The sequence below is a fragment of the Corella eumyota genome, chromosome 2 (genome assembly GCF_963082875.1).
Source record: "Corella eumyota chromosome 2, kaCorEumy4.1, whole genome shotgun sequence".
Classification (NCBI taxonomy): Eukaryota; Metazoa; Chordata; class Ascidiacea; order Phlebobranchia; family Corellidae; genus Corella; species Corella eumyota.
In genome coordinates this window covers 6,030,729-6,310,836 of record NC_137491.1, presented here as the reverse complement: position 1 = coordinate 6,310,836, position 280,108 = coordinate 6,030,729, and the positions used below count along the sequence as shown (strand labels likewise).

Genomic DNA, 280,108 nt, shown 5'->3' with positions numbered 1-280,108 from the left:
ACAAGAGTTTGAAAATCATCGGGTGATTCTTTGCGAAGAATTTCAACAATTTGAAACAAATCGGTTAGCTTCGACTCACCCCCGGTAACGCATTCGTCAAACCTTAAAAAATAAACATTTAAATTTCGTTTTGTTTGTTTCGGCTTTGTGCGTGCACCTTCAAGAAAAATTGTGGCATAGTCAAAATTATTTATTGGCTTATGTAATCCGAGGCTTTACTAAATATTTTTTTCTATTCCAAAGTAAGTTTTTTAAAGATATAAAATATCTTCAAATTCACAAACTGTAAACAATGAAGAAACTGAATGCCGGGTGGAGTTTCATAGTTTGGTTGATCTTGATGTAAAGGCAGTTTATAATGAGTGTTTGCCGCATTCCATTCTCCGGTATCTTTTACGTCCATTACCTTTTTGTATTAACGAAACAAACTTAATACAATTACAGAATAAACACTTGCTGTATAACAGTGAGCCAGAAGAGTTAGTAAACACTTTATACTATATTCAAAGCTTACGCTAATCATTAACTTTTTACCTCACCAAAGTTTGAAACTTCCAAGTGTGAAACTTTTAATGCTAACTGAAAAAAATAAACAAGATAACTTATGATGTGCAAACACCAATTTTGTACAAGATTTAAGTTTGAATACCGTTCACTTTTTTTGAATTTTTTTTTGGTATTTAAACGATTTTTTTCTTACAAGTTTAACTTATTTGAAAGATTTACGTTTACCTCTTTCAAAACTCCGATTTCTGGTGGTACGTTTTTAACCAGGCAGAATCCCTCCTTCGCTATATATTTAATCCATCTACATTAATCGTTAAAAAAAATTGGTTAATTTGTTTTTTACCTCACAAAATAAATTTACATACTTAAAAGTTTCTTGTTCAGAATTTTCTATGTCTTTAAATTGAATTGTTGGAATATTCTGCATTCCTATCTCAGATCTTCGTTGTAACGATCTTGTGATGACGTCACTCTTGTCAATTTTGCCCAATAGGCACGAGTCACAATAGCATTTTTGCCTTAGCCAATCCGATGGAATTAAGGTGACGTGATCATGAAAAACCTCATCCTGATACTTAACTCGCAACTGATTTATTTCATTTGTCGTATCTGAGTAGTATTTTAAAGTGTTGTGTTACAGAGTTTTGCAATTTTGTAAGTGATGTATCTAGCACGTTAGTATGGTTGACACTAAATCACAAAATGGCTTTAGAACCTTTAAAAAATGTCTGTGGTACTCACAATTTAATTTTCAAAAATATTGGAAAATGATTAACATAAAAAATAGGTTACCTTTTTTTTGTATGACGTAGAAAGTACCAAGTAGCGTAGTGAATGTATACAAGCTAGTACTTTTTACGTCATCACAAACAGAGCTTCCCTTTTCTTTTTTTTAATTAATTTTTTTTAGGTTGTATAACATAAAAAAGTAGGTGAAATCATTTAAAGTTGCAATCATTTTTGTGTTTAGTGACACCAACTTTATTAAAATTTAAGTATAAAAATATCGCTAATATATGACTTTAAACAATTATCACACTAACCTTCAACCGTTTTCAACTTTGCTTCCGTCATAATTAAAGTGTCAGGAAATTTTCCAATGTCTAAGACATACACCCCAGGTACATCTGGTTTGCATTTATTACAAAAACAATTGAATCGCAACCATTTCGCGTGAAACCTGTCAAGAACAAAATTTGACAGAAAACTTTTGTAATAAAAATATGCGTTTAACTTAAATGCGTTTTTTTTTATGAAAATAGATAATTATTTAAATTAGATTTACCTTCCAATATGGCCATCTTTCCATTTAACTTCAATTTTGTTTCCGTCTAAACTAACTTGCAGTTTTGTGATAAAATTTTTCGCGGTCATTCTTTTTAAATTTATTTTAACGTAAACTCAAATTGAAACGAATTTTTAGCTATAAAATAAAAACCCTAGTTTAAATTACTTTAAAACCATGCTAAGAGAGGAGAATTTAAAAATTCAATTTATTTATTAATATACAGTTGAATTTATTAAGTCTGTGCTAGCTCTGAAAAAAAAAATCCAAATTCGACAAAAACAAAGTTCTCACAACGACTAATGTAAAAGGAAGGATTTAACGCAGGATGAAGCTGGTGTAATATCCTAAAAAAATAACTTATTCAAAAACACGACAGGCAGTCTGTTATGTTTGTCGTTTATTCCAGTACAAATTCCACATGCTTTTGCTACAATACGTTTACATTTTAAGAAAATCGAATTGCTTTTTATAAATAAAAATAAACAGTTTCTAAAAGTTTGTCTTGAAAAAATATTCTTATTTTTTTAATTCGGTTTGGTATTGCGACTCCAAGCTAAATTGCAAAACACCCAAAGCTTGCATCTCACGTGACAAATTTTCTGATGACGTCAGTATTTCAGTGACGTCACAACTTTCTTCATTTAATTTTGAACTTTGTTCGGATAGTTGTTGGCAACCAATAAGCTAAAAACAAGCGAAGTGTTTTTCTATATTATTTAGAATAAAAATATATGTTTTGTTTAGATTATTTATTTACCAAAATTACGTCAATATTTCAATAAATACAATTCAAATTTACTTACTTTGTTAAAAGTGAGGTTAGAAATATCATTCATTAAGTCATGACTTTCGACTAATATGTTTTCTAAATTATCAGGAACTATTACACTTTCTATTGGCAAAACATGACGACTGGCATCCATATTTTTGGCAAGCATACAATAATTTTCTAAAAAAATTTATTAAGAAGCAATTTATTTTAAATGAACTGATAAATCTTAGGAATTTATTCTAAAAATCACAACTTTAACATAGGCCTTTTATATTTAATGTTTTAAAAGTATGTTTTAAACAATTTTTTTTCCATATATATTACATTGATCTTCAGTTGTCCTGCCAAATATTTAGAAATCTACCTTTTACATCTTCCATTTTGTTGATTACAGGACCTAAAGCACTTCTCTGTGTATCAATAACTTGGTCCAACAATTTTTGGTTTTGCATCATTTTTACTTCTTTTTCATTTTCATAAACTTCTTCCCTTAATGCTTTGTTGGTTTCTTCTAAAATCGCCAGACTTTTCAGAGCCTATGTTTTTAAAAAAAAAGATGACATCACCCATACAAATTTGTGTTTATATGATAGCATAAGTTTAAAAATAATACACTGTAACATGTAGGTTTCTTGTTTAAACTACCTCATTATGTCTGGTAGTTGCAGATTCTGCAATTCTTGTTTGCAGATATTGGATTTGTAACAACCGGTTTCTTGACCATTCTAAATCATCTTGGGATATTTGAGATTTGTCTCGACTAGAGCTATGTTGAGGTTCTGAAATTAAATTTATTTCTTTTTATATTGTATACAAATCTTATGTTGAAAAAATAATGTTTCTTAAATACAGGCATACCATTTCTACCTAGGTTCTGAACAATAATGAAGTAACCGGCAGCGTGGTGTAGTGGTAAGAACACTTGCTACATTACACATGAGGTTGTGGGTTCAATCCCCACTGATCTCATGCTGTAGCGCCCTTAAGTAAGGTGCTATAAACGGTAAAAACTCCTGCTGAGCCAGCACTTAATCAGCAGCATAATTACCGGGCAATTATAGTCTCTATAATATCCCAAACTGCCACAGGCAACTCGAGACTGGGTCGGAGTAACTTATGTTACTCTATGTTTAAGTCGCGCATTCGACTTTCCCACATCGAGGATAAAGATATATCCAAAAAAAAAAATTTATACTTTTACCAATGAAAAATTTACTTTGTTGTTTTTTGCGTGACTCTGTAACTTCTATGTGTGACATTTCTGGTTGAAAGAGAGATTTAAAAGCAGCATATGGTGTTGACGCAATATTATTTAGCTTTTTAGTTGAGGCTGTTGCTGTGGATGATACTTTGGTATTGGATATATTTGGTTTAGGTAAATCTTTTTGTGGTTTGCGGTGAACTGAAGACTGTTGAGTTTTTCTTCTTTCAAAAGATCTAAAAGCATCAAATTTAGAGTTTGGAAATAATGAAAAAATCATTAAAAAAATTGACCATTTAATATAAAATAGTCAATTTTACTAGAATATTTAAAGATATGTTGGAAATTTTTTGATTTTTTTTTTAATTTTAAACATAATAAAAATTATTTATATAGGGCATATCTATTAAATTAAAAATCAACTTGTGAATCTATATCGAAAATATATGCTTACGGTTGCCGTTTCACAGAGGTATTTTTAGAAACACTAAGCCCCATGGAAGATTCCGAATTTGCAGAATTACCAGTTACTTTTGCTGCACTAGTTTTATAGCGAGACGAGACAACTTTTCCCTTTTTCTTTTTTTTCTTTTCTGTATATACAAAAAAATAAATAATATAAAAAATTATACAAATAACACAATAGGTATGTATTGAATTACATTGGAGTAAAAAAGATCATAAACATAATTGATACTAAAATTTCCAGAAGTGCTTACAAATATTTACCTGTTTGTATTTCACCATGCACAACATTATCTTTGATGGCGGTACTTTTAATTTGAGAGTTATCATTTTGGTCCGCAAAAACAGCTCTAGCAGTTGAGCTGCGGTCAATACTTCCACCAGCAATAAATGAACCAGAATCAGAATCCATAACCCTTCTTTGCAGATGACTTTTTGCACTAGATATATTAACTTTTCGAGGTCTGTCAATATGAACTTGGGAGCTGTTTGCTCTATGAGTAAAAACTTCCGAGAGTGTGTTGGCAGGTGAATGTGGAAGAATTTTAGGTTTTTTTGGTTGTTGAGATGTCATCTTAGCTGTATTTGCTTTAAAATAAGAAAAACTATTTTTTTATATTTGCACTGAACCAATATTTAATACTTATTCGAGTTTGCTAATTGTAATATTTTTCTCACCAAAAACTGTAGCGTTCGGAACAGTTTTATTTGGAATATTTTCAGTACTAGGATCTGTTCGAACGACCTATACATACATGTTAAGAAAAAATATTTTATTTTAGAAGTTTAGCAATTTTGACTTTAAGTTCTGTACAAAACTTATAACTTTAATTTAAGGGTTAAAACTATGCCAAAATTATAAGATAATAAAATTTTAAGAAACCGATGAGGAAAAATTGGTGCCTGAAGTCGACTGCAATGTTCCTTGTTGCAGTGGGTCTCTAGGTAGCTTGGTAACTATTTGATCGCCAACTGGAACGTACAAGCTTCGTTTTCTATCGTCCATTATAACTATTTGGATGACCCTAAAAACTTTTGATTATAAATTAAATAGTAACAGTTTGCATTTACCGCCAAATTGAAGTTGTAACTAAATTTGTCATTTAAGCAAAGTCTAGTTAATACTGGTTGTATTTTTATTAAATGATTTAAATTAAATAGACAATGTTTTATTAAGAAAATCATTTTTTTTTTTTTTTTTAAAAACAAAGTAGTAAAAAATTTATTTTTTGACAACACGTTTGTTTACAGAAAGAATAACATGCAGACATGTGAGGTTTATATCAATGCAATAAAATTTACTTTAAACACGTTGAAAGTATAAGCTGTTTGAAAAATATTGATTTATTAAATAATTTTTATATATCTTTATTTGAAATTTATTAAGTTTTTTGGTTATCTCACGTTCATTTGGGTTTTTTCAGTATAAAGTTTTAAAATAAAACCGGCAGCGTGGTGTAGTGGTAAGAACTCTTGCTACACTACACATGAGGTCGTGGGTTTAATCCCCACTGATTTCATGCTGTAGCGCCCTTGAGTAAGGCGCTATAAACGGTATGAACTCCTGCTGAGCCAGCACTTAATCAGCAGCATAATTACCGGGCAATTATAGTCTTTATAATATCTCAAACTGCCACAGGCAACTCGAGACTGGGTCGGAGTAACTTATGTTGCTCTATGTTTAAGTCGCGCATTCGACTTTCCCACATCAAGGATAAAGATATACAAAAAAAAAAAATAATCTCAGACATTTCTATATTTAAAAACTCGTGACGTCATAGAAATTTTTGGTTAATAAATTTTGTTAAAATGGAAACCATTCCAAACAAAATGAGATCTTTATTAAAAGAAACTGAAGGTGAGGGGTATGATTCAATCGAAATTCCAGTTCCAGTCCCAGTTAACGATGAAGTGTTAATTAAAGTAGTAAAGGTAAACTATTGTATTATCTGATTATACATATGTTTTTTGTTAATTATTAGCTCAATATAACAGACAACGAATGTTATATAAATGCATATATACATAAAGCTATGGTAATTTGTTCTTTTATAAATTTAAATTTATTTAAATATTTATTTTTATTTTTTTACCTTTTATTAAAAACCTCTTTTTAAACAACTTAAACTAATAAAAGGTTGCAATTTGTGGGTCTGATATTAATTTGTACAAATGGAATGACACAGCAAAAGTAATTGCATCTCTACCATTTACACCTGGTGAGTTTTAACATGTTTTTTAAAATTAAAAATTTTAATTTTAAACACAAAAAATATATATATTACTGTTGCACTTTGTACACTTAAGTAGATTTACAGTTAATAAATTTGTTCATTTAAGTCTAGTATTTTATTTATCAATAAAGGCCATGAAGCGGTTGGAATTGTGGTGGCTAAAGGACCAAATACAAAGTCTTTAAATATTTCTGACAAAGTTGCAATCGAAAATCATTTTTATTGTGGGAATTGTTATCAGTGTAAGGTAAAATTTTTTTTAATTTGTAAAGATTACACTTTAATGATAAAGATCTATAGAAGAGATTTTTAAAACAAATATTTTGATAGAGTGACAGGGGTGACATATGTAGCAATATGAGTCAATATGGTCATGGAAAAGGAACAGTTCATGGTGGATGTTCACAATATTCTATTGTTTGCGAAAAGTAAGGGCTTTTGTTTGTTTTTTATTTTTTTTGTATATATCTTTATCCTCGAAGTGAGAAGGTCAAATGCGCAACTTAAACAAAGAATAACAACTGTTACCCCAACCCAGTCTCGAGTTGTCTGTGGCAGTTTGGGATATTATAAATTATAATTACCCAATAATTATGCTGCTGTTTAAGTGCTGGCTCAGCAGGCGTTCATATCAATGATAGCGTCTTACTCAAGGGCGCCACAGCATGAGAGCAGTGGGAAATAAACCCATGTCCTCATGTGGTATAGCAAGTGTTCTTACCACTACACGAAGCTGCGGGTTTATGTTGTGGTGCGTTAACAACTTTTTATATTTAACAAATTGATTTGCTATATAAAAATGGGTTTATTAGTTTTGTTCATTGTTTAAGATACTGTTACAAGCTTGAGCACAATATAACAGACAACGAAGCAGTGTTGTTGGAGCCAATGGGTGTGGCTCATAACGCAATTGAACAACTTCAAGTTAAAGGTGAAAGAGTGTTGGTCATTGGATGTGGACCTGTGGGATTGTTAGCAGTAGCTTGCTCAAAAGCACTAGGTAATAAAAAAAATAAAAAGGTTTATCAAATCAAAATATTTATTTTGATAATTTACAATGAATAATATTAAATAAATATAGTCATGGGTTCATATTATTTAATTATCTTAGAATGTCTAAAATACCTAAGATTTTAGATTATTTTTTTCCAGTTGCATTATTTTAAAGGAGCCACCTCAGTTATTGCTGCAGACATTCTCGACTCGAGATTAAAACTCGCTACTCAAATGGGAGCCGATATCACGATAAATTCCCGCGATGGAGGAAGTGAGCACGTGAAACAGGAAGTGATGAGAATAACGGAAGGAGTTGGGATTGGGAGGATATGTGAAGCTAGTGGGGCTGCTATGATGTTAAACGGTTGTTTTTCGTACTTAAGAAAGGCAAGATTAGGTTTATTATTATATGATTACTTCTTTATTGCTATGGCTATACAACAATTTATATTTAATCATTTTAGGGTGGTAGAGTCTCAATACTGGGTCTTCCAAAGCAACCCTTGCACATAGAGAATGTTTTACAGGACATAGTGTTTAAAGCACTTACGCTTACCACAGTACATGGCAGAAGAATATTCCATACCTGGAAAGAATGTGAAAAACTTATCGCCGATGGCAAGGTTCGTTTTAATCGATTTTTAAGGTTATTAAGTTAGGTTGCGTATAGCTGTAGGGGTAAAAAGTAATTTTTACTAAAAATAATATTGTTTAGGTAAAGCCTGAGATAGTAGTTACTCACGATATACCAATGTCGGATTATAAATCTGCGTTTGATGCGCTGTTATCAGGCAAAGCATGTAAAATAGTTATGGATCCGCAATCATAAATTAAAAAATATTGCCGTTATTTTTCACTTAATTAAACGTATATTCATATAATAACAATTACTTAATTCGGGTGTCATATCATTTACTTCTTTTCTATTAATAAGTAAAAAGGTTTTTGCAACTGTATCTACTTACGTTTAAGCGATTTGCCAAATTAAATTAAATTTTTTGTAAATGTTAGTATTAATCATTTTTTTAATTAACAAAAAAAATTACCTTTATTTTTCTTGATAAGTGCAATAATCTTTTTACAGTAACCTTTTTTTTATGAAACAAAGTTTGTGGCATCTCTCTATCGTTAATTAAAAAAACTCGTTATAAATAAACCCTCTTATTGTTTAATTTTTCATTGTACTTTTCAGACGTTTTGAACAATATTTCACGGTTGAATTTAAATCAATCGCAGGTAAACCTTAACACAATTCTTAAGGTATCAGATAGCTACTCCGTTTTCCAACTCAATATACAACCTCACAATAACATAATAAAACAACTAATACTTTAATTAAGCGCATTTGAATCAACCTTAGTAGATATTTGTTTTGTTTGTGACTTTTAAGAAAGTGAAAAAGTTGTCCGGTAGATTTAGTTCAGTTTTACCTGTTTTGTAGTAAACATGTTAAATCAAGTAGTTATCGTTACATTATCCTATAGTTTAAGTATTAAGGCCCCTTTTAATAATGTAAGCGCAAACAGATAGGTTAAGTCGATGTTAGACGACATAAAACCAAAGCATTGAAAAGTTATCCATGTTAACATTTTCCTTTACAATGGATTTCATGTAGCAATTGTATTTAATATAAACAAGTTGTAAAGTCGTTAGGATATACAATATGTTGCCCGGTACATTGTATCCGAAGAAAACCTACGGAAGGTCGCTGTTTATAGGCGAATTTAAGTTAAACTCCGCTAATATTGCTAATGCTGAAATCAGCGAAACGAAAGCAGCACCAGTAACAGAGTAAGCTTTAAAGGCTGGTTGTTTTAAAATAGAGCATTTTTAGAGTAATTGTATCTTGTTGATACTGACAGTATATATTTGCTTAGTTTAATATCAATGTTTTTTTTTTCTTCAGAAAAAGTTTAGAGAAAGGTGAAGCGAACTCCGCCACTGCTGTCTCGTTAGCGCCAGCTGATGGTGAGAGTGATCCAGTTCGAGTGGCACAAAAAACTTTAACATATCGCGAAGATAGCAATGACAAAACAGGGAAAGAAGAAGACGTTAAAGTAGTTTGGAAAAAGTCTGCAAACCCGAGTACTGCGACAACAAAGTCGAAAAAGTTGTTGACAACAAAAGCCTTCTTTACACCAGCTGAAATTGTAGGCAAAGACTCTGACACAGAACCACAAGTAAAGGTATTTGACTTGTTATAATTTATGACAAAAAAATTGAAATTTTTTTCGAATTTAAATTTAAATGTAAAAAAAAATTTTGGTTGACAGGTTGTTGATTTACCAGTTTTGAAAGAAGAGTCCGATACCGAGGCAAACAAAGCAAACAAGAAGCCGAAACTTCAATTTTTATCGTCTCAACAAATTACTGGGAAGAAAACTAGCACTCACAAAGCACCTAAACTTAGTCCAAGGACAAAGAACTTACCCAAAATCGCGCCACATTCCCCTAAACCGACAATACACGAGACTGCAAAAAAGGTTGATGATAATAATCTACCACCAATTGAGATAAACGACCAGAATCAATCACGTGACACAGAAAAAGATTTAATCGAGGATAAAGAAAGCAAGGATCAGCCAGGTTTTTGTAAAATAAATTGTAACAGTAACGAGATATTTTTTTCTGGTAATTTTGAAATCTTTTCCTCAATAGTAACAACAAAATTTCCTTTGTCCCCGGAAATTCCAGTGACGTCAGAAGACCCACAAGTGAAGTCAGAGTACTCACAAGTGAAGTCAGAAGAACCACAAGTAAAGACAGAATCACCTCCATCTCCATCAGAGGACACTATAAAGGAAGAGGATCGTGATAGCGAGGAGAACAAGAGTTCGATTCAAGAGGAAACAGAATCTGTTACATCCAAAAGTCCAAGAGAAATTGTTATAAAACCATCAGAGTTAGCTGCATACAGTGAAAGTAAATATATTTTTTGTCACTTAAAAGTCAAATCTAAAAAATAACTTTTTTAAATACAATTGTACATTTATTTTAATATGGGTTTTTTAACTTGGTTTTAAGATGACGTATTCTAAAATATTTTTTTTTTGTTTTCTTCTGGTTTGAGAAACGCATATCCAATGCAACATAAACTAACATTTTTATAATCTTTAGTAAAAAAATCTATAAAATCTAGTGTATTGCAGAATTTATCGTTGATGACAAAAACCCAGAAAGTGTTCTTGAACCAGACGTTGTAGCTGACATTAAGAGAGGCTTAGCCGAAAAGGGAATTATTGTATTACCCCCTAGTTTAACTCCAGAGCCCCAAACATTATCCCAACTCCAAGAAGGTAAAGTTATAGTCATACTTTTTTTTTATATGTTTGTAACCTTAGAATTGAAGCTGTCATTCATTTTATCAAGCTCTAGTAAACGTGTTTTGAAGTGTATGATTTTTGTGTTAAAACAGCTTATTTTGTAGTTAGAATTAAGTTTACTTTTAAAATAATTAAAACAAATAATTTGTTTGTTCCGCAGAAGACGACGAAGCTGTTAGCAAGGGAACCTTATCGGAACTAGAACAAGTAAATCAATTATAAATATCAAAAATCAAAAATGTTTTAAATTTTTTTTTATTCTTGATGCAGAATTTGGAAAGTACTTTAGATAAGTTCGACAAGAGAGAAGGTTTTAAAACAAATAAATCTTTCGAAATTCGAAGACTACAAGCAAAAGCCGAACGAAGAAAGGAGGAAAAGAGAAGAGCTATATTTGGATCAAGAGTAAAAACTAAATTAAATTTTACAAATAAGAAGCATTCTTAAATATAATGACAAATAACTAATTTTGTCAACTCTTAACATGTTTTATAAAATACAAGATTACTTATTATTGGGTTTTAAAGAGAATTTTTTTAATTACAGTATCATCGACTTAAATCAAAAGGTGAACCCATTCACAACATGGCGGCTCCTGACGTCACTAGCAAGACTCTTAAAAGTGTTTTAAAACCCCCAACCCCACCTACTGGAGAAGACGTAAAAATGCATTTTTTCAACACTAAACTCAAATACTTATTTTTTCTTTTTCTTAAATTTTTCAATTTTTTTTGGATTTGTTTTTTTAATATGTTATTACAGAACACCAAATCTTCGTCTCCTGCTAACGGAAAGTCGAGGTCTATGGTTCGAATACGCGATCCGGAGTTTGATTATCAGGAATATACTGATGTTGAACTTGAATCCGACGAAATGGACAGGTTAAAAAAGTATTTTAAAAACATATTTTTAATTCTTATGCGTCGTAATGTAAAATATTAAATTCAGTCAAAGCTAAGCTAGTTTTCTAATTTTAGCAATCGCGCCAATACGTCGCTGTCCTACTCTGACTTAACAACTCATTCCGACTCATCAAGCGACCTTTCGACGATGAGTACCACTACAGTTGACGCGTTCGACCGTGAACGTAAGTAATATATGTTACGTCATTTTAAAACAAGACCACTACAAGACCACTGCATATTATTAACTTAAAAATCTTTTAAAAAAAAAAAAATTTTAAATCTTCAATATTTAAATTTTTTTTTTAAGTTTAATATTTTTACATTTAAAAATCAATATTTTTTAAAGCTTAAGAACCAAAAAGTTTAATACATGGCAACTTATTTTATTTTAATGCACTTTTAATAAAGTAAGTAGTGATGATACGTCATCAGAAGATAGCGATATTCATCGACTTTATGACGAAATCGACAACCTCAGTCCTTCACGTCAAGGTTATAACGAGGATAATAGGTAAAAGTTATCATTTATTTATGCTGTTTATTATAGAGTAAATTATTAAGTAAATAGGGGCGGCTATTGCTTGGCCGTGATTCGAAAAATATTAAAATTTTATTATTCTTTGTTTTGTTTATATTTTTTTTCAAGATTTGAAGTTTTTTTAGGCGTGAAAATTTTTCGAGAGAATCCCGGAGGTCCCGGGCACAGTCTGGAACCTCAATGGTGACCAAACGTTCCAGCTTGCACCTTAATCCGGACCCCAACTACACACAAAACCCACATTTTGTGAAATCGTTTCAGGATCGACCTATGCACTTGTTTGATTCTATGAGGTAATTCTAGTGCAATGATTTTTTAGTCCACAGTAAACCAATATTACTAGCAATGCTATATATAAAACTGATAATTTAACTGTAAGTCAATATTTATTAGACAAGAAAAACGAAGTCGTCATAAGACACGTGACCCACTTAATCAATTCAATGTTGAAGGCACAAGTTTCAATGAAGAAAACGAGACTGGGTAAGATTTTTCTTTCTTTGTTTTTTTTTTTTATTTTGTGGTAAAAAAGGTAATGCAAAAACTAAATTCTATGTGATTTTTTTCACTTGAACGTCAAGTCGTCTACACAGTCGCCATAAAAAACATAAAAGACAAGCTAAAAACGACAATAAGCATGCTGAAAAAAGGTAATTAATTAAAAATTTTTAAATAAATTAACGAAAAAATAAACATACAAAGTTTAATTTATTTTTAGTGTTCGTTCTACCAACATGGCTTTCGGTCCATCTGTTTTTCCTATTCTACAACTTCCTAATAACGGAAGTGCAAATTATACAAGGAAAGAATGGAAAAAAAGAGTAGCGAAAGTCAGATTTTAAATATCATTTTAAAACCTCTTTGAATCGGTTTGAAAAAATAAAAACGATTATTTTTAGTTTTTTGAGACATCGTACGCAGCTAGAAATTCAAGCAATAAAACAAGCAATAAAGATGTCGAAGGGCAGCATGAAAATGCTGAAATAACCAATAAATGGTATGTTCAGAAAAATTGTTTGATTTTAAACGTACACAGGACACTTTTTCTTAAGTATGGCATTCATACAGATAATTATGGTTCGAAATCTTAGATTTCGAAACATATTGTTATTGTCCGTATATTTATTTTTATTCTTACTAATCCGAATTTTGAAATCGAATAACTTTTGATTTTGTGTATATTAATTTTTAAAATTTAAGTATGTTGTTTATTATCATATTGTGTTTCAATCCTCCTATTTTGATAATTTAAATATTATTAATTAGTAATTAATAGGTGTTTGTTTATTAAAATTTAGAGATCGTTATTAAGTTTTCAAATTTTGGTCAGTTATATATCCTAATATGAATAACTCGAAAATGAATTAAAAATTTAATTTTTGTTTGTTTATTATATTTAAATTCTTGTTTGTTTATTAAAAATTAAAGTTTGATATTAATCATTTAAAATTTAATATAATGTATTTTATGATATTAGTAATTAAAATACATGTTTAAAAAATAAGTTTTGTTTGTTTATTTTATTTAAATGCTTGTTTATTTATTAAAAATCAAAAATCAATTTTGGGAATTTAAAATTTAGTAAAGTGTATATCTTGATATTATCAATATAGAACTGGGTTAAAAAATTAATTTTATTTGTATAATATATATAAATGCTTGTTTGTTTATTAAAAATCAAAGATATGTAATATTCTTAGTTAAGGTGTAAGCATATTTTTTTATTTATAAAAATTTATGCTAAACGTATTCAAATAATTTCGAACCATATTTTATTTATCAAATAAATCTAGTTTTAAACGAATTGGTTTTGTTATTAAGCTGCCAAAGGCTTTACAATTTCCTGGATTGCTCACAAAAGTCGCTGTTGAGTCATGTGCTTTGGATAATGATTCCGACTGTTTTAATATCATCCGGCCTTCTGTTCATCGTACTTGTAACAACCAGTAAGTCAATATTGCAAAATATTATAAATTATTTAGTACGTTTAAGCAACCTGTCAAGAAGCAACATGTTTACATGAACATTTATTGATACTGTCAATAAATGTTCATATAAATAATATATGTTCATGTATAATATGTTAAGCCCATAACTTATACAAACTTTAAGACTTGTATAAATATATTTTCCAAACAATTTGTTAAATAAATTTTAACAAATAACTTTTAAGATGATATTGAGTAGCCTAATTGAAATTGCAACTTTATTAATTCCGGTTCATGCATAATTGAGTGGGATCATGTACATCCATAAAATTAAATTTTAATAATGCAATAGGAAAAATTCAAAAGAAGCTTTTGTATGAACTAAAAAAATCCATCTTTTTTTTTTTCGGCGGTAAACAAATAGTTTTTATTTGGAAAAATGGTATTTTAATCGACAACCCAAAAAATGTTTGCATTACTCTATATAATCTTGTTTTAGGGGTGTTTGAAATTGAAGCTGAAAGTTTAGCTGATGTCAATTCAAATTTAACAAGGACCATTTCAGAAAATACCAAAACTAAATCTGTTTGGAGCGGAACATAAAATTGTAAACTAAAAAACGCTTTTTTTATTTAATAAACAATGCAATATGTTTTTTAAATCAACTTGCGGGCATTGCCATTTAATATGTATGCCCTGAAGGATTTTAAATACGTAAACCTAAAAAGTTAGTTCTGTACCTCTAGTGTTGTTTATAATTCCAAAGCGGTTAAATCTTTTTTATTAAATAATATATTAGCGTTGCGCAGACGTTACCTTGGATATATACGGTGTATAAGCGAAAAACAAATTTTCGCCCAGTGGTCATTAATAAATATTTAAAATATAGCATACAGTTGTTAAATACATAACTCCCAATCTGAAAAAGATACGTTATATTATTTAAAATAATGTTTAGCGTAATACAATTATAGTCAAACGTTTAAAAGACACCATAATTTTTTTTAAATCAGAAGATTTTTTTACTAAGATTAAAATAAACAACGATAAAATTGAAAAATGCGCATCGTACGGGTAAAAAAAAGCAATTATTTAATGGCACCTAGTATATAGATTCGCAATACATTTTGCCAGTCCTCTATTTCTTGTTTATCAACAGACCAAACCTTTGATTACAGACCTTTGATCTTACAATTAAGTGAATCGGTTTGCATAGTTTAAAATTTACTTAAATTAATTATTTCGTTTGCAACCATTTTTTCTTTAAAATCTCGGTCCCATTATGTTTTTAATTTTTTCTATAACTCTTCCTACCGATCGTAATATTTTTATTTGTTTGTACTTCGTAGCTTGCCAAGTTAAAGCTTTAACTGTAAAAGTGTTTTCTGGAATAATTAACTGCCTACAAGTTTTGTTAAACGCGGCTTCGCGTCTTAAATTGTATCCCATCACGGCGACGTTTTTTGGCTTGAAAATTGTTTTTCTTAAGCTTGCGTCTTTAACGCTTTTTGAGTCAACAGCCTTTCCACCCTCGATGCAGTATGCTGTGATGTCAGCATTTATTTGCTGAAGTCGTTCAACTTTTTCAGCCATTCGTTCAACGCCGTACTCGTTTACCTAAAATAAACACAACTATTTAATATTTTGCATGTTATTTAGTTTAATAGAAAATTATTAATCTCTTTAAATTGCTAAGTTGAAGAAAAAAAAGCTGTTTTACTTTGCGCCAAAGGGTTGAATTGAAATGATCAAAAATGGCGGCGTCGGCTTTGTTCCACATTCGCGACTTCTGCCGAATTCTTTCCGTATTAGAGACATTAGACTTGTCTGTGTTTCTGGCGTTTAAAGTCAAGCAAGCCATTTCTTCGAGGCTCCAACACATGGTCTCACTTAACAAAACCGCAGATTCCAGAAAATGGTCTGCAACCATAACAAAATCGAATCTTTTGTCGATCTCTGCCAATGCATTTTTTATATATTCGTCCTTTTCGATTTGATTGTTGTAACCAAAGTCAAAAAAAGTCGGATTTTTTGTAAAATTTGAATACGGAGAAATTTTAGGAGTTTTAAAGTAAAGTTTTGCGTTGTCAAGCCACAGCTCGCAGGCATTAGGATCGTTTTGTTTAACCCGCTGAAAAGCGGGAACAATCGGCCAAAAATACTCGAACACGGACTGAAACAGCGACCCAGGCTCTCGCACAATGCTGACATAGTAGGAGGTATTTCTTGGCATAATTGAAGAAACTGCGGAATCGTTATAGCGCATGTGGTGACACAGCAGGTTGTATTCATTCATGTCTGAAATTTCAACATTAAACATAATGTAGCTTGGTTTTATTAAAGAAACATTACGGCCTTTTAAAATTAAATAAAAGTTTTGTAATTTAGCCTATGTTTGTGTAGCACTGAAATATTTCTCAATTGTTCTTTATTAAGCAAATAACAACTTACTTTCAAATTCAATTACACTTTTAATGTCGAAGTAGTGGGGGTAGTCAAAATCATGTTTATTATTCGGTAAAACGATTTTCCACTCTTTGGCCAATGCTTGTCTCATTAAAATATTCTAAAATAACAAACTAGTTAATTTGTATATAGTACCACAGAAACAAGTGATTTTATATTTAATTATAAACAATGCACCTATTTTTTTGTATATATCTTTATTCTCAATGTGGGAAGGTCGAATGCGCGACCTTGACATAGAGTAACATCAGTTACCACGAACGGCCCAGTCTGGACGTGCCTTTGACAGTTTCTAATATTATATATTATATTTGGCCAATAATTAAGCTGCTGATCAAGTGCTAGCTTAGCAGGAGTTTATACCGTTTATAGCGATATGGGAGTTTATACCGTTTCTTTAGGGATTGAACCCAGGACCTCATGTAGTGTAGGAAGTGTATTTAAACGCATAATTTCTTTGTTTACATACCAGACCAAATGAGGTTATTGCGCCATGCCTTCAAAACAAACCCACCAACTTGCACAATAACGGAAGCCGCCTTACTCTGAGGTAAATTAACATTCTATTAGGATTTATAGGCAACAATTTTTGTTTACTACGTGGGACAAGTTATAGCAAAGCATAAGTATGCAACTCCTACTACTATTACGGTTATGAATCTTCTCCTACGGTTTATTGATATGCAGTGTAACATGATTGTGATACAACACTGTTTGGCACTTTTTAATTATTCGAATTGCATCCTGTTTTGATTTTTTTTCATAGGAACATGTAGAACTCTTGGTTTAGAAATATTCTATGAGAGATAATAAAGTATTGCATTGGAAAGTTAAGAACAAGTCATATAAACCAACCTGCACTGCGGTACTGGCAGTTTTGTGCGTCTTAAGAAACATAACATTGGGCCTTGATGTTTTGCATTCTTCAATGTTTGAAATTATGGTTGACGTTTGAATAAAATTGGTATCGTTAAAGCTGAAACACAAACAAGCAACATTTTATTAAATAAATGTAAGCCAAATTTTTAAATATGTATATTTATTTTTATTGGATATCAACATTTTTCACTGCTTGGTTTAGTTTAAAACTCTTTACGCGTAACTACAGCTACTTAAGTACCTTAAACTTGGGGTTTTTGTACCAACGACTGAAGTTGTGTGACCATGCTTCGCTTTTGAATTCTTTTCAATACTGGAAAATAAAATAGTAAAGTTATTTTTACAAATTATATATGCTTTTACATATGTCTTTAAGTCTTGGGCATATACAATCACCGCCTGCGTGTTAATTTTAGGAAGTGGCATGGCTTGTAGGTTTTTAGAATACTTAAAATACTTTTCGCTTTCTAACTACGTACAGGTAGTTTCAAGAAACGCCGCAAGCGAATACTTAAAATACTTTTCGCTTTCTAACTACGTACAGGTAGTTTCAAGAAACGCCGCAAGCGTTTTAACACGTGGTAAATCTTAGTTAAATTAACAAGCCCACAAAATCTTATTCTTATCTCATAAAAAAGAAAGCTTATTAAACTTAATGAAACTTAATTAATTTAATGTAAAATTGTTTTATATTGTGAAGAACTGTGATGCTACATGACGTAGTTATTATTTATTTAGTTTTTTCTCTAGGGTGCTGATATAACTTCTTAAGAATTCAATTAAGTACTTTTGGCGCCAAATGTTGGTTGGCACAATTTCCATTACCAAACATTATATTAAAGTTATAATATAGAGTAACGTCAGTTGTCGACTTTAAACATGCCGTGAAATTAATAAGCAGCATTGTTAACTAAAAAAACGATCAAATAGAATATATAACATAAGTGTTAAAACTCCTAAACAACTGTTTGTAGCATAGGAAGTTATTTCCTGATGGATTAATTGGCTCAAAAAGTCAATGTCTAGCACATGCAACTAATTTTATGATACCACCTTCCTGTACAGTGTAAGTGTGGAAAGATCTAAATGCACTTTGACATACCGTATTTTCCATTCTGCGGTACATACAGTACATATGAATTATAAATAAGCTTTTGTTTATCAACTTATACAGTCAGACAGTTATCTACGAAAAAAATATCGTGTTTGTTGTTTTACCTCATTGTTTTCCATTTTGATTGGTAAAAGTATATTGGCTGTTGACTAAACATTATTGTCAACAAAGTAAAAATACACAACAACAATATAATGCTGCGATGTCGTCTGATCATTTTTAACACCCTATCGCTACAATGTGACAGAATTTCAAAATTCAATTTATTTTAGTATAATGTAACATATAGTTCATTTACTTTTTTGTTTTCTAAAAACTATCTTTAAAATAACAGACTGGCTGACTGGGCGGAAACTTACTTAGTTTGAGCTTGTAAAAGTGTGACACTAAAAAGCTTGAGCTTGTGCCATATTAGTTAATCATTTTTAAACGCCCTAATTCGTATAGGAAACCTTTAATAAGACCATGTAACAAATAACATAGTTTATGTTTATTAACTTCTTCAAGTAAACTAACAGTACATTAGCAGATTAGCTACAGGGAAGACTACATGACCAAAAATGCTTATTTTGTGTAATAAGCTTATATCGTGACATACGCTGTCTGAATTTTAAATGTCTGTGCCTTTTTCTTTTTATACTGCTTATTTTTTCACAAAAGCTCATTTAATTAATGAATATGAGGTCATTTGAAAAAGCCAACAGGAAGTTGTGCAAAAAAACATAGATTAGAATTTGATTCGTTGAATAACCAATGTTTAAACTTGTGAAATTTATCAGGAAATTTGAGTTGTAACTTGTAAGTTACCACCCATGAGGTAGATAATAACAATCGTTAAGGGTATAACAAAGTCTGTTAAATTTATTTTTTGATATTAGTTTTTTTAATAAGTAAATTCATTTATATAAAATAAAATGTAGCCGAAAACAATAACGGAAGGAATGCTTTGAGTAACAAACTTAGTTAGTTGTACAGTTTTTAAATGCTGAATATCTTAAAAACTATATAAATAAATTAATAGTAATATTTTTATTAAAATTTTAGTTGTTTAAAATAGAAAAAACTTATTTTTGTTTGCTAAACCCATGTAACAAATGAGGACAAACATTTGTTATTTTTTTTCTGGAAACACTGTGTTATATTTTCCACGCGGTTTTCATGCTTTTACTTCCATACGCCTTTTCTTACGGGGTTGCAGAGTGCTGTTATTTCAGTTTCCTCCAACAAAAAATATCGTTTAAATTTTACTTTCTATTAATGTAAAATAGTTTTTTAGGACCTCAGTGAAGCAGTGATCTGTATTGTAGTGAGCAGAGAGGATTTTAAAAATCAAACTTTAAAGATGGTAAGGTTTTATTTTATTTGGTTTGTTTGTTGGTGTAATAGTTATCCAGTCTGGAAAAGAAAGGCCGCGTGCACGCACGAAATTTTTGAATGCATGCCTTAAATTAACGTTTTGCACGCCTTGTCTATTATAAAAATTTATCAATGATATCTTAAAAGGTTGTATATATACAATATACAAGTATCTGAACATGATTAAACTTGTCAAAACTAAGATAAATCTCTGTGATTAACAACTTTTATTGTAGAAAGCAATATAAAGTTGTTAGAATGTGTTTTTTTTTTGTTTGTTATCTTTTAGAGGTGCAAAAGTCACATTGTTTAAAGCCTTTTTTTAAAAACTTCTGCATTGTCAGACTAACAATAAAAATATATTTTATAATTTTTATGATTGAAATATAACATTTTGCACACTGACTATGTCTTTCTCTCTCAATAGTCATTTATCAAAAATAAAGTGGTTGCTTTAAAGTTTATTGCAACGAAACATTATTGATGAATATTAGCACAATGATGAGTTGCACCCGCTAAATTATCTGATGTATTTACTGGATGAGTAAACAGTGCACAGGGGCCATCTGAGTGCTTATTGTTTAGTCATATATATATTTATTATGGCAAAAACAACCCAAATGTTGAGCTATAAGGCCCTTTTCATTTACTTCAGATCATGTGTATAATCAGGCCAATTTTTTTGTTTTTTCAAAGGATGGTGATTCTGAAGTTAATGCCAAAGCTTATCCTTTGGCTGATGCCAGTTTGTCCAAAACAATTATGGACTTGGTTCAACAGAGTAATAACTACAAACAATTAAGAAAGGGAGCAAACGAAGGTTGTTATATTAGATTTAAAAAACAAGCTCTTGTTTTTTTTTAATTCACTTAAGAAAATGATTAAATTTATTTAAATTGTGGTCTTTTTAAATTTGTATTAAGTGTAAATCATTTTTTTAATTTAAATATTCTATTAATCATTTAATAAACAGCTACTAAAACATTGAATCGTGGGATTTCGGAGTTGATTATTTTATCAGCCGATGCAGAACCTTTGGAAATCCTTCTCCATCTTCCGCTCCTGTGTGAGGATAAAAATGTGCCGTATGTATTTGTTAGATCAAAGCAAGGTTGGTACTTGTAGCACAAAACTAAATTGCACATTTACAATGGCAATATGTAATATAAAGCTCCAATAAAAGATTTGTGTTTGGGTGCAAGTAAATGTGATATATTGTGATTGTGCATTAAGATATTAGGTAAAATTCTTGAAATAAAAGGTAATATTGTTTTTTTCAGCTTTGGGTCGTGCTTGCGGTGTTTCTCGTCCAGTGATTGCTGCGTCAATCACCTCAAAGGAGGGTTCTCAACTTAAATCCCAAATTGATAGTCTAAGGAATTGTGTTGAAAAACTTCTCGTGTAAAAAAACGAAGTTTTGAAGAATGAATGATGGTGTTTAAGTTCTTACTGGAATAAATAATGAAAATGCACTGCCTTATTTGATAAATTTTGATAAAATCATTATCGTAATAAAATAATTTAAAGGAAATCTTAACATGCTTATCTACTTGACTTCTGATTATTCTCTGCCATTTATTTTCTTATCTTTACTTATTTTTAGCAAAGTTTATTTCGACGCATAAAACGCAAACAAAAAATGAAAAACACCTCGTAACAAAGTTCACAATATTTTAACATTCTTCCTGATTTATTTGTTTCAACAAATTTATTTTATTAACTGAAATCAACTGCGATAAAACCAAACATAAATAAATAATAAAAAAGTGAGCTACCTCCTGGTTGGCTGATGTTTAACCGGTGGCGGAGTTATTCGAAATTTACGCTGAGTGTCCGGATAACAAAAGTCTTTTTCGCGAGAATGAGGCGAGTGTCTATGTTTTTGCAGTCGCCGCTGTTTGTGGCATCCGCATACACACGCAGACGACCCTGAAGGATGATGATGGTGGTGGTGATGGTGTATATGCTGAACTCGATTTATCGCACCGTCTGCGTCGAACGACGGTGTCGGGGAAATGCGATCAACATAGCAAGTTTGTATTTCGTTTTCTCCACTCGGATAGCCTCTAAAATGAGAACTATTGTGTCGCAAGCTCGCGTTGTTGGTTCGTACAGCATGGCAAGCGTGCGGAAATGGCAAAGAACAAGTGTCTTCATCGCAACTACTATGGCGTATTGCTAACATACCGTCCATATTTGACGGCGTTACTTGCTTAAGCAAGCCTATTTGCTCTTCTGTTATTTCGCTGTTACCCCTTTGTAAATCTGTAGTCTGATAACAGCATTTTTCATTCGATGACGTTGTACTGGTTCTGCCTCTGGAATTTGTGCATAAATAATCAGAATTTCTACCAACTTTGTCGTAGGATCGTTTGCTACTACCGCCACTAGAGGAATGGTTTCTGCCTATCGACGTGTCTTCGCGGGACGTACGTTCGTATCCTGGAGTTTTAATTGGAACCTCCTTTGTTATAACACTTTCGGCGGAGGATGACGAAGATTTTCCGTTTGATGACACTACAACGGCGGTGTCGGAGGATTCGACATCCGAATCCTTTTCTTTTCTTCGGATCCAGGAACCGATCCCTACGTGACCACAGAGGCACTGGTAACTTCCGCTATAAAACCTTTTCCACGATTTTATAGTTTTACCCGAACATATCCAGAACCCGTTGGTAACCCCAATTAACAAGGTCATAGTGTATTTGACAATGTAAACCGCAAATTCCGGTCTCGCATTAGCTACGTACTTGCACCCGAATCGCTCCCGAGATTTACAGTTGAACGCATAAGCCCACTGTTCTCTGTTTTGTTGCTCGTAGAAGTGACAAGCCACAAGGGCAGCTGATGGAACCATGTATAGCAAGGAAAACAGACCGATTCTACCCATTAGTTTATCGAGTGTGTCAGTCTTTTTTCCACCCTGTCAAAATTAATAGATATTTTTAACTCAAAATGTTAAAACTCAAATTCACTGATGTAAAAGCCAATCCTTACCTTTTTAATTGAGTCTCGAACTCGAAACAAGTTAACAAAACCGAGAAGTAGAAAGAGACCTCCAAGGCCAAGATAAACAACTAATGGGGCTAAAACAAAACCTCTTAAACTGTTAGTATCTTGATTGCCAACGTAACAAATACCGGAGAGGGCATCACCGTCGACTGACGACATTGCCAAAACCTGTAATGAATAAAAGCGTTACAATATAAAAAAACTTATGGCAAACCAAAAGATTTACCTATTACCTACTAATAAGTAAAATGTTTTAAGATGGTTTTTACCATTATGCTTTTTAGAGCCGGTATAAGCCAGGCAGCAGCATGGAAATATTGCGAGTAACTTGCAATTGCTTCACTACCCCACTTCAGTCCAGCGGCTAAAAACCATGTCAACGATAAGATAACCCACCTGAAAGCAAATTTGTTAAAATAAGTTTAAAGGGATAGTTAATTTCTACTTTGTTAGAATCATGAAACTCTTTTTCAATTTCTGTTTTATGATAAATTAGTGAAGTTTACCATAGTGCCGCTGCCATTCCAAAGAAATATACAAGTAAAAACACTGCACTACATAAGAAGGGCCCAGTTGTTCGATAAAGCACGTGGTCGGAATGCCAAGCACATGCCACTGCTTCGTGACCCGCCACCACTCGAATTAGAAAACTAACAAAAAATAAGAAATTTAGGTTATATAAAAAATAACCTACTTGTCAGTAAAAAATGAAAAGAGACTTAAGATTTTGTTAAATTGATTTGTCATAGTTCAGCCTAATTTATTTTAAATTAAAGTATGATGAGCCAGAGCTTGTAAAAATTTACCCGATGCTGACAAACATGTAGCAAGTTGATAGAAAAATGATCGGTCTTTCTGGGTATTTGAATCTGTCCGTGTCAATAAGAAATGTACTAACTGTTGCAAGCGTTACTACAAAACATGCGACTGCCCAGGCTGTAATCCATGATTCAGCGAATTTGATTTTTTCTTCGGGGAAATAAGGTGATCGACACGGGATGGCGCAGTTGCGAACTCCGCCTGTGCTTATCTAAAAAAAAAAATTTTTAGAATTTAATTTTTTATTTAAATCACACATTTTTTTTTCGGGAAAATGCAATCCAAAATAAGATAGGAACGTTCTACAAATTTTGACCTCGAAATCTAATACTTTAAAAATTATTACCGAATATTTACCCAAATTATTAGTCCATACTGTTTAGCAACAACGTTACAACTAAAGCAAGACAGACCCTAATCCGATAAACCCTATGTCCACAGAGTGATACGGGTAAATTAAATTAAAAGTGCACGGCGGCCAATAAAAACATCCACCCATTAACTCCCGTGCGTTAACTTTGATTGGCACCTTTAAAAGGGTTTTTGGAATTTTTTTTTTGGAAAAAAACACCTTAAAAACGGTTTTTAGAAAGTAAGGTCATGTAGCGTTAAGAATACCCAAATTCTAAATTAGTTTTCAATTTTTCACACGTTGTTTTAGTGTATAAAAATACACTTTTGAGTAATTTAAATACAATTATAAAAACTTTATGAGATAAATGTCTAACACGTTTTCAAAGTACGCCATCGATATTTTGAGATTTATTTTACAGTAAATTTGTAAATATACATCACAAATTATTTATGTAAATTTATAAAAAATCGTATTTCTGTTTTTAAAAACATGTTTTTAACACCATGTGGTTGAATATTTGAACCTTGTCATTTTTACTGTAAACAATGCAATAACGGAACGATGAAATGTCGAAAACAAAATGCAATCCTGGCTAAAATGAAACGCACCGTGACGTCATTAGTTAGTTTGGGTCAAAGACTTTTGCCTCGCTTTCTCGCGAAAGTGCTCCCTGTTTAGAACTGGTGGATTAGGGGGTTATTTTCGGTGGTTTAGTTAAGAGAAGCTGTCAACGGGGTTCAAAAAACAGATCAACTTAAATTTGTTCTTAAACAATTCGAAATACGGTTGAAGCTTATTGAGAAAAATTCAACATGTTTGTTTTTTTAAACAAAAAAGGATTGCAAATAATAAGTTAGTTTGAATTTTGTTTTGTGCAAAAAAATTGCTCAACATTTATTATTTTGTCAAAGTAATGTGCATAACAATCATAGCCTGACAAGGAAGCTTTGTTTTTTTGATTTGACAACATACATGTAATGTTTCGTCGCCTCATAGGTTATGAAAATCGTTCTCGTATAGAGATTGACGCACTGGAAAAAATCTTGTTAATCCAAAAGTAAATACCAGCATGTGCCTGATTACTTAAACGCTCCAATTTGTCGAAAGAGGAAATTCGATGAAAGCACTTTTGTATTATTAAGGAAAATTTGTCGACGGCAGCCGACGACTGATTTTCTTTATTCTATTCAAAAATCATAACAAATAACTCCCCGAAGCCGGGGCAAGCAAAACGATTTCGTCATTTATCAATACATAACAATTATATTTTTATAAAAAATTGATCCGTCGAAATCTGTTAACATGTTCGTCGTAGGGGGCCTTTTGGTTGGCAATCGTTTGCCACGGAAAATTTGTTCGTGAAATATTACCGCATTGTTTACGTCACAAGGCTATACGTCACGCTTCATTTAGAAAAGTATGCAACCGAAATATTTGATATTTTTAGAAGGAGAGCGTATAAAACAATGGCTATATTATCACCAAAATTAAAAGAAAAAAACAAACAATACAGTTTTGCGAACTCCAATAGCTTTGATTTTATTAAGTTTTATTTGTTGTTTAAAACTATCCCCCGCTAGAAACCGTGTAACGGATTAAATTATTGGTAATCCACTGCCCCTCGTTTGACTCTATAGATGATTAAAAAAGTGTGTCTATATAATCTCGCTATCTATTCTGCATATCATAAACACTGGAATATAAAACGCCTTTAAGGCACAAGACCGCGATCAGAATTCGACGGAGATAAAATCTTTTTCAGTTAGCCGTTGTTTTATGAAGTTCTGCTATGTTAATGTGGCCCTAAATATTTACTCCAGAACATTTAAACAACTTAATTTGCTCGGGATTCAATATTTTTAAGGGTGTTTTATAGTTTTTTTTTATGTATTTAAAATGTCAAGAAAATTGAAAAATACAATCTTTTTTTTGGACCTTTGATAATATTACAGTAACAATTTTTTTAGCATATCTTTTTTAAATATTTGTTTTACCAAAAAAAACATGAAGACTTTAATTTCGTTGTGGTTTTAAACGTGATAACGTTAAACAAATGTTGATAAATTACTTTTTTTTTACTTTTTTGCGTTAAAAATTTTAAAAATGCGCAATGCCATATCCGAACTGTTTCAAAACGAAAGACTGGGTTAAAATGTAATCCTAATTGACCAAACTGCTTGCTCTCCCAAAACAAAAAAGTTATATTTCGTCGAACTGTTATTTTACGATATCTTGATTTGTTTTGATTTTTTTAAATAACAAAAGCGATATTTTTAGAAACTTAATTGGGTATTAAAATTTTTTTAATACGTTCTCGCAAAAAGTATCGATTTCTACATATTTATAAGAATATGAGGGTATTTAAAATTACGTTTAATTAGGCAACCTTAGTTGATGATTGTACCTAACATGCCATATTGTAAATTACAAAACATTAACGACATTCATACAATACTTTTAAGACGAAAAAGGGTAAAAATTGGTATATTAGGTTGTAGACAATACGACTATAAAGTTAAGTGTGCGTGACTGTTGTGCCTATCTTATAATAAAGTTGTCAGCTAATTTTAAAGTTGGCATACAGAAGCAAAGTGGGTCAGAAAGCATTTAGTTATTAGTCAAACCTATTTGACTTGGTAAGTCAACCAAAAACATTAGTAATTTTAGGCATTTACATTATCAAATTAAAAATAATAAGCAAAAACCACTGAAACCCCATTTTTTGATGGTGTTCGACATTTTGGCATGTGTAAAATAGTTTAAATCAAAAAATTATCGAAAAATTTTGAACCGTTTGAACAACTATTCACACAGTTTCTGTTTAAAAAGCATGCGTCGCATTGCAATAATTAACCACAATTGCTAAATATAGTCACCGCTAATCGTCGATTATCCCTATTATCTACATAGCGCGGTATAAAATTATCTCCATCGCGCTGAACCTTGATATAATACCCGTGAATGTGATATAAACCATTCCATCCACGCCTATGTTTTGTACATGACATTTTTGACCTTGGAGAAACCTTTGATTTTATGTTATTCGGAGGGTATTTGTTGAACTATTTTATGATGTTTGTTTTTGCTTTAATGATAGTAATAAAACAATAATCTGGATATGATTCGTAAACTAACCATATAGCTTCATATTGTTCATTTATTAAGCGAATGGTATTGATTCGAACATAACATAAGGTTCAAAACAGCATCATTAAACTGTCCAAAGAAGGTCGTTAGTAATATTTATAAGTCGGCTCCACATCAACTGAGATAATGTTTGAACTGTTTTTAACGACAGTTTGCAGTCCATAAATCTTTCCAGGATCCAGTAATTTGGAACATCGTAATTTGGTAATATTTTATAAATATTTACCACCGGCAACTGCCAACCAAGCAAATTTTTTAATCTAAGATTTTTTAAACTGGTTTCATAGAACTTGATTGCTTTTACCACTTCAAGCACATACATTACGAACAGAAACTAATTAACACATGCATATGTATAATAGAGTATTGTAAAACAGATGTGGCCCCAATAAACGTTTTAGAGTATTTTTAACCAAAGTGTACGAAAAAATTCTTTTTCTTTACTACCTTCATTACTTCACTTGTTGATTTTTGCATTTGCAATGTTTTTAGTTGAATATGTGGTATGGAAGGTCAACGTTACGGAAAAAGTCAAAAGAACAGTTTAAGTGCGTTCTAGGCAGTATAATAAATCTTAACCACCTGTCAGATTTCATAAAAAAACTTGTTTTTATGAGCCTCGATAATTTGAACTAAAAGGCGGGCTGCGCTTACATTTGTTTAAGGCTAAACGTGTGCGATGAATTTAACTGTACATAAATGGCGAATTTTTGGCTAATTTGGTAATTACGGAGATTTAATTAAAAATTTTCATAAGGTTGTTCATTTTCGATAAGAATCTTTTCGGGAATTCGTGATTTTTTTGTTTATCCCTAAAGGATTAAGCGAACATAAAATCGCGAGTTTGTTGTAACTTAAACATAAAAACATGCACAAACCCTGTTTACATTTAGAATAGGAGAATCTAATAGCGTAACGACAGGGTTTATTAACTAAAATCAAACAAGACAAATTTTTAAGATTTACAAACCGCTTCGTCGTCACGTGATTTGATAACGTCATCTCGTTAAGCCTTTGCTAAAAACAAGCGAAAGGTTTATATTAACGGTTGATGCGAACACATTCAGTCCAACTACGCCCGCAGCCAGCCTATATATCACGGTGTGACGTGCACTTTACTTCGACCTAATAACAAATAAAAACGAGATCGCTAATTTGCGCTAAGCTTGTTATTAATGACAAAATACCCGGCACTGTTTACGGTACTACGCCGGAAATTTGCGTATTTACGCTTCGAACTCGATTTTGTGAACTTCGTGACTCGACCGCCGAGCAGTTTTGACATGCTCAACATTTTGCAAGAAAATTAATTAAAATCTGGTTAGGAATTCCTAATTAAAGTTTACACGACAACAAGAAAACAGTTGTTACCAAAGTGTTAAACTTAAACGAATAGCGCTGCGAACTCTTATAAATGTTTTGATAAAAATAAATAATCAGCCATTCTTGAGCGATTCCCAATAAGTTAGTTAACGTGTTAATTACTTAGCAAAAAATGTGTTGTTTCTTAAAATAGGGTTTGGTTATTACTTGTCATGTAAATCCCCGCTTATAATCTAGTGCGTAAACAGAATTAAACCGAATACGCAATTTCTTATGGTCTCGAAATCCGTCGATTATCGTAGTCAAATAACAATTAAAATCGTGCTAGTTTTTCGCTGTGCGAACCCGTGAATAAAACCAGGTAATCGACGCAAAATAAACTAACGGTCGGTTGCGATTTTGGGTAACAACACGCCGAGATTAAATCAAAAATAAACTAAACAGAAGATTCGAGACGCTGTGACGTGAGGTGTACCATCAAATTATTCGGTGAAGTCGCCTTAGTGTGTATATCAACTTTAACTACAAGATTGAGCTGACTTGGTATGGTAAATTAATTAACGACGTACAGCTATTTAATTAAAAATTAATAAAATAAAAATTAAATAAAATAGTTCAATGTTTCAATTAAAATGCGTGAAAACAGCAAGTTTTTGTTTAATTACTCAAACCAATTTTTCTTGTAAAAACACACATTTTAAATATGTTTAAGTATGTTTTTGTAAGTAATAAATTAATGTTAAATTAACAGAACTAAAAAAATATCTTTAAAATCTTGCAAACATCTTACTTTAAAGTTTTGTTATGTTTTAGTGAACGTGAGATTGTTTATTTGAAAATTTATGACGCGTTATCTACGTGTTTAATCGTGTTGTTGTATGCTCGATAAGGTCTTACTTAACCTCTGAATACTCCACTACATTATTACGTTTAACCTTTCTTTGTTTTCAACTATTAATATTTACAAGTATTAAAACATTTTTTTGACATAACACAATATTCTTTAAATTAACAAACGAAAATTAAAACAATTAAATAAATTTATTACAAAAAAGCTATTACAAAATTTGTAAAAAAAATTTTTATACTATAAAAATCAACGTAGAGTGTTTGTTTTATTTACTTTTTAATTTATAAAATATAAAACAAATATTGGGTGACGAAAGATGGTTTTCCGAATGTCAACGCGGACAACTGTAAACACAAACACCCTACAAAGCGTGACGTGATTGACATTTTCGTATAACTCGCTATACCCAATATTTGTACTATTCGCGACCGTTCGAAACTTAAACAAGAAAGGGCTATAGATATAATGTTGCTATGACCAAAAGAACAATTGATTTGTTGTCCGCAAATGGCAATTTAGTTAATACACCAAAAAAATCTCAAGGCAGTTTTTTATTTCACGTGATCGATGTCAATTGACTTAATATAACCTACATAGGTATATTAAGGTTTTGCCAGAGTACAACGGATATGCGGCCTGTATTTAAACATACAAGCTCACTTCATTAGCACGGACCACCGTGACGTTTAAGCAAGGTCGCAAAACAAAAACACGCCCGCAAAAACAGCCCCTGTCACCCCCAGACCACCATTCTGTTTGGGGTAAAAATTACGCGCCTACATCGTGATTGCAAAGTTCGCGTCCCGCATCACCGCTCGCTGACGAACGACCAATCAAATTCGAGTGGCGGAACGAACACAGACAAGCTGCAAAACAATGTCCGGAGTTTTTGCCCGGCAAACTAGTTTTGATTCCCCGCAACTAATTTGAAGGGAATTCTAACTCGTATTTCGCTACCGATTGATAAGGCTCAATTGAAACGAATTAGTGTGTCGTTTGTCTTAATCAAGCGGCAATAATGTAACAACCTCTCTTCTTTGATTACCGACAAAAATGTTCTGTTTATGTTAAGTTTTCTGCCTTTGTCTGAACAGCCCACAAGAATTAAAATAGAAATATATTTTCACCTCTCAAATCCAGTTTAGTTTTCTAACCTTAGATAATTAAACAAATATAATCTAATTATAGTTTTGGATGAGATATACAAAGCAGCGTTAAAAGACAACTTAAGCCGTTGACTTGGTGCGATTTGTCTTGATTTGCAGCGGATTTCTCTTTTAACGAGACAGTTTTTGGTGTTTGTGGCCCCCTACGGTTGTGCTTTGCACTGGATGGGCTTTGTCTTTGTTCTCGGGGATTTAAATTTTTCCTCGGTCACTTACGTTTGAAGCAATGCTTTGATCTGCGGATAGATCTGTGCCCCGTTTAGTTTTCGCAAGGAGAATTGGTCGCATTAGGCAATTTATGAACTAAATCTGACAATCCCATTGTTCGGATTCTTTCTGGGAGAGATAGGCCGAATTTGTTGCTTTTGTTAAACAGTTTATTTTGTATTAAGATATAAAGATAACTGTTTCGAATTGAAATGACACGCCAACAAATAACCTGAAATCTTTTGTGGTTTGTGTTACGAAATCCGGCAATTTTTGACGTACTTTGCAACGCGTAATACTCGACAATCAGGCCTTTTTTGACAGCCTGTTATTTCGTAAAACAACAAATTGCTGATGTAGCAATCAGTATGACTAAACAAATGATGTGGCTGCCTTATAAGGCTGAATAATATATCCTCCGAGGAAATATGCTTGTTTTTGTAGGGGTCACTATAAGGGTTGAGACCCAGTTATAACACTTGGTAGGCCTAATGACTAGAATTACTTCGATTTCGCAACGACGTTACGCTACATGCAATTGGCATTTTAGAGCAAAGCCAAACTGATAACGATACTTAACACCCCTCTGTACAAAAACAAAACGAGAAATATGTCAATAAGTGGAAATTTCCTTTACAGAAAACAATGTGGAAGAATCTTGTTTTCGTCGGTCACGCAGTCACACCAGCACCCCCATGGAGTCTAGACCGCTACGACATAAGATATTGCTATTGGGGTTTGGCATGAGGTTTGTGGTAAAACCAGGTCTGAAAACCCTTACTAACAATAGAATTCCAGCGCAGCCAGTGGGGCTATTAGCACTTTAAGCTAAATAGCTGTTCTTTATATTTAGGCATTATAATGTTGTTTTAAAGGTTGGGGGTCTTTAAATATGTATATGTAACTCTCTTTGCAAATTAAATTGCATTTATTAAATGATTTAAAAGCTTACCTTGTCATAAAGTGGGTTTTGCTTGTCCTTTATAGACACCATCGGTGACTGGCATGTGCAACTGCAATCAGTCCTTGTACCGGGCGATCTGCCGGGATTAACGCTACCTTTTCCGGGTAATTTCGGGGTTCTGCTCCCGTCTTTCTTAGGTGGCCGGGACACGGTACTGGGCAGGACCGTATTTTCGGGCCGGGTCCGGTTAAAATGCATGCACATCGGGTTCTCCTTGTTGTAAACCGGGAACCGGTTGCAGCGAAACTGGTCGGGCCACTTGTAGTCGTATTTCATGATAAGAGGCTCGCAGCCTCGCCTTGCTGCCTCGCAAATAAACCTGCGTAAATTTACTTCAATTGAAATACAAGTTGCGTAATTAAATTAAGGTGTCATGTGAAATTAATGTATATTTGTTTACAATTACAGAAACATCTTAGTCTCCGAAAGTAGTAACAAAATGTGGAGGTTTTGTATTTATAAAAAATGACAAATGGCGCATATTACGATAATATTTTTTATTTTTATTATGTAGAACCTGCATGGTGGTAGAAACTTGGTATAGTCAGGCATGCACACGGGAACGTATACAAGGCAGGTTAAAAGTCGCATTTCTTCTGCGCAATTCTCTTGAAATAATCGACGGAATTGTTCCACCTGAAATAGAAAAAAAATTGTCACCCCTAAATATACATAAATGTATCAAGAGTTTTGATAATTTTAAATAAGTAAAAATAAATGTTTTAAAGGTAAAAAAAATATGGACATTTGTAGGCGTCTTATAAAAAGTTGCAACTCATTTATTATAGCTTAAAAGTTTTTACAAAAAAAAAACCTACTAGAAAATAAAAAAAACATTTTTTAATTATTTTTTTCGGGCAAAATGGAAACCAACGTTTTTGGTCGACACGTTTTTAATAATTTTTAAATTAAATTTTTTGTCGGTTGAACTTGTTTTCGCAACAACAGTCATTCGATTTACAGAGCACATATAGCGACAAATAACTTGATTTAATTTAGCGACATTGGAGTAACAAAATTAAGTGACGATCTCGTAAAATTAGATTGGCAGTTGCTTACTATCTTATATTGCTAGCGTGGGATTTTGCCTGTCAGTTTTTTTGTGGGTTTTAAAAAACAGGTGTGCACAGTCTAATATAATTACACGACAAATTATTTTATTTTTAAATGGAAGCTCTAACGTAAGAGGTTTCGAGTTACAGCCATCAAGTTCATGTTGATCTCTTAAACAATGGGATGGATTATTTGACACAAACCACGTAATGAGTACTTAAAATTTCGTCGTATTTTTGTCGTTGAATGTAAACAAATCAATGTGTTGACATTTATTTTATTGAGAATAATTTTATGTTCTTTAAGCAGAATGCGCGTCTTTAACAATGTTTTTAAAAGATTAACGAAGTAAAATGTTTAAGCAGTTAAACTATTCAGTTGTTTAGCTGAAAATACTTCTACTAATCTGGTGTGTTACTTATTTTGTAGAATTCGCCATTTTTTTAAGATGACTATGTTAAAACCTGACCATGAACAAAATAAAATAAAAATAAGACCAAAAATTAAACATGGTAATCACGTGACCACCATTTCCGAATTAAGTGTACGGTGTATGTCAATCAGACATATTGTCGCACTGTACCTAGTCATTTTAACCCACCTGCGTTGTTAGAAGGCCACAACTGTCTATAGCGCAAAATAGGTGGTCATCTGAACATACTATCTTATGTTATAAAGCTTAAAATATATCTAAAACATAGGTGTAAAGATTTCTTTAGGTGCAATTACAAGTAAAAGATTTAACAAGAGCTGCGTAAAAGCTCTGTCGCTTTTTGTGTGTGAATAACCTAAAATATTGAATTCCACTCAAAAAGGTGTTGTTAGGGTACTTACCGCTTTCCTTGCATCGGATTGATAAAAAAAGTTGGCAGGAGTGAGTGCCATGGCAGTGTAATTGTACCCGATCCCCTGACACAATGGCACTTCAATCGGCTCGCATTTTTCTCTGTCCTTATGCAATAACGGATTGGGCCTCGATGCCATGCGCTTGCGGGATAATGAACCCGTTTGTCCGGCCACGTGAGTGGCGTTCGCTGGGGTGGCAATAAAAAAGCTGACAAGCAATAAAAAGGCAGTAAAATAAATTGGTAAAACGTAAAATTGAGATGAGTTTGTACATTTTGTTTTAATTTTTGAGTTGAGTTTTCGAGTCAAATTCTTGCTGAACTTAATGATTGAGGCAAGATTGGTTTCAATTGCATTGTGGGCTTCATTTTGTTTTAAGTTATTTTTTATTTGTCCAGAAAGTTTAATTCGATTAGAGTGTTTTTGTTTGAAATAAGTGCAATATGCCTTGGTGACATTCCTCTCAGCAAGCATTATCTTTTCGTGCATTGAATAGTCAATAAATTTCAATTCTTTTTCCATCGTTATACCTTATTTTATCTTTTAAATTTACATACTAATATCAACTGTTACATGCCTTAATTATAGCGGCCAATCTAAAAAAAAATAAATATATATCACATGTTAATTTTATTTAGTTATTACATTAAAATGAAGATAGATTTAAAACAATAGGTTGGATTGATAGCAAAACTGATTGCTATTTTAAACATATCAAAGCTAGCTAATTAGCATACTAAAGGGCTGTCATAATTGCTAGTTAGTTACCATGTAATTACACTTGACTGAGTGCGATTATATGATTAGTTTTGCCTTCAGTTCACTATAGCTCATAAGTACTAATTCGCTGTTATCCGATTGTGCACACAAACATTCATATAATTATTTTGAATTTTTACAACGCCAAGTCTGATGCGTACATATACGACACCTCTTTATAAACTGCTGCGTCTAATATGAGCTTTACGTCGAGTTAAACTTACCTAATGAACAGTCTGGCTAAACATTTAATCCATTTTCTCGTTTCGATTTTTCTTCTCTTGGTTTGGGAAAAGGTGACTCTCCTATTTATTCTAAATTTTTTACGGGCTTATCTTTCCTCGTAGTAAAATAGCGATATAAACTTATTGTTTATAGAGAGATAAATCTCTTTACTATGAACCGTTTTTTGTTTAATAAATTGTTACTTTATTATTCAAAGAAAAAAAATTAAATTTAATAGTATACAAAAAAACAAAACTTTTATGTTTGATTTTTATTATTACTTGTTAAATTTGAATTTTATCTTCTATAAAAGTTGGTACGTAATCATTTATCTTTTACTCTCATGTAAACATCCCCTAATTTTTTTTTATTACATGTAATACACAGCACTACCCTACTATATAAATAACTGCCTTCTAACCAATACTCTAATAACATTATTTTTAAAGAGTTGTAAACCAGAAAAAAGTATGTTACATTATACAGATAGGCTGAACGCATGCAAATGTGTTGTTGGCCTGCTTTTGAGTGTTCGACTTGCCGTAGCTTACCGTACACAACTATCGTGAAGAAATTCTGCTTTTAAGGAAGGCGAGTAAGTTGTATGTAAGCTCGGAAACGCATCGATGCTATTAGTGTCACAACCTTAACGAATTTTACAGCAAAAACTATGGTTAAGTACAGGCCTAACTTAGCCTATAGCAGAACTGCATTATTGCTTTGTAACGTGATATCGTATACTTCAACAACGTAACAAGCCATGCGTACAGCGTAAAACAAATTTGTTTACGTCACAAATTAAGGCTTATTGCGGCGCCTAGCGGACGATAATGAAAGGACTTTTTAAATCTAATCCAAACAATTGACTTAGAGCGTATCTTCAAACAAACGTTGATCAATTACGCGACTAAATATTAGCACGTTCGCTTTTAATGTTAAATCGTGCAAACCAAAACAAAACATTAGGACTTGTTTATTTCGCTTCTCTTTGACGTAGAGGTGAAAATTTTAACGCCCGAGTGTATGATAGCGCTTGTACTTTTATTTTGAAATTTATTTTTTGTTTACTGAGCTCGATCCCATTTGCTCTGAAAATTGGAAAAATATTTTTATTTAATTGGGCGTTTACAATATGCAAATATTTATGGAATTTACCGCTGTAAAAGCATAGATAAACACAATAAACCAATAATTTTATTTGTTATTGCCATTAAAAAAATGTCATACATAATTATTTTTTTAATTAATTACATGAAAAAAATGTTTTGCTAATTTTAGAAAACGTGTTTTTAATTTTTTTTGTATTTTTTGTTTGAATTTCCTTTAAAATTTTATCTTAAATCCAAGTTAAACAACAAACCCCAACACAAACATAGTTTCCGTGACATGAAAAATCTACAACAAAGTTTACATAGTTCTATTAATAATCTATGTAAGTTAAAAAAACACAACCCTACAATACAATTTTTGTTTTCGTATTTAAAAAGCGCGAGTCTGAATAAAATTTATATTATTAAAAAAAACAGCGAAAGTTTTCAAAACTCGAGCATTTCTTTTTATTTCATCCACCTTTCCGGTAGGGAAACATTAAAATAATGGTTCTGAATTGTGATAAATTATCAATGATCCTTTATTAAACGATAGTCCAGACTATAGGCCTCCGCAGGTACTTGTGACAAAAAAGAACTCTGCTATTTCAAGACTCACCATGAAAATATTGATTTTAGAAGTTGGCTTGTTGTATTATATCGATAAGGCATTATTGAATAAGATGCGTTCTAGCATCGTATTATATTGTTGGGCTGTATCTAAGATTGGATCACGGATACGGGCAATACTGCTGTGTGTTTTGACTTAAACAAAATAACAATGAATTTCGACAATTGATTTTGTGTGGGTGATGTTGTTTTACCCAACAATCTGATAAATAAAGGGTTATCTATCTACTAAAATTTTTTTAGTCCTTACAAAGAAATCTTTTATTTTTTAATAAAAAGTAGGGAAGGTTTTTTTGACGGAATTAAATAAAATTACAATTTCAGACTCATTAAAATTGCACGCAAATTAAGGCCTGGACGGACATGTTTATCATTGATATTAACCCAGGCATGTAAAGTTCGATTCGGTTGATATACAAAGCACATAAAGCTGACCAGCATGGCGTGGCCTTATCGTGTTTGCAAGAAGGGTTAATCCATTACACTTCTGCCCAAAATAGACCTTTCGACCCTTAGCGAAATTCCTATAACACAATGGAACCGAGACTGTTTGATTGACAGGGTCCGTTATTGGCAAATACCTGCCATTTCGGATAAAGCCAATAAAATATATACTATTATGTTAAGCTAGGGTCGGTATTTATCCAAATAAATTAAAGTTTTATTGTTTTAATTCTAAGAGATTCGCTGTTTTAGTGGTAATTGAATCAAGTAAAGCTTATCAACACTAAATTTGCCAAATATTTACTATGGCTTCAGCGCCGTGTAAACTTTAAATTTTAATAATATCGACATACTAACTCGTAAAGTAATTCGAAGCTAGAATATTCGGGTTAATATGTGACAACAAATCGAGTGCTCCACAAGTTTATCACAGCGCAATTTTAAATTATCGCAAAGCATATTTGCGCTTGTGCTAGCTCAGGTAGGTAAGCATACACAACGATAGCGAAGTATTTATTGGTTTGGAAATTTCAAGGAGAAAAAACTCAGTAATGGCACGAACTAACGTTTGACGATACACTTCAATTCAGCACTGCGGCGAACCAAAATCAACCCCTGTTTTTTCTTGAAATAAAGATTTGGTTTATCTTACGATTTTTATTATCGCGACGTTTAGTTAACGAATTATGATGATTTGCAACTATGCCAAACTGACTTAGGATCTCGGTTTTTATAACGCGTCAACTACGTTTATTGGTTACCACAAAGTCCACAAATAAATGTCAAATTTATGACTATTTAATAGACCACATACTGTGTCTCTGTATTATAAATCCTCTTAGGTAAGGGTATAAAGTTGACATTTTAATATTTCAAGCAATTCATAAATTTTAAGGCGCGGTAAATATAATGCATATGTAGCACTTATCTAAATATTAACAAACATTAATACAGTTCTAAAGGTCAATTTATATGTGCAAAGCATAACAGAATGTTAAAATTGAATCCATTTAATTTGTTTAATTACCTTTTTTCGAACAACAAATAATCTAATTATAAAGCAAACATGTTCAACTAATGTGATCCTTAATGAGCCAAAATAGAGTTTGAAAATATGTTCTTTAAAAATTGACACGACATTTTACTATTTAAAAACAAACCAAGCACATATCTATCAAGTATATTATAAAGATACCTGGAGCACTTAAAGATAAGACAAATTAAGACGAGATAATAACCTACTTATGGGATACACTTAATATTTTTTCCGGCCCTTCAGGCTAATGGGGTGTGTTTGTTTACTTTTGATAAATATCTCTCGGGTGCCTAATAAATATCGTTTAATTTAGTGCCTAGTGTCATCTTTTAATATTTAACCACAATATTATAAGTGGTATATTTCATTAATTACTAATAAGAGAAAAAAGTTTGTTCATTATGATGAAATTTTCTGTGAATTACATTATCCTTTCCAATATGCATAATTATTAAAAATCATGTTTTCTAATGAAATTGGGCGAACGTTTTGAATTTATTTTAAATGTAAGAAACGTGGGTCTTAATTGCGTTTTTTTCTTGTAGTATATGTTCAACGAAGCCTGACTGCTCCCGGATTTGTTTTGTGAAATAGTGTAAACCAGGTGTAAGGCTTAACACCTGGCCTTCTCACACACGCTACCGTTCGTAATTAAAGAAAAAAACCTAAGTAGTACAATAAGCCTTTAACACTACCAGCTCGCACAGGTTAAACTTCTCAAAACATATAAACCTAATCTGAGCTTTGTAGCATACGTCAACATATGCATGTAAAAATAAATCCTTCTTTTTTTAAATATTGCGCGCTTTGCAAAATTTTTTAGACACGTCTAGAGATTACGTAACCTATTTGGACATTATATTTTTTTATTTTAGACTTGCGCAAACGTCAAATTTTAATTTAATTTTATATCTATTATAAAAAGTAAAATTTGGCGTTTTATTATGTCGCCTAAAGTCAGTATGGCCCACCTGTTCAATTGTTTTTTCCCAAAAATAAATGTTACGTCTAACGCTTTATGTGCGTATGTATATAGTTGTATATATTTTTATTGGAGTTTTGAATGCCGGATATTAATTTCGTACGTGTTTTAACATCATAAGATTAAATAAATTTTAACGTCATTGCTTGGTTACGGTGGAAGACAAATTATTGATTTCAATGTGTTACAGGAAATTACATTTTAAATAAATTTTTATACAACATAAAAACCCCTTATTAATAGTTTTATTTAAAGTCAATTACAAATATTTTAAAAAAAAACTAATTTTTTTACAAATTTTTATAAAGTTTCACAGAAAAACACAGTTTTTTTACATCTTTGCTTTAAATTATGGCGCCTTAAAAATTTAAAGGGGATTAGGGTAACTTTCTATAGAGCAGGCTGGTATGTTAAGCATAAGACCAAATACTTATTATAATACCCTTCAAGTGCTGACGATTTATGTTTTTTCTGTAAATGTTTTTCCCATAAGAAAAAAAATACTTTACCAAATCCACTTAATAGATTTCTCTGTTGGTTTAGGTTTTCAAATTTAAATCTTATATATAAAAAACTCTTAATGTATGATGGATCGTGAATAAACTATTGGGAATATAAACCTCGTAGCCATATATGATCGGTTGAGGGACCGATTACCAAACAAGGCGGCCTTTGTGCGGCTTATCAAAAATAATAACTGATTGACCCTTAGGTAAATTAAGCGCCGGGTATGTGTAGAAGGAATGATGTAAAGTCCTTTTTACATTCAAATTCACTTAATCGTATAATGACGTATTATTTTTTCATGCTTATGTAAACCTATAAAAATTCGCTCTTAGATTGACCCTTATTCGTCTCTTATCGATTTGTTAATTTGCCGTTTTGCATAATAAATTAGATAACCCACAAAGTTTTTTGTTTGCACGAGAAACGAAAAATTGAAAAAAATGAATAAAAAATGTATTGCTGCTTTTTTTAAAATATAGATTTTTTAAAATAATTTAGTGGTAAGGATAGTAAATAAAATGTTGGTCCAAATGGTATTGGTATAACAAATTAATATCTGAAAAGTTGCAAAAAAAGAATTAACATTTTACCTGTAGTTTATTTTAGTGCTTACCATTTTCTTTTACGTCAATGGCTTTTTGGTTTCTTTACTAAAGATTATTTGTTGTTTTAGAAAGCAATCCCCTTGCAATATTTTAAGACATAGTTATGAACGCTTGTCTCAAAGATAAAACTTTGTTTATTGGAGCTTGCCTAAAACTCCATGAATGGGTATTTAAAAATTTACAACTTACTTTAGGCTTATAAGTCTTATCTAACTCACCAGCAGTGCCTTTTTCAAAAAAAAAACAGCTTAACTGAATGTAAACTAATTGACTGGCGTGGGTAAATCTCGATCTGCGTTACAATTTATTGATATCTGGTAATGGAAATGTATAGTTTATGTTACAACTATAACGTCGCGAGCTTGTATAAATTGTCGCTTTATTGACATTTGTACCGCCTTGTCCCAATTCTAGCAAGTCAAATCAACCCATATGCGCAGCCTTAGCAAACACATCGTTTGTCAAAGTGTCGAACTGACGACGCTCGATCATTTATTTTGTGTGCGTTGTGACGCAATGTCACGTGGATAGTGAAGTGCTATCCATAACAGGTTTGTATAGGGTTTGGTTATGAATAAATATCATTTAGGACAAATTTGAGTTTTTTTTTAAAACTTTTAGGTCGCCCATTTATTTTGAAAATCCCCACTCATGCTTTATTTGACGCAAACATGCATTCTTTAATAATTTTAAAGCATTTTCTGATTTAGATATCAAAATATATATTTAATTAAGTGTGCTGCATAGAAACTAAGATGTTTTTTAGCTATAAAATATTTTAAAAATGTTGAGTTAAAGCTAAAATATAATTGGTTCAAGGAGAAATAACGCATACTTTTTAGTTATGTTTATCGATTAAGATATTAGAGTATAATAAAGTTAAACACAATCTTGAAAAGCTGATTTGTTATATGACAAAAAACCTAAATCATAAATCGTCTATATTCACAAAAAAAGTTAGACATTTAAAAGTTTATGTATACCACTTTGCCGTAAAGGAATAACACAATTGTTGCAAAATGTATACGGTTTATGCTAAGTAACATTAATAATCTGAGGATAAATCTTTAATTGCAAATATTCTCAAGTCGTAAAAAAGTGTCTACTAAAAAGAAGGGAAATCACCTAAACTTTAAGGAGCATTGTATATTTTGACTAGTTATAGTTTGGATCCAAAGATTTAGTATTGTTTTTGTGGTCAAAAAGTGTATTGTTTATTATATAATAAATAAATATTTAAATTGATACAGAAATATTTTTAAAAATGTCTTATGCTGATGAGTTAACTATTACAAGACACTTCAAATTTATAGACCAATCTAAAGATGAAAAAAGTAAGACTCTTTCGATTCAGATCGAAGAAACGATTGACAGTGACCATGGCTTACATGTTTGGCCATGTTCTGTTGTGTTAGCTCAATTTATTTGGTCTAATCGTGAGACATACTTCAAAGATAAGCATGTTCTAGAAATAGGGGCAGGTACTTCATTACCAAGTGTTATTGTTGCGAAATGTGCAAATCCAAAAAGTGTGACTATTACTGACAGTGAAACTTACCTAAGGTAAATTTTGTGTATATTTTAACCTAAACAAACATAGAGTAACAACTGTTACCCCGCCCAGTCTCTGGTTGCTTGTGGCAATTTGGGATATTATAGAGATTACAATTGTCCAGTAATTATGTTGCTGATTAAGTGCTGGATCAGCTGGAGTTTATAGCGTTTATAGCGCATTATTCAAGAGCGTTACAGCATGAGAACAATGGAAATTAAACCCACGACATCATGTGGTGTAGCAAGTGTTCTTACCACTACACCATGCTGCCGGTTCAATAATTTAACTGATTTTAAGTTTACACAAATAAGATATATTTTAAATGTATGACTTCCACTTTGCATTTCAAAAATATAAAATGCTGTTAATTGTTTAGGTGTTTTAAGATGATAAGAAGATCACTTTGTTTAAATCAGTTAAATAAATTTATTGATTTTACAACAAATGAACATGACAACATCGATAACAATAAATCTATTTTTATAATGGGCCTCACTTGGGGTCAAATATCCCCCAAACTATTACATTTGGTTTATTCTAAAAATTGGGAATTACCAGATATTATTCTGGGATCTGACTGTTTTTATGACGAAGCCGATTTCGAAAATATTATATCAACAATTTACTACTTGCTAACTTTTAAAAAAGAAATAAATAACAATTCGGAAGCAGGTAAATTCCTATGCACTTATCAGTGTAGAAGTTTAACATGGTCAATTAATCACTTATTGGATAAATGGGACATGGTTTGTGAGGTTATACCACTTCATACATTTGGTGCTGATTGTGATGACATTGCTAGTTCTAAAATGCCTGGTGTTCACTCCATACAAATGCTTTTAATTAAACTTAAAGATACATGATGACCCTTTAAAAATAAGCTCTCTTTGTTCGTATGTAATTTAATATATTTTTATTTTTGATGTGAATCTAAAATAGTTACAGTTAAAGTACAAAAGCTACTATATGCAATATAATAAAGGAACCAATAAAGGTTTGACAAGAAAATTGCTGTCATTTTATATACCAGCATAGTTATTTAAATTGGTTTCTGTAACTTTTTTATGTATTCCGTTTAAAAGATTGTTGTATTTGCAAGTACAGTATTTAAACAATATGGGAATATTTTTGTATATATCTTCCCAGGCGCCAAGGTAACTTTTCTTTTCCTCTATTCCAACAAAGTTTAAATTAAAATTACCCTTAATATTGGCGTAGTGGTGTTTTGTGGTATTTGGAAATTCAAGGACAGTTTCCTCTGGCATTCCAATGACCTGACGTAGAATACCAGTTATCCATACATCATCTAAACTTATTATGTCAAAATAACGCGACGTTTCGTAAAGTTTGGTAATTAAGGATACGGACGTTGTGTACATACCGCCTTTGCAGTGCGTGGGATAAACATGCCATTTGAACGCAGATTTTGAAATCGCATATTTCGATAATTCTCCTACTGGCTCTCGAATAGGTTTTTGATGTTTACTCTTTTCAAAACCACATATTAAAGGAAACTCGGCCCAGTCTTCTACACGTACACGTGTTGTAGCATTTCTTATGCTTTCTAGTAAGCTCACCATATCAAATAAAACGCCATCGTCAATCGAAACGTAAAGGTCGTTTGGCAACAAGTTTTCGGAAGCCCACTGCATAGCTGCTAACGTTTTCACTGGCACAAGACTACAATAACATGCAAAATGTAAAAAATATATCTTGAAATAAATATTTAATACAATCGTTTAGGTATTTATTAAGACATAGTTTACCTATTGTTTTCGGCGTACGGTAACTGTAAAATATCACCATAAGTTTTGTTTTCGTCTTCGACCAAATTGGGATTAAAATATCTTTCAGTAGGATTTCTTCCCAAAACAAATATTGTACGGAGCCTAAATTCACCAACGTAGCTTAACGACGCCCACGTGCGGCGTACAACATCGCGGGAGTAAGAATTGTTGTAGTTCGATTTTACGAAAAATACAACGTTTTGAACGTGTTGATCTGATTTGAAATTCAAAATAACGTTTACATCGTAGTTACGTAATTTAATCCAATTTTCAAAAATATTTATATTATTTGAAACTTAGTTTTGTTAAAAAAAAACTTACCATATTTTTCACCACAATGTTGTAAACATAAATTAAAATATTCATCATTCGGTTGAATAAAAAAATTTAATTTTGGACGAATTCCTATCTCGTGCGACCTAAAAAAAAATCTTCATAATATTCCAATACTATTATGGCAGATCTTTCACATTTTATATAATTAATTTTTTGAAACCTTGAAACTTAATACGGTTTACCTTTGTTGTTTTGCATACCTGTTATTAGTGATGCGTTGCTGTACGAAATGGTAGCAACATAAAAATGAAATTCCAAGCCAGAAAAGTAACACAATGTGTTTTTGTTTTTTTAACTTACAAAGTGACAACATTATTACTATTCTATTTTTAAAGAATCTAAAATATCTAACGACAAATTTCAACTAAAATGGGTAATTTACACTTTAAAGAAAATAACACAAAAAAACTTGCTCAGCTAGACTAGTTATATTGCTCAAGTAGTTTTAACTCTTTTTTTTATCAGTTGATTGTAGAGAAAGTGGTCCAAACGTGGTTGTAACGAAAAGAAGTATAAAATTACATTTAAACAAAACTTTTCAAAAGACACACAAATAGTTAAGCTAGTGTGATTTAGTTGCTTTTGTTGTCTTTTTATTCAAACACGCCTACGTTTCGTTAGGGCTAAAAGTTTTTGTTAACAATTCTTTGTAAAGTTTGTTTTGAATTTTAACTCCTAAGTTATTTTGAATGTGACGGGTTCTCTTAAAAGCATTGTTTTATTGACCATTAAAATTAGCATGTTAGTTTGTTGCCAGAAATAGTATAATTATTGTCAAGATAATGTTTTGGTGAAATAGAATTGCAAATATTAAATGTTTCCGAATTTTGACATTTTTAAAAATTTTTGGTAACTAATATTTACTGTTTTGTTTTAAACAATAAAACAACATGTTACTTTTATGTTTTAAAAATTAAGACTGCCATGCTATTTAGATACAAAAGGATATAAAAAACTACACGGTGTTATACAATATGACTATATATGGTATTTGTACATAAAAGGATAGTATTACTGCTTTACATTTACTACACTGGCCTATATACTATGCGATATATATAAATTGTTTTACCAGTTTAAACGTTTGCCCAATTTTTTGTACAACGCTTCGTTGTGGCATTCGTAAAAGTTTTTTAATATGCTCGTGGCATTTTCACTTAATTTCATTTTTCCACCCCTTGTTCTTTGTTTTCCTTTCGGTAAGCAACTGAGCGAATCGGTTTTCCAGTTTTTGTAACAATAGTATCCAGACTTTTCCTCCCTGACAAAATCTTCGCGTAAAAGTAGTTTAGGAATTTTTAAAAAGTCCTGGATATCTTCGATGACCTTTCCTGGATTGGACATCATTTCATTTCCATCAATAACCATCAAGCTAGAACTGTCATAAATTTCAAACCACCTTCTTAAATGTATTTCATACAAACCTGTTGTCAAAATAGTAGACAGGTAATTTGAACGGTCCAGATCTAAAAGATCATGACTTTCCTTTATGGTTTTTTCTGGTTTACAAGGCAGATGTTTACTTCCGACGATGTCAATGTATTTAGCCAGATAATCGTCGACAGTTTTATATTTCAGTATATCAGCATTGGCTCCTGTAAGTGTGTACATGATTCCCTAAAAATAAAGTAAAAAAAGGGTTGTTGTATTGTTTTTAATGAATTTATAGGATAACACTTTTAAGATCACGTTTACATTATTTTTTCATGATGCTTGTTAAAAAGACATGGTTCATGAATCAAGCGTTATAACTTAGGCTCGTGTTACTTTTCAGATAATGTGTTGGCATGTTGAGGAAATCACTAGAGTGTTCAATGACGTAAATAATTATATGCTTCACAAAATTTTTCCAAAAAGATTTCTTTTTATTAAAATTTTTACTATTTTTTATTTGTAATAAAAGCTTAAAAAACTAAAAAAAAATTAAAATAAAAAAAATAAAAAAATATTTTAAGAGCTTTATCTTACCTCCTGCACAAAATCAGACAACACTCGGTGAACTGGGTCACATAAAACTAATAAAAGCTTTGCATTTGGAACCATGTTTTTAATTAAATTCGGTGTTTCTTTGGGATGAAAACTGAAATAGGCCGGCGTTTTTTCCATTGTCATTGTGCCATTTGGAGCCATCGGCATCAAATCTCTAATCAAATTACATGGTTTTTACAAAAAAATATTTGGTTTTTAATATTAAATTTCTTCCCTGTTCGATTTTGAAAAAAGAGATTACAATGTTTGATTCCTTTCGTTAAGTTTATACAGAGTTTAAAACAGTTTTATAATTATTAAGCATTATAGTTACCGAACTTTATAATTTTCACCTGAATAATGTGTAAACTTACAGTTCTCACCTGTATAATGTTGCCCCAAGCTTTCGTTTGTTATAAGCGTCAAAGAAATGGGCTTCCATTGGTGAACTCAACCTTATCATTGGATGTGGTTGCAAAAAATGGGCCAGGGCGTGTGTTCCACATTTTTCTACACCGATGCCTATTACGTCAGGCATGTGTTTATAATGAGGCTAAAAGTTGCATTGAATTAATATTTAAAGGATTTCACTTTTTTTGTGTATATAAAAATATGTGTTTTTGTATAAATAAAATAAATCAATTTTTTGATATTATCCTTTTTTTTTTGTTTGACTTTTTATAAATTGTCAATAAATATAGCATAACTAGCAATTTCTTTTAAATTTAAATTCTAAACGTTTAAATTATTATTGGTTTACAGAACAACTTAACTTGACATTAAGATTCTAGGAATAAACAAACCAAGGTTAACTAAAACTACAAGTTTACTTTGTTTTCAAAGGACTTTTCCATTTCAATCCAGTTTTCTTTTCGTATCATAAACTTGTTTGGACTTCGTTTAAAAGAGGAATAACGGGAAAAATCTTAAATAAAAAAACAATATTAAAAACTAAAAAAAGATGCTAGTAAAAAAAGTAGACCGTTGGTTAAAAATAGAAATAATTCATCCACAGAATAAGCGTTAATCTGGAAATTACAAAGTTCAACATAAACTGAAATATATCATCAGCCATATCCAAAAATATAATAAAAATTAGTTAACTTTAACATTCAGGTAAAACACTTACCTATGTTCAAAGTAATATACAGAAAGCCCAGTGTAACAAGCAGCCCTACATAAATATTTCGCCTGTTTCTCATTTTTTAGTTTTTTTTTTAATAAAACCAAAAAAAATTGTTAAATAAAAGTATTATTTTAAATATATATTTTCCTTTAAAAAGCTTATCTCTTTTCTATAACAGAAAAAAACCTCACAATGAATACAATATTGAAATCGGCATCCTTTTTTACTTTTTTAACCAAGCGTCTCTTTTATATGTAAATACCTACCACTTTTTAAACTTCAAAAATCAAAAACAAAATTTTGTATTGTAAAGTGCGAATAAATATTCTAGCACTATTGTGCCAAATTTATTGAAATAAAAAAGTGTGACATTTTAAAAAATTGTGGTAAACTTTTTTAAAGTGGTTTTGTTAATGATTAATAAAAATTTATTTTAAATCCTACGCATGACAGCTTATTGCTTTTTATTTCAGTTTCCTTATTTATTTATTAGGGATGGGCCAATCGAATCCGAGTACGAGTACTCGGCCCGAGTATTATGATTATTTTAATACTCGTGCTCGTCGAGCATTTTTTAGTACTCGGACGCCGAGTAATAATTTGTCATTTAAGATCGTATACGATTTACAAAACATAAAAAAACACGAGGTTTGCCTTTTTCTAATAATTTATAATCTATTTTCAATTATATTACGTTATTTAAGCAACAATTGCGCAACTAATACACTTTTTACTACACTTTTTTTACTAAATTTTACAATAGGGGTTGCGGGTTCGTTTGGCACATGTACCAGAAAATGTGCCAAACAAAATGTGCCAAAAAATGGCACAAAATATTGGCACAAAAAATGTGCCAAACAAAATGTGCCAAGAAATGGCACATAAAAATGACACAAAAAATGTGCCAAGCTAGAATGTGCCAATCTGAAAAAATTTCACAAATTATGTGTCATTCTGCGAAATATGCTAGTAAATGTGCCAATCAATAGTAAAGGATTAAAAGTAATATTAACGTTTTAGATTATCACTGGTGTTGTACAAACAGACAATCAAACCTGTGTAGGAAAGCGCTTAGCATCTCTGTATGTTGATTATATGGTATAGTATGATAGTGTCTTGTCTCTTTATAACAATTACATGAAAATAGGTAAAATAAAGATTTTGCCCGAATTGCCAAAAAAATGTGAGCTAATTCTTATGTATGTGCCAATTTGCAAAATTGAGCTAGTTCTCAGTTATGTGCCAATAAGTTGTGGATTGTTAAAGGTAATGATATGTTTTAAGATAATGGTTCAAATTATGTGCCAATTCGTAAAATTGAACTGATTCTTAATTATGTGCCAATTTGCAAAATTGAACTGATTCTTAATTTTGTGCCAATAAGTTGTGAATTGTTAAGGGCAATGATATGTTTTAAGATAATAGTATTCATTATAAGCCAATTTGCAAATTTGAGCTTATTTTTAAAAATGTGCCAATTTGTAAAATTGAGCTAAATTCTTAATTATGTGCCAATTTGCAAAATTGAACTGATTCTTAATTATGTGCCAATAAGTTGTAGATTGTTAAGGGTAATGATATGTTTCAAGATAATGGTTTAAATTATGTGCCAATTTGCAAAATTGAGCTTATTTTTAAATATGTGCCAATTCGTAAAATTGAGCTATTTCTTAAATATGTGCCAATTTGCAAAATTGAACTGATTCTTAATTATGAGCCAATAAGTTGTGGATTGTTAAGGGTAATGATATGTTTCAAGATAATGGTTTAAATTATGTGCCAATTTGCAAAATTGAGCTTATTTTTAAAAATGTGCCAATTCGTAAAATTGAGCTATTTCTTAAATATGTGCCAATTTGCAAAATTGAACTGATTCTTAATTATGTGCCAATAAGTTGTGAATTGTTAAGGGTAATGATATGTTTTAAGATAGTAGTATAAATTATGTGCCAATTTGCAAAATTGAGCTAATTCTTTAAAATGTGCCAATTTGCAAAATTGAACTGATTCTTAATTACGTGCCAATTTGCAAAATTGAGCTAGTTCTCAGTTATGTGCCAATAAGTTGTGGATTGTTAAGGGTAATGATATGTTTCAAGATAATGGTATAAATTATGTGCCAATTTGCAAATCTGAGCTTATTCTTCAAAATGTGCCAATTTGCAAAATTGAGCTAGTTCTTAATTATGTGCCAATATGTTGTGGATTGTTAAGGGTAATTATATGTTTTAAGGTAAAAGTACGAATTATGTGCCAATTTGCAAATCTGAGCTTATTCTCAAAAATGTGCCAATTTGCAAAATTGAGCTAATTCTTCAAAATGTGCAAATTTGCAAAATTAAGCTTTGTTTAAATAATGTTTAAAAATTAACTGTTTTTTTATTTTTTTTCAGATTTTTTTTAATAATATACTTTTTAAATGTTTTGATATAATCCAACAAGATGTGTGAATTGCCAGTGTGCCAATTTGGAAAATGTGTCAATTTGAAAAAAATGTACGATATGGGAAGATGGGAGAATCTGAAAAATTTTAAAATGTGTTAAAAAAAATATTGTGCAAATTTAATAAAAGGGCAATACTTGGAAAAAAATGTGTCAAATTATTATTAAATGCACAGGTCCAATAAAAAATGGTCGTTTTTAAATAAAGTTAAAATATATATGCTTTAATACATTATAAAACGTGTTAAAAATGATTTCTTGTTTTTTTTTAATATTTTAAAAATCAGTGATTAATGCATAAAGTTTAATTTGTTGTATGATATAAAAGCAATACAATAAAACCGCTGGTTAAAAATATTTTTTTAAGTTTTTAAATTTTAAGGATAATGTAAAGATTTTTCTAAATATAATAGTTTATATATCGTAAGTTTAACCATTAATCACGTTTAAAAAATCACATAAAAATATAAATTTTGGATAACATGATTTATCTATAGCGATGCCAAAAAAGTTTAATTATAAATTTATTTTTGTTGTTATAATTAAAATACCTAGATTGTTTAAATTTAAATAAATAAGTTTTAATAGTCCTATAATAAAACCTAGCCAAAAATTTGTTACAAAATAACTAGTTGATCATTTTAAATATTTAGTTTTTATTGATTATTGCGGGGTGCATACATTGATTCACTATCAATCATCACTTAAAAATCGCTATTAAAGAGATGTAATAAATAAAAAGAAACGCGACTAATATTTATATTCTATATGAATTTATTGCGTAATAACCTTTTTTTATGTTACATGACAGGCACTGTTAGAATTTTAGTACTAGACTGACTAAGTATTTGTGAAAAATATTTTTTAACGATTTTTTAATTAAGAAATAAATGTAGTTGAACTTTTTATTCTATTAAAAGGTCTTTGACAGACGGGAACGAACGTCATTGAAATTTTAAAAGTTCTAACCAACAAATACTGAATGGATTATTACAAAATATCAGTGGTCTGAATTAAAAATTTTGCAAAGAACCAAATACAAATATTAAACATTGCTGAAAGCATTAATATATCGTAAAATATAATGTGGATTTTGTTTTATATATGTATACCCTTATATATTTATGATTTACGATTGTGGGTATATTTTATATTTAAAAAAATATTTTATATTTAAATCGAAAATGCGCAACAATTACTGTTTTTATAATAAATTCCATATGCGTATTCGTTTTTGTTTTTTTTTTCCAGAAATTTATGTACGCTTTTCCGAATAATTTAACATTCTAAAAAGCGGAATTTTTTACTAATTTTTTTGAGTTATTAAAAGATTTTAAAATTATAATTTACAAAAAACATACAAAAATCTAATGAGGTGATATTTAGTGTCTAAACCACTACTAGTAATCTTTAATAAAATCACATTAAAAAACCTTTAATGCATATAAGTCTTAAACATCTCAAAACTGAGTTAGGGTAAACAGTGTTTCTCTATGTTTAGGTTGTGAAGGCAAACTTCTCCATACCAAAGATAAAAATTAAAAAAAAAAAATTTACCTTAAGTGAGCTGCAAAATATATTAGATTCAAAAGGTTTTTCAGGAGATTTAATGTTTGGACCTTTAACAAGATTTAAATTCAGATTGTTTTTTTTCACTTAAATAACTTTCAAAGTTGGAAAATGACTTCATTTCAATAAAAGGTGTCTAAAATATTTTTAAGTAGTTTATTAAGACTGGTCACTGGCATAAACTATAGTCGGCATTTTAGTTGTAAGCCTATTAATTAAACATACATAGATTGTCCATTAATTTTCATTTTATATAGATGTTTTTATTATCTCTATTGTTCGTAATTTTTTTTTTACTTCTTATCGTTTTTATAAAGAAAAAAATTTATTTGGTTTGCTGGGCGCAAAAACTCATAAATAGTTGGGGTTTAAAGTAAGGTTTAAAATTAGTTTTTTGCCCATTATTTAATATTTAATTTGTTTTATGTGTGCTTTGTTGTATGTGATTTTGTATTGCATGATTTGTTCCATTTTTAATTTATATTGAAAGTCACTAATAGAGTAGATTTAATTATTTAACAAGACAGTTTAATACATATATCTAGTAACTGCACCTTTTAAAAAATTCTATTAGTACCATATACCCAACAAAACATAATATGTTTTAAGGTTACTTATAAACGCAATAACAAATGCATTTTCATATCGAAGCAAATGTGGTTATTAATACAGATTACTAGAAAACAAATGAGTTATATACATATTTAAACGTATTGCAGTAAAAATACTACGTTTTACCTATACTACATTTTTTTTATTATGGTTCGAAATCTTAGATTACGAAACATATTGTTATTGTCATTATACTTATTATTATTATTATTATTATTATTATTTTTATTATTATTATTATTTTTATTCTTTCTAGTCCCAATTTTTTAAGATATCTTTAGTTCCTTAGAATTTAAAAATCTGACATTTTAGTATGTTGTTTATTATCAGATTATGTTTTCATTCTCCTATTTACAATATTTAATTATCACTAATTATTAATTAATAAGTGTTTATTTATTAAAATTTAAAGGTTGTTATTAATTTTTTAAATCTTGGTCAATTGTATATCATGATATTGGTAACTCAAAAATGAATTAAAATTTTAATTTTTATCACTAATTACTAATTAATAGGTGTTTGTTTATTAAAATTTAAAGGTTGTTATTAACTTTTTAAATCTTGGTCAATTGTATATCATGATATAACTAACTCAAAAATGAATTAAAATTAAAATTTTCATCACTAATTACTAATTAATGGGTGTTTGTTTATTCAAATTTAAAGATTGATATTAGGTTTTTCAATTTTGGTCGGTTATATCTTATTATATTTAAAATTTGAAGATAATTAAAAAATAATTCTTGTTTGTTTGTTATATTAAATGCTGGTTTGTTAATTAAAAATCAAAGGTATGTAATATTCTTAGTTAATGTTTATGCATATATTTTTTATTTATAAAATTTTATGTATTTCAAAAATAATCAAATAATTTCGAACCATATTTTATTTATCAAATAAATCTAGTTTGTGTTTGGAGTTTCTGCCACCAATAAACACTGTAATAACAAAATATTTAAGAAAAATTATACGATTTAATTTTGATTTTTGCGTTTGTATAAATATCTATCAATAGAAAATACTTTAATATAAAGCTTTTTAGTTTGTTGCAAGATCACGTCGTGGATATTAATAATAAAAGCAACTTTCTGTAAACTAAAAATAAAAAAATCAAGATGTAATTTGCAGTGATAATTTAATTTTGAGGTAAGTTTTTTTTAATTTACAAACGTCTCCGACCTTTCTACAAAAATCACATTGTTTTTTTAAATAAAATATTTAAAAGTGCAACTTTTTAAAGTCTTTGTGATTTAATCATGGCATAAAAATATTTATTTTTATTTTATTTTTAAAAACACTTTTACCTTGATATATATGTATTTATAATCGAATTAGATTTTAAACACTAACATCAATTTATTATAATAAATAATAATAAAAAAATTAAAACAAATAAATAAATAAAATGGCGTGACACTATATAAATTACATTACATGTAATGTAATATCTATAGTAACACTGGCAATATGAGGTAACGCTATAAACGGTATAAACTCATGCTGCCAACACACAACCAGCATCTTATTATTATCGGGCAATTACAACCTATAATATTCCACACTGGCAAATTTAACTCGAGACTTTGTCGGGGTTACTGATGTTACTCTATGTTTAGGTCTTTAAGCTTTCTTTCTCACATCAAGAAAAAATAAATGTAAAAATAAAAATTTTTTGGCAACCTTGGCACATTTTTTTTATGTGCCAATTTTTGGCACATAAAATGTGCCATTTCAATTGGCACATATTTTGTGCCAATATTTTGTGCCATTTTTTGGCACATTTTGTTTGGCACATTTTTTGTGCCAATATTTTGTGCCATTTTTTGGCACATTTTGTTTGGCACATGTGCCAAACGAACCCGCAAGCCCGTCTCAAATTTTACGCATAATAAATTTGAGACTTAAACATTTTCGTTTGGACTTAAAATGATGTTGTTATCAGCGGTAAGTAGTTTTGCCAACGTTAAACCTTTTATAATCCATAAATACGTGTTTTTTGGCAAATTTTGCAGTTTTAAAATTATGCGGGAAAGATTCTCGTGAACAGTTATATACGTTTAAATGACGTCATAACCGAGTACTCGGCCGAGTATCGTGACAAAATACTCGGGCTCGTCGAATCCGAGTAATTTGGATTTCAGCCCATCCCTATTATTTATACTAATGCGTAGTCGTTTGATTCATTATAAATATTTATTTCATCATGCAAAACACTTAAAAAATATTTACTTAATTTGTATTAGTGGGTAAAACTGACGCACACATTAAACCTTTAAAAACTTTAGATATTTTTCTATAGCTTTATTTAAAAACCTGACTATATATGACTTGCCGTTAAATGTATAACAAAAGGTTAAGATTTTACTGGTCAGCTGTGCAGCATTGTGGTTATTACGAGATTACCGTTTACTTTTTGCGTGACAGCGTCCCGTCGTTAAATGATTAAAGCCATTCGTTTACATTTGGCAAAATAGCTGGTCCCTGAATGCTCATGCGTTTTATCTGTTTTAAAACTGTTTAATTTAAAAAAAATTAAAAATCTATAGTGCTGAATGCAACCTATTTTAATTCTTATATTCTTTTAAAGAAAAACTAAGAATCATTTTACTTTAGAAAATTCTTTTCTGGGGGAAGGCCTGGTCATGTTTTTGACTTAACTTGTCCCAACCGTTTCTATGTACATTAGTAGTAGTAATTTGATTCCACACATTTTTAAATAATATAAACCAGGCCTTATGCGTACCATTTACATTTAACTATTTCGTACAGTTAAGTTTTTTCCTTTATGAACTTATGTTTCTAATGACAATTTATTATCTTTAAAGGGATTGTGTGGTCGCAGGGTTTATTTCTTAATTATGTTTGAATTTATCCAACTTGCACAAGAATATCATTTTTTAAAAAATTAGTTAAAATAATTGTAATAATAACTAAAATAAACGTACATATCGTCTTTATAGGCTTCATATAAGCTAACTTGAACAATTTGACAATGTATTAGTTAACAACGTTAAAGTCATTTTATTTTAAACAAAACTAAGACCGACTTAAAGGTAAACTTAGCCTTGATTATAGCTAGTCAAACCTTATTTTTTTTTTTTTTGTTTTTGTATATATCTTTATCCTCGATGTGGGAAAGTCGAATGCGCGACTTAAACATAGAGTAACATCAGTTATTCCGACCCAGTCTCGAGTTGCCTGTGGCAGTTTGGGATATTATAGATTATAATTGCCCGATAATTATACTGCTGATCAAGTGCTGGCTCAGCAGGAGTTCACACCGTTTATATTGCCTTACTCAAGGGCGCTACAGCATGATAACAGTGGGGATTGAACCCACGACCTTATGTGTGGTGTACCAAGTATTCTTACCATTACACCACGCTGCCGGTTATGTTTCCTGTAAGTGTTTGTGAGCCAATATCAACCGCTTGCGTCCGGTAAATTTTCAAAAATAACAACATAACCTTAATCTGGTATAGTTTTTTAAATAAAGACTAGACCAATTTTAAAAATAATGGTATCATCGTGCAAATTGTAAAAAAAATATAACATAATTAAAAATTAAATCTGCACAATCACTTTAAAATGTATTTATTTGTAATATTGTAAGAATAAACATAATTGTTTTTTTTCTAAGTATTTTTTACAGTATTTAATTTCGATGTGGGAAGAACGACTTCACGACCTAAACATAGAACAACATCAGTTGCTTCCACCCGGCTTCGAGTTGGCAGTTCGAGATATCAGAGATTATAAATGCCCGATAATTAGGCTGTCGATTGAGTTTTGGCTCAGCAAAAGGTCATACCGTTTAAAGCACATTACTTCAGGGCTACAGCATAAGAGCAGTGGGGATCAAAAGACCTCTTGTGGTGAAGCCAAGTGATCTGACTACTACACAACTCTACAGGTAGTTGAATAAAATTACAAACAAAATGGTGGTTCGTGTTATATGATTAAAAACCTTTTGATCTAATATAAATTTTTTGGAAAGTTTTATTTTACCGGCAATAAGACATGTTCTAATAAACACAGCTTTTTGCGCAAATTTATTCGGAAAAATAATGACTAGTTAATTTATAAAGGTCAATTTAAAAAGCTTTGTTTAAAAAAATTAAGAAAATTTATATAAAGGTAAAATTTTTGTATTTGAAATGTAGGAATAAAAGGTTGTAAATTTTCTTATTAATTTGTATAATATTCACGCAATAGGTATATATGAGACAAGTCTATTTTAGACACAAAGTTGTAACCTTTGCCGCACAAGTATGACGTCACGTATACTAAACTCACTGGGATTCTCTTACATTATCTAACAGCTGCTAATCGAAGCCAAGCGCGGGAAATACGGTACGTTGTTACTCGCGCGAAGGCAACTGACAGTCTGACGTGTACAAAGATAAACAAAGGAAAAATCGATGTGCCTATACGAATAGTTTGCCAGTAACGGTTGTCAGAATTTTTTTATTTGTTGTTAGTTTGTTAATTGTTTAGTTTTGCAAAAATAAAATAATTGTAAACTAGAGCACATCAATTACTTAATTGGCATTGAAGCGATAAACGAATCAGATGAATATATTTCACGAATTTTAAGTATAGAATTTCTTATGTCAGTATGTATGGTAGTTATTTTGTTGTTACATACTACATTTTTAATTAGCTATTATCCTTGTTACTTATTTAGATTTGTTAAAAAATGAACAGATGAAAGGCCTTAATTAGGCAAGCACACTGAAAGAACTTTAATATTTATTTATTTGTTTATTAAGGTTGTTATCTTTTTACTATTTATCTGTTTGTAGAAATATAATTTGGATGGTTGTGTTTTATGCGGCAACTGAAATAGAAATTTAAATAATATTGTTTATATATTACTTTGGACTTCAAATTGCGAAGACAGCAACAAAGATACAGAAAAACAACGATTCTCATTGTTATCTTACATTAAATGATACTGAAAATTTTGTTTTGAAACAATATATTAAAAAAAAATGCCGGTAAGAAATTTTTGATTTTTTTGTAATTTATAATATTTATTAAAAGTAGTAAAGTTAGTGAAAGTAAGGGCTAACAGACTAAACAAAAAGTAATTTGGCTACTTATCAGGCTTTATGTAAAGTTAATATTCTATTACTTATAACTTTTTAATAGCCTATTAGTATTTAATGTTTCGGTTATAAACCATTTTTTGTTTTTTTTGTTATTTAGTGATACTAAAATTTTAGAAATATCTCTCATTCTCTATTTTTAATAAAGCCAAGTTTTAGGAAAAAGTTAGAGAAATTTTTTTAAATAGTTTGACAATTTGATAACTAAGAAATTTTATTTTCACACTGTTATTTGCAAGAAAAAATAAGCTTGTGATTTTGACAAGCATGTTTTTAATATAATTATATAACTTTAGAACTAAAATCCCTTTCCTAATTTTTGATGTAACATTACAATAATATAAATATATATAACATATATATATATAGAAAAAATTTTGTCAAATTCATATTTTCTTATTTTTTCTTGCAGTAACGCTTGGCAAAGATGTGTTTTTTTGTTCAATAATGGAATCTTGGGAGACATCTTCTGAGATTGATCTTCAACTTTCGGATTTTAATGAAACCACAACAGTATATGACACAGCAGAAAACAACCCCAGACCACCAGTAACAAACTTTAACCAACACTTCGTTAATTTAACACAGCTGCCAAAAAATTATAAATTAGTCGGAAATATTAATACCAAGATTTTAGTGAAATCCGAAGATAGCTCAACTGAAGAAAAAGAAACTTCAGGTACAAGTAAACCCACATCTGCCGTTGAACAACCTCCTTATAACTTACGAGGAATATCGAGTTTCAAGCGATTTATAATGTCAAAGACTTTACCTTCAGGCAATACTGAAAGGTTATTTAAGACTAAATCAAGATCAAAAGAGAATATTGATTTGTCAAGGAGTCTAAGTCGCCCTAATATCCTAAAACATAAACGAGAGGAAAGTTTTGATGAAATGGACATTTCTCTATCCAACTCTCCCATAAAAGTTTTAGCATTTTCACCTTCAAAATTTCTTAATAGTGAAAAAGATGATACAAAATTTCAGATTTTGGCGAATACAAGTGAAATAATTAAAGACATTTTATATACTAACATACCTTTTAATCCAGAAGACAGTGGTATTGAAAATTCAGACATAGAGGTTTCTGGTTCATTGTCCCCACCTTCTTTAACATCAACTCCAATGTCTACTCGATCTCGTCGCAAAACTGCTTTACGCAGCATCAGTTTTCTTTCCCCCGAGTCAAAGCAAAGTATTCCTCTACAATCAACCCCAAAAGGAAATAATAGCCCCGATAACAACATCATAAAAACTCCAGTGATTCGTAAGTTTTTAAACGAGTCTGCTCCTCGTACACCTACTCCTTTTAAGTGTCCAAATGATACCTGTGAGGATCATGATGAAGGAATAAATTCCACCATGGATGAGCCCTTTCTTTCACCTGAACGTGATTTCTGTTTTAAAAGGCCATCTCCCATTTCATTTCCTATTCGTCGGCACAAACACACCAATAAGAAACGCTCTGAGAAAACAGCACGCAAAGCTTTAATATTGGAACAGGATAATATAAAAAGAAATTTGTTTAATAATAAGGATGAAGAAATTTCATCTCTTGCAACAAAATTTTCACCCTCCTCAGAGCTTCTACATGCCACAGATTTTGAACAGAGTAGTTTGATTGGACACCAGACCTTCGTGGAAAAGCGAACAGTTTCTAGTAAGTCTGTGTATCGAACAAGAAGAAAAACAATACCTGAAAAAAAATCCAGCTTAAACAAACATTGGGTGTCAGTTGCTTGTGGGGGTTCTCATGACCAAAGAGTGATGACAGAAGCTGCTAAAAGATGCCTTCGACATCGACCAAGACCTGTTCGCTACAGTTTGTAAAGGAGTTATTTTAAGTTAAATAAATATATATATATATACTGTACAGACTAATGTTCATTTAAAAACTGCTGTAATGCTTGATGCCAATGCAACTAAATTGCAAATTGGTGTGTTGAACAGTTTTTGCTTTTTTTTTTATTTGTGATAGTATGACCATACATTTTTAGTTAAGTTTTAAATAAACGGTATGTATATATATATATTCAATTTCCCTTAACGCAGCTGCCATTTTTATGTGGTTTTACAACTTTCAACTAGAGCTTTTTTGTGTATTTGTGTATGTTTGTCAGTATTACTTGTTTTTGTTGGTTTTTGCTCATATAGATATTTTTCTTTTATTGTTCTCCATCTTCTAATCCATAAAGTACTTCTTCATTTATCATCTATTAATTATTTCTGTTTTACTTAAAGTTTAAATGTTTTAACTTTTTCTAAATTTAATTTTTACCAATTTAGATTTTAACAAAATATTTAGTAAATATTTCTAATTAGTATTTAACAATTTTTTTGGTCCGTATTTCTGTAGACTTTAAAGTTTGTTAAATTCAAAGCCAGAATTTTTTATTCACTATGGATTTTGTGCGGAAAGTACTGCTGCTCTAAATTTGTTAATAGCTTAACAGTTTAATAAACTAATTTAAATGTTTTTTTAATGCTTATTATGTGTTTTATCTTTTGTACTGTACTTCTTCTGTTTTTGGTTTGGAAAACGTTGTTAAATAAAAAGCACTATTTTTCAAAACACTTGGGTATTTTTGTATATTAGTTTTTCAGTTACCCAATTTTTAAGATGGACCTAGTTAAAAATTACGAATAAAAATCTTGTTTTATTTAGATAAAGGTAAGAATTATAAAAATAAATGTTAGTCAAAACTAAAATTGTACTTATATGGCAATATTACTTTATATTTAATTAGGCATAATGTGGTTTATAATAACGTTTAATTTTTTTGTGCTTTTTTGTAGCGAAAATCTGTTAAATCGAAGGAAAAAAAACAAAAACAAAAAGAGGTTAGATAAATATATTAACTAACATCCAGCAAAGCAATATATATGATTATTTGATGTAGCATTAATGTTTGTGGAATTTTCTACTTACTGGCAAAAAACACAATTTTTAAATTTTTATGTCTAACAGGAAATGGAACAAAACAACAAGAATTGGAATTTAGTTGAAACAGCTAACAAGGTCCTTTTAAATGTTTATTCTTATTGCAATTGTTTAATTATTTTGTAATTTTATTAAACATTTTAAAGTAATTTTTTTCTGTTAATTAGTTTAAAATTTTTATATAGCAACCAGACCCACTGGCACCTTTAATATCATTTCAAAAATTTACAAAAAACAACCTTGACCTATCTCTGTCCTGTAAAATTGGAACAAGTCTTAAGGAAGAAACAATGAACTGGGCATTTGAACTAACAAAAACAAACATGGAAGATTTGTAAGCTTTTTAAAATTCGAATTACATGTTATGTAGCAAAAGTATATATTTCTATAAAATCAGAAATGTATAGGCTACCAACAAAGTTTTATTTTTGTTTAAATGAAAGAAAGACATTTTATAATTACGATCAAGTTGTTTATGTGACAATATTAGAATAAAATTTATTTGATTATAAAGATATGAGGACAGTTGGGGATGGAATGACAAAGAAAAGTGGAGGGAATTAAAAGATGATCGAATTTGGTTTCTTCTTGCTCATGATAATGATGACAATCCAGTTGCCTTTTCTAGCTTTCGGTTCGATTTGGATTTTGGAAAACCTGTTGTGTATTGGTAAACCTAAGCAAAATAGTATTAACTTCTAAACATTGGCATGCTATTTAAAAAATCTAATATATATAAAAAGATTGCCAATTTCAATTTAGCTTAATATCTTTAAATTATATTTTATACAGGCAAAATATATTTATAAATTTTGCCCAATGTTGTTTGTTTGTTTGTTGTAACTTTTTATTTTTATTAGTTATGAAATCCAACTTATCAACAAGGTGCAAAGAAAGGGTCTAGGGAAATTTATGATGCAAATTTTACAACTTTTAACCATTAAGTAAATAACTTTTTAATATTATATGTTTAAAGCAATTTTATACTTTTGCTCTTTACTATGCAGCATTAAGTTATTTTATAACCGGTAGGTTTTCATATTCTTTGATTTTATTATTTATGTTAATTTATGTAGAAATAGCATGGTGAAAGTTGTCTCAACTGTTTTAAAATGTAATGATGCATCAAGGGATTTCTTTATGAAAAAATTACGGTAACAAATAATAACATTTTTTGCAACAAAATTAATGTACTTAACAAGGAAATTTTTTGTTTTAATAAAATAAAACTACATATTTACTAACATTTCACTTAAAACAGCTGTGACATGAAAACAGTGGAAATTAAACATTTAACCTAATCTGTAGAGCCAAATGTCTTGACCAATGAACTATGATGCTGGTTGTACAACTAAGGAATAAAAATTTAACTAATAAAAAAATTATTTTAGTATATGAAATAAAACATATTTGTTTAGATATGAACTTGATGACAGCAGTCCAATCGATGACTGTTATGAAATTTTAAGCAAATCTGTTCCAATGCAACGAACTCGTTGAAGGCTATCTGAGCAAGTTTGCAATAATACCTGCCATCACATATAAAACAATTATTTTTTCTGCATCGCAAAAAATCTATTTAGTAAATCGTGGATTTTGTTATAAATTAACATGGTGTTTTGTAATAAATAAATTAAAATGTGGGGTGTTTCATACAATTATTTACAACTGAATCAATAAAATAAACTAAATTTTTAAGGTACAAGCTTAAAAATGTGCAAGCTAAATAATACTTAGACTGACATAAAGACAAAATTAAACATTGGACTATAAAGTATAGTTAAACTAAAAGAAAACAAATTTACGCAAGCTTAAAACTATGGTATTTGTAATATAATATTGAGGATAACTTAAAATATAACAGGGCATTACTCACAGTGCATAACAAAAATTGTTTCCTATCTATTTTACTCGAGTTCGTGACGTTTATAAGATTATAAGCTTTGTTTACGTTTTATTCTTACCAAAACAATGTTTGCTAGTAACAAAAAGCGCAAAAGACCCATTCGAAAACGAAAAACAAGTGAGTCAAGTGAAGAAGATAATAATGATGAGGTCGAGCAATCGACAAGGTAAAACAATCGACTATGCATAATCTAAAGTTCTAAAGACTGATTATTAAAGTTTATACGCATGATATTCAGATAAAACCAATATTGAATTTGGTTGTTTGACCCGTTTATTTAATCGTTTTGACGTTTTTTAAGAAAATAATTACTTATTAATAATTTTAATTACTTTTGGTTTGTTGTTTTAAACTATAAAAAATCATTTTTAGTGATGTTTTGGAAATGGCTCGAGAATTACAAAGCATTAGAAAAAGGCAAACTGGGGTCAGTGCAACTTCTTTAGCCACAGGGGCAAAAGTTACCAAACTTGATGAAATACTAAACTCCCAGGTTAACTATAGTTTTTTGTATTTATAAAATAAATTATGCTTGAAAGTTAATCATAATGTATATACATCACATTTTTGGATATTTAATAACGTTTCTAGATTACAGGTTTAATTTTTCTACTTTTTTTAAAGTATTAAATTCTGTTAGATATGTGTTTGCTTTTAGTTGTAAAAATTCAAATTAATATTTATGAACCCATAAATTATAGAATGATCCATTCAAATTGGAGACTGGGGGATTGGTTATTATGAAAAATGTTAAAGATCGAAATAGGGACCGGACATATGAGGATGTGGATCGAGATGTCACGAACCTTGGGTCAACGTTTTCAGTGGAAACTAATAGAAGAGATGAGGATGCTGAATTGTATAAACCCTTTTTTTTAATTTTTAGAACTTCTTTAAAAAAATTTTGCTCAGTAAAGAAGATTTTAGATTGTTGACCTTTTTTATATTTTTCGACAGGTCAACTTATATAGAAAATGAATTAAAAAAACTTAAAGGTGAAACAGATTTAAGTGAAAATGATCAAAAATCTAAAATAAAATCGGCAGAAGATGCTTTATATCAACTCCCTGAACATTTACAAGTAAGTAACCAGTTAAATAATATTCAGTTTAAAATATTAATAAGCTACCTGTAATGTAAATGGTTAATTTTTTCTATAATATATATATTTACTTTGAAATTATTTATTATATATAATTCACGTTATATATATAAAATATAATTTTTTAAACCCCAATGACATTTAAGGTTAAAGTAAACAAGCAATCTGAAGAAATGTTGTCAAATCAAATGCTAAGTGGAATTCCTGAAATAGATTTAGGAATTGAGTAAGTTTAATCCTTTTTAAATTTCAAATAAGAAATTAAATTAAACCACAATAGTTGCATATCAAGTTAATAATTTTGCATGGTAATCCCAATGTATTTATTTAGTTGATTACCTGCCTTAATGCTGCATTTTAACTATCATTTAATGATTAAAATATTTGCCCATTTTTATCTACTAGTACTTTAAACAGCATTTTTGGTAACCATTTAGATTAGGCATATATATTGCCCATCTCACTTTATTATAGATTAATTTTTTCAGGCATTGAATGACACCTTTTTAAAATGTAATATCTTTTTTTTGCAATTTTAAATAAATAACTTTTTTTAGCACAAAAATAAAAAATATAGAAAGAACAGAAGAGGCCAAACAAAAACTTATTCAGGATCTTTCCAAGAAAAAGGAGAAAACCACTTCGTTTGTGCCTTCAAATGTAGCAGTCAATTATGTACAACATAAAAGATGTAAATTTAAATTTTTAATATTTTTTGATGAGATTGTGTTAAATTATTAAAATATTTCGAAAATTTGCAAAATTTTATTAATGTTGAAAAAGAATAGCTACAATTTTGACTTGTATTTTTCATTACCAAAATACTTTTTTGTGGTTAAAACATATATTTTATTTTTAATTATTTACAGACCTTCAGCAAGAGTCAATTAAAAAGAAAAAAGTTAAAGAACAAGCACCAGAGCCCATTCCATTGGTGGTTGGAGATAAAGGTATGTAGATTTTTAATTTTAATACTTTTCTAAACTTTGATTTAATCTTTCCTAGTTACCAAATGGTAACAAATGTTTTTAAATTATTGAAAATCATTAGTTTAAAGAAGGTATATTTTTTATTTTTAAATTTTATTTATTTTGTAGAAAAACGTATCACTACGGAACTTCAAAAGCGAACTCATAAAAATGATAATTCGACAGATAATTTTCACTATGATAAGTTTCGAAAAGCTGCAAGACATTACTAACATAAAAATTGAAAATCATAGTCTCTTTCTACTAACCTTTTTATATTATTTTTACTTAATCATAAAAACACTTTTTAGGTATTATTAATGTATAGCCTAGAAGACACTCATTTAACGTTCAAGACATATTGTTCGGTTTTTAGTATTTTAGTAATAAGTCTTTGTTTTTTATTTTCTATTGTGATTGTAGAAATAGAAAACAAATAAAAATACTGTGTGATTTTTCTAAACTATGTTAAAATTAATTTTTTTCAAGTATTTAACTTATACATTGTAATGCTGCTTCACGGTTTAGAAACAAGAAGGTTAATATTTCAACACAAAAAACAAAGTAATACCAACTAAAGTAAAACAAATCTGTAAATAATTAAATCGCAGTAAACTTATCATTATTAAACTTTGAGGATAAACTCAATTTAAAATTTTTTTGGAAACATTCGACATGCTTGTTCCAATAGAATGGAATTGGGAATAATTTTATGAAGATTAAAGCGACAGGTATATGTATTACGTGTAACCAATGTTAAACGTATTTTAAGATGTTGATAACTATGGTTTAAGTAAAAGACTTTAAAACCACTATGAAGGCATTTTAAAATATCGCCCAATTTCTACTGCATTTGAAAAAAAAAAACACTATCTGTCTACTACATCAAAAAATCGTTATCACTTAAACGAGAAATAAAGGTACAAGTGTTATGACATTGTTTGACTTTTTTTAATAGGTAAAAACTGGTAGCATGAAACTACTCTACAACTTGACAAAACAAATAGCTTGCAGAAATTATTTTAATTTTTTTTCAAAACAATCCTGTTTCCATAAAATAAGTTGTTCTAAATTTTCCAGTTATTGGCAAGCGATAAATCCTAATGAGTTTTCAACTTATCTTAAATTTTTACAAAAGTTAAACAATGATATGAATGAACATTCTAGTTTTGTTTGGCCTGAGAATTTGCTTCAAGAATTAGGTCCAAATCAAAATCAAGCAAAAAGCAAGTTAACTTCTGTAGCAGCATATGGTGAAACATTAAAAAACATCGAACAAAGCTTAAAAGATGTTGATCAGCTTTCAAAGGAAATTTGTTTAAATGATAAAGAAATGATTTCTGAAATAGAAATTGAAAAGGAAAACTTAAATAATAAAATAACAGAAATACTTAACAAAGCATTGGACTTTTTCACAACAGAATTACAATCTACACAATTTGCGGGGTTTCATTTAAAAATTGAGCCCGGTGTTGGTGGCAATGAAGCTGCAATTTTTGCATCTGAATTGTATGAAATGTATCGAACTTTATGCCTCAATCATGGGCTTCAGTTGGAAGAACGTGAATATTTAACTTCAGAAAATGGTATTTTCCTGAAAGTGTCAGCCTATATCCCAAATAATGGTGAACCAACATTGAATTGGTTGGTTTATGAAGGTGGTACTCATCGCGTGCAGAGAGTTCCGGAAACTGAAGCACATGGTCGACTGCACACCAGCACTGTGTCTATTGGTGTAATACCTGAGTACACATCAACATACGAGCCTCTCGACAAAAATGATTTAAAGATTATTTTTGGAAAATCTTCAAAACCTGGTGGACAGAATGTAAATAAAAGACTGACTCAAGTTATACTTACCCACATTCCCACTAAGATGCAGGTTAAATGTGAAGATTCCCGTAATGCAATACAAAATCGAGACATTGCTTTAGCTAAACTTACTGAAATGGTTCACAGCAAAACACTTAATAAGAAAGATGCTGCTATGAATAGATCTAGAAAAAGACAAATGACGCATCGAAACCGTTCTGATAAAATTCGAACTTATAATTTTCCTAAAGATCGAGTAACCGATCATAGAATTGGTTTAACTGTTCATGGAACTCGATCTGTTATTAATGCTGGAAAGCAGTTAGAAACTTTACTCGATTCAGTTGGAAACCATTTTTTGTTTCTTGAAAAAGTTGATATTTTAAATACATTAATGAAAGAAGCAATTGATTTTAATAAAAATTGATTTGTTTAACAACATGAAATACTATATTTATATGCTTAGTTTTTTTATTTGCATTAAAAATTCTAAATTTATTTTTTGTCTATCAAAAGGTTTTAGGATATAGATAATTTAAGTTAGCAGGATGACAGCAAGTCCCGACTTAGAGGCAACTTATGTCATCAACAAGTCTTCAGTTGAAGCTAAATTTGCACAAAGATTGGCAGCGAATGAAAAAAAAATTAGAGACCGAACAGTTAAAAAGCTTAGACAATATTTAATAGCAAGATCTGCACAGGCAGATGGAGGCTTTAAAAGGTAAATATACATATATAGTTGTTGTTGTTTTATTTTAAAAATTAAGTAAATTATATATATATATGGGCAATTCTCATTGGGAAAGTGTTTTTTTAAAAAAAATTAACTTAAATTATTTGTTTAATTAACTCACCTGTTTCTTTGGTTTTGATATTTAAAGTTTAAATTTAAAAAAATTTAGGCAAATAATTTTTTATAAGTAATTTTTTTTTTAAATTTAAAATGTACAAATTTTTTTGGACTTTTATGGCTATTTTAAGCAATAATTTTAAGTTAATATAAAAGTTACAAAACAGATTACAACAGATTTGTAATGTGTTAGTATAAGAGGTTTAAACATATGCTTAACATAAGTTAAACAACAAATTCGATATTACAATTTAAAAATCAGCAATTTTTAAGTTTTTAACTTGTAAGAATATAGGTAATTCCGTTACCGAATTTACATAAAAAGTTTTATAACTTGAAATTTAATCAAATACAACTTTTAATATTTTTAATTCTCTGATTTTAGTTGTTAAGTACTATAAATAAAAACTAAACTTTAATGTTCCTTATCAATTTTATCTACAATAATGGTAACGGAATTACGGGTAACGGAATTACAACATCAGAGATTTTGTAGAAATGCTTATTCTGCCTGGTTTAAGTGATTTAAAATAATATAATTATTTTTATAAGTAAAAAAATGAAATGGCATTGTAATATAATATCCATTTTTTTTAATTTTGTGTTTTTTTTTTTTTTTTAATATTACTGAATAAAATTAAATAAAAATAATCATAGTTAACAAGTTGATTTTTAACTGATATTTGGCATATTCAAACAATATTATAAGCTATTTTACCCACTAGACTTATTGTTTTTGCATAATTATCCATTTTATTTAGGTGTAACAAATTGTTTCTGCGACATCAATTTTATTACTAATTTAGAGTTTAGCGATTTAGAATTTTAAACATGTTATGTTTGTTTGTTAATTTTATTTTTGGAGTTATGTTTGTAGTTTTTGTAAAAATGGTAGTTAGGAATTTTAAAATTTGGTTTGTTTGTTTCTGTTTAAGAGTTTATTTAAAAAAAAACCTAGTAGTTTTTAGTTTTGTAATTCCGTTACCAAGATTTTAAAAAAAAATTTTTAGTTAGGTTTGTTTCTTATTTTAACAGTACCTAAAACTATTTTTTTTAATTTTATCTGAAATTGAGTAAATTTAAGACTAAAGTAACATGCCAAAATTAGACAGTGTCTTTCTGTTACTTAAAGTGTAATTCCGTTACCAGGTTTTTTTAAGTTAATTTGTCAATAAATAAATATTTTTTAAACCCCAACTAAAAAAATTTGTTATCTTTTTGTTGCTTTCAATAAGGACAATTATTTACACATGTTTAATTTAAGTTAATTTTTATAAAATTCAGACGAATTGGGATTAAGTATTACCCAACTTTTTATATCTAATTTATTGGCGTAATTCCGTTACCAAACATTTTTCAATTTTTAAGAAGCATAGAAGTTCGAACTGGACTTCTATGCTTATAAAAATTTAGAATGGCAATATATGGGTTGTTTTAACTTAAAAAATGATTTCAATTATATTAAAAAAATTAATTATAAGTTTGTAAACCACAATAATTGTAATTCCGTTACCGAAGAATTGCCCATATATATTTAGTGTAAAAATGACCTTTTTTCCATATCACCTTAAAATAATAGGTTTTTATATGCCCATATGCTTTGTTTTAAAACCCTATCTATTAATTTAACTTTTTTTTAGGGATGAGATGATTCGTATATGGAAGGGATTGTTTTACTGTATGTGGATGTCTGATAAACCGCTTATACAAGAGGAATTGGCCAACTCTATGGCTGATATTTTGCCTAAGTAAGCATTCTACTGACATATCTCATATTCCTACGGTTTTTAATTTTTTTAATTGCGTAAGAAATGTAGTGGAAAACATTGTTTAAAACTAAATTTTTCATGTTTAACAACATGTTTTGCTATTGAATAATAAAACATTAAAATTCAAAAAATTAAAATTTATTTTTAATTCTAGGTTGCAAAATATTAAAACCAGCATGATGTATTTTGAGACTTTTTTGTCAACAATTCATAGAGAGTGGAAAGGTATTGACAGATTACGAATGGACAAGTTTTTGTTGCTTACAAGATTTATGTTGAGCTCAGTATTCAAATGTGCGAAAAATCACAACTGGGATAATGGTGAACAATTTTTTTGTAGTAGATCGTTTTTTCTTTTTAATTAGTTTTATATATATACCTTAAAAATATTTTTTGTTACCATAGTTTTAAATTTAATTATTTTTATTTGGTGATTTGTCTTTGCTTAGCCTAACATAAATAAATTAAATTTCCTGTTTTTAAATAATCTATCTTTATATTTTATAGCATGTTAGTATATATATATATATATATACTTTTTTTTTTAGGTGTTATTGATTGGTTGGTTGGGATACTAAAGGATGGTCCTATATGCACCATACAACCTGGTCCCAGTGTAAGTACTGGCCCGCCATTAGGAATTAGATATCATTTTGCCGATGTTTATTTGGATGAATTAACTGCAGTTGGACATGACTCACTCACTGAAGATAAGGTATTTTATTTTATTTTTTAATTTTTTTTTAACATGACCACTTAAATTATGAAGACAAAAGTTACTTAGTTCAAAACTTTTGTACTACATAAATATTCATTCCTATATGAAAAATAAGTATATATATGAAGGGCTATACAGTATAGTATATATAGGCTATATATATAAATATTATAATACATAACATACACAAAGTTTATTTTAAAACTTTTATTTAGGTTTTAAAGCTGTTACAGCCATGTTGCCGATTAATTTGTAACACGCCGGTCAAAAATCTCCGTGACAAGTTCTTAGATGGTGTTTTTCAGGTTTAATATTTGTATATCATAATATCATTATATATACTTTAGTCGTTTTTAAAAATATGGTTGACAGTAAAACTATTTGCATCATCTAAACTAAAGGCTTGAAACCTCAACAGAAAAGATATAAAGACAATTTAATATATATATATATATATATATACTGGCTATTGTAATCTTGTACCATGTTGAATTTTTTATTTTAGGTTTTAATAGATCAGTCTGAGCCAGCTTTAAAGCTTGTTGAGGAAGTGACAGATGAAGTTGAACGTCCTGAAAAACAACTAAATGTTAATTATGGAAAGTTGGCTGACCTTTTGTTTGAGTTCGCAAACAAAACAGAAACCATGGCGAGAAATAGAAAAAGGGTAAACAATTTTGTCCTGTAGTTTAAAATTCATCGAACTCTTTAAACATATTTTGTATATATATACATGTATATATATGTCTAATAGTTAATTTTTTAACATTGTGTAAAAAACAATATCCTTTTTTTTAAGTATGCTATATTTTTAAAATTTATGCTGACGTACTACCGAGTAACATATAGGCATAATATTACAGGTAAAAAAGTTCATTATCAATTTTTACTATTTCTAATCGTATTAACTTTTAAGGTTTACAAGTTGGTGCAAATTTTGCGTGGAATATCGGAAGGTCGATTACCACTTGATGATCTTCCTGTTCTTCTTCCTGACAATGAGGAAGATACACCAGAAATAAGGGAGGAAGATCTGTTAAATAAGTTATCCAAACAATGGATTGATGAATACAAGTAAAATTTAATATTTTTTCGTAATAATTTAAGTAATAAGCTAATAAATGAATGCTTACAAAACTAGCATCATACTAGTGTTTTCTTTCATAATTAGGCTAGAGAAAATAATTGAAGTTTGTACCAGTTAATATTGGCCTAGTTGTAAAAAAAATGTTGCATTTTTTGATTGTAAAAAAATAAAATTTTTCCTATAGGGAACGCAAACAAAAAAAGAAGGATTACAACAGGGCAAAAAAAAGTCGCGCTATTAATGATGATGCGGATGATGGTTATTTTGGTGAAACCAACAACAATGATGATTCGAATAACAACCATGCTGAACCCAAAACTGCCAATCATAAAAAGAAGAAAAATGAAGTTATTGAAGAAAGAGAAACAGAGGAGTTGCTGGAAAATAATTGTGAAGGTAAATTTAACTAACACTCTATTAGCCTTAAAGCCTATTATTTGATGAAGCACGGAATCTGGGTTACAGTAACATAAAGGTTTTATTTAAAATTTAAAATTATTAATCTTAATAACATATAGGTGATGGGACTTTAGCTATAAAAAAGAAGAAAAAGAAAAAGGCAAAAAAAGTTGAAGCCAAGTCTGTGGATAATGCTGAAAATAAATCTGAACCAGCAGTGACTAGTTCTAAACCAGGTCAATTTAGATTTTAAATACAACATTAATATTTTTACAAAGTACAGTTATTGAATTGGGTAACCTAAGAACATAGGGAACTGTAACAAACTTAAATTACTTTTTTATATTATGAATGATTAAATTGCAGAAGCGGAAGGTAAATCTAAATTATCTAAAAAAAAGAAAAAATCTTTAAAAAATGCTGAATCAGTTACTGAACCAGTGCAAGAAGTACCTAAGAATATTGAAGGTATATATAAACATTTTTCGAAATAATATTCAGGGAACGAAATAACGGGTCGCTATTTGCCAAAAGCGAATCGTTTTGTAAAATTAGCGAATCGTTTTATACAAATATATTAGAAATAGCGAATCAACCAAAAAAGGTTAAGGCGATAATAAAACACTTGTGTATACTCATGTATTTTTTACGAAGCTATTTTAAACCGGTTTCGAACTAATTTAATCATTAACATATTTCTGCGTAAATGTAGGTTACTACAGAGCATTTAGTAACAATAACTTTCCATGTTTTGGCAATGCCTAAACTTCACTCTTGCAGTTTGTTTAGTTGTTGCGCAATTTTTTAAATACGTAACACAGCCTTAAAGTAATCAAAAATGACACGTTTTTTGTGCAAAAAGTTAATTGTTTAACAATACGTTTAGCGAATCGTTTTTTAAACGTTAATTCGTACCCTGATATTATTTTTTAATAAAATTAAATTTCTTAGTTATGATTTGGTATATATGCATTTTTTTTATTTTTAGGTAAAACATTATCAAAAAAGAAATCAAAATCAGAAAAGAAGCGTGAATTGCTTAATAAATTATCTGCAACAAATGGTATTTCGGAAAAAAAGGAGGATTCAATGATCGAAGTTAATGGAGTGGTTTTGGGTTCAAATTTGGAGGAGGAAGATATAAATATGGAAAGTTGTGAAACAGAGATGGAAACTACAATGACTGAACTTATAAGTCCAAACAAAAACGAAATCGACAAGCAAACTGAAACTAACAAGAACAATCTTATAGATAACAGAACTAATGATGAAGACATCTTGGGCAACGAAATATATGAATCTAAAAAGATTGGAACGAAATCCAAAACACCTGTTAAGTCAAGGAAATCAAAACGTAAAATACTCGAAACATCTTTGACGGAATCAAATTTAACTTCTTCCACACAAATTGAATCAAAAATTGAAAATGAGAATAAAACAAGTGAAGAAAAAGTTAAAACACCAAAATCTTTAAAAAAGAAGAAGATAAAAGAACAAGAGAAAAACAACATACCGAGTGAGGATGAAATATGCAACATCTCTAGTGCAAAAAAAAGCTTTGCAGAATTCAAAAAGACACCACCACCGAGCTCTGCATTTATTAAGGTAGCAATGGAAAAAGTGAACAAATCCCAAGGTAAACAAACACCTAAGCCATCAGCTAAAAAAAGGAAAGCAACTGCAAAGGATTTAGATGGTATAGGTTCTGGAAGCCCAAAAAGGGTCTCCTTTGAGATGTCTAAAATTCAGGTAGTCACATTTTGTTTACGTTACTGTATATAATGTTTATATACAAAAATTCCATTTACATATATATAATCATTCAAAAACAATTTTAATCATTTTGTTGGTATACTTTTATCATGCTTTTAAATTGTTTTACTTAAAAAAACATTGGATTTGTTTATATATTTACATTGTTAGAAGACTGTCATTTCTGTATACATAAAAGTCTCTCTGTTGTTTTTAGGTACAATCGTTTCGTAAGAACCAAAAACCATCGGCTGTCAGTCCTTCTCCACTTTCGATTCCATTCGATCCAAATAAAACTCCGGATTTCGGTTTACTTAAAGTAACAACAAGATCAGCTGCGAAAAAAAAATCCAGGGCAAAAGCTGAGGATTTTTTCTTTGATAATTAAAAAAAAACTTGGTGTTATTATTGCAATATCAAGCGATTTCAACATAACGCAAAAAATTTTTAAGTAAAATCAAATACATTGCTATCGAAATAAGAAGCCTATGTATTTGATTTATTCTTTGAATTAAACCAAAATAAAGTCTAGTTTTATTCTGTTTTACCTAATAAGGTATTAAGTAATTTTGTAAAAAAATGTGGGTGTTTATGTTTTTCTCTTAACGCTGTTAGAATTTTTTCTTGATCCAACTTTATTTTTTCGTTGAACAAATTGGGTATATTTGAGTTAACTACTAAGTGCCAAATAAAGAAGTTGCAACAACACTTTTGGGTTTATTATTGTGTATGTTATTTGACTTCAAAGCCTAACAGTTAGCTTTTGAGTTATTGGTTGATCGCTAATATTTTGATCGCGTTTAGATTACCTTGTTGTGATATTACTTTGCTAAAACGTTAATGAAAAAATTTTGGTATCAAAACTTTGTCTTTAAAAAAAGGTAAATAACAAAATGGTTACGGGTAAGTTAGTAAAGACTATATAATATTTGCTGATTATTAAATTCAATTAAATTTATACTTTTCTAAAATTTGTTTCCTTATAAGATATCGTCTAGAAAAAAACACGCTATGTTTTAATTTAAATTATAATCTGTAAAAAGGTAACTACACATAAAAAATTTTACATTGCATTAACAAAAGTACTACTATTAAATTTATTGGCAATAGTCACGCCTAAATTAAATAAAAAAATATTTTATTTAAAATAAACAATATATTTAGATACAACTACCTATAAAGTTATCTTTAAAAAAAAAACTTCGTATTGTTGGAATATATCACAAAAACATAAGTTATTTGTATATTAAACTATTAATTACTATTCAAGTAAAGGAACTTAAACTTGTCAAATTCGTATACCCTTTTTTAATATTTTAAAGCCACGTAACTTAATAGGGACTTATATTTTTACGTAAAATTTTGCAAAATTTAATATTTTTTCGATTTGGTATACTATAATAACCGCAGTAGCTTAATAAAATATTTTTTAAATAATATAACAATTTTATATTATCCATAAAAGTTTTTACAATATTTTATAAAAATAAAATCTCAAATATAAAAATTGATTATCTTAATAAAAGCGCAACTGTATAACTTAAATAGTGAATAAGAAATTTGCAAAAATATTAAAATAAAAAAGTAAATTCAAATTTGAAGTTTTACTAATTTTGACCTCAGTTAACCCCATAACGTCAAATTTTAGATATAAGTTTTGTATATCAATTTAAAAAAAAGATTTTTTTTTAGATTTTAATTTTACGTTACTATAATAACCGTAGAGGCTTATAAAAATATTTTTGATATATTACTAAAATTTAGTAATATTCATGAAAGTTTTAATTATCATTTATAAATATCCTCAACGCCGAGAAATCAACATTGATGGCCTTTTTAAAAGCGAATTGGTATAAATTAAATACTAGATAAAAAAATTCGAGAAAAAATTCAAAAACAAAAAGGTTATGGCAAATTTTTGTTTGGGTAATTAATTTGCAAACTCCCACGGTCTTGTAGCATAAATAATTAATGTCGTTTTGTTACAGAATTTGCCAAGAATATTTCTAAGAGTATATTTGACAACAATAGACAGAAGAAAGAAATCATATAATACATATTTATTAATGCTTTAGATGTGATTCGATTTATTTAAAATACCTTTTTTATTTTTTTTGCATTTCTTTTAATTTTGTAATTATATATACATTGTGATTGGTTTTTGACTGTCACTGTGACGAAGTGGTTAAGGCGCTTGCGTTCTAATCTATTTCTCTGAGTTCGATTCCTACTGATGCAGTCTCCCTCATTCTGACCTCAGTTGACCATATGACGTCATATATACGTTTAGTTTTGTATATAAATGTTAAAAAAAAATTTCAGATTTTAATTTAATTTTACTATAATAGCCTAATGGGGCTTATAAACGTATTTTCAATATATTAGTAAAATGTGTTAATATTTATAAAAGTTATAACCATATTTCACAAAAAATTTCAAAATTTCAAAATTAAAAAATATTAGCCTTTTTAAAAGCGCATTGGTTTAACTTAAATACTAGATAAAGAAATTTGCAAAAATATGTTGAAACAGAAAAGAAAAAAAATTCTTATAAAATTCTAAAAAAAAAAAAAAGAAAAATTCTGCCCCCAGTTGATCATATGACGTAATATATACATATAGTTTTGTAAATAAATTTAAAAAAAAAATTTTTTTCAGATTTTAGTTTAACTTTACTATTAATGCCGCAGGAGGCTAATAAAAAATACTAAATAAAAAAAAAAATTTTTTGTTTTTACTAATTCTGAAGTCAGATAACTCTGTGACGTCATATATACTTATAGCTTTAAATAAAATTAAAAAGATAATTTTTTTCGGATTTTAATTTTTTTTTACTATAATAACCGCTGTTGACTAATGGACGTATTTATGATATATTAGTAAAATTTGTTAATATCTATAAAAGTTATGACCATTTTTCATAAAAATCCCCAAATCTAAAAAATTTAAATTATTGACCTTCTTCGAATTACATTATCTAATATTTAAGTTGTACCAATGTGCGTTTAATAAGGCCAACAATTTTAATTTCGGAGAATCGTTTTTTTTTATAGAATATGGTCATATTTATTATGAATATTAATAAACCTTAGTAATAAAATAGAAATATGTTTATTAAGCCTCTACTGGTATTATAGTAAAGTGAAATAAAAATCTAAAAAAAAAAATTTTAATTTTTATAGAAATCTATATGTATATATGACGTCATCATCTGAGGTAAGAATTAGGAAAATTGGAAATTCCACCTAACTTTTTTGTTTCAACATATTTTCGCGAATTTCTTAATTTAGTATTTAAATTATACCAATGTATATACAGTAAAAAGGTCATTAATTTTAATTTCTGAGATTTGGGAATTTTAATGAAATAGGGTCATAACTTTTGTGAATGTTAATAAATTTTACTAATATATGGAAAATCCCTTTATTAGGCCTTAACGGGTATTATAGTAAAGTAAAATCAAAATCTGAGATTTTTTTTAATTTAGACACAAAACGTTATGCATATATGACGTCACAGGGTCATCTGGCGTTAAAAATAACAAAACTGAAAATTTAACCTAACTTTTTAAATATTAAAATTATTATTTTTAAATATATATATTGCACTTTTTTTATATTTTTTTAATAGTTTTTTCCTTTAAGTTGGTTTGCCTTTTAGAAAAACATTGATTTTGATTTTAGAGATTTTGCGATTTTTATGAAATACCAAAATCACTGCAATGGTTTTTGTATGATCGCCATGATTGAAAAAAATGACTTACTAATTATCATGGTTAGAAAATTTTCTTTAGCATGTTGATTTTTAGATTCTAGACAAATTTTAAGTAATTTCAACGTTCATCGAGCTTTAGTATGACATTTTCTAGATTTTAATGCAATTTTTCAACCTTGACATTAAATAGAAATTTGTTATTTTTCATAATTATGGTTCGAAATCTTAGATTTCGAAACATATTGTTATTGTCATTATATTTATTATGGTTCGAAATCTTAGATTTCGAAACATATTGTTATTGTCATTATACTTATTATTATGGTTCGAAATCTTAGATTTCGAAACATATTGTTATTGTCATTATACTTATTATTATGGTTCGAAATCTTAGATTTCGAAACATATTGTTATTGTCCGTATATTTATTATTATTTTTATTTTTATTCTTACTAATCCGAATTTTGAAATCGAATAACTTTTGATTTTGTGTATATAAATTTTTAAAATTTTAGTATGTTGTTTATTATCATATTGTGTTTCAATCCTCCTATTTTGATAATTTAAATATTATTAATTAGTAATTAATAGGTGTTTGTTTATTAAAATTTAGAGATCGTTATTAAGTTTTCAAATTTTGGTCAATTATATATCATAATATTAATAACTCGAAAATGGATTAAAAATTTAATTTTTGTTTGTTTATTATATTTAAATTCTTGTTTGTTCATTAAAAATAAAAGTTTAATATTAGGCATTTAAAATTTAATATAATGTACTTTATAATATTTGTAATTAAAATACATGTTTAAAAAATAATTTTTGGTTGTTTATTTTACTTAAATGCTTGTTTATTTATTAAAAATCAAAAATCAATTTTGGGAATTTAAAATTTAGTAAAATGTATTTCTTGATATTAACAACATAGAACTGGGTTAAAAAATTAATTTTATTTGTATAATATATATAAATGCTTGTTTGTTTATTAAAAATCAAAGATATGTAAAATTCTTAGTTAAGGTGTAAGCATATTTTTTTATTTATAAAAATTTATGCTAAACATAATCAAATAATTTCGAACCATCTTTTATTTATCAAATAAATCTAGTTATTATTATTATTATTATTATTTTTATTATTATTATTTTTATTCTTTCTAGTCCCAATTTTGAAAGAAGATATCTTTAGTTCCTTAGAATTTAAAAATCTCAAATTTTAGTATGTTGTTTATTATCAGATTATGTTTTCATTCTCCTATTTACAACATTTAATTATCACTAATTACTAATTAATAAGTGTTTATTTATTAAAATTTAAAGGTTGTTATTAACTTTTTAAATTTTGGTCAATTGTATAATATGATATTGGTAACTCAAAAATGAATTAAAATTTTAATTTTTATCACTAATTACTAATTAATAGGTGTTTATTTATTAAAATTTAAAGGTTGTTATTAATTTTTTAAATTTTGGTCAATTGTATAATACGATATTGGTAACTCAAAAATGAATTAAAATTTTAATTTTTATTACTAATTACTAATTAATAGGTGTTTATTTATTATAATTTAAAGGTTGTTATTAACTTTTAAAATTTTGGTCAATTGTATATCATGATATTAGTAACTCAAAAACGAATTAAAATTTTAATTTTTATCACTAATTACTAATTAATAGGTGTTTGTTTATTAAAATTTAAAGGTTGTTATTAACTTTTTAAATCTTGGTCAATTGTATATCATGATATTGCTAATTTAAAAATGAATTAAAATTAAAATTTTCATCACTAATTACTAATTAATGGGTGTTTGTTTATTCAAATTTAAAGATTGATATTAGGTTTTTAAATTTTGGTCGGTTATATCTTATTATATTTAAAATTTGAAGATAATTAAAAAATAATTCTTGTTTGTTTGTTATATTAAATGCAGGTTTGCTAATTAAAAATCAAAGGTATGTAATATTCTTAGTTAATGGTTATGCATATATTTTTTATTTATAAAATTTTATGTTAAAAATAATCAAATAATTTCGAACCATATTTTATTTATCAAATAAATCTAGTTATTATTATTTTTATTATTATTATTTTTATTCTTTCTAGTCCCAATTTTGAAAGAAGATATCTTTAGTTCCTTAGAATTTAAAAATCTGAAATTTTAGTATGTTGTTTATTATCAGATTATGTTTTTATTCTCCTATTTACAACATTTAATTATCACTAATTACTAATTAATAAGTGTTTATTTATTAAAATTTAAAGGTTGTTATTAATTTTTCAAACCTTTGTCAATTGTATATCATGATATTAGTAACTCAAAAATGAATTAAAATTTTAATTTTTATCACTAATTACTAATTAAAGATGTTTGTTCAATAAAATTTAAAGGTTGTTATTAACTTTTTAAATCTTGGTCAATTGTATATCATGATATTAGTATCTCAAAAATGAATTAAAATTTTATTTTTTGTCAAATTTAAAGATTGTTATTAGGTTTTTAAATTTTGGTCGGTTATATCTTATTGTTTTTATTCTTTCTAGTCAGAATTTTGAAAGACGATAACTTTTGTTCTTTAAAACTAAAAGTTCTAAATTTTTAGTATGTTTGTTATTATCCCAACGAATCGCAAACCCCCTATTTACGACATTTAATTATCACCAATTACTAATTAATAGGTGTTTGATGATTAAAATTTAAAGGTTGTTATTAATTTTTTAATTTTTTGTCAATTGTATATCATGATATTAGTAACTCAAAAACGAATTTAATTTTTGTCACTAATTACTAATTAATAGGTGTTTGTTTATTTAAATTTAAAGATTGTTATTAGGTTTTTAAATTTTGAGTCGGTTTTAACTTATAATATTTATAATTTGAAAATAAATTAAAAAATAATTCTTGTTTGTTTTTTATATTTAAATGCTGGTTTGTTCATTAAAAATTAAAGTTCGACATTAAGCATTAAAAATTTGGTATGATGTATTTTATAATATAAGTAATTAAAAAACATATTAGAAAAATAATTTTCGTTTATTTATCATATTTAAATGCTTGTTTATTTAATAAAAATCAATTTTAAGAATTTAAAATTTACTATAATTTATATTCTAATATCACCAACTTAAAACTGGGTTAAATATTAGTTTTTGTTTGTATTATATATATAAATGCTTGTTTGTTTATTAAAAATCAAAGGTTTGTAATATTCTTAGTTAATGTTTATGCATATCTTTTATTATTTATAAAAATTTATGTTAAAAATAATCAAATATTTTCGAACCATATTTTATTTATCAAATAAATCTAGTTTTTTTATTATTACAAGTGCTTACTTAAGCTATGTATACAATTTTGCATCATTGAAAGGTCGTGGCAGTTAGCTCAGTGCGAAAGGCCCACAACTCTCAGTACTGAGTTCCGAGGTTTGGTTCCCAACATAGACTCCTCAAAATAATCAACTTACCAATTTCTTTGTATTTTGCGTACATAGGGCCGGTCATATGATCACGTGATCTAGCACACTAGTAAAAAAGTTTTAAAAAATTTTTTTTTTTTTAAATCAAAAGATAACTATACCAATAAAACCGCACTGTTCTAACAGCCGTGCTTGCAAAAATTTTTTAGCAAACATTAATATTTCCGAGAGTTATGACAAATTTATGACATTGATTTTTAAATTTTTTCAGAACTGTTTTGGTATAACTAATGCTCAAGATAAAGAAATTTTCGAAAATAATTAAAAGAACAAAAAAACATTTTTTATTTCGCGTACATTGAATTGTTCGCGCGAACTTTTGACCTAATTAAACCCAAAATAAAAATTACCTCGAACTTTTGTTTTACTGAAAATTTTCGCGAAATGTTTTATCTTGAATGTTAGTTAGGCCAATGCACGTCTAATAAAATACAAAATTTTAGGTTTTAAGATTTCATAAGTTTTTAATAAAAGTTTCATAACTTTTATGAATATTAATATTTTTGAAAAATATTTTGTAAACACGGTAATTGAACCTGTGCGGTTCTAACACAACAATTATTTTTCGATTTAAAATTCATTATTTTTTTTCAAAAAATTTGTATGCAATATCATTGGCCAAAATATCACGTGACCTAATTAAACCCAAAATAAAATTACCTCAAACTTTTGTTTTACTGAAAATTTTCGCGAAATGTTTTATTTTGAATGTTAGTTAAGCCAATGCGCGTCTAATAAAATATAAAATTTTAGGTTTTGAGATTTCATAAATTTTTAATAAAAGTTTTATAACTTTTATGAATATTAATATTTTCGAAAAATATTTTGTAAACACGGTAATTGGACCTGTGCGGTTCTAACACAACAATTATTTTTCGATTTAAAATTTTTAATTTTTTTTCAAAAAATTTGTATGCAATATCATTGGCCAAAAATATCACGTGACCTAATTAAACCCAAAATAAAAATCATCTCAAACTTTTGTTCTACTCAAAATTTTTGCAAAATGTTTTATCTTGAATGTTACTTAGGCCAATGCGCGCCTAATTAAATATAAAATTTCAGATTTTGCGATTTTATAAATTTTTAATAAAAGTTTCATAACTTTTATGAATATTAATATTTTCGAAAAATATTTTGTAAACACGGTAATTGGACCTGTGCGATTCTAACACAACAATTATTTTTCGATTTAAAATTTTTTATTTTCTTTCAAAAAATTTGTATGCAATCTCATTGGCCAAAAATATCACGTGACCTAATTAAACCCAAAATAAAAATTATCTCAAACTTTTGTTCTACTAAAACTTTCCGCGAAATGTTTTATCTTGAATGTTAGTTAGGCCAATGCGCGCCTAATTAAATATAAAATTTCAGATTTTGAGATTTCATAAATTTTTAATAAAAGTTTTATAACTTTTATGAATATTAATATTTTTGAAAAATATTTTGTAAACACGGTAATTGGACCTGTGCGGTTCTAACACAACAATTATTTTTCGATTTAAAATTTTTTATTTTCTTTCAAAAAATTTGTATGCAATCTCATTGGCCAAAAATATCACGTGACCTAATTAAACCCAAAATAAAAATTATCTCAAACTTTTGTTCTACTAAAAATTTTTGCGAAATGTTTTATCTTGAATGTTAGTTAGGCCAATGCGCGCCTAATTAAATATAAAATTTCAGATTTTGAGATTTCATAAATTTTTAATAAAAGTTTCATAACTTTTATGAATATTAATATTTTTGAAAAATATTTTGTAAACACGGTAATTGGACCTGTGCGGTTCTAACACAACAATTATTTTTTGATTTAAAATTTTTTATTTTTAAAAAAAAATTTTTATGCAATATCATTGGCCAAAAATATCACGTGACCTAATGAAAACCAAAAAAAAATTACCTCAAACTTTTGTTTTACTGAAAATTTTCGCGAAATGTTTTATCTTGAATGTTAGTTAGGCCAATGCGCGTCTAATAAAATACAAAATTTTAGGTTTTGAGATTTCATAAATTTTTAATAAAAGTTTCATAACTTTTATGAATATTAATATTTTCGAAAAATATTTTGTAAACACGGTAATTGGACCTGTGCGGTTCTAACACAACAATTATTTTTCGATTTAAAATTTTATTTTATTTTTTTTAAATTTGTATGCAATATCATTGGCCAAAAATATCACGTGACCTAATTAAACCCAAAATAAAAATCATCTCAAACTTTTGTTCTACTCAAAATTTTTGCAAAATGTTTTATCTTGAATGTTAGTTAGGCCAATGCGCGCCTAATTAAATATAAAATTTCAGATTTTGCGATTTTATAAATTTTTAATAAAAGTTTCATAACTTTTATGAATATTAATATTTTCGAAAAATATTTTGTAAACACGGTAATTGGACCTGTGCGATTCTAACACAACAATTATTTTTCGATTTAAAATTTTTTATTTTCTTTCAAAAAATTTGTATGCAATCTCATTGGCCAAAAATATCACGTGACCTAATTAAACCCAAAATAAAAATTATCTCAAACTTTTGTTCTACTAAAAATTTTCGCGAAATGTTTTATCTTGAATGTTAGTTAGGCCAATGCGCGCCTAATTAAATATAAAATTTCAGATTTTGAGATTTCATAAATTTTTAATAAAAGTTTCATAACTTTTATGAATATTAATATTTTTGAAAAATATTTTGTAAACACGGTAATTGGACCTGTGCGGTTCTAACACAACAATTATTTTTTGATTTAAAATTTTTTATTTTTTAAAAAAAATTTTTATGCAATATCATTGGCCAAAAATATTACGTGACCTAATGAAAACCAAAATAAAAATTACCTCAAACTTTTGTTTTACTGAAAATTTCGCAAATGTTTTATCTTGAATGTTAGTTAGGCCAATGCGCGTCTAATAAAATACAAAATTTTAGGTTTTGAGATTTCATAAATTTTTAATAAAAGTTTCATAACTTTTATGAATATTAATATTTTCGAAAAATATTTTGTAAACACGGTAATTGGACCTGTGCGGTTCTAACACAACAATTATTTTTCGATTTAAAATTTTATTTTATTTTTTTTAAATTTGTATGCAATATCATTGGCCAAAAATATCACGTGACCTAATTAAACCCAAAATAAAAATCATCTCAAACTTTTGTTCTACTCAAAATTTTTGCAAAATGTTTTATCTTGAATGTTAGTTAGGCCAATGCGCGCCTAATTAAATATAAAATTTCAGATTTTGCGATTTTATAAATTTTTAATAAAAGTTTCATAACTTTTATGAATATTAATATTTTCGAAAAATATTTTGTAAACACGGTAATTGGACCTGTGCGATTCTAACACAACAATTATTTTTCGATTTAAAATTTTTTATTTTCTTTCAAAAAATTTGTATGCAATATCATTGGCCAAAAATATCACGTGACCTAATTAAACCCAAAATAAAAATCATCTCAAACTTTTGTTCTACTGAAAATATTTGCGAAATGTTTTATCTTGAATGTTAGTTAGGCCAATGCGCGCCTAATTAAATATAAAATTTCAGATTTTGAGATTTCATAAATTTTTAATAAAAGTTTCATAACTTTTATGAATATTAATATTTTTGAAAAATATTTTGTAAACACGGTAATTGGACCTGTGTGGTTCTAACACAACAATTATTTTTTGATTTAAAATTTTTTATTTTTTAAAAAAATTTTGTATGCAATATCATTGGCCAAAAATATCACGTGACCTAATTAAACCCAAAATAAAAATTACCTCAAAATTTTGTTTTACTGAAAATTTTTGCGAAATGTTTTATCTTGAATGTTAGTTAGGCCAATGCACGTCTAATAAAATACAACATTTTAGGTTTTGAGATTTCATAAATTTTTAATAAAAAGTTTATAACTTTTATGAATATTAATATTTTTGAAAAATATTTTGTAAACACAGTAATTGGACCTGTGCGATTCTAACACAACAATTATTTTTCGATTTAAAATTTTTAATTTTTTTCAAAAAATTTGTATGCAATATCATTGGTCAAAAATATCACGTGACTTAATTAAACGCAAAATAAAAATTACCTCAAACTTTTGTTTTACTGAAAATATTCGCGAAATGTTTTATCTTGAATGTTAGTTAGGCTAATGCGCGTCTAATGAAATACAAAATTTTAGGTTTTGAGATTTCATAAATTTTTAATAAAAGTTTCATAACTTTTATGAATATTAATATTTTCGAAAAATATTTTGTAAACACGGTAATTGGACCTGTGCTGTTCTAACACAATAATTATTTTTCGATTTAAAATTTTTTATTTATTTTTTTTTAAATTTGTATGCAATATCATTGGCCAAAATATCACGTGACCTAATTAAAACCAAAATAAAAATTACCTCAAACATTTGTTTTACTGAAAATTTTGGGGAAATGTTTTTTCTTGAATGTTAGTTAGGCCAATGCGCGTCTAATAAAATACAAAATTTTAGGTTTTGAGATTTTATAAATTTTTAATAAAAGTTTCATAACTTTTATGAATATTAATATTTTCAAAAAATATTTTGTAAACACGGTAATTGGACCTGTGCGGTTCTAACACAACAATTATTTTTCGATTTAAAATTTTATTTTATTTTTTTTAAATTTGTATGCAATATCATTGGCCAAAAATATCACGTGACCTAATTAAACCCAAAATAAAAATCATCTCAAACTTTTGTTCTACTCAAAATTTTTGCAAAATGTTTTATCTTGAATGTTAGTTAGGCCAATGCGCGCCTAATTAAATATAAAATTTCAGATTTTGCGATTTTATAAATTTTTAATAAAAGTTTCATAACTTTTATGAATATTAATATTTTCGAAAAATATTTTGTAAACACGGTAATTGGACCTGTGCGATTCTAACACAACAATTATTTTTCGATTTAAAATTTTTTATTTTCTTTCAAAAAATTTGTATGCAATCTCATTGGCCAAAAATATCACGTGACCTAATTAAACCCAAAATAAAAATTATCTCAAACTTTTGTTCTACTAAAAATTTTCGCGAAATGTTTTATCTTGAATGTTAGTTAGGCCAATGCGCGCCTAATTAAATATAAAATTTCAGATTTTGAGATTTCATAAATTTTTAATAAAAGTTTCATAACTTTTATGAATATTAATATTTTTGAAAAATATTTTGTAAACACGGTAATTGGACCTGTGTGGTTCTAACACAACAATTATTTTTTGATTTAAAATTTTTTATTTTTTAAAAAAAATTTTTATGCAATATCATTGGCCAAAAATATCACGTGACCTAATGAAAACCAAAATAAAAATTACCTCAAACTTTTGTTTTACTGAAAATTTTCGCGAAATGTTTTATCTTGAATGTTAGTTAGGCCAATGCGCGTCTAATAAAATACAAAATTTTAGGTTTTGAGATTTCATAAATTTTTAATAAAAGTTTCATAACTTTTATGAATATTAATATTTTCGAAATATATTTTGTAAACACGGTAATTGGACCTGTGCGGTTCTAACACAACAATTATTTTTCGATTTAAAATTTTATTTTATTTTTTTTAAATTTGTATGCAATATCATTGGCCAAAAATGTCACGTGACCTAATTAAACCCAAAATAAAAATCATCTCAAACTTTTGTTCTACTCAAAATTTTTGCAAAATGTTTTATCTTGAATGTTAGTTAGGCCAATGCGCGCCTAATTAAATATAAAATTTCAGATTTTGCGATTTTATAAATTTTTAATAAAAGTTTCATAACTTTTATGAATATTAATATTTTCGAAAAATATTTTGTAAACACGGTAATTGGACCTGTGCGATTCTAACACAACAATTATTTTTCGATTTAAAATTTTTTATTTTCTTTCAAAAAATTTGTATGCAATATCATTGGCCAAAAATATCACGTGACCTAATTAAACCCAAAATAAAAATCATCTCAAACTTTTGTTCTACTGAAAACTTTTGCGAAATGTTTTATCTTGAATGTTAGTTAGGCCAATGCGCGCCTAATTAAATATAAAATTTCAGATTTTGAGATTTCATAAATTTTTAATAAAAGTTTCATAACTTTTATGAATATTAATATTTTTGAAAAATATTTTGTAAACACGGTAATTGGACCTGTGTGGTTCTAACACAACAATTATTTTTCGATTTAAAATTTTTTATTTTTTAAAAAAATTTTGTATGCAATATCATTGGCCAAAAATATCACGTGACCTAATTAAACCCAAAATAAAAATTACCTCAAAATTTTGTTTTACTGAAAATTTTTGCGAAATGTTTTATCTTGAATGTTAGTTAGGCCAATGCACGTCTAATAAAATACAACATTTTAGGTTTTGAGATTTCATAAATTTTTAATAAAAAGTTTATAACTTTTATGAATATTAATATTTTTGAAAAATATTTTGTAAACACAGTAATTGGACCTGTGCGATTCTAACATAACAATTATTTTTCGATTTAAAATTTTTAATTTTTTTCAAAAAATTTGTATGCAATATCATTGGCCAAAAATATCACGTGACTTAATTAAACCCAAAATAAAAATTACCTCAAACTTTTGTTTTACTGAAAATATTCGCGAAATGTTTTATCTTGAATGTTAGTTAGGCCAATGCGCGTCTAATAAAATACAAAATTTTAGGTTTTGAGATTTCATAAATTTTTAATAAAAGTTTCATAACTTTTATGAATATTAATATTTTCGAAAAATATTTTGTAAACACGGTAATTGGACCTGTGCGGTTCTAACACAACAATTATTTTTCGATTTAAAATTTTATTTTATTTTTTTTAAATTTGTATGCAATATCATTGGCCAAAAATGTCACGTGACCTAATTAAACCCAAAATAAAAATCATCTCAAACTTTTGTTCTACTCAAAATTTTTGCAAAATGTTTTATCTTGAATGTTAGTTAGGCCAATGCGCGCCTAATTAAATATAAAATTTCAGATTTTGCGATTTTATAAATTTTTAATAAAAGTTTCATAACTTTTATGAATATTAATATTTTCGAAAAATATTTTGTAAACACGGTAATTGGACCTGTGCGATTCTAACACAACAATTATTTTTCGATTTAAAATTTTTTATTTTCTTTCAAAAAATTTGTATGCAATATCATTGGCCAAAAATATCACGTGACCTAATTAAACCCAAAATAAAAATCATCTCAAACTTTTGTTCTACTGAAAATTTTTGCGAAATGTTTTATCTTGAATGTTAGTTAGGCCAATGCGCGCCTAATTAAATATAAAATTTCAGATTTTGAGATTTCATAAATTTTTAATAAAAGTTTCATAACTTTTATGAATATTAATATTTTTGAAAAATATTTTGTAAACACGGTAATTGGACCTGTGTGGTTCTAACACAACAATTATTTTTCGATTTAAAATTTTTTATTTTTTAAAAAAATTTTGTATGCAATATCATTGGCCAAAAATATCACGTGACCTAATTAAACCCAAAATAAAAATTACCTCAAAATTTTGTTTTACTGAAAATATTCGCGAAATGTTTTATCTTGAATGTTAGTTAGGCCAATGCGCGTCTAATGAAATACAAAATTTTAGGTTTTGAGATTTCATAAATTTTTAATAAAAGTTTCATAACTTTTATGAATATTAATATTTTCGAAAAATATTTTGTAAACACGGTAATTGGACCTGTGCTGTTCTAACACAATAATTATTTTTCGATTTAAAATTTTTTATTTATTTTTTTTTAATTTGTATGCAATATCATTGGCCAAAATATCACGTGACCTAATTAAAACCAAAATAAAAATTACCTCAAACTTTTGTTTTACTGAAAATTTTGGGGAAATGTTTTTTCTTGAATGTTAGTTAGGCCAATGCGCGTCTAATAAAATACAAATTTTAGGTTTTGAGATTTTATAAATTTTTAATAAAAGTTTCATAACTTTTATGAATATTAATATTTTCAAAAAATATTTTGTAAACACGGTAATTGGACCTGTGCGGTTCTAACACAACAATTATTTTTCGATTTAAAATTTTATTTTATTTTTTTTAAATTTGTATGCAATATCATTGGCCAAAAATATCACGTGACCTAATTAAACCCAAAATAAAAATCATCTCAAACTTTTGTTCTACTCAAAATTTTTGCAAAATGTTTTATTTTCAATGTTAGTTAGGCCAATGCGCGCCTAATTAAATATAAAATTTCAGATTTTGAGATTTTATAAATTTTTAATAAAAGTTTCATAACTTTTATGAATATTAATATTTTTGAAAAATATTTTGTAAACACGGTAATTGGACCTGTGCGATTCTAACACAACAATTATTTTTCGATTTAAAATTTTTTATTTTCTTTCAAAAAATTTGTATGCAATCTCATTGGCCAAAAATATCACGTGACCTAATTAAACCCAAAATAAAAATTATCAAAAACTTTTGTTCTACTAAAAATTTTTGCGAAATGTTTTATCTTGAATGTTAGTTAGGCCAATGCGCGCCTAATTAAATATAAAATTTCAGATTTTGAGATTTCATAAATTTTTAATAAAAGTTTCATAACTTTTATGAATATTAATATTTTTGAAAAATATTTTGTAAACACGGTAATTGGACCTGTGCGGTTTTAACACAACAATTATTTTTCGATTTAAAATTTTTTATTTTTTAAAAAAAATTTTTATGCAATATTATTGGCCAAAAATATCACGTGACCTAATGAAAACCAAAATAAAAATTACCTCAAACTTTTGTTTTACTGAAAATTTTCGCGAAATGTTTTATCTTGAATGTTAGTTAGGCCAATGCGCGTCTAATAAAATACAAAATTTTAGGTTTTGAGATTTCATAAATTTTTAATAAAAGTTTCATAACTTTTATGAATATTAATATTTTTGAAAAATATTTTGTAAACACGGTAATTGAACCTGTGTGGTTCTAACACAACAATTATTTTTCGATTTAAAATTTTTAATTTTTTTCAAAAAATTTGTATGCAATATCATTGGCCAAAAATATCACGTGACTTAATTAAACCCAAAATAAAAATTACCTCAAACTTTTGTTTTACTGAAAATTTTTGCGAAATGTTTTATCTTGAATGTTAGTTAGGCCAATGCACGTCTAATAAAATACAAAATTTTAGGTTTTGAGATTTCATAAATTTTTAATAAAAGTTTCATAACTTTTATGAATATTAATATTTTCGAAAAATATTTTGTAAACACGGTAATTGGACCTGTGCGGTTCTAACACAATAATTATTTTTCGATTTAAAATTTTTAATTTTTTTTTTTAAATTTGTATGCAATATCATTGGCCAAAATATCACGTGACCTAATGAAAACCAAAATAAAAATTACCTCAAACTTTTGTTTTACTGAAAATTTTCGCAAAATGTTTTATCTTGAATGTTAGTTAGGCCAATGCGCGTCTAATAAAATACAAAATTTTAGGCTTTGAGATTTCATAAATTTTTAATAAAAGTTTCATAACTTTTATGAATATTAATATTTTCGAAAAATATTTTGTAAACACGGTAATTGGACCTGTGCGGTTCTAACACAACAATTATTTTTCGATTTAAAATTTTTTATTTTTTTTTTTAAATTTGTATGCAATATCATTGGCCAAAAATATCACGTGACCTAATTAAACCCAAAATAAAAATTATCTCAAACTTTTGTTTTACTGAAAATTTTCGCGAAATGTTTTATCTTGAATGTTAGTTAGGCCAATGCGCGTGTAATAAAATACAAAATTTTAGGTTTTGAGATTTCATAAATTTTTAATAAAAGTTTCATAACTTTTATGAATATTAATATTTTTGAAAAATGTTTTGTGAACACGGTAATTGGACCTGTGCGGTTCTAACACAGCAATTATTTCTCGATTTAAAATTTTTTATTTTTTAAAAAAAAATTTGTATGCAATATCATTGATCAGAAATATCACGTGACCTAATGAAAACCAAAATAAAAATTACCTCAAACTTTTGTTTTACAGAAAATTTTCGCGAAATGTTTTATCTTGAATGTTAGTTAGGCCAATGCGCGTCTAATAAAATACAAAATTTCAGGTTTTGAGATTTCATAAATTTTTAATAAAAGTTTCATAACTTTTATGAATATTAATATTTTCGAAAAATATTTTGTAAACACGGTAATTGGACCTGTGCAGTTCTAACACAACAAATATTTTTCGATTTAAAATTTTTTATTTTCTTTCAAAAAATTTGTATGCAATATCATTGGCCAAAAATATCACGTGACCTAATGAAACCCAAAATAAAAATTATCTCAAACTTTTGTTTTACTGAAAATTTTTGCAAAATGTTTTATCTTGAATGTTAGTTAGGCCAATGCACGCTTAATTAAATATAAAATTTCAGATTTTGAGATTTCATAAATTTTTAATAAAAGTTTCATAACTTTTATGAATATTAATATTTTCGAAAAATATTTTGTAAACACGGTAAATGGACCTGTGCGGTTCTAACACAACAATTATTTTTCGATTAAAAATTTTTATTTTTTAAAAAAAAATTTTTATACAATATCATTGGCCAAAAATATCACGTGACCTAATGAAAACCAAAATAAAAATTACCTCAAACTTTTGTTTTACTGAAAATTTTCGCGAAATGTTTTATCTTAAATGTTAGCTAGGCCAATGCGCGTGTAATAAAATACAAAATTTTAGGTTTTGAGATTTCATAAATTTTTAATAAAAGTTTCATAACTTTTATGGATATTGATATTTTCGAAAAATATTTTGTAAACACGGTAATTGGACCTGTGCGGTTCTAACAACAATTATTTTTCGATTTAAAATTTTTTATTTTTTTTCAAAAAATTTTTATGCAATATCATTGGCCAAAAATATCACGTGACCTAATGATAACCAAAATAAAAATTACCTCAAACTTTTGTTTTACTGAAAATTTTCGCGAAATATTTTATCTTGAATGTTAGTTAGGCCAATGCGCGTGTAATAAAATACAAAATTTTAGGTTTTGAGATTTCATAAATTTTTAATAAAAGTTTCATAACTTTTATGAATATTAATATTTTCGAAAAATATTTTGTAAACACGGTGATTGGACCTGTGCGGTTCTAACACAACAATTATTTTTCGATTTAAAATTTTTAATTTTTTTTCAAAAAATTTTTATGCAATATCATTGGCCAAAAATATCCCGTGACCTAATGAAAACCAAAATAAAAATTACCTCAAACTTTTGTTTTAGTGAAAATATTCGCGAAATGTTTAATCTTGAATGTTAGTTAGGCCAATGCGCGTCTAATTAAATATAAAATTTTAAGTTTTGAGATTTTGTCACTTTTTAATAAAAGTTTCATAAATTTTATGAATATTAATATTTTCGAAAAATATTATGTAAACATTATAATAAGACCTACAGTTCTAACAGAACAATTATTTTTTGATTTAAAAGTTTTTTTTTTTTTAATTTGTATGCAATATTATTGGCCAAAAATATCACGTGACCTAATTAAACCCAAGAAATTTTCGAAAACAATTAAAAAACAAAAATAAGAGCATTTTTTTATTTTACGTACATAGAATCGTTCGCGTGACCTTTTGACCTATCAAAACTGTATACTTAGCTCGACCAATGATCATACAAGGGTTGTATGATCATTGGCTCGACCAAAAAAAATTTTTGTCGCAAAACTTAAAATTTTATAGTTAATTAGAATTGTAATGACGTTACTAAGATTCAAGATAAAGAAAGTTTTTTTAAAAAGTCAAAAGAACAAAAATTTGAGCACTTTTTTCTTTGCGTATTCATAACATAAATTTTTTTTATATTACAGGTCGTTACTATAGCTATGCGTGAAAAAAAAAAAAAAAAATTATTTTCAATGTAGAAGCTGAGTTTCGAACCTTTGACTTTGCTACTTACAACGTATGGCATTACGCGTTGAGCTACCGGACTCGATACATAAGCGTTACTTATTTATATACATATGTTTGCAAGAGACTTTCGATAATAAAAAAATATTATGATCAATTTTATTAAACAAAAATGATTTTATAAAGTTGAACAACCGATGTTGTTATGTGTTGTAATGATCAATACTGCCTGTAAAACAAAAAATATATTTAATAAAATATTACATAACGTAATTTGAAAACTTAAATTACACGCGATATATGAATATAAACTGTATACGTAATATAAAAATGATGTAATTTTTGTTCTGTTCAATATTTTTTGAATTTTTTTTATCTTAGGTGTTCTTTTGAGTGTTTTAACATAAATATAATCTCAAATTAAAGTAACGACATCGAACTATTTTGAAGTACTTTAAAAATAAAATATTACTATGATTGTTTAAGCCAAACACATTGTAAAAGTTAAAGCAAACAAGCCTAAAACATAAAAGTAATCAACAAATTAAATTTATTTAAACTTGATAAACGCAGAAATGAAGTTTTGTAATCGTCAGTAGAGATATAACAATATTAGAGATATAACAAGACACTTTGGCACGAAGAAATACTTTTGTAAACAGTTAATATTAATAACATGTTAAAACTATGAATTTAACTTCGTCATTTTTAGGTTGAACTTGATGAACTTTTTTTGTTAACCTTCCCACTATTTACGTGAAAGCGAGAAAAACCTATTCAAAAAGAAAAGAGAAATTACAATTTTCTTCAAGACGCTTCGGGGAACTCCCCGATTTCTGTTTTTATTTATCACGCTCGGATGGTTTTAGATGTAAATTGCTTTATCCTCGATTATATAATATTTCATGTTAATTAATATTTTACATTTTTAAATATAAATTGAATCACAATGTATGTAACAAATTTTTGTTCCTAATAAGTTATTATTTTTTTGTCTTAATCAAAAAATTTAAATACAGTTAAATATTTCAAGTTTTCTTAAAAATTTACAAAAATTATCATTAGTTAACCAACTTTGATATATTGTTATAACTACATAAATATTTATTTTTTGGGATGTATTTATTTAGATTTCCATACTAAATCAAATACTTTAAAGCTCTTAAACTTGATACACTATCGAACACATCAAACAATCATTTAAATTTCTTAAATTTAAAAATAAATATCTATTTAATTTTTAACTTTTTTAGTTTTTAAAAAATTTGTTTATTCGAATTTAAAGATTGATATTAGGTTTTTAAATTTTGGTCGGTTTATATCTTATTATATCTAAAATTTGAAGATAATTAAAAAATAATTCTTGTTTGTTTGTTATATTAAATGCTGGTTTGTAAATTAAAAATCAAAGGTATGTAATATTCTTAGTTAATGTTTATGCATATATTTTTTATTTATAAAATTTTATGTTAAAAATAATCAAATAATTTCGAACCATATTTTATTTATCAAATAAATCTTGTTATTATTAAAATTAGCTCATAGAATTAAACTATAAGGGTATTTTTAATAAACTGTACATATTATACAATTTTTACGCGCGTTCGTACTCAAAAATCCTAGTTTTAGCAAAAACTATGCCGATAAGGATATATAAGCTTTAGATGCCTAGAGAGTAGCAACGCAGGTGCCTAGAGAGTAGCACGCCGCTGCAAATTAGTGATCGCCGCTTTTTAATTAAAAATGTAAACAATACTAAACATGGACGTTGTTTATTTAAAATTAGCTACTCACTACAAAAAACATTTTTTTAAAAATTTGTTAAACAATAAAACTAGAGCTTATATAAAAAATTAGAAACTGTGCAATTTTTTAACATAGAGGTGTATTAGTAACGCACAAAGGATTACATGGAATTAGCAAAATTTTAAAAACTGTTTATGGCTTGCCAAAATGCGTTAAGATTACTAGTTCACTTAATGCTATACCTAGTTTAAACATAACGCAATTCCAATGTGTAATCATTAACTAAAGTCACAATGCAACTGTTGCTAAGGCCAACGTATGCCCAGTTTAATAACGACAAACATTTGCTTAGTTAGGTCGTGATTTTTACTTCGTAGCGAAGTTGCTAAATAAAAAAAAAATTACGCGCTTTTTAATTTAGTGTGCTAGCAGAATATTATAGAAGTTGTAAGAAAATTAATTATTTTGTATACCGTATAGTGTGTGTTACTTATAAGTTAAAGTAACCAAAATGGGTTTTAAAATGAAGACGTTCGCGCTTATAACGACTGTAAAAATTCTTCTTGTTATTTTTGTTTTTGCGAAGATCAATTACTACGATGTCGAAACAGGTAATGTTAACATCATATTAAAATATATATATATATATAAATATTTTTTTTTCGAATATGGGACACTATTACTACAGTTACTATTTGTTTAGATTCCAGTTCAAAGCTTTTAAAGGTGCAGAAACGAGCCTTGAAATCATGGGACGCTATATCAGATTACATAAAAAGAAAAAATCCTAAAGTCTCGAAAAAATTCTCTCCCCGAGAGTCACGTGATGTTAGCTCTCAATTGTTAGAGGATATAAAAGCGGGCGAAGAATTACCACCGTTCACCTTTGACGATTTATATGACTCGAAATTTTCGTAAGTTAAACCTAAAACTATTTCGCGATGGTGATATGTATATCTTATAAAAAATCATACATTCAAATTAAATATTTGTAAACAATAATTTTATATTTGCAGATATAGTACCTTTTATCCAAACTGGGTTTCGGATTCTGAATACATTTATAGAGATGGAGAAGGGGTGAAAAAACACAACCTTGATAATAATGGCGACGAACTGCTGGCTTCCAACGAGTTTTATGTATGTCAATTTTGTAAAAGTGTGGTTTTTTTCTAAAAAAATAGTATCTTTATATACTATTTAATCTTTATATAGCAGAAAATTTGCTATCTACTCAAATATTTACAGTCCATGCGTTACTGATATTATAGGAAACTTCAGTTGCAAATGGATATTGGATTTCTGCTGACCAACTGTACATTTTAGTTCGAACATCTTATTTCAAGCAATGGAGATACTCTTACAATGCTTCATACGCTATATATAGATTAAGCAAGTATGTATCTAGAAAGATGATTGATATGATCATTTTAACACAAACACATTTGTTATATAAATTAATGCTTCATTTAGTGAAGCTAAGTTGTTTGAAATAACGAACGAAAAAGTTCAATATATCGGGTGGTCACCCACGTCACATTCAATTGTCTACGTAATGGAGAACAACATGTTCTACATCAGTGATGTCGAACACGCCACGTCATTAGAATACCAGATGACGTCAGACGGTGAAAAGAACAAGATTTACAATGGAGTGCCGGATTGGGTTTACGAAGGTTAGAAATTGTTAAAAAATTGAGTCACGTGACGACGAAACCCAGCAAGTATGTTAAAATTAACCGATTGTGCTTTCAATTTTCCTATTGAATTTTTTATTACTGAGCCTACCCATTTTGTAACAAGTCGTTATTTTAAAATAACAAATATTGACAGAGGAAATGGTCTCAAGTACGAATAACATATTTTGGTCGCCATCAAGCCGATTTCTTTCCTACCTCGTCACCAATGATACTGGTGTCAAGGTCATTGAATTTACCAAATATGGAAACACACAGTACCCTGAAGTTGTAAGTTTACGTTTAACAAAACAAACAATAGGTTTTAAGCAACCAAAAAAACGTCAGTGAATGAGTTAAAGCCAAAACATTGCAATACAAAACAAAATTTACCAAAAATTAGAAACTTCAAAATTGGGAAAAAAAACAACCAGAATTTAACTAAACTGTTTCACTTTAGATAGATGTTGCATATCCCAAAGCCGGTACCAAAAGTCCGACCGTTGAGCTACGTATATATGATACAATACAAAACACCACAGTAGTTATCGACGCGCCTGTGGGCGAAATTGGAACGTAAGTATTCACCTAAAAGCTAATTAACAAGAAAATTTATTTAAAATTTTGATTTAAAAAGTGCCAATTTTAAACACATTAGCATACGGAAATACTTCGCAATTACAACTCAAATACTGTAACTAAAACTATATACTTGTTATTTGCTTTTCTACTTTGAACTTTATTAAAACAAAAACAAAATTTAGAGACCATTTGTTTTGTCGTCTGGATTGGTATCCTGATTCTCAAGCTTTACTTATTTTTTGGCTTAATCGAATTCAGAACAAAACAGTTCCCCAACTTTGTGAATACAATAATATGACTATGGAGTGGGATTGTAAAGTTGTTCAGGTATTTAAAATATGTGTTTATTGACAAATATTACAAATTTGTTATGCTGCCAATATATACAACTTGTTACAAATGGTATCTTTCTCCGGCCTAGTTATCCCGCTTTGATGTATTGTATTTGTTGCCTATACTTTGTTTTTAATTTTGTTAAAAATTAAGAATTTTTTTGTAAATTTTAACAGAGCGGTGTGGAAGAAAGTAGCACGGGCTGGATCGGAGTCGGGGGTTCCCCGTTTAGACCAGTGTTGTTGAATACGACGGATCGTTCCTATTTCGCTGTATTTTCTTATGACAAGTTTTTTCACGTTGCATTGGTTAACCCCGAGGTATATGATTTAACTATTAAGCAAAATCTGTTTTCTAAGAAACGTATTTACATTCCATTGATACTAACCTTAAAGGATTTTTTTTGTGTGGGGGCATACAAGATTAAAACTTCAACTTTTTAAGGCTAATACAAAAATACAAAAAACAACAGGAACAAATGGTGTGATTGCGTCACTTCAACGATATGACGTAGCAAACGAAATACTTTACGTCACTGCAGCATATCCTCTGCCAAGACAACGATTCTTGTACAGGTAAACCCAAAAATAATTTTCTGGATTATATTACTATACGAAAACATCGTTTTTTTTTTAAATTTCAATATATTAAATAAATTATATAGGGACAAACTAAAACTTATTCAAACTGGCAATTAAAAAACAACAAACACATTTTGAAAATTTACCAAACACATATGTTTAGCCTAAGTACTAAAGAAACAAATCCAATTGATGAAACTAATTGGGACGCGACTGTGCCAGAAGTTGAATCAAGAAAAGAAAGGTAAATGCCTAAAAATAAATATTCTTAAAATAAATATGTAAAGCAGAATTTCAAATTACATCATCTTTGCACAATTTCAAATTACATAATCTTAGCATGGGGACCCATTTACATACTTTAATGACATAACAGTTCTGTCGTTTTAAAATTATGAATAGATGCAAATGGAACACACCCAGTTTTAGTAAGGGTAACACGTATATGGTAATTAATTGCGGTGGTCCTGACGTACCTATGTCTGTATTATACAAACAACAAATTGATGGGAGCTATGTGGAAGTGGAAGTTGTGAGAAATAACTCAGATCTAATCGAAAACAAAGCATCCGTAAGATAAAAACTATTAATAATACCCATATTCATCTTGATTCAACAAAAAACCTAAGTTTACAAAATATTACTTTATAGTCTTTTTTAACTGATTTAAAAAATAAATGATATAATAAAATTAATTTAGCCAAATGCGAAACTTTTACAATATTAGGTGAAATGGCCAACTAAAGAATACGGAACTCTCCAAAGTGAAACTGGTATTGATATTTTGTACCAAGTTTTTAAACCTTTGGACTTTAACCCGGACAAACAATATCCTTTATTAATTGAAGTATATGGTGGGCCGGGCTATCAAAAAGTTCTGGACAGGTAATTATTTAAAAAAAGAACTATTAAATTAAAATCAACTGATCACGTCACAGTTATTTCACAAACCTAAAAAATTTAACAATACAATAAAAAACTTACATAAACCCATATATAGAAAAATATCTTTGTGTTTAGATGGACTAGAGGCTGGGCAGCAGTGCATATGGTTAGCCAGTACGACATAGTAGTGGTTAGTTTGGACGCACGTGGAAGCGGTTATAGGGGAGATGAAATTTCCCATTTATTATATAAAAAGATTGGTAAGAATATAATTATTATGTACCTAATCACAATACAATTTACCAAGTTCAAACTAAAATATGCCTCTTGAGGGAAACTAGATAAAAATTAATATAAACAATAAATACATAAGTATGCAAACTATAAAAAGCATTTGCGCAAAACAATTTAAATTTTAAAGTAACAACATTCTACAGGCCAACTCGAAAAGCTGGACACAACCGAAGTCGCGAGATATTTCGCACAACAAAGTTGGATCGACGAAAGCAAGGTAGCATTATGGGGCTGGAGTTACGGAGGTTACACCACAACACATACAATTTGTAAGTTAAAAAGTAAATAAAACATTTATGCTACCATAAATTACTTTGACATTGGCAAACAAAAATTGGAAACTCATTTAAACGTTGGTCTATTCAACAGTCATTAATTAGTAATCATATTTGAGTAAAATTAGTTAAATTTTTAATTCTTTTTTAATAAATAAATTTAAAATGATAAAAGTAAAATTTTTTAAAAACTGTTTAGCTGAAGGATCTGGTGTTTTTAAATGTGGGTTTGCAGTGGCACCACTGGCGACAAGGTTTTTATACGACACCATTCACACAGAGCGATACATGACCCTACCTGACGACAATGTTGATGGATACGAAAAATGTTCAATTTTAAACACGAACTTGGAAAACTTTAAAAACGTAAAAAAATCACTATTACTATCAAAGTTGTTATTAAATCAGACAAAAAAATTATGATTTAATGTGTCAAATATTTCTATTAAACAATACATAATTGGTTTATAACAAACAAACTAATTGTTTTTCTATAATTATTACTCTCTGAAACGCAAACCCCAAAATTAACTAGTTTTAAATTTTTTTTTTACAATTATATAAACCCCAAAAATAACATAAAACCCTGTTTAAAATGTTAAAATGGGCAAATGTAGTGTTATATCTTGTTTAAATTTTTACGTAGTGTTAAATAATCATACAATTAATTTTTAAATTCAGGCATCGTATTCTATTATACACGGGACAGCGGATGACAACGTTCATTTTCAAAATGCGGCTTTAATATCAAAAGCTCTAATCGGGGCAGGAGTAGATTTTGACAACTTTGTAAGTTTAGCAAATTTTAAATAGAACTATCTTTTATGATTACAAGCTTTAAACTTGGGAAAATGTATGTTAATATAATATTAAAAATAAAACGCTGAAATCGACTTTAATGTAAAGTAAATAAAAGTAATTGTCTATTTTATCAAAAAATATTAAATCTTTTAATTTTTTTTTTAATTTTACTCGTGTTTATAGTTTTAAACACAAATTTTCATTTTTTTGCAACAATTATGTTATTTCGATCAATATTAATTTACAGTACTACGCTGACGAAGCTCACAGCGTAAATACAGATCAAAATGCAAACAAACACATCTACAAATTATTGACAAGAAAAACAAGAAAATGTTTTGACCTTCCTTTACCCACCACAACTACGTCACGGAAATACCCAGCGCCCCTTATGGGGGTGCGTACCCCTGACTACGAATTTGAGAGCTTAGGTTTTACAAAACCCGTCTGTGATCAAACGGAATATTTAGATCATCACTAAGGGTTGCATTTAAAAAAAAGTTTTAACTTAAAATTATTTTAATTACCACTTTTAATTTTGGGAATTTTAAAATTGAAAATTTACAAACGTACTTAGCTTCGTCTAGCCGTTTATTTTATTTTCGTCCTAATGATTAATTGTTTTTAGATGTTTTATAATATATAAGGTTCTAATTTTGTATTGGCAAACGTAGATGACCACGTTTTATGTACATCAATGTAAGGTGTTAAATTCAAAATGCAAGTCACGAATGCAAAAAAATGTAATATTAACAATGAGCCTTTGCTATTACGAAAAAATCGTTAAAAGTTCATTTTCTATTAACTTTTATTCTCGCGCTTTTAAATTAAGTGGACAAACGATTATACCAAGTAATGACTTTTTAATACGCAAAAATTCTAGGAATCAAAATACTACAATTTTGTAAAGCAATTAAAATTTATGAGGCAATTATCGTTTGAATATATTAAAAATTGACTAACTAATTAATTATGATTAAAATGACATGATTAAAAACAAATTTAGAGCTATAAGAAACGAACCGATCTTAGAAAATCGTAATTCTTTGAGTCATACAAAAACAACTTGAACTTACCTAATTTATGTTATTACACACTAAAATATTACTATAGCATAAAAATATTATATTTTTATTAGAATATTTAAATTAGAAAGCCTAACTATAAACAACTATCGACGTTTATTATTATTGTATTAAGTTTGAAAATAAATTAAAGCTTTAATTTTAATTTTAGAAGAGTAAAAATATATAAAGCATTGCGTTAAATTGAATTTGGGGGTGTTTCATTCGGCAAAAAGGACAACATTTCATTGGTTAAACATAATTAAAATGCACGACATAATTGGTTATTATTTAAGAGCGTTTTAACAGAAAAAGGGGAATTAAGTTAGTGGAAAATATTTTCATGTCATTTAGTCGTGTTTAGTTGTAGGATACAGCGTTTTTTGTAAAATTTTAAAAATGTTTTTTTGGATAGAAAGTCTTGTGATCTGCAGTTTAGTAATTTCCAACTATGGCCAACAAGAAAACTTAACCACGTGTAAGAATAATTAAGCTTTTTCAGTTTAAATTTCTAAATAACATAAGAATTTACATTATCTATTTAAAATAAAATAAATTTATTGTGACAACAAAAATTTTTAAATTTTTTTGTGGTATTTTTTAATTTTTTTCATCTGTTAAAACGATCCAAAAATTTAAATTAAATAACAAAACTTGTCTTATTTAAAACATAATTAAATATAAAATATTTTTTACCAGCAATTAATTTGTCTGAAAATTCCAAGCAACATCAGTTGATTTGGGCAGTTAAGCAACGAAATCCGATTCAAGTTTTTTCACAAGTAAGCACATTTTTTATATACGTTTATCGAAATGTATATGATTGTTTAAGAATACTTAGTACACAATAATTTAAAAAAAAAAATTTTAAATTAGAAATATTTTATTTAAATATTTTAAACTGGTGACATTCAGAAAACATTAAAAATACGTCTGCCTCCCAAGAAAATATTTTCCAAGTATTAAATTTAAATTAAATTTGGCACAAAAAGCCGTGACCTTAAAGCGTCCTATACAAATGCACGTCTATCTTACGTAATAATGTTTTTATACAACTACAACGCGTCGAAATTAACTGAAATGCGTAATTAAAATAAATGACGTAATGTTGTCGAATGTATGTTTACAAATCTAACAGACTTTTAATTTTTATCACGTAATTTACATCCTAAACGTATAGCTATTGCATCATCTTATTCTAAATTTATATAGTAAAGAAAAGAATTTACTTAACAAAATGGCAAATTTTTATCATAAAAACTGCGTGACTTCCGTAATACTTTAAAATGTTGTTAAACCAATTTTCGGGGTTAGCTTAAGAAAATTGAAACATCAAAATTTCTTATCTTTTTATTTGTTGTTTTAGAGCGTTTTGTTGGCAACCCATGCAGCTCCCCAAGTGGCGGTAAAAAGCGGGGACTTGGACTCAATTGTGTTGGTTGATGGTCAGTTCGGCTCAGAATTCTGGGCTCTGGGTTCCGATTACCTGAGAAGAAAAATTTATTATTCCGATTACAAGGGAAATTTTATTGGTGTTTTAAATTCAGTGGTAAGATCTTTTATAAATAAATCATTTAAGGTAATGTATGCAGCAATTAGTCATGATCGTGTTATTAATCTACTGTCTACTAATTTGCTAAACAAATCTGCAATTTAACAATTTGTTAATGACGTAATCTGTTTACAATTTTTTACGAGCTACTTACGACCCACCTACAATATACATTTCGTAATGGTGTATTTGATTTAATTGTAATGATGACTTAGCATTTAAATGCTTTCAATAACGTCACATATGCCAAATAATAAGGATTTATTGCTATATCATAAAATAACGCGTAGTAGTACGTGCAACTAAAAGTTAAATATATGATATGTCATTTTAATTAAATTTTTTTCATTCACAACATTAACATACTACCACACACACCAGTTTTCCAAATTACGCTTTTTCGTAAGTAATATTAAAATATTTCTTACTAATTCATTTAAAAAAAAACATTTTTCAATGATATTTAAAACAATGAATACATCATAGAAAATTTTATCTAATAAAAAATCACCTAGATTAACAATTTAGAACGGAAGTCACCATACGGTTTTCCACGGTCTAAGTTTTGGTATAGACGGAATTTCTGTGGATTGGTTCACAGGCAACGTTTATTGGATCGACTCTGATTTGGGTAACATATTTGTGGCCGACACAACGTTTACTTACGTTATGAAACTATTTCCAATTACGAGTAATGTGCCGGGAAGAATAGGAGTCGATCCCATACGAGGGTATATTTAATTTTACATTAATAATGCCCAACTTATTTTAAGATAACTGACTAAATAATTTCACATTTGCATTTCTAAAATGTCCTTTTCAAATTAGCATTATATATAAAATTAAGTATAATTACAAATCCAAAATGAACAAATGAAAAATGTCAACTATTAAGCCACTAAATTATATTATTTAGTATGAACTTTTTTTAATTTTAGAGTTATTTATTGGTCTGAAAGGAGAGAACAAGAAAGTCGAATTTATCGTTCTAACTTGGACGGAAGTGGTATTCAATTATTGCATAATTTTTCAACGAGTTTGTCGATTGATGAGCTTACTATAGATTTTAACGAGCAAAGGTATTATAAAGTATTGGTTACTTATTTTAAATTATGATCTATATCAATTTATCAATTAAATAGTAAAAAATCGTTTCTCTAAAATTAGAGTTAAAATAATCTGCTTTAAATACTATGAATGGGCATGAACTGGATTTTCGATTAGGCTATTTTAATATTAAAAAACTTTAAATAAGCCAAATATCGTGTTTAATTAGTAGAAAAAAATAAAATTACTAGAATTACAAAAATATAATTTAATAAACTTATTTTATTGGATAATTTAGGGGCGTTAGTATATCACGCCTCCTATTGTTATTTTGAGGCGTGATCTTTTGCTGAACTGACTTGTAAAAAAAACTACTATAATACTTACTCCGTTTCCGCGTATACATACCACGAGTTTGTAGTATGGAAATAATTATTTGTTTGTAAATAACAAATTTTACTACAAATTCGTTTGTGACTCGACAAAACGTTTATGTGTGTGTTATTTTTAAAATATAAAGTGTACACAAATTAGTTTATAACTTATTTCTATTCGATTTCCGCAAATTATGGTGACGAGATGCATTAACTGAAACGTCATAATAAGAGTGTTATATTTCGGTTGTAAGTTTACGTTAAGGCATTTTTTTTGAAAAAACATTTAATGGGAGTCATTTAGAAAATCCCTAAAAAAACGATGCCCATATGATATATTATCAATATTTAATATGTTTTAGATTGTATTTTGCCGAGCGAACAAGAACCTCTTTTGGAGGCAGTCGGTTTAGATATTTCAATCTAACTTCACCGAATGTTGTTAAAACAATTTTTGAACGACATTTAACCTGGGTATCTGGACTTGCATCATACCAGGTACATTTATCAACATTAAACAATTTTACAACAACAAAAACATTTTACCTAAAAAAGCCTTTCACGCTCAGGCTACAAAAATTTTTAAGTAAAACCAATCTGAATATTCATTTGCATTATTTTAGGATGTATTATATATTTCGAACCGATTTGGTCGCAACACTATCTTAGTTTATAACAAAACAACTGGAGAAATCTTTCAGAACTATCAACACGGGGTTAGCGAAATACTTCGGTCAGCCATGGTGTACGGTCCAAACATTCAGCCTTGGTCAATCGTACAACAACAACGACGTATGCCACAATTTTAACAACAGTTATCTAAATATGTTGGACTTTTAAAAAAAAAATAAACCAATATGTTAATAAAACCAATATGTTAATAAAATTTTTTTTTTCTTAATTAGATCCATGTTCTAGTTCAAAATGCTCACAACTTTGCCTTCCCAGTATAAACTCAAGGGGATATGTGTGTCGGTGTGGAGACGGTTTTAATCTTGGAAGAGACGGTTCTACTTGTTTTTCGAAGCCGTTTACTAACAATTTTATTATGTGGTCCGAGCTAAGAACAAACAATATATTCCAGGTATGTTTGCTATAACATAATTTAAATGTCAAAGGAGTGAAAAAAAGGTGTAACTATATACCATAGCTAGTTAAAAGGCTTAACGTGATAGTATCAATTTTTAGTTATCTCTTGATTCGCCAAACCTTGTTGCATTGCTAAATATTTCAAGTAGAAGGCCGTTGAGGTCCGTTCATTATGACCCAGTTCAAGAAAAAGTTTATTGGTCGCAACCATTCTCTAGAACCATAAAAAGAGCAAACTTAGATGGTTCAAACCAAGAAGTGTTGTTTGAAAATGTGACAAGTGAGAAATAAAATTAAAAAAAATTAAATAATGTTTTCGGCGTTCTTTTTTTCCTACAGCTTTTATAATATTACGCGTTGGAAAACACAACAGTTGTCCAAAAGGCGTTGATTAATTATATATTTAAAAAAAATTATTTGCATATTTGTTAATTACCACCAAAAAAGGAAACATAAATAATAATAAATGACAAAATTTTGATGAAGTAATTTTGGTTTATGTAAAATAAAAACCAAATTTTAAGTAATAATTAATGCCATTATCATAAATTTCCAACCAAAAAAATTGCCCATTTTCGGTTCTAACGTCTAAACCGTATTCACTATGTTTAAAGCAATTGCTTTTGATCTCGATATTGTGTCGCGGACAATGTACATTGCCGACAGCGTAACTGATTTTATGTTAGTTGGGTCGCTGGACCTTCCAAATGTGACAACAACTTTGCATGTTGATGAAATATACAATGTTGTAGAAGTTAAAGTTAGCTACCGATTAGGGTAAGTGTTACGAAAAAACAAAAACTTCTAATCAAAACTTTCACAATTATTTTTTATAATCACCTTCATAGATTTTTTTTAACTTTAAAAAATTTACTTTATAGAAAAAAATAATATTAAAAAAAATTGACAATCATTAAAAAAAATTAATGATATTTGAGCAATTTTTTATTTAATATTAAACAGTAAAGTGTTTTGGGGTGATGGAGGGCCTAGATTCCGTGGCAGAAATTTTGGCCGCATTGAGTCCATGAATTTTGATGGAAGTGACCGAACCATTGTTGCAAACCTTACGACTTTACCAAGCTCATTTGCCATTGATGATATAAGTAAGAATTAATATTGTTAAATACTTGAACAGTTTATTAAGACTTTAAAATGTTAAGTTGTTGCAATATTTTCTACAGTTATTAACATTTATTGGTTCGTAAATATTTATATACCAACAAGTTAAATAATAAATTTATTCAGATAATTTTTTGTATTGGACACAAGCGTTTAGTAATAAAGTTTACTGGATGGATTTACAAAATAATCTAACGGGTGACTACGTTGTTTCGCAAAAGGTAAACAAACCAAAAGCTAATTTTTTTAACACTGACAACTGAAACCCAATAAAATAGCAAATTACTGATTTAAAATAACTATTGCAATATTACACTTTACCATATCACAGCTTATTTTTCATTGTTACTTTTATTTTATTAGACCCAACCTCCTCGTTTTGAGGCAATAAGAGGCACTTACTTCTTTAACAACTCGGTATATGTAACACCAAGAAATGGTGCGAGAGTGTACAAAATACCAGCTGGAGATATCTTAGCTAACAACACAGAAGCTGAACTAAAAGTTATTGGGAATGAAACACTGTTCTGGGTATCGTCAATTATTGTTTATTCAAACGCAACTGAGTCCCAAGGTATTAAAAAAGGCAAAATTCTTACAATTTTAAAATATTTTTGTTGTTGAAAGTGCAACATAAAAAAATATTGTGTTAAACAACGAATGAACTACGAAACCCACTTAATCAGTTATTAAACAGAATTATTTTAATAATGTAATATAACTTTCTTTACAAATTAAACCACCTTTTAGGGCCGTCAGCCTGTACAGTACAACGGGGTGGTTGCCCTGAAATATGTGTACAATCCCCAACATCAAGCCCCACGTGTTTGTGCGCCGATCATTCTACATATGTATCACAAAATAACTCGTGTGTACAGATATACTTAAGAGGTAATAACACGTAAACAATTTTGACCATGTTTTATTTAGTTAATATTAGAAATAGTTAAAATAAAATTAGAAATAGTTAAAATAACTTAAAGATTTAGGACCAAATTTATAAGACGTTTAACATTATTTACAGAAGACACAATCAAACCCTCATTTGGTTTAACATGTCCTCGTACTAATCCCAATTTAGAGATTACTAGTTGTAAAACGACAGTCGTATTTAACTTCATTGAGCCCAATGCAACTGATAACTCAGAGCGAGTTAATGTCAAATCATCGGTAATACTTATAATTATTTAAAATTCATTTTCTAATATTAAGAAGTAAGCTCTTAAAATACCTTTTTACAGTAAAATCAATACACAAACTTAAATATAAAGCTGACCGAACCAAAAAAACACAGAACTAAAATAATAGAAACGAAATAATTTATGTTAAGGCAAATGGTCGACCTCCATTTAATTTACCTGCTGGTTTACATTTCTTTACATACACCGCCACCGATTACAACGGAAATAGCGCTGCTTGCCATTTCTACGTAATTGTTAGAGGTAAACTAAAGAAACGATTTCCGATTTGTTAACTTATATTGTAAATTAAACCATCTTTATTGCCATACATTGTGTTCTTTTTGTGTATTTTTATTGCCATACATTGTGTTCTTTTTGTGTAGAACGAACCTGTGGTACTTCTCCGTTTATACCAAATAATGCAGTTGCATCACCACCAACTTGTGGCAGCAAAGTGGGTTCGGTTATAAATGTTACTTGTACGACCGAACCAAGGCATACATTTCAGGTAGTCACATATAATATTTTATCGAAACTGTGTCAAACATGTTGGCTGGTAGAGCCTTTGTTTTTTTTTAAATTCGGTTAACTTTAACACATGTACAAATTAAATATGTGTTTGTTGAATTTTATTTTGATTTTTATAATTTTAATTTAGTTTGTCTGCGGTACAAACGGTATATGGGAACCGTCTACTTTGCCATTTTGCATTACAACAACGCAATCAACTTCAACAACACAATCAACTTCAACAACACAATCAACTTCAACAACACAATCAACATCTATTTCAACAACACAAACAACATCAACTTCAACAACGCAATCAACATCTACTGCAACAACGCTGTTAACTATAGAACCAATACAATCAACAACTGGAACAATACCTGGTGTATCAAAAAGTATTAGCTTTGTAAGCAACTCAGCTGACCTAGATAGTAGTGCCGAAAAATCCCAATTTTTAACAACAGGTATGAATATTAAAAGTTTTTTCAAACTATGTATAAAGTAAATTGTGTAATCTGGTAATAAAAACTTGGTACTTGTACAACATATGAAAATCTATTCAATTAAGAATTTTATTCAGGTTATTGTCTTAATGTATTGCAAATGTAGATTTAATTTTAACTTTAACTTTACTTCTTAGCTGAACAAACTGTACAGGGCCCAGTTCAAGCTTCTACATTAAACGGGGGATTAGTTGCATTAATTGTTATTTTGCTCATTGTACTCATTGTGGTTGTTGCATTTTTAGTGTACAGGTAAATTTTTTTTGTAATTTATATTTAAAGCTCTTACGCAGTTAGAAAATTAATGTTTAAAAAAGTATCCATCAACCTTAAATTTCTCGAGCCGAGTAAAACTAGTTTTGCAAACTTATAGGTATGGACGAAGCAAACTAGGATTTAAGCACGTGTTATGGTCTAGAAATTTAGACACTGTCACTTTGGCAAATGAAGATGATACTTCTAATGTTCAATATAGAGGAATGAATGATGCCCTTTAAATATATACTTAGTGACACAAACATTTCGTGCTTTCCTATTAGAGCCATACTGGGTTATATTAAATGTAAATATTATTTTATTTAAGTTATTTTTTACACAGTAACTACCATCGACAGTGATTGCTCTACTATTATAAATCAAATGTGTCGTAACTTTCTTTTTTTTCGTACAATTTTATTTTGTTATTTCGTCACTCCTATGTTATATTTTTATTTATGTAGTGTATATTCTGTAAAATGTATTTTATTTATCGCATTTATTAATAATATAATCTATACTGGGTTTGGTGACCATGCCATAAAATAATTAAAATCTTCATGTAAACATTGATACTTTTGGCATGTTTTAAATCATTAAATTGATTTTGTCATTTTTTCCCGTCGCATTGTTGTAATATTAATTGTATCGTATTTATTATTTACTTTTATCAATGCGCGAAAAACCAAAATAATAAAAAAAAAATAAAAAAACATTAAGTAGCGTAAAGAATTTAAAAAGTTTGTGACTAAATTGGGGGTCACGTATGTTGTCCGGCTCCAGACAGAATAACGTGCCATTTACTATAGGAGAGAATTCGTAATCTGTAGGTGATAATTCTCTTGCGCCGTAATCCAGACGAGAGAATTTAGAAGAGCCGTAGTGTAATTATGTTTTGTCTAGAACCGGACAACATACGTGATCCTAAATTGGTGCCCCAAATTTAACTAATTTAACATATATATTACTTTGACTTTTAAAAATTGTAAAATGTTTTACTCATTTATGTGATTGCTTTTGGCAGCAGTTGGCAACACAAATTATAAATAATTTTTTTTGTAAATAAAACATTACTGCACTTAATATTAACCCAAAGTTGTATAGTTTACTTACCATTCAAATGATAAAAAGCAACGACTGTTTCTAGGTTCTTTTGATTTTTTAAACTTCAAACATTTTTCTGTTAAAGTTAGAACAAGTTTGTTACACAAAATAATTAAAGCAATTTAAACATTTAAAATTGATATCAAAAGTAGTTCACAAGTCTTGACAAAATACCTTCGCTTCTTCCATTAGTTGCTATTAAGATCGGTTCAGTTTCAGTTAAATCTTGTATTTATTTACACAAATTTAAATAACCTAATCTTAATTAATCTAGTAAAACGAACACAAAATGTTAGTTCTTTGTTAGTAAAACAAACACCAAATTTAGTTCTTTGTCTTTTTTTAAATCTTTATCACCAATTCTATAAAACACACAGAGAGAATTAAAAACCAGCAATATAAATTCAATAAAAATTCGAATTGATGTACAGTGTTAGAATTACTTGTGTAATAGACTAACAGTAAACTTAGCCAAAATACATTTATAAACTTTATAACTTTTAAAATTCACAGTCATCTAAAAGTCTTGCACAAAAAAGATAGTAATATAAAAAAAATCCCATAAGTTTATCTAATAATCTCATCTGGCACACAACAACAGTAAAAACTTAATTTAAAAATATATAAAACAGGCAAGAAGCAGCAAAAATACAGTGTAGAAATCATTCACAGTAATGTTATCAAAAATGGTTATTGTTTTGCCGAACTACAATGTTTTTGAGTAAATTTAAAAACTATAAGTTTTTGGATTGGATAGCTAAAATGTTGTCTTAAAGTTTTAATAACTTCTTACACTGTGGACAGGTTATCTTATTAAAGTTCATCTTTGTTAACTGCAGAATTTTCGAAATCACTTTCATCCTCTGAGAAATCACTTTCGTCAGAATCACTAAAATGTGAATTATCTTGTGGTTTTTCCTCTTCAGGTTTTTCAGTATTTATTTTAACACTCATTTCATTGTCGATGCTGTTTAAATGTTCTGGTTTTCTTTTTTCTTTATACTTCTCAAACATCTCGATATACGTTTGCATAGCCTCAATAAGAGCATGCACACCATCAGCATAGTCAAATAAATGATGTCGCTCTTTCCTTACTACAATATCTTCATCTTCTTTTACTTCATATCTCTTTGGAATTTTAATTTAAAATAAAAAAAATTGTTATTATAAAAGAAAATAAACATTTAAAAAATTCATAAGTTTAGTTAAATAAATTTACAAAAAGTTTTTTTTTTTAATTCCCTTTTATTATTTTTTTAGTACGAATAATTACCGAGTGTAAATCTTTTTCCAAACCAATAACTACTCCAAAAATATATTTCGATATAAAACCCTCATTTTCTCTACAACAAAATTAAAATGACACATTAACAAATTTAAATTCATAATTAAGATTTTATGCAACTTTAAATTTAGTATGTTTGTTTCTTGTATATGTATGACATTTACAATAGTTTACATGACAAATATGTAGTTAACATAGTTGATTAGTATATATTTAAATGTTTTTTTTTTTTGCTTTATTTAAAAAAGCATAACGCTAAAAAACAAATGCATATAATACAGTATGCCATACTCAACTTAAATAAGGAAGTAATAATAAAAGGAAATAATACACCTAAGGTTTAACTTCCTTATCCTGTATAGTGTTTCAATTATTTTAATATTTTAAGTATTTTCACGGTATGGTAATTGCCGGCATATAAATTTATTTTAAATATTTACCGGTCAAGAATGTGGAATAGAAAGTCGGGGTCAGTTTTACATTCACTTTGATCTTTTGTGTATTCGATTGTTAATTCAACAAATTTTTTCTTTGTTATTCTTGTAGTATCGGCCATATCATAAAAACTAAACAAATCGAAATTGTTTAAATCTAAACTTTATAAACTCTAGTTTAAAAATTTATAAATATTACATATTTGACAATTCAATATGGGTTTAATGTATTTATGTGTTTGATTTACTCAATATGTTCTTTTTTTGTAAATAACAAAAAATAAACAATTAATTCTGTTAAGTTTTACTCACTTCCTGAAAAGTTCCTTTAAACAAATATCATTGTTTTCCTCTTCACTCTCTAAATTTACCCCAACTCTACCATAATCAGTTTCCCACATACCACCACCTTGTAACTCAGGATTTTGTTTATATCGATAACCTAATCTAAATTGTCAAGGCTTTGAGTTAATAATGAAAAGAGTACATTTCACTGGCATACAATAACAATAATCATAGCAATTAAAAAAATCTGTAATTTTATCATATTTACTTTATTTTTCCTTAAATTTTATCTTTATTTAGAAAAAAACATTTAAATTTATGTTAAAATTAAGTTGGTGGTACCTTTAATTAACTTACTTGGCAAATTCTCGAAGTTGCTTGTAAGGTAGATTTTTTAACTCCTCCGAAGTTAAAACACCATCAAGATTAGGATCAATTATCACAAATGCTGATGCTGGTTCATCCAAAAATACTCTCACACAAGATTTAAATCTAAGAAAAACGTATATACCATAACTCTTCTAAAACTTTGTTTTTACATTTACAACTTACATTTGGGTTAAGTGTATTACAAAAACCAGACAAATTACAAATTATTTGTTATCAAAAGAAAAAATTTCCCATTAGTTTTGAAAAATATACTTACTGTGGATAAAGTAAAAAACCGCCTTTTCCACAATCTTTAACAATAACCTTTAAAAAGGTTTTAGCTTCAATTGCGTCAGCTATCAGATGATTAAAACTTCTTGGGTTAAATTCGGGTGATTTGTCAGTTTTTTGATCGTTTATGTCAAGTTGTGATCTACAAAAATTAGGGTTTCTTACAAAAAAACTAACAACACCATGTTTTAAAAATTTAAAGATTATTAAAACCAAAATCTTAGTAAACTAAATTATTATCACTAACAATAAAAATATAAATGACTGTTATGAAAACAATGACTGTAAAATGTATTTAAATTTACTTAGTTGGCCCATGAGGTGCATCTGAATATCGGCATAATTGTTTGAACAACTCAATATCAGCGTTTTCACATTCACTTATGTCAATGGTATTATCAGAGTTTTTATCAAACTGCTGAAAGATTTTTCTAATAAAGTAAAAAAAAAAATTAATAAGCCATGCAATGGAAAAACTTAATGGGTTAAGTGTATTACAATATCAATTTTATGTTAGTGTGCTATTTTGATAATTCACCAAAACAGAACAACAAAACTAGCTCTTGATGCAAATTTTCTAGTTAACAATAATACAAAAATTTTAGAGGACAACGTAATGAAAGAGTATTCACCTGAAGAATTTGGTTCCCCTAAGAACAGTGTTGCCCATAACAGAGTTCAAGAAATATAAATAGGCTTTAAAGTCAATCTGTTTCATTTTAAGAACTTTAAACATATTAACAAATGATTGCTTGATATTAACTGGATTGCCATAACCCATATCAACTGTTTCTTGATCCTGAAAATTGTATAAAACCGCTGTTTTAATTAGTCCAATCAAATAGTTCAAAGGTATATACTGTAAAGTTCTATTTTAGCGAATGATTTTCAACAAAAATCTTACTTTTTGATGTCCCCAAAACACATATGCATCTTCCAAACTTGTATATTTGTTCATATCAACATCTTTACAATCATCATCATTAAAGTAGTCACGTGGGTAAGACAAAAACGTTGCTGATATAGATCGGTTGTATGATCGAACCTAAGTAGAAAAAATTTTTGATGACAACTTTTTGGTTTATGTTTGGTATAAATTTTAAAGCCAAATTTAGACCTAAAAAAACATTTTTAATGCAATGTTATTCATTCCAACAATATTTAAAATCCACTTTTAGTAAACTGCTCAAGAAATTGACAAATCTTCCAAAAAAAAATGTTATATTATTTGTTTAATAGTTGATATTAAAAATGCCTAATTTACTTGATGAATGTATTGTGCTGGAAGATACAAACAATCTCCAGCATATAAAGTGGCATATTCCCATGGAACTTCAGTTAATTGAGCTTGTTCATTTAGGTTTAGTGAATCCACATTTAAATGGGAGTAACCTGAGCCCTAGAATGTTTTAATACATGAAGTCAAGTTAAATACAGTAAAATAAATTTTTAAAATCAAGTTTATATTCTTAAATAACTACACATAATTTAAAACCATTTTTAGTCTACCATGTAAGTTTTAACAGTATTTGTAGTTCAATAAAAAATTTAAACAAACAAATAACTAACAGAAAATAAATACAGAGAAAAAAAAATATAGTATTATGTTTTGAAAACAAATACCTGTCCCTCAGCACCCAAAGTAAAATCAAGTTTTAGTTTATTATTAGGATGAAATAAAATCCAATCTTTTCTACCAGCCACCAAACAATGAATAATGTTGTCTGCATCATGATGTAGCATTGACCTATGACAAGATATCTTTTTATATGAAATCAATACTTGGGATTTATATTAAAAAAAGTAATTTTTGTTAAAAATAATGTCCAATTTATAACAAGTTGTTTTAAGTTATTGCCCTGAGCCAACCTAGTTCCATGGGTTCCAATCCATAAGTTTAATTCTTGCAAATTTTCTCTGAATGTGCTGCAAGTTAAAGGCTTTGGAAGCTAAAATAATAAAGACAAAATTTTGTTAAAAACTATCATGTGTAAGTTTGGCAACCTTACAAAAACAGAATTTTAAAACAGAAATTTATTGAACAGTACCTTGATATCCTTTTTCATAAGGTCAGGCAGCATGGACACAACATACCAGTTATGTAACTTGTATTGATTAAGAAATCCCTTGATTGACATACGCTTAGGTTCAGATTTTCTTAAAAATATAAAGTATTACAAGGAATGAAATAACGAGTCGCTATTCGCTAAAAGCGAATAGTTTTTTTTTTAAATTAGCGAATCGTTTTTTACAAATATATTGGAAATAGTAAATCGACCAAAAATGTTTCAGGCGATAATAAAACACTTACGATATTTATGTATTTTTTACGAAGCTTTTTTAAATCGGTTTCGAACTAATTTAATTACATCAACATAACCCTGCGTAAATGTAGGTTACTATAGGGCATTTAATAACAACTTATAAGTTTTATCCCCACTTCATTAAGTTGTTGCGCAAAAATATTACATTTTAAAAATGCAACAAAAGGCATCAGGTGTTATAAAAAAAACGAAAGTCATGACTTGGGCCTAATCATTGCTCTAAAAATGCGATCCCATTTTTAGCGAATCGATTTGTAAACGTTAATTTGTACCCTGTATTAATTTAAAAATTTAAAGAATTGTGTTACAGAAAAAACAACAAATTAAAACAAAGTTACATTAGCATTACAAATGGCATTTCAATTATATTAGTTTACTGCTTGGATTAAATTCGGATTTGATTGCACACCTGTCTTCAACTTTTTTCTCAACTAAAACATCTTGATCCCCATATTCATCAATTAAATATTCATCGCTCCATTTTTCCAAAGCTGGCGAACCATTTAGCAGTCCTCTCAGTACAGCTGGTCTATAAAAATGTATAAAACTTTAAAACACAAACAATTTAACCGGCAGCATGGTGTAGTGGTAAGAACATTTGCTACACCACCATGAGGTTGTGGGTTTAATCCCCACTGCTTTCATGCTGTAGCGCCCTCGAGTAAGGCGTTACGACCGGTACAAACTCCTACTGAGCTAGCACTCAATCAGCGGCATAATTACCGGGCAATTATAGTCTCTATAATATCCCAAACTGCCACAGGCAACTCGAGACTGGGTCGGGGTAACAAATGTTACTTTAAGTTTAGGTCGCGCATTCGACCTTCCCACATCGAGGATAAAGATATATACAAAAAAAACATTAGATATGGTTAGTATCAACACTATTAAAACATGCAAACTAGGCTAAAATATACAAATACAATCATAGGAATTAACACAACTGACAATTTTTAACAAAACGCTATTAGTTAAACATTTACCTGTTTAATTTACCGTGCTTATCCCATAACTCTCTTGGTGACAAATCCTCAAAATACTCTGGTACTTGACCAATTGGTTGTCTTTGAGTTCCTAGCCGAGAAAAATGGCCAAATTGTGGCAATTCCGTTAAGTTTTCAGAAGGTGGTAGTACGAATGGAAATTTAATTTGGAAAGCAGGATCATGTTTAATAAGGAGATCATGTTCCAATTTTCCACAATGACCATTTTCCACCAAAGTTACAACACTTATTACAAATAAATATAAGCCAACTTTCATGTTTTATATTTATGTCCTTAGTTAATTAAAAAAGTTATTAATTAAAAAAATAAGTAAATTGCAAATATATTAAGATAATTAATGGTATATATATATAATACATAGAGACAAAAAAGTACAAATATTATAAAACACTATATTAATGAGAATTGTCTAAAGATTTAAGCAATGATGGCTTACATTAAATCATTTTTTTGCACAGATAAATACAGAGTTATATGAATAACTTTCAAGCAAAAAATTTAAATAATACTTATTCAATACAAAAATCAAATTTAAAGAAAAGCTTATTACTAAAATTTCTATGCAGACACTTTTGGTCTCGTGGACATTATCATAAAACAATCGTAAACCACTTTAACATCCACATCTTCATTTAACTTGTGTTCCACTTTCCAACATTTCTTCAAATTTTCAATAAGCTCTTCTAAAACATTTTGATTTGCCCCCTCTTGTTTCAGGTAAGCTGCATAAGCAGACCAAGTTGTCAAGTAACCGTGGAAATTTGCCAGGTTTATGTCTCGTTCAATTTTGACTGTTTCATCCACCAATTTGTGATCACAATTTAAAACATCAAACAACTCCTTGTAATGGTGATCAATGATATCTCTTCTAGAATTCCATTCAAAAAAGTTGTAGTAATCTTTTATTAATACATCAGCATCTCCAGATAACATAGGTCTGTCATATCCATGCATTAATAGGCATCCAGTTGGCTTTAAAACTCGGTGACATTCTTTTAAAAACTTTGGCATATCGAACCAATGTGCTGATTGACCGCATGAGATTAAATCAACGCTTTCATTTGAAAATTCACTTAAATTTTCGCTATGTCCTTCTTTGTATGTTATATTTGGTAACTTTGTTTTGTTTGCTTGCATAATTTGATTCGAACTTGGATCAATACCGACTAAAGACTCAAAATAAGGTGCAAAAATCTCGGTAGATTGGCCACTCCCACATCCAATATCCAGCAAAAGTGAGTATCGTCCACTGTCAGGCAGAGGTGAAAATTTTTTAAGGTAGCCTACCATAATGTCAGCAACCTTCTGGGGGGTTTTGGGTCGAAATTTCGCATACGCTTCAATGTGTTTGGCACCCTCAAAAAGTCTTATTCCCGCCATATTTAAACTTATTGCCTAAAATCTATAAAAACTAAAACTACTGTGATTAACTGTGATTAATAAAATAAAATATTTAACGAAGAAGTTACAGAAGAAAAATTGCAAAATACATTTCAGTACCATTATAGTTTACTAACATACACAAATAATTAAAAAATTGCACTACATTGGTGAAAATACTGCAACAAAAATGCCTAAACATAATGTTATAGAGACATAATCGGTCTAGTTGCCATAATCATGAACATTTCTTGAAGTAATGTAACGGACACATTTTCACTTGATTCATTTTCCACTTTCCAAAACTTTTTTAATTTCTCAATGTATTCATTTAGAACGTTCAAATTTGCTCCTTCTTTAACCGTGTATGTGTTATAGGCACTCCATGTAGTTAAAAATTCCCGATAAAGTGCTAAATTCATGTCAATACTAGAATGTAATGTATCAGTTGTTTTATGACTACAATTTATTGCATCAAATATATCTTTGTAATGATTTTCAAGAATCTTCACTTTTGGGTGCCATTCAAAGAAGTCATAATAACTTTTTGCTAAATTATCAGCCTCACCTGGCAACTGAAAGCGAATAAATCCATACACAAACAAACATCCATTGGGCTTTAAAACGCGTTGACATTCTTTTAAAAACTTTGAAATATCAAACCAGTGAGCAGCTTCACCAACAGCAATTAAATCAACACTCTCGTTTTTAAAATCAGTGAGATTTTCTGCATTGCCCACCAAATACTTAATTTTTGATAAATTGTTAAACTTGTTAGCCTGCTCTATTTGATTCTTACTTGGGTCCACACCAACTAAAGATTCAAAATATGGTGCAAAAATCTCAGTGGATTGGCCACTTCCACATCCAATATCAAGCAGTAGTGAGTAGTAACCACTTTCTGGTAAGGGTACATGTTTCTTGAAATACACCATCATCATATCTGCAACCTTAGCAGGTGTTTTAGGCCGAAATATTGCATATTGTTCAGCATGCTTCAAACCATCAAAAAGTCGAACTTGCCATATTTTAGAATTTTTAAAAAACAAAAGAATTTTTAAAAAACAAAAAATAGGCTACAAAAAAAAAATTAAAAAGCAAAACAAATTTTTTTTTCATTGAACACAGAAAAAATTTCTACTTTTTAACTGAAACATAGCCTGATAAACTAAGAGATGGTCCACACGCGTATTTTGCAATAAACATCTAGAAAGGTTGTTGGTTATAGTTTAACTTTATGCACATAACTTCTTTGTCAACAAAAAAGTTGGTTTTAACATTTTAAACTTAAACTTGCTAATTTGTGCCCTTGAACTTGCTAATTTGTGCCATATTTGCATTACGCAACAGTAAATACAATTTTAAATGTATGTGATGCAACTCAAGTATATTTTAACAATAAAACTTTTTCCCTTTCTTGCCTGCTTGCATAACGCAACACTTAGGAAATATATTGGTGAGAGAGGAAGGAAGGCATGGGTATCACGTGATCACAACAGTAACCATATGGCTCACGCAAATACTTTCTGTTAATTTTTATAAAAAACGTAATTCAATTTTTAAACAAAAAATATATTTTTTAAATTTCTGCTTATTTAAATAACTTAACTGCACTTTAATCTTGTTTTAGGTGCATTTTTTTATTTTTTAAACCATTTTATACCAATCATAGGCTTGATACACATTTAAAAAAAATTATTTTTTTTGTTTTAAAATTTTTTTTTTCTTGTTTCACCTAACTATTATCAATTTTACATAAAAGCAGTATGTACAAATTTAATGCACATGCTAAATTACATTTTGTCTTTGAAAGAAGTGCCACACTTTTAGTTAACAAAAACTATTGATCAATATAATTATGATATACTACTCAAGCAAAATTATAGCAATAAAAAACCCTTGTGCAAGTATCTAAATTGTATATTTACATAAATGATTTCTTTCTGATTTTAAGCTATGCTTGGTAATTATGACACATTGTTTTTTCCCCTAGTGAACTTCTCGTTAGTGAACAAAAAACCTATTCCCTGGTGAACTTTTCCCTAGTGAACAAAAAATTTAACAAAAAACCTACCCAATAGCGAACTTTGATACGTACAAACCATTTCACCTTACCCTGCTTTCGTGATACGCTATTGATTTACGATAGAGAACAAGTTAGCGTACTTTGTTTGGTTTACAAACTTAAGTAAACTAGACCGACTCAGCATTGCTATAAAGAACTGAAAGTTTTATAGATCAAGTTATATTTGTAGGCTTGTTTTTGCCTGGTTTTAAGTGGACAAGGTAGAAACATTTTTGTAACATAAAGTTTTTTGGTTGTAAATTCAGTTGAAAAACAAGATGGCAGTCGAATGGCTGGTTATTATAGCTGCCCTGTCTCTCTTTTTTATTGCTTACCAGGAAGCGATACTAGTTTACCTTAAGTCAAGAAGGCTTGTTGCAAAAATACCTGCAGTAGACAATAGAGCTTTTCCGCTGATTGGGCACACATACTTGTTAGCAGGAACCGCAGTACAATTTTTTAAGTCGCTTAGAAACATTGTATTTGGTGCCATGCTAAAATACAAGGGTAAATTATCTTACCTCTGGATTGGCCCAGTACCTTTATTGACAATCTATCATCCCGAAAGCGCAGAGGTTTTATTGCGCAGCTCTAAGCACATGAGTAAATCATACTTTTATAGTTTTACACATTGTTGGCTCGGCACCGGTGTTCTTCTTGCAAGTGGCCAGAAATGGCATCAGAGAAGAAAACTTATAACACCCTCATTTCATTTCTCAATTTTAGAGGTAAATTAATATTAAAAACATTCACCACGACTAGTTGTTTTATTATTTAAACGCTAATACTAATAGTGTTACCTATTTGGTAGATTAGCAAAGTTAGAATATTTCAATTCGAGTTTTTGAAAATATTTATGTATTATATAGGAATTTTTGGAAGTGATGATAAATCAATCGCGAACGCTTATCGCAAAAATAAAGTCTACTAAACAAAAAAACGAAGAAATCGATCTTACGAAATGCGTAACAATGTGTGCGCTTGATATTATTTGCGAAACAGCAATGGGAAAAACTGTTAACGCTCAAGAAAATGAAGACTCCGATTATGTTAAAGCTATCGCAAGGTTTGTCTTTGAAAATGATTTACTAAAAATAAATACACAACACGTGATTAAGCATTTGTGTATTTAGCCTAACTTTGTGCTATGCTATAAACTTTACCCAACTTGTAATTTTTATTAACAATTCTGCTAAAAATTGTATTAAATCACGCCTTTACAATATCATGGCTTTACTTGCTTTAAAAATTAAAGTTACTTTTATTTTTAGAATAACAGATTTGATTCAATATCGAGCAAAGAATCCATTTCTTTGGTCAGATTTTATATTTTATAAAACCAAAAGGGGAATGGAACAAAAACATATTCTTAGCATTCTTCACGGTTTTACAAAATCTGTAATACGAGATCGGATGAGCGAAACGAAAGTTCCACAAAAAAAGAAGAATGCGCGAAGGATGGCGTTTCTAGACGTTCTACTTAAAGCGGAAACGGAAGACGGCAAGAAGTTGCCTTTCTCTGGGATACAGGAAGAAGTAGATGCGTTTATGTTCGCAGGTCACGACACCACTGCTGCAGCAATGACGTGGGCTCTTTATCTTATTGGAAGACACCCCAACATCCAACGCAAGATTCAAAACGAGATCGATAACGTCTTAGGAGTGGACAAGGATTCGTCAATTAACTTTACGATAGAGAACCTGAAACGACTTGAGTATTTAGAGCAAGTTCTTAAAGAGTCACTACGTATGTTTCCTTCGGTGCCTTTATTTGCACGTGTGACGTCAGAAGACTGTGAGATGGACGGTTATACAATTGGAAAGGGCACCAACGTTATGATTTTCTCCTACGCCATTCACCATAACCCGCAAGTTTGGGATAAACCCGAAGAATTTAACCCTGATCGATTTTCTAAAAATAATGCCAAAAAAAGACATCCCTACGCCTTCCTTCCATTCTCAGCTGGTTCAAGAAATTGCATAGGCCAAAAGTTTGCAATTATGGAGGAAAAAGTTATCCTTGCACAAATATTACGTCATTATGACGTCACTTCTTTGACAAAAGAAGAGGATTTGTTGTTAAGCGGTGACATGGTCTTAAAACCTGGCAGTCCGCTTTCTTTTGAGTTAACCAACCGACAAAAAGAAAATTAATTGTTTTCATCTATTAACTTGAACTATTTTGCTTAATTATTAGTCTTAAATAATTATATTTTAATTTTTGTATATGAAAATAAATAAAATGTATTATTAAAGTATAATAGACGTTAATAAAAGTGCATGATAAATAAGGGAATTTGGTACGTTATTAGATTTGCCCTTAGTTCAGATATCTTAGGCAATTTAGAACCAATAATATTTAGAAATCCAACCTTTAATTGGTTTAGTGTGTAAAAAATTCTGGTCAAATATTTTTAAAGACTTTTATTTAAAATATTTATAAAAAAATAACGACATTTTATACAATATAATACATGTAACTTAATATAATAACAAAATTCTTTAAGATATAGTCACAACCGATGATGTCACGACATCATCATCACCGATGGAGCATTGGTAGGTTCCTGCGTCATCTTTGGTGACGTCACTGATGAATAACCCGCAAAAACCGTCGGTCCGTGTTACCATAGAAACACGACCGAGTGATTTTAAAATAACGCCATCTAAAATATAAATTGAACGTAAAAAATGATCAAAGTTTTATTGATTATACAAAAGGAGATAATTGTTACCTTTTGACCACTTGACCGCCGCGCAAGGTGTTACGTAACAATATAACATAATTTCGCCTCCTGTTTTGCCGCCTACGTCACTTAAATAATGATCAAATATTGAATTTTCTGTGAAAGAAAAAACTATTATAAGAAAGGAACAAAAATCTACACACTCTTAATAAATAAATTTAGGTTAATATACTCTTCCTAATACTTTAAAAAAACTAAAAAGTTTACCCTTTAAACTTGTATTATGTTGCAAAGCATTAATTATTTCACGACACCAAGCTTGCTTCGACCCAAAGGTTTGACACTTTAAATACAGACACCATGGCGCACCCTTGTGGTTGTCAGATTTAAGAAGAAAAACTTTTGATTCCGTTTCAGATGGCTCGCACACAATGTCAAAATCAGATAGCTTTTTTAAAAGAATAAATCAAATTTAAATTTCAGCATAGATTAAATAAATAACAAAAAAAAATTTTATAATAAAAAAAATATAAAAACACTATGGTATAAATTTGTAACCTAATACCTACCGAATATTTCTTCTCAAACTTCGACATGTCTGAAGTTTTGTCATATTTTGCAATAACTAGGCAATTTTCAAGTAAAAAAATTCGTCGCTGTGATTTAGTTTTATTAAAAAAATCGGAAGAGCCGGATATAAGTACAACACCTGCGTTCATAATATTTGGAAAAAATGATAAAAAATAAAATAAGAGTAAAAAAATTTACGCTTATACATATTAGGTTATTTTGATTTAAATCTATTTTTACCTTCTTTCAAAAGTTTTCCCGAATTGTTTAAATTTATATTGGGTGGAGTATTCATTTTCTGCCACAGTCTTGTTGTTTTAGCTAGATGTGGTACATCATATAGCATACGTACAGCTTCACGTGACACTTTGATAATGCCATCATTATTTTCTTCATATCTCATTAGTTTCTAAAAATTTAAAAAGTTTACATAATAAGACATGTAACAATTTTAAATAGCTTAAATGTAGAGGAATAATTTAATGACATAATTATACATTTATTCTTCAAGCAACAAACAGCATGCAATTTTATAAACTACCTGTTAGCAATACCATACTACAAAAAAAATGTATGAACAATAAAGTCAGTACGTTATCCACAGTTTTTAAATAGTTCAGTTAACCTTAAGATAATATTGATAAAGTGTAAGTTGCTGCAGAGGTTTTTGAGCAACATCCTCCATCGTGACGTCACCAATTCTGGAAAGTTCTGCCAAACCGGAAGCCACGTCTTTATTTTCTACCGCCAGGTGAATGGAATCAAACGTGTTGATCACGTGAGTAAAATGAAGTTGCTAGATTTACATTTGTGATTTAAGTTTAATTAAATATTTATAAAGATAAATTTACAAAATATCCAAATATATTCTGTTCTAAAAAATCTTACCTCAAACCAATGACCTAGTTTTAAGAAAACGTGAGGAAGAAGCAAGGGGTTGGCAAGACATTTGTTCAACTCCACAAGCATTAAGCTATAAACAACAATTTTTACTGAACAAATGCAATATTTTATACTTTTAAATAAAAAAGGCGTTTCGAAATAAAAATTACCTTGTATGAAATTGTTCTATTTCTTCTAAATCACCAAACAACTGTTGGGAGTTCAAATCCACCGCTGGGGGAAGCTCCTGAACATGCTTAATTACGTGGCATGCTTTTCGTAAAATAATGACGTAATTTTCTTCCTCCTTTATTAGGTTTTGAATCAGCAACCTAGTAGTAAATCTAAAATTGTAATTTCTGCCCCATATAAAAATTTGTTAAATATTAATTATTTGTGAAGCTACCTTCTTTTTTCGTCAAGGTTGCCAGTTTCCAAATTAGTTGGAACTGTAAGTAATGACGAATAAGATTTTTCAAAATTCATAACTGTTTTAGGAAACTCAATTTTTGGCTGATCGACGTTAATTTTAGGTAACTCAGTACACAAGGGAAAATTAAAGGCAGCTGGGCGAGAACGTGGTGATATCTTTTCCGCTGAACTGGGTACCGGTGATGGGGTAAATAGTCGTTGTGATAAAAGTACAGGATCAACAAACCCCATCCTGTGAAACAAATAAGTATTTTAGAGCAAATGTATAAACAATAGAAAAACATTAGATTGCAGATGGTCTATAACCAAAACTATGACATTAATAATCACATAATTATAATAGTGATAAACATTAACATAAATAAAATTACTTAATCGGTTGATCCTTAGTTGGTTTTGTTCTAACCAACCACTCCCTGCTTGAACTTGAATCCAAAACTTCCACTGGTTGGCCACATTTTAAACGAAGTGTGGCGCTATCAAAACCCATTCCTTCGGATGACGTCACAGCATAGTATATCTCAGGTGCCTTGTGTTTGAAAACAATTCAAAGTCAAAAAATTATTCGCCGATTTAGACTTTTAAAATGTGTAGATAGCTAACGCAAAAATTCTTCTATAAACTTACTTTGACTGAAGACTTTAGGCTTTCCAATTCACAATCCGAGTCCGACGAAAAACCCATCGAAGTTGAAGGGCGTGAACTAGTTCGTTTAATTAGCACAGGGTGATATTTATTCCTGCTCTTTCTTTCTACCTGACTGTACAAAGAACAAGAAGAGTCGCTTAGTTCACTTTCATCCTGGGTTGAGCAGGAAGACGTCGAATAAGTTTCTCGAATGACAATACTTTCGATTACGTGAATTTTGAGTGGTTTGGCTTGAGTTGAACCTTAGAAAATAAAAATTAAGGTTTACATTAATAATTTATCTTTAATGTTAGTTTAATAACCCTAAAAACAAGTTATAATTTTATTCTGTTTATTACGAAGCCAACATTAAGAAAAATATTTAAATCTTCAAAAGGTATAAACATTGTTGAACACACTTAGTATTATAAAATCAAAAAAAAGAATACGAAAATAAGCATTTACTTATAATTGATTTTGGACCATCTTTATTTAATGGTTTTTCCTGATCCCACTGTTCTGCACCACATCCTGGTTCAGGAGGTTGAATCGACCAAGCGTAACTATTTTCGCTAGGTTGGGGCACGTAAATACTGACGTCATCATCAGTGACGTAACTGTCACTTATAGTTGGAGTCGCATCACTATGTATGTTTTTAATCTAAAACAAGATTTTTTAAAAGTTGAAATTGTTTTAAAAAAATATTCAAGACGCCATGAGATATTAATAAAAATTTATAATTTTTACACTTTTTAGTAACATACCCCCGTTGCGATTGCTTTGTCAGCATCTGTGTGATCTGTACTAATCAGTTCTAATTCGTCATCAGAATTGTCCTCGTGTACTTGCAAAACTGCTGAACATGCACTTTGTCCGAATTTGTTGGTTACATGACATGAGTATAATGCTGCATCGCTTTTGGTTACTCGGTGAATTTTTAAACTGCATTCGGTCTTTTGTGCATCTCTATTACATATGTAAACATAAAGTAATGTTTATAAATCGCATATAACAACGTTTTATAATAAAGTTATGTAACATTGTAAATAAAGTTTGAACTCACAAAGGATTGCATTGAAGTTCCATATTTTCTGTACTGTAACTTAATACCATTACTTCTTCCATGCTTCCTTCTTTACGCCAACTAACAGACGGCTCTGGATATGCTGTTATGAAATAGAAAGTGTATTTTATTAAAAAAACTTTCTAGGTTTAACGTTTCCGCAAAATTTTAAAATTAAATATAAGTTTTTAATTTTATTAACATACCTGCAACTATGCACGAAAAAATTACGGTGTTTCCAACAACTGAATGTTGATTATGCAAACCCTGAGTAAAGCCTGGGCTTAATCCTTCATTAAGGGTCATTCTGGATACGCTATTTTATACGAAAAAAATATTTTTTTAAATTTAAATTATTAAATTTGGCATAAAATAAAATAATTTTAAAATCGATTCTATTTATTTAAATACCAGAACATAAAACAAATATTATTTTTAATTAGCCTACTTACTTTCCGATTTCTTTTTCACTGTTTTCTTCAATATCTCTCAAAGCTTCCATGCAAGTGCTTATAATATTGTCCACTTCATTTAGGTTTAACGAAACAGTCTGCGTGACCTTATATTAAAATAACGAAAAAACTTAAAACATTTTGTATTTAAAATTTTGTTAACTATTGCTAATAAATATCATTTTAATTTATTAATAGCAAAAAACAGGTTTATGTCAAACTATACATCTTACTACATACTTCACTTGACTCTTGATGTAAAAATTTTTGATTTTCCAAATTCAATTTCTCGCTGTTATCTAAAAAAGTTAACATAATTAGGTTTTTAAATAAACATTTTTAAATTGACAAGTATTTAGTTATAATCAAGTCTACAAAAATTCTTACCGTCTTCAAAAGATTCAGCTCTAACAAAAGTTGGTTCGATTCCAAACAGCCTGGCCATTTTATCGTCAGTAGTTTCATGTGGTAATTGTAGATCTCTATCTTCGTTCTCACTTTCAATTTCACAATCTAATGGTTGACAATAAAGAGGCGACGAAAGTTGCAAAGTACGATTGCAGGTTGTAATGGTTTCACCAGTTTTAGCGTCGACTACTATTGTCGTAACTGTTTCGTTTATAGTTGTTTCCATTGGTTTAATAACACAAGTTGGTGTCACAGGCAAAACACTCCCTTTGTTTACATCAAATAAACTTTGGTTCTCAAATTTTAAAATTTCGTCATTTAAATCGGAAAGTGTTTGGTCAAGCAAGTCTTCATTTGATTTTAATTGATCGCTGACCTCATTGTCTTTATTGTTAAAGTCGCTTATATTTAGACCTACTTCATTGCAATTATTATATTCTTTGATGGAATTGTTACTCTCGTTACTTTCTTCCTCAATGACGTCAGGAAGGTTTACGCCACTGTTAAAACTTGAAACAGTGCAAGCCGAGTTTTCGCTAGATTTGTTGGGTTCAAGTAAAACATTAGTGAAGTTATCTAGAATTTGTTCAATATCGGTTTCTTCAACTTTATGCTCGAGCAGGTGATTTCTATAACAAAAATGTTAAATTTTATTTAGGTTGTTAATAAAAATATATATTTAAGATTAAATATAACGAAAGTAATCAAAAAACCAACATGGTGCTTGTTTGAGAATTGGCACTCATAAAAAATTCTTCATCTATCGACTCTGTTGCTGTTTCGTACGAATCAGACAAACTTGAAATCATGCTCATTCGTTTGTTCTTTAGTGAAGAATCGGGACTGCTAAAAATGAATTTAATCATTTTCATACAAGTTTATAAAAAATATTATATTTTAAGGTTTAGCTTAAAATATTAGTTATTCTTGTGATACTTCTTGAAAACAATATTATAAAGATTTCACTGTTTTAAATAACTAACCTGTTATTGGAGCTCTCCGAGTTCTTACAATAGTTGTCTTGGATAACTGCAGGATTTTCATCATCACATATTTCCATTTCCAAGGTTTGGGAATCTTTCGTAACCACAGAAGTCTTTTCATTTTCTTGTAAGTTTAAGTTTTCGCAAGTAATCTCATTTTTATTGTCCAAATTTAAAATTGATTCTTTATCTTCTTCTTTTTCAGGATTAAAATAATCTGATCCTTCTTTATCATGTTCTAAAGTTTCTTCCATTGGTGATTGATAAGCAATGGTGATATTTTGCGATGTATTAATAGAATCAATGTTTAGGTCAACTCGGTTGTAGGACATTTCATCCTCGTCATAATGTAATAGTTCTATTATGCCTTCACTGGCTGCAACCTTGGTTAGATTCATTTCAATATCATAACTACTGGCATTACCTGCATTGTCTTTTTCCGTAGTTAAATGAATGGTTTCACTTGTATTCAACATTAAAGTTTCTTCATTTTGATTTGTAGATTCTTGATCGAGTTGCTTCAATGTTAAATTACTTTCAGGTGTATATGTTGGGCTTGCTTCATCTTCAAACACTTCTAATGCTGTATTATCGTTTATTTGCAAATCAAAATTTAAGTCACCGAAACTTGAATTGTATGTAGTTCTATCTTGTGAAAATATCCCACTTTCGTTGAATTCTGATACGACTCTATCTTTTGGGGGACAAAGTGCTAAAGCATTAACATTTTCGCTAATGACTTGCTCAGAAATCATAGTTTCTTCTTCTAAAGAGCACTCTTCAATAATGACTATATCCTGTCCCATAGCTGACATAAAATTTTTATTTTTTGTGAAAGTGTCTTGAATAAATGTGTCAGCCGATATTTCATCTTTAATTTGATTGTTTAAATTGTCATTTTGTTGTGAGTTTTTATAACCGGGAGTTGTAGACTCATCAATTTGTTCAGATTGCAAAATATCTTTATTCAAACAGTGTTCATTAATTAAAGTCGTTTCTGGAACGTCAACATTTTCATTTGCACTGTCTATAAAAACTTCCCAACATTCCGCTTTTACTGGATGACATTCATCAACCGACGAAATTGATAAATTGAGCCTTTGTTTCATTTTATCGACTTTGACCGTTTCGTCAATATCAAGATTTTCTTCAAGTTTTCTTAAGATTGATTCTTCTTGTCTTATTTCATCTGCCTGCTTTAATTCATATACTTCAACATCAGAAGAATAACAAATTTGTGGAATAGGGAATTTTGAAATCTCGATTTGTTCTTGATCGTACGCCTGATCAAATTCTTCAGGTATGTATTCAGATTCAAAATCCAATGATTTGTTTGAAATTTTATCTGTTAGGGCAAGGTTGGAAACTGCATCAGAAATATCCATTTCTGTATTGGTTGAATTGGGATCGTTTGTGGTTTTGTTGGAAGTAAAGTCTTCCACGTCGTCATTTATATTTGCGATACATTTTTCTTTTACAATTTTGAATTTTTCAACTGTTTCTTGATTTTTCTTGATAATTTCAATGTCGCTTAATACTTCTTCTTTATCTTCCTGATCTTCAATATTTTGTAATGTATTTAAAACTGTTTTATTATCTTTAATTTTTTCAATGTCTTTCTTAATTTCTGTATTTCCTTTGAAGCATTTTTTTGATTTCCAATTTTCTCCGTCGCTTGATGACATTGAATCTTCTGCTAAAAACTCGAATTTTCCTGTAGTAGTAATTACGTCACCACGAAAACTAGTGACGTTGCATCGATATGTTCCACTATCGTATTCTTTACAAGATCTAACTAACAGATTCTTGATTCCTCCCTTTTCCGTAAAATGAAATTTAGGAGACTAAAATTAAACAAGCAATTTATTAAATATTAAACTTTTGATAAAAAATGTATTTCTTATTAACATACTTCTCTTATTAGTACATCATTTCTAAACCACTGAACTAAAGAACATTCCTTCGACACGATACAACTTATAAACACATCCTTTCCCACCAAAGCTGTAATGTCACTGAGTGTTTGAAGAAAAGAAAAAGGCAAAATCTTTATGATAACGTCGCATTGTGATGTAATATCCCCAACAGAACACCTAAACAGTTTATTAGATAAAATAAACTTTCTAAATTCTAAAAAAATCTTGATCTAAAACTTCATCAAACAAATATGTTTCGTATAAAGAGGTAAATTAAACCGGTTACCTGTATGTCCCGGCGTCATGAACAGTGGCTTTTTTAATTACAATTTCCCTTGTTCGATCATATTCATACAACGTCAACCGTTCTTCCTCGCTCGTAATTGTCACGTGATCAACTGTCCAACATGCCTTGTCGGAAATCGAACGGTTAAGCTGGAAAGAAAAAGTATTACCAACTAGACAAAATATCTTTTAATGCAATTTAATGTGCTTTTGAATTTTACCTCACACCATAATTCTAATGTTTCTCCTTCCGTTATTTCCACACATTTTAGTTCGGTCTCAAAGTAAAGGGGAAGTTCCGGAGTGAAATTTTCCGGAAACTCAGCGTATTTCCCAATCCCTAAATCACTAACTGCCGCAACACGAAGCCTAAACAAGTAGAAATAATACAACAATAGTACAGTATTTGTTTTAAAAATAAAATTTAACAAATGACATTAACGTTAATGTTTGTATATACATATTTTAATAATAAATATAACAACATACAATTTAAAATAATTCATTACCAGTGCTTTATCTCTGGTTGAAAACTAGATATGCAAGTCATCATTGTAAGATCATCATCTGTTATTATTTCACATGCAACGTCATCCCAGTCTTTTTCGGTCTTGGCTTGTATGACGTAACCAATTAAAGGTGAACCCCCGGGAACAAGAGGCTTACCCCAGATCAAACGTACATCTGTACTTTCGTCGATTAAGTTAAGTTCGCACGGTTGGTCGGGTACGTGAATTACAGATATCTTACAACTACAATAAAATAAAAACTATGTATTATAAACATATTTAACTGTAACAAACTTTTTTAAATGTTTGTTTGTATAATAGCAAAGCATACTATATTTGCCTAGGCTTTTTTGGTTAAAAACACGTTACCTTGATTCGACATTTCTACATTTAACAGTAATTTCTTTTTCGTTCCATTCTCTTGAAATGTTTTCAAAATCTAACGTCGAGAAAGCACCACGTGTTACAACTTCCATGTCCGAGCATGTGACGTCATCCACAAGTACGTCATCGATGTACCACGTGACTTCGTGCGACTCGACTTTCATTGAAAATTGACAGTTCAGGTCAGCTGGCTCACCTTTGAGAATTAAATATTACATTGTATTAAGTTGTTGTTTAAGTTTCAAAATTTAAAAAATTAAATTTTAAGTTTTTTTTGGAAAATTAAATAATTCAGTGTTTAAATTTAAAATCGGAAAAATAATAAATCACGACCTAACCTTCAACAAAAGTTTCCTCGCTTGGCAGTGTTTCCCTTAAACTTAGAAGCCACCTCTCAATTGTAACAAAACACGATGTTTCAGATTGATTTGGTATCACGCAATGATAAATAGCACTGTCTTCAGACTCAGGTAAAATAATGGTTAACGACTGAATAAGATCATTGTTTTCGATGACAAAATCAGAAGAGTTCTGTTAAACATTAATAAACAAATCAAAATATTTTTCAAAACAATACTTCTTGAAGAAGAATACTCACAAAAGTTTGTTTTTCTTAGACTTTACTCTGATGATTTATAAATATTTAACTTACGAAAAGCTTTTTTTAAATTTACCTCTAGTTTTTCATCTTCACACAACCAAATAACATCGCGGGTGGGTTTAGATATCGCACAAGTTAGAATAAGTTTGTTGTCATCATCACGCCCTGTAACGTCTTTAAGCGGTGTTGTAAAAATTATCGGCTGACGTTTGACCCGAACCTTTATAATAAATTAATTTAAATAAATATTTTTTTAAAACAACGGTAATATTTGCAAATCTGCCTAAAAATATGTTATACATTTCTTAATCTAATTATATGTAATATATTTTTAATAATTTTTAAAAAGTTTCTGTTAAGTACTTAAGTTAATAAACAGTGTTACCTCTGAATTTGTCAACGTTTTATAGGAGTATGTAAGGGAATAAGTCCCACTGCAAGCTTTAGAGACATCGCTTAGCTTCAGGGTATGCTTTACACAATCATCTATCTACAATAACATTATTGGTTTAAAAATGATCTTTACACAAACATAAACATGTAAGTAAAAACGTTTTTTCAATTATATTTTTATTGTAGAAACCTTGTTAACGTAAGCATCAGGACCCAATATCGTTCTTCCATCTTTACACCAGGTTACCGCCACCACGGGAAGTGACAAAACACATTCGAGTTCAATAACTTCTCCTTCAAGCTCCTCTACATCGCTTAGTGGTCGCTGTACATCAATTTTTGGTTCAAGAACAGTTAACTCCGCTGAAGTTCTAGATTTAAACATTTATTAATGTATCAAAAATTAACACGCTTTTTAGATTTTTTTTTATATAAAAGCAGTTACTTGAGAACAAAACTACAAGTTTAAAAAAATAAGAAAAACACTTTAGAAAAACTAATATTAAATACATAACTTTGTTGTTAAATCATTTACCTTCTGTTCCTATATCGACAAGAGTAGTTTGCTTCATCGTCGTACCGAGCATCAACTACTTTTAAAGTCTGTTTGCAACCTTCCGATTCCATATTAAATTTTTCTGATTCAAATACTTCTTCGTCGTCCATGTACCAAGCTACCTGAAAATGTGTTTAAGTTTGAAACCCATACATAAAAAGACACACATAAAAAATATGTTTACATGATTTTTAAGTTACAAACACATTTTAACCAAAATTATTAGTTGTCTTTTTAAGAAAATTTTTTTAAGAATTTTGTTTCTAAAATTAAAATTTTACCTCCAAGTCAGGCTTAGAGAAGAAACACTCAAATTTGACGTCACTTCCTTCGCGAACCGTCATGTCGGATAACCGTCTTTCGATCCCAACTGGTCGTTCTCGTACCTCTAGCAAACATGACGTCATAACCGTTTCTCCTGTACGGTACGCAATCACGCTTGTCTGGGTAACGTCATGTAGTCGCAAGGTTTTTTCACATTGATCGTCAATAATTGAAACCTGAAAAAGTGAAATTAATTTTTGCAACAAAAAGTAAATGATATTTTATGATAAAGAAGTTGAAACATTTATGTTAATTTTTACTTTGTTTTAGAATTGATAAAATAATTAACTTTTAAACTTTACATAACTTTTACGAAACTAAATGTAAAACAAATCTAACCGTAGTTGAAGGTATTAGAATCTCACTATCCATCAACCAATCTCCTTCCACGTCGCACTGTGAAAATTTAAATCTAAACTCGGCCTCATCATTAACGTATTTACGCACATCAGTCAATGGTTCAGTTACGTGAAGTAAAGGAACTAAACAAATTTTACGAATTTCAACATATCATGTAAAATAGTTTAACTATTTTTCAACACCCTACCCCAACAAAAAAGTAAATTTAAAATTTTTATATGATAAGAAACAAAATACTGTTTTGAGATAGGCCAATAAGATATAGAATTTGGATATGTTTAGCATTTTTTACCTTTTACAAACAATTCAGCTGAAGTTTTACACCCTTCATCGGTTTCGCATGAATATCTCGCCTCATGGTGAGTAACCACTCGTGATATAAATAAAGTTCTAGTAATTCCCTTGGACGAGATTTCAATATTTTGATCTGATTTAGATAACTAAATATAAATTGCTAAATTGACCCGCTGGTAATATATAGTATTTAACAAAAATGACAAAATTATATAATTATCTAAGTTAAATTTAAAAATATACAAAAGATTTAAATTTTACAATTAAAGTATTACCTCGGCGTCATTTCTGTACCACGTGACCTCAGCCTCGTGGTCACTTACTTCACAAGTAAATTGTGCAGAGTCTTTTAAGTCAACAACCAAATCTCTTATTTCTTTTACAAATCTAACAGGAGGTTCTGAAAAATAACGTTAAGCAAATCTTTTTAATTCAAAATAAATATTGAATTTTTTTACTTGGTTATTTCACATATAAACAATTATAAAATGTATTAAAACTTGAAACGTACTTTTTACATATAGATCTGCATGATCTAAAACTTTGTCCTCTACCAACACCTGTATTTCGCCACTGTCGGCGATAGATAGCTTACGCATATGAAGAGCATGCCAGCATCCCTTTGTTAATATTTCACACCTAAAACACATTTATAATCAGATTTAAAGCAACATCAATATATCAAGCAAGTTTATAAATTACATTTAACATATAAAGATTAAAAAGACAGTCGAGTTCTTTACACGCAAATTTTTTACCCTTATATTTATTCATATTACTTACTTGTTTAATTGTTCTTTGATCACTTTTCCATTTCTTGTCCATTTGACGTTAATATCAGAATGTGATAACATGATACTGAATGATGCAACTTCACCCACAACGGCCACAACATTGTTTAATTCTTCCGAAACTTTAACTTCCAGTTCTAAAGTAAATAAGTGTATTACTACCCCTATCAAAATATATAACAAAAATAAAAATAAAGAAATAGCAACAGCCAATAACTTCATTTATTTTTAATATGTCAACTACTAAAAAAATTTACTTGTGATATTTAATTTGCATCTTGTAACATCGCAGTCACTTTCACATTGATAAAACGCTGCGTCATCCAAACAAGTTTCCAATATTTTAAGCTTACATATACGACCTTCTCTTGATATAACACACTTGCCCGGAATTGACAGCAACTTTGTTGTCCCTGTGTATAAAAAAAATGTCTTTAAATGCAGGAATTTTGTTTTTAGTTCAACAAAAAGTAATTTTTCTGTTTTATTATTAAGCTACCACCCTTTATACAGTGCTTGCTTGTTAAAAAATAATGTAGTCACCTTTGCTCCACTGTACATTTGCGTTATCTGCTCCCACCTCGCAAGTAAGAACACACTGATTTCTTTCCTCTATTGTGGTATCCTTTAGTTTTTTAATAAAGTTGGCTAATGGCGCTGTAACATACCAAATATGAAATGCTTTAAGAAAAAAGTTTTTTAAAAAAAATTGTTTGTTGATCAAATAGATAACATTTAATTATAATAACATCTTTAAATATATTTAAATTACATGCAATAACAAACCTTTCACTGTGAGGTTAGCTTCAACATTGACGTTATCGGCAACAAAAATTATTTTTCCACTATCTTTAACTTTTAAATCTCTTAAAGTCACATTGTAAGTATTTCCACTAACAGAAATCTAAAATTGAGTGATATTCACATTTTTTAACAAAAACATTTTTCAAATATTTTGTTAAACTAAGATTTATTTTTTAATTTTTTTACCTGGCAATTACCGTTAACAAATAATATTTTATCGTTAAGCTTCCAAACTGGATTTCCCCTGGGTTTCCTTGACAATGAAATTTCAAAAGTTACTGTATCTTCATTTTTACAAATACAATCTTGAAGTCCTTTAACAATTTCAACGACAGGCTCTGCAAGAGAATGCTATTAAACTAAGGTAAAAATATATATTAAATAAGGCAAATGCACATTTAACGGTAAAAAAATCTAGGTCGGGTTTTCTTTAAAATACTTGATACCTTTAATAGTAACTAAGGCTGACACCGAATCATGTAGAGTTTCACAAGAATATTTTCCTCTGTCTTCACAACTAACATTTGTTATCACCAACTCTCTGCTTAGTCCAGTGTTTAGAGACATCTTTATCCTTTTATCTTCATAAAAATAATTTCTTTAAATTATATGTAATAAATCTTTAAAAGTATGCTCTTTTAATTAATAGTCAACAATTTTTTAAATTAAAACATATCTGTTTAAATACCTTGTTGCAAAACTAGACCATCTTTCATCCATTTAACATCACAATGTTCTGGTTCAACCTCAACATTTAACTTCAATTCATTTCCCTCAATCAAGTTAAGTTGTTTTGGCAAAGGTTTAGTGAAAGTGTGAAGTTGTTCTAAATATAATAAAAGTTTTAGGCATTCAAATACATAATTGTCTATTTCAAATTAACTCTATTGTTAAAAATATATTACTTACCTTGCACTGATAGCACAAAACTTGTAAATATATCCGAATTTAAAACCAGGGCACATTGGTAGTTTCCAGATAAGTTTGAATTAACTTTATCGAATACTAACTTTCTTTCTGCCCCCTCCTTTAAAATCTTTAAAAAAATATTATAAAAAATTATTTAATTTGAAATATCAAGTAGTGTAAAACTATTCCATAAATTTTGAACAAATATTTACTTACCTTAATATTGGTATCATTTTCATTTATTTCAATACCATCTTTTAACCAAACAACCTCTGTATCAATGTCCGATATATGTGCGTTAAGCACAAAGTTTAAATCCCCCTCTTTGCAACTCATTACTTTTTTTGCTTGACCACCAATAAATGTAACAGACGGGATTGGAGGTAATGGTTTTGTAACCAAACATTCGGTTTGTTTTTGTTCTTCAAGCATTGGTTCTTTGACCTTAAAAATAAAGAAAGAATAAAAATAAGTAAATAAATATTAAGGTAAAAATGAGTAAATAAATATTGTACTTTTTATTATTATCTTATATTATATTTTTTCAATTTGCAACTCAACTATTTTTTTTATAGTTTTTAACTAAATATTTTATATTTTTTATTAAATTACATTTATATTTAATACTATATAAAATATAAATACTTGTTCGGATGTATTTTGAATATTAGTTTCCTCTTCTAAAACTGAGATATTTTCTGAAACATTATTCTATAAAAAAGAAATTACATTAAAATTTAAATAGGATGCTATTTTTTATAATTTAGCATCAATAAAATTAGAAATAAATACGCAAGTCCTTGCAAACCATTTTGGGTAAGGTGTCTTCAACATGAAGCTGTGTGGTTACTTTGTTTTTATCAACCGTGCATTGTACAACTCCTTCATCTTCCAAAGTAATATCTTTAATCGTCAACCTAATTTCATCATTTTTTTGCTTGATTTTATACCTAAATATAAAAGAAAATATTCTACCCTTACTTGGAATTTTTTTAAGCAGAAGCCTATTATTGTAATACAAAAAATAACATAAGAGCATTAAACAATATAGCATCTTTACTTTTTGCTTTTTGGTGGAATTGGATTTCCTTTGTGATCCCATTTCGAATGACATTTCTTATCAGATGACAGTTTTACTGTTATCGTAACGTCATCACCAATCTTGCTTAATGTAGTTTCGGGTAAGGTGCATGTGATTTTTTGAAATGGTTCAGTTTCAAACCAACTTAGAACAGTTAGTTGGCAAGAACTTGATAATGGTGTTTTGCCTAAAAATAACAAAGGTTTTGGTAAAAAAATAAACTATGTTAAAATATATTTAGGTTATACATATTATTTAAATGGGTAATAAACTTTAATATCTTTATATTAAAAATAAAATTACAAAGAATAATAATAAAACTTGAACTTAAAAAAAGACCATTACACATTTACCAGGCATTGCAAATCTTATTTCTCCAGATGCAGTACTTTTAATATTTTTTAATTGCAAAATTTGATATTGATTTCTTTTCTCAATGATTACATCATGTGATTGAACAAGTTCATTGTGCTAATATTAATAAAATCATAAAATAAAGTAAAATTATTTATTGTTTATATAATCTAGCAACATCAGCTATTTGTTCAATTAACGCTTTTTGTTATTATACCTTGTGATACCATTTTCCTAGTTTGTTAACTTGCTTGGAAAGAGCAACGGTAAATGTCGCTTCAGAATTTTCAGTTACTGTTACGTCTTGAAGTTCTTCCACTACCGTTAGAGTTTTACCTGTAATAATTTAAATACAGTTTTTGTTTCTTGTGTAGATAACAAATAATTCCAAACAAAAAACTAATATGTTAACAACTATAAAAGTACTAACCCTTTACAATAAGTTGCGCTGAAGATGAGTCCTGGCTATCTTCTGCAACAAACTTGACTGCAGCACTTCCATTTTTATTAAGATTTTTCATGATTAAAGAATGAACATTTCCTGAACTTATTATTTGACAGTTCTCCCCTCTAAAAAGTTTATCGTGAGCAAAAAAAATAATAGGTAAAACCAAATAGTAAACTATAAAATCACTTTATTTGTATCAATAAAACCATTAAGCTTCAATGGTATATAATATTTTAACATGCCTTTCGATAAGTTTTAGTCCATTAAGAAACCAATCTCCCTTAGAAGTTGACAGATTAAGTTGAACTTCAAACCGTGCTGTTTCACCTTCATCTATCTCTATGTCTTTTAAACCCCGCACTATCTTAGTTTTAATTGCTAAACAAATTAACACATTGTTTTGTCAATACAAAGCTAATCACATATTAAAACTGTTACATTTTTAAATATTCTCAAACCATAAAACATTTCACTATACTTACGAATCGTTACTACTTGCGAAGGTTCACTTGGTTGCTTACAGAATCCAACTTTATTTAAAGATTTAAGTCTGAATTGATAAGAATCACCTTCTTGTAACTTCTTAATTTCAAGTTTTTCTCTTAAGGAAGATACTCTGGCATGCTTAATATACAAAATACGTTAATTTTTTTTAATAAAACTTAATGTACTAATAACTAAAATAAAACTTACCTCTTTCCATATATTGTCTTTTTCGGAGAATAATTCTACGACATAATCCACATTATTTTTATCAATATTTTCCCAACTCAAGGTAATTTTAAAATCTCCAGATATTCTTACACTTGGTATAGGAGGGGTTAAAGGTAAAGCTAAATATATAAAATCAAAACATAAAACTCTAACTAATTTAAAAAACCAAGTTAAAAAAAATAGAAGCAATAAATACAATATAACTTTTAAGATAAAACCGTACCCTGAACAGATAGTTGGGTAGGTATATTTATTGTAGACTGAGGAACATGAAATAGAATATCTCCAGCATCTGCACAACCAACATCGGCAAACATTAATGAATGTTTTACTCCATGTACATTGATCTATAAACATACATACCAATTTGACTAATATTTAAAGACTGAAAATACTGCAAAATTTGTTTATTCTTTTCAAATTTTAATCTAAAATAATTGTTTTCTATTTTTCAAAAATATGATATGTAATATCTTAAAGTTTTAACCTTGCATCTTTCTGTTGGGACTAATTTAGTTCCCCTTAATGTCCAATAGCAACCTTCAACAACCTCCGAAAGCGTATGTTGTAATATTAGAGTGCCCGTCTCAGGTACTTCCATTTCCTTGAAATTAAAACAAAACAATAAAAAGTGTTGTGACTATACATTTAACAAAATTATTGCTATTTTGCAAAGATTAAATCGTTTAAAATAAAATACCTGTGGCACAGGAGGGCTTATAACTTGAACATGGGCATTTAAAATTTCATTTTTTGGGCGTAAAATTGTTTTATCTTTCTTAAAAGTTTCGATTTCTGGTAAAACTTGTTTTGACAATAAAGAATCTAAACGACCAATTAAATATTTTAGTTAAACTTTTCAAAACATAAATATTCGAAAATCTTATAAATTAAAAAAAATAACTTTAAAGAAGGGGAAGCAAACATGGGTAAAATTGCTATTATTAATTTATTAAAATAAAGTATTGAAAACCTCGTCTTTGTTGTGAAGTAGGTTGTTTAACAATAAGTTTAGATGTTGCTTCAGTATCCAAAACTTTGCATGTATAATCTCCTTCATCATCTGCTGAAACTTTCTTGATAGTTAGTTGTTGTAAAGTTCTGAAACAACCAAAAATATAATTATTTAATTAAACTAGGTTTGTGTTTTTAAAATTTAAAACAAGTAATTTAATCTTATGATTGCGAACAACCTTTTTTTAATTTGATATTTAAAATGATTTTGTGCTCGCAATAGCATGCTGTATGTAATGGTATTTTAACTAGTTATAACTAATAGTAAATTTTATACCCTATAGATAAAACTTCATATTTTTCTTTTTCTTGAGTAAGATCTTGATTATCTTTAGACCATGTAGCAGGTTTGTCTTTAACCTGCTCCGTTAATTTGCATTGAATTATCGCATCTGCTCCTTCGTGAGCTGCTAAAGACTTTGCGGGAAATTCGGAGAATACTAAAGGCTTTGGCATATCTAAACATTATCGTACAAATTTGATTTTTTAAATAACAAGTTAAGTATTTTTAAAGCAAAAAGTTTTACCTATACCGCTTTATGTTTTAAGGTAAATAAATTTATTGGTGCATTAAATGAAAATTAATTTCTATAAACGCTAAAATATATTTTAGCGCCTCTTTATTTAAAATTTACCTTTAATAGTTACTTGAAGAATAGTCGTAAACAAACCGCCTTCATTACACGCTAGAATTGAATACATTCCTTCATCATGTTTGCTAACTCGAGCTATTCTAAGTTGATATACATCACCGACAATACTTAACCGAAATCTAAAATACAAATTTTTTAACAATTAGACACTGTCTCAAACTTAAAAAATAATTGAACTACACTTAGTCAAAGTTATTAATACCTGTTACCAGTTGTAATTTTCTGTCCTGCATGATACCATGATACCTCGGGTTTTGGAATACCTTTTACTGTCAAGCTAATCTTTGCATTCTTTCCCTCGTTTAAAGTAATAGCCTTGGTTATCGAAAGTTTACGTTCGACAGCACGAACTTGTTGTATTTTGTCGTTGCCAACATTGTTAAGCAAACAAGCGTCTCTTGCCTCAGCACCAAATTTTATAGACGGGTGCTCAAATTTCCGAGCACGCTTTACCTCAAGGCGCACGCTGCACGTGGCCTCGCCTTAAAAAAAGCGCGTGTTATAAAACGCGTGTGATAGGCTATAAACATTTTTCTATATTCAAATAGAGCAATTTTTTTAAATTACAATAGTTCTACCTACCTGTAGTGTTCGACGCAGTACAAAAATAATTTCCACAATCTGTTAATCGGGTGTCTTTTATTCGTAATACATGATGAGAATGCATGTCCTCTATCTGGTTAAACAATTGCGTAATAACATTGTATAAGCTATTAAACTCACCATCAGTTTAATAAATTTTCACAATTTTAATTGACATTAGAAAGGTTAGCAACATTACGATTCTTACCACATATCGTTGGCCTTGCAAAATTGGTTTACCGTTATCAGTAAACCAAGTTAACTTTGGCACTGGTACACCATGAACTGTGCATTGGAAAGCAACTGAATATCCGGCCCGCACTGTGGCACTAAACGGTCGTGTAACAAACACTGGAGCTAGTGGCAACACATCGTAACAGAGCGAAGGTTCTTCTAAATTTGTTACTGTTAAAAATTTAAAATAATTTTATTGAATAAATTCATTCTGGTCATCGGAATCTGATAATCCTAAGAAATTCAAATCATGGGATTTTAATAATTTTAGGCAATTTAAATAAGACAAAGCTAAAGAGACAAACTATATATATAACTCACACTTTCCAAGAGTTAAAAAAGCTGCACATAAAGCAACTCCTTTTTCGTTTTCGGCGATGCATGTATATTTTCCCCGGTCATTTAACCTGGTCTTTGTAATTGCAAAGCTATGCCCGCCGCCTTGATTCTGCGTTATTCTGTATCTTTGACTATCTTTTGCAGATAACACAGTGTCACCTTTTTTCCAATATACCTTTATAAAACATGAAGTAAAGTTTGTATCTAAGGTTAAAGTTTTATCATTTATCCGAACAAAACCACTCCACCATTTTAATTTTTAATTTACAAAAGTTATACCTTTGGTTGTGGAGTTCCAGCAACAGTACATTTAAACATAACAGCTTCTCCCATCTTCATGACTTTCGCTTGCGTCCTTCTTAGAAACATTGGAGCTCCCTCGAATTCAACTTCCTGATGATCCGGAGGTTGAACACTTAGATCGACTGAACATCTTGCTTCTCCGAGCGGACTAACAGCTATGCATTCGTATTTTCCACTGTCATACCAACGAGTTTGAAGAACCTCTAACGATGCAGTTGTCTCATCCTCTTTAAATCTGTACAAAATTTAAAGAATTATTGAATGTTATGGCCCTAACCTACTAATTATACTATTTCAATTACCTGTGCCTATCCCCTTGGTATAACCGAGTGCCGTAGATATACCAGTAAATAATAGGCGCCGGTTTTCCAAGCACTGTGCACTTTAAAACTGCTTCAGCACCTTCTGCTACATTTTGAGCTTTTGGGACTTTTAAAAAGCGGGGCGGCATACATTTGGTCTTTTTATAAATTGCATGTTCTAAAAAAAAAACATTTATTAAAAAATGTATTTTTAATTAACGTTGTTGATGTATATTTAATATAATAGGGTTAAACAATTAAGTAATAGCTAAAATAATAAGATTTTACCTTCCAGTAAAGATAGTTCGTAAGTAGTTTTGTATTCTAAACCACTAAGAGTTCCTTTACATCGATAAATGCCGCTGTCTACCAACGATGTATCATTTATAACCAAGTAACTTATTATTTCAGCTTCGTTTTCACTAAACATTGTTTTCATTTGTAGGTTTTTAACGTTTTGTATTATTTTAAAGTCTTGGGTGTTTTGGTCAAATTTGAACCATTTTATAAATGATATTTCTTCAAGATTCTTGTTTTTGTTTTCCAGTATTTTGTAAGGCATGGTAAATATAAATACTGAAGTTTGACCTATGCGTATCCATTCTTTCACGTCAGTTTTTACGAAAATGTTGTTAACAAAGGGAAAAGAAAGTTGTTCTGAAGAAGATATTTGAGAAGGTGAAGAGGGTGAAGAAAGGGAGGTAGAAGAAAAATTAGCTAAAATAAAGAAAAAGAAAATTTAAATAAAGTTTGAAAAAAATAACCCAATCTTTTAAATCGTATACCCATATTTATTGATTTTACTTAACAGTAACTTTTAATACTTTTTTAAATCACAAAATCAAACAAAATATTTTCAATGAATTAAAATTTAAAATCGTTTAATTTAATAAATTTGATTAATTTTTTTGATTACATGTATGTTACATCACACTTGGTCCTTGAGTTAGTACATCTATTTTCTAAGCGGAAAACACAAAATAAATAAAGAAAAACAATAAGACACTAAAGACAAAAGAAAACACAAGCAATACTAGCACAGAATTTAAAGGTATATTCCTTTTGCAAAAATTAAAATATTACTTTTTATCTTTAAAGCTGTACAGAAATTAATGTAGAATTTAAAGCCTAATAGGTTATTAAATAGAAGTGTGAAACAATATTATAAAAATACACTGTTTACTTTTAACCTATATTTAGTTAATATATTTAGTTAATAACTAAACCTATATTTAGTTAATAACTAAAAATCAAAATAAGCAGTTAAGTTATTAAAAAATACTTTTTAAATTTGAAATTGTGTTAAGTATTTTACTTGGAATATATTAAACTAAATTTAAATCACAGTTTGTACATAATCATTGCAACAAAAATTTTGAATGCGTTTTACTTAATTGTTATTAGTATGAAATAGACTATTAAATATTAAACGTGTTAATAAAATGTTAAAATGTAATACACCTAAAATCAGTTCGACAAGTAAAGTAGTTAATAAAATTAATTTTTAATTATAATATATGTGTACATGTTAGAATGATTGACAAAATGTTAGAAAAATAATGTTTAAGTTTTTATTTCGTTTGTTGTATCGCTTAATATTGATACTAGGTACCCTTAAGTTGAACGTGCAAAATCGTGAATTTTGTGTGATGTGATAGTTATAGAAATGGTGTCCAAAAATTGCACAGAATGAATAAATGGGCAGTTGGGAGCCATTTTATGCGCGAGCAAAATATACTATACAAGTAAAAAAACAAATAATGATACCTAAACAAAAAAATGTCCAACTTCTCAAACACAGGCAAAAACAACGCAGTGAACGTGCACCTTGCATAACACTAAAGCACACTTCATACACAACGTGACAAAATCGAGATAAAAATCCGTCTTAAGAATCTGTTTTCAACCAGATTTACAAAATGCGTGCAAAATATCTTATATCAAATCGACTCGTGACGTCATCAAACAGTGCCAACGTGGTAGTGACGTCATCACGCACCTGAGCATATGACGATAAGTTCGGCGTTAAGTTCGACTTCGCCTTCGCTGTTAATAGCTCGACACATGTATTCAGCATCGTCCATTTCTGTTGCCTCAGTTATAAGAAGAGTACATACGTCATCCTCCGTGTAGGATATTCTGCAACGTCACAGTAAATAAAAAAATTGTAAGTTATCAAAAAAAACGAAGTTTTAATTTTTTTAAGTTAAACAGTGAGCAACCTATAATGTCTGGATTCCTTGATCGGTTTTCCGTCTTTGTACCAAATAATCTCGGGATCAGGAACCCCAGTAACTGTACATTGAAACTTGGCAGCGGAGCCCTCTATAACTTCGATGTCGTCGAACTTTTGAATGAATTCAGGTTTGGTTTTTGAAGGTTCCTGTAATATAACAAAGTTACCACTTGGTTACAGCTCCTTTTAACTGTAAATTAAGTTATTGTATTGAAAAAACAAATAAATTTGTTATTACTGTTAAAATCGTGAATCACAATTTTTTAGTTCAAAAATAATAAATTTTAGTAATTAATTATTAATCACATGTTTACAACTAAATAAAAAAATTAGTTTTTAACCTATAATAATGATAATTTATTTTTTAGATTGCATTACATTTTTGCTTTCTTTTTCTCGGACAAGTTCAGCTCTAAGCGAGGATAAAAATCCAGATTCTCTCGGCTGACCACCAGCGTTGGAAGTTGTTAATCGGGCAAGTGATGTAAGTCTACTAAGAGCTCGTACAGCATTTCCAGTTTTCTTATTATAATAATAAATATGATTTAAAGTTTAAAGAAAAAACACATGTTAAAATTAAAAAATATATACATCAACTGAAATATAATAATTTTATATTTACATTTCAGTTAAAATTAAAATTTAATTTTTTTCTAACCTGCCATTTTCTTCTAGCAAGAAAACGTTTTAGGTTCTTTGTGTTTAATTTGCTCTTCGACATTTTGTTAGTGTCGTTGTTTAACCAATTATGCTGTAAAGCTTTATTTACGGTGTAACGATTCCTGATAAAAAATATACATGACATTAAAAATAGGAAGATAACATAAAAAACGATTAAATAAACATAATTTTCAGATCTTATAAAAAATCCTTAAGGTATTAGTATAACTTATTAAGATTCGTAATTTATTATTTGTTTTAGTTTATTTAGGTTCAACAACATTGTAAACATATTTTACTTCATTGATTTAACGAGAAGTTTTGATATGAAATCTTTCGCTTCTTCCGATATTTGATCGAACGCTTCGTCGTCAAAATCCCACAACACTGCTGTTATATTGGAGAGTGTTTCTGTATCGGCATCGCCAGAAAACGGAGATAAACCAGATAACCTGAAAAAAAATACAAAATTATTAAAATCAGAATAAACACGTAAATCTCCCAAGGCGACGATTGGTACACTCTTACTCTAAAATTACTATTAAAATAACGCCAATTTGTTTTTAAAATATACTGAATTGTGTGACACAAAAATTAACTACTTTTGAAAATTTAACAAAAGTCAAACGACCAACAGCAAAGGTCACACAACTCACAGGATGTAACAGATTACTCCCACACTCCACATGTCGGTTTGAAAGCCGATGACGTCATAATTAATTACCTCCGGTGCTACGAATTCAGGTGTACCGAACATCACCTAAAATATGTATTAGTCGACAGTTTAAAAATATTGTCATCTAACATACATTTAAATGCCCATAAAAGTTAGTTTAACTCACACATCTCACAGTTTTATTATACGTGACATAAGTTTGTTGAATAATACTGATAACAAATTTTTAATTTTTTACCTTGATTGGCTCGTTTGGGTTAAATTTTCGAGCTAAGCCGAAATCAATAATTTTAATTTTGGTTCCTGTTTTGTTAATGCACATTATGTTTTCCGGTTTTAAATCCAAGTGAACAATCTAAAAACAATGGTTAAAATTTGTGATAAATAATATTTCAATTTACAACAATTAGAATCTCTTGATGGAAATAATTGTTTTATGGAAATAATGGTAATTTTGTATTCAAAACCTCAAAAATTTAAAAAAATCAGATTATTTTTTCAAAAAATAATAGATGCTAAAAAAAGAAACAAGTTTAAATAAATGTTAGCCATTGAAATGCTGTTTAAAAATAGTTTTAAAAAAGTATAGCTTCAAGAAAAATAATTAGGTTTAAATAAATGTTATCTATTAAAATGACGTTCAAGAATGGCGTTTAAAAAAAGAATTTTTACAAGTAATAGAAATAAGTTTAAATAAATGCTAGCCATTGAAATGACGTGTACAAGTGACGTCATACCCACCATTTTGTCATGCATGAATTGAACTCCGCTACAAATTTGTCTCATATACTTGATACAAGCTGCTTCGGTTAGTTCAAAATCTTCGTCAATTACCCTTTCGAACAATTCACCCCCAGCAACTCTATTTTAATAACAAAAAAGAAACATTACTTGTACAAACAAGAATATTACTTGTTTCACCAAAAATAAAAATAATTTTTCAGATATTTAGTTTAACAAAATAAAAGTAGTAGAAAAATGTATTTAAACATTGATTACAAAGTATTCACATTTATCCAAAATAAATATACGTTTGCTTTCAAAAAGTCATTTTCAAATTGAATGATGTATAAGTTACTTCATATATTTAAAAATTAGGTTATATTTTAAACAGAAATCTTACAGGTCCATGACCATGTGAATCTCCCTTCCATGATTATAGGCGTCTATCAGTTGAACTAATTTTGGATGGCGAAGTGCGTTCATTATTTCAATTTCTAGCGACACTGCCTCCCTGTCCTTGGCTTTCAAAGCTCTCATTATTTTAGCTGCATACTGTTTTCCACTTTTGCGGTCGACTACCCGATGGACTTTACCAAATCGGCCTCTGAGTTTTGAAAATCACAATATAATTTGTTAAGATAAGATAGAGTTATATATTCTAATATTCGTCCTATTTCAAACACCTTTGCATATGACTTGGGTAAATAAATCGTTTTTTTTTGTAAATAAAAATTGCAGTGTAATCGAATAAACTTTTATTAAATTAAGATAACTTTTATTTAAGTCAGTACTTACTGTCCAAGTTTATCTTTAATTTCATATCTTGTTGAAAACTTTTCGTTTTGTCGAATTTGAACCGGTTCGTATTGAACGAACTCTCCTTCGCCTGTTTTAAATAAAACAAAACAAATTACACAACATCAAAGTAAAATAAATTAAATTGCTTAATTTAATTTGTAAAAGTACAAAATTTATTTAAATAACTTAATCATTGTTAAAACACTTATAAGCGGCATAAATATGTACCATTACTTTGGCTATCCATATTCACTAATCCTGTTTAAATGAATTATACTTTTAGTTAAGCGTTCTAAAAATCGGATAATCTTTAAAAAAATCTGTAACTTTCACTTTGGTAAGACATTGTCGACTGTTTCTTTGCTTTCGTAACTTTGACAAACAAAACGTCTGACGTAGCAGTGACGTAGCCAGCTGTTTTAAATTCACGCCTGTTTTCGTCTTATAATTACTTTGACTGATTCCATTAAGTCTACAACTAAACGACTACTTCTCAGTTAGCTGTCGTCGCTTATCAGTTAAACAGAGTCATTTGAAATAGCTGAACAGATAGAAAAATTCCAAACAAAATTGAATTTAGCAATACGACGTAATATCCATTAAGGTTCGAACAACAAAAGTACGGAAATGTGCAAGCAAAGACAATAAAAATACTTTTAATGGTATGTTGCATAATGGCATCTTTAGAAATTATATTTTTTTTACAAATAAAAGAAATTGTATTTTTAAAACTTAATAACATTTCATACTTTCGTCATCAGTGGTGTCTGCTCCATTTTCAATAACTGGAATATTCTGTAAAACATTAGAAAAAGAACCGGGTCGACCCATCCCATATTCATTTTCTGCAGATACTCTATGTAGTAATAAAAAAATTAAATTACATATATACATTAGCGATATAAAATTATTTTTCTTAAAATAATCTTAAACCTTAATTACTTTTAAAAACATATTTAACGATCGAAAATAAAATTGCATTACATTAAACCTTGAATTTACCTAAACAAATAAAATGCATTTGCTTCTAAATCTTTTATGGTATATGAGGTGCTGTTTGTTGTTGCTACTTCTTTCCAGAATTTTCTTCCAGCTACACTGTTTCCCTTTAGCTGAAATTAATAAATAAATTAACATTAACAATGATAAGATTATCTCTTAATCAGTAATAGTCTGCATATATTTATGTTAAAATATCTGTTTGTCGTTTAAACAATTAATAACTGTGTATATGTAAAATATAACATAATACCTTGGTGGATTCAAGAAGGTAGGATTTGATTTGACTACCCCCATCATACCCACTTCCATACCAGGATACCACAACTACACCATCTTTTATCTCTGCAAATGGTTTGCCAGGCGGGTCAGGTACATCTATAATATGAAAACAATGTCAAACTAGAATAAATACCAAATATGTAATTGAAAAATAAATAGCACAGAGATGTGATTAAACAATTTAGATTAGGTGTTAAAGTTGTTTAATTGCTGTGTGCGTTCAAATTTAGGTTTTATGATTGAAGTCACTTTTTTAACTGGTAAATAAGGAAAGCTACCAACAAATTATGATTCTTACCTACAACTTTAACGCTAACAGAAAATTGGTCTACGCCACCCTTGTTGGTGACCTGTAGCGTGTAGCAGCCAGAATCATCTCGTTCACTCTTTTTAATCGTTAACGCAGAAAAGGATTTTGAAGTTTCGATATTGCATTGGTGACTATGTGATATCTGCGTCATTGTTAATGTTAACGTCATTGCATTATCAATTTCAAATTAATCACTTATGCTACTTATCTAAAACATCAACAAATTTACAAATCTGTGTGCAATGCTGTATTGGTCTAAAATGAATCATTTATATTTCCTATTATGAGTTGAAATATACGAAAAACAATGATATGTTGCAAAATACAATAAAATGTACTTAACAGAAATCAAATATATATTTAGTTAACATATTTCCTACCTGATCTCGACCCTTTCTCCAAACAACTTTAAGAGGTTGTGTACCAGATAATTCGCAACATATACTTATAGGATTGCCCCTGATGACCGTACTGTCACGTGGGCCGTTCTTGATCGAAGCTGGAACAATTGAAGAAAGACTAGGTATGTTTTTCTTTGTTGTGTAATTAACTGAAGACTTTGATTGTTCAGGTTCTGTAAATTTAAATATTTTATTGAACATTGTTAGATGCAAAATATTATCATGATTTATGCCAATATTTTCATAAAATATGTTGATTTTAGCAAAACATTAAAACTGTTTTGATAAACCATATACAAATATCGCTTAAGGTTTATGTTGAACTTTATTATATGCCTTAAGTTTACAAATCTATTTCACCCTGCTATCTTTATTTAACCTGGCAAATTTTTGTGCAAACTGGTGTAAACGGCTTCAGCCATGGTTTTTTTACTAAGTCGTTTTTCCCTTCGAGCAATGCTGGTGATATGATGCGAATCTTCGTTTTCATAAAGCAATTCTGAACTGCGTGAACGAGGACGACCACTAAAATGAGTTGGAAAGTCTCCGGGCTTACAGTATTCACAATGATCCTTTTCAAATTGTAATTTTTTATCCTGACTGAGATCATTTAACGAATTATAAGACACATAATGAGGCATATTACTGGCAGTTGGAAACCTTATACTTGGTGGCATTCTTGGATCTTCTGGAAAGTGTAAAGTCATGTCCGTGCTTTGACTAAATATGTCATTAACAGTTCGAGATCTTGGCCTAGAAAGTAGTTGAATGGGTTTACTAGCAGTAAATATCTGTCGTTTGTAATGTAAAACTTCGGGCCTTGTTACAATATGAAACCATTCACCACTTTGTTTTTGTAAATTAAGTGTTTTGTCGCAAACCTTGCAAATCCAAAATTGTTCTGATCGATCAGTTTTACGAAACATCGAATCTAAGAAAGTATCAAAACCTACCCTGTTATATGGTGTACTGTGTTGTGTTGAAATTATCGGTTTGTTATCTTGATTAATGTTATTAGGTTCGTTTACAAAATTGTCATTTTCTTTAAAAGTAGAAGACTCTGCAAATATTGCAGTAGGTGTTTCAGGTGTGGTCGAAACATTTTTAACAGGTGTTGTTACTTTATCGGGAACTGTTACTTCAACTTCCTTGTCTGATTCTTTGTTTTCTAACAAGGTTGAATTTGTTTCATGACTTGCAATTTGAGCTACAACATTTAGTTCCGATTCTGTTACAGTTGTGGTATTTTCATTAGCACTAAATATGGTATTAAGATTAGACAAAGTATTGGAACATTTTAGAAGTTCAATATTCTCTTTAGGTGACAGATTCTCTGGTTTAACGTCCAGAGTGATAGCATCCTGAGACTTTTTTAATTCTGAAAATAATCTGTAGCCAGCACTTCGAGCTCGCGCAGAGCGAAGTTTTTTAGTTCTAGTGCGCGCTTTTGGTGTACTCGTTCTTTTGTTAACACTGTGTTTCAAACCACGATCAATCGGTGTTATATAACCACTGTCTCTAGTTGTTTTTCTGATTGGTAAGTTATCAGATGAACTGTCGTTAGAATCGTTTGCACAGTTAAGAAATTGATTTGGAATTTCTATCGGCGATGATCTGGACGAGTGGTAACTGCTTGAATTTCTGTAATCTTCTTCCTCGTCAGCTTCAAATGCATCGGAAGTTGCCCGATCCTTTTGATCTTCGGAGCTGCTTAAATCTGAACTTTTTTCACTTTCTTCCTCGGTTGAGGAGGATCGATCTTTAATAACGGATTTTATTTTTTTATCATTAAAAGTTTGATTTAGGTTATTCTGAAAATTTGTTTTAAGCAATGGTTTGTCAAATTCCAACATCGACTTTAAAGCAGCACCAAACTTTGCAATTTTTGAATTAGAAGTAGGAGAAGGTGGAGGTGTAATATCTGGCGTAGATTGTATACTTGATTTGCTTTTTAGTTCAGAAAAACTGTAAGTTGTAGAGTTCGATTTTTCACTTACATCTCCGACGCTACCAGTTCGAAGCTGTGTAAATAAAGTATTTTTTATTAAGGACAACCTGTTGAGATCATTTGATCCAGTTAAGCTAGAGCCTGAACCAAAACTTAATCTTTTTCTTGCCTTAGGCTGTAACGGAGAGTCCATAAATGATTTGGTTCTACCGATTGGTTTATTAGAAGTTAGCGAATTTTGACGGTTTGGGTCAACCGATTGAGCTCTTGATCTAACATTGGTTTGCACGCCAGCCATGGTTAAAAATTTAAGAGCAACATTTCTATCAATCGCCGCCGGTTTTCTGTTTGATGACGGAGCAGACCCTCTAACAATTGTAATATATTCAGAACTAATATTTTGCTGCAAAGAAGATTTATTGCTGGATTGTAGTAAAATGTTTTGAGAGCTTTTATTTTCCTTAAGACCAATCTCTAATTGGAGACTATTTAGTGTTTGTTTAGTTATTTTCTTTGAAGAATTGATGTTACTTTCCTTTGATTTGGCATCAGCATCATCAAGTTGAATAAATGGATTAGTTGATTGATTCTCATTAAAATCTTTATTGTCACTTGAGTTTGTATTTTCATTAGAGCTTGAGTTTAAAAATGGATTTAGACGGTCATCATAAACCATTTTTTCATTAGAAACTCCTTGCGATTTTACTTTTGTTAAGCGTGAATTTTCATTTGTATTGAACGGAATGGGAAAGTGAAGTTTTGGATCCAATTTTTGCGGTGAATTTAACTTATTTTCCGACATTTTCTTTAAATTTTCTGACGAAATTTTTTTAACATTAGCGTTTCTAATACTTTTGTGAGCAATGTATACATTTTCTATTGACGTGTCGTCTGGTACATTAACATTTCGATTAGAAGGAATAGGTAACGAAATATCTTGTTTTTCGTTATGAAAATGTTTTTCGATCTCGGTCTCTGTGTTGGTATTTTTAAATATAGGCAATGGGGATAGCGGCATAGAAGAAACACTTAAATTCTCTTCGTCCCTATTCGAAGAAGTGTGACTTGATTTACGGTGACTTAACGTCTCCTTTCTCTCATACGGCCTTCTGTTTTTAGCTACACGACATCGTTTGCAGACTAAATGCTTGCAAACACAACACCTTGCTTGATCTTTGTTAATGACATCTGCTATTCCGAGCGGACCTAAGCATCTTGCACAACGAGACATAAAGTTAAGTTGATAAGAAGATGAGCCTGCAACTAATGCTCCGATTCGCTTCTGTTTCACCAGTTCTTTTCGTAATGAAGCTACTCGTTCTTGTTCTTTTTCACGCAAAACCCGGTCGCGGCTCAGTACTGCCATCACGTGTTGTTGAGCTTCATTATTTAAAGAAGCTATAATGTCATCCATAGTGAGTTTTAAAAAGGTCAAATTGGGTTAAACTTTACCGACTGCCCAAACGGGAAAATGCATCAAGATTGTAAAACTTTACATAAGTTATGTGCAAAATTAATTTCCACCACACCTACACTTTTCTTAGCTACAAAATGTGTTTAAATAACATAGCGGCGATTCTAAGAATAGAAAATGCTTATACATCAGGTTTCAGGAAATTAATGTTTTGCTATATGCCTAGTTTAACCAATTGGGTGAAGTGAGTCACCGCCTACCACCAACTTTTAATAAAATGCACCTTATCAGCAACAATAAATTAGAGAAATTTGTAACTTTGTTTAATATAATCTATTTTAAAATTCTACCTACCTAACTTATGCTATACACTTATTGATCAACTAAGTCTGTATAACATAAAACATATTTTAAAACGTGACTACTAGAATGAAATAAAATTAGACCACATGTTTCTGCTTTTATATTAGTCACAATTTCACATACGCTACATTATAAATGATTACTAACTTCCTATAGTTTTTTAACACACACATTAAACTATTTTAAAAATAAACGATTTTGTTACGCTTTAGGTCATTGTTCTGCGAAAATATACTAAGTTCGTATAAATGTATATATCAACAAGTTATATAATATGTTTTAGGCTTAACATATGTTACTAGAATAAAATGCATAATATTTTTAAAATTCATCTCTTTGTATAATGCCATTTTATTTTCGTTCCAAACTATATTAAATTAAAGCTTTTCTGACACAAAAACATTGCAGAATAAGTATATTTAGAAATACCTGCACTTATTTTTATTTATTTAAAATTTTGCAAGAATAATTTATTTCTGCATTTAAAATACATTTTGAGTTAAAATTCGCGTTTTCTTTGTTCTTAAAACTTTCTAAAATATTTAAAAAAATATTCTACAGTACATAAAAACCCTTAATGATGATAACACAATGACAAAAAGTATAACCCGCTGTATTTTAAGCTTTGTAGGACTTCCGTTATATCTTCGACTTTGCTTCCCTCTTCAAAGTTTTGCCTTTTTCCTTTTTAATTATCTCGCTTAAACTATCTCTTTCCTAAAACAACTTCCTAACCCGATATATGGCAATGCAATTCTACATTTGCATGATTAATTATGTAAACATGTGACTTTGGAATGGATAATTCCACGTTTGTAAATTGTTAATTTACAAATTGTTTGTAACTTAAACGGTTTGTAACACAATTAAGTGTAAAGTTTATAATTGTTTTAATTCTTTGGTTATATCGCAAGATTATTTTTAAATAAAATCTAGTTTTTACAAAGACCAATTAGTTAGTTTATTAAAATAATAAGATAATAATAAAATATTGGTATATAACTCTATGCAGAATTTGCCAGAAGAGACTGAACTGTCTATGTACCTTGGCATGGCTAAAGGCAACTGTGTTTAAGTTACAAAAAAATAGATCCATAATTGAAAACTATAACAAATCATCACACTTGTACACCTTCTACAAAAGTACCACAACCACCAAACCAAATAATTTAAAACCACCAATAACCGCCACGCAGTTGCCTCGAAGCCCGCCGTAGCTAATCTCTTACTAACTATGCTCTTTCACGCCACGCGCGGTAAAAAAAAATCAGATCGTTTTGTGCATTCTTACATGGGACTTTATTCACCACCATATAAACGATATATGAGAGCAAGATAGCACTTGTACATGCAAACGGGCGGCTAGTGATTGGGAATAATAAACGCTATAGAACATTATACATTGGATTAAGAATCAGAAAATGGGCAATTATTGCTCGTGTCATGAAATAATTAATGCATTTTCTATATAGGAGCACGGTTAACAAAGAATTATGTAAGTAACGCGTTGTATTATGCAAAGCACACCTAATCTGTCTCTGCAATTTATTTTTTTTTTCGATTTTATCAAAATTAGGTCGGAAGGCGAACTTTCTCGATTATGCTATGGCGGGGGTCGAGGCCATGAGTGACGTCACTCACCCTCCGTAATCACTGTGACGTAAGAGTGGCACGTGACCTTGCCGTGTTCGTTTTTAGCCAAACAGATATATTTGCCTTGGTCTTCAGGAAAACTTTCAGCGATGGACAAACGACATTCAGAACCTAATAAAATGCATTTTTTGTAAAATTCGCAAATTATTATAATTATTTTCGTAATTTTAATTTTAATTTTGTTTTATAAAATACTGCTTTTTAAATGCTTGGGTCCTTTTTTTTTCTAACCTTCTTTCGTGATGGTGATATCAGCTTCTGCCTTAACTTCTTCTTCTTCCAAAAACCACTTAACTTCAGGTTCGGGGTCACCAGTGACGTGACATATCAGTTCAAATGGTTCTCCATCCTTAGTCTAAAAACATACAGCTTTAAATAATATTTTCTAAATAACTTTGCTTGAAATGTTTAAATTTGAACCACGTTCTATTTACAGTATATAAATCATTGTGGTTATTTTTTTTTATTTGACCATTTTAAACTACTTTTTATTTTACATACACTTATATCTTTCATAGGTTGAGTAAACACTGGAGGACTAAACTTCTCCTCTTCTTCTTCTTCTTCCTCCTCCTCATTTTCTTTTTCCTCCCCATTTTGCTCCATTCTCTTTTCAGGAGCTGCTCCTCTGTGACGTGCCCTTCTTGTAGCCACCGTAGTGTTGTCGACATTGTCCTTCTTCCATTTTGCTTTTGGTAATTCAGCGATCAAAAGAGTTCCTGACTCGCTCGAATTCTTGGACTTGTCTTCCGTATCTTTTTTGGTCGGAGAGAGAACATTACGAAAGTCCACTTGCTCCGCCTTTTGAGCCTAAAATTTTAAAATTAAAAAAAATATTTTAAGATAACATTTGTTTATTATTAAAAATAATTTTTATTTGAAAAAACATAAAAAAATATGAAAAAATCGCATCTGTAATTGTTATTTTAATTTTAAGGCATTAATCAAACAAGTTATACCTTAACAACTTCCTCTCGATATGCTTTTGTGACAACTTTAGATTTAATGGCAACATCTCTAAAGTCCTTTTGCTCGGGAGACATAACTTTATAATCGTCTTGACCAAGAACTTTGGTTTTAACTTTTGTTTTGAGAGCTTCGTCACGAAAGTCAAGTTGTTCCGACCCTTTAACTCTTAGTGCATCTTGAGTGGTTACTTTAGTTTCTAAATGTAGTTAGATGTGATAATCTTTTAATTTAGAAATTGATCTGTTATTCTACAAACTAAATTGATTATTTTTATTACAATTAATACAAACTCAACACACATCATGTTATCTTTAATGATGCAAAAAGCCTTTGACTTACCAACTTTTCGAGTTAAGGTTTCCGATCTAAAATCTTTTTGTTCAGCTTTTTTTAACTTTCTTACTTCTTCCGTCATATGCTTGGTCCTAACGGACGAAGAAAGCGCTTCCTTGTATGCGATAGTTGGGTCATCGCTTCACCAAAAAATTAATTTATTTTTTAAACATTTTACTTTAGTTGTAATAACGCTTTTTATTATAAGCACAATTAAAGGTGAGCAATAGTGTTTTGTTTTAAACAAAATTTTAGGTTCAAATGCTTGCATACAATATTGACACCATATAAAATTTTAACATACCAAGGGTCTTCGGAACCACTGCTAGATAACGTACGAGCTCCCAAGTCTTTATCGGTTGAGGCTGTTCGCAAAACTGACCGAAAATCAACCTGAAAAATATTTATAACATATATAAAATTTATCATACGTAAATATAAATCCAATGTTGAAAAGCACAAAAGGTTTCGTACCGACGATGACTTATAGACGGCTTTTGTTTTATTTTGTTGGTAATAATAAATAAGCGCTACTGCTGCAATTACTGACGAGCCGATATACTTAGCTAATCTAACACTATTCTGTCTACCTATAAAATCTAAAAATCCACTCCACAGGCCCATAATATTTGTAAACCTTAACTTATTTTAACGCCCAACATTCTAACCCATTTTGTTAACTATTAACAATGTTTGTGTTGCTAGTGATAGGCTTACTAATTTCGGCATCAAAAATTTGCTCTTGTTGTTAAGATAAGGTTTAATAACATCGAAAATAGATATCGTTAGTTATTTAACTCACACTATCTAGTTTCTAAAAGTATAAACTAAGTGAGTCATATAATTTCCGGTTATTTAAACACTCGGTTAATTCCAGCTATAGAAAATTACGTCAATATGTTTTAAAATCAAAATATAAAAAATAAAACTACCAATGAAATTAAAATTAAATAAAAAAAATGCTAAAATTAAATAATTTTTTTTTAAATTTCCTAATCTTAATTTTGCTGTTTTTCGAGTTTATATAACTTAACTTTTCGTCATATTAACAAACTTTTATTGCTTAAAAATGAAGTTGTATCATTTTCTTACTTGTTCTTCGGTGCTGGATTGCGATTTTAGACTTGGCTTGGCAGATTTTTTCAAAACATCTCTAAAATCTTTTCGGGTTTCCTGTTTCTTTCCACCCCCAACTATAAGTGATACTGTGCAGGTAATATCACCTAACAAATTGCTGTAAAACATTTTGTTAATTTTAGTTAATTATTGTTGAAGAAAAACTTTGATTTTTTTCAATTTTTGCAAAGTTGTTTTAACAATAATTTTATTATACATTGCATACAAAAGCTATAATTTTTATTTAATTGTTTTGCAATTATTCATTTTTTACACGTAAGCACAAAATTGAACATTGTCAAACTATTGAGGATAAATTAGACTAAATACCTGCAAGTGACAGAGTATCTACCGGCATCTTGCGGCAAAGCTTGTGCAATTTCGAGTGAATGAGTGTAGTTGTTGTCAGCATTACCTTTGGTTACGACCATTCTACTATCTTCAATTGGCTTGTTACTACAATGTATTAAAGCAAAATTTTTAACAAATATGTTTGAAAAAATGTAAAAAAAGAGTCATTTACTTACCAGAACATCCACCTAACTGTAGGAACAGGTTCGCCGTCTACCCTGCAAGTAAACATTGCCTTTTCACCCATTTCAACGTTGCACGGTTTCGGTTTTAACATAAATGTTGGTGCATCTCCATCAATCTCTGTTAATAATAACATTTATTTCACAAACAAATGTTTATTTTTTCATTAAAAACACAAAATAGAATAAAATAAAAGAGTTTTAGTCTTATTTTAAAGATAAAACTCCTGCTTTATTTTTGACATATTAGTTGTTCGAAAGCAAAATACTTTGACAAATCTATTTAAAGAAAACAACAAACCTTCAACTTTAATGTTGCATTGCGTTCTAGTTTCACCAACACTGTTGCTAATGACACAAGTATATGTTCCACTATCCTCAGGAAAGACCTCTGCGAATTTAAGGATCCTTTCATCGCCCTTCGATATAAACTCAAAGTCCCCATCAGCCTCCATTTCTTGATCCTCAAAATACCACTTTGCTGTAGGCTCTGGAGTTCCTGAAGATATTTAATAAAATTTGGAAACATGTTTTTACTTTACAGCTAAAATACAGCTTTAAAATACATACATTTAATTTATTTAAGAAGTACCTGCAACTTGACAGTAGAGTTTAAAGTTTGTGCTACCGTCCGGAACAATTTGATCCTGCATTCGTTCAGTAAAATAAGGTTTCACCAATTCTTCTTGCTTTGGTCGGGGCGGTGATACTGGGGCAGAATCTGTTTCAACTATTTTAGGCTGGGCTTCACGCTTTTCTATAGCCAAATTCTTAGTTAATATATATTACCACATAACTGTATTAGCTGTACCAAAGTGCACTGTATAGCAGAATTTATCTTCTATAAAATCTACTATATTCTAAATATGTTATAACCTGGTTGTGGCGTGCTTTCGATTTTCTTTACTGCAGGTGGAATGTGATGAGTTTGTTTTTTCTTTAAAGGTTTCGGCGGAACTAGAAATAGCATTTAAATGTTTTTTTGGTTGGCATGTAACAAAAATACACAAAATAGGAAGTGTCTGGTTTTTTGACATTTCCTTAAAACGACATGACAACTACTTAGTAGCGAATAATATCATGAAACCGATCTTAAGAAATAGCATTCCATTTGCATGCTTACAAAAAAAATAAAAATATAAAATTAATTTTAATTTCTAATGTTAAACTAACTTTAACATTAAACTACGAACATATTACATAAAATGATCACACCAAACTAATGAATAAATAGTAAATTGTAAAATTATGTCAATATATAGAAACACTATTACCGAGTTGTTACGCGATTCTTGAGCGACTTACCGTCAATTGAGACTTTGCATGAACACATGACACGTTTAAGCGGGTTTTCCGCAATGCAAGTATAAACCCCCTCGTCCTCTGGCAACGCTTCAGTGAGCAAAAGAGTGATATTTCCATCTTTTTCATACTTAATATCCGCGTCTTGGATCTCTTCACCGTCCAATAGCCAAGTGATCTACAAAGAAAAAAGCCGAGAATAAGAAATGCTAGGACATGATAATAACACCAATCTAATTTATGAGAAAAAACTGTAGCCTACTACAGGCACCTACAACGCCAATAAACAAAGCTAAGTTATCTAAAACAAATACAAGAAAATTATTTTACGTTAGGTCTTGGTGTTCCAACGATTTGACACTTTAGGACAATGTCTTGTCCCTCCTTAATAGTTGTATCTTCAAGAAGAATAGGAAATGAAGGTTCTTTATGTTTTGGAACAACTTCTTTGGGTTCTTTTTTAGGTTCGGGTTTTTTGACAGGTGCTAAACATAAAAGTTATTTATGTAACAACACTCACATAAGGAATGTATATTCTGATTAAATTATCATACACAACAAAAATATTAAGAAATGTGCTAACTTAAACTTTATTTATTTTTAATCATTTTAAGTAATTACCATTAACAGTAACGCGGCAAAAAGTCTCCGCTTTTCCTGCTGGATTAGTAGCAACACATCGATATTCTCCCGAATCCTCCTGCATCACATCTTCTACAAGCAACTTTGCTACTCCGTTTTCAAAACTTGCATCTCCGTCCTCTCCGTCCATTTTTTGACCATCTAATATCCACGAAATTTTGGGGACTGGAGTTCCAGTTACACGACATTGCAATCTTAAAAAAGGTGTTTTGACAAAACTCAAGGCCATTGTGACGTAATAAAAATGTGTTTACTAATAAACATGAATTTATTTTCAAATACTGAACACAACCTTACATTTAAAATTTTGTATATTTTTAATATTAGACATTCTGAGAGTTTCAACTTAAAATACTTTCGTTATTCAATATTAGTTGTTAAACAATTAAGAAGTTATCAGATAACCGCAGTCAAACAAGAACTTACTTTAAATCTTGCCAATCATCTAGCGTGACGTCATTAAGGGTTTCGGTAAACTGCGGTGCAATTAAAGTGGGCTCTTCTTTCTTAATCACCGGTTTGGGTTTGGTTTTGGGCTCGGAAGTAACATTAACTATGCAAACCGACTCGGCTTCCCCGGATAGATTGCGAGCACTGCAAATATATTTCCCACCATCTCTGTGGCCGGCTTTCCTTATCCGGACCATAGCAACTCCTGTAAATAGGGAACATTTACAAACATAAATCATCTTTTCCACTATAAATAGATACAAAAAACATGTTTTTATAATAAAAACATTGACTTTCTATTTACCATCTTCATATGAGGTGTCAGTGCTCAACACACTCAACGATCTTCCGTCACGTGTCCAGGTCACTCGTGGTTGCGGATGACCGGTCACCTTGCATTGAAAACTTGCCTCCTCACCTTCTCCAACGTTGACAACGTCCGGAAGATTACTCAAGAAAGTCGGTGCTACTCTCTTAGCTAATTTAGAATTAATAACAATGAGTAAAACCTTTTACTTTTTTAGAACAGATTAATAGCATTTTTCGTTAAATAACTATTGATGTGACGTCACTACTTACATCTGACGTAAATGCGAGATTGGTGCGATGCCTTTCCCGCCGAGTTTTGAATATCACACTTGATATGACCGCCATGAGATGAAGTCACTGAGTCAAATGTTATAGAAGCTTTGCCGTCCTAAAAAAAGATTAATTATTATTAAATAATTTAAAAAAAGTAATTTATATTTTTAAAATCATTCAACAAACCTGGTAAGAAACCTTCGCATTTTCCACTGCCTGATCATTGATAGACCATGTCACTGTAGGACAGGGATTGCCCGTGACGTCACATTCCAATGTTAAAACATCGCCCTCTTGTGTGCGAGTGTATTCGTCAAATAAATTTGCAAATTTAGGAGGAGAAGTTGGAGCTTTTTTCTCAGGTTTGGGCAGTGCTAAAAAAGTTAAACATAAATTATTAATTTTAAAAAAAAAAACTATTTTATCCAGAATCTAAATTAATAACACAATTCAAGTCTTACCAGTAATGGTTACTTGGCAACTTGTGGTGGCTTTGCCCTCCCCGTTAACAGCGAGACAAGTATAAGTCCCGTTATCATCTTCAGTGGCTTGCTCTAAAGTTAAAGCCGCTACCCCGTCTTGATAAGTGATTTCTAACCCCTCTTCTGCATCCAGCACCTATTTATTAAATCAAATCAAAATGTAATTTATACAGAAATACACAAATTTTGTTCTGATACAATTAATATAAATTTTAAATTAATATAGATAAGTGTTTTATAGTAAACATTAAATAATGTATGCTATAAAAAATGACCTAAACATATTGGTATTGCTAATTTTTTTAATTAACATAGAAACACAACTATTCGATTCGCTCTAAAACTTGAAATAAATACCAATTCAATTGGTCAAAACATTTTACCAAAAATGAACCAACCTCATCATTAAACATCCATTGAACTTTTGGTTCAGGTATTCCCGTCACCATACATCTCAAACAAACATCATCACCATCTGTAGTGGTTAGATCAGACAGAGGAGCAGTGAATTCGGGCGGAATATCGTTCTTTTTTTCTGTCAAAAAACAAAAAAAAATTTATTATCAACCAATAATTTTTGTGTTTAATTATAAAAAAAAATTCAGTTATTCTTTAACTTACGTTTAACACGAACTCTGCAAGCAACTGAATCCTCACCACTTGCATTTAAGGCACTGCACATATATTGTCCACTGTATGCCACTGTGATTTTACCAATTTCAAGTCTGTATAAAAATGCACGAATTAGAAATTTAAACAATTTAGAAATTGCCAAATATTCACTTATTAAAAACTTTTGTAGTGTTAAAAATAACTCTAAAAGATTCTTTGTAAATATCTATTAGTAATTGACCCAAAGTATTTCCAAATTAAAAGATAAAAATTTCAAGAAATTCAGTTTGAAGTGCTTAATATTGCTTTACATCTTAAATAAAACACATACTTGGCAATGTTTCCATGATAGGTGCTTTCCCCGATCGCCACTTCTTCGCCATCTAACGACCAAACAATTTCAGGACTGGGACTTCCGCTAACTTCAGTTTCCAGCGTCATTTTATCACCTTCAGTAAGTCTTTGATCTGATGGTCTTTTCGAAAAACGTGGTAGAGTATGCACCGGCTTAGCTATAAAATATCCAATAAAATTTTAAATTCGACAAATATATTTCGTGTATGCAGCGTTTGACATATGTTAAACATGTAATTTTATAAATCTTACCTTTTATAGTTACTCGACTGCTGCATTGTACAATTCCACCTTCGTTACGAGCTTTGCAAACATATTCTCCGGCATGTTGAGCTTGCAGATCTCGCAGACGAAGTCTTGCAATTCCATTTCTAAAAGATGTAAAAACTTCGTCTTCGTCAATTCCCAGTTCTCGTCCGTTTCGCAGCCATGATAAATCAGGATCGGGATCGCCTGATACTTCACATTGAAGTAGAAGTTCTTCGCCTAAATTTTATTTAATGTTAAATTACATTCTTTAGATCCCCTAATTTAACGATATAACTTTGTTAAGCATAACAAACCTTAGCCACTAAATCTTTTTTTTAATAAAGTCTACCATAGTTAGAAAACATAACACATGTTATACCTTCTAGTACTTGAGTGCTGGAAAGTCTTCTTGTAAATGTTGGGGCAACGTAATGTCGTTTACTCCAACTGCTTTTTGCACTTGTTTTATGCGTCTCGACCGTATCTTCCGCCTCCAAATCGTGACGTGAAGATGACGTAGACACACGTGAGTGTGACGAAATTGTTGATGAAATCGATGACGTAGGTGAATCTTTTGAGTCGTCAGGTTTTAGATTTGCTGGAATAATTAATTCTTGAACACGTGATGTTTTCTTTTCTTCTTCTGCTGCCATGCTGTGAGAGCCATTGTGACGTATCTGAGCGTTATTATTGTCATTGCGGTTATTGACGGTAACCTGGTGGTTTGTGGTGGGTTTCGAACTAGTAACTCTTTGACTTGGTGTCGATTTCCCACCACCGCTACCTAAAAACACAAGTTGTTGGGTTTAATTTTACATATAAAAAGCAATTTATAACTTACATGTTGTACAACATTTAGCAAAGGTTTTATTTTTAAATACCTGTTATAACAACGTCAACGGCAGCAGTTTGTTTTCCGAGAGAGTTTCGAGCAGTGACGCCGTATTTTCCTGCGTCTCCTGTTCCGCATTCGTCAATCTCAAGGTAATAATCATTGTTGTCATTTCTGGTGTGTATATGCCCGTCTGTTTTCTCATCGTCAACCAAGTCTCCATCTTTTTCCCATGTCACAGTTGGTTTAGGGTGGCCGAGTAAGGTGCATTTCAGACATAGGCTAAAATGCAAAAAAGTTTAAAAATTAACTTTACTAAAAATTTGTTTATGATAAAACTAAACATTAAGTATCAGTTATCCAAGTATAAATTTCTTGCCTTTCCCCGACTGCAATCGTTTGTGGTCTCGGCCTTAAAATAAATCCAGGTCCTCTTCTTCGAGGAGGAGGTCCGCCACCAATTTTTCCACCCCCAGCCGGCTTAATTCCGGCACTCCAAGATTCAACGCTCCCAGATACCAACCTAGACTGAGCTGCTCGTTTTAATTTTGGCGAGCGGGATGGAGAACTAAGGTTAGAAGCATTTGGGCTGCTGCGGTTGGAACTGTAAGTTCCAGAGAGTTGACTGTTAGAAGAGCCTCGTGAAGCAGACATATCTATAAATATAATAAATTAAAAATTACGATTAATATTACTAATTTTGACCTTACCAAAACTGAAAAATGTAAGTAACGTATATAATATTTCATTTAAAATCAAAAGCACGTTGAACTTCTAACTTAATCTCGTGTTAGATTAAAGTATTAATTTTAAACCAGACGGATAAACTATATACTTAGTCTGCTTTCTCTGTTGCATCGGAATGCAAAATAGTCAATTTAGACACCTGTAATTTAACTGAATTGCCCAACCTTTAAAAACAAGATAACATTCTTTAATACACGCTAAGTTGTCGATAACACAAGTTTCTGTAGAGCTAAGCTGATAATAATGTTTATGTTGATTGCTAGCAACGCGAATTTAAGTCGTGTTCAGCCTACATTAAGACGAGTCAACAGCGAAAAGATAAACACCGTTGAAGATATTACGGTCGTGCGCGCTTAGACAAATACCGCAAATACCAGACTGAAAGCCAATCAAAAACGTGTTTATCGAGATTGAAAAATGCTATACCTTCTGAAAAGTCTAATTTTCTAAGAAATAACCCAAGGTAGAACACATTTAAGCACAACGAATCCATTTCACAAACACGAAATTACGAACAATTTTTGCCCACACACAGAGGACAGATGTTGACATTGTAATCAATGACTTATACCCTCCTTTAACACAAATAAATAAAATGAGCGATTGAGAAAGCTTACCTTGCACGTGAAGTTGAGCGGAACAGGAGTCGTTGCCGATATGATTCGATGCTGTTATTGAATATTTGCCCCCGTCAGTTAGTTCAGTTCTTGAAATAATTAGACTGTGGGTTCCATATACTTCCATAATCCTAACCCTACTAGAGGCTGAAACAGGATTGCCGTCCTAAATAAACAACATTTACTTAACTTATTTTTCCCTAAATATCCATTAAAATATGAACGATAAAGTTTGTATTACTAAAATAAAAATTTTTAGATTTCTTATTTTACTTTAGTAACCAAACTAAATTGTGTTAATGCTAAGCCAACTATGTCTGATAGAGCCGCACTAATTGAGCTTAATCTTGAAATTAGACTCCTTTAACCACCAACTAATGAAACATAGGAATTTTAAACATAGTTGGGCCTAATTTGGCTGTAAGACAAAATTTTAAATTTATTTTTTGTACCTTAAAAAGTAGTAAGCTTATATTTATTTGAATGTTTGTAAGAAACAGGTAAAGCCAAATATTGCAAACTATTTAGATAAAAAAACGTTTGCAAAACAAATACCCCAAATGAAAAAAAAAATCTAAAACATTTTTAAATATTACATTATTACATTCTGGCTTCATATAAAAAAAAACTTTAAAAAACAACATTAAAATTAGTTCTTACTTTTAACAAAAAATAATTCAAATAATCTCTCAAAAATTTTTTTTAATTATAAATCTTTCTAAAACTCAAGTTTTAAAAATGTAAGTATTTGTCTGATTCTCCAATAGATCTAATATTTAAAAACCTTTTTTAATATTTCAAAAATCCTAACCTACTAAAAAATATCTAACACCAACAAAACTGCTTATGCAAAAATGTAAACCTCTCAACGCAATGTTATTGGAAAAGTGATCCATTTACGGAAACCTCCTACCATCTTAGGCTTAGAACACTTTCTTTCCATGCGTGACAGAACCATATATGGCTTTGTGGTTAGCTCGGAATTGAACCACATATTTTGCTCGTGAAACTTATAATCAAGGCGAGTTTTTTTAACGGCGTTGTACACATATTCAAGTACAGACAATTATCAAAACGCCATAGCCTTGAATTTTGTTATGAGAATAATTACAGCTCTAAATATTTATCGCTAAATACGTGACATGAATTATAACAACGCTTTGCAGCTACCTGGCATTTAAAATAATTACTTCTGTATCATAATTTTTAAAATAGTTCCTTCAAAATGTTAAACGACCCTTTGTATGCAAACTTGGTATATTAAGTAACATATAAATATTAAAGCTCAATAAATATATAACATACTAAACTAATATTTAAAAATAGATTTGACTTATACGAGAAGCGAACTTCCTAAGTATACTTCAAATTCGCGCAGAAACAATAGACTCTTTTTACCACTATGACCTAGATGTAAATCAAAGAACGCTTTGAAAACATACTCGTGAGCCCTATTTGATGTAGTACGACCTGCTAGATTTTCTCACTAAAGCGACGGTTACCTTATATATACGAATATGCGGTCTGGACTGTCGCTTTTTGAACAAAGAATAGCGTTGTTGCTTTAAACCAGGCCGAAAATTATAAGCGGAAAATCGTCCCTTGCCTCTTTAAACCATACAAAGGATTTAAACAACGTGACTTAATGTGCTTACTGGTTGGCCACGTAAAGAAATGACAAATTACCTTTTATGTTTGGGTTCAGAAAACTTGTAGACGCAAAAGAGATAATAATTATTTAAAGCAAATATAATTTAAAATTTGTAATTTTTTCGGTTTTATCCATTTGATCTAGCACATTTAAGCAATAAATAAAGGTAGTAAAACATTATAACAGTAATGTTAACATTAAAAATATATAATTAATAATAAAAATGTATATTTCGTATCACACTTTATTCTGAGAAATATTTATCGTTTTTAAATGTACCAGAACGATTTTAAATACCTGAACCTACATATATTTAAACTGTGGTTAAACCTAATCCCCTGTAACTGCAGTTGAATTAAATACAACACACTCCACTGCGTTTCAATCTTATTAACGATCCTTCACAGCTCAAGAAAAAAAAACTTTTTTTAATTAAACGCTTTTATGGGCACTACCCGTACGCTGAAGTAGTTGCACAGATCCATTAAAATTGTCAACCATACGTTAATCGTATTTGAACAGTAATAAAAAAGACGGACGACGCTGTTTACAACTTTAAAACAAAAAGAATCACTCAGCAAACTGTTTAATTTAAATCAAGGGCGTATTTGCACAACATCTAAAATTCTTTGCAGAACGAAATTACCAACTACTGTTTAGAAAATGCATTGTAAATCATCAAATGTGCGGCAGTAACTTTATTGAGATTACTAAAATTATACAATGTCATTATCAAGTGTTTAATATATCAATTAATCTTTAAAAAAAATTGTTTTGAATATTTTTAATATTTCTAATTAATATTGCTTACCACAAAATCAGGACTAGTCCAAAATACTGGTTCTAATGGCCAGTCATAATGTCCAGTGGTACACATTTAAATGACAAGCCTTTTAAATATATAACTTTCCTTAAAATAAAACAAAACATAAAATGTTATATCCTAAAATCAATTTTACAATTACAAAATCATAGCGAATTTTTTGCACTATTGTAACTTGCAAAAAAACGTTACGTTTTTGTTGTAGACTTTCCAACTGACTTGAATTTCTAAGATAGCAATTTTATATAAACTCTGTCAATACAAAACGCTGTTTTAACTCTTTTGTCAACCAGTCAAGCCCTGCAGCCTAAACGTTGTAACAAACTTTGTTTAATTACATGGTTACCTCAACGTAGTCGAAAAGAAACGGAAGGCTGCATCTATGATTAACCAAACTTGTGCATTCTTTGTTAATTTGTACTTCCGTTCTAACATATTTTTAAAATTATAAACTGTTGCAGACAATTAAAAGGCATTTCAACTGTTGAAAAACTACTTTTATGAACTAAAAAAACATTTTTCGTGAAAGAATAATGCAAATACTTTCTGCTTAGACAAGAGAGTGGCTAAGTAAATATTAAAAACACCTCAGTTATTAATGACCTATTATATTTAAGTAACTCAAAATCTTCAATAAGAAAAAAAATTCAATAAACGAAAACAAAAAAATTGAGGAAAAATGCCAATTGATTTAAAATTTCCTTAAAAGAAGTCTGTATATAAATTTATCTTGAGTGCATTTTAGAATAGGGAGAGAAATTGCCTTCTTACCTTATTTGGCTTCGTAAACTTATCTGAGTAACTTTAAAACAGTAAACACTTCCTGTTTTCTAATTTTTTTACTGTTTTGCTGTAATAATATATGAATTTTTAAACAATTATTTATTACAATCGTTTTCAAAGAACTAGGCTTCTTGTGAAACTAAAAACTGGCTAACTTCACAATCCTACTTATATGCAAACCCACTATTAAGAGATTTTTACGTATAGTCATTGCTTACGCTAGGGCTAGGCTATATACCCACTTTAAACTTCAATGATATTTTCATTTTGTAAACTTGCGAATGATGAAAAGAATTTGTACCGAAAGTGTGTTTACGGTGTCTAAATGGTGTGTAAAACCCTATCACGTTCTCTGGCGCAATTAGGTGCCAATACCAACTAGGGTAAGGCGGGTATTGTTTTTTAGAGCAGGCTAACGGTTTATCCTTTTAGTCCGAAAAACGACAAGACACGATTAAAGAATGCCAACAGGGAGTATTGACATACCTGGTTTTACGAAATTAAACAAAATTTAAGCAACTTCAACATACCTGCATGGTACATTTCTATTGCTATATTAGACAACTTATAATATATGTAAAAGTTCATTTTTTACAAGCGCATTTGTAAATAAAACTATGAAAACCGCAATAACAGCTATAAAGTATTTGATTTCGGGTGCATTTTTTATACAAAACGCAAATAAGTAAAAGATCCACGATCAGATAAAAAAGAAGGTTAAGTTTGTTATGACATAAATATGGCTACAGAAATACCACAACGTCTTTACCGTGAAATGAAAGTGCCCAACACCTTATCAATCAGTTTTTAATCTTGGTCTTTCTGCTGTTTAACAACGTTTCGTACCCAAATCAAAACCAATTTCGATTTAAAAACAATTTCCTGTCAGGCGAAACGAAAAATGCACGTGACATACGTAAATGGGCGGAGAGCTAAAGTTTCTCTGACGTCAGAACATAGTAATGGGTTAATATTCACTTTCTACACGGACATAGCTAAAGTATTCAATAACACAATAACATCTTTGGTTTTCGGCTAAAAATTGGGCCAGGAAACCATATCTAGATAATAGTAACCGCGTTGGTGTTTGTGGAAAAATAATGTTAAAGTTAAGCCCCATTACAAACTGTAAAACAGTATTAACTAGTATGAGTCATGTACTCTGCGGCCTTAACTTTTGGTCAATCACGACTAGGTCGACCCATAATTAAATCACCAATTTTTATACGCGCTTTTTAAGTGCCAGTTATTGCAAAAATATTCACTTACACAAACACATTCAAACATAAGTAAGTGTTAAAAAATAAGAAGTACGTTAAATACAAAATTACTTAAGTTACATGTTAGATTTATAGTAATAACTTTTCTTTTACTATTTAAAAAAATTGTTGGCAGCTATAATTTTAACAAATATTGTTTTGCAAACTGTACTAAATAAATTAAATGCCTTACGGCGTATACATGCCAAAATTAACCACACTTACAACCGGCATAGCACCTGTTAAGTTGCACATATTTGTTGGCAAAATTAATCAAATTAAATAAAAGATATAACAATTTTCATATTTATTTAAATGCCATGTTATTGTAGTACAAATATGCATAAAACGTTTTATAATTCCTTTCAAACTGCAATTAAACTTTGAAGTGGACGATTTTTGGCATAAATTTATTTACAAGTTAAGTAACAAGTATAATATATATTAAATTCTGTACCTTTTTCCATTGCACTGTGGGCTTGGGTCGACCCTCAATTTTGCATTCAAATCTGACTCGATCTCCAGACTTTACGTCTGAGGGTTTTAAGACTTGGCTAAAAGAGGGCGCTCTTTCGCGAGACATTTCGGATTCGGAATTTTCACAAGCTACAGTATAAAAATAAAGTATTAGATTTTATAATATTTAATTTAACATTGTATAGTAAATAATAAAATTGTGATTTATTTAGCATTTAATAAAACACCTTTAGTCTTGTTAGAGATATAAAACACGCTTACCATAAATACTTTTACTTAATTTAAAAGATTAACTAATTTAAGTATTACATTAACGAGCTTATTATATAGTTTGCCAAAGCAGACAAGATTTTGTATATTGACAAAACAACATTTTTAAAAAACAATTTGCAGAAACTTTTAAAGTTAGATAAACGAAAATCGATAAGAAAACCACGCGCAAAAGAAAGGAATTTTAATCGTCTAAATGCAAGTCTTTTACCTGTTAAAACTAGTTCAACCGAACACGATGCTTTACCAGCAGAATTGTGAGCCACGCAGCGGTATTTACCGGCGTCTAATGCTGTTAAATCTTGTAATTCAAGGCTGGATTGGCCTTCTGGAGTTGTTTGAATATTAATGCGATCAGATGAGCGAAGCTTAGCAGATCCCTGTTACATACCAAAAGAAAGATTAAGGATCTTTTACATAAAGAAATAATATTTTTAAAGTATTTACACATTCAAGATAAATAAAGGCACACATTTAAGGTTAAAAGATCTATGTAATATACCAAAATAAGGATTAAGGGGCTTTTACATAAAGAAAAAATACTTTTAAAGTATTTACACATTGTAAGAATATAAGACCTGAAAGCTTTAAAAAATATTTTTATTTCAATGGACGCTTAACTTCAAGGAAATCACAACAAGAGTAATTTACGTTTTAATTTAATGAACAGTTTTGCTTTTCAACAGTTCATTTAATTACAACTTTAAAATCAACAAATCTATCTTGATGACCACAAAAGCATCAACTTCGCTTAAAAATCGGGTATATGATAAAAATTTTAACAAACAAAAATTTTAACAAATTTTAACAAAAATTTTATTGTTTGAAAGAAATTTAATTAACGTGCTTTTACCTAAGAAACTTTATAATAACTTTTTCTACAATTATTGCTTAAAATCATAAAGAAAAAAAAATTATAAAGTAAAATACATTAAACATTTATTATTATACAGACTGACGGCTTAAAATAAAAAAGTGTCATTAAGTCATTTCACAGTCTTTCATCTTTTTATTTTGTTACAGGGTCCTGTTCTGCCGATTTAAAATGCGGAATTTTGCGATTCGAAAACAATAAGCACGTTGTTTATAAACAATAGTCTACTATTACGTCATAACTAAAACAAGAAATCAAATTATGAAATTAATCATTGCCTTTCAGTAATTTGGGGCTAAAAACAAAAATCGTAAATAAAATCAAAGTTTTTATGCTAAGTTATATAGTTTCGATTTAAGAGATTTAGGTTTTTATCGAATATCATGTACAAAAGTCTGAAAGCTTTTTTTACTTACAAGTTAACCCACAACATATATTGACGTCGTCAGATATACAGTTTCTAAAGTTATATGCCCGAGGCTTACTTACTGTCGGCACTCTTATATTATTACAATAAATTCGGATTAAAATTAAGCTTTAACTCTTGTATTGCAGGTTGAATTGTTTAAATTTAAAATGCCTTTACACCCCTTTATATAAAAAATGGGTAAACGATAAAAATACTAATTCTGCCTACCTTAAATAAAACTAAATCAGCATTGCCTTCACTTTTATTACTTAAATTTTAATTTAAGCTATAAAATAATAGTTAAAATTTGATATATACAGTTGTCTACAAGTTAATAAAAAAATTATTTTTATTTATTTTTGTGACCTTGCAATCATTAATTTTACCACCTAGTAAGGATCGTAGTTTTGTAAACTATAATTTTAACATGTATGTAATATTAGGGCGGTACCACGCTCTGGAGATACAGTATCCGCACACATAATATTTTTTCCCGGTAACTTAACCCAGTTACCTGTTACACTTGGCTAAACACACCTATTTCCTGATGCATTGACATTTTACGCATTTTCGTTTCTTTTTGTAAGCATAAGCATAAAAGCAATGTTAAATTTCAAGTTTTTAGCTAAAGTAAATAATGTAAGCGAAATGGTAAAGTTTAATAGTACATTGACACAATTTTTATGCTTTATATTAAAGTACTTTACTTATTTTATTGCAAAATAAAATTTCCTTTTTGTAAGCTTAGGCATGAAAGCGATGTTAAATTTCAAGTTTTTAGCTAAAGTAAAATAATATAAGCCAAATGGGGAAGTTTAATAGTACTTACTTACCTTATTGCAATATAAAATTTCCTTTCACTTTTTAAAATACTTTAATAACCTACAACGTTACAACAAGTATCTAACCCAACTATGGGCATAGCACCTTTAAAAATATAAATTAAATAGAAATAAGCCTTTAAGTAGATGTAAACTAATAAAAAAACCAAAAAGCTTAATTATATGTAGTCGTTTTGTTTCAAATAAATATTTAAAATACTAAACTGTAATTAAAGGTAATAATAGTGAGACAATACCTGTTTACTTATACTTGCTTAATTGTATAAGCTCTGCCTAATTAAAATTGACCTCAACCAAATCTTAATATTTTTGAGAGTCTTGTATTTTTGATAGTAAAATGATTCTTTCTGCTATAGAGATTATTCACATAATATAACTTGATAATTTAAGGCATAAGTTAACCTAATAATCTATTAACCCTTTTGATATACAAAGCGTTAAGTATTTATACTTATTTCATGCAATTCTGAAATACCTTAAATTTATAGATAATGCCAATTTATATCTATCTTTACTTCAACGTAAGTACTACTTTTTGGCGACAAAACTACTAAAACTTTTGTGAAGTTAAACATACAGTTTTAGACTCAATTGACTTTTCTGTAATGTGGGAGTTGAATTGCCGAAAAAGATGGTTACGCCAAATCGAACATGTAGACCAAAAAGAATTTCGCTCAGACGTCGCGAGAAAAAATGTTCGTTGAAATGTTGTTATACACCATACATAGCGCATAGGTTTTTACGGTTATGGCGACTTTTAAAAGGCAGAAAACCGTGACGACATTTTTCAATTTGAGAAAAGCAAACTATTTGAACAGGGTTTATGAGTTTTAACATACTAACTTGCTGTAAACGCCGACGACTTGTACATGTTAAAAGCAAACCAAAAAATGTTTAATCGAGAATTTAAAAGAAAAGCTCTAACAAATTCTATATATTGCAAAACGACTGTATTGTGAACAGCACTATTACTAAAAAGACTTTATAAACTTCCCTCCATAAAAAAGCAATAAAACTAAGTTTAAACTAATCGTTTTACAGTTCCTTTAACTTTACTAACATAACACTTGACTTAGTCTGTACAGTTGCGCTACAAAATTGATTTACAGTAATTTTTTGTTTATGGAAATAGAAAAAGCCGACAATGTCATTGCCTTTGGCCATTTACCTTAACCAAACCTTTTTAGGCGACTCGATTTTAAAACACTCTAAGTTTAAATAATTAGAAAAAACTTAAAAAGGGAATTTGTGGTCACGAAGATGACCTCTAAACTCCAACATAAACAAAACTTTAAAAAAGTTTGCTAAAATATAAACTAACATAGTTCACGAAAAATAACGGTAAAACAATGTTAGGAACTTGTAATGTAAAATCAAACTGTTAAACAAACCACAAATAAAACAAGTGTTTAAATTTAGAAAATTTACAAAAAAATATTTGTTTATAAGTCTGTTAAATGTTAGTAAATGCCTGATAAATCAATTTCAAATATCATAGAATTGTAAAAATAAAAATAAGAAAATTTAACTTCATCGAAAAAATAAATTATTGAAAGCTTTAAGTTAAAAAAATTGAATTTTTATTTTATATTTTTTTTATAAAACAACTAACATATTAAATTAAAATATAAAAATAGCTAATTAAGTGTTTTATTTAATGCAAAGACAAATTCTTTAAATATATTTTAATCAATCATCAAATTGTAATACATCGTGGCTAAGATATAATTTAATTTACATACTTTTAAAATATAATCGATTTGTTTTTTATGCCTCAAGGGCTAACGAACCAAAATTAAGAAACATGAACTTGTATTATTTTCACTTTTACCAATCGCATAAGCGGACTATAATAACACTGCTTACAGAAAACTAATACATCTCAATTATGCAACGCAATACCTGGCAGTTCTAAAGTTTATGTGTGATTTAAAAATTTGAAGAATCTTTATTCATTCTCTCGAATATAAACTTTTTAATAATACAAATAATAACTTGTTAAAATTAAGTTTTAATTGAAAAAGGAACCTAACCAACTATTTGCAAGAAAATGAGTTCTGTTATTTCACAACTATACCTCTTATTAAAAATTTGCAAGATCAACATAAAATGGCAGGAGCTAGTCAAAACTGAAATGATTAATAACCTACAAACTAATAATGCCTGAAAGCTCGATAGTGTAAAAGTTGCGTGCTACTTCGGGTTGCACGTTCGTTTACTTTGGACTCTTAATCGTCCAATTCAAACAAAATAACTGTTTGTAAATGTCAATTGCTTTTTACAAGACGACCACCTATATATAGGAATTCATTCTAAACCACAACTTTTTGTATAAGTATATTCCTATGCCTTGTCATCTTAAGTTTTAAATCAAAACTGCTATTTTTCCTATTATTGAACATGAATGTTTTGTTTTAAACAAATTTTAATTACTTTTCTGATTGTGTATTACTTTTCTGATTTAGCACTTGAATGCTAACAGAATTTCTGAATATACAACAATTCATTTCCTTATAACATCCTGTCATAAACTTTACTTACAGAGAAGCTCTGCCCTTATTGAAGTAGCAAAAGTCGAATCGGTAGGTTTATTTGTTTTTCAAGTGAGCAAGTCTTTCCTATAATGACTCGAGACTGTATAGGTTTCATATAAAATACGAACGACTTGTTTGAATAAGGCAAATAATGTCGTTCAAAAATTCTTTGGCAGCGATGTAGAGTTGATATAGGGGATACTTTTATTGATAAAATTTATTAGCCCTCTTTAAGGGTTGAATTTTAAGGAATTCGTTATTGAGTACAGGACGATCAATTTGTTGGGTATTTATCCGTGTGTGGCCACAATACATGGTATTATCTGTACTTAAATTTGTTTTTAAAAGCTACGACCACATCTAATAGCACAATTCACTATTCTAAATCGTTGATAAAATTTGTCATAAATGTCATGGATACGTCTGTGGCAATGGAATGCCAACAATCTTCACCTGAAAGACGTAAATCGTAGCCTTAAGCCGTCATGGTAAAAATCAACATTTTTACTAAAACCCTTTAAAAGTATTTTGTGCCGTGTTTAAAGGTTTGCTGGTGTGCTTAACCTACAAAAACGCCAACCTTGACTCGTGCTCTAGTTATTTTTGCAATATGACATTAGAGCTTGCATGTTTTAAAGAGTGAGTTAATACGCTTGATTTAAAAACAGCAATTTAAACTGTTTCAATTTTGCAATACTGCTCAAAAGTTATTAAAAAAAAAAGTTATTAATATTTTTAAATGTTTTACTTATAAAAATATTTTGCAAAAGTTTTTCACTTTTTTAATTTATAAACACAATTTACTGTAAATTAATTAAAAATCATTCGTTTTTTATCACACCTTTCATTTATTTTTTTATTATAAAATTACTAATTTTTTAGCCACATAATTGAAAAAATTTACTTTTTAGTTAAGTTGGAAGTAAATTTAAAAAAAATTGAAAATGTTTTGTAACTCTCTATCGTACTCTTATGGTGATATAAAAAATTAAAAAATTGTTTAAATTTAAAATGCTAGCAAAATTCTTTTTTAACAAAAAATTTAAATATCAAATTGCATTGTCAAAATTGTTTTATCTAAAATAACTAAGCTTTTTGCCTAGAATTAATTTTTAGTCATATTAAGTAACGAAAATAAAAACAACCACCAAATGCAAATGGTGTGAGCGAAATTTGAAAAAAATAAAAAAAATACTTAGTTCTTTGAAATATTACAAGTCTCAGTCAACTACAAAATTAATTGTGTGGGAAACTTTATGGTTAACAAGACAATAGGTTGTCAGCCACACTCTCATATCGCTTACCAATTAGTGTAACTGTATCCCATACTACCGAAATTAGACTGAAATCAAACAAAAACGAGCCTTATTTACCCCCAAGTCCTTGGATATAAGTTAAAGGTTATCACACACGCGTTTCGTAACGGTAAAAGTAAGAAGAGATTAGACAGAAGAGTAAGATAAGATTTAAGTTGCAGCTGATATGAATAGGACCAATTGTACTTTGGTGAAAGAAATTGTGAATGTTTCTAACCGCAGTACGTGAAATAGTAAAGTGTTTTATTGTTAAAATAAAGGTAACACGCAAAAAAGCAATCAAATCGTTACACTTTTTACATATCATTCATAGGTTAAACCTACAAAATAAATCAACCAAGAATTTAACAAAATCTTTTTTATCGCGGAATGCTTTTTTACAACTTTTGCGAAATGTCGTAAAAGTAAACGTGGCTTATCTATGACGTCATATTCGCAAACATTGTCTAGGGAAGAATGACGTAAAACCAAACAACAATTTCTTGTACCGCATAAACCTCCAAATATACTAATAAATCAAGAATGACGTCACAAAACCTGACGTCATAAAAAACGTATATTTAATACCTTGTACCACTCTACGGCGGGGTGGGGATTCCCCGAAAGCTTGCAGCGGAAGTTCATCGACTTTCCTTCCTCGACAACTTGGGACTGGGGCTTGAGGGTGAACTGGGGTGACCTCTGTATTCGAGCGCTCATGATTGTCGACGAGGATGACGTAACAGAAGAAGAAATCTCGAACGAATCATTCACTAAAAGTTGATAATAATTTTTTTTCATGTCTTTTAACGTTTTTTTATTCTAAGTAATTATTTGATAATTTTTTTAGTATTTATGTACTAGGTTTAAATGACAGTTTAGGTTAACATGTAAATTTAAAACGTTTAAATGTCGTGCATTGAACACGTGAACATAAAAACTGATATGTTTCTTATGAATGACAAAAACGCGTGAATGTTAAAAATCAACAAATTTATAACAAAACACGTTTAAGAACCTATTACACGCTTTTTGTGCCAAAATCTTAATGATGTTAATTAAATTAACAATAAAAATTGATTGGTTATGTAGTAACTTAATGACAACTTTAAACCTTAGTCATTTGTTTAAAAAAAATAGATATATTTGTAGTTTAAAAAATTAATTTATTTTTACTTACATTGTGATTTAGACGAAGAATATCCCTCGCTATCTGTAGATGGAGCATACGCTGATGACGTAATATATGACGTAGTCGATTCAAAACTGCTTCGACGAACTGATGACGTGTCAACAATGTTCAACGACCTTCGAATAACCCCAACTTTTCTATCTTCAATTCTACGTCATAAAATATTTAATGACAACACAGAAATTTGATGACTAACGGTAATTTTGCAAAACAAATTAACCTTTAAGCTAAGCCTTTAATTAGTTAATTTTGCGTTGGTAAAATATTTTTGAAATTATCATTTTTTGCAACACATTAAACAATGGTGTGAACAATTCAACAAACAAATGTTTAAAATTTACATTTGACAAAATGTTGTTATTTTTTTCCAATGTGAACATTTAATATCAAACAATTTACTGTATTAGTCGTTACATACCTTTGCTCGAAATTGTACTACTTGAATATCATTGTACATATACAGTAATTTTAAAATTAAATTATTAAGGATTTATTTAACATAAGAGACAAATAAATTTAATTTAACTAACACTTAACACCTGAATGCAAACATTACATGACATAATTTTTTCTAACAATTTTTTAAAATTTAAGAATTTTGTTTTTTACAAGCTAGGCTTTACTTTAAAATTTTGCCCACATACTGTTTAGTTTACTTAGTACATACTTTCTTACCTAAGGCTAAATTATTATGTTTTTAATGACATGTATATTACCGCACTCTATTTCTAATTACATATTTAGCTAATGGGATAAAACTATGTTTTAAATACCAAACATTTTCTTTAAGAGAGTTGAATATAATCAGCAATTATACATGACTGTTGACTTATGATTAATATTTAAACATGTAAAAAGTAAGGTCTAATGACGGGAAAATTTGTCACAAAATTATGGGTTTCAAGGACAAACTGTCTCAATTCCTTTTCATAAACTATCACTGAGTGTATCGCTAAGTACAAATTAAACTGGTTTTACAGTTCAAGTCTGCTAAATAAAACTACCTGTTAGCATTCTATCATCGCTGAATTACACAAGGGCTTATTAAATATTTCGAATATTATAGCGTATATAGAATAGAATAAATACGTGTTAAGAGGTAATTAAGCGTGTGATTTCTTTTATCACTTACCCCAACACCTGTTTCTATATCAAAAACCGACCACCTTGTTTACCTATTTCGCTGGGTTGGGCTACAAATTTACAAGCAAGCAAACGAAAACGCGGTTACATAAATAACGTAGAACAACCGTCTGACCGAGTTTGACGCATGCTAGAATTTTTTTTTGACAGGTTAAAGCCCAAATATAATTGCAAAAAAACAACTTCTTAATTAACCCGCGCGTGCCTGCAAGTAGGTTGTCGTTTTAGGGTTTAGCTTTTAAACGGAATGAACTTTCTTGTTTATTTTGTTCGCTAAACCTCGAATATATCTTGATTAAAGTTACTGAAAAAACGTGATACCGCATCTTTTCACTGAGAAACGAAGCCCTTGCAAAAAATCCTTTTTTTTGAATTTTTTAACAACAATAATCAAAAAATGGCTGCTTAAAATTTGCCAATATAAAATAACCTTTATAACTTATTTTTATACAAAAGCAGAATTGTTCACGTTGTTTCAAAATAAATAGCTTATCTAAACAATCCTGACTTCAAAGCACGTGGTAACTACTTTAATCCCGCTTAAAGTATATACATACAGCCTTACAAAATGTTCATTTAATTTGCAAAAAATATTAAAAAATCTAAATTAATTTTAAACGCTCACTAAATTTATATCACAATATACAATGCTACTAAATACTATATAATACTAATAAAACCAACAAGCTTATACAGGCTGAACTGTACTACGGTATAAGGTATGTGTAATCTGCGTTTCAAAAACCCAACAGCGCGGTCCTTCACCACCACTCAATAAGAAAACTGCCTTTTGTGTTTGATTCTACAATAGCATGTTGAATTCGCTATGCTTTTATAAAACCGGTATGCCATAATCCGGGAAAATAATGTATATCATCGCTGTACTGAATAGGGTTAGAAATATTTGTATAGGGACTAATATTTGCAAATGTAGGGCAAAAATTTGGAAAACGCACTATGTGCCTAAACAAATGGGAAAAATGACGTTTAATTAAGACTTTTGGTAAATCCACAATAAACGTACAATTCTATATTTTGTACATACAAAATCATTCTCATTCACGTTTATTAACTCAACTAAAATAACATGTCGATTTTGTTTTACAATCTTGAAGTTATATCATCATTCAAAAATGACTTTTAAAGTAAATATATTGGACTCGATTTACCGCAAAAGGAGTTTTATGGATATTGAAAGCATGCGTCATTCTCAAGTTTATTATTATAAAGATCCAATGGGAATTCAAATGAGTAACCAGGCAAAAAATACAACGAACAATAAAATAAAAACAACCTTAAAACGTGACATATATCCAGATATATAGGATTTTTATAATATAATAATACAGAAACATATTGCGTTTTTTAAATGTCGTTATCCAATTAAATATTGCCGTGATTAAACTATATCCAATACCTCGTGACAATACATCAAACATTTTTTTAATAAAAATACTTGTAAAAGTTCAAACGAATCACATTAAACCCCGTGAAAGAATACAAAGGGGTCCTTTAAAGTACCATTTATAAAACCACTTACATTGACAATTTTTAACTGCATTATTTAACCCTTTCTACATTTTTTCCACAGTACATAGGTTTTATAGAAATATAGAGTGGCCCATATAATTGTGTTTTCGCTGACATAGCACAAAAACAACTTCACTTCAATCTTCAAGAGAAAGTTATCTACAAATACCAACAACAACTAAACGTCTTAAAATGTTGTTTTAACAAACTTTTAAATAAAGCGGCATTGTTAAAGAAATAACATACTCGATCAAGGTTAAACATGTTATGGCGATTGCCAAATCACTTTGTGCAAACAAATCAAAAGTCTACGACAATTTTTTGATAGGAAAAGGTAAATGGCCATAAGAGCCACTCAAAATATTCCCACGTTTTCAAACAGCGTAAAATACGTATATGGGTTTAACCGTTATGTTTCCAAAACTGAATTAGCCTGTTTGAACGGATGTGAGTGCTCAAAGACGAAGTGTGTCAGTATGCGTAAAAAATTTTTGACCTCCGGTCACCCCGGCTAAACGTTTGGTCGCGGTATTTGAAAATATGACGACATTTTTCTAAATTTACCCCCAGTCGGTTCAACAATGTTAGATAGGGGTCTTTGTAGAAAAAAATTAAGGTAAAACTTTTAAGAATAATATTTACACAAAAAATGTTTTAAATTTGACAAAACAATAACGAAATAATAAATGGCAATCCAGTTTGACTTTTCCACTCATAAGTTTATTAAAAAAAATAATACACATGTCATCCGTTTCCTTAAATCATTAAAAAAAGAAATGACTTTTTGATTGCTTTTTAAAAACATATTGATATGGCAATTGAAACGTGGCATATATTCCATTTATAAACATAGGTTGACCAAGTTAGGTATTTTGCTCATATTAGGTAAGGGTGGTACGAAGGAAATAAATTTTATGCAAAAAACGCAGATTCGCGGGTCGTTTTACTAGTCACAAATTAGAAGGTAAATGTAATTTGAACATTTTACAACAAAGAAAATATTTTTACAATTTTTTTTTAATTTTTGTTCGTATGTTAAAATCACAACTGTAAATCATAAAAAATATTTTTATAAATTTATTTTTATTGTAACAGAAAGTTTAACCCTTGAATGGCTGTTATCCATTTATTTAATTTGTCAGATAATAACTACATACGCCAAAACTTTTACTTGTCTTACATTCCAGTGACGTCACATATTTAATGCGTCTTTAATGATGTCATTTAATACAAAACCTATAAATTATTTAACGATTAAAACACAGTCTAAGACTTTTAAAGCATTTATAAGACAACTTTTAATCAAAATTTCATTACCTAAACACCATTTTTAATTAACATTTTTCAGGTATTAAATTTGATAAGCATATCAGTTAATTAAACGGGCCAAATGGTTTAGACTTCACAATTATTTAAAAAATTTAAGGTAGCTGAGATTGTTAAAATAAATTTGGTCTAATAAAAGTATAATTATTTTTATACACTTCAGTTAGATTACAGATATAATTGACCGAAAACTGTCATCAATCAGAATCATGATGTTAAAATGACAAAAATTTTTTCGAAATATTACAAAGTGTTAAACAAATAAAGATCAAACCACAAAGTTATTTTTCTTCGGAACAGAACGAGGCCAAATTTTAGGCTAAAAATTTTCGAGAAGGTCGAGACCGTACGTCTGACGCCAATTTTGACGAAAATAAGTGTGCTGCTAAAGGCAGACATTTCAAAATCATTTTATGCACTTAACTAACACCGTTTTAAATTTTAAGCAAATGGCAGAAAGCCATTTTCAAGCAATGTTTTGTCATGAGATATTTTTAACCGCTGTTTAAAGTTTTTTTTTCGACCTTCTTTATAAAAATTAAGAAAAGTATCTAAAAATATAAGTTTGAAACGTGACCAAACACGCAGATGCACACAATTTTAAGTATTCTCACACAAATGCATGTAATTCCAAGAAAAAATAGATATTCCAAAGCGATAAAAGACTTCTGTTTCAAAGATTAATGATCCCAATACAAAAAAAACATAAAAAACGCAACTTTTATTTAATAAAAATCTAGTAATAGACGGTTATTTAGCAATTCAATAACCCTACGTAAATTTGCCACCAACTAACATTTTAAACTCTTTAACAACAACAATGTTAGGAAGGCCTTCAAAATTCAATACATGTAGAGCACCCATGAACTTGAAAGGATCGTATTCAACAATTTGACGACGGGGTTTATTTTAAAGACAATAGATCAAAGAAAGTTTGACAAAGCTTAGTAGGTGGTCTGGGTTGTATTTCGATTATCGGCAATTTATGCGAACGCATCTCAACACATTATTAACTCGAAATTTATCAAATTTAGGAATCTTGAAGACCTAGAGTTAACAATACAGATTCAATTTTAAAACTCATTAAAATCGAAAACAGACTTTTAACTTCGTTTGGGTTTAATTTCAAAAAATACTTGCTGATATTTGTAACACCTTAACAATTCAAAGTATTTATTTTTTAAATTTGATTTATAGCGTTTTAAAATCAATATCAAATGACGTAGAAAAAGTCAAACCTACTTCAAAATAAATCAATTAGACCCAAAAGTTTACGATTTATTATTACCTATTTAATTCACAAAAAATAATTAATTAAATGCGGTTAACCATTAATCGGTTTCATCTTCGGTGAACCGTCGCCATAAATTCAATTAAAAGTTAATAAATCAAACATTTTCGGCAAAAAATTTTTGTTCGAAAAACATTTACCTTACATTTTTTACAAATATTTCGTTACTTAGAACATAAAAAAGGTCAATGAGTTTATATTGTGACAATTTACAAAAACAAGAAAAAATGTAATTTTCAGTTTTTGATAAATAAAAATAGGTGTGAAAAGATATCAAGTTTTCAATGAGCAACGTTTCGATTTATATGTACAGCTTGACTAACATAAATTCCTAGATAGAAATATTTAACAATAGTATTAAATGTCATGTTTTACTACGCGTATTGTTTACAATCATAACACATATACTATTGTGTTAATAAAATAGAAGAATATAACTTAACTTACAATACTCAAAAGTAAGTAGTTAAGTAATAATATAACCCTTTCCAAATTTCAACACAAAAATGTTAAATAGTATTATTTTTAAATGGCAATTCTGTCTTATAAGAAGGATATCGTAAGCTTTAAAACTAGCAAAAATTTCCATGTTTTATTTATGAATTCCACGCTCAGATGATAACATCATGGTTTACAAAAAAACATAGATAACCCCCTTTATCTTTCTATCTCACAATATGTTTATTGCATTGATCTTTATAAAGGTCACAGTCTTACTAGGAACAAATACCTCACATTTATGTTGTGTGAACAAAATTCCAATATTATCTTACAGATATAATTTTATCTACGATAAGTTTAAGATTTAAGATAATATTATAAATATTTAATTAATTTTGTTAGACGTTAAAATTTAAGTTCGATTTGTAGTTGATTACATTTCAACAAATATAATTAAAATACAAAAAAATAAAAAAGACCCTTTAAAAAGCTAAAATAAAATAAACATATTTCCTATGACGTAATTGTTTTTTACGTCACCAAAAATCTTGTAAAATTTGCTAGTTTTTCTTTCGTGTTTACAAAATAAAACGCAAAACCCTTTCAAAACATTGGGCAATATATAACATTATAAAATGTGTAACTATTTATTACCACCTTTTAAAGAGTTATCCTATCAAGTGTCGTTTTACTTACGGTGTTGATGAAGTCCTCAAACTATTTCTTGGCGAATTTTTCGAAGTTTTTTCAAACAAACTTTTCTCAGACGACTGACGTAATATATTTATAGCGGAACCGTTTAGGTTTTCTGCAAAAAAATGTTTTTTTAATTAAAAATTGTCTCAAAATTTAAAAAAGCAAATTTATGTATAAATCATCTAATGTAGTTACACGTTGTGTTTAATTCAAATTATCCAAGTTGTGATCAAATTTAAACAAAAAAAATCTAACCAAATCACATAAAATGTAATAACGTAAACATCTTAGATTTACAAAACAAATTATTTTAAAAAGGTCGCAAAATGTCGTAGAGTTCGCCAACGTAAATTACAAGGGGATTTAGAAGCCTTGTTTAGAGTAATTTAAACGAGACGACGAAAGGTCAGAAATCTTAAATTTCAGAAAGATTCGGTCTGTTTAATTCTTGCATGTGCACTTGAAAAAAATTACGTCATCACAAACACTGTTCAAACTTTATACGTGTCAACTTACGCTGCGTTCGCTCGGTAAATTTTCCCACACATTTATTTAAATCTATATAATAAAAAATGTAGATATAAGTTGTCCATTTTAAAAATGATTTCAGTTTTATCATAGTAAAATCAGGCAAAATTCACTAAAGTGACTTCATTTAAATTCACTTGAATATGTTGCTTACCGAATTCATTATTAGATGTAATCAAGTCAACGTTTTCAGCTGAAGTGATTAGAGCACTTGTTTCAATTAATTCGCTAGTTTGTATCAACTCATTCGTTTCTAACAATTCGCAGACTCGTATTTTTGAATCGAGCAACTTTTCTTTATTCTCATTGTTATTGTTTTTAATATTGTTGTTGTTATTGTAGGCGAAATCGGTTGTGTCATCCGAGTTAAGAACAGGAGTTTTGACACACGACGTGCAAGTCCACAACCACTTTTTCCCAGTGCACTTCCAAGCTGACATTTCAATTTTTAATCAAACTTAATCAAATTATCATGTATCTTAACAGCAATAAACATTTTAATACATGCACCAAGTAAAGTGCCTGAAATTACTATATCCCCTTAACCTAATATATTCCAATTTATCACGTATGAACTTGACTTGCTTTCTACGCTTGGGCCAACACTTGACAATTCACTTCCGAAATCGCTTTAACTGTCAGATTACCACATGTACAAGCAAATAGTAATTATACATAATCTCATTACCACTTTCGCTCAGGTTGCTGCAGAACAAGTTAAGTTATAATTGTTTTGCAGCTTATCAGTCACTGAACAATAACATCAGAATATACCGATTTGGTACAGCATTGTGACATAATGTTTTACAATTCACGCGCCTATAACAATAGCTGCTGTTTCAAGCTTTCTCTTATTGAGTTGTCCCAAATGAAAACATTACCTTTTTCTTTCTGTACTTGACTTCACCTAAACGACCACAATAACCCTTTAAAAAATAACCACAACAATATCCTGCTTGCGAGCTCGTGTTACAAGACTTTGTTTAATTTTATCGAAAATTTGAGAACAAATTTGAAAATCGTTAGTTAGGTTAACCTTAATTAAACTGTTCTAGCAAATCTGCTGCACAAGAAAGCAGACATATTTCGCGGCTAACTTTTTTTCGCTAAGCGCTTTAAGCCTTAAAACACGGATAAACCAAAACATAACATTTTGAAGAACCGTAACGTTTAACGCGTATTAGAAAAATTGAACCTAGACAAACGCTATTTGTTGGGTATTACGTTACTGTTAAAATATTTAGTTTTGTTTTAGCTCAATGGTGCATTAAGCGTATAGTTTAACAAGAGCAAGTTTGAAAGTAACAGCGATTTTAAAGCTTCGGTAAACATGAGCTTTCAATTTTGACTCATAAATCAAAAACACGTGCTATTATGAACAATATTCTACGCTATGTTTTATCAACAAAGGTTTATAGAACAGTTATATCTGACTCACTACAAAAACTAAATCAAAATGGGTTCAACTGGATAATTTTTGCCCCACAAAAAAGTAATCTTAGATGTTTAATCTTTAAACGCCTTAGAACCCTAAATAGTAAATAATCTTGCATTACAGCAATTCAACCGCTTTTGTTTAACTCTTTGCCATTCTTATCCCAATCCTGTGCTTAAACATCAAAACATAACGACCCTTTCGATCACTTAGAGGGTTAACTGCCGGATAAAATCCAATAGATCATTCTGTAAAGTGATAATCCTGAGCCTATCAGTGAAATTAGTGAAATTTTGCCATTTTATTTTGATTTCGGCTGTGCAATACTTGAGACTAAACGCTGTATTGCATCTCGAGTATTACGCATGGAGTGTTGTTTTGACGCGCCTGTAGCAATTACCACCACGTTTCGTGGACAAATTCGAACTGTGTTTTAAAATTCTATTTGCCTAACCAATCGGAGCGATGTTCCTGTTTGCCCACCCTGTCTAATGAACTTAAACTTGATTTTTGGTATCCTACATAGCTTGTTACGGGATGTTAATAAGACTTTTTGGCTTCTAATTCGCACGTGTTGAAAGAAAACTTCACGTTGAATGACATGTGAATATAAGGTCCCGAAATACATGGAAAACCACTTTTGTACTTCAATGTGGCTGAACAACAGGATTTTAATCCCCCTTAAATGTGTATATGCACGTATTAAAAATGACTGCACACACAGAACGTTTTTATAAAAATTTTTGTTTTGTATTAGTCGTAATTTTTATATAACTTGAATATCCTTTAGAACAATTTCAGTATAACAAGAATATTCTATTGAGTATAATGTCCAACTTTACCAATGGTTTAATATTTAAAAGCGTTTTTCTAAAGGGTACAAGTTAACTAAGTCATAAAATTTCTGGAGAAAATTTTAACCCAATTAAATTTCCAATTTAAAACCGAATCGGATTATTGGAGTCTCGGTTTAGAATTTGATACCGAACCGTCTGATGACGTCATAAATTAGTGACGTACTACTAATTTGACATAAATCTTACTCCTAAAAAAACAAACGGTGAATTCAAAATTCTATGAGCATCGTATAAGCCGCTTTATTTTACTTTAAAAATCACAAAAAAATAATATTTTTTTTTTAATTTTATAATTTACACCCATTTATTTTAAGTACTAATATTTCTTCTGTAATTTTGTAATTTTTTTCTTCGATGACGTATTCGTTAAAAGAAGGAGTTTTTGCGGTCGAATTTAAACTAACTATAGTGCTTTGCTGATAATAGATTTAAATGTTTGTAAACAAATATAAGACGTTTAAAATAATGATGATGGATGGGCTACAGTGATGTTGTACTGTTTAAATTTTTACAAAACTCTTCTAAATACGACATTTTGTTAAATGTCTAAGTATAAATAAATTTCTAAACATCTACTAACTAAAAATTTTCCAAAATAGAGTTGCTAAAGCAACAATTTACTTCAGTAGATTGGTTTAATTTTTTAAGTTTGTGATATCTATTTAAAGTTACATTAAGCATTTCTGCTTGGCCTTTAGAACAAAGAAACTATTTTCTTGTTTAAAAAGTTTTATTTTGTAAACCGAAACGCATACGATTTTTTAAGGTCTATTTGTTTATCCTCTGTCATGTTTGATGTGGTGTTAAAGTTAAAATTGATTACGATGTCGGCGTGTTTGATATTTGGTCTTCAAAGACCAAATATGTCAACAAGAACCATTTTAAATAAAGAAATTCCAATTTTTTTAAAAGGTTTGTAAAGTTTATCATATTAATTAAACCATATTCTTTTCTTTAATACGTGTGAAGCTTTTTTTATAAAGTGTTTCTGCTAAGCATTTCCAAGCGTTTAATATCTGTCAAAAATCGCGTTTACCTGTCAACTATCGTGAACAAAATGTTAAATAAATCGTCGTTTGCTCATTTCGGGTTAACTTGGTGTTATCTCGCTTGATGAAATTTAAGAATTTAATCAGAAGATAAGAGTATATTACGGCATATACCTAAGCCAAGTTGTCATAAATAGTTCGGGTATCTAGTTTTAAACATCGATAAAAGAGCAAAGATACTGATTTGAGGCTTAAAACAACAAACAAATCGAGTCAAACGTCAGTCACCACCCTTTAAAAGCCAAATACTGCAAAAACTCTAAGTGCTATAAGGTCTTATTTTGCAACTTTATTTTGATAGAGTTCAAAACAACGTTTTGTCGGAAACAAAAACGCGATCGCAAAAAATTTGTAACGCCAATCAACTTAATATTTAATCTCATCTTAATCATTAAATGCTGAACATGAGCAATACAGGTGCTGACGCTATCTCGAAAAATCAACTTTGAACCGGAAATATCCGGTAGTTAGCCTGTCACGTGATAAACAATAAAATTAGCAGCTGATCGTCATGGAGCTTAGTTTGTCAAATTATTTTTTTACAAATGAGAATCGCGTGTTTTGCTAAAATCTTTTGATCATACTAAAATTTGCACAACATTTTTAAACTTCTTTATCAGCTACACAGTTAACCATATTGCTAACATATACATATCTCATAAACTTTGCAAAATTTAGAGCTCGGAGTTTTTATTGATCGTTAAGTACTCGACAGATTTTCGTTTAGGTTTAAATATAAACTCCACATGGTTTTAAGTGGACATAACAATAAAGTTTGTTTACGTTCAAAACATCTGGTTTTTGAGAAAGAAAAATGTGAAATATTTTAGTTTTTTTATATTAAGAAAATAAAGCATTTTCGTTGAAATGCATGTTTTTAATCTTAATTTATACACCGGTATATATCAATATAATGTTTTTACAAAAAATTAATAATAAAAATTTTGCAAGTTTATTGCATATTTAAAAAATCTACTTTATTCTCCATCAATCAACCACTTTAAAGCAAACTAGTCAGTTTTAGTACTATACTAACCACTTAAATAAGGATGGTGACCAATAATCAAGCACACTTAAAAATAGGCTGTCAATTTTTTAATCCCCACTCTAATTTGTTTAACAAACGTTATGTTCGAATATATTTTGTTGAAAATTGCTTATACAGTCAGTCATAAAAAAGTTTAAAAAGTTCATACAATCATAAAAAAGTTTGTAACAAAACTTAAAATATAGGTAATTTTTCGAAGAAACTATGTAAAAAAATAATTTAAAAAAAAAATATTTTTTTTGCGGATTTGTTTAATTAACATAGAACATGTTTTATTCATTCTCTTGCGCACTTAGATTGGTTTTTAACAATATTGACTTAGCTGTGCCACCCCTTGCAGTTATACTTACAAAAAATTTCAACCGATCAGTCATTTTCAGCTCAAAAATTTTCATTTGCACATCGCAAACATAAAACTTCTATTTTAAAATATACGTCACAATGCCCATCTCATACGTAATTGTGACGTCAAAAAACTCAATCTATCAATATTTTATGTTTGTTTAGAGCTTTGTTTTGTCTGTGTGTTTTGAAATTCTAATGTCAGCGTCCGAACACAAAAAGATTAATCACTTTTACTTAAAGCAGTTGATTTTTACTTTTTTATTTGAATAAAAATTTTAATATTTACTGTTGGAAAACTTATTAAACAATATCACAGCACCCCCTAACGAAAAACTTTTTAACATTTAATAGAAAAGTTAATAAAATAGGCAATACCAGTCAATATTTACATTAAACAGTTATAGCATTATGTTACAATATTTAAAAAAAAAACGTGTAAAACAACTTTTCCAACTTTTTAATAAAACAATTGTGTTTTAAACTGCACAACGTTGATGTAACATTTACGTCATCAGTAAACAAAAGTGTCCAATATTCAAACACCTTATCTAACAGAAAAGGTCAATCAACTTTACAACAGGTAGTAAGTAACCCAATTAATTTGACCCTATTTAAACTGTGGTAAGAAAAATTCTATGTAAAATATTTAGACAATGTTTTTTGCAATGAAAATTATTTTCATTGAAAGATTAAAAAAAAATATTATTTATTAAATTTAAACTTATTATCACTTAAAACTTCTTGAAAACACACGATAAATTTTCTGGAAAAAACCATAAAAATTTAAATGTCCAACTCACTTACTTTCTAAGTAATTAACCTTTATTTCATTTGCGTAACATGAACTAAGATTTTATGTATATTCACATTTACACAAGTAAAATATTAAATTAGGAAATTGCCCCTTTTCTATGAGAACACGGTAAGTCGCACATATATAAACGATAACTCTTTTAAGACCACAACGAGACTAAGTGACAAAGTTCATGTTGTGTTTCTGCGTTTTAGGTAGGTATCAGTTTCCTCGAGATGACAAATGACTTAATTCACAACAGGTGTAAATAGAAATATGTTTTCTAAGGTGGTCACACAACATTAACTAGAAAGTTCAAGATTAAACCTTATACAAATGTTAAGTTAGCAACAAAAAAAATACAAGATTTCAAAATAAATATCAAAACACCACATATGCAATGCAGGCAAAAATAAACATCTTTTTAAACGAAAAAGCATTTTCAAATTAGTAGTTTCTTTATCAATGCTTTGCTAAATTAGTATAAATAGAGTATTTTAACTTTTTAGGTAAATAATTCTATAAATCGTCATAACTTTTGTTAAAATGTCTAAAAGTCACTTTTTAGGTGCTCAGCTTACTTTTTAAATTCAACGCAGCAGCGACCACAAACGGCAACAATTTATGCCAATAATTAAACAAAAATTAAATTTACCAAAAAAATAAAATTATTTATAAATCCATTACAATTAAAAAGAATAGAACTTACTTGTTTTAGATATTATTTGAGATTTTTGATGAACGTTTAGGAGACAAACACAAGATGCTTTTCCAAGTCTGTTCTCTATTGTGCATCTATATGACCCTCGATCACTGACCTTTGCATATTTAATTATTAAAGCATGACAGCCTTCACTTGTCGTTTCCGTCCATCTTTATTATTTATTTAAATAAAATGTAAATATACATACAAGGTTTGAACTGTACATTGCTAACAGAAACTATAACAAATAGCATGAACCTGTAATAATAAACCAAGAAATAATAATATTCACTTACCTTTTGTTACTCGGGCAGGTAATTGGTTGGCCATCCTTAAACCAATATATAGTAGGTAGTGGGTTCCCGCTAATCTAAATTAAATATAACAAACCACTTAACACGATCATTTAATTATAAACTTGTTGATTTTGTAATAATGTTAGTAGAAATATAAAGATAAACTATTACTATTTGCTATGTAACATCACCCAGCAAATAAAACAGATCAAGATGTATTAATTGATCTATTTCACAATAACATTCAATTTTAATATTACCTATTAGCTTCGTATTTCTTATGACAAAATAAATATGTTTAATATATGCCTTAACATTGATTGTGATAATGTTAAACTAGCTTTTAATTAACATTACATTGTAAACCACAGTCTATGAACACAAAGCTATGTCTACCTTGCAATCCAAGTAGACTTTGTCACCGTCAGCGACTTCTAAGCTTTTCACAACTTTAATGAACCTTGGAACCATTGGTAATTTTTCTAAATCTGCTCTTGTTATTGCTTTAGGTATTTCGACTTCGTTTGTAATGGAAGGTCTTCGTTTTAAAGCTGCCTTTTCATTGCCAAAACTAGGCTGAGAAACAGTTCTTGTGTTGTATAAACGCTTCATGACAATTGCAATATTCCTGTAACGTTTGATACATCAACTAAGTCATTGAATCTCTTTTTTGTATTTTTTATTTATGGACAATAAACCAGTTCATATAAAATGATAATATCAATCATTAATAATGTGTAACCTTACAACTAAAAATACAGTTAATCAATATATGAAAAACGGCGCTAAATAAAACGATTTGTTGAAATTTTGGCAAATATTTGCTTAAAAAGATTCTTTGTATATAAGATTACTTTAAATATTAACCAAGCAAACTAGTATGTATATAAATAAACCTAATTAAATACCATATTATATATATATAACAAAATTTAGCTTTGGCTTCGTTGTCTGTGTTAATTACATAAAACTGTTTTAACCTTGTTCCTAACATATTGAAGTATTCATTTTCTGTTCGATATTTGCTTTAACGTTGTTTGTACAAAGATCTAGAGATCTGAATGGTACTTGGAAATAATCATTTTGACTATTTCACAAAGTACTTAAACTGTAGTAACAAATATGTGAACTATATATGTTCATATTAAAAATTAATAGTTACCCGTAAATTATGCAATAAAACCATATTTCACTTGACTTTCATGGTAAAGTTTTAAACCAATTCGTATAAACCGTCAACAAAATTTTATTAATTAAACCTAAAATAATTGAATGCAATTACTAGCAATTATGTGTAAGTTAAACTTTAAAAGTAAAACGAGGTATAACCTGTCAATAGTAAATTAATGAAAGCTTAGAATATATTTATATTTAAGTTAAAACTTTTATGTTTTTTGATATCACTTGTTTCTTAACAAAACAAGTAACACTATACAAAAAATAAGGGTTGCGATAACGTAAAGTTATTCGTAAAGGTCAGGCAACATAGCATATTCCTTAATTTTTAATATGCCTACTTTAGCAGACTTGTTAATTTTAAAACATAGCCTTCAAACATGAAAGACTTGCGGCAGTAGCAAACTTAGTGATTATTTAAAGTTTTTAGATACTAAAGCATGTAGTCTACAAGGTGATTTGTAAAAAAGGTAAACTCTACGTTTAAAGGTTCTACATCATTTACTGTTAAGCCGCCCTTTTTTGGAATTAAGAGCTTTTCCGTTTCAGTGGAGTTTTAAAGTATTTCGGCTATGTAAAGCTTTTATTTAGTATATAACCTAATCTTGTAAGTAAAGGAGAGAAAATGTGGTTTATTACTAAAAATAGCCGACGGCGACAATACGACATGTCAAAGAAATATTTTTTTAAAAGAATAAGTGAGATCATATATAAGTAAACGTTGTTTTTGGTAAATTGCGCCCTTCCATTTTTATTGTGTTTTTACGCCACTGTGTGATCCCGTTTTGTATTGGTTGGTAGCATAACAAAGTATTATTCCAGAATGCGTAATTTAATAGCTGGTTTAATATTCATTAGGCCAACAATGTTAAGTGTTAATGTTCTTTCCGTAGGCAATGCGCACCTAGTAACATTGTCTGCAATAATTTTTTTAGAAATATTGCAATGATAGTTAGTAAAAAAATTATTTTACTTTCAGCAATGAACTAAGTGGACAGGTGCATTATTAGTATTTATTAAATTTAAAGCCCAATCATAGTATAAAGTTTAAAAATTAATTTTATTAAAGTATGGGTTACCGTAATATTTTTTTCACAGTTTTAGGCCGTAAATAGTGTACAAAATGCTTTCTTATGAGAATTTACTAAACGAGGTGGCCGGAAATGGTAGATATCAATTGCTGTTGGTATTTTTGGGAATGTTTTCGTTCTTTCCAGCCGCGTTTATGTATACTGGAGCTGTATTTCTGGGTACGTATACTTTCAATAAAACATATGTAAAGTAATAAGGTATAAGTTGACAGAGGTTCAATTCTTGATTTTAAACTCTTAATCATTTGTAATCGTATATGTGGTATATAGGTTTTAATATTTTCTATGTGCAAATGAGATGTTACATACATAGGCATGTTAAAAAGTATTTTATCGAAATCATGTACGAGTAATATGTTTTTATATACAATTTTTCGTTATTGCATTTATACTAACGCGCGTTTTGCTAAAATTTGATTATCGTTTTTTGATTTTTGATTTTTTTTTTCAAAAGCCGGACTACCTGCTTCGTATTGCGACATACAACTATTTAACACTTCGGCAGACTTGAAAAATGAAAAGATCAGAAATATTTTTATTCCTTACAACCAACTGACAAAGGTTGTTATAATTCCTTTTTTAGACTAAATATTTAAAATTTGATTATAGATTGGAAAATTGTGAGTTGAGAAATTTTGCACATGACATTTAATAGCAGGTTTTGTGACACCTATAATTATTATTCTGAAAAAAAAATACATTTAAACCACAGAAATAATTGTTTGAGTGTCATATAAGTTGGTTTAATTTAATTATGGCAAACATTCCTATATATTATTTACAAAAGCCTAAAATTCCTTTATAAGTAACATAAATTTGGCATTGATGATATAAAGTTGATGCCTATGATTTTTCCCAAACCCCGGAAGGATATTATGTCAAATTTTCTGTGGTTAACGGATATGATATCATGTAGGCCAAAACAAATACAACCCGAAAGTTATGGTTTAATATCAGTATATCTTTAGTGTGTTTTGTTAATTATTTGATAAAACGCAAACATTTATTAAATAGGTATCACAAAAATATAACTTCTTTGCATGTTATCTTATATAATATAACCTTTTGTATTTATTTTATATTTAAAACTTAGGCAATTCTTTTAAACTTTTATTTGTGTGTTTTGTGTATTTACCATGTATTAAAAGCTTTTGTTACAGGAGTAGGCATTTGGTGAAGCTTTGCCTATACCAACAACATCGAATTTCTACAAGGTTTTTTCTATTTTGTTAAAAAGTTTAGATCCAATGGCAAATAAATTAATATGCCGAATCTTATAATTTTTGTGATAAGTTAATTCAATTTCGGGATAAATTGGGGTGAAAATATAATAATGTCAGTTAAGTTCATTAGTTTTCAGTAAGTAAAATAAAACCTTTTTTGTTTTTTAATTTTAAAAATTAATTTGCAGGATTATGATCGATGCTACCGTTACGACTACAACCTGAGTTTGTGTGAAAATAATCAAACCCTGTCATGTGTCGATGACGTCACAAGTAAAGCAGAAAACGTCTCTGTGATCGAATGTGACAGTGGTTATTACTACATCAAAAAATTTTATGACGAAACTGTTGTTACAGAGGTTAAATAATTTTTAAATTTGGTTTTGTGAAATTTAAAGTAACTTCTTTTAATTTTAAATAAATTCTTGAGTCTTGTTGCAGTGGAATCTTGTGTGCTCAAAGCTCATTCTAAAATCAATTTCGTCTTCTTTGTTCTACGTTGGGTTATTTGTTGGCGCTTTACTTGGTGGGATGCTTGCTGATAGGTAACACTATAATGTTAAACTTATATTTTTCTATTATCAATTTTTTTAAGTTTTTTACTTTCAAATATTTTGTATATAAGGGCAAGTGAACTATTACAGGTTTGGACGTATAACGGTCTATCGGGCGTCCTGTGTTTTGTCATTGACTTGTGGCGTAGCCATCTCGTATTCCCCGAATATTTACGTGTTTTCATTTCTAAGATTTTTATTGGCCGCGTTGTGTATGCCAGGACTAGTTGCTGCATTCGTTTATGGTAAGGTTTAAAACAAACTGAATGCAACTATACATAACTATGCTTACATTTATTACTATTTTGTCTTAGCTTCAGAGGTCAGCAAACCTTCTTGGCGGGTTTATATCGGGGCAGCTAGTAATTCCTTATTTGGAATAGGTTGTGCTGTAATGGCTCTTTTTGCTGTTTATTGGCGTCACTGGAGAGAAATAGAAATAGTGTTTGCTATTTGTTTCGTTCCCTGTCTGTTGCTAACGTTCATTATGCCTGAATCGCCAAGGTTTGTTTTAATACATAAGTAACAAACAAGAGCATAATTTATAAATGTACTGGCTTTACTAATACGACAAGTATCTAACCACAACTAATTTAAGTGTGTTTAACTGAACGTTTATAAAATATGTACTCGTAGGTGGTTAATCGCTAGAGGACGCGAAGAGGAAGCTATTAAAAATCTTCTTAAAATGGCGCGACGAAATAAAGCTGACGTCAATAAAGAAATGATAGAGAATGAAACTCTATTTAATACGTTGGATTCAAAGGTTAACATTAACAATTAATTAATACATAACATAGATAATAATTAAGATTTAAATTTTGAATCAGACTTCCGACAGTGGACGAAAGTCTGGGGTTCGTGAAATGATGACACGGCCTTACAGTCGGTTTCTTCTTATTGGAAACTGTTTTATATGGGCCATTAACAGGTAATTTCATGTTGCTAAAGTTATTTTTACCCATATAAGGAAATTGATATGTAACTGTGTTACTTTTACGTTCTTAATTAAACCATATCCTAATTTACTTTCTTTTTTGTAGTATGGTTTTTTACGGTTTGGCATTGAACGGTGGTTCTTTGGTTGGAAATTTATACGTAAACCATGCGTTGGGTGGAATAGTTGAGTTTATTGCTTGTGTTTTGTGTGTTCCGTTTATTTGGAAATTCGGACGAATTAAAACAACTGTAGCAACACTTGCAATTTCTAGCATTTCATGTATTCTGTCAACTATCGTTATCGAAATCGGTGGAATTGATCCAAGTTAGATATAACTTTGTAAAACATATATATATTATGTAACTTGCCTTGCTAACAAACAGTAAAAATAAGTCCTTTTAATTTTGTATGTAAGCCAACTCAATATCAATTGTTAATATGTATAGGATGGAAGACAGTAGGTCTTGTCTTAGCAATGGTTGGTCGATTTTCTTCAAGTGCAACGTTTGCTGTAAACTATCAACAAACTGTAGAGCTTTTTCCAACACCTGGAAGGCAAATATTTTTTTTCCAAATTTTTTCTTAAATCTTGTTAAAAACTTTCTGATGCTTATTACATTTTTAAACTCTTTAGTCTTTTTAAATATTCACTAACAAAGTTTAAATTTCATCCCTGTTCCAATAAGATTTTTTCACTTGCTACTTTAACGTATTTCAGAGCAACTGCATTAGGTATATCATCCACAGCTGCACGGTTGGGAAGCGTGTTTAGTCCTTTTACAATTCAATTACAATACACTGCACCGTGGATAACACCGGTAATATTCATTTTAAATACTTATTTATTTTGAACATTCATTTATTTACCTTTTTTGGAAATTACTAGAAATACAATAATTTATCAAAACTGGCAATTTTGTTAAATACAAAAAAATCAAAGTAAATATTTAATTTCACTCACCCACAGACCATTTTTGGTATCGTGGCTTTCTTTGCCTCTATCCTTGCTACCTTATTTCCTGAAACAAAAGGAAAGCCTCTGATGACTTCTTTCGACGAAGCGGAGCTGTTCTTCGAATCAAGTTTAAGAGACTCTTGGATTTTGAAATTGTTTTGTTTTAGAAAAAAAACTTATCACTTATCTTCAACGTAAGTACAATAAAAATATTTCATGTACGTCTACCATTTTTAGGTTGTGCTAGGCTTGTTTAATCTATGCCCCAATACTTTCTTCACCCTATCAATATAAGGGCAAAGTTTAAATTTCGGGGTCAACCTCTAAACTAATAACAAAAAATCAATTCATGAAATAAAATTATTTAATTTGCAGAAGCAGTATTAACGAAGAAAACATTGCTCAATAAAGAGCTTAATTTTATTTTTATAAAACAAAATAATGTGTACAGCATTTTGTTTGCCTTAAAGCGTCATACACAGAAAACACAAAAATAAATGAATCAATCAAAACGTATAGCTTATATTTTTATATAAAAAAGTGTAGTTATACAATATCAAAAATAATTTTGGAACAGAAGTTGTAACTATTTAAAAAAATAAAGAGGGTTATAATGCTGTTTTGCGATTTACAAAAACAATTTTCTAAAAAAAAATTATATTTTATTACTTGTGAACCTAGATATGTATGTTTTATAATTTGTTAAAAAATAGAAAATATTTATATGGCCAGTTACATTTTGAATAATTTTATGTTGATTGAGTTACTGACATATTTTTTTCAAGTTTATGGCATGATTTTTAATGGAAAAATCCTTCAGAAAATTTTCAGAAAAAAAGTAAATATATAAAAAAAAAAATCTTTCTAAAAGTCCTTTGCAAAAATAAACTAATATTTATCTAATTCAAAAATAACCTAATAACCTAATATAATGCATTAATGTTTGATTATAAAAAATCTGCTTAAAACGCACTGTCTGTAGTGCTGTTCGGTTTAAAGCACGAGTTAGTCGTAATTTCTGAAGACCGCGTGACGTCACGACCACGTGACGAGTATATGGGTGCTGAGAATCGCCCTCTTTCGGAAGAACTAGGTAAGCCACTGTGACGACTTGCTTTGTTACGTTGACGTTTTCTTGTTAAAACCATAATCAGTTCGTGCCTGCGTTTAATATTATTAAATAAAGACATATTTAATTTGGTGCACTTGAATATTTTTAAATATTGCTGTATAAAACCATTACTGGGCATGCTTAAAATAGGTTTACAATATATAGATTGTAAAATAAAGTGACACAAAATAGTTGTTAGTGCAACGCGTTTGCATAAAACTGGATTTGTCTGATTGAACTTGCGTAGTTCGTTGTGCACAGCATGACTGTATAATATTACAATTATACAAAAAAGCAAATAAAATGCGAACAGACAAAAACAGACACGGTTGTACACAACACATAGTTCACCTTAATATTTTTTTGGTCTACTAATCAACACAATTATACAACGCCTACAGAAAAAATTATTTGTTACCATAAATATACAAAACATGTTTAGTTTTGAAAATCTAACTTTATATTTAAATGTCATAGTTAAATTTCTAACCTAGCAAATAAGCTTATATAATAAACCAATGCACATAACAATAAATAACAGAATCTATTGATATTTACCTGAATTCCCGATGCCAAAAGTTGTAAATAAAAAAGTTCATTCCGCTATTTAGTATAACAAGGTAAGTTGCTATATTGTATACCACTCCAACGTTACCACAGTTTAAATGTCCGTTGTACAACAAACCGTTTACAATTACATAAGGACAAATACAAACTGCAAGAAAACATTTAAATGTTAGAATACAATTTAAATTACAATATGTTATGCATGACACTATAAATTCTCTATTGACTTGACATAATTGACATTTGCGTGAAAGCACCAATAATATTTTAACTGAACACCTGTAAATGCTGCCACCATGGTTGAGATCATACGCAAAACACGAGAATTCAACCTTTTTGTAATAATCGTGTCGGTTCGTTTTCGTACTAGGGTTGAATTTGAACTATCCATTTTACTGTTCGATAATCCGGTCTGAGCCTAAAAACAAATCAATTTCACATTTAAAAGTTATTTAAAAATTTTTATTTAAAAAAATACAGACCTTCGTTGAATTATTGTTGCTGGAAAAGTTTCTCGATAACCTTACTTTTTCCCACCATGAAATTCTATTACTTTTCGAATCACTTTCCGAAATTGACATTTCTGGGCAATTTTCAAGGATTATTTTCATTCTAGATGTTAAAAAATGTGATTACGTGTTTTATCGGTTTATGCCTCATAAATTTGTCTATACAATAATATTCCACGTGTATTTTTTATACCGTTGTATTTTCCAGTTAATAATTTTTAAATTCGGTAACAAATTTGCAGAAAACTCAAACCTGTTGGCCTGTTCTTTTTTTCTTTGCTTTAAACTGGTTTTGTCTATTTCTTGAGAGTTGCCACCGTAACTTCCCAACCTTTTTCGGTGGGACAACTTTCGAGTAGTTACTATCATTGTTATCACGTTTAACACCACAATCACAACGTATCTGTCACAAATAAAAAAATCAGAAATTTGACTTAATAATAATCACAAATAGCAAATATTTTTGACGAAGGCTCGGATGTTAAATGGCTTATATTATTTGTGTGCAAAAAATTAGAAAAAAAACTTACGGTATTCCTAAAATAAAGAGTGCGAATAAGGATAAAGCCCCCACTCCACTTCCTTGTCCTTCCCGGTGGATGGCGCTCTGAATAAAGAAGAAGGTCGATCCATCCATGACATAACTAAATTGTTCGGGTAAACATGCAGGTATAATGGACAATATCATACCTAAATATGGACAAAATAAAAACAAATAAAAAAAGAAGAATATGATTAGCAAAAAAATGGGTAAATTTAAAATATTATGCATTAAATATTAACTTTTTTTGTATAATTTAAAAATGGATATTAAACAAATAAGATTCTAGTTCAAAAACAAAATATGTTACAATAAAATTGCAAATACAGTTTAACTAAACGTAAAAGTAACTTATTCTAATCGTTATAATATTTACCCAGAAGCCATACTGAACCAAGTGATACTCCCAATCTTTTTTTGGAATAATATTTCCCACGATTTTGAAGCGGTCTTGTTACAGCCAAGCATCTTAAATTCAAACATAAATTTTGCTACATTCAACCTATTTTATTATACATTTGTATTAACATCAATTATGTCACAATAAAAGAAACAAATGTATTATGTATATTAATGATTTTATATAATTTATATGGCACTGCCCTAATTACAACATAACAAACGGAATATGTAAAATGTCATATTAATCATCTGATATAATCCTTATTGAGTAATTTCGAATTTCCGCCAAACTAGTTAAATTACATTTAATCATAACAAACTGATACACCTGTAATACAACGAACACTTTTAAATCCTTTACAAAAACATTTTTATTATCTTTAGAAGGTTAATTATGTTTTTTTTGAATATATGTTGTTTTGGTAAAAATCCAAAGCAAATACAACCGTCTTTAGATTTTTTATCAATGGAAATAAATAAAAAAGGTTATGAACTCATTTATTTTTTGTTTAAAATATTTATTTCTAACCTTAATGTATTATCGATATTGATTTTTTACATCTTTTTATCCCTTTCTCTATTAACATGGTTAGTTTAAGTTTGAATAAACATAAATCTAATTTTTTTTACATTTTAACAAATTATTTTGTTATTATTCTATTCTAAATAATACACATTACGTAATTTTTAAACATTTGATTATCCCACACTTCCGCAAGTACGTAAAACTTATTTATAGTTATTGTAATTAGTCATAAGGTAAACGCCACAAACACTATAACTTGACCATAGAAAAATTGCCAAACAAAATTACGTTATTTAAGAATAATAGTATGTTAAATAAACATGTTAATTACCTGTCTAAACTTAACATAAGAAGGTTATAGATCGACGACGTAACCGAAAGGATCAAGATTGAACCAAAAAATACGCTGGCTGGTGTATTAACTTGAAGAATATGGTTGACAACATCTGTTTCGCTATGAACGTTATTTACAAATTTTTCTTCGTACCGTACGGGGTAAAATAAGGTACTGGATATATTGTAGATGGCTGAAGGAAGAACTAAGATCCCTATAAGCAAATCCGATACAGCTAAAGATATTTTAATGTAGCCATGTTTTCGTCTCAGTTTTGTGGTAGTCCATATCACTGCGATGACCAACAAATTTGCTGAAAAATTATACATAAACTTTTATTATTTTTTTATGTTTAAAAATTTAATTTGCCATCAAAATTTTAAGTCAAGTTGCAATTGTTATACTTTGGTAATTAAAAGGTCTTAATTTTAAAATTTTAGTAATTAAATGACTCCAATAAACATATGAAAACAATAACTTCGAATTTGGGTTAAATTGCATAAAAACTGTAACACTTCGTTTGTTTATAAACCAAAAACCCAAACATTTTAAGAAAGTTAAATCAATTTAACGCTGTTACATGTGACATTTTTAATTTAAACCATTAAATTTATATCCCTTTTATCTACAAAATTTTTAAAGTCAATTTATTTTAATAGCACCACGTTTAAAACAGGACTGTTATATCCATATACAAAATAAAAATATAAAAAATTAAGAAAGTTTTCACTATAAAATATTCAAAAATTTAATAAAAAATATTTACTTTTATTTGGTATGACTAATATACCAATTTAGGTAAACCTAAATTATACTTACTAGTAACGATGACAATGCTCAACAAAATCATCCCAATCAACGTCATGACAACAGCGCCTACGTTACAGTTTTCACATTGGATAGGGGTCAAAGTAATGTCATCGCACCCCAATGGGTTACATGCAGGATACGGAGCACATAAAACTGTTTTTAAAATAGGCGAGGTAGAGTTTGAAGAATTTGTTGGAAATTGGGGAATAAACTCAATGCTCGGCTTTCCTACGAATACCCGCTCCTCGAGCTTGTTCAAAATGCTCTCGTTGCTCATTGTAATAGCTATGCTGTTAATTAAATTTACTGTTCAATTAGGTTTATTTAGAGATATCCGGTGTTTAAGCGACGTCTACAGATGCAAAATAGCATAAATCCTAATACTAACACACTGTTGTAGCAAGAAAATAACAACATGCATGTATTAAAACGGTATAAATGCATATACCTACTTAATTTATATAATAATACACAGTTAAATAATATATACCCTGCCTACTTCACTCATACAGTTTTATTGTTGTGCTTTGGACTAGAAAATCGCCATTACGTAATTTTATTTCCCTGTTTGTGTTAAAACGCCTACGAAATCGTAAATAAATGAGGCAATGTGTCACAGTTCTTCTAAGCAAATACAACTAAAGTTGTAACTTGAAGACCCATAATTTGCCACCAGTTCCCTCTCATAGGGAACTTATCAATTCCTTATTGTCTGTTTTTTTTTGTATTACTACAATGAATTCCCTATCTAAATAAAACTAACTATTGTTATAGGGCTTTACTATAATAAAAAAACTTTTACGATATAACTGTGCTACACAGAGAGAAGTCTAACGCATATATTCTAAAGCCAACTAGATCATACTATTCTAACGGCTATACACTTTGTAAAACCGTAGTAAAAAAGTTGTATGCTTAAACAATAAATTTGATTCTTACTCAAACGCTTAAAACCTTGTTGATCCTTATGCTTTAGCTGGATTTTAAGCTGAACTAGAAACCTAAAATACCTCGGTTCTGTAACGTACGTTTCCTATTCAACGCTTACTTACTTAAATTGATGAACGCGTTTAAAGCGAATCAGTGTGCCTTGGACAAAATTTTCTGCGGACGGTAATTTCAGAATAAATCACGCAAGCGCCTAATTCGCTGGGAAATAAAAAACGACAAAACATATTGCGCTAAAATCCACTACAGGCTTGCAAACCTAACCGGAACATACGCAACAATGACTTAAACCAGCATCCTGTTTTCATTCATAACGTAAACTAAGCATAGCGAAACCTGTGTTGTAATTATGACTAATATAATTTATACAATGTCCCACCTAATCAGTAGCATATTGTTTCAATTAATTTGGTAGGTAAATTTTTTTCATTATTGTATACTAAAAGTATATCATGTCTTGACTTGTAAAAATGTGTCATACATGTAAAATAATTATGGCAATTAATTGTAGACCATTGCCACAACAATTGGTTTGTGACGTATGTTTTCGAAGATCTATTTCCACAAATACAATTGTGACGTCACTCTTGCACATAACATCCGCTCGCGGGTACAAAACAAACAGCCAGGTATGGGGTTGAAAATTAAAATGACGTGGCTTCAATTTTTAACAATTAATCTTTGGTAATGCTTAATCATTATATATATACGGCACTAATTTATTAAATGCTTTAAATTAATGACGTTGTGTTAAAAAAAATATTTTTTTTTATTCTTTTAGATATGTAATAATTTTAAATAAACACCTTACAACAACTGGCCTAAATTTTATTTTTGATCTATTTGTAAAAAATTAATAGTAGGCGCTAGAGAGCTAAGATTTGTTTGAAATGTTTTTTTTTTCCCAAACTGTTTTTTTATTTGAATTTAATGTTAAATAGCAAGACGTCTTCAACATAAAATAAAAATAATAAAAAGAAACTTTCTTCTTATTTAACAATGTAACAAATGTGAATTTTAATTTAGCTTTTTACAGGTACTAAACTTTTTACTTTAACTAATAAAAGTTTAGTAGAGTCTTATAAAATTTATGCAAAAATACAATGATATGTCTCGTTTTATAACTAAAAATTCAACTTTAAAATCGTTTATAAAAAAAAACATGTTTCAAATATGTGTTATAAGTTTTTATTTAAAAAGCGCACGTAGGATATATTCTAAGTTAGTAAGAATGTATTCGGCAATCAAAAAACACAAGTTGTTCAAATAATTAAACGCGTGTAACTAATGGCATTTAGTTAATGTTTACATTTTTATTTGAACAGCCTTGGTCGCAACAACATCATAAGGTATTGAACAAATATTAATTGGCGTTACAAAATTCAAAAAATTGAAGTGCGTTATCACATTACGATACAAAACAAATAATAAATCCCTTAATTGAAAAAAAACGCAGAGTAAATATTTTTAAATGCATGCACACCAATAAAGCAAAACATATTCTATAAATCAACCGAAAATTTAAAAAAAATAAAATCATTGCAACATTGTCATTTAGAACTCATAGGATTTGAAATACACGAACTATAAAAATGCATTCGGTCGATAAAAACTAAATATTTAGTTTTTACTGAATCCCAAATTCAATAAAATACACCTTTGTTATTATAAACATTCTAATTTAGCAAAAATCACAAAAAATAAAACGATGTATTGTAAGTTTTGCTCGTACAGTTGCATATTATAAAACAGACTTTGGATTGAAAACAAAACTCGACAGAGGATAAATTTTTGGCTTATCGTATTTTTAAGTTGGCCCAAATCTGTTTCACTAAATTAGCTTTGATCAATAAAACATGGCAATAACTTTAACTATAACATAAACAATGTTAAATAGTTTTTAAGCATACCACACTAAACAAAGCTTCATTTTTCTTAAATTTGATATACATCTTTAACAGGATTGAGTGGGTGTCCTTACAGTGAAATATTGGCGTAGGTATAAAACATTTTTGACAGTATACTATTTTGTGTCTACCAATTGTAAGCTGTTAATAGATGTTATTTTAAAAATAAACAGTTACAATTTCCCTTCATAGTCACTTAACACGATTTTTTCGCCCACAACTTAAACCGCGTAAAGCCCCTTCATTAGTTCCTTATACATGGCCGTAGATTTTTACTGTTTTTTTTACATATTAGTTAATGTTAATAGGTCTTTCGGTGTTGTTAAAAGAAGGTTCGTAAAATTTTTTTGGAGCTGTATTTATTTCGTGTTGAGCTATATTTATATCATGTTGATTTTCTTCGTCTATTTTGTGGCACGAACTATGTCGGTTTCCAAATCTTATGCGAGGTTTTCTGTATTCGGTGTTTGTTTCTTCTTCAAAGACGTCAGTCTCAGAGCGGTCATTTATGTTTTTCGAGTTATCCGACGATGGGTAAACACTAAAGAACTCCGGTTCATTAGTTGGAAGAAAGTCCCCAGAAAACCTGCCACTATCTTGACTTTCAGAAGTAGAAATAGACTGAGTTCTGTGGGAGAAAGTGCCGACGGAACTATCTCTCGACGAAAGAGCTTGATAACTAGGTACATCACTTATAATACTTTGCTTGAGGTTATTTTGAACCGGCTGACAACTCGGAACATTTTCACATTTGTGTTTTGTTTCATTAATATTACAGCATGGTTGGAATTTAAAGAAACACAAAAATATCACTACTATAACTAAAACTAAAATCGGAGACCCAAAAATAATAATTTGCTCTTTTGTCAGCTTTAAAATAATAACGCCGGGCTCGGTCGGTGCATTTTTGTTATTGTCTTGGATGGAACTAGATGTCTGCTGTTGGTCTGGTTTTGGCAGTTTAGGCGTATCGGGTATAGTGGTGATTACAAATTTCGTCGTGGTAGTAGTTGTTACATCACCAGGTAAATCACGTAAGGCCGATATGTTATTGTTCTCGTAATAAACTGTGAGATCAACCATTGTCAGGTTTTTTGCCTTAGCTGGATAAGTGCATACAACATCAAATTTTTTCGTATTTTTGTAACCCTCTTTTACTATGAAATGCTGAATAAAACAAGTTTATTTTTACTTTTTAAATGCATTATATGTATGTCGAAATTCAAAATAAAATAAAACAAAAAAATATTTTTTTATGGTTTACGAGATTTTTTTATTAAACTGATTTTTTCCATCTAGGGAAACTCCAATTTTATGGCGTCATGCACTTACCCAATATTCTTGCGCGTCCTCGTTGCAAGTCCAAGGATTTTTTTCCAAAGAAATATCAACTTCGGGAGACCCCCTTACCGAGTGAAACCATGTTGGGTTTGGGATTTTAAGTTGGTTATTTGCCAACAAAATCGCCCTTAAATTTCTAAAAGTATTTTTTATTGAATTAAACGCAACCCTGTAAGTTTCGCCAAAAAAACACCAGTTTTAGGGAAATTTTTAAATGTATTGGTTTTAAAACATTTGGGTTTTTTATAAAAGTATATATGGCTAAAATAAACGTATAATAAAACTTATACAGGGGCCAAATTAATGTTTAACAAGCAACTGTTGCGATTGCATTAAAGGTTAGAACCGTTTACAATTTATGACAGTATAAATAAAAACGTATTGTGACTTATGTACATCAAAAATTTGGGAAAACATTGGAAAAGCCCACACCGAAAGCAAACACTTTAAAAATTTAAATCACTTAACAATATAACGTAAATAAAATATTAAAAACATAATTTAAAGTACATACTTCAAGCTTTTGAATGTGTTGGAATCAATAGATCGTATTTGATTGTTGGTAAAATCTACTTTTTGCAGATTATGAGTAGATGTAAACAAGGCCTTTTCAATATTGGTAAGTTTGTTATTGCTCAAGTTCAAGATCCTTAAAATATTTTAATAAAATAAATAATAAATTTTATATTATTTACTGCTTTACTTTTTTTAAATTTATGTACCTATATATTCACTAGATTACAATATAAAATACGAATGTAAGAAATACGAGTGTCTTTACAAAAAAATTAAAAAAGTGATATGTTTAAAACAACAATTTTGTTTTTTTGTTCTCAATTTTTTGTAAAAAAATACAAAGTAACATACAAAGTGCTGTTTAATAAGCCTAAAGTTGAAATATAAACTTTTACAAATAATACTAATAGGTCGTTGACTATGTACTTTATAACAGTTTGTTGACTAATGTCAATATAGTTTAACCTCACTTATAATAGTTCTGGATAAAGTATAACGATTAAAAAAGTTATTTATTAATTTACCTTAGAGCATGAAGCCCTCGCAATTGGGTAGAAATAATCTCGACAATTCCATTTCGCTCGAGATTGAGCACGTGCAACGTCTTTAAGTCTAAAAAAGAGTTGTCTTCTATTGCCGAAATAAAATTATTAGCAAGGTCCAAAGTCTTTAGTTTGCCCAGACCTTAAAAAACATAATTTGTTAAAAAAAACTTAGCAAATTATTATTTAATAACACTTTTTTACACCAGTTATAATAAACTAGAATTTTTAATAGAATTTACAGATAAAATATCAACATATTTTAATATTACATTAAGGCGGAAAAAATTTGTGTTTGTATAATAGTATTTGTACTGACCTTTAAACATATATACTTTGACAAATTGAATTTTGTTGTTTGACAATATCAGTTCATTAAGCTTGGTCAACTTTTCAAATGCCGAGTCCTCAATTTTGTTGATTTCATTCAAATCACAATTCAGCAAAATTATTGCTTTGTAATATAAAAGATTTCCTGCAAAATAAAATTCAACTTTACATTAAAGATATAAGTCTCAATTAACGTTTGACCACATAAAGATACAAATGTAAAACAACACGTAGTATGCCAAAGAGAAATTTTTATCTAACATTTAAAACTAAATATTTAAATAAAAAATAAAGGGCAAAATAAGTGAAAATTAAATTAACTAGCATAGCATAAAAAACACACCCAATTTCAATACCGTAATTTTTTGTATTTTTTAACGCTTTAATTGCGACCGACTTACCTTTGCTAATAGTTTGTACACAGCTATCGTTCCAATACAATTTGTTTGCTTTATCTGGGTTCGAATATCTTTCGGTAATATAGCCTCCAACCTCTTTGGCGTTTAACAACTTGGTCAAGTTCATCTGGTCGCAGTGCAACTCTTTAGTTCGATAAAAGTTTTGGCATCTAAAACAAAACAAAATAAGTTAAATAAAAAAATGTATACCACCACTACACTTCCTATCGTATATGTATATATATTACAGTTACTTTATATAAATTGCTGGCCTAATATGTATCAAACATGATTTACTATAAAAATGCACTGGTAAGCAGTTACATAAAAAATAATTATTATAATAAAAACTACTCTTACGATGATTGAACAGCTCTTTTATCAAAAGGTGTACATCTAACATTTTCGTTCGCGTTGTTTGAATTGATTTGGCCAGAGCACATCAAAATCAATATTACAATAATCATTTTTTGCATCCTAAAGAAATGGTAAACCATACTTTTTGAGGCCACCAAAATTTCAAAATTCAACCTATAATTTATGAAAAATTAGTTATCAAATTACTTTTTAAAAATTTGAAAATTTAGTTTTTAATTAAACCTATATGTCTCCAACCTATAAAATTTTAAACTATTTGCGTTAAATTTAGAAATTTTTAATTTTGCTCTTTTATTAAAGCTATATCCTTTCCTAACTATAAACGTTGACAATTTGCGTTTTGTTTATTGCGCACAAGTTTGTTACTTTTTCAATATATGCAGCATTTGCAAAGCAAAGTGCTAGATCAGTACTTAGGCGATAAGTTATAATTATATTCGTTCCTGATAACAATTTGCTACGAGTGTAACAGTAAAAACATTAAATGTAGCATAAAGCCTTTTTTATCTTTCCAAGCTAAGCGAGACGACGTTGTTGACATGGAAAACTTCATTGTAAAGTTGGTATACTATTATGTAAATTACTTAAAGCGAGACTAATAATTCGATTTGGAATATATAACATAAATAGCAAATAATAAAACATTTAAGTTTAGTCTACGTAAACAAATTTAACACATCGTACAGGTGAATGTTATATCAGTTGGGCATGCGGAGGCGGCCTCTTTTAAATTAAAAAATACATTCAAAAAATATAGTAAATACATTCATTCGAGGTTAACTAACCCTTTTACAAGAAAATACATGTGTTGTGTACTGTCCTTGCAGAATAATGAACATATATGAACTGTACCACTACATTAAACTTCGGGACCTTATCAAATTTACGTGACTAAGTTTCAACGCAACATGATTCATACATTAGATTATGAGTCACCAAAACCATAGCAAGAGTCACATTTAAAAATGATGGTAATTCACAATCGCTGACTTGTTTAATAACACGTATATAGTGCGACTTTTTTACTATTTAAAACAACACGCCAAACTAATTAAAACAAACATTTTAAAATTAAATTATTGTATACCGCCTATTCTTTATGAGCGCTTAACTTGGCACTTGCACTTCGCTGCAACTTTAAGCTAAGTAGAGTGTGTAAAGCCAAATGTTTGCCTCGTGTATGCTTTTGTAGAACAGTAAACAAATCACCTAGACCGAGACTGTGGAAATTTTATAAGCCTAAACTTTTATAAAACGCACTCACGCGTGCTTCTCTTTGCTTAGTAGTTCCACCAAGTAATTCTATAATCCTATAATCGCGAGAAAGACTTTCGAACCTTAGGCCAAATTCGATACCTATTTTTGCATTACCAAAATAGGCTTTTTTGTTTTAAAAAATGTGACCAGATTTCAAATTATCAAGGTTTTAAAAATAATTTAGTTGTGCGGTTTATACGGAAAGGCAAAAAATTGTACATGTGCAATTTTACCGTGTGAATAAGTTCCTGACCACGTTATGTAAATATAAACATTAATTTTTTTAACAAAAATTCCTAGTTGTAATGCAAAAACCCCATACGTACATATAACTTTGGGCTTAAACCATGTATAGGGGTGAATTCTCCTACTTCAAATGGGAAACCACCATAAGTTAAATATATCTTCCGTTATGGCGGGATCGGCAGAGAAAAAAGTTTGACTCGTCTGGGAATTTAAAGTGTTATATTAGAGCTATGAACCCACGCGCTTTATTTTAGCGGAAAATTTTATTTTTATTACCTCATAAAAATTTTCATTCCTTTTTAGCAGGTCACAATTAGTATTTAAGTTTAAAAATATGGTTAAAACACATAAACGTTAACAGTTTAGTGAATAAATTTAATACACCATTTATATCCTTCTATACTTTAAATACATGTGGTAATTTATTCATAATAATTTTTAATATTCGCTTTTGTCTCCATGTAATAAAAAGTTTTTTAAAATATTAAATTTTTAAAAAGCCTAAGTTTCAGATAAAGTAAATAATATTGCAAACAAAAGTTTAATAAAAGTTTTAGTTGTTTGACTTTACTTAAATGTACAAAGGAAGAAGACTTATACTACAAAAAAACTGTTTTTGTAATTTTATCTATTGTAATTATAAGAATATTATATCACTTGTTAAAGTTTTGTTGTAATATTTTATTTCCTTGAATTGCGTCAAATTCATGATCAGATTTCTGAAAAATATGTATACTATATCAAACTGTATTGAAATTTAAGATTGGAACTTACGACCACTATGTGTCACTTTCTCTATCATATTACATACACACACACTGTTACTATGGCCACAGTCCGAGGAGTATCTGGCACAAGTAAAACGTTAATAACAAGTTGTAAAGCCTAGGGTTCGAGCCTAATGTAAAGAAAGATTCCCATTTTATTCACTTTTTAACAAAAAGATTCACGTTGGTCGCAACGCAAAGTAACAAAAGAAAACTAAATAACTTGTGTTTATTTTGTTTTCTAGATTACAAAAGCAGAAGTTGATATTACCAATGCTAAGTTTTAAATAAAACAGATTTTTTTCCCGAGTTGAAACAACGTGACGAAATCATTTATAATTTTAATTTCCATGCAAATATTTAAGTGTTTTAAAATGAAACTAAAACAAAATGTAAATAAAGTCGCAACTGCTTTTGTGCTTACTCAGCGCACATATTAAATTATATAGTAATTTATACATAAGGTTAAACAAGCGCTATGTTTACAATTGTGTCAAGTAGTAACGATTTCTTATTACCTTTTAACTTGTTGTTTTATTTTGCCTGGATATACCGTGGGTTGACAATAAACAAAGGTGAATGCACTTGACATCAAATTCAACTTGCATTGTACTATTTATGCTTGTGTAATTTTGTTAAATAAATTTAAAGTTTAAGTCACTACTACTTTCATGTTAATTTTATACATATGTAGCTACTTTTTTATCAATTAATTAATTAATGTTTTGTTTGCGTTTTATATAATTAACATACTGTTTTATTTTTACAGAAGTTTAAATTGTACGATGTGCTCGACTTAGCATTTATTTTAAGCTGGGTTTCTACAATTTAATTAAATCTTTTACACAATATCATACCAGGTGCAAAAATGGTAAAATGTTTATGATGCAATGAATTTCTGGTTACAATATTTACGATCGTGTACAAATAATAGTCGTGTGAGATCGTATAACTTAAATTCATAACAGTAAAAAAATAAAACATTTTTGTTGGATAAAAAAGCATTTTATTTGCATAAAAAAGTAAAAATTTAAGTGCAATTACAATTACGGGCATTTGAATTTGAAGCATTACAATTCTAATTTCTACATTTTTAGTTTTACAGGAACATCTTTTTTGATTAAATAAAATACAATTACGACTACAAAAGACGATCTTATAGGCAATTATTGTTTTATAAATATAAATGGAACCCCAAAATAATCTTCATGCCCCAAAAAATAAACTAAAGATGTAGATTGTTGTAGTGCAAAAAATTAAACAGATGAATGAAGGGTTATGATGCTTTGAAATATTGTTGAAATCATTGAAGTTATCATAAATAATTAGCTGTGGAGCCTTGTAAATCGGAAGTAGGCACTCCGAGTCGTAGATTTCCCGTGCAGTATTTACCCCTGCTACAACGCTTACCTCATATTCACAACTACTATGGAGATCTGATAATTCAAGACTGGATAACCACTTCCCCTTAAGGTGAGATGGCTGATCACACTCAATATCAATAAGCGAGGTGGTTTCGCTATCTTGTTGTAATTGGTTCTAAAAGCGCAACGTGTCAAGTTATTTTTAAAAATTATTCAACAATATACGGATCAACTATTTTAAGGTAACACGTAGCCTGTTAAAATATTAATTCCTAAATTTAAAATTTACATTTACTTTTGATGTCATCGCTTGGTAGGTGTTTTTTATAGATAGCGAAGCTAAACATACATAACTAAAATAACTTACATAAAATTTACATTTAGTTTCCCATTTTAAATAAAAAGAAACTAAAGGTAAATAAAAACGTTTTAACTTTCTGTTTTGTAACTGAGTACAGAGAAAATTTTGAAATATAATCAACCGTTGCGCCACACGTATTTTTTTATTTTAAAAATAAATTTAACTTAAGAAGTTTTTAAATTTACCCAGTATCCAATCATTTTACAATCACAAATCCATTTATTGTTGCCCATACTTTCAAGTGGCGTCATTTCATCTGTGGATGTAACGTTATTTGCAATAACCCCAATAAACCAATCAACATAAAGTGTGTGGAGGTGATTTCCTTCCAGCAATAAAATTTTCAAATAACTTTAAAATAAAACCGATATAATTAGGTTTTGTGCATATAAAAAATTTAATTCAAATATTATAGATAAAATTGTACCAATTTTTATAGAAGATTTTTTTAGGTAGATTTTTAAGTTCGTTATTGCGTAAATCCAGATTTCTCAGTTGTCGTAAATCGTGGAAAGTAGACTCTGATAAATGCCTGATCTCGTTGTGGCTTAAATTTAGATTCCTAAGAAAATGGAAAATGGATAATTTTTTAAAACGGTTACTTTTAAAAAATAACGTTAACTTAAAAGAACATAAGAAAGATTTTAATAAGGATAACACTTTTGTTGCCAAAAATGTACTAAAAGATTACCGTAATGACTCCATTCCAATAAAATTGCGTTTGTCCAGTTTCACAATGCTATTGTGACTAAGATCTAACTCGACCAGTTTTCCAAACTGTTGAGGTTTTGGCTTCACCCAATTCGTTATAAAATTCGAGGAAAGTTTGAGCGAAGTTAGATCACTTTTTTTAGGAAACGCATTGGAATGGATGTTCTTTAAACGGTTTCGGCATAAATGTAAGGATTTAAGCTTAGAATGACCATAGAAACAATTTTCGCCAATAGAATCAATTTTGTTATCAACGAGTATTAACTTTTGAAGCTTGTGTGTACCTTTTTAATAGATGTTGCAAGTTAAATAAAATATAAAATAGTTTATGGTATTTGCATTATGTTGCATTAGTATTTGCAATAGTCACGCGACTATTTATAGGTGATCCCAGTACTTCTTTTAAACCAAAGCCGTGTAATAACAATAAAACATACCACGTAAATGGTCTTTGCATACATGCTTGATTGAATTTTGTGCAAAATTAATCTCTTCTAGTTTGTTGCATTTTAAAAATGCATTTTTTTGCAACTCGGTTATCAAGTTTTGAGAACAATCGAACTGTGTTATTTTTTGGTATTCTTTCATGACATCTACAAAATGAGCAAAGAACAATTTAGTAAATTATTTATTAAATAATAATTACCCAGTTGATCTTGAGCGTAACACATGCTTTTGTTTAACAAAGCCGTAAATTAATTACATTACAAATATTATGCCAGTAACCTTGGCGCTGAAAACGTCAAATAGCAGACAGCAAATAAACTAATTCAGTATTAAATAAATTCACCAAGGCTAATTTCGTTGATGCAACTTTTGTTTGCAAATAGGATTTTTGCATATTTGCTGGAAAGAATCCTTCCTTCCAATTCACTCGGTTTTGGAATAGTTGTTACATTTGTTGAATCACACCACAATGTTCGATCTCGGTAATTCAAGACACATCTGCGAATAAAATTTATATTTTTAATTTTACTATTTGTGCATTTTAAAATAAACTTTAAATTGCAAATTTTTATATGGCCAATAAACATAAATAGGTTTCTGCTTTTTTGCAAAATTGTTTTTGCCGACAAGCGTTTATACCTTTTTCAGCTAAACGGGAAAATTGTTGAGCTAACTCGGTAAACATACCCTCTCTTTTTGTTCACAAACTCAACAAAGCGGGTTTTGTTCCGTGTATTTTTAAAAGTCAATAGGGCAACAGTTGGAACGGTTCACTCAAGCACAATCCTTGCCGCGTTCCGCTTTACGCGTTTTTTTGCTTTTTTAAATTTTTGATTAAATTTCTTTTGTACTACTTCAATTGATAATATACGTTATATTTATTTTTTGTGATGCAACACGTTCATCAATTTATTTAGGATACGTACTTAAAACATTTTAAAAGGTGTTACAGCAGCAAACTTAATCGCGATAATTAATTGTTAAAATGTTTAAACGCTTACTTCGAATATTGATAACTTCTTGTATCTGTACATCTTGCAGGTGCTTGTTGATCTGAAATCTTAAACGCTAAACAGCATAAAAATATCAATATAGCAATTTGTCGTCGCAGTTCAATCGCCATGTTTGAATTATACAAGCCCTGATACTATCTATAACAAAAATGATCATACTCAGTTATTTATATTCAATTTTTACACATAAAATTATTGTAATACCACTTAACTAACATGCAAATAACCTAGTTAATACAAACTAATACTAAATCTTCTTTACTCGAAACGCTATGTACGCTTGGCTTGGCTTACATTGCCACATCGACAAAAAAAAAGAAGTTCCCATAATACTTTTCTCTCGCTCTGTGGTTTATCCCTTTTTTTTCTCTTAAATTACCCGTGCTCGTTTGCATTTCTTTTAATCAATTGGGTATTTTACATTACGACATTTCTAAAAAACTAAGTTATTAAAAAGGGTAGTAGGGTATATTCCTAAAACAGGTTAATAACGCCTGGTATTTTTTTATTTATATAGTTGTGTGTAACTACAACTAGATTGGTAATTGTTAGTATTTTCGTTTTCATGTTTGAGGAAAAATAAACTTTTTTAATTTAAAAAAGGTTTTAGAAGGTTCCTTATATTGTGAAAATTTAGTTACAATGGTTTTTTAAACTTCTTAATTTTTTTATGTTATTTCACTGTTTTATAATGAAATATTATTACTATGAGGTAATGATACCATTTTCTATTGTATTTTTTAAACAAAAAATAATTGTATATATATACAAACAATAGTTGTAACACATATCGAACATTAAAATTGTATTAAAACTACGGCAGTACAATATTTAATACTGTGATTGTTAATTTTATAAAAAATAATAAATAACAATTTTAAATGGACACAATTTTTTTAGTTTATTGCCTAAAAAGGCTGTGTTAGTTATCTATATAGATTCCTGTTTGCTCTTTTTTAATTAACAATTTATTAGCAGAACTCATAGCCCTGAGGTAAGTTTTAAAAGGATTTCGCCGTAGCATAATATAGCAAACATGGCAATAAACTTCCTAACAAACCTGTACCACAGATTTTTTAAAACGTTAAAATAAGTACCTGGGTTTATGAAATATATACCATAGTGACTATAAGAAACCCATACAAAAGATATTTCTGTTTTTTATAAATGTGATAATTAACTTGTTTAAACGTTATGCGTATTTCTGTATTGGAATATTGTTTTTAATTTGATTTAAATATTGTCTTATAACGCTTATATACTATCTTTCCCTTGGTTTAATTGCTATACATTTGTATACATTGCCCAATGATTTTTAAAGAAATCAAATAACTTCAAACTTCTTCAAGATTTTCATTGGGCGGCAATATAACCGCGTGCTCCTCTGTGATTGGTGATGTTGGCACGGTCTGCTGATTATTTGTCGTTGCCTGGAACATGATTGTAGATTTTGAACCACGTGACATTGAGTTCATAGAAAAATAATTTCGTTCTAAAATATTTTTAAATTAAATGAGACATAAAAAAAATAAATTCGTTTTATAAAACAAGTAAAAACTAAAGCAAGGATAATTAAAATGTAAATACACTAAAACACAAATTTACTGGAGGAATCTTTTTTATCAAAGCAATCATGCTGCGACTTCCAAGCGTTTATTTTTTTCATCAAAGCATTTTGAATTTCGGCATTTGCAAAACAGTAAATAACACTAACAAAAAATCCCTAAAAAATAAAGTGTCAGTTTTTTTTATAATGAAATATTAGTTAATGTTGTTGTAAAATTTCCTAAAAAAACAAAAAAATTTAAAAAAAATTTTGTAAAAAACATATCAAATTAATTTATAAATTAACAAACGCCCAAATTACAGATAAGATATTACTTAATTATTACCATGGACTAAAATACATCTCACCTGAAATGAACCTAAAATAGCATTGACGTAAAAAAACGCAATTTCCCCCACCGAACCAGCGGCAGGACCAACAAAATAAACGAGGTAAGTTATACCAAGCAGCGGAAACAAAAACAAAGCGGCCTTGACCGCTTTGACGTAATGTTTAACTTCTTCCTCAACTGTTTCCGTTCTAGACCTTAACTTGGTGACGATAATGCGAACGATGTTGATTAATATCATCGCGTTAATCTGTGACGTCATAAAGAACATGGGTTACGTAATCAAAAATATCAGTATTAAATCTATATTCGTACAACACTTACCACAAGGGTGATGATAATAGGAATTTGATAATAATAATCCACCATCTTTGTTGAAGTGACCTCAATCCAACATTTTCTATCTTCAAACTGAGATTTCATGATTGCCCAAAATCCTACAATAATTACTGGTAAACCTATATAAAGAAAACGATTAAAAAAAATTAAAAATAGTTCATTTAAATTCCAAGTTACTTAACTTATGCAGGCAGTTACTTAGAAAATATACAATCAAAAAATTATTAATTTTAATGAAATTTTTATAGGTTTTTTGTGACTTTAAAAAAAGAAATTTCCTAGAAGGGTGAAAAAATAAATTTACCACTGCAGACTTAAATAAAATATATATTATATATATCTTAATGTCAATATACCCCATCCAATAGTAAGATACGAATGCAGTTTAATTCGATCAGAAACATAAGCCAGAGCTACCATAACATGCAAGTACAAACCCTCAGCAAACATCCAAAAGTAATTAGTAGTGTGTGCATAATTAAATAACGTTGTTGCTATCCGACAAAAAACCTGGATAAATAAAAAGGGAAAAAGTTATAAATTTATTAAAATTCAATATCAAAAGAAACCGAAAAAAAATTATAATATATTGTTAGTATTTAATACCGTGTTAGCGTTTCTAGCTTGAAAGTTAGTGGTAAGATGAAGAATGATCCACATGATATGTTTCAATATAAGCGAGCCTGTAAAATTCCAATGAATGATATTTCGCCAACAACGTACACTTCTATATTAAAATAAAAAATATTGATCAAATGTTTCGTTAATACGACAAACTAGGCATCAAGCCTAGTTTAAAAAACAGCGATGCTTATTACACTTGAGAAAAATTATTTATTTAAATAAAAATAAATTTAACTAACCTTAGAGTCCAAAAGAAGAAAAAGGTGGCCACTAGTGTCACTAGAGACAAGCCAGTGCCAACATAATAAAGGATGAGAAGCTGGTTCATTGAACACGTGTCGTCCTTAAACAAACAACAAACAACATTAAAAAAGTGATTTTTTTTTAAAACTAAATTTAAAAAAGCCTAATTAATCACTTGTAAATAACCAAGTATTAAAATATTTTTTTGTTGATTTGCTGTAAGTTTTTATTGAAAAATATCATTCGTTTTATTACTTTAGTGAATAAATTGAATATATATAAAAAAAATAAGTTTCTTATAAATTATTTTTGTTGTTTAGTAATGTTTTTTTTAATAGAATGTCTAGAAAATTAAAAGAATGTAAAATATGTAAAAATCTGATTTAATCACTAAAATCTTGGTTAAAACACATATTCTCCTAGTTCCATTTGACTGAACAGTTTAAAACTTCAATCCTTGTATACAAAATTAAGATTTACTTTCTTATCTGACCCTCTTATGTATACGTCAATCTTATCTGAAATTTATTTTATATCAAACTTTTCCGATTCCACATTTAGTGAACGCACCTGTTTACTGTTTGTTAACAATTTCAGTTGACTAATTTAAAGTTTTGTTGATAAAGTTTTGTATGATATTTAATATTTGGATTGTTAATAAAGCAGGAGAAATTTGTGATAGTGTTTTTCTTTCTTAAAACGTGCAAAACTATTAGTTTAACCGAACAAATAACCACATAATTAAACAAAATATGTTTACATAGGCTTTAAATACGGATTCCGAGTATTCAATTTTTCTCCTCATGTTAGTGGTTAAAAATTTTAAATAATATTTGACTTCTAAAGCAACATTAAAAATTTATAAGACACATCTTATTAACACACGCAATATTTTTCCAACGAAAGGTTTAATGTCACATAAACAGGCTTTCTCATAAATAATAAGGTACAAGATTTGAGGTTTTTTTAATTGTTTTTAAAATCGAACCTAGAGATCAATAATAAAATATTCATCAAATCAGTACCATCTTTGACAAATGTTACTTTTGGAATAACCAAAGCTATTTTAAGGGTAGGTCGATTAATTTTTTTTGGTAAAACCCAAAACAGCTGCATTAAATTTAATCCGATATATAAAAAAAATCAATTATCATCATGTTATGTTTAAATGTTAAAATGTTTATGTGTATAACCGCAATGAATTGGTGTAGATGTAAATATAACTGCAAATGTTAAAACAAATTATTAAAACTAATAAATTTAATTACGTAAAACATTTTTAAAAAATAAAAAAAAAAAATTTTATTGTAATTTATCAAATTATTACAGGAAACATTTTACTGACACATTATAAGATAATTTAGTTATTAATGTCATTAATCTGTGAATTTCAAACCTATTTTTAGGGAAAGCTTTTATGAAATTTAAAAATATAACATACGAATATGAAATTCTAATCTCTTTAGCTACATTTAAATTATTTTTGCTTGAATAATCTATATATAGTACAATATGCATTATTTATGTTTCTAATCTTAACCAGAGTAGATGTGTTTTGTCCCGTGCCAATTCATCTTTTACAGTTAAAGCATAATTAAGTTTGTTTTATATTGGAATAGCCAAAATTATGTGTTTATTATTTTATATTAAAAAATCACAAAATTAAAAAAATAGATATCGCGTTTTTAAGAAACAAAATAAATTAGTTTAAAAAATGTTGTGCAATATTTCAAGACTGATTACATATTAAAATATTCTAAAAAAATTAAAAACCTGTCAAATTTATTAACTTGTAAAAATCAGAAAGAACTATCAAATTTGTAACATGCATATTCTATTTTATAACGTGCACAACTAACTGCGCTTTAATTTACACTACAGAGAAATGTCATACCTCTAAATGAGTCCCGTGCTTGTTGTATCGAAAGTATTGAACAACTTCGTCGCATGCTAAATCCTATATCATATTTTAAACAAAAAATTAAATGTTATTAGTTAACATGCAGCATACAAATACATTTATTTTACAACTAATAACTAAAAAACTATAAACATTGCTTTTTACCATACTATATAAAACAATTCTTCAATAAAATTGTTTTTTTTTGTTAAATTGTGGCATTTTTATTTACAAATCTTTTTAAAAAATTAATGTCGTTTATTTTTTTATAGTTTTTTTTTTTAATTTTTTTAACGTTCAGAAATATTTTATTAAAAGAAGATTCTGTAAACTTTTATACACTTAAACAAACGCGATTTATTTACACGTGTTAAGTTACCTGGTCCAGTATAGGTTTACAAGCATTATAATCTGACTTGGGAGCCCACGTACCATTGGACAGACACTTCCTTGTTACATTGTCTAAAATAAAGTCATTTTATTGTCACAATATTGATTAGGAAACGTCGTTTTTGGCATGCCATAAGAAATATTGATATTGACTTCTGACAGTTATTATCTAAATTTTTTTTTTTTTTTAATATTAAATTTTGAGATTGACAGATGTACACTGTGATGTTCTAAATATAGGCAAATTTAAAAAAGCGTGTGTAAGCACAATTATTTCAAAAAAATCGGATCACTTCTACTTTCCGGTTATATAAAACTATCAAGTATTTAAATGATCTTAAAAGTAGTTAATAATGAATATTAATTTGAGAAAAAATTTTGATAGATGTTAATTAAACTAAATACCATTGGTGTCATAGGGAATTCCCTCAAGCGACTTTGGACAACTCGAAAAAGCCATAACGCCCGGTTGCGTTTGAGGAAAGCACGTGCCTAACGGGTCACGAATGAGTGGGCAGAACGTCTCTACAACAATTTAAAAAAATGTCAAAATTGTTATTTTCAACAGAAACCCAAAATTGAGTAAAAAAATATTAAGATTGTGCAAAATAACAGGTTACTAAAAAATAAAAAATTAATTCCAAATAAAGTAAGAAAAAATATATATAAGTAACAATCTGCTTCGCATCATGATTAAAATTACGATATAAAGTGATTGATGACGTCATTTCACGCCTTAAAGTGAGCAGTTATGATAAAAAATCAAATCTTATTAAAATCACGAAAATTATATAAATCCGAAATTTAATCTCTGAAATATTTATTGTAACAATTCGTCACGGCCCTAAACGATGACGTCACGCTCACCATTATGTACATACAGATCGCAAAGAAAAGTTACAAAACAAGCGTCTGATGACGTCATAACTGTGTTAATTTGGAGTTGCTCTTGAGGTGTTAAGGTGGAATTTCTTTCGATTAACGAACTAGAAAAAAACAATAACAATTTAATTAAAGAAAGTTGTAAAAATCGATGCGTTTGTGATTCTAAGTTAAAATCGATTAATAATTTTTAAATTTTTATTAAAATTAATAAAACTATTCTTAAAAAAAAATAACTTTTTTAAAACAAATTAAATTTTAATCTTTGGTATATTTTTAAATTAAAAAATTGCGGCAGATTAATTGTTTTAAAATCAAACAACAGTTGTTAGTAATGATTAAGTTCCAATTTTAATTGTTTAATAATAAACTTTTTAATAATCGATAAATATTTTAAACTAAAACAATAAAATCTATAACCTGATTTGAAGACAATATTCTAAATGTTCTGGTATTTCTAGCGTTATATCTAAAACAAATTAGATACTGGACACAAAGTGTTAATATAATGATATAAAAAAAATATAAACCTAATATTAATTTCAAAATATACATTTATTTCTTTTATTATTTAAAAATATAAAAATATAAAGATCTAAAATTAAGATTTGAGAGAATAATTTAAACTATTATAGTATTGTATCTTTCATTGAACAAACTAAAATTTAAAAGAAATTATCAAAATTTTACCAGTTTCAGGGTTAACTGTCGCAGTAAGATTTGAATAAACAAACGTTGGCGTTGACATAAATATGATCTAAAACATAAAATTAAAAAAAATTATATTAAATTCGTATAAACAAAATGATTAAGTTTTTTTGTTGTTTTTGTCTAACGAATATTTTTTACGTCATTAACGTTAAGATGTGAAATAAAACTTACCACAAAGGCAGAATACATTTTAAACGTTGCCATTAGGACAAAAAAGGTAAATTAAAATTAATTCTATAAAAATATAAATAAAAATCTAGAAAACAAAAATGGCACAAAATTACACAATTGAAAACGGCATAAAATTACACAAAAAAAACATTTTTTTAAATTAACTATTATTCAATTTTCGGATTACAATTATAAATTTATTTATAAAAACTCACGTATATTTGTTATTTAATACCACACAAAATAAAACCATTTCTCGAATGAGGGATTAGTTTTGACACTTTAATTATTTTTCAGTTACTCAAAGAATTAGGCGCAGTTTAGGCGTTAAAATTTTGGTTTTGGCCCATTAACGTTTTCCACCCGAATCTGACACGATCTAAAGCTTAAACTTAGGAGCGACCTGTTTTTGATTCTGGTGAAATTTGTTTTTCACTTACGCTATACTAGATTGTATTTGAACAACGTTTATCCTAACTACCCAGTCCTTTTTTTAACCGTTTATACTTTATCACAAAACTAATAGATAGCAACTTTCGTTTCAAGGTTTTACAACAAGACTTTATTACAATTTCGGCGGAAAATGTATAATTTCAACATTTTTATATCGATCTGTCTTCTTAGACACAATTATATTTTGGTATAAACTTTATTGCTTTTACCACCTCAGCGCCACACGTTACGTTATTATTTTCCTTACCTATTTTACTAAACCATTAAAATCTCTTTTAAATTAATTTTCTGTTTTAATTTTTAACAAGTTTGTTCCCTGCTGTAACCTTAAACCTGCACTACGCATTGGTGTAATGCATTTATGGGATTATAAACCGTCGTGTTGGCCTGTTTTCAATATACTTTCAACCAAGTCACGCATGTTCTATATACTTGTTGGCTTTAAGGCGTTAATCCTTTGCCTACTCAGGATAATTTAATAATTAAAAACATTCTTTTAGTTAATTAGGCTAAGCATTCTGTTAAAGCAATATATCGAGAAGCCTTAGTTAGAGAAGTGTAGCAAATTCCTGATCGCTATAAAATGAATACACTATCGAATTATAAGTTAAATATATAATATAGTTTTAAGAAGGTGAATTGGTATTAAAATGCACCTTTCCTGACTTTTACTGCTGTATAAAATCATGGTTGTAAACTCAAAAAAAGTTAAGGAAGCTGTAAAAAAAAGGCAAACTATCAAACTTAATTGTTCTTGATAGAAGCGCTGCATTATCTATCTTAAAACTTGAATCAATATATAAAGTAAATAGATATTAATTATTCGCGGACGTTGCAGCATTTACCTTGAATTAAACCGGATATTAGGTAAAGCTTGCTGCAGGTTGTATTGTAATCACAACGGGCAACTCTCTCAAGAATTTATATTAAATATTTAACCCTTTTAAACTTGTTGGCTTCATAATAATAATCAACTTTTCTATCATTCTTCCTGAATATATCTTTTGCAACAGGGCTACATTAAATGTTTAGTAACATTTTTTCTTCGATATTTTTCGTTTTTTATATTTAAAAATAACTTGACGGGTTAGTTAGAGTTTTAAAAACATAAGTCGATGGTTTGTAACAAGGCAATCTGTACCGCCATCTAGGGAATTTTTTCGCAAACATCGTTGTTCATTTCTTTTCTATTTTTTAATATTTTACTGAAAAAAAGCTTACGTAACGTTAGCATGTTTCATTTTGCTTGTCTGCTTACTGCTTTAAATAGATTTGTAAACTGTTTTCCTGTTTATAAGCGAATTAAAATTGATTACAGTTTCAAACGTAACATAAACGATTACTGGTTAAGCTGGTGCATTGAAATAAATAACACAATTAATCATTTGACTATAATACACATACATTGTGTTTTTATTCGTATTTTATTCTTAGAATTTAAAATTCGTATTATTCTCGAAACTTAATAAATAAATAATACTATATATAATTTAACTTGATAAAATTAAAAAATATGTACTATAATTTACATTTAAGTTACAATAACAAAAAAAAATCAATTTTTAAAAAATTATCGTTCACCTAGTTTGTAGATATAGTTTATAACAACAAAGTTGCATCTTTTAAATCTTATTACTATTTAATTGTATAATATCTTAAGCTTTTTTAACTACGTCACATTTTAATTTTCTTAAGATTGCCATGAAAGACAACCAACCAAACAAAAAATCAACCCAACTTTTTACGTAGCTATTTTTAATTATGTATACAACTTAATTAAACATAAATAGTCTACTGCGTTGCATATTTTTTTTGAGAGCCTAAAGGCGTTGATAAACAACAAAATAAACTGATTTGTTAGATAATGTAATTCAGTTAACGATTATCGCAATTAAGCAATTCAAAACAAAATTCTTATATAGGTACAAAATCTCCAGGGATAGTGCACATGTATTTAAAAGGTATTTGCGCTTGTCCAAAATATATTATTTATAAAGTGTAGTAATCAGTCAAAATTGCCCTTAAATACCTTACTAATATTTAAAAAAGTGATTTTTATGTAATTGGTATATTTTACTTGATTAAAAATATAAAAATTTTAAGACGAAATATGTTAAATGAACGATAATAAACACTTTATATTTATACAGCAAATTTCGTGTTCTAAGTTTATGAGATAAATTTATGAGAAATAAACTCGCTAAAAACGCAATTTTAGGAACTTTCCCTTTATTTATTACCGTTCTAAATTAAACAAATTAAAATTTAAACCTTTCTAAATTAAACTATCGAAAATGTTAGCAATTCGGAAAAAGGGTTATAATATAAAAATATAACTTTCTCAGTTTTAAATTGAAACTGATATTACAGCCCTTACATAAATTTAAAATATCTTATTAAACAAATTTTATTGTATTACCATGTCTAACCTTCAAATAAGTCAAAGATAAAAGTCAGTAAAAACAGTTTACCCTATAGTTCCTTTTACTAACAAAACCTATGAAATAACGTAAGACCGCATATACACTATAGAGTTGGTAGAAAAAACAAATTTTACTACTTGAACGGCGAACACATTACTGTTTTTAACTGCTCTCTTTTCGGTAGAAATTGGTAAATCTAAGTAAACACTAAGTTTATATTTTTAATTTTATTTAACGATGTATGCAAATAGAAGTAAATTTTATCTATTTTGAGGCCAGACCATTTTCATTGTCGTTGGTTTAATTTAGAAGTGTTCGTCAAAGGAAAGCTATAGAGTTCAACTTTTGTCAAGGGCATTTCATATAAACTTAATAACTTATTAATGAAATTTTTAAATTATTGTAATAATTTATCCAATTTATACCTAATACAACAAAAATATGTTGAAATAAAACATTTATTACAATTTATTACAAAACAACATTGCTAAGCAAATTTTTTTTCGAAAAAGGGTTGTTTTTTGAAAGCCAATAATTATTCAAACAAAAAAACATTAACAAAAACAACATAGAACACAAAACTAATCGATACTATAAGTTATGTAACGTATTTATTGTATAAAAAACTTAAGTTTTAATTATTATCTACCAATCATATTTTCCATACATCACAACTGTACAAAAAGAATATGTAAGTTGTTCATAGCAAGGAAAATATTCATAGATATTGTAAGGTAGTAGTGATATTTCCAATTACATGTAATGATATTAAGAAAATTCCAAATAAAATAACTCAAAAATAGCTATATTGTAATCAATATGGCAGTACAATTCCAAAAATGCTGTTGTTACAATTTACTATTTTTCGTAAACATAAACATATTTTTCGCAAAAGATAAATTTTAAGTAAAAATTGATAATGTGTCCAGTTGGAATATTATTACATTCCATAATAGCATTCTATATATCTAAACCACAATTTTCAAGTTTATATTATAATAACAATTCCAAATATGTGTATAATATTGGTAATTTGAAGAAAGTAAAATTTAGGAACAAGCGTTCAATCGCAAAAAAGGGGTTACTAATAGATATAACAATCAGGTTTTATTAAGGAGTGTTAAAAAAATGTCAGAATCATTATTGTTTTTATGTTATAAGATAGGTAGTTGTTAAATGAAAATTTGTTATTGTTAAATTTATGCAATAAATAGCTTAGCTCAACTATGAAACAGACAAACACACATACACCATACTACACAGTGGAGACTTATCAAATTTAAAACCAAAAAATAAACTTATAATAATCTATGGACTAAAAGTAAATTTTATGCAATAACATATGTGTATTTTTAACAAAAACAATAAGTCTTTTAAATATATATTTATTCCTATTAGTTATCTTTTAACGATAATTGTAACTGCTATTAAGCACTTTGGTGACTGTAATTAAAACCACCATTTCCTTAATAAGAGCTACCTAGGCTCTTTACATGGAACTAATTATGTTTTTATTACAAAGCATCATTAGTCCAATTTATATATTTCTACACATTATAATGATGTTTTCATTTTTATGTAAATGAATAAGATGAACACAATTAATGAACCCAATACCTAGCTATTATAAAATACAACTACGCCAATTTTAAAAACTTACTAATGGAATAATTTAAATTAATTTTTTTTGCTATTATCAACCCAATTTATTTTGGTTAATTGATTAAAAAGTGTATCAATATTAAACAAGGAAATAATTGTAAAAAACATTTGTTAAGAGATGCTTTAAGAAAATGTGAACATATCCAAATAAAACTATAAACACGTTTGTTATGATACACTTATTTAAAATATTAAATAAAATCATGGTGATTTTATAAAGTATGCAAGGTTTATACATTTCCCAAACACAATAAAATACTGGCAAACCAACAGTCAGCAATAACATCATATTGTAAGCAGCCACCGATAACTAACACCCAGCGACAAAAGTTAATATTTATTTATTCCAAACAAGCGAACTCCGTGGAGTTGTGGCAATTTGGGGAGAAGAGAAAGGAGTAACACAATTGTGTTGACAACAAAGTGAGAAAACTCATACTTGCTGTAGAAACTAGCAAGAATGTAAAGAACGATCGGTGTCGTCATAAAAAACTTTCTTGCAGCTGTAAACTGAGTGCCAGAATCCATTTGTTCCCAATGTGTTGAATAGCGATATTTTCCCTGATCTGCCGTCTCGAATGGGGTACCCTTAATAGTGTGTAAAAACAAGTACATGCATATTCCATGAATTACGTTTGTAAGTGTCCATGATATTGAAGTAGTAAACCACGGCATACTGAGTAGTATAAGATGCAAAAATCCGGTCATGATAACATAAGTGGCCCAGATTCCCGGACTATTCCAAACAACGGTGTTGGGGTTAGAGACCTGGTTAGTGGTCCCTGCGTGCATTTTGTCAGTTTGTGATAATATAAAATCTTTTTATTTAATAACTTAGCTTTTGCAATTTGATGTCTAAGTAAAACAAAAAAAAGAGAAAATTAAAACTGGTTGATAAATATTATATTAATTGTGTAAAGTAACATTTATTGACAAACAGATCGTTATTGTTTTTAGTCTGTTAGTCTACTTAAGTTTGCTTAATTGTTAATTGTTTGGGGGTTATTTGGACTTTCTTTTATCAGTTTATAGAGTGGTCATGGCATGAAGGCCTGACTTCGAAATGACAGTTTTAAAGAGAATTGGTACCAAAGTTTTTTGGATCTCTATTAGTTTTGCACGCCCGAATTTAACAAGGCGTTATAACCTAAGTATGGCAATTGTTCAACCAGACATTAAAAATCAGTTGAAATATGTTTTAATGAGTATAACTTAGTCCGCTTTCTAAGTCAGATGTGTTAATGGGTAAACTGAATATGTGAGGGTTAGGGTAAGGGTTTAATTTATGCAACCTTTTTGTTTAATTACATGTGCCGCATTTTGGTTACACACCCTGTTTATGTAGGGCGTGCGAAACTAATAGAGATCCAGTTTTTTTAAACAACACGTTAGATCAATACTATAAGACTCATTACTGACAGACTAAATTATTTTTCAACGTTTTTAATTGATATATATACAAAATTAACGGCAAAATCAACCTAAAAATTTTCGATCTTATGTCACTCGATAAAATCATTTAACTATTTTAAAGTGAAAACTAAAAGTATAACTTGCTTCTTTAAAAAATTAAACTAAAAGTATAACTTAGTTATTTAAAAATTAAACCTAAAGTATTCATCTTAATCCAAATGCCAATAATTATCAAAATAATATTTAACAACGACAAAAAAATGTTTCCAAACAGATTTTAATAAATAAAATATATAAATACTTAAAACTACTAAAGTTTGTAAATATTATTAACAAAATACTAACCTTAAAAAAAACTTAAATTTAAAATAAAAACTACTATACAATAAACAAAATTGTGCAGTACCCAATTGTTAACTACATAAAAAAAAATGTTTATGGAAACCTTTTATGTTGACGACCTTTTATTTTAGTTGACGAATTTCTCTACGTAATTTAACCTTCACTAGAGGGGCTATATTAAATATTAAAAAGCACTGACTTTTTCAAAATAAAGCTTTTTTAAATAAAAAATATTTGTTTTTATTGCAAATATTTTCTTTTATTATTTTTTGCTTAAAAAACGAGCTACTTTTACATAATTTTATAAAACAAAACACAGTAAGTATTGCATATCAATTTTGTAATTTCAAGTAAAGTAAACACATTTCATTACTGTATACATAATATTAATAACAATAAAAAAAACTATGGCTTATACACCAGCTCAGAATTAAACGGTTCTTAGGTGTTAACTGGTAGACACAAACCTGTCTAAACTTGAACACAGTTTAAACCTTATTATGGATCGAAATTTCCACTCTTTTCTTCTTAAGACCATTTCAATCTTTTATTTTTTTAGGTTCTAATCAAAATAAAACAGAAATAAAAAAATAAAAAATAATTTTTATTTATTGACCTTTTTGTTATTTTTTTATGTAAATTTACTAATAGAATAAATATATATACTACAAATGGCAACTAAAGAACATACATGATATATTTAACCGGCAGCGTGGTGTAGTGGTAAGAACACTTGCTACACCACACATGGTGTCGTGGGTTCAATCCCCACTGATCTCATGCTGTAGCGGCCTTAAGTAAGGCGCTATAAACGGTATGAACTCCTGCTGAGCCAGCACTTAATCGACAGCATAATTATCGGGCAATTATATTCTATAATATCCCAAACTGCCACAGGCAACTTGAGACTGGGTCGGAGTAACTGATGTTACTCTATGTTTAAGTCGCGCATTCAACTTTTCCATATCAAGGATAAAGATATATACAAAAAAAATATATATATATAAAACTTCTAAATTTAAAATTTCCATAACATAATAAAACAGAAGCCTTATAATTACAATTTACTTAATATAAAAAACAAATCCATTTAAAGTAATAAACAAATGAATGGTATTTACCTTAGTAGTTTACTACCAATTAGAATAAAACTCCACTAAACAATCCTTAGACCAGGTAGATTTCTTCCAAAGCAGTATTTTTTCTTGTCGTCTCTATAAGTGTTTTCATGTTGAACACTGGATGAAGAAGTTCGACACTTTGACAAACACAATTCAAATTGATCTTCAACTGCACTAAACAACATCTGAAAAATATTTTTTACTAGATAAATGAAATCAGACAAAAAATAGTTCTTGTTTAAAATTTTATATTTATCCTCGATGTGGAAAACTTGGATTTATGACCCAAACATATAGTATCATCAGTTACACTGACCCAGTCTGAAATTGCCTATTGCAATTTGGGATATTAGGATAGAATTATCTAATAATTAGGCTGCTAATTAAGTGTTTGTTTAAAAGAAGTTCATACCGTTCAAAGCGCCTTTATCTAGGGCGCTACACGATGAGAACAGTGGGGATCAAACCCAAGACCTCATGTTGTAAAACCAAAGGTTTTGACCACTACACCACACTGCCAGTTAAAACAACCCAGGTAGAAATTGTTAAAAAACAACTGATAATATAGTTAACCTTCAAATTAAATTGGTAAGTTTATAATCTAAGTAAAAACCTGGTGTAAGGAATTCGAAGCTTCCCGAATTATTTTAGAAAGCAAAAACTTTTTGTCTGGCTGCATACAGCATGAGACACAGTGTTCATAAATTGAGCAACAATTTGAATTCGAACAACTAGAACAAATATACCTTAAACAAACGTAAGTTTAATTTAGTGAGTATTCCAACATTTATAAATTAAAGTTTAAAAATATTCCCATTTTAAGAGTTATTAAATTATTTTTATTAACCGGTTGTTATTTTTGTCCAGGTTTTTGCAACATCCAGTAAATTCTACATCAATCCTCGGACACACATATCCTAGTTCATCAGCAATAAGTTCTTTTCCCTAAAAATTACAAAACGTTAGATATAGAATTATATTTATACAGATAAACATATTGACAAATCCTTTTTTGTAAAAATGAAGTTTATTTGCTTATGCTTATAACAAAAAAATTAAAATTAAATGTTAGGATTAGATTTAGAATACCTGTAACGAGTTTCGACAAGTTGTGATTTCAGCTTCAATACTATTATTTGCCTCAACATTCCATCTTAAATTTTTGATCAATTGTTCGGCTTTCAGTCGATTTTCTGCTGACTGTCATGATAAAATAAAAAAATTATATATACATAAAGTACCAAACAACTTTTTAGTATAAAAACACTGTTTTACCTCATGTATTTTACTTCTTGTAATTCCAAATTCTTTACCTGGCTGAAATACGTTGTAAAAGAAATAAACCAACGAAGTAACAAAAATCGAAGCTAAAACCCATCTTTTTCTTAAATTCCTAATAAACATTGTAGTCACCTAAAATCTGTGAAACTTGTTTGCCTTTTTAGATACTAAAATATGTTTTCTTACAGTGACGTGGATTAAAAACAATAAAAAAACATTTTGCCTTGTTTGTACAGCTTACCAATCTAAAAATAAAACTTTGAACAAGGGAAATCACCGTTCGGTAGTTTACCAAATTAAGCAGTTTATCCTCAAAAAGTTAAATCTTTTGAACAAAGCATTAATAATTTGCAAGTTTCAATTTTTATTAACAAAAAGTACATTTTAATTATAAATACTTAAAAAAAACAAACAACATTTCAATAAGATTATGTTAAATTAATTAATCACAATGAGTTATTTGTGTAGTTAACGAAATATTCACAAATGACTGTTAGGGGCTAGTTTTTTTATAGCACTTCGCGTTAAATGTTGCAACAATAAAAATTTATATTAATAGAGAAGGTTTATCATTTGATATTAAATACATTTTTAAAAGTTATAATGTATAAACATATTATATTTGCCAATAGATGTAAAGTTTGTAAAATGGGTACTACGAAATTAAACGTTTCAAAGTGTTGTAGTTTTTACCATCTAAGTTACAATATATAAACAAAATAATTAAAGCGGTTACAGCACTGAATTTAAAATAACAAATAAAATAGCCACCACAGTTTATCAAAGCAACTTATTTTTAAATCCGACATCAATAATCAGCATTTACATTTTAAGTTACAAGTAATATCAAAAAATGTTTTTAAAGCCTTTTAGTCCAAGCAAATGCTTCCATTTGCACCACTTGTCTTTAAAACTTTTTCCAAATTCTTTTTATTTTTGTCGGACATGTGTAAAGAATTTCTGATGTCGTTCAAAGTAATCGAACACCGGTTGTGCGAATAACGACGTAACGATACACAGTTTCCAATCTGCTCCTTGATTGTCTATCAATCAAAAAATATATTAAATTTTACAGGTGTTTAAAAGGTGGCAACATCAAAAAAATGATAAATATTTGCTGTGTTTAAAACTTACTTCAATATGAAGCAATGTATTGTATTCGACCAATTCATGAAGTCGATCAAATGCCTCGTTGGAATACTGGAAGTTAAAAGTTGAGTAGGGAGTTTTTGGAGTATCAAATATGTCAAAATCTCCACGTGTGTCACCAGGCTGTCTTGGGACTCCTAAAATTAATTAATTTTTGTAAATACTAAAGTAAAAATTTTAGGCTTCCTTTTTCCTCTATGAACATAATATGGTTTGTTGGTTAAGCGCTTTAACATTTACTCCTAAGCTAAAAAACATTAAGCAGCACAATAACCTATACCATCAAATTAATATGATTGCAAATAGTAAAAGAAATTCGAGATCAAATTTGAGTAACAAAAAATATATATATAAACCTGGCTTTGAGAATTTACGGAAAGACAAGTTGACAAGAACAAAGTGAATGATGATTGGTGCTCGGTCATCCGAATCGTCCTTAAACACGTAACATTCTTTCATTCCTTCTCGGTCGTAAACAGTTTTGTCAATTTTCGGAAAAGAAAGTTGGTGAAGTCTTGCCCATTTCTCGGCTAACAAGATTTCCTATTAAAAAATCAAAAATAAAAAGTTGACCGTTATTTACTTTTTCATTTTTTATCCTATACGTTTTAACAGTCCTATTAATTTAATAACAGAGAAATAAATAACTCTAAAACAAAATTTATAGAAAAAGTAACTTCAACTAAAATTACCTTGAACGGTTCATGGTTGTCACTCGGCCTTGCACTGAAGTCAAACGATATGATTAGATCTACTGCTCTTTGTGGTCGTAAAAGTACTGGATATGGTGAGTTAAAAGTCAGTCCTGAATCAACGAGATGAACCTTCTTCTTTTTTACTTCAATCGGTTCATGAATTTGTTGAAACTCTTCCTCTAAAACAAATGAAGTACACAGATTTAATGAATTATTTTAATTGTTTAACTTTCAATATAATGTCGTAACGTTGATCAAGTATTAGAATGGTTATATAAATTTTCACCTACCCTCATCTAAATTACTCTTCATTTCCTTAGGAGTAAATGGTGAAAGTGGGTAAGTCTGGTTTAACGAAATTCCCCTCATGTAGTTTAAAATTTTTCCTGCTCTATATTCACGACTCTGCAATAATAGGTCAGTTTAAAATTTGTAAAAATTCGTAAACTGCATTTATACATATTATAGCACACAACTTTCTAATCTAATAATTTATTTCAGTTAGACAACAATATTATCTTTAAATAGGTTCTTACTTAGTGAAACAAATTATAATATTTAACTAAAGAATAATCAAATGCAATAGAAAAAAATATACCTGCATAAAGTCTTGTCCAAGAATTCTTGTTGCAAAAGAATTAATGATCGACTTTTTTGGAGCTTCGACGTTGTTATTTTCAGCATCGTCATCTTTCGCACCTCCTCCTACTATCCACGCGGGTAAAATACTCCCCCTGCGTACTTCACTGAAAGTAAAAAAATTTTGAAACTACCTCACAATATTCAATGGCAAAAACTTGTTTAAACAACATATACTGTAATGTAATTCCGTATCACGAAATAATTTAAATAAAATCTTTACTTACTTTTTGTCGTTAGAGGGTGCCGAAGAACCAAAAATCCAACTGGACCATGACGATTTTTGACTGTAAAAAATGAATAGAGTAAGTACAATAAAACCTATTTTGACCTCACATCACAATAATAAATATTTTTTATGAATTTTAAAATTTTATAATTTTTTTTTTACTCTTCTTCTGAATTCTCTTTTTTGTTGATATCAAGTTGCTCCGAAGCATCCACAAACTCCTCATCATCATCATCGTCGTCATCTTTGTCATCTTCCGAATCGCTACTTTCCTCCAAGGTTCCAGTCGGAGGTATTCCCCTTTTGGACATCCGTTTTTGTTGCCTAATAGACCCTTGTTTAAACGAAGCATCTACACAAAAAAGATTAAAGTTTTGTTTATTTTCAACAAAAACTTTTAAAAATTACTTGAGAAGAATAATAAATTATTTGCTTTTTTGTTATTAAATAGTCGCTAGTATAAATATGACTTACTCAGTTCACTTTCCAACTCTTCACGTTCATCAACTTTACCATTTGTCGCTTTTCCTTTATTTTTTTCAACCAGTCTGTTAAATAAGATAGAAAAAGCGCTCCCCCAAACACCCTAAAAGCAATGTTTAATTTTGTAAAATAAGATTTGAGAAAAAGTTACATAATTCACGGGCAAAACTGTAATTTAACACTTGTTATGTTATGGGCACATGTTTTATTATTAGGTAGGTTGTAATACAAATTTCTTCTCTGAATTTTTTGGCTAACTAAAACATTGTTTACCATCAGAAAATGTAATGGTGTTTCTTCGAATTTTTTTGCCAAAATTCCCATGAAAAATTTGCTTCCAAAGTGTGTCGTGGTCATAAAAGTTGCGTATTTTGCAATTCCAATTTCGTAAGGACTAAACTCGACCCAATCTGATAATAAATTATTAAAAATATTATTAAAAGAAATTTAGTATAATTCCATTTAATAGTAAGAAACACTTAAAAATTAGGCTATGCTAGCAAAGTTAAAATTACTTTGCAAAACACAAGTCGGCTTTGGTCAACAATGGTATATTGCATTTGACTAATAACCATAACAATGATTCATCGTTAATTTATAACATATACACGTTGGGTATACATCCTGAACAATCATAATCAAACATAACAAACGATTATAATGCAAAACAGAGACACACAACAAAGTATTTTTTAATAAAGAGGTTCACTTATTAAACATAAGAACAAAATCATTTGCATTTTACCGTGAAACTTCATTGCAGACATGTTGGGCCGAACATGTAAGCAAGTAAGAAGCGGCATTGGGGCTGCCCCGTCTTGAATTTTATCTTGAAAGTCAGACAGTCTTGCTGTTTCCATTTTCTATAAACAGTCATAATATTTAAATTAAACATTTTAATTTTTAAATTTATGAAAATTGATTAGTTTTTAAAATGGACTTATATAGTCAATTTTGTGTTGTGGGAATTTTAAAACAGCTTTATAATATTCAAATTGCTTGCAAGATTGTTAAAACATGACACAAAATTAAAAATACAAATTACATCACATCAACAATGTTTTGACTATGTTCATGAATTTATGGATTTTAAACTTTAAACCGGATAAAAATTGGACCTTACACTTAAACCTGTTCATGAGTCAACTATAAATTTAGGTTTGATCATCGTAAATAAAATATAATCCCCCTGTCAATAAAGTCAGTAAAAAGCATTTGTTTGACACTATGGTTTATAACTTAAGTTAAATTTGAACTCTGACTCAACAAAAAAGAAATATAATGCATCTAGTTAACAATTAATTTACTTTGATCGTGTATGGACAATGTTAACAATTCAACAAAAATTCAAACAATTTTATTAATTTGACATCAGACTGTTTCGCGTTGTTAATTTTTAATCATTTTAAAAGCATCACATTATGACACAAAACGTTACTCGCTTTTTTGAACAATAAATTTTTAAACACATTTATTATGTTTGTTTATTACACAAACCTTTGGTCCCAACAACGTTTGCCCAATAAGAAGTCCAAAAAAGTCGGTAAAAGTAACCGGTTGACCTGCCTTCTTTTTCGCATGAAGCCGTCGACTGCAAAACATTTAATTTGATGTTATGTTAAAAAAAATATGCAGGTAATTCAGAGACAAAACAAAATATTCTTAGAAATTTAAAAAAATATTTTGCTTTCCTGGAAAAAAAATTCGTAGTAATGTATATTTATTTAACATTTTACGTAACAACCTGAGTAAGTTACATAACATTTTTCCAATCTCATTGCTTGCTAAATCATTACCCTAAATACCCCATAATACCCTCCCTAATTAAGTTTAATAAGAAATTTGTGAAAACCATACCTATATCGCATTAGGCATTCAGGCCTGAGTAACCAAAATGGGCTGTTTGAAATGTTGTCTCTTATCTCCCCATTTACACCATCAGTGCCTTTTTGAGGGAAATCTTCGTGAGCATAAAGAGTCGAAACGTACCTAAAACCAAATAGATTTAATTTTACTCAATATCACAAAAAATAAAATTAAAAATATAACTTAAGAATATACCAGTAGTGATTTTAATTGTCTTACCAAGAAGATCCAGATAAGCCAGCAATGTAAGTGACACAGTTAAGCAACCCAGTATCATGTAATGCTTTCACTGCACCAGAGTAACCGGTCATGGCCCTGAAGCCACCACCAGAACCCAGCACCGCAATAGTTGGTGTCTAAATTAAACAAAAAATATATTGTTAATAAATATTTTTAAATTTTGAATTTTAGATAACACTTATGTGTATTGCTTTTTAATACAATAAGTTGTTTTTATATGAATTTAATAATACATAAATTTTGATGCATATAAAACAACAAAACAATTTTAAAAGAATTGTTGTTTAGTTCATTATCCAGAGTTTCGTTATTTAATTTTATATATTACAAAATATGTCACCTCTCTTAAAGTTATGGGGCCGGACTTCATTAGTTTCTTGATACTAGTATATACAATTCTTTTTCTTGCCGATCGAAAATCTTTTTCTTCTTTGCAAAGAGCCAAGCTTGCTCTTATATCTGTATCAAACCTGTAACGATTTACAATTCGTTCATAAAATAAGACGAACTTTAACACCCATTTAAAAGTGGATTTTCGAGTTTTAATTGTACAAACATCTTTGATTGACAACTTCATAATTGGAACAAGGATTAGATTTTTTAGGTGAGTCTAAGTAATGCAATTCCTGTATGTAGAATAAATAATTGCACACATACAAAACAATTTCTGACAACTATCCAACCCACGCATTTATCAATAAAATTATTTTACAATGAGGTCACAAACAATAAACTTACTTGACTTCTTTGTGAAAGGAAATGTCAACTTCCGATGTCTAAAAATATTGTTTTAGTAAGATGCGCAGTTATCAAAATATAGGTTTAAGTTTTTGTTAATAATATTAAACCAAGGCCTAAAAATGTTATGAATCGATCGCCAGTCATAAAATCAAATGTAAACTGTCAAAAATTTAAAATAGATTTATTAAAAAATAAAACATTTTCTACCTCGTTTAAACTAAACGTTCTGTAAACCGTCTCATCCAACGGAATATTGGCAATATCAAATTCAACCGAAGCCATCCTTTCGTCCATTGCATAATTTTTATCCATTAAGATAATCTTAAAGGAAAAGGAAATGATGATTTATTATAGTTTTATTATAACGCATTAGCTTGGCTGTAAGTTATATGTTACGGTTATTAATATACACTTAGTTAAATTATATAGCAAGAATGAGTAAGCATTATATTAATTGAACGGTGTGAACCTGATGGTATAAAATTTATCACCCTAATGGACTGTATCAAATAAATAACATTTAATTATATTATATTTATACTTGTTATTCTTAATAAGAATCGTTGTAAATTGTTACATTGTCAAGTGAGAGAATCAAAATACCATTTTTTTAAACCTGTTAACCTTACCTCTGCTATAACTTTTTCCTCGGCTGGATCTAAGAGATAAGTTAGTTCTTCATTCCACTCCGGATCGGTAACGTTGTCAATGTGCTTCGTCATCTTGCGTCCGTCCGGAGCGTTCCGGATGTGAACGATGACGTAGGGATCAGGCGTGTCCACTAAATACATGTGACGTCATGAAACGTGATTGTTTATAGGTGAATTTGGAGTAAAAAAGTAAAGCCACGAAATTTCCGCTTTAAGAAGAAAGGCCGTTAACATTAATGACTAGCACAATGACAAATTGATACAATCAATTACGTAACGATGACAACGCGTTTTCTTTTTCAGAAATTTGATCACAGTTCTAGGATTAGATTGGTCAAAACGTTACCTATCTTTGATGTTATACCAAATAAGAATTACAGAAATAATACTCTGGAATTTAGTAATAACAACTATAGGCTTACTTATATCACCAAACAGTCCCTTTGTGATGTTTCGCCCCCTTAAAACGCAGACTTTGAGAAAATGGCAAGGCTCTCTCTCCACCTGTAACAATAAATTCAATAAAAATTCCCACTTCAAATTGTGACAATAAATATAAAAATGTTATAGGTCATAAATTTAAAACGTTAACTATACAAATATTTTTAGTCTTAAAAAATAAATTTGTTTAAAGTATTGAAATTTGACTCGAGACAGTTTATGTGTTTAATTCCTAGTATTCTGAAAAGGTAATGTTTTACAAATTTTACCTCGAAAAATTGAAAGGGATCTGTCTTTTCTCCATTTCCGCGGACTATGAAAAAAAATACATAATTAATCAAACCATAATCAAAAAAACTTTTTGTGTCAAGTTTTGAGCTAAAATAAACAAAATCTATACTATAAATGACAACCAATCCTAAAAATATATATATATATATAAATTAAATGGAAATCTATATAGCAAACTACATAAGTAGTAATATCCTATTAAGCAATGTATTATGTATTGTTTGGTTATTTTATCAAATAAGTGAAAGTTATTGAAAGTGTAAACAGAAAATAAAAATTCTAATAATAAACACAAAATTAAATTACTGTTGAATGATTTTAATTTAGGTAATTTAGGTTATATTATTCTGAAAGCAACAAAATTGTAATAAATTAATATTTCAATTTAAAAAAAATAACTTAACAAAAAAAGATTTTAAATTTTTAGGTTGTTTCTTAATCAACACCTTCAAGAATTGCATGGTTCATTTAAAAGTAGGATTGTATTCAAAAATTGTGTGTTTTTTTGTTAAAAAGTAGCGATGCGCTTAATTCAATTAGCATTGCGCTGAAATAAGGTCAACCTGTTTACCGAATATCATAATTTATAGAATAATCTTATTAGTTGAAGGGTGTGAATCATTGAATTATCCATCAAAATACATTTTGCAAAATTTATGTAATGCTAAAAAATTTCACAATAACATTACTTTCTCGCAATAACGATACCATCAAAAAATTTAGGTTTATCAGTTACCAAAAATTCAAGTTTTTTATAACAGTATTATGACCTAAGGCAAGTTAGGTTATTTGTAATTGTATTATGACCTAAGGCAAGTTAGGTAAAACTAACAAAATTGTTGGTTAACCTATAGAGTATAACATATGGCACTAAAATTACTTATTTTTCCATATTAATTTAGAATCGCTTTGTTAAATTTTAAAAAAATCGAGTTCAATTTGTTGAATATAAATTAAAAAAAAAACATATTTTTAATAAATTTCAAGATCTTTTTTTTTTAATAATTTAAACAAAGTCTAACTTTCTATAATAAAAAAAGGAATCACATTGTTTTATAACTTACTGTATACACATATAAACTAACCACCAACACATTTCAACCAAGCAAAAATCTATCAAATCTTGTTATATAAACGCCTCACTAAAATCTCACAAAACTTACGGATTCCATTCTTCATGGCCTCATGTCTTAAATCTTCTAACTTTCGTCCGGAATGGACTCTTTTGTTTGCCGCGTTAATGATCTCATTATTTTTCGTGACGTTTGGTTTCTTTACCGCGTTGTTTCTTCCTAATTTTCGAGTCGTATCCGACACAATGTCTTCAATTACTTCTTCCATGCTGTTAAGGCGGAGAATTTCCGGGGAACAAACCAGGTTATCGTCGCCGTACTCGGGGAACTTGAATCGTCTAGACGACATGGTACCAGCCTTTGGGCGATACGGTACCCAGTCAAGCGCAGCTAAACTTTTTCTAATAACTTACTTACAGATTTTTAAAAGTGCAACTAGACGCTTAATAACATGCACTTTCGCTTATCGTTTTTCTGAAGTGAAAGAAATTTTATACTTAGTTTAAAAGAACAACCAACCTCTAATTTAATAAGAATATAAAACATTACTTTTATCTATGCATTTATCTTAGATGTCATTTCTCTTTACTTTAATAGGTTTTACATATTAAACAAATGTTTACCCTGCCTAAATAAAAATTCCCAACGATCAAGGGAGCAATTACATCAGAACTTTGTAAGTTAAAAACACTACAAAGAATACCAACCTAAGCTATATAATTTAATTTACACTGTTATTGTTTTATTTACAGGGGCAGTGTAGGCTACATATAGTTAATATATCTACCAATGATATAAGCTGCTTAAACAATGCACCTTATTTATAACAACATGCTTCATTGGCAATTCGAACTCCTTTACCGCGGTAAATGGTTGACTACAGCTGCTATAGATTTTTATAAACAAGCTGCAAAATTTATTCAATGGCTATACATATTCTTTTTCTTTTTAATTTAAATGCAAAATTAATTAAATTACCTTGGAATAAAACACTGCTGTTTATCATTTGTATATTCTAACACAAGATTTACCAATTAACCATGCGTGTCTATGTATCATGCGCATGCTTCAAGAAAGCATGAGTAATAATGTGACCGGTTATTTATTCAGCCCACGAACGCATAAGAACAACATTAACGTTATGTCAATGCGCTAAGAAATCAAACTATCAACGCTTAATATACATTAACTAAGAAATAACATATGTTGAATGTTGTAATATCATAGAACTCTAAAAACACAATGTATTCGCGCGAATGAGTTTTGAACCGGTAAATCTGTTTTGATCTGCTGGTAAACATGTCCATATATTCTGAAAGCTGCCTGCTGTATAAAAACTAAACATAAAAGGTGTACGTATTAACATATATATAATTGTCTATACTCTTTGGCCCAACATTTGAAAAATGCCCTATGTCTAATAAAAAGGACACTGGTTAAATAAAAATAAAACCGGAATGATTCAGGTTCTAAATTTGCAATAAATTCTGTTTGCTGAACCGCATCGCCTGTTAGCATGGACCTCATTTACAACACGGTCAAACCCATGAAGCGAAACTGCGAATCACGTAATACAGCTCTTTCCTTTTAAGCCATCAATATTGATATCCGATATTGTTCCTATAAAATAGGCCAGAAACCTAAGTAGGCGAATAAAGGTGGAACGTTACTTTCCGCGACAAAAGGGTACCTAAAATCGCTTTCCACGTGACTAGGTCTTTTAAAAACATTCCTTAATACCTTACAATTTAATGTTTACTAAAACCTGGTTGGTTAGCAGAGGCGACCAATCGAAAATATGACGTCAGAAAAACTTTAAAAGGTTTCAGGTCACTCAGTTATGATAAATAGTAACCTGCGAATATTCTCCATACTTAAAAGTTTTTACCCCGTGAATCATTTGATTTATCCATACAATATCAAAGTAAACTCTCCTACTCTATTATTTTTCATATATTTCGCAATAACTTTTAGATTTTTGCGTAACAGATTTGAAATACTTTTGCTTCAGGCAAATATTTTTGCCTAATCCTTAACACACATAGGTGCTAATTTAAAAATAATGCCGTTCCGTAACATTCGTTCGGCTGTAAATACTGATTGTAACTATAGCAAGTGGTGGTCTTAAATATCTCGAATTTACAAAAAAAAATTTAATTATATTACAGATATTTTCGCTTTAGTCATTATTGCTCGGATCAACCCGAAAAGCGAAAAAACACTTTTTTAATTAAAATTGATGCTTTGTATATGATACATTGCACAATTTTTTTTTTGTTAACACAAATATTCTATTAAAATTTACGTGCAACAAAAATGAAGAAATAGTTAATTATTATTAAAATTGAAGTTGCATGTTACGAAACGTAGACAAAATTAATTTATTACAGTACTTTCTCCTAAACGCAATGTAATAACTAATATTGTACGTAGTACGTATTAACTAATTTATAACAACAAATTTAATGTTGTTAATTGTAAACAAATGACATAAACAAGTTTGTTTAATTGATATTTGAATTGTTACTAACTGAACCTAAACCAGGTTAAACGACAAAAGGTTTGGTTAAAAGCTTTAAAACAACTAAAAAGGCTGCAAACTGAAACCTCTATTGTTGTCAAGTGACCTAAAAGAACCTACCCCCAAAACGATTTTTGGGAGTATTTATTTAAGCAACTTTGCTAAAAACGCGAAGTTTCGACAAGACAAAAGTCACGTAATTGTTCTGAATAAAAGTCACGTAGTAGCCAGTTGATTGGTTAATATTATTATTAAAGATATTTGTACTGACCTAAATTAAATCTTCTTACAGCCCACCGCTTTAGTAATTCAGCACGATCACCCGTACTCGAGTCATTTTCCGTTAAATTTTCTTTTGAGTTTTTGTCCGTTTTGTTTCCATTTTCGTCGACATTTTCTGCCACTCCGTTACTTTTAACTTCAAGACCGTTTATCTTAGTATCGTTTATATTAATTTTGGGTATATTGTCCTGAAGTATTAACCGTTCATTATTACCGTTTTTGATTGTTTCTGTAGTGCTTTCTTCCGTTTTTTTGCTAACGAGATTTGCATTTCCCTCGATTTGTATATTTTTTTGCATCTGTTCGGGTAGGCAGTCGAAAAACTCGGCAGATTCAAGACTGTCGTATCTTTCTATCGTTTGAAGTGGTAGCGGCGACTTTTTAGTAAGAGGTGGAATTTCTTGAAACCTGCTAACTGATTGCATGTCACATTTTACTGCTTTTTGTTTCTTTAAAACGTTTGGCGAAGATTGCCCACGAGTTTTTCTCAATAAGGGCTTTCTAACAGAAGTCATATTTATAAGAAATTATTTAAAAAAACTTTTTAATTTTAAAAAAACGTACAAATCTTGGCTAAAATAATTTTAAAATTTTATAAATACAAAATGTTCTCTTTTACTTAACACAGTATTCTCCTGAAGTTAAAACAACACAAAGCAACTCGAAAAACAAAATTGCTCAATTTTTTTTTTGTTATAAAATGTATAACAATGCAAAGATATTACCCGGAATACAAATATGACTTCAAAAAAAAAACTTTTAAACCCTAATCCATACAATTTGAAATGCGTAAGCTACCCTTCCTATTCGCGTCAGATGCGGAATAATAACTAGTTATCGGCCTAACTGGCTTAATGGTGGACGCCGTTACGAATGAACAAGCAAGCACGTTGAAGTGTCCTTTTACTTTACCCTACACCGGCTACGAGTTTTATATTTTTAACTTAAACTACGGTCAAAAATATTTGACCGATACTTCCAACTTTACTAAACATGACAAAACTTTTTATTTAAAAAGCAGTTGTTCATACATTGAACTATTGTCTTACCAATTGCAATATTGGTCTCAAAGTTTTCCGCAATTGACTTTTAAAACAAATAACATACATTATAACCATGTTGTAATCTAGTTTAGTTTTGTCCCTATCTGTAATTTAGCTAACAAACTAGCCAGGTGCAAAATATATATTGCTGAACACGTTTTGGTTTAAAATACTCAAACACACATTTAACTGTAAGGTCAAACATGTTAGACAATGAATCTAACTTTAATTTAAATGTTTTGTAAATACCGTATTACCAACACGAATAAAATTTATTAGATTTGTGATTTATTACTTAGTTTATCTCTGCAACATCAATTAATCATTTTAGTGATGGTCAAAACAAAGCTATGACAATATCACAAACGCTAAATATGAATGATAATATTTTCAAATGTCAGTTATTGAGATAGCTTTAGAATCAAATACTTGCGTAAACTTTGTAAATAACTTCTCTTAAAAAATAAAAGTTGTTCTCCGTTATTTAAATTTACTATAAAATCTTATGGTTATACGATTAACCCTTTTCCTAACTACTAAAAACAAATAATTATTTTGATCAAATTCCTACTGTTTATGTCAAACACAATCTGGTATGTGTTTATGTCAAACACAATCTGGTAAGTTTCCTATTATCAAAAAACACGTGAAAAACAAGGATAGATTACAGTGCTTTTAAGTAATAAAACGAGCAACATTTTTGTTGTTGGGGTAAAGTTTCTTTAAAGTAGGAAAAATTTTTTGAAAAACGGATAAGCCGAAAATTGCTATTTTATTTTGTTGATACTTAAAAACCGCGCATGTTGGATTCATAAGGCGGTTATAACGAGCGTAATTTGGGTAAACTTTTAAGGCATAAACTATAGAATTGTTTTTTTTTATTTATCTTTATCCTCGATGTGGGAAAGTCGAATGCGCGACTTAAACATAGAGTAACATAAGTTACTCCGACCCAGTTTCGAGTTGCCTGTGGCAGTTTGGGATATTATAGATTATAATTGCCCAGTAATAATGCTGCTAATTAAGTGATGGCTTAGCAGGAGTTCATACCGTTTATAGCACCTTACTCAAGGGCGCTACAGCATGAGATCAGTGGGGGATGAACCCACGACCTCATGTGTGGTGTAGCAAGTGTTCTTACCGCTACACCACGCTGCCGGTTTGCTACCAATTTGTAAATCTTTAGTTGATCAAACTTAAACAAGTGAGTTTTTTAACACTAATAGGATTAAACTTACAAAGATTAATTGATAATCACCTTGATCTAGTTGTGTTGCAAGCTTTCCAGCTACCAAAGCAGTTGTAGAAAAAGAATGCTTCAACTTTGGACGCAGCGGTCTCCTCTTTGCAAGTTTTCGTTTTGTGTTGGGTTTGCCTTCTGTCTCTAACCCGACCTCTTGTGGCGGCGTGTACTTGACATTTTCGTCGTCGCTTTGCGATGAAAGAAAACTTTCTATTTCTACACTAGCAGCATGACGCGTCTCTTTTAGTGGTGTTTTAGCAAGTTCTTTCATGAGTCAGGTTCTTTACACATTTATTACTTAAGCAACTTCAATGATTTTTGTCAAAAAGTTTATCTAAATCTGGTAAAAAAGTGTTTGAATTTTAAGAGTTAATATTAAAAAAAACAACAAAATAAAAAAATCATGTTAAAATAAATTAAAATTGTAAACTTTTAAGTCAGACTGCCTCCCAAATACCTAAAAAACATACTCTTATGTAAGAATGAATTAAGGAAACAATAAACTTTTTTCTACGATGTCTACAACATATAATCTAACTGTTACAGTACAAAAAATATTCTAAATAAATAACACAATACTATATGGCAAAATCACAAGTACTGCTACACAAACCTTTCACGTTTTTTTAACAACTTGTGTTTACCTGTTTAAATGTAAAACAGTCCCAAACCAGTGTTAGGAACTAATACAATATAAACTTTAATTTAGAAATAACAGTATTAAAGTATTAAATTTAATAATTTTAGCCCCAAGCAATTTTAAAAGTCAGATTATATGAAAAATAAACGACTAGACATTAAATATCATAACCACATACAGAATTAGTTCAAATATTAATTATATATATTAAATATAATAAGAGGAAGTATAAGTGAACCTGCGTGTTGTGCACTTTAAACTGGTTTTTGAAATACCCGAATTCCTGCTATCGATTTCCTTTTCCAGTGTTAACGCTTAAATTAATATTTCATTATTTTATAAGGTAGTTTATATTTGTATATCATTAAAAATACAATATTCTAATTACTTTTATTTTCCTGTTTTCAAACTTACAATCTGGGCTTTTTATTTTTTACCTATAGTATCTATGGTTATATTAAATATATTTACAGAGTTTTTTTTAAACGTATTCAATTACTTACGATATTTCAGCTGAAAACTTTTTTTTTAAATCAAGAAATTTCGTTCTCTGTTAAGCTTTTTAACAAAAATACTGACGTCGCGTTTAAATCGAACGCACGACAGTAGTCACGTGACTAGACGCATGCGTCACACAAATTATAGGCCGATTTTTGGGAAGAAAATAAAAAATTGCCATTTTTAAGGTCAAACGTTACGAAAATTTAAAAGTCACCAATGAAAGTTTTCTTAAAAATCTACCAAAGTTTTAACATTTTCGTGATGTTATATAGAAGGTGGGCGCCAATTAGGTTTTTTCTAAATTGAGATAATTCGACTAATACGGTCTTTATACTGGACACATCGTGACTAAAATAAGCTTTTGTTTAGACGTCGATTTATATTTACTAAAAATTACGAAAACGCCTATTTTTCGACATACTATTTTACAAATTTAGAGTCAATTTTGGCTGTCTTTAAACAATGTATAACTTAGGAGAATATAAATAAAAAAGTGTGTTAAAATAAAGAGCATTGTTTTTGTTAAAAATCATTTAGAACGAAAAATTTATGTTTAATACTTACTCACACCATCCCTTATAAGCAGTTATTTTAAAATTGTATAGCTCTTCAACTTTCTCTAAAAATAAGCATTCTAATCTGATATACCTTAAATTCCTATCTAACTATACGTAGTGTCAACAATGGAACGAAATCGAAATGATACGTTTTTTGCAATATCAGTTTTTCCGTAGTCATAATACGCGGAAGAAGTTTCTATTTATTCTGAATTATTTTAATATGGCAAAATAAATGTGTATTTAGAATACGTTAATAAAAAAGGTATATATCTTACTATTTTTAGCAAGACCTTTGCTATTAAAACAAATACGCTACACGAAATTTTAAACTAAATTAAATGTAATATAATTGGTTATGTTCTAAAAAATTCCAAATAAACTTTTAATTTTATGCAATAAAATATCGGAGCATTAAACAAACTAAATTTGCCTACGGCTAGTTAAATATTGTAGTTTTGTTATTACATATACAATAACCTTTCTTAAATAAGGAATTTGATTACAAAAAACTAATGCCGGAACCAGCAGATCGTGCCTAGTATGACGCAACCTACATTTCTTAAATTAACTTAAATTACCGACTGAATTGCGGAATTTTTAAAAAACTAATTACAATTTTTTAATAATATTTATACTAACCCAAAACAAAATATTCCTTATATAGAAAAACATCCTAAATTGGGTGTTTACGTAATATTTTAAATTTATATTTGTTATTATTGTAATTTTTTTTAAATATAAACCAACTTTTATAGCAACTTTATAAACGACTGAGTTAAAAAAAATCCGTGATGGTCTATGCACATGGATCAGGCAATTTAAAAATTATTTTATCGCCATACAATAATGAGATTTTGATTGTCAAGAAAACTTTGCACTTTTAAAATGTTACCAAACTTAATAAAAGGTAAAAACTGGATCCACAATACTTTACATATTTTGATTCTAAATCTAATTGTAAATTTGATTTTGCACTTTAAATATAAAATAAATAACGAAAAGTGACCTTATTTAGTAATAAAATAAATGTAAACTACCTTTGAATTATGATGACATAATCTGAACAGTAGGTTAATAAAATTTACATGAATCATAACTTAACAATAGTTAACAGTTTTACAATGCCTGTGCTTTATTGTTACACTTGTTTGCGTTGTAATGTGTTTTCCATTCAAGAAAATACACAAATCCAACGGTAATAACCCAATTGAAATGCCTTTTATTAAGTAACAGATGCAAAATCTAAATTAATAGGCTAACTGTTTTATGGTAAAACTAAGTCAAAAATGCCTTTAGTACTTAAAACAAACAACACTCACATTTGCACTACTGAGTTGAAAGCGCAATTCTGCAAGATTTAGCGCAAAAGCATTTTCTGTATTCTACGCGAACCCGCCTCTAGCCAAGCATTTTGTGAAAGAGTTACAACATGTGTTGTTTATCCTTTAAAAAGGCTCTGTTTATAAAAGCTTGTTTAAGTTTAAATATAACTGCTGCTTTTTAATTTTATCTTTATTTAAATAAATACTGCGCCAGAGTTAGCTAACTATAGAAAAATCTAGATTATAAACATCTAATATTATTGACTCATTAACGTAAAACTTCTAACTTAGCTTACTGTGCCATAAGGTTAGTGGTTTAATCAGAAATAAGTTTATTAGTGATATCATATTGCGTGACAGGTAGGAAATGTACTTAAGTGCATTTAAACACATGACATTTAACCATTCTTATAAATGCCAATTTTTTAGAAGTAAAACTAGATTGTAAGTAAACACTTTATGATAATGTAACCAAAACGCATAATTAAAATTTTAATATTAGTTGCTGTTTATTTATAGGAACAAAATTTCCATAAAAAGCAAAATGTTTTTAACTGAGACATTGTTAAAAATAAAAACATACTAATGTGTTTCTGTCTTGTGTTAAAAATGTTTGTCGTGGTATTATCTGTTCAGTAATATGCTGCTATTTTCAACGATTGTGTAACTCAAATTTTGTGATCACGTGTGGGGAACCCCCTTATTTCGGAGCGTATTTTATATTCGTTTCATAAATGCATTTAACTTTAATTTCGACATTAAAATTTAAAGTATAACAACTTTTTAAATCCAAAGCAAAAGTACAAATTTTTGTTTGTATTTTGTACATTTTTTAAATTACGCTTAATTAGTTTGTAAATGATAAGGTATATCCAAAACAATAAGATGCGTCACTTAAAAGAATATAAACACGATTACATAACTAAAAAGATTTTACAATGCAAACACGTCTAAGGCCCTCACTATTGCATAAATCAAATCAAATTTTGACTTCAATGCGCCTTTGTAATCAAAACAAAACTGCCCGAAACCTACAACGCTTACTAGTGGTTGCGACTTCTTTTAACGGTTAAGACGAGTTTTAAAAAATTTTAGAGATGAGAAGTCTGGCAGTTTTTGTTTAATTTTAACATTTTTAAATTAGAATAATGTATATAAACATGTATACGTTATATTGAAATACAAAAGTGCAACATTAATATTGTTGAGAATTCAACTAGTACAGTAAGTATACTTAGTGTTGAATTGAAGTAAAAGTTGAGGGATTTTATATTGCATGACAGATAGAAACTGTTTTTGTGCCTAATATTAACTCCATAATTTATTTTATATTAAACTAATTTAGAACTAACTGTACTTACATTTTTATTTTAAGGTGTTAATGATAAATTTGAAATAACAAGACAAAAATACAGAACACGACATAACGTATTCAAGACCTTATTGCTAAAAATATGCTATGTCATATATCAGTTTAGACAGAATTCTCTCTCCTATATTTTAATTTGTAAATCGTGATTTAATTAGTCTTAAAAGTTATCAGTTTTTAATAACATATTTATATTTTAAGAACAAAAGTTTCTTCAGTTTGAACACGAAGTTGAAACTAATACAGAGATAATCAAAAAAAATGATCATGATTGTTTGGTAAGTGACATATGTTAATACCTTTTTAATATTTAAAATGTTTTAAACTGAACTACAAGCAATGTTAACTATGTATATATACCAAACAGTGGTAATATCAATTATTTTAACGCTAATAATTCACAATTTAAAATGCAAACACAAATTGGCGGTAAAGCGACGCTCACCAGTGCGCGCAATGCTTTGTTGTGGTCACGTGTCGGGGAATCCCCATCGCAATACTTCCAGCGTGGAAGTTAAATTCGAGTTTTGTTACGCGTCACTTTCTATTACGCACAAAATTTTAGGTAAGCAATAACGTAACAATTATAACAAAACCTTGCCAGTAACTTTTCTATAAATTGTCGTTTTACTTAGAACAGTATTCATTTGAAAATTTGTTTGGCTAGGGATTTTTAGTTTGTTCCAAAGTGTCTCTTTAGAAGTGTTTACTAAGTTTGCAGTTTGCAGTTTGCCTAAGCTCAAAACAAAATAAAAAGCAGTGGCTTATAATTTATATAGTAAGGTAAAGATTTAGTTTAAACAGCATGGGTTTATTTTTATCAAAACTAGCAAATATGTGGTCTGTATTTCAAGATGTGCCTTGTCGAGCTGTTATGCTGGGCTTAGATGCTGCCGGTAAGTACTTGTTAATTATTAATATCAAATTATTGGCGAAACCATTGTTGTTTAACAATGTTATAATTTTACACAGGTAAAACTACTGTTTTATACAAACTGAAGCTGAACGAAACCGTTTCAACAATTCCTACAATAGGGTTCAATGTTGAAACTGTGAGTCCTTGCAAGGGATTAAGTTTAACTATCTGGGATGTTGGTGGTCAAGATAACTTAAGAAAGTTATGGCATCATTATTTGATTAATAACGACGGTGAGTTTAATCTTAAAATTTAATTTAGCCACAAATTTGGATTATTTTAATAAGTTTTTGTATTTTTTTAACTTTAAAAGAATAAAAAATGTGTTTAAAAATAGTTTTAACCTTGAATTATGTAACAAAAAGATAACTTATTTTAAAAATGTTTTTAAATCGAAATTTTAAAATTATATCTTTTTTTCAGGTTTGATATTTGTGATTGATAGTTCAGATCCATCTCGTTTTGCATTAGCTAGAGAAGAGTTAGAAAAAATTCGTTCAGTTGAATCCATGTCTCGCGTTCCTATCTTAGTTTTTGCTAACAAACAAGATCTACCCAACGCAGTATCTACTGAAAAAATCGGCGAAGCCTTGGGTCTTACGGAATTAACCTTTGCCAAACAATCACATGTTCCGTTATGGTATATTCAAGGCTGCTGTGCTGTTACCGGTGATGGTCTGATCGAAGGATTTGAACAGTTTGCTGATTTTGTCAAGCAATATAAAAAAGCATCAAATGGAGGAGGAATGCTCTCTTCATTTTAATTTTAGAATAAACAAATATCATTGATTTTGTAACTTTTTAATAGTAACCTTATTTTCGATAAACTTTATGTGAATATCTAACTTTTTTATTCTTTATTTTTTTAATTTTATTTTTTATAACCAACCCATTACTGTTAGTGTTCAAAATTGTAATGTTTGTTGTATATTTGCAACTACAGTTTAAATAAACTTTTGATTTAAAACAACATATTAATAATTTTGTGGTGAATTTTATTATACAGTCACAGTGATCTTCAAAATATCGCTTATGAAATATACTTAATTGTGAAATAAAAAAAGGAAATAAAAACGTAATACAATGGCGCATATACCTTCAAGAAAACCATTGGGTTAAACAACTTTTATTAAAAAGATCGACGTCGCATATTTAAAATCAAAACAAATAAATAATTTTTAAAATAAAAAGACTTAAGAATTTATTAGAAACTAACACATGGCTAAGTTAGAAAAAAAAAATTTACTTTGGACGGATTTTTTCTCCTGAGGTTTCGAGCAATTTAAGCAACAGAAGTTTGCAATCATCATTAGCATATATTGTAAGTAATAAAATACTAACCGCAAGTGGCACATACGAGCCTATAAATATAACATGATTGTGGCGCACACTACAGTAAAACAGTAACGTGTGTAAATAGATAAAAAACAATATTTTAAAAGCCTCTGGTCATACCATATCTAAAATCTCTTGTTCAAACTGTTTTCGCTCTTGAACGCTCATAATCGACTTGGCGCTAGATGTCGCTGAGTTACGTTGACTACTGCGTTTCGGAGTTGGAATTTTTGAACTTCGGTACCCAAAGGAGTTCCATTCGCCCGTTTCCTTGTTGGTAATCACGTGACTTGGCGAGAACGACACTTGGGATTTATGGCGCACTTTTTCGCCGTTTTTTAACTGGTCAGTGACGCGAATCGGAGACGTCGAAGGAGTGTTATTCTCAGCGGTACGATACCCACTAGTGTTTGATGACGTTTCCATTGCTGTCATGCGTATATCGTCGTCCACAAACTGGGATATATCCGGTTCTGGTGGAAAATCCAAACCATTGGAGGGAGTAACTTCAGTTCGTGCCCGTTTCTTGAGCAGGTCATAACTGCCACGTTTTACCAATGACCGCGTGTCAGGTCTATAATGTTAAAAAGAAATATTTACTCTTTTATGCAAAACGTTTTTTATAAAACAAAAAAAGAGGGAATTTGTTTTTTAAAGAGTAAATTTGCGTTTGGTGATTTGCTTTGGGTTGCCTGTACTCTAGTATAAAAAAAATCAAGATCAACGCTATTATACTTAGGTTAAACTATTACCTGCTTGGTGGTGCACTTTGCTGCGATAACTTGGAACTTGCGGATTTTGATAAACGACCGTTTGGAACTGCGTTGTTCTCAGCATCCATCGGGCTAGGTTTGGTTTTATTTTCGGCTTGCTTTAAATCGACCACCGAACTTTGATTTGAGCTTTCGGCCCAGTAAGCTTCGCCTTCTAAAATGTCTTGTAAGTGTCGGTTAAGATAGGCAAAGTCCAGTTCATCTTCAAGTGTGTTACCTGGAGTGTAATCTGAATTGTTGTTGTTTGTGTTGTTATTGTTGTTGTCGTTGTTAGCGTTTATGTTCTGCAGTCCGCATCCAGGTGTTACTCTTCCGCCTCGTCCTTTTTTTAGCTTTCTTTGTTGTCTTAAATTCGGGTTTGCAACTTTTGCGCCAGACACAGCAGTAACCGACCATGAACGACTGGTATTTACTACTGTTAGCTCCCTACCCCTTCTACTGTTAGGTACTGAGTTCTCATTTGTTGTTATCACTGTATCATGTGATTTTTTGTGGTTTCCATTTACTTTGGGTTCGTTAACACCTGCTTCCATCTTTGTTGAAGCATTACTGGATCTTCGAATGTGTGATAAAGAGTTTTGAGTTGTTGATAACGCAACTGATGATTGTCCATTTACTTTGTCTTTAACCAAATCTTTAATATTCCAAATCTTAACCGTTCCATCATAAGAGCCACTTAATAAGGTGTCATTAAATGTCTAAAAAATTATTAAAAAAAATGTTTAATATAAATATAACTACACTAGATAATATTATTATGACTAAAATTTACCTGCAAACAGTTGACAACAAACTTGTGGCCTTTAAAAGTACGTTTTAAAGTTCCGGATTTGGCATCAAAGGCACGAACAAATGAGTCGCCAGACCCAGTAAACACTAAAACATAAAATTTATACTTTTAAATATAATATTTTTTTTTAATTAAATATATATATAATATTTTAAATATAATATTTTTTAATATAGCAACTTTACAGTAGAAACAGTTGAGAAAGTTTGTTTATATAAATATTATTTTTAATTAAATGTTTGAATTATTAAAAACTAGTTTTATTAAAAAAAATTTGAATTATTAAAAAAAACAAAATGTATACTCTTACCTAAACCTTGGTGGTATTTTAAATCGGAAATCATATGATCATGTCCCCCATATTTCCGTGTGGTGTCGCCAAATTCAGCTACCCAGCATCGGGCCGTTGCGTCCACGCTGGCGCTAAAGAGCAGTCTGTTACTTAGCTGAAATAAAAATAAAAACAAAAATTTGTTAGACAACGTAAGTAATAAAGATAGCAATAGACTTACTTTAAAACATATTTAAAAGTAAAACTTAAAAAAATGGTTTAATTAGGCATAACTGCTTTCTGTTTTAAAGTTTTATATGACAAGTAGGGTCAAAATTAAACTTCGTTTAGTCATTTATATTGGTTTAACTTTTATGTAATAATTTTTATTGGTTTTTTATTTGTAAAAAAACATTTTAAAACTGATTGTGCAAACAACCACTTGCAGGGTTCATAAGACAATGCTATCGCTATGCTCTGCAAACTAACGAAATGCATATTTGGCGTTCGCGTGTCGCTGTAACAACTTATGCTAAGCATGGCTGCATTTTATTTTTCAACATATATTCGTAACGTTAAAATTGTTAAAGTTGTTTTTTGTCTTAAATTCTTTAAAAGCCAATTTTTTTCTATAAAACGATAATTTAAGTTGAGATTATTACAAAATAATTCTACAATTAAACCGTTAGGCGCTGGTTAATTAAAGATAATTATATTTAATCGATATCAATAACAGTGATTTTATTAAAATTTACCTATAAGCGTTTTAAACAAAAATAGATTTTTTAAGTAATTTGTAAAATATATTAAGATAATTTGGACACGATTTTTTTTATAATTGGCCAAAATTTTGACTATTTAAATAATTTACATCTAATTAATTATTCACTTATATATTGTTAGTTTTTAAAAATACAAAATAGTTAATATTTCTTAAGATTACCTGTAGTGTTATAATAGAACCCTGATGCCCTTTAAAAACTTTTAGAGGCCCCCCAGTTAACAAATTCCATTTTCTTATTGTGTTGTCAGATGAGCCTGTAATGAAATGAGTTAAAATTATTTTTAATAAAATTTTAATTTAAAATATACAATAATTTGCAAAGCTGTTAAATTTTAAACTGTAACCATGATTTAAATAATATTGATACTGGTTCATGTTTATTGTTTTGTTTGGGTTTTTGCTTTTTGACTTTGATTTGCTTATTTGATTTCAAATTTTTTTTTAAATTAATTCTTTGATGTAGCCTGATGAGTAATTTGTTTAACACTATCATTTTTAATTAAATTTGGACTTTTAAAGATTAAAATAACACAAACAGTTAACTATTAGTTGCCAAATAAAAAAAATAATTGGTAAGCATATAAGTAAGTCCATACAAAAATACCTTGAATATAAAATTTTTATAAAAATGTAACAAAATTGAAAAATTAATAATTTTATAATTTTTTTTAATTTAACGTAAGGAGAAAATCCAATATATTTTTAAACATGAATAGGTAAAAGGTTACGAATAATTTTAATTTCATAATAATATGTTAGAGTAACTATAGCAAAGGTGTTGTCATTAAGAAAATGTTTATTAATGTGTAAGGCACGGAGTTTATTAGACATTGTGTTTGTTCTTGAATTATTTATATCTTTATTTTAACTGTGTTAAATATAGTTTATTGGACCTTAGTCTAGTTTAAAAACCTTATTATGGGTATACATAAATTAGTAAAAATTAAACCTAATTTAAGAAATTTATAACATTGCATTATTCCGGACGATGATTTTAAAATATGCATCCCAATAAAAATTAATAAATAATAAAACGGGGTAAGGCAAATGTTTTTGTTACAAAGGTCAACTTATATTTAAAGGCAGTTTTGTATTTTAAAAATTACTGTTTTGTTGCGCATATAGTAAATATCCAAACAATAACTCGATGTATAACGTGAAATTTTGTATTACCAGCGCTATTCAATTTTTATTGGAGACTTAATAAAAATACACCTGCTCTGTAATTTAATGAACATCACTTGGGTGAATTTAAGTTCAATCTTAAACGTAACCTTGGATCAAGCAACTTAATGTAAAAACTGATACTTGATAGTGGCACGCGATTTGTAAACAGAAACGAAAATAAAGTCTCCCATAGAATTAAACAACATTTTTCGGAATTAGTGTTGAATAACCTTTCAGATATATTTTAATAAATATCTACGATCTGATGATTAGAGTATAAATTATTAATCGTTTTTCGTAGGACCTTGTATCTCTGTGTTAGTTGCTTTGTATTATAAATATCTCACGAGGATCTTATATAGTTTTACGTGTAGCTTATTAATAAATAAATTCGACGTTTAATTCTATATAGCCGTGTTGGTATTACGTTGTAACGATGCTACGCTTACAGTCTATTCTTAAAAAATGTTTAAACAAACTTTTAATAGGCTATTTTTAATTAATAATATTAATTAATAGAATATTGTTTTGATACGGGCTTGATTTTTTTTAAATAATAAAAATGTCAGAAATGCTTTTAGTCGTAATCGAACTGTAAACCACGGTGTCAACAAATATTTACCTGTAAACAGCATTTTGTTGTCATGGTCGACTGCGAGACATAATATTGCACCTTTGTGGCCCTTATAAGTTTTCAACGAAGATCCAGAACTAATGTTCCATAAACGAGCGGTCTTGTCCATTGAACCTATAATACGATAATACAATTTAAAAACATATATAAACTAAATTAAAATTAAATTAAAAAAGTGTTAATAAAAGTAATTGTCTCTTAATAGCTCTTATTAAACAGCTCAAGTTTGTAAATGTTAATTTGACACAACTGGGATATGGTGAGAAGTAAACGGTGCAAAAATAGAAGTCTAAAAGTATAGGAAATATAGTTTAAAAATGTGGGTCAAAAGCGAAGTGAAAACCTTAAGGGAAATTCTTTAACTACGACATAGCGATGAGAGATATATATGTTTGATCTTTAAAATTGTTTTAAAACGCCCCATTAGTAACTTGATTCAAATCCTATAATGAACCTCTATATAATGTTTAAATGTGTGATTTTTAAAAGTGACCACTGGCATAATAAATGTTTTTTTTTAACAATATAAGTACCTTTCACAAGGTATTTGACATTTGTAAACCATATTCACGATAAAACTTTTTTTAAATAATGACTTATTTTCGTATGGTTGTATTTTTTTTATGAAAAACGAAAGCCCTTACCAGTAACGATAGCATCTTTGTTGCTTTCTATATTTGTCATTCCATTAGGATTGTGGTCTGGGCCTTCCACATATACAATAGGCAGAACATTTTTAGTGTGGCCTTTGTAAACTCTTTTTGATTCCCCATCAGTGAGGTTCCAACAAATTATCGTGCTGTCGTATGCAGTCGTAAACAAAAAATCTCCAAACGTTAACATTTTGTTGACAATTCCGCTAAAAATGTAATTTTCGTTTAGTTGTAGGAATATTTAAAATAACTGTTTTTTTGTTTTTGTTTTGGGTAAAACTTGACAAATAATATATTCTGTTAATACCAAAAACAAGTTTTTATGAAGAAATTAAACTAATATTGACCATAAACGAAAAAAAACAAACTACTTTTATTCAATAGCTTATTTACTTAAGCTGCTATACTGTTAGGTGACTTTTGGGTGTTTTTATAAAAGATTAAAAAAATAAACTCAAACATAAAAGAACAAACATATACCTATGGCCTTCCAACTTCATAACACAATTTCCTGAAAACGCATTCCATTTTCGTATACTGCTATCAAAACTCCCCGTCAAGGCAAAATTACTTTTCCACAATTTGCAACAACTGACATAACCCGAATGCCCTTCCAACACAACCTAAAACAGTTTTATCATTTATTATAACTAATTGTAAATATGGTAATTTAAATTAAAAAAATTTTTTTTATACTTAAATCTTTAATTTTTAAATTTGTAGAAGACCGACCTATTTCAAGACTCAAGTTAGAAAATGTCGCAAATTCACTACAAGATATGAAAATAAATGAATGGCAACGTTTTGGTGAGTGCTAAGTATTAAGATTTGTCGTGAATGGTAGCGTCTATAGTTTATTACTTGATAAACCCTTCATTTTATGTTTTTCGGGTTTTAATATTTAATTAACCTTGACCTAGATTTTGCAATATTACGGTGCACAGTAACCACTGTAAATGTAGGCATACCTTGCATTCGCAAGTAATTAAGTCCCATATTCTTGCTGTTCTGTCATCAGAACCTGTTAGTAGTAAGTTGTTTGATATATCCATGCAATTAATTCCGCCAGAATGTCCTGCTAAGGTCTGTAAGGCAATTTAAAGAATGTTATGCACATTGTGTAAACAGTAGTAAACGGTGGTAAAGCTTGAGGGTTTTATGTGATTAACGTTACTGATATTAGGGTTTTGCAAAAATAAGTTTAACTTATTTCTGGCATGGCCGGTTGAGCGGTTAAAAATAAATATCAAATATCTTTTTTTACCTATAACGCTCCCACGCTTATTAAAATTCGTTCACTTTCCAGAGTATACATTATTACAGTCCAACCACTGTGTTTAATTTACTATTAAGCTAGATAATGGTTCTCAAATATCATAACGTATCATTACACCACACCCATAGGTATTTTGTTAAATGTTAACTTTGCCTTAAAATTACCCAAAGGTTGACACTATTTAAATTAAGCCTAATTTGATGTAAGTGAAAGAAATAATTACATACCTTTAACAAATTTTTCTTTTCTTTTGAACTCAATTTGTCAGATGACCCCGCTTTTGGTTTTGTTGCCCCCGACCCCATAACGTTAGTAACGGGGGCAAACAATGGTTAAGATGGTTTAAAAATCTTGCCTCCTACTTTTGCACGGAATCATTAATAATTCATATTCAAAATTACGTTATTAAAATTTATTACAATCGCTAAAAAATAAAGATTAGTTAAAATATGACTTAAGATATTTATTTAGTTTTTGTGTATTTTTTTACGAAAACATTACTGTTAAAAACTAAACTTATAAAAAGCGATCAATTACATTTTTTTGTTTTGTAAAGTCTGCTTAGCTAAAGCTTTTTTAACCACAATTTCCTTATTTGTTGAATATCACAACAAGCCTGAAGTTTCAAAATACTTGTTTTAACAAACAGTTAAACTTTAGCTTGTTTTATAGTTTTTATGGGCAATGCATAAACATTTTATGATCTACGACCCAGGTTGTTTAATAATTTCACCAGACAATGAATTTCGTATGGTTTAATAGCTGGTAATTTTTTACAAGCATGTACTTTTAAGGCTTAGCTCAAGTTTAATAAAAGCGTTTATACAAGGAACAATAAATACATTTCAATTTTTTATCCTCAAAAGTTAATCCCACTTTACACCTGTAGGCGAGCTTGTATTTTTACAGCACCGTGGAATTATGCTTTTAAACTTGTAAACCTCAATATTGAATTATCGCTATACCCACAGATTAACCAACATAAACGTCTTGATAAAATTATAACCTGCTAAAAATCACCTAAAATTTTTTTTAACTTTAATTATTGCGTGAATTGAGTTTCAGCTAATTTAAAACAGAATCTTAAATTTTGTGAATCTAAATAAAACTACACAGATAGTGTTAAAAAATACATGTAAAATAGTTAAAAACCTAATTACATTGAAATTGAAATCAATAATTTTATCGATTGTAAATTTGAATATTGCCACATTTAACACAGTTATACGGACTTGAAATTAAAGTAAAACTTCTTAATTTAACGAATCCTTTAACTAACGAACCAACCTGACTTACTATATACGCTACCTTGGCAAACAACTCGGACTTATTTTTTATTTAAGTAGCAATGTGAAAATACAAATTCAATTTTTTAATGTTCCGTAACAGGTCAACGGCCTTGGGTACATTGTTACTGAGCAAACAATTTAATTAACGCAATCGACCCTGAAAATGTGACGTCACTAGTGCTCCGATTTAATTTGAATCCTAAATTCTAAATTAAACATAAAAATTCTAAATTAAAATCTCTATGAAAACGATATTTTTTTTCAAAACAACGCCTTAAAACTCTAAAAAAATTTGACGCAACCTTTGAAAATGATACAAAAAAGAAATTTAATTAATTAAAAGGAAACTAATCCAGCACTAGGGAGAATTTTTTTTTACGAATTGTAAAATTGTCCGCGCGCCATTTGAGTTATTAGAAATGGTGCGATCGGTATTTTTTCAATTCAAGGTCGATCTTACGTAAAGACCGGCTATTTGTCGAAAAGCAACGGCCACGTTAATTTCGGCGATAAAAATGTGCCCAATATTCTAAACAATTAAAATGGAGTCGTTAAATGGGGACAGCAGGAAATAAAATCCATTTTATTAGCGGTCTTGAATTTTTTTTTAAAAAGATTTCTCTATTTTTACCCGAGACCAAATTTAAGATAAATCATGCTGTGAACGATGTAAATAGATTCTGAGTGCACTTTAAAGATTACGCAAACACACACATACATTGTCTACGTCATAAAGTCATTTCAAGGTCAAATCCACACGGAAAAATCGCGATGTTTTACATCACCAAGTCATTTGCTTTATTTGTCCAAAACCCTTTCATTTCTCATTTTGTGTCATAAAATCCTATTAAATTTCATAATAAAATTTACTGTGGCCGCGCACATGCTATATTACATATTTAACTCAAGGCTATATCGATTTACTTTACATAAACTTATTTACATTTACCTTATCAAAATTACCTTGCCAGCTCAAACGTCTATTACCTTGCCAGCTCAAACGTCTAAAATATATTCATTTTTTAACTGTCACTAACCACTGAATTAAATCTTCACCCTTTGTTTCTTGTTTAAACATAATTCAAATACTAACACTGCGCTCTGTAATATCTCTCTTGTCATATTTTTTTGCAATGCGGGGGTCACAAGGCGTATCGGTAACTATGTGATATTTCCCCGCCTTACACAGGCTCCTTTCTCGCTGTAGCTCGAATCAGCTCTGTTTTTTGTTTTTCGTCAGCGTGGCTTTTGTCGCGAAGCTAAATGCCCGGTGTTGCGTTACGTTTCAGTCACACGTTTCACAGCTCGCAACAACACAGGTACAAGCTCGATTGTATGATCTATTATGATGAGTTTAATTGTTACAGAAACAATGGCCAAAAGTTATGTCACATTGTTGCCACACGCTTATGCTGTGCGAGAATGAAATGCTGATGGCACAAATACTTGATTGTGAATTTAGAAACTGTTTATTTTCTTTATCGAAACCAATGGGAACCATTTAGAATCCCTTTAACAAAAGCTTGTTGATTTATAACCTTAGTACCAGTTGAAATATTATTGTCAAGTCTTTACAATCTTGCATATTATTAAAAACATTTACAAAAACTAAAAAAAAACTAAAAAAAAAAAACCTTTCCTGTTGTAATTAACGCTTTTTAAAACATGTCGTTCGCCTGTTTTTAATTTTGAAACTTTAATATATCTGTATATTTTATTTTAAATTTATGGTAATTAAAACGCGGTTGACGTTATCTAAAAACGAATCAAAATTCAAACACTACACAATAGAATTATCGTCCTTATAAGGGTTAGCTCAGCTGATTTTTGAGTTATCTTATTTAAAATCAAAAGTTTTTTAGTGACACACGTTTTAAATCAAACATTTGCTTCCAAAAAATTGTAAAAAAAATTATATTCTTAGTTAGTTCGGCTTTATATATAAACCTTAATTCAAATAAGTAATGGATAATACTTTTAAAAGCAAACGAAGCATGGGTTTTTTTATTTAAATTTTCTTAAAAGCTAATGCTAACAACACATCAAAGTTGTGTAAAGTTAGTTCTAGTAGATTAAGAGTTGACTCAGCTGAATATTTGACAATACAACTTGACTTTCTAAGTTTAAGCTTTGTAAACTTGAACTACGTAATCGTTAACCGCATTAATATACCATGCAAATCACAATAAACCTACTCGAGAAGCTATAAAACGAATATAACATCACAGACTTATTTAGAAATGGGGCGGTACTACAATGACAACTCTTGAGATAGATTGCTAAATTTCGAAAATTTCTTAAGTGTATTAAACCAAAAGCTAAAATTGATTAAAAATCCGTTTACTTTCTGTACATATACTAAAACCCAGCGGACTCCATTATAATATGGAGTTATTGTAAAAAACGTGCCCAATTTTAAAATATAAATATTACACAAACATATTCTAAAATCCTTTTTTTTAATTCATTTTTTTTTAACAAATGTTATAAATAATGATTCAATATTTAAATAACCTTGTGACGTCAAATTTTTGGAAAACCCTTTTTTATTGGTTTTATTTATCACATTTTTATGTCTATATTTTTGCCATAAAAATTAAAACATGACCAACAACCAAATATAGTTTTGTTTTAAAAAATATTTTGCTGCGGTTTATCGTTTTAAATATATTAGAAAAAGTTAACAAGCATAACATTCTAAAGTAAATATCTGCTTCATAGTTTATTTTGCATATCTTTTAATCAATTTTATCATAAATAAGACCCATGGGCATAATATGGCAGGCCCATTGTGAACTTAAAATTAGGTTTCTGTGCAAAAATCTAACAAATTTTATATATTTTTGAGGTTTAAAAAATATTTTCAAAGACCATTTTAAAATTTATTATTTGTTTTTTTCGAACCGGACATTATAGAACTATTGATTTTCAAAGATTTAAATTTCTAAATATACAAAATCTTTTTTGTAAACAAACTCTGGCATGGGAAAATCTGGTAGCTTAAATTTCAATATAAGTGTTTTTGCCTACCACATTTTACCCGACAATCATTTCATGCGATTATCTTCCATTTACTTTTCATTTTGCCTTGGTTAAGACCACTTTTGCGTCAGAGATAAAGCTATTAGTCATACTGGCTTGCAAGTATATTAAAAAACACTTGTACTACGTGATGTTTACCACTGTTTACTACATAACAATGGCTTAGCAGTGTTTTTTATAAGGCATATTGTTTATTTGCAGTGCTTTAAATTTTGACGACTTCACAATATTTAAATAACCTTAACTAACTGGTAAACAGAATATTAATAAACAATTAACCAACCAAAATAACATATGCACCTTTACAAAAAGAAAAATCACATGGCAATATATTATTTAAGGAATTTTTAAAGAGAAAACTAAAACCTGCTGTTTTGCGACACTTAATTTTGAGAAATATTTTTTTAATGAAAAATTATTTAAAAATAAACAAGTAAGATTTAATGACCGAACACTACGGTGCTTGTGGTTTGATTTTGCGGCAATCAATGGGCATCAAGTAGGTAGGTTGAGAGGCAATTTATCGATCTTAATGAACATTTATGTCCACTTTTAGAGACCTCAATTATTAACGGTTTACTTTGTATTTTGCTACGTAAACAAAAATATAACTCAACATTACACATTTTTAATTTTTTTTTAAATACTTTTTTCTTTACAAAATACTATGTTTTGAATTTTTTTTGTCTACAACAAAGAACAGTTTTCAATATAAGATCAAAGGATTGCGTTAAAACAGCCGTTACTATAACGTCACTAAACATTTCGATATATCAAGAACAAGTATTGTACAACTTGCGTCATTACAGAATAATTTTCTGAATTTAACATTATTGAATGATCGTTCGATGAATTATTTAACGAATTCGGGCATTGTACATTCAGACCTTTCATGTTAGAGTTTGATAACATATGATAAACGTTTAAATATATCCGTGACGTCATAACTCGATTTCGAAGACAATGCGACGTAAATCTTTTATATTTCACGATGGGTTGGTTTATTAAATCTCATTATTAAACCTTACCAAAATTGTATGTATATATTTACGAACCTAATTTTAAAGAATATGTTAAATTTTGGTTGCGTTATTATGATAATTAATTAGTTTACGTGACCCGTGCCACGACTTGTTTTAAAATTTCGTTTTACAACAAAGCAAACAAAATGGAAATCTCATAATCTTGGGAGAATTACCCAAAAAATCTTGAAACCCAGTTGTTTTGAGATTAGAAACAGGATAAGAATTTTCATTGTACCGTAAACCCCTACGCATCGAATTTAGGGGGGTTTTGGTCAAAAAATTGAAAGGAATTTCCAGCGGACCGTGCGTCAAATAAAAAACTTCGCAAAAACGGCAAAAAACGTGCCCTCAAATGTTTTTATAGCGAATTATTGTCGTGTAAAGTTGTCTTAGAAATTGATTCGGGGTCTTGCGATTTATTCGACTTACTGGGCTTACATATTATTTGTACAAAACCGCACTGGTTTGATACAAAGAAAGCGTGTATGTTCTTAGTATTTGTTTCTCATTTTTGACGATTTTTACAAATAACCAGAGTACAAAATTTTAGGAGAAAATGCTTTTTGGTATTATCACAACTCAAAGTATACAAAGAAAAATTTCGAAAACAAGATGTTGTTCATTAATACAAAAGTTATTCATTTACGATTTTTTAAAAGGAGAAAAACAAAAGCGTTTAACGATTTCACTAAAATACCACCCTTTTCTAACTTTACAAACTACTAGCAAAATAATTGTTTAATTTTGTTTTTGATTTGCATAAAAACAAATCGAGGAAACCGCTAACAAATCAAATAACGTCATTTACCGTTTATCCTCTCAAAAGCGCAGACAACAATCAAGATTGTTTATCAAAAATTCAAAACCATTATTTGTAACTAAACGAACAACGGACGATAGATACATTTCACGTCTCGAGAAGCGCTCTCGTTAGACACTTTGTTATGTCACAAAGCCTAAACTATGACGTCACCTTCAGGAAACTTAGTTTAAAAGCCTCGGGATTCAAAACTGTTGGTTTTGCGTCCCGAGTTTTCTTTGTCAGCAGCTGAGCGATTATTTAAACTTACTCATACACATTTGTCACGTAACAGTGGAGCACAATGCCACTGAAAGTGCTACCCCGGATAGTTTATACAACCCGAAAAAGCTTGCGATCAAAGGCATGTGACTTATATTTTAATTCGCATTTATTTATAGGGCTACAACATGTAACTTGTCAAAAATCATTTAAAATCTCCTACTTAAAGAAAATTTTTTAAATTTAAGTATTAACAAATTTAAAAAATAAACACGACATTACATATTAAAAAAATGCTTCCTAAAATAGAACCTTAGCTAAGTCAAGATAAATTTAACTAATGCGTTAACGCACTGTTTAGCATTACAGAAAAATGGGTATAAGACCCGTGGTCTTTCTCTAAACAACTGTCTAGACCTCATGAGTATTATTTAGCAGATTCTATAAACTAGATAGATTTAAGCTTTACGTAATAAAAACATGCGGGATTTCTTAAAACAAAACTTTTGATAAACTTTCTATTTGAATCATAGCGCGGTTTAACCCTATAAACCCACTATAATAAATTTAAAATTCTATTAATACTAAGCTGTCTACAACGCTTTACAGCTTAGGCTATTAAATACCCCGAGGCACATACCTAGACCTAGGAAAAAGTAAAACCTAACTGATAATTATTGACATTTTTCCGCGTTGGTTTTGGTGCACTCAACCAAAACTTATTGACGAAAAACAGAGAAAATTTGATTGAGAGCTCGTTGCAACCTTACCAATAATGGCCGCTTAGATTTAAAAAAAAAATTTTTACTTTACAATAAAATTATTACATATTAATTTTCAAATTTAACCGGTTTTTATTTAAAAAATTATTTAGACAAAAATCAAACACTGAAATCTGAATCTATTGTTGCGATTTTACTTTAAATTTACTCGTTAAATTTAATTTAGCGATTTTAAATATACCTAAAAATATCTATATAAACCAACTACAAGATATTCTCAAGTTTACCCAACATGCACACCCTTTTTCTTTTTTTTAAATCTGGAGCACTTTAGTGTCATCATGCGGACAAAAAACTAAAATAATATTTCCAGGGGTGATGCTACAACGCATAAAAATTTTAAAAATCGCTGCATAGAAAAGAATGTACAAACACAAAGGCAATAAAAACTTCATATTATAACCATAATAGTTAACAGTAAAAACAAGTAGTTTTTTATATGTTTTCATATTAAACAGAATTTAAGTAGTGGAACAAGATATTACATCTCCAAAAGCGAAAGATTCTGTATAATTTGTCTAACTTTACACAGTCATGCCATCTAGCGAAAACGATTTTCCAACTAGAAAGCGCACAATTTTGTTTTTTTGTAAAAACAGTTTTAAATATAATTATCGATGCAGCAACTTTTAAAACGTTATCATATATTATATGTAAATCACATGGCTATTACACTTTGCAAATGTCTAATGAATAATAAAAATAAACTATACGTATAAAAAAGTTTTCGAGCAAAGGTAAATACTATATCAAAGTTTAAAAAGATTGTAATCTTCTTGACTTTAAGTGATTAATACTCCAAAATCCTAAATGCTCTAAGGCTATAAGGTCTCCGACACGTGTTTATATAAATGTTAAACATTGCCAAGATACCACCTCTAATGATTACTGAATAACCGGATTGGCCGGTCAGAAAATATTTTTTCAACTTTACTTTAAACTTTAAAAAAGTTTCAAAAGTTAAATAAAAAATCGTATATTACCCTTAACAGTTTATTTTGCAAAAAAAATCAAAGGTTATTTAATATAAAACGTAGTTATGTTAATCTATATTCCAAAAGTCGGCTTAGTCATTCTGTTGATACTTTCGGAATGCGGTTTAAAATGTGATTGGTGCAAATATTAAGTGACTCAATACTTTCAGCTTTGAGATTTTAAAATTCCAAATGTATTTTATGAAAATTCTCCAAAAATAATTTTTAAGAATTTTCTGAATTAACTGTTTTATTTTAAACGAAATTTCTATTAAAAATTTTCTACAAAACGAGTTAGATTTTCGTGTAATTTTATTTTCGCATTTAATTTAATAATTCCCACATCTGGCCATAAAAATAACATGTACATGTAATCATCTGCAACATAAAAAGAAACTTTAAAGAAAATAACATCTTAAATGGTTAAAACGTACAGAAATATACAATTTCAATAAATACATAAAAAAAACGAAAGAGAATAAAAAAAATCGGAATTCATCAGTTCGTATTACAAAATAATTAAAATATAGAAATAAATCTTTTCGGCGTTCATATATAAAAAAAACAAGTTCATATAATTCAGGTGTACCGTTATATAAAAAGCAATAAGTTCAAACAGCTGTAGTACATAAGTGTTACTGCACCATGCAATTATAGTGTTAGAGGAAATACACATCAAGAAGTGACAGTTCGAACTATTTGCAACAAAAAGTGATACTGCATTTGTACTGCTGTTAAATTATTTATAAGAATATAAAAAAACGTGCCGCTTGCTTTGCTTGTTTTACAAGTGAAAAACAAAAACGTTTCAAGAACTGCAAATCGTTCTGCGTTAAACAAATCACGTAGTGGTCTTAAAATAATCCCAATTAACTTCTTTAATGTTTAATGCACGCGTGTTGCTTTACTGGTGACGTAGTTGGCCTTGGTAACGCATTTTCAATTTCCCGTCACGTGACCAGACGTGACGAGATGACATGCGTTAATTATGACGTTGATTTTGCGTGTTGGTGACGCAAAAAACAAGGGGTAAAAAGTTTAATAAAACAGAAAGTGATTTTTCAAATAATTTATATAAACATTGATTAAAAAAATTAAGATTAAGAAAGTAAAAAAAGAGTGAATTAATGTGCAAATTGTTACTAGAAAGGGTTTAAGAGAAATTACTACTTTGTTAGTTTGCTACGTTTCTTTGCTACACAATCTCAATTTGTGAGATTTTACCGTAAATCGAAATTTACAGAATGTTGCAACAGCGTTTTGGTTAAAGGCAGTAACAATAAAATAAAGTAAGTTTTTCTGTGGTAGCTAAGCTACCTGGCCCGTCGACCTGTATAAATATCACTCCGCTTAAAATTCCTCCGCCATTTTCTTTTGCTTTGAATCGACACTACAACGTGCCAATTATAGCTCGGACAAAAACCATAAAAAGAAATGTCTTTTTTGTGACGTCATAAACTTCATTGTACTTGGTCCGCGATCAAGGCCAAATTACGCTCCAAGCATGGAGGGCATTGTATCGATGGGGATTCGATCTTGTGCGCATATATTCTGCGCACCCCTGCTACGGCGCTGGCGCTCAAGTTGGGTAGAAGACCAATTAATTTTGTAAAATAGTTTGGTCGATCAGCTGTGACGATGCTCTTGGTCACGTGAGTTTTTAGACTCTCGATCACAAGGCCTTGTAGTTCCTCAACTTTTTTTACGTCTCTAAGACCAGGTCGATCTAAAGAAATCAAAAAATGTTATTAAAAACTCGCAAACGAAGCAAATAGTAAAATGTTTTTTTTTAAATTACATTTTTTATGTAATTATTATACAAATAAAATAAAAAGAATTTGTTGTAATTTACCTTGAAAAAGAATGACGGCCAGCAAGCAACTGAATGATGAAATATCGACATTAAGTTCGGCTAATGTACAGGTAAAGTTAAAAATATTTTCAATCCAGCTCCCAAAACTTCGGTAAAGTTGTTCTCGATGGAGGGCAACTCCATTGCAGAAAACTAATTTTCCTTCTTGAAGTTCAGATCTGTATTAAACAAGCAAAAGTTTTAAAAATGGCCGCCATCTAAATTTCTTTAGAAAACTTATTTTAAAATGGTCGCTTGGTTAAAACTTTTATACCAACTTGAAATATTATTTATATTTTTTAATAATTTCAAAGAAACATGTAAATTTAACTAACCTGTAAGCCAGGCGAAGGCAGAAGATTTCAAGGAATGCATTCTCTACTAAAATAGATTGATCTTCTTGGCACAAAGCACTAAACCCTGGTATTTTTTCAGCCCATTGAATTGTGACGGTTAAACAAGAAGCGAGGAGTTCATAGAAATTGTGAGCCTCTTCAGCACAGCTCAGTGGTGGGGAACAAGGTGGAATTCCAGGGGGTCGATACTAACAATTAAAAAAGATTAATTATTACATATAATGTTATCAAATACAAATTAGTTTGTCAATTTAAAATTTTTTTTTTGTGTTTTCGATTTGGTAAAACATTTACCTTTGACATGTCGGTGTTGCTAATAGCGGGATTAGTATCCACGTGTGCTCTTACTAGTGACGTAATAAAGCTTACTGGGGGTGAGGGTGGGGCAACTGGGTCTTTGGGTCCCTTCGGTTTCGATGGCAGGCGACCTCGTCGGCCTTTTAAGTGATCAGTTCGTACAACTAAAAGAAAACAATATTTTAACTGGTCTGGTGAAAGAATATTAATTCACTTACGGTTACATTTTTTAAAGAAAGAAATAAATAGTTAAAACTTGATTTCAATTACCTTCTTTGACCATTCCTACGGCTAGACATTTTTCGAATCGACAAAACTGACATCGATTTCTGCGTCTTTTATCAACTGGACAATTTTTATTCGCCAGGCAAACATAAGTGGATTTTTTTTGAACGGTTCTCTACAGAAAAAAAGTTAAAATTAAAATGGCGGATAAAAAAAATGATAATTTAAAGGCATTTTGCCATTAGTCATTTTATTAAACTTTTTGCCAGTTTTAATAGTTTTTAAAATTTATTTTTGTTACCTTAAAAAATCCTTTACATCCTTCGCAAGTTCTTACTCCATAATGTTGACATGCGGCGTTGTCCCCGCATACTGCACATAATCCTTCGCTAGATGGTCGTACCATTGAGATTGCGTTATTTGATCTTTGGTTCTGTGTCTGGTAGGGATGATGTCTGTCCGAGCTTGGGTAATGACCCCTGAAGGAACTGAAATGAGCAGCTGATGAATTTGGTGGAATGGTCAAATAGACTTGGCCGTTGTACGGATACAAGTCACTTTCTTGTTGTTGCTTAACGATTGAGGCAGCGGCCAAACTTGGGTGAAGTTGGGTTGGGAAAGATGAACTTGATACTTGGTCAGGCATGTGAAAGGAGGGAAAATATTGATCCCTATCTCCTGGCCTGTATTGACCAAATAAATCCACTATTCCTCCGACACTGGTAACCATTTGCTGTTCCTTAAGCTGTCTTGCCAATCTAGTTTCTTCGTCCATTTGAGCTGGGTGAAAGGGAGCAAAATCGTTTAATCTTTGCTGTTGGTTGGTAGTCACAACCGATAAATCCGTGGGACTTCGTTGTATTTTTTGCAGAGGCGACCTAGCTCCATTATAGGCTGATGCCGGGGGTGGCGAATTGTGCGGCGACCCGTAATCATTCATCGAAACCTGATCAGTTATCTCCGGGTAAACTTCTTGTAACAAAGAATTTGCAGCTGATAGTGAAGCTGTAGCCAAATATGGTGCGCTTGAAGATTGCACTCGAAGCGGGGCCATTGGAAGTTTTGACCTTCTTGGCATTCCGAGGGATGCGGTTTTCTTGAGAACATTCGGCGAAATGTTGCCATCGAGTTGATGATTCAACAGTGGTTTTCTGTCTACCATTTCCTCGCCAAAGGCTGAATAATTCCCCTTAATGCCTTCTATGTCACTGCCTTGAACCGATGGAAAATAATCTCCCTGTTGACTTGGCGCGTATATCTCTTCCAGCGAATTAGGAGACGGTGGTGTAATGCTCGATACTCGTCGCCCATCCGCGGGATACGAATTGTGTCGATACTGCCTTGACCTGGAATAGTTGTTATTTCCATCTGTTTGCTGTACTCCGTAATTTTGCATTCTGTATTCCTGAATAGGTGTTGATCTATTGACTGCTTCACTTTTTGTGGGCGTGTATTTAAAGTTGCCTTGATAAAATGTATCCATATTATTTCCAAATTCTGTTGATTTTTGATACCTCTGCCCGTTGTTGTATGGACTTCTGGTAATGGTGCTACTTGCAACCGATGCCAGGTTATTTGATTGTTCCATGACAGGGGAAACATGCATCATGTCTCGGCTGTAAGATTCATTAAACCCGGTATCATATTGGGTCGTTGCCATCATGTGAGATGACCCGCTCGCTGTGCTTTGTCGTCTGCCCGTGACGGCATTTGTCATCGGTGACGTTTCACTGGGTGACATGTTACCCATGTGACTCATTTCTGTGACTTGTAACATATTGGGGGAGGTCACGTTTGTCACACTTTGCTGTGGCGAGTGACTGAACACATCAACGTTATCACCCCCGCTCGATTGCTGGCGATCAATTATTGCCCTCTGGTGTTGATTGTAATTATCTTGAGTATTACCCCAACTCGATGAACAATCTAAAAAGCCTGTAACTGCGCTGGCACTCATATCTTCGCTGGTGTTGATCACACTTGATTCTGAAATTGTTGAGGTGATGGGCGACGTAGATACGGGGGCAATGTTGTAATGCGATGACGTCATAAATTCAGAAGCAATATTTCCGGTTGTTTGTAAAAGGGTTTCTTCCAAATCGTCACTGCAATTAAATAAATATTAATTAATATTAAAATAAACAAATGTTGTTATTAGAATTCAAATAATATTCCTATTATTTTAATTAACTTAAAATTAATTTCGATTTAAATACCTTAAACTGTCAAAATAATCGACCGCGAGATGATGCTCTTGCGCAATATCACTTTTCGCTGGCGAGTCTGTATTAAGCGAAGTATTCAACGAAGTTTGGTCGTTGAATTGTTGATGGAAATTAATTCGTTCGATGCTTGATGTTGAACCAAAACAACTGCTTGGCATAATTAAACTAAAAATAAAAAACAAAATTTAGTTTTAGTCTAAGAATTCCTAATCCCCTAAGTTTTATGTAGGCAAAAACATAAACGCCTAAATTATCTTTAAATTAATTGTGTAATAAAGTTAATTTAAAAAAAAAATATTTTAATAATTAAAATAATAATTTGCACTTACGTGGACATGAGAATAGGAGTCGTTTGACTTCGAGAATAATCTGAATATTCGGCGGGAAAAATCGCTTCGATTTCAGGTCAACTAACTCGAAGTATCCCGTTAAAAACTAAATCTTTGATTCATACAATTAATGGCGATTTTAAATAATCCAAAATTTTTATTTCATCTGCCTAATTTATTGCTGTAAATAAAAATAAGTTTATAAACACCAAAAATTATATTTAACCAAAACTTAGAAATTTTGCAAGTATTCACTGCAACGTAAAATCAAACTAGTTCTGGCACTACTAAAAAACGTTTTGCTGTCGTGTAATAACAACGAATGATAGAGTTTTCAATAAGTTATATAACACCACAATTTATTACCACCAGAACGCACGTTTGCTGTTGTAAAACCCTACAAAACGATCACGTTAATATAAGAGGGTATTGCGCAGTTGTTAACGTGTCTTTACTAATAGTCGATTGTGTTATTACGGTACAACACCTGTGAAGAGTGACTTGAACAGTAATTTTATTTTGCTTTTCCGAGTCTATTGCGTCATAAAGGTATCGCGAACACGTGATTTCTGTCTTTTTTATATGTGCTTGTAAATTTAAAAAGTTGGTTGATTTACAAATTTCCATGTACAAAAAAACTTTAATTCAAAAGCAACACTTTTACTTAAACTTGATTTAAAACAAAAAATCATGCTCAATCTTTTTTTTGAATTTCCTGACTATTTCAGACTTTTCAGACTATTTTCAGAAAAATTCTTTAAAATCATGTGATCCACTGACTTAAATCTGACTAAAATTATCCTAAATAAATATTTACCACTTGATATTTTTGTTTCCAATCAATTATTTATTAAATTTAGATTTTTCTTTACAACATTTATCGATGAAACGCTAATTTGACTATGCACTATAAATGCAGCTTAGCTGTTTTTGGGTTATGTTCACCATAGGCTTACATTCGTAAATGATTTAGCCTAAAAGTCGGCCTGCGCTATTTAAAGCTACAACGAGCCGAGACCGGCGTTAGCAAAAAAATGTGCTCGCATTAGGAGAAAAAGGAAACACTATGAGAAGAGAGAATATAAAAAAGAAAAACGCAGAGCGCGAAAACGAGAGAGGAGAGAAACTCTTGACGTTTATCATACAGCATCGTATTCTGTGACGTATGTACTTGCGTAGTTCGTCCTATTTCTATCTGTGTTACGTCAACCGGTTTGATTGGCCGTTTTCTTACGGCTAGGTATGCGTCTACTCGCCGTAGATGCTTTTAAATATAACCACGATCTAGTTTATTAATAAAACACGTTTGAAAATATTTTTACGTCTAAAAGTTACGCTGCGAAAAATCAACAACGCTAAAATCGCCCGCCTATTAATTAGTCATAAAAAAAATATTTTTTAAATTTTGGTATTACGTAATAATTTTTTTTTTAAATGCTTAATATACAACAAAAAAAATATCATCAACTTTTTACAAATTAATTAGGACTTTTTAAAAAAATTCGCACAACACATAGTTTTTGCTGACCTATCCACAACAGGTATTTGAAAATCCTTTTAAGCATAGAAATTTTAACAATTATTTTTAAAAACAAATTATAATTCGAAAAAATTTAAGTTATTTAAAGTAAATAAACAAATTTCCTTACAGTTACTATTCAACGGTACAAAAAAAATTAAGCCTAAATTTAACAAAAAAAATATACTCAAGGAATTAAATGGCAAAAACTCGATTTATTTTGTGTTCTTAATTTTAAATACTTTTTTACAACCAAAACTTTTTCCAACAATTAGTTTAAACTTAAAAAAATAATTATTTAATTCAAAACTGTTCTTTTTTAATTTTTTAAAATTAAAAAGTTAAAATACTATGAAACTGATACTTGATAAATTAAATTACACAAGTTAAATATCGTATATATTTATTAACTTACGCCCTAAAATAATTCGTTACATTCTTATTATATTCTAAATCTGTCTGTTTTTTTATTAAAATAAACCTGTTCACAGCATGTTCAGGGTATATAAGGAAAAATAAATATCCGAAGAAAAACATAAAAAAATAATTTATTGATTGCGCATCTATTTCTGTCTCAATTTAGTTAAAATTATTTCTAAATAAATATCGAATAAAATATTTAAATTTTACAAATCGTTTCTTAAAGCCACTGCATGGGCTTCCATTTCTCTCTGCTCTAAAAATCTGAATGAGATCGTATATAAAGCGCTGCAGCCTTTTTCTCGAATGGCTTTATGACGTCAGGCTACGTAGGCGAGTGCGTCGCTTCCACACAGCTTGCTTGTGGATTCGAAAGTCGTCGAAACATCGGAAAATCTGGTTTATTTTTACTCACGGTCACCCCGTTGTTATTTTATTTTCCATGGATACCAGTTTTTGAGAAAATCAACATCCGAGGCAGGAGGAAAGAATAAATGCCGACGGATTTGTTTTCTTTTCACCGTCTATCAATTCGCGCGAAATTTACTAAAAGTTTAATTGTGTCAAAACAACAAGAATGAGATTTGGTAATTAAAATGACTTTTGTTTTTCACAGGCGCAGACATAGTATTTAAATACAACTCATACTTAACAAGGATGTCGCTTAACTGACCTTTGCCTTCTTTTGTATTCAAAAACACGTGATGTATTACATGAATACTGTTACAAAAAACAATACAAAGAGTGATTGCATATTGGGAATACCGGTATAAGAATAATTTTGTCAAAAGCACGTTTAGGACAATGTAACTAAAAATAATCACATGTAATCGGTTAAATTTGCGGCAATTACAATGAGAAAACCCCGGCATTGTCTAATGACTAACTAATAGTCTAAGCACTGTCGTCACGCACACGTCATTAGGAAAACGTGAGATTTTCAGAAAGTTACTTCACGCAAAAGTTGACGTAGAGCGTGTCGCACTGAAAAAATTCCTCCCGCAAAAAATAAAAAGTTGCTTAAATTTTATTTTTAGGTATTGGCTCTCGCAGTGATTTGATATTTTGATTTAGGTTTCGACTTAAATAAAACGTTGCATATTATCAAGCCGTTAGCGATATGAGTCACTCTTTTTTTCGAACTTTATGTTAAATGCTATTTCGAGCAATTTGCGTTTGCAAGCTTTGTTTTTTTTTTTAGCTTCTTTCTTTTTAATTTTAAATTGTTTGACGCTTGACTTGGATTTGACATTTTAAAGTCACGTAAGTCACAGGTTAACCAATAATTGTATGCCACCACTATTCATGCATTTTTAGGAACATAAATCACCTGATTAAAAAATTAAAATTTTTATGATTCAAAAAATTACGGAACACAGATTCCGACATTTACGCAATAAATGAAATTATTAAATTGTAATAAAATTTTTTAGTTACTAAACCCCTAATATTCTTATTAATAATAAAATTAATATGAATTAGCAATCAAGTTTACCCTTTTCTAGAAAATAATTTTGTTGTTATTCAGGTAAGGTAATAAAGGTTATTATTTAAAAAAGGTCGTTTCATAAAATATAAAAACCTGTTTTCTTTTCGTTTAAAAGAATTTTTTTTTAAATTTGCAATTTACTAGTTCCATCATTACTTAGCAAATAGTATGGAAGGATGCCAATACGTGATTATGCCAAAATGAATTAATAATGTAAGTCCAATAGTTAAAATTTGTTTTTTTGTTATATTAAATAGTTAATTTTAACCGAATAAAAATAATTATCCACGAAGTATTAAATCATTTTAAAATGCACAAAAGACCAAATAAGATAATACCAATTATTTTGTTTCACATAACATTATTTTTTGGGCTAAAAATTTTTTAAAAAAGTCGCTCCCAAATATTTTAAATGCATTTCTAATTTTGACAGAAAAAAACTAAAAAAACTAAAAAAAAATAAACCTTTGCTTTTGTTATTGCACGAGGTGGTTACGTAACCTAACATCACTTCCGGCAATCGCGTGTGGTATCTAATATGACGTCATAATCCATGGATTGTCTCCAAATCGCTCAAATATGAAATCCGAAAAATTTACTGGTTGTACTGTTTTCCCCGAATTGTTCGTTTAAAACTAACTCCACATTATTGATAAATTGAGAAGTACTTCCAAAAATAATTTTAAATCCGGTTCCTTTTAGCATTTTCAGCAAATAGGATTCGTAGAAGTTTTGATTAAACTTTAAAAAATATTTATTAACACCTCCGGTTCGGTTTTGAGTTGCCCTTTAAAACCAAATTTAATGTTTATTTCTGGTTTTATGTCTTATGACATTTCATCAATGCATTATCCTTTAAAAAAATATTTGTTGTTTATTTTAGTAAATTTTTAGAAGTTAAAATAATATATGGCAGAGGGGAATTTGAATAATAAACCAACAGTTTCTGTGTTAAAAAACGTGCTATATTTTCTGCCGAAATTGGTTAAATTCGTATTGCCATACATGGTTTGATTTTAGCGGGTATTTTATCAAAATTTGGTATTTAAAATTATTTTGCATATCCCTTATAATCTAAATACCAAACTGACCATAAAAAAATTTTAATTGCTAAAACGATATCGCGATAAAATATTGTTTTATTTGGCAACTATTTATAGCATTACCGCTTGCAGCAATTCGACCACGAAAAAATATCAACAACACCGCAAGTGCGTAAACGTAGTTTTTCCGCCACACTGTCGTTTCCACTTTTACGTAATACAAGTTGAATATAACTTGAACCGGGAGTTATACGCCTGGTTGAACTTCGTGTCGGTGACGTCACTCCCACCCGGTTGTTACGCAAAAGTGCGGTGGTACGTGATATGCACAAAGCGTGAAACCCATTGATTTACGTCGTTACGTTACAATAGCGACAAAGCAAATGCCGATGCTTGCTTCACCTGTGTAAACGAAAAAACAAAAAGGCATTTCACTACTTCGCGAAAAATTTATTTTAATTAACGAATCAAGCACAAATAAATCAATTAACCAGAATGGAATTCTAAATGGTTACCGCAAAACGAAATATTATTCAATAGAGTGACTAAAAATAGAAAACTGACATATATTGATACTGTTTCTTATATTTCTGCGATTTATCGCAGTCATATGAGTACCAAACGATTCTTGTTCACTATGTGTTAAGTCGTGTCCATAGTCTTACATAGAAATGTGTAGTCGTGATTCGCTAATAGCGCAATTTCCTTGAAATAAGCAACTGCCCGGCATGTAACCCCTAGCATACTCAGCAATATATTTTGCAGGATTATGCGAAGGCACGAATAGAAATCCTTTCACGAATGTCGTGGCTTTCTTTATAACGGATCTATTTTTACCCCTTCTCATTATCTATATTGAGCGTAATGTATGATCGTCCCCCAGCGCGCTATAGAGCTACGTGCGTAAAGACGTAATGACGCATTGACGTCAATACGTCAAGAACGTAGCGTCATTAATAATTAATCAGGATGCGCCGGCGAAGAGTCGCGAAAATAGTCATTTTGAAAGCGTGTTTTTTATGACATCACAGACACCGACAAAGCTGCACGCTTTGATGACAAAGTCCAACGCTAGCAACATCGAAACGTTATTTTAATTCAAATTTTGAGTCAGAAAATAGAACGATCGTCATAAAATGCAATTTTGTTATTGCAGATATACGTCAACACTCAATATTCATGAAAAGTTTAAACTCTGTCTACGCACTTGTAAATTTTTTGTTGCAAAAATTAAAAAAAACGTAATTTAATTATTTTAGTCATAAATTGATTTTGAAATTATGCAACCATTTTCTTTCAAAACATTAGATCATAGAACAAAAATAAAACAGAATTTGTCGCAGACATTATTGCAGTATTTAAATATAAAGCAAAAGTTATTTACGTAAATGGAGTTTTAATTTTTATGAGAGTTAAAGTTCACATTTCTAAAAAAAATTATTTTAATTTTTTTAAAAGGTTTAAAAAATTTAAACTACGCATGTTGGTATAAACAAAACTTAAATTTAAAATTCATGGAAAATTTCTTACGCACGCACGTTGCTTATTTACGTCGGTTCAAATTAATTTTAAAATCTCATCTATTAAAAGATTATCTTGCGTTCAACTTCACTCTAATCTGGCAATAAACAATAACAACGAAGTATACCTTTGGTTTCGCTGATGAACCAGTAATTATAGATACTAGATCCTGATAGACAACTTCTATTCTTAGCTATCGAGTGTTCTGTAAATTCTCTTTAACTTAACTTGCAATCATGCGCTGATGGCATTTTGATATGGCATGTATACAAAATAAACTGATCTGTGTGACTAGATTTTCTTTCCTCGACGGCACACGTGCATTTTAATATCACAGTGCGGCTCAGGTAGTGGTGTACAAACATCCTCCCGTTATTCTCGTCGTTGTTTTTCCCCCGCCTCTCTCGTTTACGGAATGCGATCGCATTGACGTCAAAGGCAAATTTAGCTTCTTATAATGTAGTCTTGCCACTCTCTCCCTCTCTTTCTTGCCGCTGCCATCTGATGTATGCGAATCGATTTCTAAAAATAACTCGCCACGTTGCGGACTCGTTCGTCAACCTTCGTCACAGTCATTACAAGTCAGTTGTTTTCCCGTGCACAGCTACTTTTAGAGTAAGTTACGCTGCTTTTTTGCATGTAAAAGTCAGTATTGCGTTTAGGCAAAAATCTAACTAATTTTTGGCGGTTTAATTAACGAATTTAGGCTGAATTTGTGTCACATTTTTGTTTAAATACCTTTGTGTTTAAAAATAGATTGTTAAGAGTGTTGTTAACGTTTCAGTCGTCAGTTTTCCGTTTTTCGGTTAACCAGCTTGTAAGGGGTTATAATTCGCGTTGAGGGTAATAATAGAGAGTTTACGCTAGGTTGGCGGTTTTTTGCTGATTTTAAGGTTGCCAAATGTAGGTTACAACCCTCAACTAAGCCGCAAAAAACTCCGTTGTTTTGAAAGTTATTCTGTAACGTCATAAAGTTTTGAGCTACGTCATAAAACGCGAATTGTTTTTGCCGCGGTTTCACGTAGTAACTTCAAAATTTGTTGTTTTTTGTCCAAAATTAAAGTACTATTTTTAAGAAAAATACAAATTAAAAAATAGGCCATTTTTAATATTAATTTAATTTTTTTTTAATAAAAAAAAAAAAAATACAAATTTTATTTTTTTTTTTTAATTTTTTTGAAATATTAATTTAATTTTGAAAAATAAAAAATTGCACTATGTAAAAAAAAACAATAATGAAATAATATTTATATTTATAGAATATGCTATTATTACTAATGGTCTGTAATTAACTTGGAAGGGGATTTCAATCGAAATTGCTAGAAAGAATAAGTTAAGTTTGGCTATTACAACAGTAGTGTCGCGTATACGGTCTATCCGACTAGGGAGGATTAAATTGAGCTCCCATAGGCATTCATCCGTAACAAAATAGCCCGAATGACGTCACAGTGACAGAGATGAACGTAATAGCATTTTGTTTTGCGAGGTTTCGCTTATTTTGTAAACAAATATCTGAAGTTAAGGCGAAATTGGGAGTAAATTTAGATATTACGTAAATTCAGTTTGCTTGTTTGGTTTAAAACCAAAGGTGGCAAAACAAATCTATTTTAACATTCTTTTTTTTAATAAACAACAACTAATATTGTTTTAAGGAAAATATAATTTTTTTACTAGTTTAGTATTTAAGGCAAATCTTAAGTTGCTTGAATGAATTGATCAAATTTAAAAAAAATTTTATGCAATTTTGCAAAAAAAGACAATTTCTGAAAATCGATGCCTTTTTTGTTTTCCGATCTTCGCGCCCAAAATAGACACGGAGCGTGACATCATTTTCACATCGGATTAAACTATGCGGAATATTCGACATGGTTGACAGTAAGCTTCAAAAGCTAACAAGTCGTTACCTTAGTCAAGCGACCTAAAGTCAACCTCGGGACAGTAGGCCTCTCTTTTTTGAGAGAAGCGAGAGAAAAACGAAGGAGTGACGTACACGAAAAGATAGATTGACGTCAAAGCAGGCTATTTCGGGCCTCGGTTAGTTGTGAAGCGGTGGTGGCTTATATATCGGGTACGTTAATATGTTAACGGGTTTTCATTTTTTCTCGGCGTGTGTGTCGCTTTGGCGGCTATACGAAATGGCGAAAGAAACGCCTTAGTTTGTCACGTGACGCGCCTCTCTTGAGAATTTTGAATTACACAACGTTTACACTTAGGTAAATCAATTTTAAATTTAATATAAAATAAAATTAATATTTATTTTAATGTTTTGTTATTAAAATTTTTTTCTTTATCGAAAACAACATATTATTTACATGTTTACAGATATTAAAACATTGAGTTTAATTCTATAAAATTTAAATGAGTTAAGTTTTACTAAACACTTAAAAATTTATTTAAAAAATATAACGTGTTTATTTTACCATTGGTAGAGGTAGGAATCCTATTCTGGTGTTAAATTTTTTTTAATGTTGTTGTTATTTTTCGGGTATGAATAATGCCCAAATCGTCAATTCTCGAGTAATTAATTTAGGTGCAAAATCGTTTTGTTTTTGACGCTTTGGAGTAATTTCCCACGCTCGTTTGTGAAAAACAATCGTCTTTATGATTCCTTTGTTACGTCATTGACGCACTGAAAACGACAGGAATAGTTCGTACGCTGCAATTCATTTCCCATTGCATTGAATATGTACTCATTAATACAGAGAAGCAAACGTAAATATAGAAAGGCAATAGCGAGACGCTTGCTAATTCGAGAATAGCACTGCGTATTTTGGGACGTTTTGGGCAATAGAACGGCGCTCAATTGGAATTGACAAGCAATGTTAACGATCAATTTAGCAGACGAACCTATTCAGATTGCCGTATTAAAGCCCCTTATTTGTAAACATCCTACACCGTTAACTGCTTATTGGTATCAAATATAGACTTTAAAATCGAGTGGGTAATTTTTTGGTAGAATGCTTTAAAACGCTGTAATCAAATAACGTTACATGTATTTGTTTATGGTGATTTACCTTTAAAGTTATGCCACTACACATACTCTAAATAGCTACCTGTAAACGAAGCGCCGGCTAAAAATAACTTGTTGATTTTCTCAAGATAGTTGACGCATGTGACGCACGACGCAAGTCTACTCCCACGTGTTTGCGTAAACCTTGACGTCGAACGTCGCTGCGTAAGACCAGGAAAAGTTCTGTCCGTAATGTGTAATTTTAACTTTGACATTTTAAAACACGTTAGTATTATGATTTACCCATCTACGTTTATTGTTTCGAAAGCTACTTTCTTCAATGCCGTTTTTTAGGAAGAAATGTGAATTCCAACTGCCAGGTTCATTGTTCTTTGATTGTTAAATACCTAAAATTTATGTTTTAAATAGAAACAATGTGTTAATTGACCTAATCGTTGGAAGTGGGTTATATTTAGTTGAAAAAAATTGGATTAATTGATTGCTAAATATGGAACGTTTAGTGCCTAAATGTCTTGTTTGTTCTAAATGTATTTGTTGTTCGAATTGTAAATGCGGTGTACGGATCGATACGATTATTCTACATTAGGGCCGCGTTATTTTCGTTTATGAATGGAAAGAATTCACATGAATGAAACCTATAAATATAGACTAGGATTTGTCAAAATGTTAACAATGAATGCGCCCAGGGAAAATGTGGTCTCGCTAGACCACCTATTTCTCGTCGCTCAATCGCGCAGGTGGTGCGTCGCGCCACGTAACTGACGCACGGTGCGTAACAACGTCACAGCGTCATAAAAATAGATATCCGTATTAGACGCAGGGTCTATATAAAATAGGCCGTTTTTACGATTGACCTTTAAAATAAAGGAATTGTATAGAGCATAGACCGCATACGCCTAAATACGCATTTGGCTTAAGAGAATAAGCCATAGTGGTGACGTTTATAATACTATGAAAAGAATTTTTTTTTTTATTGTGAACATGAATTTTCTGTATTGTTACTATAAAAAGCGTTTGGTGTAATTCGAATTCTTTTCTAATCGGTTACATTTTTATTTTGAAATTATTATTTACACTCGTTTTAGGACTACATCTATTTCAGTAGGAGATTATGTAACTTATGTATTACGATATCGATTTTTTATTCCAATGAAAAGCAAATATTGTCGGTGAGCAAAAAGTAACAACTTTCTCATAAAACCAAATTTTCTCAAAAGTCTTAAATCGACAAAAATAGCCAGACTGCATTCCTAAAATTATATAATCAAACAACACTCTAGCCACTGTGGGGCAACCTTTATTACACAAAAAACATCAAACATAAATCCAATTCAAATAGACGCGGTCGACGCGCACTCTCCGACTAACGGCTAGGTTAAGACAAATATGAAGGTTGGCAAATATGTGTTTATTGCGCGACTGTTCACGCCTTTGCGTCAATATTTAACCCTGCATACGTCGCATTGACGTAGTTAGTTTCAGATCGGAGACACTTTGTGTTTGCAGAGGTCTCGGCGACTGTTTTTAAACCGAACGAGAGTTTATTACCCGAAAAATTGTGCACATTCCACATCGAGTATTAAACTGACCCGTAAACCAATATACAGCTAAAGATAGCAGCCTTGCTATCTTCTCCTCTCTTCTATGACGCGAATTTTTTACATGTTTTAGCATTGTTGTAGCGACCCAAATTCATTCATAAATTCCTCACTTGCAATAAAAATATGATGATGTAATTGAAAATAACTTTAACCCAGTTTCTAAAACTTGTTGTGCAGTTTATAACATTATATCAATTTATTAAATTATGTTGTTACTTTAAATAAACAAAACTAGTTTTATGATATCTTATTTTAACTTTTTTATAATATTTTTAAAGCAAAGAATGAACACTTTAATACAGTATTTGAATTAGTTAAAATTATTAATAGGACATTTATTTTTGTTTGAAATAAATAAATAGTTAAATTATGCAATATTTTTTGCATATTCTTGAAACAAGTTGCATAATTTCGCAATCACTGCTTGCGGCAAAATGTACATGTGCTGCCATCTAGCGGCTCAAACATTTTGCTTGAACCCGCACTTTGCGTGAATCCCTTGCGCAACAATTGCTTAATTCGTGGAATACAATTTTATAAGCCAGACTGGTTAGCAGTTATTTTTAAGTCAGGCTATTTTCCGCTTTACTTAGCTAGAACCCATAATCGGAACACGATTTTAATCAAAGCGCGCACGTCAATGCGTTAGCCAAGGGCAAAATTTTGTCAAAAATGTTCTTATTTTTATCTTGCGAGTTGGTATCGCGCAAAATTGTGTAAACCGGCTATACTTACTCTGAATCCTAAAATTCGTGGAATTCAACGTAAGATTTTTCTAAACTTAGGTTCTTGTAAACATTAATCGCAAAAAATGTTATTTTTCTTGATAAATTAGTTAAACATTTAAAAAATCGATATTTTTATTTTAAATTCCAGTTTAAATAATTTACTTTCATTTTATTAATTTCTAAATATAGATAATAAAAATTAAACAGTTAAAATATAAGAATTTAAAATTTCGTTCGTAAATTTTTTGTCATAAATTAATAGTTAGTAAAGAGAAGTTTTTTATAGTTTTATAGACATGGTATGCTACCACACACCAAGACTTTGAACCCGAAACAATAAACCATATAGCACATGTGCGCCGTATGGCGGTCAACTATTAATTTTTTTTTTGTTTTATTTTACAACACACGCAACCAATTTTACATAATTCGTAATTTATTCAAAAAAGCAAAAACAAAAATCTTTATTACAAATTTAATATTTTCTAAACATAAAATTGCACAATGAACACATATATATAAAACATTGCAATTATAACTATGATAAACGTTTGGAAATTTAAGATTTTTTGTTGTTAATAATTGTTTGCTGCGTTTTTTCGGGACTAGAATTTTTCGGATTCGATTTTTGTCGTTGTAAGAGTGGAAAAGATGACCTTGGTGATAAGGGGTCATGACCGGTATTCGACTTCTGTACTCTCGCAAATTTTCTAAAATAAATACTTTGGGTAATTTTATCATCAGCAATTTTTGTAATAATACTTAAAATGCAATATTGATTTTGCCAAAAAAAAAGTTTGTGTTTAAATCTTTCTGACATATTTCGTGTTTAGTGATCATTTGGGCACATTAGACCATCACGTGATATGCATGTTAAATTATTGTGGCATATTGGGCATCTTAATTAGGACACGATTTTTTACGATAATCGTTTTACCAAATGCAAAAATCATAAACATAACATAAAAGCAAAATAGTTTTGGTATAGCTCCAACTTGAACAAATACAGGCTAATGTTTTCACTTAGGCCCATGTACATTTAAGCCATGCAGCGCACGACTGCCAATGCGTCTCACCTAAGTAAATCACGTGACCAAATTTTAACCAATCATTGGTTAGTCTTACTGTAAAAAATTAATCCAAACAAATTATAAAGTTAAACACCAAAATAGAAAAAAATGCATTCACAATTTTGACAACGTATATCATACACTTACCGTTTCCCACAAGTTAGAAATTTAATCATAATATGTTGAACAGAATCAGAATATAAAAGTGGGTTTACTGCACTGTTAATTGGTAGCAGAATTACAGCTGATATTGCATAAGCCTGTTATATAACAAACATTAAAATACCATTTTGGATTATATAACATCAGTGTTTAAGATATTTGATTATTATGTAATGTTACGATACAAACTTAGAATGTTAGTAAATTATTTATAAGTATTATATAAGTTTTATAGCCGTTAGCGAAACTTTACAATATACTATAAATAAATTTTAACAATTTTGCCAATAAATTTTGTTCAGCTTTCATTCTTAATTTTGAAAAATAAATTGAAATTTTTTTTAACTTTAAATAAATATAATTCTTTACGTTTTCTGGTATTGGGTGACCTGCCAAATTTATAAACGCCATTACACATATAGGTAGCCAACATATAACGTCACTCGCTGCTAGGTACATTATTCGACGAAACATTTTATTTTGCCTATAATATAAACAATTTTTAATAAAATATATTTATTTTTTAAAAAGTTTTTTTTTTTGATTATTTTCAAAAAATTTATTTTACTTTTTACTATATTTAATGTAACTGTTTCACCTACCTGTTATTATTCATGTTCATATTGGTCGAATTTCTTACAAATATAAGCGTGTACGATCCCACTATGAAAATGCATGCGGCAAAATTAAATAGGATTATAACCTGTGCAAAAATAAACGAATTACATTGTTTAAATATATTTCTTTCCTCTAGAAG

At 29.4% G+C, this 280,108-nt stretch overlaps 34 protein-coding genes across 50 annotated transcripts in view; 12 read left to right on the top strand and 22 right to left on the bottom strand.

Moving 5' to 3' along the window:
• Nucleotides 1-568, bottom strand: part of LOC145743549 (gamma-butyrobetaine dioxygenase-like) — a 1,529-nt gene extending 961 nt beyond the window's left edge. The window contains exons 1-3 of the mRNA XM_082561539.1: nt 535-568; nt 285-406; nt 1-102 (exon numbers count right to left, since the gene is read on the bottom strand). The exon at nt 1-102 is cut by the window's left edge and continues 94 nt beyond it. Coding sequence (XP_082417665.1) covers nt 1-102; nt 285-403 — 221 coding nt within the window. The 5' untranslated portion in view covers nt 404-406; nt 535-568. The remainder of the gene's footprint in view (nt 103-284; nt 407-534) is intronic.
• LOC145742252 (gamma-butyrobetaine dioxygenase-like) lies at nt 523-1,881 on the bottom strand. Its single transcript, XM_082560034.1, has 5 exons — nt 1,793-1,881; nt 1,551-1,687; nt 873-1,116; nt 733-808; nt 523-579 (listed from the first exon to the last, which is right to left on the bottom strand). Exons 1-5 carry the CDS (start codon nt 1,879-1,881, stop codon nt 523-525), a joined length of 603 nt encoding a protein of 200 aa, XP_082416160.1.
• A 308-nt stretch (nt 1,882-2,189) lies between these two features.
• LOC145743377 (uncharacterized) lies at nt 2,190-5,239 on the bottom strand. Its single transcript, XM_082561323.1, has 9 exons — nt 5,117-5,239; nt 4,912-4,978; nt 4,498-4,821; nt 4,223-4,361; nt 3,784-4,004; nt 3,213-3,346; nt 2,932-3,103; nt 2,599-2,744; nt 2,190-2,479 (listed from the first exon to the last, which is right to left on the bottom strand). The coding sequence occupies exons 1-9, from the start codon at nt 5,237-5,239 to the stop codon at nt 2,312-2,314; spliced, it is 1,494 nt and encodes a 497-aa protein (XP_082417449.1). The 3' UTR covers nt 2,190-2,311.
• A 794-nt stretch (nt 5,240-6,033) lies between these two features.
• LOC145741952 (L-threonine 3-dehydrogenase-like) lies at nt 6,034-8,514 on the top strand. Its single transcript, XM_082559656.1, has 8 exons — nt 6,034-6,165; nt 6,371-6,452; nt 6,599-6,714; nt 6,798-6,895; nt 7,298-7,467; nt 7,636-7,850; nt 7,928-8,086; nt 8,179-8,514. Exons 1-8 carry the CDS (start codon nt 6,043-6,045, stop codon nt 8,290-8,292), a joined length of 1,077 nt encoding a protein of 358 aa, XP_082415782.1. The 5' UTR covers nt 6,034-6,042; the 3' UTR covers nt 8,293-8,514.
• A 568-nt stretch (nt 8,515-9,082) lies between these two features.
• Nucleotides 9,083-15,768, top strand: LOC145741950 (uncharacterized). 2 transcript variants are annotated; one of them, XM_082559650.1, is made up of 18 exons: nt 9,083-9,254; nt 9,370-9,649; nt 9,737-10,049; nt 10,122-10,385; nt 10,613-10,759; nt 10,947-10,993; nt 11,057-11,191; nt 11,333-11,446; nt 11,549-11,667; nt 11,764-11,873; nt 12,100-12,202; nt 12,355-12,522; nt 12,623-12,712; nt 12,811-12,879; nt 12,948-13,059; nt 13,129-13,226; nt 14,051-14,175; nt 14,657-15,768. In XM_082559650.1, exons 1-18 carry the CDS (start codon nt 9,127-9,129, stop codon nt 14,758-14,760), a joined length of 2,526 nt encoding a protein of 841 aa, XP_082415776.1. In that variant the 5' UTR covers nt 9,083-9,126; the 3' UTR covers nt 14,761-15,768. The 2 variants fall into 2 exon arrangements, with proteins under 2 accessions (XP_082415776.1, XP_082415775.1); XM_082559649.1 differs by having other exon boundaries at nt 11,333-11,667.
• On the bottom strand, nt 14,847-18,850 carry LOC145741951 (galactosylceramide sulfotransferase-like). 4 transcript variants are annotated; one of them, XM_082559655.1, is made up of 7 exons: nt 18,721-18,827; nt 18,605-18,617; nt 17,744-17,815; nt 17,479-17,599; nt 16,609-16,723; nt 15,878-16,455; nt 14,852-15,774 (listed from the first exon to the last, which is right to left on the bottom strand). In XM_082559655.1, exons 4-7 carry the CDS (start codon nt 17,518-17,520, stop codon nt 15,421-15,423), a joined length of 1,089 nt encoding a protein of 362 aa, XP_082415781.1. In that variant the 5' UTR covers nt 17,521-17,599; nt 17,744-17,815; nt 18,605-18,617; nt 18,721-18,827; the 3' UTR covers nt 14,852-15,420. The 4 variants fall into 4 exon arrangements, with proteins under 4 accessions (XP_082415779.1, XP_082415778.1, XP_082415781.1 ...); XM_082559653.1 differs by having other exon boundaries at nt 14,847-15,774; nt 17,744-18,617; nt 18,721-18,850; XM_082559652.1 differs by lacking the exon at nt 18,605-18,617 and having other exon boundaries at nt 14,851-15,774; nt 18,721-18,845.
• A 933-nt stretch (nt 18,851-19,783) lies between these two features.
• LOC145741228 (NHP2-like protein 1) lies at nt 19,784-21,749 on the top strand. Its single transcript, XM_082558778.1, has 4 exons — nt 19,784-19,961; nt 20,669-20,792; nt 20,946-21,083; nt 21,253-21,749. The coding sequence occupies exons 1-4, from the start codon at nt 19,959-19,961 to the stop codon at nt 21,375-21,377; spliced, it is 390 nt and encodes a 129-aa protein (XP_082414904.1). The 5' UTR covers nt 19,784-19,958; the 3' UTR covers nt 21,378-21,749.
• On the bottom strand, nt 21,567-34,306 carry LOC145741226 (frizzled-5-like). Its single transcript, XM_082558777.1, has 8 exons — nt 33,703-34,306; nt 32,333-32,451; nt 31,804-32,134; nt 23,791-24,014; nt 23,491-23,634; nt 23,254-23,380; nt 22,970-23,152; nt 21,567-22,895 (listed from the first exon to the last, which is right to left on the bottom strand). The coding sequence occupies exons 1-8, from the start codon at nt 34,234-34,236 to the stop codon at nt 21,744-21,746; spliced, it is 2,814 nt and encodes a 937-aa protein (XP_082414903.1). The 5' UTR covers nt 34,237-34,306; the 3' UTR covers nt 21,567-21,743.
• A 6,944-nt stretch (nt 34,307-41,250) lies between these two features.
• Nucleotides 41,251-42,521, top strand: LOC145744142 (histone-arginine methyltransferase METTL23-like). Its single transcript, XM_082562256.1, has 2 exons — nt 41,251-41,553; nt 41,922-42,521. Exons 1-2 carry the CDS (start codon nt 41,255-41,257, stop codon nt 42,406-42,408), a joined length of 786 nt encoding a protein of 261 aa, XP_082418382.1. The 5' UTR covers nt 41,251-41,254; the 3' UTR covers nt 42,409-42,521.
• On the bottom strand, nt 42,242-44,094 carry LOC145744140 (beta-1,3-galactosyltransferase 5-like). Its single transcript, XM_082562253.1, has 4 exons — nt 43,869-44,094; nt 43,654-43,751; nt 43,312-43,546; nt 42,242-43,225 (listed from the first exon to the last, which is right to left on the bottom strand). Exons 1-4 carry the CDS (start codon nt 43,979-43,981, stop codon nt 42,565-42,567), a joined length of 1,107 nt encoding a protein of 368 aa, XP_082418379.1. The 5' UTR covers nt 43,982-44,094; the 3' UTR covers nt 42,242-42,564.
• Nucleotides 44,095-44,390: 296 nt separating this feature from the next.
• Nucleotides 44,391-46,952, bottom strand: LOC145744141 (heparan sulfate glucosamine 3-O-sulfotransferase 1-like). The gene is made up of 5 exons (XM_082562254.1): nt 46,766-46,952; nt 46,467-46,561; nt 46,020-46,189; nt 45,637-45,811; nt 44,391-45,285 (listed from the first exon to the last, which is right to left on the bottom strand). The coding sequence occupies exons 1-5, from the start codon at nt 46,836-46,838 to the stop codon at nt 44,737-44,739; spliced, it is 1,062 nt and encodes a 353-aa protein (XP_082418380.1). The 5' UTR covers nt 46,839-46,952; the 3' UTR covers nt 44,391-44,736.
• A 9,210-nt stretch (nt 46,953-56,162) lies between these two features.
• LOC145742084 (N-alpha-acetyltransferase 40-like) lies at nt 56,163-61,075 on the top strand. 2 transcript variants are annotated; one of them, XM_082559837.1, is made up of 8 exons: nt 56,163-56,385; nt 59,293-59,337; nt 59,465-59,515; nt 59,623-59,771; nt 59,952-60,107; nt 60,298-60,381; nt 60,514-60,591; nt 60,856-61,075. In XM_082559837.1, exons 1-8 carry the CDS (start codon nt 56,380-56,382, stop codon nt 60,935-60,937), a joined length of 651 nt encoding a protein of 216 aa, XP_082415963.1. In that variant the 5' UTR covers nt 56,163-56,379; the 3' UTR covers nt 60,938-61,075. The 2 variants fall into 2 exon arrangements, with proteins under 2 accessions (XP_082415963.1, XP_082415962.1); XM_082559836.1 differs by lacking the exons at nt 59,293-59,337; nt 59,465-59,515; nt 59,623-59,771; ... (2 more) ...; nt 60,514-60,591; nt 60,856-61,075 and adding an exon at nt 56,909-58,920.
• Nucleotides 61,076-61,358: 283 nt separating this feature from the next.
• On the top strand, nt 61,359-63,866 carry LOC145742828 (splicing factor C9orf78-like). The gene is made up of 8 exons (XM_082560650.1): nt 61,359-61,509; nt 61,716-61,836; nt 62,045-62,202; nt 62,301-62,424; nt 62,592-62,671; nt 63,003-63,136; nt 63,315-63,395; nt 63,543-63,866. Exons 1-8 carry the CDS (start codon nt 61,409-61,411, stop codon nt 63,644-63,646), a joined length of 903 nt encoding a protein of 300 aa, XP_082416776.1. The 5' UTR covers nt 61,359-61,408; the 3' UTR covers nt 63,647-63,866.
• Nucleotides 63,867-64,139: 273 nt separating this feature from the next.
• On the top strand, nt 64,140-65,735 carry LOC145741253 (peptide chain release factor 1-like). Of its 2 annotated transcripts, XM_082558807.1 has the most exons (2): nt 64,140-64,333; nt 64,581-65,735. In XM_082558807.1, the coding sequence occupies exon 2, from the start codon at nt 64,747-64,749 to the stop codon at nt 65,650-65,652; it is 906 nt and encodes a 301-aa protein (XP_082414933.1). In that variant the 5' UTR covers nt 64,140-64,333; nt 64,581-64,746; the 3' UTR covers nt 65,653-65,735. The 2 variants fall into 2 exon arrangements, with proteins under 2 accessions (XP_082414933.1, XP_082414932.1); XM_082558806.1 differs by having other exon boundaries at nt 64,140-65,735.
• A 9-nt stretch (nt 65,736-65,744) lies between these two features.
• On the top strand, nt 65,745-72,502 carry LOC145741252 (uncharacterized). The gene is made up of 12 exons (XM_082558805.1): nt 65,745-65,946; nt 67,716-67,823; nt 67,999-68,165; nt 68,393-68,559; nt 68,778-68,867; nt 69,068-69,229; nt 69,479-69,636; nt 69,834-70,045; nt 70,168-70,284; nt 70,415-70,516; nt 71,037-71,797; nt 72,018-72,502. Exons 1-12 carry the CDS (start codon nt 65,774-65,776, stop codon nt 72,186-72,188), a joined length of 2,388 nt encoding a protein of 795 aa, XP_082414931.1. The 5' UTR covers nt 65,745-65,773; the 3' UTR covers nt 72,189-72,502.
• Nucleotides 72,503-93,135: 20,633 nt separating this feature from the next.
• Nucleotides 93,136-98,532, top strand: LOC145742251 (prolyl endopeptidase FAP-like). Its single transcript, XM_082560033.1, has 18 exons — nt 93,136-93,235; nt 93,328-93,538; nt 93,641-93,764; nt 93,896-94,020; nt 94,098-94,300; nt 94,458-94,591; nt 94,761-94,876; nt 95,065-95,209; nt 95,392-95,535; nt 95,660-95,790; nt 95,960-96,040; nt 96,199-96,367; nt 96,524-96,681; nt 96,817-96,941; nt 97,119-97,244; nt 97,450-97,616; nt 97,932-98,039; nt 98,299-98,532. The coding sequence occupies exons 1-18, from the start codon at nt 93,136-93,138 to the stop codon at nt 98,530-98,532; spliced, it is 2,601 nt and encodes an 866-aa protein (XP_082416159.1).
• A 9,589-nt stretch (nt 98,533-108,121) lies between these two features.
• On the bottom strand, nt 108,122-114,118 carry LOC145741234 (uncharacterized). Its single transcript, XM_082558788.1, has 15 exons — nt 113,824-114,118; nt 113,250-113,369; nt 112,565-112,673; nt 112,386-112,465; nt 112,140-112,263; nt 111,781-111,915; nt 111,421-111,561; nt 111,149-111,315; nt 110,822-110,947; nt 110,503-110,658; nt 110,214-110,348; nt 109,884-110,018; nt 109,578-109,703; nt 109,126-109,195; nt 108,122-108,980 (listed from the first exon to the last, which is right to left on the bottom strand). The coding sequence occupies exons 1-15, from the start codon at nt 114,099-114,101 to the stop codon at nt 108,666-108,668; spliced, it is 2,217 nt and encodes a 738-aa protein (XP_082414914.1). The 5' UTR covers nt 114,102-114,118; the 3' UTR covers nt 108,122-108,665.
• LOC145741237 (putative methyltransferase DDB_G0268948) lies at nt 114,118-115,240 on the bottom strand. Its single transcript, XM_082558789.1, has one exon. It carries the CDS (start codon nt 115,223-115,225, stop codon nt 114,404-114,406), a length of 822 nt encoding a protein of 273 aa, XP_082414915.1. The 5' UTR covers nt 115,226-115,240; the 3' UTR covers nt 114,118-114,403.
• Nucleotides 115,241-115,430: 190 nt separating this feature from the next.
• LOC145741238 (putative methyltransferase DDB_G0268948) lies at nt 115,431-116,842 on the bottom strand. The gene has a single exon (XM_082558790.1). The coding sequence runs from the start codon at nt 116,164-116,166 to the stop codon at nt 115,432-115,434; it is 735 nt and encodes a 244-aa protein (XP_082414916.1). The 5' UTR covers nt 116,167-116,842; the 3' UTR covers nt 115,431.
• Nucleotides 116,843-117,376: 534 nt separating this feature from the next.
• LOC145742823 (cytochrome P450 4V2-like) lies at nt 117,377-119,566 on the top strand. Its single transcript, XM_082560643.1, has 3 exons — nt 117,377-118,018; nt 118,160-118,356; nt 118,562-119,566. The coding sequence occupies exons 1-3, from the start codon at nt 117,569-117,571 to the stop codon at nt 119,442-119,444; spliced, it is 1,530 nt and encodes a 509-aa protein (XP_082416769.1). The 5' UTR covers nt 117,377-117,568; the 3' UTR covers nt 119,445-119,566.
• A 226-nt stretch (nt 119,567-119,792) lies between these two features.
• Nucleotides 119,793-139,975, bottom strand: LOC145742249 (obscurin-like). The gene is made up of 67 exons (XM_082560032.1): nt 139,834-139,975; nt 139,546-139,723; nt 139,220-139,478; nt 138,923-139,115; nt 138,576-138,772; nt 138,368-138,461; nt 137,988-138,267; nt 137,768-137,904; nt 137,410-137,590; nt 137,092-137,219; nt 136,819-136,943; nt 136,606-136,722; nt 136,342-136,465; nt 136,098-136,237; nt 135,887-136,028; nt 135,647-135,782; nt 135,387-135,526; nt 135,174-135,292; nt 134,956-135,073; nt 134,582-134,789; nt 134,330-134,471; nt 134,167-134,232; nt 133,738-133,965; nt 133,522-133,648; nt 133,301-133,438; nt 133,059-133,193; nt 132,799-132,950; nt 132,595-132,712; nt 132,352-132,489; nt 132,066-132,221; nt 131,801-131,945; nt 131,529-131,656; nt 131,293-131,417; nt 131,016-131,163; nt 130,703-130,845; nt 130,321-130,539; nt 130,019-130,161; nt 129,674-129,854; nt 129,476-129,580; nt 129,164-129,310; nt 128,828-129,020; nt 128,475-128,685; nt 128,106-128,348; nt 127,818-127,965; nt 127,598-127,746; nt 127,308-127,488; nt 127,041-127,239; nt 125,396-126,953; nt 125,130-125,258; nt 124,392-125,041; nt 124,245-124,303; nt 124,005-124,111; nt 123,759-123,868; nt 123,553-123,655; nt 123,254-123,455; nt 122,954-123,149; nt 122,489-122,751; nt 122,233-122,390; nt 121,836-122,093; nt 121,600-121,761; nt 121,436-121,520; nt 121,173-121,343; nt 120,788-120,956; nt 120,547-120,686; nt 120,245-120,425; nt 120,026-120,133; nt 119,793-119,956 (listed from the first exon to the last, which is right to left on the bottom strand). Exons 1-67 carry the CDS (start codon nt 139,973-139,975, stop codon nt 119,793-119,795), a joined length of 12,339 nt encoding a protein of 4,112 aa, XP_082416158.1.
• Nucleotides 139,976-140,322: 347 nt separating this feature from the next.
• On the bottom strand, nt 140,323-187,517 carry LOC145743660 (myosin light chain kinase, smooth muscle-like). 7 transcript variants are annotated; one of them, XM_082561681.1, is made up of 50 exons: nt 181,347-181,663; nt 181,181-181,222; nt 180,665-180,776; nt 174,226-174,386; nt 173,634-173,818; nt 167,303-167,471; nt 166,802-166,950; nt 161,829-161,994; nt 160,844-161,120; nt 160,514-160,746; nt 160,012-160,416; nt 159,636-159,869; nt 159,361-159,541; nt 159,039-159,142; nt 158,816-158,952; nt 158,397-158,553; nt 158,122-158,309; nt 157,933-158,050; nt 157,658-157,831; nt 157,330-157,558; nt 156,883-157,097; nt 156,592-156,746; nt 156,265-156,439; nt 155,836-155,916; nt 155,552-155,716; nt 155,261-155,458; nt 154,954-155,080; nt 154,757-154,882; nt 154,403-154,544; nt 153,615-153,703; nt 153,317-153,450; nt 152,968-153,173; nt 152,510-152,818; nt 152,240-152,363; nt 151,997-152,119; nt 146,610-146,803; nt 146,218-146,371; nt 145,891-146,015; nt 145,641-145,750; nt 145,388-145,494; nt 144,636-144,726; nt 144,241-144,444; nt 143,859-143,979; nt 143,356-143,472; nt 143,098-143,201; nt 142,741-142,893; nt 142,440-142,563; nt 142,160-142,303; nt 141,768-141,928; nt 140,323-141,684 (listed from the first exon to the last, which is right to left on the bottom strand). In XM_082561681.1, exons 1-50 carry the CDS (start codon nt 181,630-181,632, stop codon nt 141,537-141,539), a joined length of 8,133 nt encoding a protein of 2,710 aa, XP_082417807.1. In that variant the 5' UTR covers nt 181,633-181,663; the 3' UTR covers nt 140,323-141,536. The 7 variants fall into 7 exon arrangements, with proteins under 7 accessions (XP_082417807.1, XP_082417808.1, XP_082417811.1 ...); XM_082561682.1 differs by having other exon boundaries at nt 152,968-153,164; XM_082561685.1 differs by lacking the exons at nt 181,181-181,222; nt 181,347-181,663 and adding an exon at nt 187,429-187,517.
• Nucleotides 187,518-189,998: 2,481 nt separating this feature from the next.
• Nucleotides 189,999-194,160, top strand: LOC145742951 (solute carrier family 22 member 15-like). Its single transcript, XM_082560797.1, has 13 exons — nt 189,999-190,144; nt 190,440-190,546; nt 191,397-191,567; nt 191,650-191,753; nt 191,853-192,007; nt 192,077-192,266; nt 192,399-192,528; nt 192,593-192,693; nt 192,806-193,026; nt 193,149-193,257; nt 193,421-193,520; nt 193,670-193,851; nt 194,033-194,160. Exons 1-13 carry the CDS (start codon nt 190,018-190,020, stop codon nt 194,064-194,066), a joined length of 1,731 nt encoding a protein of 576 aa, XP_082416923.1. The 5' UTR covers nt 189,999-190,017; the 3' UTR covers nt 194,067-194,160.
• A 175-nt stretch (nt 194,161-194,335) lies between these two features.
• On the bottom strand, nt 194,336-199,103 carry LOC145743043 (D(2) dopamine receptor-like). 3 transcript variants are annotated; one of them, XM_082560914.1, is made up of 10 exons: nt 198,948-199,103; nt 198,467-198,747; nt 197,645-197,960; nt 196,762-196,853; nt 196,375-196,534; nt 196,098-196,247; nt 195,818-195,947; nt 195,615-195,753; nt 195,327-195,483; nt 194,336-194,818 (listed from the first exon to the last, which is right to left on the bottom strand). In XM_082560914.1, exons 2-10 carry the CDS (start codon nt 198,732-198,734, stop codon nt 194,620-194,622), a joined length of 1,611 nt encoding a protein of 536 aa, XP_082417040.1. In that variant the 5' UTR covers nt 198,735-198,747; nt 198,948-199,103; the 3' UTR covers nt 194,336-194,619. The 3 variants fall into 3 exon arrangements, with proteins under 3 accessions (XP_082417040.1, XP_082417039.1, XP_082417041.1); XM_082560915.1 differs by adding an exon at nt 195,120-195,163 and having other exon boundaries at nt 194,684-194,818; nt 198,467-199,103; XM_082560913.1 differs by having other exon boundaries at nt 198,467-199,103.
• Nucleotides 199,104-200,577: 1,474 nt separating this feature from the next.
• Nucleotides 200,578-205,030, bottom strand: LOC145741663 (uncharacterized). Its single transcript, XM_082559286.1, has 7 exons — nt 204,800-205,030; nt 204,443-204,609; nt 204,031-204,186; nt 203,694-203,853; nt 203,168-203,302; nt 202,645-202,789; nt 200,578-202,479 (listed from the first exon to the last, which is right to left on the bottom strand). The coding sequence occupies exons 1-7, from the start codon at nt 204,934-204,936 to the stop codon at nt 201,604-201,606; spliced, it is 1,776 nt and encodes a 591-aa protein (XP_082415412.1). The 5' UTR covers nt 204,937-205,030; the 3' UTR covers nt 200,578-201,603.
• Nucleotides 205,031-208,076: 3,046 nt separating this feature from the next.
• Nucleotides 208,077-211,231, bottom strand: LOC145741665 (uncharacterized). The gene is made up of 7 exons (XM_082559287.1): nt 210,972-211,231; nt 210,314-210,468; nt 209,961-210,116; nt 209,504-209,807; nt 209,240-209,374; nt 208,998-209,163; nt 208,077-208,626 (listed from the first exon to the last, which is right to left on the bottom strand). The coding sequence occupies exons 1-7, from the start codon at nt 211,091-211,093 to the stop codon at nt 208,294-208,296; spliced, it is 1,371 nt and encodes a 456-aa protein (XP_082415413.1). The 5' UTR covers nt 211,094-211,231; the 3' UTR covers nt 208,077-208,293.
• Nucleotides 211,232-211,808: 577 nt separating this feature from the next.
• Nucleotides 211,809-218,224, bottom strand: LOC145741945 (corticotropin-releasing factor receptor 2-like). Its single transcript, XM_082559644.1, has 14 exons — nt 218,139-218,224; nt 217,947-218,013; nt 217,677-217,725; nt 217,242-217,360; nt 216,780-216,899; nt 216,364-216,446; nt 215,979-216,041; nt 214,081-214,184; nt 213,824-213,944; nt 213,574-213,727; nt 213,203-213,336; nt 212,898-213,128; nt 212,589-212,706; nt 211,809-212,475 (listed from the first exon to the last, which is right to left on the bottom strand). Exons 1-14 carry the CDS (start codon nt 218,169-218,171, stop codon nt 212,318-212,320), a joined length of 1,554 nt encoding a protein of 517 aa, XP_082415770.1. The 5' UTR covers nt 218,172-218,224; the 3' UTR covers nt 211,809-212,317.
• Nucleotides 218,225-221,464: 3,240 nt separating this feature from the next.
• On the bottom strand, nt 221,465-223,527 carry LOC145741485 (ORM1-like protein 2). The gene has a single exon (XM_082559079.1). It carries the CDS (start codon nt 223,466-223,468, stop codon nt 223,007-223,009), a length of 462 nt encoding a protein of 153 aa, XP_082415205.1. The 5' UTR covers nt 223,469-223,527; the 3' UTR covers nt 221,465-223,006.
• A 1,156-nt stretch (nt 223,528-224,683) lies between these two features.
• LOC145743956 (SREBP regulating gene protein-like) lies at nt 224,684-227,060 on the bottom strand. Its single transcript, XM_082562036.1, has 6 exons — nt 226,828-227,060; nt 226,642-226,752; nt 226,400-226,497; nt 226,166-226,298; nt 225,553-225,737; nt 224,684-224,993 (listed from the first exon to the last, which is right to left on the bottom strand). The coding sequence occupies exons 1-5, from the start codon at nt 226,954-226,956 to the stop codon at nt 225,588-225,590; spliced, it is 621 nt and encodes a 206-aa protein (XP_082418162.1). The 5' UTR covers nt 226,957-227,060; the 3' UTR covers nt 224,684-224,993; nt 225,553-225,587.
• Nucleotides 227,061-227,183: 123 nt separating this feature from the next.
• Nucleotides 227,184-240,753, bottom strand: LOC145743955 (cytosolic phospholipase A2-like). 3 transcript variants are annotated; one of them, XM_082562033.1, is made up of 22 exons: nt 240,435-240,753; nt 238,123-238,548; nt 234,236-234,279; nt 233,948-234,029; nt 233,505-233,656; nt 233,083-233,196; nt 232,873-232,910; nt 232,475-232,604; nt 232,114-232,250; nt 231,886-232,017; nt 231,526-231,619; nt 230,774-230,891; nt 230,302-230,438; nt 230,020-230,131; nt 229,708-229,897; nt 229,544-229,603; nt 229,276-229,423; nt 228,968-229,082; nt 228,675-228,856; nt 228,339-228,525; nt 227,968-228,119; nt 227,184-227,876 (listed from the first exon to the last, which is right to left on the bottom strand). In XM_082562033.1, the coding sequence occupies exons 1-22, from the start codon at nt 240,688-240,690 to the stop codon at nt 227,703-227,705; spliced, it is 3,180 nt and encodes a 1,059-aa protein (XP_082418159.1). In that variant the 5' UTR covers nt 240,691-240,753; the 3' UTR covers nt 227,184-227,702. The 3 variants fall into 3 exon arrangements, with proteins under 3 accessions (XP_082418159.1, XP_082418161.1, XP_082418160.1); XM_082562035.1 differs by lacking the exon at nt 238,123-238,548; XM_082562034.1 differs by lacking the exons at nt 238,123-238,548; nt 240,435-240,753 and adding an exon at nt 235,421-235,800.
• A 4,863-nt stretch (nt 240,754-245,616) lies between these two features.
• On the top strand, nt 245,617-246,491 carry LOC145742248 (uncharacterized). The gene is made up of 3 exons (XM_082560031.1): nt 245,617-245,707; nt 245,784-245,960; nt 246,151-246,491. Exons 1-3 carry the CDS (start codon nt 245,617-245,619, stop codon nt 246,489-246,491), a joined length of 609 nt encoding a protein of 202 aa, XP_082416157.1.
• A 224-nt stretch (nt 246,492-246,715) lies between these two features.
• LOC145741957 (uncharacterized) lies at nt 246,716-253,830 on the bottom strand. Its single transcript, XM_082559661.1, has 10 exons — nt 253,638-253,830; nt 253,103-253,219; nt 252,615-252,757; nt 252,126-252,340; nt 251,470-251,595; nt 249,840-249,934; nt 248,936-249,071; nt 248,608-248,711; nt 247,815-248,533; nt 246,716-247,636 (listed from the first exon to the last, which is right to left on the bottom strand). The coding sequence occupies exons 1-10, from the start codon at nt 253,713-253,715 to the stop codon at nt 247,177-247,179; spliced, it is 2,193 nt and encodes a 730-aa protein (XP_082415787.1). The 5' UTR covers nt 253,716-253,830; the 3' UTR covers nt 246,716-247,176.
• An 8,007-nt stretch (nt 253,831-261,837) lies between these two features.
• Nucleotides 261,838-270,771, bottom strand: LOC145741525 (uncharacterized). Its single transcript, XM_082559122.1, has 9 exons — nt 270,721-270,771; nt 266,828-267,008; nt 266,490-266,663; nt 264,575-266,378; nt 264,319-264,448; nt 264,046-264,212; nt 263,731-263,939; nt 263,396-263,574; nt 261,838-263,269 (listed from the first exon to the last, which is right to left on the bottom strand). The coding sequence occupies exons 2-9, from the start codon at nt 266,833-266,835 to the stop codon at nt 263,004-263,006; spliced, it is 2,937 nt and encodes a 978-aa protein (XP_082415248.1). The 5' UTR covers nt 266,836-267,008; nt 270,721-270,771; the 3' UTR covers nt 261,838-263,003.
• Nucleotides 270,772-278,544: 7,773 nt separating this feature from the next.
• The window catches only part of LOC145742972 (uncharacterized), an 11,537-nt gene continuing 9,973 nt past the window's right edge, over nt 278,545-280,108 (bottom strand). The window contains 4 exon segments of the mRNA XM_082560819.1: nt 278,545-278,829; nt 279,337-279,449; nt 279,721-279,835; nt 279,954-280,054. Coding sequence (XP_082416945.1) covers nt 278,679-278,829; nt 279,337-279,449; nt 279,721-279,835; nt 279,954-280,054 — 480 coding nt within the window. The 3' untranslated portion in view covers nt 278,545-278,678.

What these genes read in the sequence shown, in the direction of transcription:
- LOC145743956 (XM_082562036.1), bottom strand. Translation starts at nt 226,956, where the DNA reads ATGTTTATTAGGAATTTAAGAAAAAGATGGGTTTTAGCTTCGATTTTT. An exon ending in CAAGAAGTAAAATACATGAG is followed by an intron (nt 226,753 to 226,827) that starts GTAAAACAGTGT and finishes TTATCATGACAG; the next exon opens with TCAGCAGAAAATCGACTGAA. An exon ending in CTTGTCGAAACTCGTTACAG is followed by an intron (nt 226,498 to 226,641) that starts GTATTCTAAATC and finishes TGTAATTTTTAG; the next exon opens with GGAAAAGAACTTATTGCTGA.
- LOC145741663 (XM_082559286.1), bottom strand. Translation starts at nt 204,936, where the DNA reads ATGGTTTACCATTTCTTTAGGATGCAAAAAATGATTATTGTAATATTG. An exon ending in TGTACAAACTATTAGCAAAG is followed by an intron (nt 204,187 to 204,442) that starts GTAAGTCGGTCG and finishes TTTATTTTGCAG; the next exon opens with GAAATCTTTTATATTACAAA. An exon ending in AGGACGCGCAAGAATATTGG is followed by an intron (nt 202,480 to 202,644) that starts GTAAGTGCATGA and finishes TGTTTTATTCAG; the next exon opens with CATTTCATAGTAAAAGAGGG.
- LOC145741238 (XM_082558790.1), bottom strand. Translation starts at nt 116,166, where the DNA reads ATGATGATGGTGTATTTCAAGAAACATGTACCCTTACCAGAAAGTGGT.
- LOC145744141 (XM_082562254.1), bottom strand. Translation starts at nt 46,838, where the DNA reads ATGAGAAACAGGCGAAATATTTATGTAGGGCTGCTTGTTACACTGGGC. An exon ending in AAAAGTCCTTTGAAAACAAA is followed by an intron (nt 46,190 to 46,466) that starts GTAAACTTGTAG and finishes TGCAACTTTTAG; the next exon opens with CCTCATTATAAACACATGCC. An exon ending in TGTCTGATTTTGTGCAGGAG is followed by an intron (nt 45,286 to 45,636) that starts GTAAGATAAAGC and finishes CTTTATTTTTAG; the next exon opens with GGAATCATGTACACACTTAC.
- LOC145742248 (XM_082560031.1), top strand. Translation starts at nt 245,617, where the DNA reads ATGGGTTTATTTTTATCAAAACTAGCAAATATGTGGTCTGTATTTCAA. An exon ending in GCTGGGCTTAGATGCTGCCG is followed by an intron (nt 245,708 to 245,783) that starts GTAAGTACTTGT and finishes AATTTTACACAG; the next exon opens with GTAAAACTACTGTTTTATAC. An exon ending in TTATTTGATTAATAACGACG is followed by an intron (nt 245,961 to 246,150) that starts GTGAGTTTAATC and finishes TCTTTTTTTCAG; the next exon opens with GTTTGATATTTGTGATTGAT.
- LOC145741950 (XM_082559649.1), top strand. Translation starts at nt 9,127, where the DNA reads ATGTTGCCCGGTACATTGTATCCGAAGAAAACCTACGGAAGGTCGCTG. An exon ending in GAGCTATATTTGGATCAAGA is followed by an intron (nt 11,192 to 11,332) that starts GTAAAAACTAAA and finishes TTTTAATTACAG; the next exon opens with TATCATCGACTTAAATCAAA. An exon ending in GGAAAAAAAGAGTAGCGAAA is followed by an intron (nt 13,060 to 13,128) that starts GTCAGATTTTAA and finishes GATTATTTTTAG; the next exon opens with TTTTTTGAGACATCGTACGC.
- LOC145742828 (XM_082560650.1), top strand. Translation starts at nt 61,409, where the DNA reads ATGTTTGCTAGTAACAAAAAGCGCAAAAGACCCATTCGAAAACGAAAA. An exon ending in ATGAAATACTAAACTCCCAG is followed by an intron (nt 61,837 to 62,044) that starts GTTAACTATAGT and finishes CATAAATTATAG; the next exon opens with AATGATCCATTCAAATTGGA. An exon ending in TTATGTACAACATAAAAGAT is followed by an intron (nt 63,137 to 63,314) that starts GTAAATTTAAAT and finishes AATTATTTACAG; the next exon opens with ACCTTCAGCAAGAGTCAATT.
- LOC145742823 (XM_082560643.1), top strand. Translation starts at nt 117,569, where the DNA reads ATGGCAGTCGAATGGCTGGTTATTATAGCTGCCCTGTCTCTCTTTTTT. An exon ending in TTCATTTCTCAATTTTAGAG is followed by an intron (nt 118,019 to 118,159) that starts GTAAATTAATAT and finishes TGTATTATATAG; the next exon opens with GAATTTTTGGAAGTGATGAT. An exon ending in TATGTTAAAGCTATCGCAAG is followed by an intron (nt 118,357 to 118,561) that starts GTTTGTCTTTGA and finishes TTTTATTTTTAG; the next exon opens with AATAACAGATTTGATTCAAT.
- LOC145744140 (XM_082562253.1), bottom strand. Translation starts at nt 43,981, where the DNA reads ATGTTGTCACTTTGTAAGTTAAAAAAACAAAAACACATTGTGTTACTT. An exon ending in CAACGCATCACTAATAACAG is followed by an intron (nt 43,752 to 43,868) that starts GTATGCAAAACA and finishes ATTTTTTTTTAG; the next exon opens with GTCGCACGAGATAGGAATTC. An exon ending in ACATTGTGGTGAAAAATATG is followed by an intron (nt 43,547 to 43,653) that starts GTAAGTTTTTTT and finishes ATTTCAAATCAG; the next exon opens with ATCAACACGTTCAAAACGTT.
- LOC145742951 (XM_082560797.1), top strand. Translation starts at nt 190,018, where the DNA reads ATGCTTTCTTATGAGAATTTACTAAACGAGGTGGCCGGAAATGGTAGA. An exon ending in CTTACAACCAACTGACAAAG is followed by an intron (nt 190,547 to 191,396) that starts GTTGTTATAATT and finishes ATTAATTTGCAG; the next exon opens with GATTATGATCGATGCTACCG. An exon ending in TTTATATGGGCCATTAACAG is followed by an intron (nt 192,694 to 192,805) that starts GTAATTTCATGT and finishes TCTTTTTTGTAG; the next exon opens with TATGGTTTTTTACGGTTTGG.
- LOC145741665 (XM_082559287.1), bottom strand. Translation starts at nt 211,093, where the DNA reads ATGGCGATTGAACTGCGACGACAAATTGCTATATTGATATTTTTATGC. An exon ending in AGAAGTTATCAATATTCGAA is followed by an intron (nt 210,469 to 210,971) that starts GTAAGCGTTTAA and finishes TTTTATTCGCAG; the next exon opens with ATGTGTCTTGAATTACCGAG. An exon ending in ATTGGAATGGAGTCATTACG is followed by an intron (nt 209,375 to 209,503) that starts GTAATCTTTTAG and finishes CCATTTTCTTAG; the next exon opens with GAATCTAAATTTAAGCCACA.
- LOC145741228 (XM_082558778.1), top strand. An exon ending in AAGAAAGGGAGCAAACGAAG is followed by an intron (nt 20,793 to 20,945) that starts GTTGTTATATTA and finishes TTTAATAAACAG; the next exon opens with CTACTAAAACATTGAATCGT. An exon ending in ATTTGTTAGATCAAAGCAAG is followed by an intron (nt 21,084 to 21,252) that starts GTTGGTACTTGT and finishes TGTTTTTTTCAG; the next exon opens with CTTTGGGTCGTGCTTGCGGT.
- LOC145744142 (XM_082562256.1), top strand. Translation starts at nt 41,255, where the DNA reads ATGTCTTATGCTGATGAGTTAACTATTACAAGACACTTCAAATTTATA. An exon ending in GACAGTGAAACTTACCTAAG is followed by an intron (nt 41,554 to 41,921) that starts GTAAATTTTGTG and finishes TTAATTGTTTAG; the next exon opens with GTGTTTTAAGATGATAAGAA.
- LOC145742252 (XM_082560034.1), bottom strand. Translation starts at nt 1,881, where the DNA reads ATGACCGCGAAAAATTTTATCACAAAACTGCAAGTTAGTTTAGACGGA. An exon ending in AAAGATGGCCATATTGGAAG is followed by an intron (nt 1,688 to 1,792) that starts GTAAATCTAATT and finishes TGTTCTTGACAG; the next exon opens with GTTTCACGCGAAATGGTTGC. An exon ending in AAAGTTGAAAACGGTTGAAG is followed by an intron (nt 1,117 to 1,550) that starts GTTAGTGTGATA and finishes AATACTACTCAG; the next exon opens with ATACGACAAATGAAATAAAT.
- LOC145743955 (XM_082562033.1), bottom strand. Translation starts at nt 240,690, where the DNA reads ATGAAAGAACTTGCTAAAACACCACTAAAAGAGACGCGTCATGCTGCT. An exon ending in AAACGTTGTTGGGACCAAAG is followed by an intron (nt 230,892 to 231,525) that starts GTTTGTGTAATA and finishes GACTGTTTATAG; the next exon opens with AAAATGGAAACAGCAAGACT. An exon ending in GAAGAGTAATTTAGATGAGG is followed by an intron (nt 228,857 to 228,967) that starts GTAGGTGAAAAT and finishes CATTTGTTTTAG; the next exon opens with AGGAAGAGTTTCAACAAATT.
- LOC145741951 (XM_082559653.1), bottom strand. Translation starts at nt 17,928, where the DNA reads ATGCCACTTCCTAAAATTAACACGCAGGCGGTGATTGTATATGCCCAA. An exon ending in ACAAAAACCCCAAGTTTAAG is followed by an intron (nt 17,600 to 17,743) that starts GTACTTAAGTAG and finishes TTTGTGTTTCAG; the next exon opens with CTTTAACGATACCAATTTTA. An exon ending in ATTCAACCCTTTGGCGCAAA is followed by an intron (nt 15,775 to 15,877) that starts GTAAAACAGCTT and finishes TGTTTATTTTAG; the next exon opens with GTAAACGAGTACGGCGTTGA.
- LOC145741226 (XM_082558777.1), bottom strand. Translation starts at nt 34,236, where the DNA reads ATGGAAAAAGAATTGAAATTTATTGACTATTCAATGCACGAAAAGATA. An exon ending in AAGTTTCTACCACCATGCAG is followed by an intron (nt 32,135 to 32,332) that starts GTTCTACATAAT and finishes AAATTTACGCAG; the next exon opens with GTTTATTTGCGAGGCAGCAA. An exon ending in TACATGTTTGTCAGCATCGG is followed by an intron (nt 23,635 to 23,790) that starts GTAAATTTTTAC and finishes ATTTTTTGTTAG; the next exon opens with TTTTCTAATTCGAGTGGTGG.
- LOC145741252 (XM_082558805.1), top strand. Translation starts at nt 65,774, where the DNA reads ATGACAGCAAGTCCCGACTTAGAGGCAACTTATGTCATCAACAAGTCT. An exon ending in ATGGCTGATATTTTGCCTAA is followed by an intron (nt 67,824 to 67,998) that starts GTAAGCATTCTA and finishes TTTTAATTCTAG; the next exon opens with GTTGCAAAATATTAAAACCA. An exon ending in AGTGACTAGTTCTAAACCAG is followed by an intron (nt 70,285 to 70,414) that starts GTCAATTTAGAT and finishes ATTAAATTGCAG; the next exon opens with AAGCGGAAGGTAAATCTAAA.
- LOC145741952 (XM_082559656.1), top strand. Translation starts at nt 6,043, where the DNA reads ATGGAAACCATTCCAAACAAAATGAGATCTTTATTAAAAGAAACTGAA. An exon ending in TGTTAATTAAAGTAGTAAAG is followed by an intron (nt 6,166 to 6,370) that starts GTAAACTATTGT and finishes AACTAATAAAAG; the next exon opens with GTTGCAATTTGTGGGTCTGA. An exon ending in AGCTTGCTCAAAAGCACTAG is followed by an intron (nt 7,468 to 7,635) that starts GTAATAAAAAAA and finishes ATTATTTTAAAG; the next exon opens with GAGCCACCTCAGTTATTGCT.
- LOC145741234 (XM_082558788.1), bottom strand. Translation starts at nt 114,101, where the DNA reads ATGAAAGTTGGCTTATATTTATTTGTAATAAGTGTTGTAACTTTGGTG. An exon ending in GAGAAAAAAGTTGAAGACAG is followed by an intron (nt 112,674 to 113,249) that starts GTGTGCAATCAA and finishes TATATTTTTAAG; the next exon opens with AAAATCTGAACCTAAGCGTA. An exon ending in CAACTTCGAGAATTTGCCAA is followed by an intron (nt 110,019 to 110,213) that starts GTAAGTTAATTA and finishes TTGACAATTTAG; the next exon opens with ATTAGGTTATCGATATAAAC.
- LOC145742084 (XM_082559836.1), top strand. Translation starts at nt 56,944, where the DNA reads ATGGAATCTTGGGAGACATCTTCTGAGATTGATCTTCAACTTTCGGAT.
- LOC145742249 (XM_082560032.1), bottom strand. Translation starts at nt 139,975, where the DNA reads ATGTTTAGTGAAAACGAAGCTGAAATAATAAGTTACTTGGTTATAAAT. An exon ending in TCCCAACAGAAAGATGCAAG is followed by an intron (nt 136,466 to 136,605) that starts GTTAAAACTTTA and finishes GTATGTTTATAG; the next exon opens with ATCAATGTACATGGAGTAAA. An exon ending in GAACTTCAATGCAATCCTTT is followed by an intron (nt 123,456 to 123,552) that starts GTGAGTTCAAAC and finishes CATATGTAATAG; the next exon opens with AGATGCACAAAAGACCGAAT.
- LOC145741945 (XM_082559644.1), bottom strand. Translation starts at nt 218,171, where the DNA reads ATGGCAACGTTTAAAATGTATTCTGCCTTTGTG. An exon ending in GAATATTGTCTTCAAATCAG is followed by an intron (nt 217,361 to 217,676) that starts GTTATAGATTTT and finishes GTTTTTTTCTAG; the next exon opens with TTCGTTAATCGAAAGAAATT. An exon ending in CTATTTTAGGTTCATTTCAG is followed by an intron (nt 212,707 to 212,897) that starts GTGAGATGTATT and finishes TTTATTTTTTAG; the next exon opens with GGATTTTTTGTTAGTGTTAT.
- LOC145741525 (XM_082559122.1), bottom strand. An exon ending in CGTAGGAATGGTCAAAGAAG is followed by an intron (nt 264,213 to 264,318) that starts GTAATTGAAATC and finishes GTTTTCTTTTAG; the next exon opens with TTGTACGAACTGATCACTTA. An exon ending in GCAACACCGACATGTCAAAG is followed by an intron (nt 263,940 to 264,045) that starts GTAAATGTTTTA and finishes TTTAATTGTTAG; the next exon opens with TATCGACCCCCTGGAATTCC.
- LOC145741957 (XM_082559661.1), bottom strand. Translation starts at nt 253,715, where the DNA reads ATGGGGTCGGGGGCAACAAAACCAAAAGCGGGGTCATCTGACAAATTG. An exon ending in AAAATACCACCAAGGTTTAG is followed by an intron (nt 248,712 to 248,935) that starts GTAAGAGTATAC and finishes TTTATGTTTTAG; the next exon opens with TGTTTACTGGGTCTGGCGAC. An exon ending in CAAAGTGCACCACCAAGCAG is followed by an intron (nt 247,637 to 247,814) that starts GTAATAGTTTAA and finishes TTAACATTATAG; the next exon opens with ACCTGACACGCGGTCATTGG.
- LOC145742251 (XM_082560033.1), top strand. Translation starts at nt 93,136, where the DNA reads ATGGGTTTTAAAATGAAGACGTTCGCGCTTATAACGACTGTAAAAATT. An exon ending in TTGCATTGGTTAACCCCGAG is followed by an intron (nt 95,536 to 95,659) that starts GTATATGATTTA and finishes CAACTTTTTAAG; the next exon opens with GCTAATACAAAAATACAAAA. An exon ending in ACTTGGAAAACTTTAAAAAC is followed by an intron (nt 97,617 to 97,931) that starts GTAAAAAAATCA and finishes TTTTAAATTCAG; the next exon opens with GCATCGTATTCTATTATACA.
- LOC145741485 (XM_082559079.1), bottom strand. Translation starts at nt 223,468, where the DNA reads ATGCACGCAGGGACCACTAACCAGGTCTCTAACCCCAACACCGTTGTT.
- LOC145743043 (XM_082560913.1), bottom strand. Translation starts at nt 198,734, where the DNA reads ATGAGCAACGAGAGCATTTTGAACAAGCTCGAGGAGCGGGTATTCGTA. An exon ending in CTCTTTATTTTAGGAATACC is followed by an intron (nt 196,248 to 196,374) that starts GTAAGTTTTTTT and finishes TATTTGTGACAG; the next exon opens with ATACGTTGTGATTGTGGTGT. An exon ending in CATGGTGGCAGCATTTACAG is followed by an intron (nt 195,484 to 195,614) that starts GTGTTCAGTTAA and finishes GTTTTCTTGCAG; the next exon opens with TTTGTATTTGTCCTTATGTA.
- LOC145743377 (XM_082561323.1), bottom strand. Translation starts at nt 5,239, where the DNA reads ATGGACGATAGAAAACGAAGCTTGTACGTTCCAGTTGGCGATCAAATA. An exon ending in ACCTCTGTGAAACGGCAACC is followed by an intron (nt 4,005 to 4,222) that starts GTAAGCATATAT and finishes TGATGCTTTTAG; the next exon opens with ATCTTTTGAAAGAAGAAAAA. An exon ending in CAACTACCAGACATAATGAG is followed by an intron (nt 3,104 to 3,212) that starts GTAGTTTAAACA and finishes TTAAAAACATAG; the next exon opens with GCTCTGAAAAGTCTGGCGAT.
- LOC145741237 (XM_082558789.1), bottom strand. Translation starts at nt 115,225, where the DNA reads ATGGCGGGAATAAGACTTTTTGAGGGTGCCAAACACATTGAAGCGTAT.
- LOC145741253 (XM_082558806.1), top strand. Translation starts at nt 64,387, where the DNA reads ATGAAACTACTCTACAACTTGACAAAACAAATAGCTTGCAGAAATTAT.
- LOC145743660 (XM_082561681.1), bottom strand. Translation starts at nt 181,632, where the DNA reads ATGTCAGCTTGGAAGTGCACTGGGAAAAAGTGGTTGTGGACTTGCACG. An exon ending in TACATCTAATAATGAATTCG is followed by an intron (nt 181,223 to 181,346) that starts GTAAGCAACATA and finishes TTTATTATATAG; the next exon opens with ATTTAAATAAATGTGTGGGA. An exon ending in ATGCAACATTAAAGTTGAAG is followed by an intron (nt 155,081 to 155,260) that starts GTTTGTTGTTTT and finishes TATTATTAACAG; the next exon opens with AGATTGATGGAGATGCACCA.